This window comes from Colius striatus, chromosome 1 (genome assembly GCF_028858725.1).
Source record: "Colius striatus isolate bColStr4 chromosome 1, bColStr4.1.hap1, whole genome shotgun sequence".
Lineage (NCBI taxonomy): Eukaryota > Metazoa > Chordata > Aves > Coliiformes > Coliidae > Colius > Colius striatus.
The window spans coordinates 65,059,596-65,301,087 of NC_084759.1; the positions used below are offsets into that span (position 1 = coordinate 65,059,596).

At 43.0% G+C, this 241,492-nt stretch overlaps 2 protein-coding genes across 8 annotated transcripts in view; both read right to left on the reverse strand.

Moving 5' to 3' along the window:
• The window catches only part of IL1R2 (interleukin 1 receptor type 2), a 15,469-nt gene extending 667 nt beyond the window's left edge, over positions 1 to 14,802 (reverse strand). Inside the window, exons 1-9 of the mRNA XM_061988491.1 lie at positions 14,776 to 14,802; positions 13,125 to 13,252; positions 12,757 to 13,015; positions 9,580 to 9,754; positions 8,004 to 8,178; positions 6,710 to 6,775; positions 5,330 to 5,465; positions 2,899 to 3,044; positions 1 to 1,590 (exon numbers count right to left, since the gene is read on the reverse strand). The exon at positions 1 to 1,590 is cut by the window's left edge and continues 667 nt beyond it. Coding sequence (XP_061844475.1) covers positions 1,463 to 1,590; positions 2,899 to 3,044; positions 5,330 to 5,465; positions 6,710 to 6,775; positions 8,004 to 8,178; positions 9,580 to 9,754; positions 12,757 to 13,015; positions 13,125 to 13,252; positions 14,776 to 14,801 — 1,239 coding nt within the window. The 5' untranslated portion in view covers position 14,802 and the 3' untranslated portion in view covers positions 1 to 1,462. The remainder of the gene's footprint in view (positions 1,591 to 2,898; positions 3,045 to 5,329; positions 5,466 to 6,709; positions 6,776 to 8,003; positions 8,179 to 9,579; positions 9,755 to 12,756; positions 13,016 to 13,124; positions 13,253 to 14,775) is intronic.
• Positions 14,803 to 43,465: 28,663 nt separating this feature from the next.
• MAP4K4 (mitogen-activated protein kinase kinase kinase kinase 4) lies at positions 43,466 to 213,900 on the reverse strand. Of its 7 annotated transcripts, none has more exons than XM_061997517.1 (32): positions 212,939 to 213,900; positions 212,502 to 212,567; positions 133,214 to 133,270; positions 105,121 to 105,246; positions 104,224 to 104,334; positions 100,833 to 100,923; positions 98,768 to 98,898; positions 95,008 to 95,062; positions 92,569 to 92,647; positions 90,428 to 90,603; positions 89,678 to 89,750; positions 88,999 to 89,209; positions 79,963 to 80,124; positions 77,732 to 77,818; positions 76,811 to 77,050; positions 73,055 to 73,216; positions 70,817 to 71,047; positions 69,794 to 69,900; positions 68,736 to 68,887; positions 67,970 to 68,067; positions 66,493 to 66,668; positions 65,954 to 66,074; positions 64,586 to 64,777; positions 62,036 to 62,153; positions 61,596 to 61,763; positions 57,447 to 57,590; positions 51,939 to 52,073; positions 49,001 to 49,101; positions 48,096 to 48,245; positions 47,299 to 47,458; positions 45,151 to 45,290; positions 43,466 to 44,170 (listed from the first exon to the last, which is right to left on the reverse strand). In XM_061997517.1, exons 1-32 carry the CDS (start codon positions 212,993 to 212,995, stop codon positions 44,087 to 44,089), a joined length of 4,161 nt encoding a protein of 1,386 aa, XP_061853501.1. In that variant the 5' UTR covers positions 212,996 to 213,900; the 3' UTR covers positions 43,466 to 44,086. The 7 variants fall into 7 exon arrangements, with proteins under 7 accessions (XP_061853501.1, XP_061853500.1, XP_061853509.1 ...); XM_061997516.1 differs by having other exon boundaries at positions 61,596 to 61,766; XM_061997525.1 differs by lacking the exon at positions 77,732 to 77,818 and having other exon boundaries at positions 61,596 to 61,766.
• Positions 213,901 to 241,492: the final 27,592 nt, after the last annotated feature.

The window sequence follows — 241,492 nt, forward strand, 5'->3', positions numbered from 1 at the left end:
TCTTAATTCAAGACACATCCTAGTCTTTAAAATCCTTCCAAATAATTATTGAGCTGAACTCAGAACCAGCTATAATGGTGGAAAGGAATTAGATTACAGCCTCTCCCAGATGGATGTAAGCCATTCATTTGCCTGATTTGTGGGACCACAAGCTGTTCTAACATTCTTACTTTACAATTAGTTTCTTCAGAGCCAAAGTTCCTCCTGATTATTTTTTTCCCTACAGAGTTTAGAAAACTTCTGTGCTGATTTGCTTAACAAAAAGCTTTCTCTTCAGTGTCTGGGAGAGATGTCAGTTACAGGTCTGTAACAATGTAGACCTTAAGACTGGGTCTTTTCCCTTCCCATACAGATGAAGATAAAACAGATTATATATGACTGAACTACTTCTCTGCTATCATAGGTGTTATCTCTTGGATAATGAAGTAACCCAGTCATTCTGCTCATGCTGATCCTCAAAGTACAACATGGTCACTGATGACTTATCGCTCTCTTCTGGTTTATGTCAAGATTGAAATACAGTTATGGGCAGCATTTTGCATCATGAGTAATCAATTTGCATGCTTCACTACAAAGGACACAAGGTTCCTGAAGGAACTCATTTTTGCCAACTCATTGTTTATGGGAATCTTTGCCAGACTTTTACACTCGTATCAGAGAGTAGAACCAGGCCAGTCATGAAAGTGTGAGAGGCACAGAAGGGCAAGACTGTACACTGTTACTGCTAATCTGTCCAATCACTTCCAGGAAGAAAAACTTCATATTACACAAATGATCTCGAAACACTAAAATATCCCTCCAAATTCTTCTTTTCTTGGCAAAGATAACATGTTAACAGCTGCATATGCATCTCTGGCTATGAGATATTGGTAGATAAAACAGAACCAAATTCTCCAGTGTGCAATTATCTGTTATGCTGATGTAGTTCTCTCTGGAGGAGAGATATATTCTGAGAGAGTCCATTTAAGGAAAACTAAAGTAAAAAAAAGTTACATTTTCTGTAGAAAAGTTCACAGATATAAAGTTGCCATGACAACTGTGTTTGGCTCTGGAAAAGGGGGAAAATGGCTCTTTTTAGACTGAAGTAAAAAAAAATAAGGGTTTCAATGCAAAAGAAACCCACAAAACCCAAATGGTATTGGAATTACAAAGGGTGAAAGCACCTCCCTTTCCCTACTTTTCCCATATACAGGGCACGTTCCTGGTATTCTGTGTTCCAAAATTCTACATGTTGCACCTTAGCTGCAAAACAACAGAAGCAGATTTCCTGCATTTAGACAGCACAAAAGTGCAAACTTATAACTTCATCAGATCGTGGAAGGCTCAGAGAAGAAAGAAAAAAGCCAATATGTGTCCATCTTCTGGGAAAGCAGTCTGGTTTGAAAAGTCTCTCTGTGTTTCACAGTGAAAGATGGCCAGGATGGTTTTCTGTTCTGTTGGTGATTGGAGAATGAAGAGGATTTTAAACCTTTGCTACTGTGTATCCTTTATCAGCAGTCCGCTTCCAACACTTGTGTATGCATACCCCTCCCATGATCACGCAGGCCAACGCAAAGGGAATCGTTGCAATGTACCAGGACAGGCCGACAGCTGGAAAAAGTGAAAGAAAATTAAATATTTTTTTAAAAAAGCCCTCAAAACCATCACCCTCCCAGGAACATAGTTCTCTAAGTTCAAGGAGGAAGAGGAAAAATCACAATAAGGATGTCTGCAAGCTAACCTTCCAGCAGGGTTGATCACTTGTGAAAGGAAGAGGCTTATTGATTGAGCGCTCTGGGAAATGGGTTTTTGAAGGTGGGAGGAAGAATTGGAAAACAATAGAGGGTGGGATTTCAAAGTTGAATCCTCTTGCACACACGTGACTCTTCTCAACCGCTGCTCAGAGTAGCTACAAGCTTTCTGTCTTAGTTTGGTGAAAGCAGAGAAACTCCAAGCAGGAAATAAAAGCACAGCATGGAGAGGGAGTACATAAGAGCTAGTCCACCCTCAAGCTGTCTGAATAATTTCCTCATACAGAGTGGCTTAAAAATTGCCATCAATCAAGCCAAGACTCTGAGCTTTTTCCCAAAAGGCAGCTACCTTCCAAGACCATTGTCCCTCCAGACTGGTTTGAATTATTCCAGTCTATATAGGTTCATGGATCTTCTGTAGAAACACCTGTGTAGCTCATGGAAGACAAGGACACTACATCATCTAGTAAAGTGAGTACGAATCCCTCATCACAGGATGCTGGAGTGAGTCATGAGCTATAACTCATAAAGAAGACTGTAAATGTTCATATGCCTTTCTAACACAGTGTGAGCAAGCTTTGGTAAGTCATCAACGTCACGTAAAGAAACAATTACTATTGCTTCCCACACTTTTCACAGCTGGTTCTTGGCCAATGGTCTAGCACACTGCAACATTAATTACACTGAGCTTAGGGCTCGTCTTCCCATGACTAGGAGCCAAAATAACAACACCCATCATAATTTACACTTCTTGTTGTTTTGGCAGCAGTCTGTGCATGAGGAGAAGGAACACTCTGATTTTTATTTTGCTATTGCCTTTTGTTCCCCAACTTGTTAAAGAACTGGAAGAGATCTGGCCCTGCTGCACCCAGTGGGTGTTTGCCAGTAGTCTCACTGGAGCCACCACTTTCATGAAGTGTGTCTAAATTGGAACCCCATCTAATGAACAGACATACCAACACAGATCTTTATCCCTGATGTCAGTAAATGACCCACAGAACATGTAGTTTCTGAATAGGCTATTCCAAAGGCTACTGGTGAAAGAGGCCACCAATTTCCTCAGGCAATAAATTATGCCAATCCTAGCCCTGACTGCAGAAAAGATGATGATAATTTAGCATTATAATAATTATAATAATGATTCTAAATAAGCTGCCAAACCAGTTACCTTCCTGCTTGACTCTTGTTGGCAGTACTTGGTAGCCGTATATGTTCTGGGCCAGACATGTAAAGTCTGTAAAAAAATCCACTTCTTCAACAGAATCAAAAATCAGTGGCACTTCAATGAAGTTTTCACCATTTTCTACAATTTCTCTGGAGAAAAAAAAAAAAAAAGAAAAGAAAGTTTATGTTAAATCCTCATATAAGCTGTCTTTTCTCTGATGTGTTCATTCTGAGCACCTTGCAAGAAAACTGGATATTTGCTCATTTCTCAAATAGCCTCTTGTGTCTTCCAGCACAGTTGCACCAAATATTTGAGTTCCAGCAATTAGTACCCATCCTGTACTTGTTCAATCTTACAAGAAAAAAAAAAAAAAGTTTGCATTTGTCTTGCAAAAATTAAGGGAGGGAAGAAACGAAAACACAATTCTGCCTATGTTTGAGATCTCTACACAGCATTGTGGAAGTACCTAATTCCTTCTCTCTGATCACCTATTAGTTTTCTGATATTAGTCCTATCAGGTGGAAGAGGACATATGGAGAACATAGCTCTCCAAATGCTCACTTAGCAAAATGAACCACCATACCTGTCTATCACTCACCCAAAGCCAAGAGCTCAACACAAGAAACTGTCTAGGAAGTTTCCAGCTTGTTTCAACTTGATTGTTTCATCAGGCCAAATATTGGAAAGGCCAATTATTGGAAAGTGGTTTTGTAGCTGCAGTAAAGCATTCTTTCTTGCTATGTCTTAATCGTTGCTGAAGCAGATCTGTCATGATCTGATAATGAGTCTGCTGTGCAGTGTAGCAATGGCGTTCCCTGACTGCAGGAAGGCAGCAACACAGCAGTACCAGGGTGCTTTGCCAGAGATTTCTATGGGGAATTTATCCTGGTGGCATTTCAACCTATTTGCCTTGCTGCTATTCTGAGGGCTTCCAGAAGAACTGGGCTGTCTCACACACTGTGGGCTCCACATGAGCCATAGTTGGCATGGTCCTCTCCTTGTGCAATTGTATAATAATATATAACAATAGTGATAGTAATAATAAAAATATTTGTTTAAGTTCAGATAAGAGTGCGTGTGCTGCTCTAAAGCCTTCAGAGACCATAGTAGCACATAGAATCATAGAATCATTTTAGCTAGAAGAGACTTTTAAGATCGAGTCCAGCCTTTGACCAGGATCTTTGCCCAAGATCTGCCTTAACATCATGCAGAAGACAGGAGCTCACCTGGAGCTGTCTCTTGCAAAGGACCAGGGCATTTCCATCATGCTACATGTTAACTGGCACTGATGGCCCCAAAGGGCCAAAATGAGCTCATACCCATAACTGTTACACACTCTTGTCCCTCCAAATAGGGATGTGGCATCCTCAAACTCTGTTGGGAATGGTCTCTGCCCCATTGTAAAGCCTAATCGATAGTTAGGAGCTCTTTGAGATGGTGCTAGCTGCTGAGTAAGTCATTTAACCATAAACAGCAGAGGCAATGGCATCCGAGAGCCCAGGAACCTTTCCAGCTCTGTCCATCAGTACAGGCAGAGTCACCATGACCCAGCTGAAGGTGATAACCTTTGTGGACATTCTCAGCTTCACCAAATGAGAGAAAAAACATGTCAAATTGTTCTTAATTTGGCCTCAATTAAGAGATTTCAGCCCGTAGGTTTACCTCCCATTTGCAAAGCACTAGAAGCATGCCTGAACATAGCAAGTTAGCACTGCTCAGGTCACATGTCACAGGTACAGAAAGCTCATCTTTTCTCTTCTTTCCTAGTGGAAAAAGCCTTAAGGCATGTAGCTATGAGGCTGCTGGAAAAGCCTTAAGGTATGCAGCTATGAAGCAGTTGAGAGAAGGATCCAAGAGACAAGAGGGTGTGGGACATTGTGTTTCTCCCTTCCATCATCACCCCCCACAGTGCTTCACTGGGAGCCTCTGTGAGTCAGTTTAACACAATAATATGGAAAAGAACAAGCCTAGGGGGGGAAAAAACAATGATATTTAAGAAAAAAAAAAAAAAAAACAAAACAAAACAACAAAAGCCACTGGATAATTTTGTGTTAAGTGTTTTTCAGAAAACCTAATGAATGTCAGGGAGATGATGTGGCCGTTTTTCCATGACAGGGTAAGGAGAGAGATAAGAGAAGTCCCTTCACTTTCCACTGCCATCAGCTCTTACATCAGCTCAGCTGCCCATGAAAATGTGCTTCAACTTTAAGCCTTGAAGTTGGCACATTTGCAATGTACCATGAATGAAAAATAGAGATAAAGAATCTGTTTCACCCTACTTGTGTTGGATTTGGGGTTTTGTCTGCCTGGTATTTTTCTCAGCACTCATCTTCACTTTAGATCTGTCCGTATCCCATTTTGTTACCTGCCACTGAGAATGTCTGTAATGCTGCAGGTTAATACAGCACAAGGAAACATTTTCATCCAGACTTACTGTCGTTCCCCCTCTGTAACTCTGCTTTGCTTGTAAATCACATCAATGACGGTGTCATTTGCTAACCATTCCACGTCTGTATGGCTGTGGCTGCTCAGTCCAATAAACACTTTGCATGGGAGAGTCATCTTGGAGCCTGTTGGTAAAAGAAAGATTAAAAAAACTATTTGGACACATATGGAGAACTATTCCTTCTCTTGGTGAAAACCAACATGTCCAGTGAGAGATCAAGTTCCCACATCTGTCAGGCACCATTACATTCAAAATTGAAGTTAAGCCTCAGATCGCTTTTGATTCTCTGCTCCTTGGCAGAAAGACCCTTCAATTTGGCAGTCCTTCCTGCTGCTAACCGAATTACTTTCCCATTGCAACAGTCAGCATTAGACACATTCCTCAGGAGGCAGTCGTGTTCTTGTGGCCTTGCTCCTCCTGACATATTGCAGCCTATGAGGCATGCTGTGATTTACTGTTCTGCATTAGCCAGCAGCATAGCCTCACTCAGAGGTGCTGTGAGCAAGAGCGTTCGGCTCAAGATGGAACCACCACAGATAAAGGGATCATGACAAAAATCAGAAATGTTGCTGTAATTATCATAATTCAGAGCTAAGGATAAAGAGCCTTCAGACTGGTGCATATTTATAGTATATGGAAAACACAGGGCATAATAATGCAAACCATCCTATTATTATATCTATGCAGATGGTGATAAAAGGGACATAAAACACTCCACAGAGCTAGACCGGTGAAAAAGAAAATAAAAAGACCTGGTAGTCCTATGCTGATGGAAAGAAAAGTGGCAAGGAAAACTAAGGCATCATAGGACACAGCTGCGTGTGTGTGGGTATGCTACCCAAGTTAGTTATAAAAAGCTTAGAGTAAAATATATCTGTCATTTTCCGGGAAGAGGAAATGCAACAGAAATTTGTTATCATAATATAATCTTCAAAGGAAAATTGAGATCCTATCAAGGTACTTTTCAACAACAACTGTGTAGTTCAAACAGTATGAAGATGTGATTTTGTCCCAAAGAGCTTGATGGCTCATTCGAAGCTACCAGATAACCTAGACTGACTTGAAGGAATATTGAAAAGTATACTTCCTAGTGGAGGGGGACTCTGAGCAGCCAATCTAAGTGTATACATTTTTCTTCTGTTACTAGTGGCTAAAGCCTACAGCTTCTCCTACATGGAAAACAATGTCTAGTTATTGTCCATCTAGTTATGGACAATAAGACCAAAAACCTACTACAGTACCAACTCTCAGCTAATATAATAAACACCAAAAGAACTGTAACAATTTATGCCAACAAATTACACTGTAAGAGGACCTGCTGTAATTGTTGCCTGATTAGATGTTTCCAAAAATGATCTTGGGCCTTACCAAGAGCAGCTGATGTTGTCTTTCGTGTTGGATACACAATTATTGGAGTAATTCTCTTTTCTTGTTCTGGAGAGGGAGAACAGAGAATTAATTCTAGCAGAACAGAAAATGTGGGCATTGCCCCAGAACTGCAGAGAAATGTGTCAGTTTGCTCAGCCTATTTCCTCTCCCTAGAAAGCATTTGGTTATTAAACCCGCTGTCCAAGAGAGAGGTTCCAGTTTCAATCATAGAGATTTGTGTTTGTGGTGATAGATAGTATCAAGCTCACAGCATGACGCTGAAACAAGGAATGGCAAGTGAGTGTTTCTTGGAAGCAACAGTAGCATTAGAAGCTAAGCAAGGGCCTTTTTTTGAGCAGTGAGAGTCGAGAATCTTGCACCCGTATTTCATAGAATTATTTTGGTTGGAAAAGACCTTTAAGATCATTAAGTCCAACCACTAACCTCACACAGCCAAGCCTATCACTGAACCACGTCTCTCGGCACCTCAGCTACACGGCTGTTAAATATCTCCAGCGATAGTGACTCCACCATCTCCTTGGGAAGCCTGTGCCAGAACTTAGCAACCTGCAGTGAAAAAAGTTCTTTCTAACGTCCAACCTCTCCTGGCACAACTTGAGGCCATTTCCTCTTGTCCTATCATTTATTACTGGAGAGAAGAGATCGACCCCGAGCTCTCTACAGCCTCCTTTCAGGTAGTTGTAGAGAGTGATCGTGTCTCCTCTCAGCCTTCTCTTCTCCAGACCAAACACCTCCAGCTCCCTCAGCCGCTTTTCATCAGCCTTGCTCTCCAGACCCTTCACTGGCTCCCTTGCCTGTCTCCGGACACTCAGCAGCGCCCCGTCGCCCCCCGCCGGCGGCTCGAGGCGGTTTCACCCGGTTGCGAAACTCTGGGTTTCCCCCATCCCGAGCGAGTACTACGTGTTTTCCCTCCTAAGCCCTCTGAAGCCTTTTGCAGTGAGCCATCCCCCACCCACCCAGACACCCACTCACCCACCACTGCCCAAAGTCGTAAATTATTCGGTTTAACCACCACAGGCGCTTGCAACATCGCGTTCTGCCTCTCGCTGCGAGTCAGGCAGAAGGGGGACCGACCCCCAGCCCTGCCCCGGGTTGCCGGGGAGGAAACTCGGCAGTGTCAAAGCAAGCACCCATCGAGTCCCCCTGCCCTAGGCAGTGCTGAGGTGCTGACTAGCAGGTCCTCTCATGAGTTTCCTTAACAAAGAAGGGATTCCACACCCCCCCCCTCCCCCCCCCCCAAGCACTGCAACGTTTTAAGGGGGGCAATATTTACCAACAGTCTCCAAATGAATCGTTCTGGTGATTTCATACATCACACCTTCAAATGGAAACGACATCTTGCAAGTGTAATAGCCAGCATCTGTCGGTAGCACAGAAGTCACGATCAGAGAAGCTGAACCTTTCAGAGTTATAAATTTTTCACTGTTGTCTTCTAAAGGCAGAGCATCCTGGAAAAAAAAGACAACAACTGATGTTATGGCTCAGGTAGGTGTGGTTATACCCCATGTAACTTCCAGATAAAATTACTTATTCCTGTCATTCTGTAATTAAAAGTTCACATATCACTGGGAAATCCGAGCAGTTCCACTTTTCCACCAAAAGGCGAGTCCTTCAATGTGTATCCATCTCTAAAATGCTCCGAGGCACTACATGAAGTGTGAAGAATTGCTGTTTCCATCTGTCTACAATGTGTGTGTGTGTAGCTTTTCAGTAAAGTCCACATTTTAAGATGGAAAAGATAGCATAGGCTCTTTCCTGAGTCCTTTGAAGAGTAATCATCTAAGACACTCTTCTAAGCTGAAACCAATGAAGGTTTTCATTACTTTTCATCCGTGACCTCATAAGAGTACTATTCTAAGACAACTTTCAAAGACAAATACTAGTAATCAGGCAGATTTTCACAAAACTATTACTTACCCTACATGATCTCATAAACTGTGATAAATTCCTGCTCTATATCATTAAGGCTCTGTTAAACACAGAGGTTGGAGCCCTGCTAGGAACAACGATGTGATTTCTCCATGAAGCCAAGGCTCTTCCTGAGAGTTGTAACAAGAACCATATTGAAGGGGGAGCCTTTTAGTGAGATAAGTAAGTTATAACCCTCTTCTGAAGAGGGTCCTGAGGAGAGATATTTTGCTGATATGGCACCAATCACAATATAGGCACCTCTGTATGAAGCCAGCCTAGGTATTATATCCTATGGCAAGAATGATAGCTTCATGAGTGGGAGTGTAAGTAAAAACTAACTCAAGGTATTACACAAATGTAAGTTTTTCTTGCTGTCTAGTGCAAGATTGTATGGTTGAGCATGATGGCCTGAAGGATATTTGACCTTGCAGGCAAAACCAGGCTTGTCTGCTTGAAAAGCCATCTACTGTTAAGGATAAGTTAGGCAAGAGAACACTATCAGCAATGTGTGATGAATCTACTACTTCAAAATGTTGTATTCCACTTGATTAATGACAGTTACCCCATCTGAACAGCTCAGATGGAAGAAGCATCACTGGGAGATCCTACTTCATGTGGTTCACCAGAGGAGCCACAAAAGGAAGCACAGTGCCAAAGAGGGTGCTCATCTGAAGCTGCAAACCAGTTACGGCAGGTAATCTAGCCTTAAAAAATTACACCATCTGTGACAGCATATAATATGTGGGATCACTTCATCCTGTGCCGAGTCCATCCTAGTTAACCTTTCTTTAAGTCTATACATCCTCTCTCAAATTTGTTGCATATTGTGCTGTGCTCACTTCTTTAACATGATGTTCAGGAGAAACTGAAAGGGAAGTACATGCCTTTACAAACAGATTTGGATTAGGCTTTGCACAAAGAGGAGATGAAGACTCTACCTTGTACCACTTGAGCTCCAGGCTTGTCCTGTTTGGTGCAAAATCCCATAAGTCAGGGCAAACGATCTTTCCAGTGGTGAAAGTGAAAAGGACCTGGGGATAGGCGATCTCCTGAACAGCTGTTTTCTTCATAACGGTGAGGTGGATGGAGACCTCTGCACAGTAGGAGGAGTTCCTGCAGACAGAGGGGTGAGAGGTGAGCAGCTACCAGCAACGAGAGGAGTTCGAGTGGCACCCTGGGTTTCCTCCTTGTTCTCTTTCCCTCTTCAGCAGTTTCTGAGAGGCCAAGACTGAGTATCAGAAGGGTTGCTGGAAAATCACTGTTATATTTTTTAGCACAATCTAAACATGTTGCTGACACATGTCTGCCTCAGAGTTTCAGTCTTTTTTGTACACCAAATTTGCTGTGCACCCTTAGGCTATGGCATGATTTTAATTTTGCAAGGAGAGTGAACATGTTCGCCTGAACAGTTGCAGTTGTGTCATGAATCATCCACCATTTCCTTGAAAGACGTATTGACCGTGAAAACCCTCATGATTGGGACCTAACAATGAAATAAAAAGCCTAAAGCACATATTAGAACATATCTGCAGTTACTATTGAAAAATGAGTAGGTATTTCTATGAGTACATATTATTTTGTATAGAAAAGAAGATGCTGCTTTTAAAGTTTTGCAATATTTCACTTTGCATGGAATCATAGGGTCATTTTGGCTGGAAAGGACCTTTAAGATCATTGAGTCCAACCACTAACCTCATGCTGCCAAGCCCACTGCTAAACCATATCAGTCAGCACCTCATCTACAAGTCTTTGAAATACCTTTAAGGATGATGACTCTACCATCTCCCTGGGCAGCTTGTGCCAGCGTCTAACAATCCTTTCAGTGAAAAAGTTCTTCCAAACATCCAATCTAAACCTCCCCTGACACAGCTTGAGCTCATTTCCTCTTGTCCTATCACTCATTACCAAGGAGAAGAGATCAACCCCCACTTCCTTTCAGGTAGCTGTAGAGAGCAATAAGGTGCCCTCTGAGTCTCCTTTTCTCCAGGCTAAACAGCCCCAGATCCCTCAGCTGCTCCTTGTATGACCTGTGCTCCAGATCCTTCACCAGCTTTGTTATCCATCTCTGGACATGCTCTCCAAAGTGACAATAGCTTCCAGTCCCAAGTAGGGCCAAACTGAGGGAGACAAATGCTTAAACTACATCCTTTACAACCTCCAAAGGCTGCCTCAGAGGTGCCTCTAACCAGGGTAGTGCTTGACCCCCGAGAAGCCAGTGAGTCATGGCTGTGACCTCTTGGAAAGCAGCTGGAGGCTGCTACCAGACAGACTTACAGTACTTCTAGGGCACTGTGACTGGCCGTCATCAACAGGCCAGATGCCTAAATCCAAAATATTTGCTCAGCAGATGCAGAGATCTGTGATCACTTGTTCTACCCTCATTTTACAGAGTGTTGGAAAAAATTCCAGTGGCTTCCCTGGATGAGTGAATTGCAAAGAAAATACAATTTTTTTGTACTTTATTAATCTTGTAATAACATTAGCAATGAAGTTATGCATTCTGATCTTGTGTATCTTTTTTGAAGAGATTTCACAGCATTTTATTGTGGCTGTCAGTAACACTACCACAGTGTTACAGGTTGAGGAACTGAGGCAGAACAGTCCAGAAAGGAGATTAAAAAACAAAGTAGTTGCCTTCAAAGTCTCAGGCAACTACTCTGTGCTCTAGGATGATACTTGCAAACTTTTGTTATTCTGGCCTTACTGTCAAGCTCTTCTCTTTTACCCCACCAATGCAACTGCTGCTGAGATGTGTGGAAAGGTCAATACAATGTGCTGATCACGATTTATAGATGGTAGGGGTTGAAAGGAACCTCTAGAGATCATCTAGTCAAACCCCCATGCCAAAGCAGGTCCACCTAGATGAAGTCACACAGGAACACGTCCAGGAAGATTTTGAAAACTTCCAGAGAAGGAGACTCCAAAACCTCCCTGGGTAGCCTGTGCCAGGACTCTCTCACCCACATAGGAAAGAAGCTTTTCTTTATGTTTAAGCGGACCTTTTTGTGTTTCAGCTTTTGTTCATTATCCCTAGTCATATCACTAATCACTACAGAAAAAAGATTTTGCCCCATCCTCTTGCAATACACCTTTCAAATACTTGTAAATATTAATGAGATCCCCCCTCAATCTGCTCTTCACCAGGCTGAACAGCCCCAGGGCCCATGGCTTCTCCTCACAAGAAAGATGCTACAGTCAGTCCTCTCATCATCTTGGTGGCCTCATGCTGGCCTCTCTCTAAAAGTTCCCTGTCCCTCTTGAGCTGAGTTGACATATGTCACTCAAGAGGTGCGCCTTGACAGCAAGGAAACTCTGCTCTATGCAGGCAGCTGCAGGTATATTTTCCACTATAAACCCCAGCCAAGGATGTACTGGGAAGCTGACTGGAAGGAGGAGCTGGAAGGAGACAAGGACCTGAAACACCTTATGGAGTTTAGGCTCTAATGGTGACAGGCATTTTTAGCTTCCTCAGTCCCTTACAAATTCAGATCATGGTACTCCTTTTGAAACTGTATAATGGAATGTCATACACTCAGAAAAAAGATGACCAAGTCACAACACACTGTGGTATCGTAAGTCTGTTCCCAGACTAGTAAATACACATTGGGTCTTATGACAGATCTTCCAGCAAAAACAAGGCAATCTGGTCTGGTTTAAAATATGACGCAAAGGAAAAGTAAATACCAGAGATAAAGAAGAGGGGAGAAGAAAGTCACTTCAGAGCCTTTTCAAATGCTTGTAAGGCAATTGGAAGTGCAAACAAGGCTATTTGCTTTGCTGGAGCTGTAACAGGAGGGTTACACTCTGCAGAATTCCCTATCTGCAGCATGTCCCCACTTGCCCCACACCTGAGAGCCCAAACTGTCACATACACTGTTTCCTTGTGAGAGCGTAGCCAGTGTCATGATTTCTCTAGATTTCTATATATGTACCTACAGGAGATTACACAATGCATTTAAGAGTTCTGACTTTCCACTATTTTTTTTCTCTAATAAAGTAACTGAAGAAATTATCTAGTTATGTTCTGAACACAACTAGAATTAAACTCATGAACCAAACTAACATATTTTAGACATAATCTTGTTAGCTTACTGTATTTTCTTTTGAATACCCACCTTCTGGTGCAGATATATACTCCCGAGTCTTCTAGTGTTGCTGGCAAAAACCAGAGTGCATCTCCTTTTGCCCAGATCCTTGGATCTTCGTCTCTTCCTGCTATCATGGTTTTTGAACCATTTTTATACCATGTGATATTAGGGGTCAAGGCAGAAAAATCCAAATGTTTGTATCTGGGGGAAGGGCATTTCAGAACCACAGGTTCTCCATGCAGTTCATAGTAGTGTTTGTAAAACACGGTGTGATCTGGGCAGGTTTCTATATAAATCAGAGATATTTTTATATTACTGTCAGCCAGGCACATTAAGAAGAAAGGAGAAGGTAGACAGAAGCAAAAAAAGAAGACAAAAAACCCCCATTCCCTTACCTGTGCTTTTGACTTGCTGGATTCTGAAAGCAGAGGCACTCACTATACATGTCACCAGGAGAAAGAAGATTCCATACATTTTTTCCCAGAGGAAATCAGGAGAAGACAGAGGGAAAGTGTCTTGAAATCTACAGGGAAGGTTATTACAAGACAGAAGATACAATGAAAATACTCAAGGTTAACTTATGAGTTAGCTACTCTTTCCTCACTCCAGATCTGGTGAGCTTTGATTCACTGTTAGTGAGCAGAAAGTCTTCTTCATGAAGTTTATGAGGGCTGACTTGTGGAACAAGAGCATCTGACTTGGCACAAACACACCACTTCTTTCCCTTTTCTTTCACCCCAGGAGATGCAAACAACATACCACAAGATGCTGCTGTCCCCACGTCTTTTCAGTGTGACAGCTACGGGTGGAAAAATCTAGCTCTACTTATTTTGCAATAAAATGTGACTAAGGCGTGGGTTGGCCACTGCTAGTCTGCTGTAGTGGCATAGCTTGAGTGAATACAGGAGCAAAGATGCATCAGAATAAACTTTAGGTCTCTTAAGCTCTCACTTCAGGTGTCTCCCAAGGTTGTGTGGCCCTCATTAAATCCTGTGTCACTTTATCTTCCCCACTATGGCTACCAAAGTGAGCCAGTTATCATAGATCAGGCTGCAGGCAAACTTCCTGATATAACCACAGTCAAGCTTTCAAAGTCTCCAACAAAGAATTCTCTTGGGACAAAAAACTTTGACTCCCATGGCATGCACACTCATCTTGCTGGCTGTGCACAAGGGGGTTTTCAGCATGGACACTATTACCACCCCTGCTAAAAGAAAGATGAGGAAAACCCTGAACAACTTGTCCTAAAAACCAAACACGGTGACACTGTGGAGAAACAAAACTATCCGCTGCCAGTCATTCACTAATTGTCATTTGTATTGGCCTGACATGAACCAGGCAGCTTCTTGGTGCATCGCTGAATGCTTTCTGATCTGCCACCAGGTCTCAGCTGCTGCTACTCAGTTCATTATGTCTGATCTCAGTGTACCGCCGGCAAAAATACATAAAACATTATACATATACATACGTGTGTGTGTGTACTGGTTTATGCTCTATGTATTTGTGTGCAACACAGTATGCATTTGCACATGTTACATGTTCTTCCATTTTCTATGCATAAATGTAAATTGCATGCATTCAGCATTAGCCTAACACTATGATTTTTCCATAGAATTAACATTAAATGACCCAACAGCTATGTCAAATTGTATCCAAAAGCAAAAACACATTTCTACCAATACAACACATTCATATTCACAGCTACTCACCTTCAGGCATCTTCTGTGTACCTCATCATACTCACTTTTATCATGTGGTTTTAATCCAAATTTCTCTCTGTTCTGTTTCTCTCTGTTCTATTTATCTCACACCTGATGGTTTGACTACAATAAACTATTTCCAGCTTATTGGAATCTCTACTACACCGCAAAGCCAACCTCTTACTCAATAATACTGTTTCATAACCACGGGTCACCCCTGCAAGCGCTTCCAGGGCCTTGACATGGAGCTGTAGACCCTCTTTTTTAGGCACCTGGATTAGGTGCCTACACAATCTGAGGGCCTAGGAGAGGTTTCAATTCCTAGATTTCCATTGGATTCACCCACCTGTGCTTCTGCAGTCTTTCTGCCATTGGCTTCTGATGGAAAGATATGAGGCTGAAAATCACTGATGAGGACCTTATATAGGGTTTAGCTCAATGGGCAGTGGAAATGTGTCTCTCGTTGCCCAATCAGATTTGTGTCACAACCAACTGACATTTTAGATCCACCTTTATTTCCTTCCGTAGAGTGAGGGTGAGAGAAACAGAGACACAGAGGGAGAGAAAATATGTGTTTGGATTTCCCAAAAAAAGGGGAAATGACCGCTAAATATATGACTAAATTTCCCTTTTGCTGATGAATGGTCTTCACATGACTATTTCACACACTATCTCAAATAAAAAATTCTCATGGAAGGTGTCCTGCAGCATTGACAGCAGCTAAATAAATCATTCCATAATGTGGTTTACCAAGTTCTTCATGAGAAACATAAATCTAAATCTCTTGTGATTTCCCAGATAACGTGTGAATCACAATGGGTTGATTTGCCTTCCCTTCCATAATATCCATCTTAGTGTCACAGCTTATGGTAAGGCTCTCTTTGCAATGCAGTATAAAGAATCATAAGCAGATTATGGCATCCAGGCTCATGAGCAGAAGGGGTAAGAAAGGATTATGAATGTTGGCAACGTTGGCCTTCACCTGTTTAGAAGAGGGCAGTTTAGACTTCAGTCTGGACCTGGACCACAAGCTAATTTTTATTGTGCTTTGTCATGCCACGTGATGCCTCCTGCATTTCTTACAGCCTCTTGGTCCTTCAGGGAGCAGTTGTCATGCACTGCCTCATCGCTAGTGGAGGAAGGCAGCCCGTGGTGTCCAGCTGACTTGTCAGAGCTGGAGTCACTGCACGAATCCCTGCCTGTAGACCTCAGTAAAATACTCTCCCCGGACTTTGTAAACCTCAGCTGAGCAGCCCTGGTCTGGAGCACTAGGGTCATCTACTATGGAGAGAAGAAACATGTAGATGAATACACATTAATATACTCCAATCTTTGGGGATATGTCTATGCTCAGGTTGCACATCTTGTTTTGTGCAGGCAATATCCACCACACTACAGCAACTTTAGGAAATAAACAGAAAAAAGAAATCAGGAAGCTCCATATTTCAGTTTGTAATTAATAGTCTTCGCAGTTTCTATATCCTGATCAACGCAATCATCACACGGGTTTCTGTAGCTAGCAGCACCACACACAGCTAACCAGTTTTTGTTAAGAAGTCCTGTTATTTGTGAATCTGAAAGTTAGATAATGCAACTAAAAGTTGTTACTGTTCTGTGGCGCTCCATCTTCTCAGTGAAAATAAAGAACTCATTTCCATTGATGCTAAACTCCCACATTTGGGCTATGAAACCACTGGTCTCATTTTCTGTAACCCCTGCACTTCATTCTGAGAATCTGTCCTCCTGAGTTATTAAATTATTTCAGTCCTTTCTTTTCCAGTTCACTGTATGTCAGCCAGACAGAAGGACTGTCAGACTGGGTGACCTATGTTATACTAAGTCTAAGTTCAAGCTATTACTACATAATACACAATAGAGATGGGGGTCTCTAATGGTAACCCTGGTCACAAGAGCCAGGCAAGCTCCCAGCAAATAACTCAGACGTTTAACAGGCTGTAAAAGAGTAAAACTGCAGGAAATGAGGTTTGATGTCTTTGAAAAGATTGTGCCTACTAACTGCTGCAAACATATTCATTGTACTCACAGAGTTAAGCCATGAGACAGTAAGCAGTTCAATGAGCAGCAGAACTAGCATCACTTGCTTTTCTGGAGAGTTTTGTTTAATGTCCTTACTCCTCTCCACTCCATGCTGATACTCTCTTCCACTGCAAATGCTTCAGATCTCCCCTCATGGTCTTTCCCTCCACTCCCCAGCCCTTTCCTTACCCTCACTTCGTGTCCACTGCTCCCACCTCACCCATGACTAGTTTGTCTAGGCCAGGTGCAGCTCTCTCACAACTACATCAGTGCTTACTGATCAACTAGTCATTGCCCGTCAGCAAGTATAAGGACTGGGCTCTGCTTGATTTTCCCTTTGTGAGGCAACACTTTGGGTTTCCCATCTGTACACACTGACAGTAACCAATTTTCATTACACTTTTATAAATCCAGGCTCTTTGAAAACACAGCCCCTTGGAAAATACAAGTGAAGAAGGCTAAAGGATTCAAAGCAAGTTTGTAGTGCAGCAGCATATTCTGCTATTGGAAAACTAAACTAAAGCCAAATAGCTACAGAGTTGTAATGGAGTTCCCAAATAGCATAACGTCTTCAGAGATATCTAGTAAGGATCAACACTTTTAATCAACTTTAGTCAGAAGATATCAGTCCCGACTACCTCTTTACCCACAAAATGTTCTGATTGCATGCACCAGTACTAGGAATCTATGTTAAAATATTTTATCTGGAGGTGCAAAAGTCTGGTTTAAAATAACTTGGGAAGAAAGGGACAGGGAAGTGCTGGAGAGAGTCCAGCACAGGGCCACCAAGATGACCAGGGGAATGGAACATCTTTCATAAGAGGAAATACTGCAGGAACTGGGGCGGTTTAGTCTGGAGAAGAGGAGACTGCAGGATGATCAGATTAACATTTATAAATATCTAAAGGGTGGGTGTCAGGAGGTTGGGCCATCCCTTTTTTCTGTTGTATCTAGCAACAGGACAAGGGGTAATGGGATGAAGCTGGAACACAAAAAGTTCCACTTAAACATAAGAAAAAACTATTTCACTGTTCAGGTGAGGGAGCCCTGGCACAGGCTGCCCAGAGGGGTTGTGGAGTCTCCTTCCTTGGAGGTCTTCAAGACCCATCTGGACATGTTCCTATGCAACCTGATCTGGGTGAACCTGCTTCTGCAGGGGGATTGGACTAGATGATCCCTAAAGGTCCCTTCCAACCCCTGCCATTCTATGATTCTATGATTTTTTTAAGAGCTGTTTGCTGAGAAGGTCATGTCACGTTGTAGTTAGTTATTATAGTGTATTTATAAACAGAAATATGCAAGTCTAGCAGCTATATATATAGAGACTCTTTTAGGGAAGCTGGTGTCATTCTGTGGTTTCGTTGTGCTGATGATTCATTAATCCAGCTCAAGAGGCTGGATTAAAGCTGTGAAATTCCTAACTTAAAGACCAGGATATTCCCTGTATGTTTCACCCACTGCTCATCATTCCAGACTGCTATTTCCCGCAACATGGCTACACACAGCTTGCATGCCGTGCTGCATTTGGGTGGGTTTTGCTATCCTAGGACATTCGACAAAATAACCAAAATCTCAAGGAATATCTAGTGTTCTTTCTAGCAGTTCCTTGCAACAGAGGGTCTCAAAAGGCCTCCACAAGCAAGCTGTGTCTGCTGATTATCCCTAGTCCATTGAAGGAAATGCAGGACTCATGGAGTCAAGGGATAGTTAAGGTACCAGCTTTTTCTGGCAGCTCCCAGATTCTGCTGTCTGCCCTGGAGGAACTCATCCAATCGACTCTGTGGATTATGATGTTTGGCATCCAGGAACTGCACTCACATGGACTTATTTACTCTGTTATTCAGTTTGGCTGAGACAGCTTCATACAATTAAAAATAGAAGATTTCTCTGGTTCACATAAGAATAAGGTGATAAGGCATTAAGAAATATTGAACATTGAAAGCTCACTGGCAAGCATATGCAAAGTAAACCACAGCTATTGCACCTATTGATACAGACAAATCTGGTTTCAATAACTTATAATGTCCTTGTGCACATGTTCGCAGATGGGCTCTTGGGGAGCACAGAAACAGAGAGGGAAGAAAAGAAGCTATTTAACTCTGAGAATCACCAAATAGATGAGACAGAAAGACTAAGCAAAGAAATTAGCCCAATGCACAACAGATGTCAAGAATACAGGAATTTACTTTAATAAGTACTGTCATGCACCAGTTGCATATAACTGACTGGGAGAAACAGGAGGAGATGGGCCAAGAGAAACACACTTTGTCATGAGGGAGTGCTCATTTGGCCAGAGTAGAGACAGCTTGGTTACAGATTGTGTCCCTGCTATGGACTCCCAGGACTTTCACAGACTCTTTTACTGCAAAAGAAAACAGACCTGCTATGAAGAATAGTTACATTGTCAATAGCTGGAAGGGGCAGACGGGAAGAGACCCTTATTGTAGAAGTCAGCAGGCTGCAAGTGACTAGAAAGACTAGAAGGGCCCAGAGCCAGCAGCAATGAGGCCAGAAAAAGCTTCAAAAAGTGCCTCACCTGCCCTCATTACAAACGGAGTCTGAGTTGGCCAAGAGGACTCTCCCTGCATTGGCCATGTTCATCACTGTATGCATCACACCCACGTTTGCAGTACTGTCTGACACACTGGACGGTCTTTGTCTTGCATACTAGCACTGCACGCAGACTGCCAGCAGCAGATTAAACTGTCTGTGCATAGACATGTTGCCATACACTGCTGAAATAAAGAACTTCTTTTTAAAAAACACCAAATTTGCTGACCTTTCATTTAAGGAAGAAAAACACCCATGGGGACAGCCTACGTGACGTTATGTAATGTGGAGAAGCAGTGAAGGAGAATTGTTGCAAAGCTGAGTTTGGTGAAAGTTGTAGGGGTAAAGTGCTATCACTGTCTCTACACACTGAGCTGGAGAGGGTAATCTAAATTGCTGAATAGTGGCAGTCTCACCATCACCACATCTGAATGCCTCTAAAATTACAACAAAAGTGAAAAGAAAGAGATAACTCTTGCTTCCCTTCCTTCTCCCATGGATAAGATTATGTATAGGTGTATGCTGAATTTTGTCCACAGTTGTTTGCTACTGGAAAGCCTCAGATGCTGATAATTACATGCTGTAAGTAAAATCAGCAGGATCACTGCTGAAATGCAAGCACAGATGCATGTGTACTTCTTCACAGATCTGCAGGTGATGACTAACAAAGCAGGTGTACCACAATTTGCAGCTCAGCTTGAGCACATCTCCAGGCCACCAGCCATCCCCATTGTTTAGATGGAGCAAGCCTACAGCATACATTGTCTACCATGCCTCAGTTCAGGGCTTCAGGCAAAGCTGCAGAACACACGGTCACCCACCATGTCAGGGCTGACTGTGAGCTAACAATGCTGAGAAGATCATAGAGCAGACATTTCCCATAGCTATGGCATCTTCTCAGACTGCAGGCAGTGAGTCATTAAAGGCAGTAGGAACGTGATAGATAAAAAGCAAACCTGAGACTGCTATCTTTTTTTTTTTATCCTTCCACTTTCAAAATCATACTGTTTGCTTGCAATCATGATCAGTCTTTTCATATGTGAAGCAATATAATGTACTCTGTGGTCTTGCATATGAAAAGTGCCGAGGGATTTAAAAACACAGAAGTGATTACAAGAAGTGCACAGTAACAGAGGATAGTCATTCTGACTGGCATCAAGAGCTGCTTGAGAAAAGAATAAGATGGCAGACTTGTTCTGGATCAGTGACACAATTGAAGAGAGGGCTATAGATAAATGAATAACAAATAAATAAATGCAATAGATACTGTTTCTCAATGGGGGGGAGAAATATCAGCATATTTGAAAATAGTAATTTGGAGAAATCAAGTCAGTTCAGAAGAAAAAGAGCCAATTCCAATACCATCATTGTTCTCCTAAAGAAGAAATGCAAGAACAATGTAAACTGATGTTGCAAAACCACAGAATCACAGAATGAGGACCAATAAAGATCATCATTCACTGCTCTTCCCTCATCCAGCCAGACAGTTACACTCTTGTAAAAGGCTATCAGGTTGAGCAAGCAGGATTTCACCTTGTTGAATTTGTGATGAGTCCCTCTGATAACCATCTTTTCCTTCACATATTTTGAGCTAGCATCCAGGATGAGCTGTTCCACCACCTTTCCAGGTTTGGAGGTGAGGCTGACTGGCCTGTAGTTTCCCAGGTCCTTCTTCTTGCGTTTTTTGAAGACTGGAATGACATTGGCCTTCCTCCAGTCCTCAGGCAAAAATCACAAAATAAAGATGAAGTAGGCTTAGCCTTTCTTTTCATCTGTTTATCTGTTTGGTTGGGACACGTACACTGTGAAATACTGAAGGAAGTAAGATTTTGTACCATTCCTTCAGGTTAATGAACACATCTGTTTTAAGAGAAACAGTTATCATCAGCTGAACTTGGAGAGTTCTGTTGTATCCATAATGTCTGAGTGCATAACAGGAAAATAAATACATATGGGGTAGCAAAAGTGATCTTAGGAGGATTTCAGCCTTCAAACGCACCAAGCTATGCCCTCCTCCAGCACGTAATGTTCTGCACAGCTGAAAAGTGAACTCCTCATTTTGGCAACAGTTTTTTAAAGACTTTGGGAGGATTTTACAGATGATGGGAAGTCAATACAAGGTTTAATGTTGTTTAAATCATCACAATAAATTCTATATTAAAAAGAAGGAGAAAGGATTTTAACAACATTGCTTTGCTATGCAAATTTTCTTTAATGACTAGCTGGGAGTGTGTTCATTCAAACTTAGTTAATTGGAAGCAGGGAGAATCCAACATGAGGCTTCTCATTTGTCTCAAATGAGAATGTCCTCAAATATCCTCATTTACAGGAAAATCTGGGTAATTTTAATGGAAGAGTGCAAGAAAGTGGTGTCTTTTCCCTTGAAATTGAGAGCTTCCTTCTCAACAGTACTGAGAAACCTATTAGTCTTTCTGGCTGTAGCTTCCAGGATCTGTTATGGCAGGGGCATTTACTTCACTGGGGACTCAGCAGAGCCCTGCACTTTAAGGACAGCTCATCAAACCCAATCTTCTCATAAAGACAGCTCATCAAATCTGACCTTCTTGTAAGTGCTGAGCCGTCTCCCTTGTCTTCACAGAAAGATGTCAGGACCTTTACAAGTTCCTATTTTTATTAATGTACAAGTTCTTGTTATAGGCTTCCCAGGGAGACTGGTTTTGGCAGAATGTATGAATAATTGATACAGCTCTTGGTTTGATACCATAGTTATGGGAACAAAAGCAAAATCGGGGAACTGAATGTAACCATTTAATACCATAATGATATGGCAGCACTCTTTGGAACTTTTAACCATCATTGGCTACCTTGAAGTTGCAACTGGCCAGCTCTGCACAGCAAGGAGACAGCACTTAGCAAAGGGTATCTTGCTGCTCAGTGTTTCAGAGCTGCTGCTTGCTTCATGTCTTTATGAAACTATCCTGAGATGTGAGGGCTGTAATTGCATGTCCAATATAATTACACTCAGTACGTCTTTCAGTCACGGGATCTTTTGCTGGACTTTAAAATATCTAAGAGAAATCCTGGAGATAAAAGATAAGTAAGAAGCATGTACTCCTTAGCACCTTAATGGTAATTTTTAAACTCATATAGAAGCTTTCCCTCTCTCTCTTTTGATATGTAGACTAAGACAGGAAAAAAAGTCATGTACATATCCATACATGGAGAAATATAGAGGCTAACACCTGCTGAGAGGAAAACCTATTCCAATTGCAAAATTTTCCAAAAGAAGGGTGGAAACGAGAGCCCCACAGAGTTTCTGTTCCTCCTCTGCTTTCCGTTCTTCCATCGCCCCATGCAAAGTGGAAGAGCTACAGACAGGATGCTGGCTGTGCTCACCAGGGGACACCAGAGTAATCCGGCCAAAACTGTCTAGTGTAAACTGGCAAATGTTTGCAGAAACTCAAATGTATTTTACACCAATCAGAAAAAAAAGTGTACTTACTAATAACACAGCTAACAGCATTTTCATTAAATTTACAAGTATAGTGACAACGTGAGGGACACGTTAAAAAGTGTTTCCTTCATAACGTTCTACAACATTAAGAAATATAGTAGCAGCAGTGCTGTATCATTTTAGGTCAAAATCTGTTAATGAGTTTGCTGGTGGTACCATGTTTATTAGAGGCTGACAGCCTCTATCAGGGCCCCTGCAGCTGGACATCAGAAGTAGGAAATGTATTTCTTCCCTTTCCAGAAAAAACACTATAATAGAACAATTTTTCTAGTACATCCTCAAATCATCAAATTATTCTTATTTCTGAAGGCTCGGTGGAACAGTGGAAAGGCCTGAAATTTTCTTGGATTTTAGTCTGTCAAAGGGAGACACACAGTGTTTTCTTAACAATGTAATCAGCCACCAGTTTTAACACTCTGCTTCAATGAGCGTTTCAAAACCTTGTAATGTTGTAATGAAGAAAAGTGCTTGGCAGAACTGTTCCTTGAGGCTGCACTTTCTGAGAAAATGAAGAAACAGCACCTTGAGGAAAGGATTCTGCTAATGTCTCAACTTTCAGGTTTTTGTAAGAGGGGTTTTCATCAGGAGTTGGTGCACAGGAGGACTAATGAACTGAAGGCGCCATGTTTTCATCAGGACTTATGCCTGTCTGACTCAGGATCTGTCATAGATAAATTCAAGTTGCCTTGGGTTCAGCTGTTTCACATTCAATAAACAAAGTGCAGGGTTTGCAAACCTTGTAGTATTTTATGCACATTTAACAAGCCCCTTTCAGATACAGATCTTTCTAGACAAGGGACTTTACCTGCAGTAAGGTGGATGTAAATTCATCAACACCCTAAGCCAAGTTCTGCTGTGCCTCTGATGTGTTGTGCATCTCGTAACTTGCCCTCCTCCATAACCCTCAACTCTGTGCAAACCTCTGTCCTCTCAGTGCCCTTATCAGTCAGGCATAGGCTGCTATAAGCAGATCACGTATTTCGATGGCAGACTGTATTATCTTTTGCTGTTAGGAGATTCTTTTCTTTGTATAGAGATAAGTTACCTACTGATACAATAAAAGATAGGTCATGAGTCATAGAGCCAGGACAAAGGAAACAGTGCACAATATGGTACAAATGCAGGAGAGGCTGTTGTTACCACAAAGAATGCAGCTGTATCCTTATGTATGTTTGGGCCTCTCTCTACAAGGATACTAAGATGCTGGAGAGGATACAGAGGCAGGCTACCAAGCTAGTAAAGGATTTGGAGCATGTCTCACAAGGAACAGCTGAGGGATCTGGGGCTGTTTAGCGTGGAGAAAAGAAGGCTCAGGGGAGACCTTATCGCTCTCTACAACTACCTGAAAGGAAGCTGTACCAAGGAAGGGGTCGGTCTGTTCTCCCTAGTAACAAGCAATAGAACAAGAGGAAACGGCCTCAAGTTGCACCAGGGGAGGTTCAGGCTGGATATGAGGAGGAATTTATTTCCTGAAAGGGTTGTCAGGCATTGGAACGGGCTGCCCAGGGAGGTGGTGTAGTGACCATCCCTGGAAATGTGTAAGAGCTGGTTGGATGTTTCACTTAGGGAAATGGTCTAGTGGTTGATAGGGCTGGGACAAAGGCAGGACTCAATGATCTTAAAGGTCTCTTCCAGCTGAAACGTTTCTATGATTCTGTATCATTGTCCACCTTTGCACCACTGCAGAGAGGCCTCTCAGCCCTGTACCACATTCACTTATGAAGGCTGTCCACATCACAGCCAGCAGTTCTCATGATACAAAGATATTTCTCAGCAATGTTCAGCCTTTATCATAAGACTCTCTTCACTTTTCTGTCCTGCACACATCTACTTCACTGTGTGTATATGTAAAGCCAGGCATACACTGCAGCTTACTCAGGAAATAGTTAACTCTTTTGCTAGTAAAAGGCTTTGTAAGCCAAGAGCAAAAGGTGGACATTTGGGACATTCAAAAAGGCAACAGAAGATAGAGGTATGGAAAAATAAAGTATTGGAAAACATCAACGGATCTTCTAAAGAACCTATGACCCTTCAACAGTCAGGGATTTGGTTTTGCAGCATCACAGAGAAATATCCATGACAGCTGGGGAATATGAAATCATAGAAAAGTCAGTGCAGACATGGTAGGTCAGACTGAAAGTCCAAGCACTCCTGTATCTAATCTTGACAGTAACTTGCAGCCAATGTTTAAGGAGACATAAGAAAATGTCACACGTAATGTGACTTTTTCCCCTTCTATTTTCTTGCAACCAGAAATTAAGGCCTTCCAGAGCCTCCAGAGAAGATTGATCCCAATACCTCTTTGCTTCCAGGAATTTGGAATACCTCCAACCTCTAGCCCTGACTGTATCCTCCAGCTATCAACTCTGTATTATGAAGTATCTAACCTGGCTGCAGGTGCTGCAGCTCCAGGTTCTCTGTCATTCTTGTTGCTTTTGTGTACATTTTGTAATTTTATACCCTGTTTGAGGTAGGATAGCCAGAACTGCAAGTATGTGTAATATGAACTTTCAAAGCTCTGCAACAACATTGACTGTTGTGTCATTTTTGCACTTCCTACTGGTAGAAACCAGCACCATGCGGCCCCCGAAGTCCAGCCATGTCTAGTCATGAACAATTTGCTGTTTGCCATTTAGTCTTACTGCTGAAAAAAGATGATTTGTGGTGGCACTGCACATTCCCCAGTCATGTATCGTCATCATCTACCAAGTGGGTTAGCAAACACCAGACAGAAAATTTGCAAAGAGAAATTCCTACATGCAGAGTTCCCACGTTGGCAGGTCATTGCAGCAATCTCTTCCCACAGCCCAAGGCAAGTGGCTTCTGATGTAATGAAGGTCTTTCCCTGTCATCTTATCCCTCTGACCCCCAGCACAACATGCTTGTGCCTGCTTTCGGTTAACCCATCTCCAGAGGTAGGACTAGCTTGTTGCTTACCTCTGTCTCATTACGTACAGATTCAGCTCTTCATCAGTCTCCTGTTTGTGTGCTTGGCTGCAAAGACCACAAAGCCCACATAGGCTTTCTCCAAGCAAAGAGGTTGCTTTAAAAGGCACTAATTTGCAAGAGCAGTGGAGTTGCACAAATGATATCGATGGGACTGAGATGTCCTGTACTTTCTAGGGCACTGTGCAGAACATGCACAGGTTTCCTGAAAACATCCTGGATACGCTGGAGCAACGCTTGATGGGACATCTGACCAGAACTGGCAGCACTTATCGGCAGTCTGCGTGCAAGTGGGACATAGCGAAATGAAACCTGTGGACACTGATTGCAGAACAAAGTGTACTGTACGTGCCTTACTCATGCAATCATATGGAGCTCCAGAGCTGGAATGTAGAAATGTGGAGCTAGAAATGTAGATATGCCCCTGAGGGAAACCTCATGGCTGAAAACAATTCAGCCCTTGCATCTGTTTCATGCCAAACCTCATACTTTGTACTCTGGCTCATGAAGTTGTGGATCTCAGGTTTTCTAGGTGAGTGAGGTAGCCACAAGGTACCCCGAGTTCACTGTACAAGAAGCATCCTATTACTGCTCAAGTAATAGGAAGACACGCTTGTGAAATATGACCTTGTGACTCTGTTTACTTAGGCAATATCTCCATGCAAGTATTCATTGATCTCTTGTCCCTGGGGGCTGTCCTAGATTGCGTGTTGCCTGCCTGGCTCCGGAAGAATTGCCACACATCAAGAGGCTTCAACTTACATGCTTCCTCTTTACAAATTTGATTTTGATAAGTTTTCTGCTCGCTCAACAATGAAAAGCTCATCGTGGTTGAACTGGTCCAGTTTTCAACTGGGGCAAGTCAGCAATGCTAGGGAACTAAATGAGAGAAAGGCAACTGAGAACAATTAGAATTTGCTTCTGGAAATACATCCTGGAAGATACCAAGCCAAATGGCCACTATAATCACTTATGTCTTGAAGTTCAGTGTGGCCTGTTGATGTATACTTTCAAATTTTTCTGCAGTACCTAAGGTATAGGAGTTTGGAAATCCTGACTTAAATTACTAATTTGCATTCTGCAGGACATCTCTAACAACTAACATGACCCTCATGTTTTTTCTCCTAACATGTATAACACGGAATTTGTTCCACGTTGTGGGATGCTTCCAAGCCATATTTCTCCAATTTAGTTGGATGGGGAAAATGTCTCCTTTTGATGGCCTCAGTCATCACTACCCTCCACACAAAAGTATTGAGAGCCACGACACAATAGTTAATGGCAGGCATGTTAATACTGCCCTAAATCACAGAATCCCACAAAATCCTTTGGGTTGGAAAAGACTTTTAAGATCAAGTCCAGATTTCCTAACACTGCCATGTCCAACACTGAACCACGTCCCTAAGTGTCACATCTACACATCTTTTCAATAGCTCCAGGGATGGTCACTCATTCACTTCCCTGGGCAGTCTATGACAGTGCTCGAAACCTTTCAGTGAAGAAATTTTTTCTTAATATCCAATCTAGACCTCTCCTGGTGCAACTTGAGGCTGTTTCTTCTTGTCTTATCTCTTGTTACTTGGGAGAAGAGACTGACCCTCACCTCACTACAACTCCCCTTCAGGCACTTGAGGAAAGTGATCATGTCTCCTCTCAGACTAAACACCTCCAGCTCCCTCAGCTGCTCCTCATCAAACTTGTGGCTCCAGACCCTTCACCAGCTTCGTTACCTGTCTCTGGACACACTCCAACACCTCAATGTTCTTCTTGTAGTGAGGGGTCCAAAACTGGACACAGTACCAGAGGTAAGGCCTCACCATGACCCAGAGCTCTTGTTAGCTAGTTTGTGTGGTGGCATGACCTGTTCAGCATAACAAGGTATCAAGGCAGAACATTGGGACTTTTAACAAAAGTTATACACTGAGTTTCCTGTATAACATTTCCTTCCAGTACCTGGAGTTGAAAGAATATACTGTTCTATAACGAGTCCTGCTAGTAGGGTTATGAATATTGAATCAGTGGCTGTGCATCCATACGAACCTGTGTTATGAAAGTCAGTAGAGCAGGGAAGGCAGCTGCAGAAGTGGGGAGACAGTGTGACCTGTCACACAAGTATTTCGCTTTCCTTTCCTTTCAGCTTTGGCTTTTCACTCTTCCCGTCTCTTTGGGTTTTCATTTAATGGACTGTTCTCTTCACTTTGTCAAGTTTGAATGCGTGATTGATACAAAATTAATGTTTTCTAATGGGTGGTCTTGTACTTTTTTTGGTCTGCTGCCAGTTTTCTTTCTGTGAAAGCGTCAATCAACATTTCAACAAAAAGAAGGCATGCATCATTTTTGCTTTGCTCCAAAAATAACAGTTCCCTTCCCCATCTGTGGTACACAATGGATATTCATTTTATCATATATCCAGAGGTTTTCCAGCAGCACTAGAAACTGAAACAGCTTGAAATACTTCCCATTTGAATATTAAAGATAAATATTCACTCAATACCAAATATGGTCCTACTTATTTTTTTTAAATTTAAAACTAGCTTTCAGGGAGGCTTTTACAGACCTTTTTTATTCTACAAGGTTAGCACTGTTCAGTTAGAGTACATTCTTCCTCAGTTCATACAGTATATGTTCGTATCTGCCAAGAAGACAGCTGGTACCCATCTGTCTGTGCACAATGGGACTTACACTGCTAACTTAACTAGCTCTGTTTTTAGCTGCTTGTTCCCTCCTCTCCTTTCACATATCACACACTGTTCACTTCAAGGATGCCATACTTTCTTTAAATATGTCTCAAGTACATCACTTTTTAGAAATAATTCCCAACAGTGGTAAGTTTCGGTCCATCAGTTTAATTATGTCCCAATACACCAGCACAGACTCAAGGGGGAACACAAGTCCATTCATGTAGCCACATACTGACACAACCTTCTACAAAAAGGTTAGAGATGACCCATATTGAGACATTCGGCCTAAACAACCTCACACCTGGGGACTGACAAAATCTGAACCTGGCCTTATCTCAAAACTACCTGTCTCCACGCTGCACCAGCCAAAGTGGTAAACTTCAGTCAACCATGGCCAAACGAGTTCGCTCACGTCCACCTCTTATTGTGCAGCCTAAACAACTCAGACATACTCTCTCAAAGAGAAAGAGTCTATGTCTCCAGACAGGGTTTATTTCAGCAGGGTTTTCATTTCCTTGCAGTATCTTTTAAATATCATAAGTAAGACCAATATTAATTTTCTTGCAATAAAAAAGCAATGTAAAAGTATAAAAAGAAAAGCAATATAAAAAGTGGAATGTGTCTATGTGAAAAGCCACTGACATTTACACTCGTGCTATTTTAACTTGTGAAATTACACACTTGCATTTTTACAGCACCAAAGAAATAACAGACATGCTACTTACTACACCCAGATATTAGAGACAACAAAATATAAGGTCAGTGTAGCTCGAAGTGACATCTCTGGAAAATGAGAGCAAAATGGACTACAAATCATCTCTTTTGAACTATGAAGAAATCCAACTGCCAAGGCATTCTGCCAAAAGCAAGAAGGCTTAGCCAGTGTCTGGGTGCCATAGTACACTGTGAACGGCACATCCAGTCAACCCATCAAGAGCTTGCCTGTTCTCCTCAGCAAAACTGGGCATCGTGCCTTTCCAAACTAGATGGCTCTGACTCTCAAATCATAATCAAATGAAGTAAGATGAGGCTTTTCAGTGCAGTGAAATGAGAATTTTAATCTTTTAAGGTGCCAAAATGGGCTCCTAACTCATTTAAATGATAGCACTTAGACAAAAACTTGAGGGCTTTCAGTGTTTTGGGTTTTTTTGAAGGGACTGAAAGAAGAACCTAAAGGACAAATTAAGAGGATGTCTCAAGTCTTATCCAATGTCCATTTTAGAAGCTGTTCCCCATTAGCTTCTGACAGGTATAATAGGGAAAATACCAAGGAGCTGTGAGTTTGCATGGCTAACAGCTGCCTCTTAAAATTTTCTGCTACAATACATCTTAAAAACATACAGTACAGAAATTACTACATTCCATGTAAGGGACTAAGACTGTACATTCAAAATGCACTGTAATTCTTCTGGAAAGGGATTATTCACTGCTATCCATTACTAGGATTTTACCTGAACTAATCATCAAAACAGCAGCACAGTAGTCACCTCTAAGGTTCTTCCAGGAAAAGCCTCCCTACTTTAGCAAAATCAGAACATAAATCCCAATTGCGAGAATTAATTGAATTGGTTTTCAGCTGCAGATAAATGAAATGTTGGTTTTCTTGGAGGCCTTTTTAGAGTAGGCTTGACTGTTAAAACTCTATGAATCTGAGAATAAACACAGTCATCATTAACACCTTCCAAGACGGGATTCACAGTGTCTTCATACTTGCATGCTCACAAGCACCACACACACTGATGACAAAACCGCCAGTCCCAAGCAACTTTCAGTTCTCCATGGCCTGTGTGAAAACTCTTACTGTGTAACAGCAATGAAACCTCCTTTACCTGAGATGTGAATCTCTCTAGACAGTGGCTTCAAGCTGACTATCTTAATGTGTTCATCCAAAAAACCCCCAAAAGTGGGAAAAAAGAAGGGGAAACATTTGCAACGTGCAGAGTGGTCAAGATGCTGCAAGGAGCTGAATTTGTGCATGGCGATTAGAGGTATTTACATGCACAGCATCAATGTTATTCATCTGGCAAAGACACACTGTAGTTTTTATATCTGAACCATTACAGCCTCCAGAAAATATTTACTGCCACTGCCTCTGCCAACTTCAGATTTCTGAGCGCCTCCCAATCTATTCTCATTACACAAGACTCCCACAAGTACCTATCCTGTGTGCCAGCAAGCTCTCAACATCCATGCTGGGAGATACGAGCTCAGCCCGTATCTCAGTGGCAGTAAACTGCCTGCACTTCTGTGATGGTCAACTCTTCACGAGAACAGTGTTTCCTTGAGTGAGATTAGGACTTGCAAAAGGGGCTTGCTTCATAGCACCATATTTCAAATCCAAAAGAAACTTGTAGGCTTTTGTATTTGGTGTTTGAGAAATGTCAATGCAGACAACACTTTCCAGAGTAAGCGGTGAAGATGGCTATTACAAAACCTCATTAGTCAAGCCTCAGAGTTACCACAGTGAACTTGAAACCGTCACGTATGTGAAATTATACCATTTACTGACACATATTTTGCAAACAGATGGCCAATTTAGAACCAAGATTTGGATTTGGCCTGTTCAAAACCTCTTCCACAGCTTCATCCCTTCATGTAAATACTCTATTATTTGCTCACATTTCCATATTAGCCTAAAGATATTTGGTAAAAAGCTAGAGTGCCCATATTGGGTCCATTTGCACTGGGATGCATGCAGAGTTCCACACTGCAGTGCAGAAATCTAATCCTAGTACCACATGCTTCTTTGCTAGAAGTAGTAGTGGCTGCATCCGCTGAAAAAATCCCCAGTGTGTTGCTTTCCAGAATCACAGAATCTCACAGGTTGGAAGGGACCTCGGAAGAACATCTAGCCCAACCCCCTGCCAGAAAAGGACCACCTAGAGTAGGTCACACAGGAACTCGTCCAGATGAGTTTTGAATGTCTCAGAGGAGACTCCACAACCCATCTGGGCAGCCTGTTCCAGTGAAGAAGTTTTATCTTGTGTTTCTTTGGAACCTCTTATGTTCTAACTTGTACCCATTGCCCCTTGTCCTATCATTGCACATCACTGAGAATAGCCTGGCTTCAATCCACTTCATTGCAAGACAAACATTGCTTTGGTCAGAAAGAGAAGTATGATAACTAGTTTAAAAAAAAAAGAAGGGACAGACAGCAGGAAAAAAAAAAAAGGAAGCAGAGAAAAGGAGGAGGCAATGGGTCCAGTAACACTTCTTCAAATAAGACTGAATTTAGAGCTGCTGCAAAAATACAGGCCTTTCAAACTTCTGAGAAGTTAATGAGTCTTGCAGGCCCTAAAGGCATGGTTGGCAGAGGGAAGAAAGATGCTTCTCCTGCAGCAGATGCAGGCTGGTGTGAGCTGGTCCTAAACAAGAGGTCTCATGGAGCAGTGGGATCTGGTGCAAGGAGCTTCCTTCCAGCTGTTGGCACCGAGCTTGGCAAGCCTTGGGGTGCAGCACCCGGTGTAAAGCCTCATAAGCCACCTAAAACTGTACGTCCTCTGGCTATGAGGCACAGACATGGGCAACATCCAACTCCTTCTCCTAGGGGTGTCAAGAGAGGAACTTCAGCTCTTTTATATTCAGCCTCACCATGCAAACATGTCCCAGACACTGGGAAACCATGTCTTCCTCCACTCAGTGCTGTTATTGCAAAGGAATGGGAAGAAGACCCAGGAGCCATTTTAGCCATTTCAGTAACGTGAATGAGAACACAATGCTCTCCCTGACTAGGAATAAAACTGAAACCAGAAGAGTTGGTTTTATTTATAGAAATGGGGCAAAATGTGATCAACAGCTTCACTTTTTGTTTCTTTTCATGACCTCTGGTTCTTCCTACTCTCCATGACACAGTTGGCAGGGAATCCAGGCACAACACAGCTCACTACAGATTTGGTCCTCAGAGTCCCTGGGAAAGTGGGGCAAAAGCAGATCCCTCACCCCAGCCTAAGTCAACCACTGTGGTAGACCCACCTAAGGAGACCACCAAGACATATATGTGCAGGAGCACTTTACCACCTGCCAAGAAGAGGGCAAGCAAAGACAACAGCAAAGGTCTGCCATGAAGCCATCAGCAAGGGCCCAGGTGGGCTTCTTGGTGTAACTCTGTGGCCAGGGACTGGCCAGTTCCCCACCAGCAATGGCCCCAATGGGTCTGGTGAAGGAAGTTTGTCTGTCTTGTAGAAGCAGAAACCAGTGGAGGCATAGGGATATTTTGGGGGGCCATCTGCTCCCTTGCCTTGCTGTGTAAAGGAACTCAGAGACAGCTTTGGAAGTAACTGCAGTGCTATCCCTGGCCATAATGTGGTCACAGAGTGTTTAAAATCAGAGAGCAGAAGCTGAAGCTCACCACTTTCAACCAGTAGAAGGCAGCTCTCCACTGCCTTCCACACAGTTCAATTTCATTGTCCTGAGGTACTTGAAGTGCCATTGACTTCAGAGAGGAGCAGAGATTTCTTCTGGTGTACATTCCGCCCAAGTTCCTGCAGAATCCAGATTCACAGATTTCACTTCCAGACAATATTTCTGACTGGGAAAAGCCCATATGGGAATGTTTTAACTGTTAGTCATTCTCTAGAGCCTTCTTTCTGGCTGATCTTTTAGGAACAAATACTCTGCTGCAATGAATCTCAGCTGCAAACTGATCCCAGGAGATCAATATATTGTATCGATCTCAGTTAAGAAACACAGTTGTAAGCCACTCTCTGTGAAAGCATGAACAACAGCGCTGAATAACACTCTGGTTTGTAGACACATGTACATGTGCAACAAGGAACACAAGCGGATTTACTCCTTTTGCCCATGTGCTGCAATGTGAGAGGTTGTGCCCACCCTCCCATGTCATCAGTAATGCAACTAATCACTCTGTAAAAGCCTTCAAGGCTGAATTTGTGGAAAAATCTGGTTAGTACTGTCTTGACAAAAGAAAGATTAAGGTATGCATGTTACACTTCTGGGCAGAAGACATATGTTTAAAGGCAGAGAGTAAATCATCCAAAAACAAGCTTGAGAAATAGGCAGCAGAAATCCTGTCCCCATTGTAGACACTGGTTTTAGAGCACAATACAATCACCCTTTTTCTTCCTTTTCAGCCTAAACCTCCCTCAGTTCTACTGGGCACATGCTTTTCCTTAGGAAAAAAACAGGTTATGTTCTCTCTAAATAACAGTCATTCACTGCAAGCCCACTTTTCCCTCAGTCAGTTGGAGCTGTGTCCAGTCGAACTCAAAAAACTTATTCTCTGCTTGTGTTCAGCACATCTGAGGAAGGGCTTGTGTGTTTCGCAAAGTCTCTGAGCTGGTCTTGCTTCCCCACCTCCAAATCTCAGTTGTTCTAACAAAAACATCATCCCAAGGCACCTACCCAAAATACGAGCGAGTGGCAGTTGTTTTGTCCATGAGTCTGCAGCTGAGACCTGTGGGTGCCATGGCCTGAAGGCCACGAGAGGCTTCTCACCTGGGGCAGGTAGAGAGGCATGAGGCAGCTCAGGAGTGAAAACTTTGGCCAGCTGGATAAAACATGTCAGTGCTTCACATTTCCATCTCAATCTTTTCCTTTTCAGTCAGAAGATTAAAACTTCTGACTGAAAAGGAAACTGATACTTCCCATGGGAAAAAAATGCTAGTTCTGAGAAATACATGTAGCCTGGTCAGGGAAGGCAAGAGGTGAATTTTGTCAGAGGTCAGTTTGACTGAGATAGAATGTTTTGTTTAATCGATACACTCTACATACTTAATCAATGCCATAAAATTCATAAAGCATTTACTTATCAGCACTTTCTCTCAACTAGCACGTAAGTTTTACAAGTATACTCAACTCTTCAAAAACATAAATGTAATCTGATGTAAGACGATTCCTTTGAAGACAAACTTTGTGAGCTGGACCATGACAGAAGTTGCCCACTCAAAAAGCACCTCATAAAGAGGATGTAGGGAGCAACACCAAAATACTTTTAAAATCCAAATTACAGTTAACACAATGACATCCTAGATGATCTCTAAAGGTCCCTTCCAACCCCTACCATTCTATGATCCTGGTGGTTAATACAGCAAACACGTATGTAGAAAATAAGTAGTCGTGACAACCCTCAGCCTCTAAAAACATTATGGAGCAGTAGAGTAATTGGTTTTTTGAGTCTACATAGTTCCTGTGTTGCAAGACTCACAGAAGTTCTTACAGATTCATTCTTAAGTTGGTTTTCTGCGAGTCCTGGTTCATTAACTTGCATCCAGCAATTCTCAGAAGTGGCTGCTGGGATCTTTCTAAAACTGCAGCTACACATAGGAACGGTGACAACTTGTCCTTTCTCAGAACTGTAATGGAAGAGGGACTTTTTTACAAGTGATTAAGAGATGTAAATCTGGCAAAGAACTGGATGTAGTGAAACATTCTCAGGTTTAAAAGATGCAGACTGTTAACAAAATATTCTTCAAACAGAAGAGTGAGTGGCCTGAAATGAAGAAAAAAAAAAAGGACCACTGTTGGAAATTGGTAAGCTTCTTGGTTTATAACAAGCAGTAAACTATGCAACATTTGAGGGAAATATGAAAACATTTGTGATTATTTTTGGTTTGTTTTTTTTTTAAGTATGTGCATTTACAAACATTTACAAATATCTAAATGGTGGGTGTCAGGAGGTTGGGACATCCCTTTTTTCTATAGTAGCTAGCAACAGGACAAGGGGTAATGGGATGAAGCTGGAACACAAAAAGTTCCACTTAAACATAAGAAAGAACTATTCCACTGTGAGGGTGAGGGAGCCCTGGCACGGGTTGCCCAGAGGGGTTGTGGAGTCTCCTTCCTTGGAGGTCTTCAAGACCCACCTGGACATGTTCCTATGCGACCTGATCTAGGTGAACCTGCTTCTGCAGGGGGGTTGGACTAGATGATCCCTAAAGGTCCCTTCCAAACCCTACCATTCGATGATTCTGTGAAACAAAATAACACAATTATTAGAAGTAAAAAAACTAGTTTTGACTAAATACTGAAATGTTTCATTTTTACTTTTTTGGAGGGAAAAAGAAAAAAAAAAGCTTTTTAAATTCTCTTCCATAAAAAGATCTAACCTTTTGTTCCTATTTTCAAGTCAGGATAACAGAAAAAAAACCCCTTTCTTAATGATAACTGTCCCTTATTTTACGGGAATGTAGAGAAGTTCCTTAGTATTTGTGAACCATACTAAGCTGATATAATTTACGAGAGAACGAGCACTTTGGATGACACCAAGTAAGATATACATAAGGCTCCAAACTAATTAATGAGGATAAAGAGAATTTTTGAACACTTATGCCTCTCATGAGGACCATCTGTTGTAGACTGCGCTTCAAGAAAAATCTATAAATGTAATTGAATGCTGAGCAGTAGTAAGAGGCATCTGGGTTAAGCTTAAGTTTAGGAACATTAAACCCACTGGTATTTCCCAATTTTTCATCATTTTTTTTTTAAAAAAATCCTTTTTCTAAAGGTTTGCATTACAGCATCAACTGGTTAAGTTACGCAAGGCAGTGCACAAACACACGCAACGGATGACAAGCGCTGCGCTGAGGAGTTCGGCGTCATGACAAACGTGTTAAAACCTCTGATGGGACTTATTTACCTAAACCCAAGTATGCAGTTCCCTTACAGATGTCGAAGGTGTCTGAGACACTCCATTGCCCTGAGAACCCCAAAGCTCCTGCAGCAGCAGCTTGAAGCTAGATAGGATACCAAAGGGCACCCAGGTTTTAGGACTCGGAGTAGTCCCTCTTCAAACACCCCTGACTACCTGGGTCATTATTCATAGAGAGACGGTGCTAGGAGCAAACCTAGAATTCATTTCCCTACTCCTTTGTGCAGGTTACCCTGTGATTTAGGTAGGGTTAACATTTGCCTGAACTTTGTGTTGCCACTGTGTTTGTCTGTTGGTACCAGTGAGGAGTTACTCTCCAGCTGCATAGCCTTCTGTGTGTTATGATGGAGAGGATGTGGCCTGCTGCCTTTCTGGCTCATTGTCTGTCCTTCTGGTCATTGTCAGACCTGCTGGTCCTTCTCACACCACAGCTGCTCATGGATCAGCTGCTCACCTGATATATTTTACACAACGATTTCCAGGTTCAGTCATCTTAGCACTGTGGATTGAACCAGGAACACTGTTGTCTGCTCTAAGATGTGCCATCATTGCTCTCAATCCAAGCCCTGGATCATCAATTTACCCAATCACTTCATCTTAGGCATGTGAAGAACCGTTGAGCTTGATTGTTGGTTTACATGATTGCCAGTAGGCCTGGGTTTATGCACTTCACTGAACATGAGCTGATGCCACTGAACAGCTGTGTGACATGAAATAAATCACTTCATAAAAATCCTGTGTTTTCACTAGTGTAAAACTGAGATCTGTCCCACCGGCACATTTTAAAAAAACACTAGCAAAATGTTTTCATCTGAATGGCAGATAATAGATGAATTCATGGTTAACTTGAATTATTCCATTTTGGAAAAAATGAGTTTAAAAAACCCCTATCATAGCAGCACAGTAATGATAATTGCAGCTTAATTACCCATAACTGATTCTTTATACCCTGAAATAATTTATGCTCTTTTTAGACTTGTCTCTGATATCCATTAGAGTCATTACAACTGTGAGTCTGTAATTACATACTTCGCATTTTAGCATTCTATGCCAGTTTGTGCTCTCTACTTATCTTTCAGTTAATTTCATTACTGAAACATCGAGAAAATGTTCATACGAATTTTCCAGAAGGTCTTGTGATTTTATCAGGGTTGGCTTAAGACTTAATGAAGAACAGTGAGCCAGTTCTTAGGACAGAGCTTCTGGATGTGTACACAAGCCTGGCTCCAGCAGCTGTTCCATGCAGTTTGCACCATGATAGCATCCATTGCTAGGCAGTCTGCCTATCAGGTTTGGGACCACATCTAAGCATTAGGGGGAGGTGAGGGCATAACCAAGTGCTTGGAAGGATGGAGGTTGGACTATATGTTATGTTTTGAATTAAACAAAGGGTTAAACCTGCAGTGGGGTTGACAAGGCTCTTGAGTAGACTTTTCCAGGTGGACCCACGTCCTCTTTTTACCTCCTGGTACCATCAGTACAAGATATAGGGTGGCCAAAAGCCAGGATCCCTCCTTGATGCAAGCAAGTGCATGCTTCCAAGTGCACTATGTCTAGCAACAGTGAAAAAAAAAGAAGGTAAAGTCATTGCAACAGAACACAAAAATGTCAATTCCTTCTGTGCTTTGCTTTCCCACAGGTCTCGCCTTGCCAACAGGTTTGTGTCAGAACTGTCAGTAAGTTAGCAAGTATCAGTGTCTGGCCCTGGAAAGCAACCATGTGGGTTATGCTCTATTGCCTTCATCAAACACCAAGGGAGACTCTGGGTACCCCAAGGGACCAAGGTGGTTTAATGGTTGAGGTGAAAGATATCAAACTAAACCCTCCGTTTCCTTTCTCTCTTACCCAGTAAAAGCTCCCAAACACACAACTTATTCTCTTCTGTCTTTCAGCTTCGCTTGTTTGTAAGACTAAAGTCTCGCCAGCCATACCTACCTGTGGGACTCGAAAATTGTCCACAATCTTCTTGTGACAAGAGCTGAGGCAAACTATTTCACAATCCCTTCACTCCAACAGTTGTTTCACAGCCAGAAGAGCTTTTTTTTCCCCATGGCTAACATGGCATGGACAAAATTGCTTAGGACATGAAAATATTCAAATAAAATGGAAATGTGGTAATGCCTTTTAATGGACAAATTACACCAAGTGACAAATACGAGGTTGTGAAATGAACATTTCATGCAGAGAGCAAGTAAAATTTGAGCTGTGTATAGCAGTTGGAACAAATTCATCCAAGTTTCCAACGCCACCTATTTACCCCACAGAACCACGAGAGTCAGAAAATGAAACGTGGAAGTGGATTTCCTGTTATAACTTAACAAAGGAAAAGACCCTGTGATTTCCTCAGTTGGAATGGGCATATTCTGAGTCAGGGACTTATTTTCATGAACAACAGAACACCCTCCTCCTTCCTTCTTTCCCTATTATTGTTCAGAACAAGAGTGAGATAAACAGAGAGATTTGGAAAAGGAATAGGATGGTCAGTATTTCCAGAGTAGAGTTTTTACCCTTTATCGGACCTGATATAGGTGAACCTGCTTCTGCAGGGGGGTTGGACTAGATGATCTCTAAAGGTCCCTTCCAACCCCTACCATTCTATGATTCTATGATATGCTGTGTGGAGTCACATGATAACACAGTGAAAATTTAAACAACTGCAATTACCTGATGTTCTCCTTTAATTCCCCAGGCACTAACCTTCACAGCAGTCCACGGGCCAATACTGGCACCTGACCCACAGCTCCCCCCAGCAGCACCAACATCACAATGAGTAACAAAAACTCTTCAAAAAGGATGTTAAGATGAAAGATGACAGTTGTTACCAACCTTTCCCACCTTTAATGGGTTGGACATAGGCCAACGGTCTGGTGCTGGAGTTCAGCAGTGAACTGGAAGAGAGTTGCAATTACAGCTACTGGGCACACACAGCTCTTCAAATGCGCATCTCTTACAAACACCAAAACACCCCAGCCTGCAAGGCAAGTGACACCTCTCCTGTCCACCTGAAATTCTGGCCAGAAAGTGAGTTCCTCCTATGGCAAAAGAAGTCTTCTCACAGTTAATCTCTCACGATTCTTTCCCTGATAGAGTGCTTGGGATTTAAGGGCAAGGTAAGAGCCAGCGGCAAGTAAACCAGGCCAGCCACGGCGAATGCTTACAGAATACTGCACAAGCAATACAGCACAACACAATACTAACTCAGGGCTGGTATTTCTTCAGCAATGTTACAAGAAGAAAGAAACAGCTTTGGGCTGAGATGCAAGAGCCTGCAGGTGGGTAACATGGCAATGGACACTCAGGTGGGAGTGCATTCGCAAAACTATTAACAAATTTGTTGCCTTGTGCCACCTTGGTACTGAATGTATGGTGATGAGTCCTCTCTGCCACAGGCTCTTACATTTCAAGTTGTTTCTCCAACAACTTCTTTTTAGCAATATTATGGTCTGCACTCCAAACCACAATATAGATACAAGCTGAAGAATTAGCAAGCTCTCTACACAGAAGGTGGAAGCCCACAAAACTAGAGCTTCCTCTTTTCATATACGGTCCTATACAATCCTAATGCTCTCGCATGTGTCTTTCAGAAAAGCAATTCCCCCACAAAGGGCTGCCCCTATTTATCTTTTCCAGTTTGCAGGGTTTTGACTTTAACCTCGTGGGTAAATGTTCTGCATGTTCCATCACTAATATTTAACTGTCTATTTAGAATCTTTGAAAATAAAAAGGTTTCAAATGCTCATTTTGATGACTGATCCTTTCTTTCTCTGGTTTAACTACAGTTACTAATTTTGAGGATGCACACGTTCTCTTGCTGGACTATTTGTTTTCTTCTGTGCTGTGTACGTCCCTCCTCCCCTCACAAGGTACAAAACCCGCCTCTCTGACTACTGATACCTACATGAGATAATGAGATCTGCTGCTCAGTTTCCAACCCTTTTTAATTGCCTTCTTCCTGTACATCACCACAATTGTGTCTTTCTTCACAGGAGCATGAAGGTTTTGCATGTGCTCTATGGCCTCTGCCAGTGCCTGTGGTGAAACTCAGACCCAGGGCTGCTGAGTTCAGTCACTCACTACATACCGTAATGAGCAGCAGCTCTTAACTGTCTTCGTGACTAGCTAAGGTGCTTGACCGCACCAAGTATGTTTAGCTGAGTGAAGTCTTCAACAGATCAAGAATGACTGAATGAAACCAGAAGCCCTGGAGCAGTTGGTCCTGCTAGTTTTTTTAAGCTCAGTTGGTATCTACACTTGCAGAAGACGCAGAAAAGACTTTGGGGCTTGAGGATTTCAGATACCTTTGTCCATAAGAAGCGAGTGAAACCCTGCAACATTTTGTCACCTTACACCACATCCCATGCCTTCTGCTGATGAAAGTGTGAGGAAAGGCAGGACCCTGGGAACACAGACTTCCTCCTCCTCTCGCAGAGACCAGCTTAGACGGAAGGAAATGCCTACTGCTTATCTCCTCTTTGGGAAAACAGACACAGTCCATGGTGGAAAAATAGGGGCAAAAGCTAGCAAGGATCTTGGGAGACACAAGCAGCAACTTTGTATCAAACCTACTTGGTACTCATGGCTTATGACTCAAAAAGCCTGAGTTTTTCAGAGCTGTGCTCTTATACCGTGCAAGAATCTGGCTCTGGACTCCAGTCCATTGCCCTCTGCCTTCAAGAAAAAAATCCCATGACTGAAAGCAGTGTGGTGGGAGGGCAAGTTCACCATGTGCCCAGGCTCTCCTTCGGGCACCTTCTGCTTTCCCAACCACTGGACGCTCAATGAAGTTTCTAAGCTTTTTGCTTTTTTGTTCTTTAAAAGGAGAACAGTAATTCTCAAAAGAGCAGCTGTGCCAGGATACAGGGCTCTAAGGAAAAAAAACCCAAAAAACAACAAAAAAGCCCTCAAAACCCCACATTTATTGTCAGTCTCTAAAATGCTGAGATTTGACAGGAAGGCCTTTGCTCTTACATCACATGCAGCTTGACTCCTGCAGCCAGTAAACATTCAAACTACTTTCCACATACAATAGGTGTCAATTTGACTTTATTTAAGGAAAAACGGGGAAAAACCAGTAATTTCCATAATACACAGAAGACAAGTTAGATAGCACTGCAAAAAAAAGGCTGAGTGTTTTACTTGTCACCAGTCTGCTTTGCAGCTCTACGATTAGTAATTTTAATGCAGTTTGTCGTTTTGTATTATTGTTTAGCATCTTTATAATCAGCAGAGTTCGGGGTTATAAATCACAAAAAGTGTACTACTACTACTATGAAAAACTAAAAAAAAAAACCCACAAAAATCACTTTCAAATAAACCATAAATATGTGATGCACATTAGTGTAACAAAACCATTTTTTGTAAACATTTTCTCCAACATAACATGTGCATAAGATAAAAAATAAAAACACTGCAGTCATACAAGTTAGGGTTACTTTAAGATACAGAAAATTACTTATTAAAGCTTAAAACTAAACCTAGGAGCTTTTGTTTTCTTCTTTGCTTACAAGAGCACTGTTTGAAGAGACTGACGTTGGTGTACGTAGTGGTTTCGTAATACTGTTTTTACCTTGCCGCGCTGGCACTTCCGCGGAGGCAGAAGCTGCCGGGCGGGCGGCTCTACTTGAAGGAAGGGTATTTCCCCTCCCCTCCTCCTCTGGAGCCTCAAAACTTCAACAGCACGTATCCATGACCTGGGCATCCCTACAGTACTGGAGCATCTTCCTCTAGGTGAATAGCATCAGCTTTCAAGGACTTAAAGATTAATTTGTGACCACATGGCGCTGGAAGATTTAAATCACGCAGACTGACGTTTGGTTGAATCAGCTTCGGCAAACTACACTACGGGGCAGCTGTGTGATTACACCCACATCTACCATCACGTTGCATTTCCGAGTCCCCTTTAGTTCTTTATAGTACAAAAGGTCGGTCTTTCTTCTGGCTGACCGCACCGGGCTTGAAAAGAACACATCCTTCACCTTCAACGCTATCAAAAAGTCATACAGTTAAAAAACAGAAACCAAAACAAAATAGTTCTAGGTATTCCTCCGCCAGCAAATGTAAGGCTTTCTTGAGTTTTGATTCTTTTTTTTTAGGGGGGAAGGGTGGGGGTGGAGGGGGCTGTGTGTGTGTGGGAAGAGGGGGGTGTGCACACGCGTGCGCTGGCGATATGCATTCACCAATCGCTTTTCAACCCTCGACGATGTTCCGAGCGGAGTCTTCGGCAGCAACGCTGATTGGGGTTGAAGGATTTACAGCAGTCAGATTTGACATCAAAAGGAGGGTCTGTCGAGTGTGAGCTTTTGCACGCTCGGTACTCTTGGCTCTTCAGTGATTGCGTGACCAGTTGCTCGAGCCATTGGCTTGACTGAATCAAAGAATACGTGTTTAAAAAGCCCTACCTGTCATGCCAAGAAGGAAAGGATAACCGCAGCAGAAGACAAAGCCCGTGGAACACTGAGAGCCTGTTCACTGAATGAACAGCTTAAGGCAGCTGTCAACAAAGTACCCCACCGAAGGAATTTGGGGGGGGGGGGGGGGAGGGAGAAAAAGAAAGCAAGAAAGAAAAAAAGTAGTGAAAACAAAAAGGAAAACGGCTGAATCGTGACATTGTGCATTATTACATCACCAACAGATTATTATACACTCAAGGTTTCTCAAGTAATGAACATGTAGCCATTAAACAAATTATTACTCTCAAGACATTTATTACAAATGTCAGAACTTATTCATAAAATAAAACTGACTTAAAAAAAAAAGAAAGGAAAAAAAAGCCAGAGCTGGGATCTTACATCTAAACACAGGTATACGCTGTTTTTTTTATGAATAAGCAGTATTAACTACATTCTTAAAAGAGTTTTAGTGCATTGCATTCTTAAAAAAGAAAAAAAAAACATCACCGCCCCAAAATGTTTCCTACAACATTTAACAGTTTATAGAACTAGCCTAGTTATTTTTACCTGCCTGTTACTAAGCCCACGTGTTAGAAGAGTGAAACCTCTGGTTTTAGGCTAAATTCAGACTTCTATTAAGGATGAAACTGGTTTAAAAAAAAAAAAAACAAACACTTGCTTCACCGAATTTCGTAAGCGGATTACATGGATCAGTGTCTCTCTGCCACACCGCTACCACTGTTGCCCCATCGGACCACTCTCTCCTCCTGCTGAAACTTGCTACGCAATTAACAGTCAGAAACCTTTCGATCTGGTAGTTTTGGTATTAAGATTAAATTAGACATTAATGGTTTTTCATCTAAAAACGTAGAAACTAAACCACCTCTTTTATTTTATGCATTAAAAACAATGAGGTAGGCACAAAAAAATAAACATATGTAGAGTTTGGATTTTATTTCCTTTTTTTTTTTGCTTTTTTTTGTTTTTGTGGTTTTTTTTAGTTCTGCGAGTACAGACTGTGGTAAAACTGCTGTTGCACTTCTAGGTTTAAACAAAAATTAAACCTTTAAACTGAGGCAGTGCTAATACTGTGACATAACCAAGTTCTGGCCTAACACAGAATCATTATAGAAAATGAACTTTTTTTTTTTCCTCATTTTTTTTTTCCTTTTTTTTGTCTTTTTTTTTTTTTAATCATCCGCACATGTTTCAGGCAATACCTGGTACACAGAAAATGACTAAAGTTATTATTGGCCAGGCCAAAATAAAACTGCAGAAACAAACGAACAAACAAAAAAAAACCAAACCAACCCCGAGAATCGATTCGACCCCGAGCCCCTTCCCACCCTCCCTGCCCCCAAGAAGAAGTTATCCTAGTCACTGCGTCTTTCACATTTTATAAATATTAACTTCTGAAAACCTGCACCTTCCTCTTTGTCCACATATTGTCACATTACAAAAAAAGAAATGTCAATTAAATACATTGTTAGCATTACTAGACTAGATCTGCCCTCTCGTTTCAGCCACTCTGACTCTCTACACCACTTCTCACCTTCTCTTGCCTGCCTCCTTGTCCACTCAACAGCATGTTCATGGTAAGTCTGGGTTTGTTTTTTGTTTTGTTTTGCTTTTTTTTTTCCTTTCTTCCCCGCTCTCTCTGTTTTAACACTAACAGACAGAGTCCTTCAAAGCCTAGGAATCCTGGAGCTGAAGGGAAAAGAAGACCTGTAGCTTTCTAGCGTGATCCCAAATCTCAAAGACATTGTAGCACCTGATGGCAATATCTTTACAGCACCAGCCGCTTCGCAGCCTCAGTTGAAACACAAAAAGAAACCTAACACCAGTGATGCCTGCACACACATTTACACAGAGTGCTGCATTAGTGCAGGTCTGTACTCCAGTTGAAAATAATTCCGAGTTATGAAGATCTCAGACTCTGGATGTCAGCAATTCCTCGCCAAATCCCATCGCTTCTACCAGCTCAGAAGAGAAGTCCTGCCAAGGGTCATGAAATAGACTTGACTGCTTCCACCCGACCGTACAGAGGCAAAGAAAACCTGTGGAGAAAAGAGATTGGTAAATTCAGCAGGTAGGACAGCAATGCCTCACGTTTGCCTTCAGTGTCCCTGGTATTTACACTGCAACTGCAGTGCTGTGCTGGGTCTGGTGGCGATGGAGCCGATGTTCTTTATCAGTCTGTATGGTGCTGGGCTTTGCATTCGTGACTAAACAGTGTTGTTAAAACATCAGTGTTGTGGCTGCTGATGAACAATGCTAGTGTGGTACCAAGGCTTTCTCTCTGGCCCACTCAGCCCTCAGAAGCCAGTGGGCTGAGGACAGACAAGGGGCAGGACGGTCAACTCAAACTGACCAAAGGGATGTCCCACGACACATATCCTCATGCTCCTCATTAAAAGCTGGGGAAAATGGAGAGGGCTGGGTGGACACTGCGGCGACGACACTTGTCTTCGCAAGCAAGCATTACGTGTGCTCAAGCACTGCTCCCCAGGAAGCAGGGGACATAGAATCATGGGATCATTTCGGTCAGAAAAGACCTTTTAAGATCATTGAGTCCAACCACTAACCTAATGCTGCAAAGCCCACCACTAAACCATGTCCCACATCCACCTGACAACGGAATGTTATGAATTAATTCTTCCTCTTGCCCGGCGTATGTGCACAAGCTTTTGTTGTCCTTATTAAAGTGTCTTAATCTACAAGTCTTTCTGCCTTCCTTATATTTTCTTCCTGTCCGATGGGTGAGCGAGAAGCTGGGTGGGTGTTTGGCTGCTGGTCAAGGTGAGTCCACCCCAAGTACTCAGCTTCAAGGAGAATGATAGAATTATAGAATGGTAGGGGTTGGAAGGGACCTTTAGAGATCATCTAGTCCGACCCCCTGCCAAAGGAGGTCCACCTAGATCAGGTCACACAGGGATGTGTCCAGGTGGGTCTTGAAGACCTCCAAGGAAAGAGAAGTTTAAGTACATGTTTATCATCTTGGCAACAAACTGGAGGGAACGGAGGCGAGGATTAATACCTTGTCATTGCGTTCGCATAAGAACTTGAGTCTTTGTGCCCTTTTGTGCATGAACACACCGTCCAAGTGTCCAGTTTCCACCGACCGTATTTCGATCGCTTTTTCACCCCAGCCCATAATCTGGTTGGATCGGATGTATGCTTTGGAAAGAAAACACAGCACACAGCCCATTAGGACAAGGGGAGGACAACACAGAGAAACTGGAAAAGCAGAGGAATGTAATAACCTGCTTGTGCATATTATAACTATACACATTTTCAGACTGCTATTTCTGCCCTCAGCACCTTCATCATGCCTAAAAATATCTTCTCTTTTTTAAGTTCACCCGTGGGTTTTCTATGTCAGTTATATACGTCTTCCCTGAGCATTTGTGACATAAAGGGAACTTTACAACCTTCAATTAAATGGAAGGAACATGGAGTTTTGACACAGGCTCTTTCTCCCAAGTTTGGCAGGCTAATTAGGTGTTAATAAGGAAAAAGCAGAACCCGAGATTTAAATAGACTAAATCCATCCACTCCAGTATGACCCCAGCATCAGCTCTCTGTCTTTATGGTCTTATTTCCCCCCTCCTTGAAGAAGTTTGTCACCACAGAAAGTGTAGAAAATGAAAACTCGAAGGGAAAAAACCCAAATGGGCCAGACTCCTTTAATAGGAGAAATACTTCAAAAAAGTGATCCCTCTGAGAAAGCCAATTGCTCTGAACAGCATTCTGCATATCTCAAAAGAGGCTCACGTTAAGCTCTCCAAGTGGAAATACTATTCTTTGTCATACCACTTTCCTTTGTGCACAAATAAAAGCAAAAATTCAAGCATTTTTTCCCTTAAGAGTGTCACTAGGGAAAAACAAATCAATAGTAGCATGAGGAAAGAAAATCTGTCTTCAGTAGCAGTAAAAAACATTAAATGAAGGAGAAAGTCACCAGCATTACAAAAAGGTATATTCAAAAAGCAATTTGACGGATAGTCTTAGGAATGCTGCCAAAAGTAACATATGGGATCTTAATGAAGAATAAGCTGTTGCCTCTGATTTGCAAGGCATGCTTAATGGGAAAATTAAAAGAACAATAGCTCTTAGCAAGCAAAATTTAAAAATGGTTACTTTTGCAGTACTTCCTCTTTATATTTTTTTTCATTTAATTTTCAGTGAAATTAGATCAAATTATCTACTAAAATGTACATCTGTAACATTGCATATACAATCATCCTGGAAAACGATTTATTTTTAAGTATGCCACTAGTGGTAACTGGGACAAAACAGCTTCTAAAAATTGTCAGATGAGGTGTTCAGATGGTGTCAGCTGCCTCAGTGCCATTTACTTCACAGGCACTCCAATCCCCAAAGGCTCTGCAACTTGCCAGTTGATAATTTCTGCTTGCTTCTACAGCTAGTCAAGAGTTAATCACCACAGGGGCAAACATGCTGTGCACAGACAACCTTTACATTTGCTCCTCTGTTATCGTTCGTGTTGCTCAAATGGCTATCAGCAGTCATGTCCCAGTACAGCCATCCATTTCAAAGCATGTAAGATACAACCTGCTTGCCCAAGCAAAGGAAGGTGTGACCACAGCCCATGCTATGCTTAGCACTGAAATACAGCAGCACAGACAGCAAGAGGACCTGGTGTGTACTTGTGACTGTAACAAATCTGCACCTGTTTTACTACGCCAATTGCTCCCACTCTCCAAACTACCTTATTTTGAAATGAAGAGATGTGGGAGAATTATCATGTCAGGATAGATGAGCAATTTGCAGGTGAATTAAATACATCATATCAAACAGACTGTTATCTATATACAATTACCCATGGTAATCCCTTACCCATCTCCCACCTTACACAGGTCTCCACAACTTTGTGGTTGTGTAGCAAAAATTCCACAGCAGCCTACAGAAGCCCTGGTGTGTTTTTCATTCCTGAACTCCACAACTTGCTTATCTGGATTTTGTTCTTAGAATCCCAGCAACAAAACAGAACCATTCTGTTTACTGATTACTCTCCACTTTGCACAGCTATTTTCCAGGAATACTGCGGTATCACTGCTCCTGAATCTGAAGTCAAGCCCGACGCACCCTCCTTCTGCCTGAGCACACACAATTCGTGCTCCTTAATGGCACATTGTATATATGACTCTCCAGAGGCACTTACCAACTGAAGTTGGCATTTCTCCCCACTGCAGAACCACATCCTTTGTTATCCTTCCATACGTATTGACATAAACTCCTTCATCCTCGTAGCAGACCAGTAACTCCATCCCATCCGTGTTTGGGAGAATGATGATTGCGTGAGGTTGGATACTGCTCTGGATCTACAGAGAGAGAGGAAAAACCTGCAAACCCTTGGGGCACAAATCTTCTTGTCTTGAGACACACATATAAACCCAGGAAAGGTTAACTTCTCTGTATGAATGCCTGTTTCAGTGAGGCAGAAAGGGAGCCTGGTGCAAGACCTCAGACCTGCGCACTATACTGAATGGAGGTCCATCGTGAGGCAGGGGTGAGTCTTTTTCCTGTAGGGCCCGGTGACAAGGGGTAATGGCCACAAGCTGGAACACAGGAAGTTCCACTTGAACATGAGATGTTTCTTTCCTGTGAGGGTGAGGGAGGCCTGGCACAGGCTGCCCAGGGAGTGTGTGGAGTCTCCTTCTCTGGAGGTTTTCAAAACCATCTGGAGACGTTCCCGTGTGACTTGATTGAGGTGAACCTGCTTTAGCAGGGGATTGGACTGCATGATCTCTAGAGGTACCTTCTAACCCCTACCATTCTAACTTGGCCTTTGTTAGATCTCCCCTCCACCCAATTTATCCCTGGTAGCACCTGGCAGTGATCCACAGGGACAGGCTGACGTGGTCATCTGAGGAATGAAAAGGAAGGAAGGGGGGGGAGGGGGGAAATTGGTCACAACCAGAGAGAAAGAAAAAACCCAACCCCAGCAGCAGCTCTTACATGTGTTGGTAGATAAATATCATAGACCGATCCTGAATCCACATCAACAGCATGGAAACCAGCACAGGAGCCATAGATGACTTTTAGTCTCTGGCCCTCTTCCACAGTTAGATCCACCAGCAATGGCTTATGTACCAATTCTCCAAACGACTGTGAGACAACCATCAGTGAGATTTACTTTACTGCTTAGAACTACAGTGAGTTTTATACAAACATGCACATATTATAGGTTTATTCCTCCCACTTTCCTCTGGCTCCCATTCACCAGACAGGTTAGTCTAACATGTCTCATGGACAAGGACACATCACAACTTGCTGCCCTTCAATCACAGAACATTTTAAGCTGTTTTCTGTGGTGTTTGTTTTTGTGGTGTTTGGTTAGTTTTTAGTAAGAATTGTTTCCCCCAAAGTTAAGGCCAATTTGACATGCCTGTAGTGTGTACTTCAGTCTAAACAAACAACAGTAACTGATTGCCTGTAAATCAGTTTGATAATTACACTAAGCCAGATAACTTCATCGTTGCAGCATTCAAAAAAACCCAACACAAAACCCAAACCAAAACAATGCTGAATTTCACTTAATGACTTGTTCTGCTCAGATGAAGATGTTGAGACTCAGTTCACTTCTCTCTGCCTCATGTTATATTTATACAGAGATGAAACAAACAGTTGTGATATTGTTACATTTTTATTATTAGTCTATGCTCAGTTCCAGTTTAGAACTTTAAATGTACTGCCTCTCAGTCCTAAAAAAACTCAAAAAATAAAACACAACATGAAGTTCATGGCATATTTACAAAAGAACTTGTAATATGGCCAGGATAAAATGTCTAAACATTTTTGTACAAGGGGTAACTGCAAGTGCCTATGAGAAAATACTATGTATTGCTGAAATATAATGTTACCTTAAAGGCCATAAATTTATGGTATGGCTTTGGTGCCCATGCATAGACTTCCACAGAACTCTTCAATGCAATTACCAAGAACTTGATTCTTTCATATTTTACTGAAATCAAACAAAACAAAAAGGAATTCAGCAGTAATTCCAAAGTCATTCCAGTTACTTCAGGAAAGGAGAAAATGACACTATTCCTCCATACTTAGAACACACATTTGGAGGTTTTTATTAACATTGCATTTTAAGATTCCTAATTTCATGTGGTTAAGTATTTTAACACATTTATGCCACAAAAATCATTACTCTTGTCAGTAACCAAACCTGTCACCATATTTCAAATTACTTAGTACAGATTTATTTACACTTTTCCCCCCCCCCACATTGGATGAAGACACAAAAAAATCACTTTTCACCCAATAAAAAAAAGTCTATGACTGTGGCATTGTATTGGCAGTTCCAGTCACAGCACTGGAAGTTGTATTTTGAGCTAATGGCAACACTTCTCAGAGGAGAGGAGGGAAAAATAAAGCATTGAAATATAAAGCTACGAAACAAGTTCATTCGAAAAGCAAAAGGCAAGTTTGATAATGGAACGCTTTCCTTTGACCCTAAAGTCTGAGATAACTCATTTGGAGGAAAAAAAATCCATAGAATTTTTTGAAATAAAGTGTTATTATAGTTGATCCACAAATGCTCAGATGTATGTCTGTTGCCACACTTCCATAGTTGGCTAAATTAACCATCAGAAGAAGCTCTGTTTACTACTATTGTTCTCAGGAAAGGACTGATACAAGTCTAGAAATGGCCACTCCAGAAGTGTTGCTGGATCTGCATTTCCAGCTGCAGTCTGGATTTGGGAAGGAACAGGTCATAAGGACCTGCATTACTTAGATGACACTGAGCAACTTCTAGGATTTTTCTAGGGGAAAAATGACACTTTTCGAAAACAATGTGTAATTCTGTGCACCTTCTGCCATTATATCTCCCAAGCAAAAGTGATTTTGAAATATGATGGGAGTAAAAATCTCAGATTTGTGAGAAGAACACTTTAACAAATACTAATTGATTGTCTTTTAGATGTCTTATTACTGTACTACCCTGCAGTTAGCTACTGTCTCTTAAAAGGCAAAAGACAGACAAAACTACCATGTGTTCTCTTTTCACTCTGCAGGAAAGCAGGACTACTGAACTACAAGTGCTAAAGCACTTGATGCTTTTTCAACAGACCAAAAAAAAAAAAGTCTCTCAATCTCCACAGCTGTACTGACTGAAAAACAGAGCTTTTATTCAGTCTTACAAGACTTCTGGGAATTTCTTCTTGGGCAAGAGGGGGATGTTGAACAAAACCACCTTATCTGTGACAGGGGACCTTTGATAATTCTCATTCTTTGCTTCTGGGTGCTATCTGGGAATTCACCCAAATCTTAAGTTTCAAACAAGCAATTTATCATTTAGAGGAGCCAAAAGTTGCCTGAAGCAACTGAGATTCATAAATACCACTTCGCTTCGACATCCAAGACCCCTAGTTGCATCAAAGAGACGAGGAAGTGATCAATGCCAGCTGCCTTGGTGGTAGCCTCCAGACTGTGAGTCCAACTATTGGCAGAGCTCATCCTTCTTGGGAACTGAAGCACAACTGTCAAAGAGGCCTCTCACTACCTGAAGAAGTCTACTGTACATCTATAGTTCGAGGGGGGAGTTCAGTGCCAGGCTGCAGCCCAGGGTAACAAACCCCTCTTCATCTGGAAGAGAATGCTCTTTGTTTCCGATGCTTCCCTGCTGGAAAGCCTCCTTTCAATAGCTGTTAATGTATTATTAACAGGCCACTTCATTATGCAGCTGACACCCTGTGGTATGATACCACTAAAGTACATTATTAATTGTTTTTGGGGTCAAGCTCCAGGTTCAGCAGTCACTTACTGTCATCGTTATTGATTATACCCCACTAGCAGGTTTTTCCAAGAGCACATGCATGACAGGAGGAGACTGAGCTCAGTCCAATTGCTGCTGCTCCACATTGGCAGACACAGCTGGAAGGGAACTGAGTTGGCTCTTAGGAGAACACCAAATCAAAAGCAACATCCAGTCCTCATTAAGATGCATCGTGAAAACAAAGTGAGAGAAAAAGCTCTTGCTTCATAGCCCCACCTGCAGGGCAGCAGGCTCACTGCATACTCTGCTGACTGGGAATGCAACAAGTCTTTCACTAGTCTTGGTTAAAGTTTCTACAGCCAAATCCACCTAAATTACTTTAAACCACTCAAAGGCACCTGCCAAGTAAAAACACACTTCATCCTGTAACTGCAATGCAACGGATCCAAGACGGCACTAGAAAATTTCATGAGCTCAGGGGAATCAATGAATCATCTTGAAGTTAAACATATGCTTCTGTTCCCAAATGCTTCCCCAAAGCTCGTGCACTAGCTGGGCTTGCTTTCTCCTCCCACTCTTCTTAATTTTCCCAACCCCTTCCCAGGCTTTAAAATCTACATTAAAAGGAGTTACTTTTGTCACTCCTATCCAACATGTGATTTCATCACAGTAAATATATCAGGGAAATCCTATTGGTGAAGAGAACAGCTCCTGGTTGACCAAAGACCCTCTGCTGCCTAAAGGGTCTAACAGAGGTGGTGAAATGTTACTAGCCCTCACTGTCCGTATTATATTAGCACTCTCCTGGAAGCTGCACCCACTGTGGGAAACAGACAGATGGGGATTTGTGCTCGCTCCAGTTCACAGCCCAGCATCCTACTGCAAGACCTCTTTCATTTTGTTTAACCCGGTAACTTGCCATCTACTTTGGTGTTTTGCCAAAGTTCACCCCGAGGGATAGAGAAGACAGTTAGACATAAAATGAAACCCTAAATCTAGCAGCTACACACACTGCACTTCCCTTTCTCAGCCAGCTTTTGTCCTGATAATTTGATTACTATATTTGTACTCACCAACTTTATAGTGCACACAGCCTTCCAAGTCACCCACCGTTGTCCAGCCCTGTTTCTTTTCTACTTCAGGATCATTGTGAAGGATTTTATTTCTTAACCACGACAAATAGTAAACTCTTAACTTGTTCTTCTTTCCTGACCACAAAAAGAAAACAAAGTGGTTTATCTCCACAGGAAGATAAGTGCAAAATAACCCTGTTCAAGTAAACAGAAAGCCCTGCAGGGCAAAACAAAATGACAATGAAGGAGAAATTGTTGCACAGCTGCAGAGATCTCCCTCAGTTTTTACATTCACAACAGGTTTACTCCAGACCTCACCCCAACACAGGCATTCCCGACAATCAACGAGATGAGACACATGGAATACCACATGAGCACAAAATGACAAACTCAAGGGAACAAACAGCTCTTTGGTTGCCTGGTTCTTACGACGCAAACTTTTATCGGGAAAAAAGCTTATACTCCCACAACAAAAGCATGAGAGTCACGCACCAAGATAAAAAAAACCATTACACAGTTGAGTCAGAACCGCTCTTTTTTTGCCCAAAACTGTAGGAGAGTAACAACGTGGAATTTCAAGCCTGAAAATATCTATACAGCTATCAGAAGACAGTAGGACTGTTTTGAAAGGAGGAAGCAAAAGGGAAGAAGAAATTGGTTCTTCCCAGTTAGTGACCAGAACATTTCCATCCCTTATATCATCCTTGGAGACACAAACTGGTCAAGTTTTATTGAGATTGTTCATTATTCCCCTGGTGGAAAAGCACACCAAATAACAGTAATAACAAATTTTATTTCTGAACCACTTTACACCAGTTCTATTTTAAGGGAAAATGTACAACATCTGAAACTGCAGTGAGAGAATTTCACATGGCTCATGCAAGCTTCACCTGCTTGCCTGAAGCTGGCGACTGCTTTCTCAGCAGCCCTTCCCTTGTGCTGCAAGGGGTTTAATACTTATCAGGCTGCACACAGAAACTGCAAGAGCTGCTGTTTCTCCACAGGTGAGAGAATCTACTTGCCTTATCTTCAACGGACAATGCATCTACCATGGTCATCAAAATACAGCTCAGACTCTTAATTCTCAATGGCCTCTTTAAATGCAGAGCAAGGTTTGTGATAAATTTTATCAGTGATTCTTTAACAACTAGCGACCTACAAAGCGTTTGCTGAACTAGGGAGAAGGTGGTCCTGAATGCTCAGATCTTGCATCCTCCTTCCTCCAGCTGCTTTGCTGCCTGAAACCACTGCAGTCCCACAGATGAAGCTGCTAGAGGCAAAGAAGAAAGATCATCCCTACTTTGACTAGGAGATATTTAACAAGGCTCCATGCAATGAAAAGAAACAGGAGATGCTCTCAGGGACCCAACTTGTCAGTGCAGTAGCTCCATGCTAGTTCTTCACCAGTCACAATGAGGCAGCCAGGTCACTGTGGACAGTGTTTCACAGTCCTTGGAAGCTGAGAGGAAGACAGCTGACTTGCACTGCAGTCAGTACTGGGCTGGCCAAGGGACATAGAAAGCCATGACCTGTCAAGATGGTCCACCTTGGCAGCCTGCCAGACAGACCCAGCTATAGAGTTTAACTAAGGTCTTTTAATTTGCCTTTTAATTTTTTACGTGAGGCCTGCTGATGGATCAGTTCACAGCTGGCTGCTCGTTTCAGAGACAGGGACAGTCATCACACATCATCAGGGGATACTGGCTGCAGCAGGACATGAAGCCTGAGCATTGAGACCATCCTGCTGTGCCCTACCAGCTTCACACTGGCGCCCTGGAGCTGGCACAGAGCCCCTACCCTTATGGCAGGGGATCCTCTAACAGAGCTGGGCTCCTCAGGAAAAGCAGCTGCAGGGGCTGGGGCAGCACAGCTTGCAAACAGGCTGCTCCATGGACTCCAGTGCCACAAGCTGTTCCATTACAAAGATGTATAGTCTAAAAGATCCTTTTATCATTACTTGGATGGGGAAGGGAAGGAAGAAAAGAGGAGACACTTTCAAGGTCAAAAACCTGTTTGCTGCTCTTAAAGTGGAATTGAAGACCCGTTTTCAAATACAGGACCTGCTATTTAATTTCCAAAGCCCTTCTGCTCTTACAGCATGAAATGCGATGTAACAGTGCACTGTCCTTTGTTTATCTCTACCACAAATGTGACAGCAGATTTGGCAGTAAATAAACAATCTGGTTTATTGCCTGACTTCATATTTATTAAGCCATGTTTCATAAAGGGATAAGGCCCCAACACACCTGTAGCTTTCTAAAGACTTGGAAAAAGTACTAGAACAGGAAACAATATCCTCAGAAGTCCCACATTTGGCCAACAAAAGGTCAGCAAACAATAGCCACAAGGGGCCTTTTAGATAAAACACTGAAAAACAGAGAGCACAGTCCAGACTAGAAGGCACTGCAGTTCTTGGTGAGGAAGAGCTCAGAGGGCTCAAGGTCAGGATAATGCACCGAATGTTCTGAAAACCATCACATGTCCCTATCTACCCAGAGACGAATTCTCTCTGGCTTTAGCTTCCTCAGTAACTTAGTCAAACTTGCAGACTCAGAAGGAACAGTACACATGGGAATTTCCCAGCACGTGGCTAATTTTTTTTAAATGGTTTTTTTTTTTTTTTTTGGTTCACATGATTGTGCACCAGAGTATTTCTCTCCAAACAGAAACCCTTTTCAAAACAACAAGTGTGTTCCCTTTGTGTTTTAGTGTCTAGACTACAAGGAAAGTCACAAGACAGGAAATTCCTCTGCCTTTCAGCAGTGTGACATGAAAAAAGCTGGACTGGTTAGTTATGTAAACATGGCTATGTGTGTATTTCAACAAGTTATGCTGCTCTTAATGTTCCTATTGGCTGTGGGGAGAGAAGACATCTCTGCTTAAATCTCTACCAGTCAGTTTCAACAGCTCTCTAAAATCTGGTTTGGTTTTGGTTGGGGTTTCTTTGGGGGTCTAATTGCTAAGGTCATGAAATAAGAAAGAATATTCTGCTCCAGTCATCAAATAAACTGATCAGCCAGTGAGTTCTATGAGAAGTCCCAGATCTGATTCTCTCACAGGCATTGTTTCAAATGCAAAGTCTCTTTTCCTGTATGGTGTTTGCTTTTATTGTTGCTGTGGTTATTAATTACTAAGTAGGCAGATTCCAACCAGTTCTTCTACTCTGTCATCCCTTCTTACCTTTCTGAGTGCCACCATCAGCCAGCTGGGCTGGTAAACCCTCAGGGAGCCACAAGTGGAGCGTGTTCTGTATGCACGTCGCTGCTCTCTCCTCTAGCATTTTTATGACTCTTAGCACTGTATTACCTGAGCAGTCAAAACTATGTTTTTGCCTCTTATCAAAAGTATAAAATGAAAAAATTGATCAATTATTCTGCTTTGTCCTGCATGCCTTTCTTGTACTAGCTGTAGCTGCTCAGTATCTCAGCATCAAAAGCATTCCCATCACAAAGTTTTGTATTTCAGATACGAATTGCTGGAAGGACTGATGTCAGGCTTTCAGACTTGAGAGTGTACATTAAAAGGCATTTTAGGTGATAATACCCTAATGCACCACCAACTTTTTCACACAATGTGGTGACAGCTTTCAAATCTCACCACCATCAGGACATCACTTCCTGAAAATGTTGAGGGAACATTCGTCTGAGTGTGCCACAGGGAGCTTAACAACGCTCCCAATTGAAGCAGTAGTCGTCCTGGGACAAAGTTTGCAGAAATATGGCCTCATTTCAGGTTTGCCTCATTCCTGGTTTGCCTGGAGAGGTGGAACAACTCTCCACAAAGAGAAAGACACTAAAGGAAATGCAGCATGAGGGCAGCTTATACTGAGAACTGTGGCACAGAAGCTAAAAGAGGGACATATAAGGAGGAGCCTGGGCATAACAGGGTCACTGTTTCACCAAGTGTGCTCGGGTGCCTCTTTCCTGTCTCATACTGCAGTAACCCGCAAGAAACCTGCAGGAGATGAGATAGAGACTAAGGCATAAACCAGTCAAAGATCAGCAGATTTGTTAAGAGTTAATGTAGCGTGTCTCTACAGAGGAAGCAATAGTTTCGAAGGAAACAAAGAAAACGGATGTCTCAGGGTACTCCGATCCTGACTGACGCAAACATAAATAAACCTAAAACAATTACACTTGAGACTGAATCACAGACGCTTGCCGTCTGGGTAGGGGATGCTTCAAACTAACAGATTTTACACAAGCTGGATTGTACAATATTTTTGTTTACAAGGTCTACTATAGAATAAGCTCTATCAAATGGTGCTTTTCAAACAGCTTACATTTTAACAGACAGCATTAGACATCAAAAGGATACACAGCACGCTGCATTTTTTTAAACCCTCCTTGACTCATCTTTTCTTTTAAAAGACTTCACAGCATAGCTGTAACTAAGAACACACCAAGTAACAAACCAATAAAATACAGTTGCTTTAGACAGAAATGAGGTCCTACATTGATGATACCAGCATGGGCACAGTTTTTTGGACCTGTAGCAGTGTAATATCACCAACGTGTTAAATCGTCTAAGAGTTGTGTCCTCCTGCAGAAGTGTTGGGAGAGACAGAGAGCTCTACCATTGGAGTCAGAGGGGTTCTCTGGAGTGTCAAAATTTTGAGTGGCTCTGAACAATGATACAGGGGCCACTGCGAGAAATCTCATTAAACATCCTCTCCTTGTCACACATGCGCAGCATAACAAAGGATGTTTTCACAAACAAACCAAAAGTAAGTGGCTGAATGACAGCTGTGAAGAAAGATTAAGCGTGCACCATATTAAGTTGCTTAAGAGCAGCATAACCTGATGTAATAACTGTCTGGAGCCATAGAGTCTGCAACCTCGAGCTTCATAAAACACATTTTTCATCAGCACACACAAAACAAACACAACAATCACCACCACCCTTTATCTCCCGTTGCTTTGCCACCTGCAGTTGCATCCAATGAGAGATGAGATCAAAAGCTGCACTGATCTACTTTCTCATGCTGGTAATTCCTGTTTCAAATACACGTTGTACTCCCCCCTCTCGCAAACAAACACACACACACTGCACATGACTTATCTCTATTCTTTGCAAGACTTCCCTTTCTACAGATTTTAACACATAACACGTCTTTAAATCCCAGTAGCAAACCATGTTTTCATTAGAAAGAGGTTAAAAGTAATCATGACAGAGAGAAAGAATGTCATTTTTACAAACTTCACAAGGTATTAACTCACAGCTCCCCAACACTGAACAAGCAAAGCAAGCCAGACATTTCCCCTAAACTCCTGAAGCATTTTTAAAGGCCAGTGCACAGGAGGAAGGACAGGGGGCAAGCAAGCACAGGGTGTTGTGTGGAAAATGATTGACTTGCAGAAACAAACTGTAGACTCAGAGAGGTGAAACGATGGAAAACCCACTGACTTCAGTCATGACTTCCCCCTCAACACACAGGCTGCCAATAAAAGCTTTCCGTCATGCCATGCCAGGTGGGGGAAAAAGTCATGTTGAACAGTTAAGATTTACCAGAAATTGTCACCAAGACATTCAGCCCTTCAAGTACATCCATTTGTTGGAATCGTCTTCGATTGATGAGCGGATAAACTTTCCCCTGACCACTTCTGTCTAGCAGCATCAGACCGCTCTCAGTGCCCACTAACAAGTTCACTCCTAGAAGAAACAAAACCAAAGATACAAGTTAGTAAGCACATATTTTCCTCATATTTGGATGAAATGATGCTTGACATAGCAACTACCTTGTTTCAAGAAGGTCTAACCACTGCTGGTTGGGTCTCAGCTGCCTTAAGCCTAGAAGACCTCATGATGTAGAGGCTCTGACACCAAATTGCAGTGTTCAGGCGAGTGACAGACAGGTAGACCCTGAAGAGCTTTTTAGAGGACCAATTCTCAAACAAAAAGGCACGCTAATGTTGGAGATGGGGTGAGGCACAAAACGTATACATACTGAAGATGTATTAGCTGTTGGTAGGTGGGTTGGTAACAAGATGCTCTTGAGAGCACTGCAAAAAAGCAGTGGTAGGGACTTGGCCTCTGCTGGGAGAAAGAGACTGTGGTGCAGCCCTCCTGTAAAAGGATAGGCACAGGGCTAGTGCTCAGCTTCCCAACAGTCTTTTCTCTCTGAACATTAAAATTACAGGTGTTCTAGTAATCTTGTGTTTCCTCAGACATCTCCTAAGATCAAGCAAATATAGACGAGAAAAGTTAAGCAGGTCAGTTTCTATATACAAAGGTCCAAACATGCACCAAAACACTTTCCAAGAGTCCACAAAACCTTAGTATTCAAAGTCATTTACCTTTTTTAGTGATAAACAGAGGTGTATATATGTACAAGGCTAGGTTTTAAAAATCTATTAATGTATTATCACTCTTGAATTAAAAACTCTTTAAAATATGTTTATTTTCAGTAGTCTTTCAGTCCAGGAGCTTACAAATTGTGCAGAGACAGGTCAGATAGAGTACAGGGAATGGAAATTCAACCAATTGCTTTATTAGACTTCTGTGTTGCAATCCCAATGTAAAATTTGTCATCCTTAAGCATAAAATAATGAAATAAGAAAAGTAAACTCACACAAGACGATCATAGTTATATTGCTTAACGGCTTTAATCACTAGTCAGATAATTTATCACTAGATGTAACTCTATCAGTGCCAATGAATTTATCATCTGGGCTGATCCCATAATGAGCCTTTTCTGAGGCCCAGTGCCCAGGAGTCTGTATCTCTGCATCAACAGCAGTGACATGTTTTCTCACAGAGGCGAAAAAAGGAATTGCTCGCAAGGATGAGGAACATCCCACCTGGTAGCCAAGGGATGGAAGCGGTGTGCAAAAGGGAGGGCACATTCACCCTGATGCAGGGGGCATAAAGTGCCTCCCAAAGGGGACAGGGTGTTAGGGGGGAGTAGAGTGGCAGCCAGGAGGAGGTAATGACACGGAAAAGCCCTGAGCTGCTAATGCTGAGGCACTCTGAAAACCTCTGGCTGGATGAGAAAAAGACAGGCCCATGGAGAGGTCGGAAAACCATCCTGCATCTCTGTTTTCCTCTCTTGCCTTTTCATTAAGAAACTTCAGAGGTCTCTGAAGTCCCCAGAAACCATCACATCCATTTGCTGAGATTTGCTGCTCCACTACTACTCTGCCTCCTCCAGGCAGGAGAATCCAGGGATGCTGGCAGGCACAGAGCGTGTCTTGGGAGAGGGTCTGCCGCCCTCCCAGGCTCTCCCCTTCAGCTCCTGACACTTCCTCCATCCTCTCCCTGCCCACCTCCTGCCTCTACTTTTCTCACCATGGGTCTACACCTGCTAGATTCCATCCCACAGCCTTCAGAGGCATTTCACATCAACCATCTCCTGTACTGGGAGACATCCTCAAACTAGGAAGTGGTGGAAGGAAGCAGGGAGAGCAAGGCTTCGGCACAGGGTGCAGCAGCACCAAATCAGCCAAGGAAGCACCCGGCAGTCAGTCTCCTTCCTGCAGCTCCAGGACCCATTGACTAAAAGCTGTAAGTGATTCATCTCTGATGCCTATTTTTGTATTTTTTCCAATGTGGATTACAATTCAAAGCAGGGCACACGCAAACTGCTCCCTCAGGGTTCCTTCCCCTCTTTGCACATCAGGGCTCCACTGCTCCTGCCTCCACCCTCATCTCTCTCTCTGCTGCCTTTGTGCTGCAGTTGTTTCTGCTTTGAGTTTACACAGTTGCCTGTCCCTGACCCCTTCCCTTAGCTAAGTGCATTTTAAGATTAAGCTAAAGGGGTATTACACTGGTGGCATGCAGCAGTTGTATTTTAAAATGCAGGCACTGCCTTTAATCACAGCCAGCAGAGCTCTTCTACCATTACTCTTCAATTAAGCAGTTCTGGTTTCTCAAACAAATGGAAATTCGTCCTGAAAAAGTACAGGCTCTCTGTAGAGGCTGGGTGTAAAAATCTATGCCACTGCATTCATGTAATTCACATTGACTTTCACCACAAAGAACCAGAAGAAACAGCATCCTAGACTTAATACAATCAGCAACCTGCCAGATACTATAGCATTACCACGGGTAATAAAGGCAAAGCAAAACAAAGCAAAGCAAACAAGCCCCTCTCTTTTTGAGTAAGAAACACCACCATGAAATGACCTGAATGTCTTAAGGGTAAAGGAAGCTAAAACTTATCAAGAAATAAGCATGTGTACCAGCTTGCATCACCATCAGTTTGGCCCTAAATGTTCAACATGGAAGTGCTTTGTTATAGTTGTAAAACACCTCTAGGATTTCATACCTATACTTTAAATCAACGTTAACAGTCAGATACATAGATCAAAGAAATAGAAAACCATTAACACAAATTGCTGCTGGCAAAACAAGGCAGATGAGAGAAATTATGAGTCATCTTTACTGATCCTGTACAATTTCTCTCTGCCTTCACCCTCTCACAGTCTGAAAGTTTACATTTGCACAAGTCGTCATTTTATCAGAGATTTATTCACATGAATACATGCAGAAATAGCACTTGGGTAAAAATTCTTAGCAGTAAATTCCAGAAACAAATAAAATATCAGAAAGGAAGATAAGGTGTCAGGAGAACTATTTCCTTGACATGGCTTTGCAGACAAGAAGGATATGACAACAATGCTGTTATGAGAATCAAGAAATGTTTGAAATAGCCCCGAAAGAGAACTTGGAAAAAAAGCCTGGGAAAGAGCTGTGAAAATGTAAACAAGAGAAGTGCACTGTTACCTATACAAAAAAAATCCCTACTATGTGACTCAAGAATAGCCAATTCTCTTCCTCATAGTTTTTAAACTGAAACATAGTTTTTAAAATGCCATGCATGTGCATTTACAGTCTGTTGAGGGATACCAGATAAATATGCATGCTATATACAGAAGCATCATCTATTAAGATCTAGATAATGAAAAAACTCTGGTGGCCAAATAGATTTTGGCCAAGAAAGACATGACGCAGCAGGGAAGAGCTTCTGCCGGATGTTGTGGCAGATCATTCCACAATGTAGCAGGCACAAGTACTGCTCTAAGCTTTTTGCCAGTGTAGGAACCCGAGTAACCATCTGACACTGACAGAAATGATCCCTTGTGACAAGAAAGCCAGGCACAACTTGTTCGGATGACATCCCATACCCAGCTTCTCTCTGCACTAACCACTCTTAATGAAACCAAGCCAGTCTCTCCTACCGTTCTCTTCCTTCTGACATAAACTGATGACTGAAGTGGAAAGTCATCTTACAAAACACATCTTAAATTAAGCTCTACAATGATACATTAGCAAAATGCTCAAGAAAGTTTTTCTTTTTCAAAAGAAATACCCTGTTTGTACCAGGTGTACAATGCCTAAAACCGTAAGCTCCCAAAGCTGCTAGCAGGGGTTAGAGAGAGAGCTGAAAAAGACATCCTGATCAGATGAATGAAGTCTGAACTATGTTATGAGAAGCAGATATAGAGCAGTGGGAAACTATATCAAAGCAGAAGTAACACACTGTAAAAAACCAAAATAATAATCAGCTCTTGCAACAAAAAGATGTAAAGAAGCATTGAATAAACACAGAGAAACAGCTACAGTTTCAGAAACATAATTCTCAAAGGCTGTAAGCTCAAAGTGGCACATCTACACTTCAGAAGTGCAGGAGACAAGGGAGGAATAGGTTTGCATTACCCCATAAGGCAGCGCACAGTATCTCCGAATTGAATCTCTTCTTGTATTTACGAATCTCTGGGGTGTCGCTCTGTGGCCGAGTGTTCGTGGGATTCACGTTGACAACTGATCCTTTCCGAGTAGGGTCTTGCCTTATTGCCTCTGATCTCATTGCTTCACTAGAAAATCCTACTGGAAAAAAAAAAACAACAAAGTGCATGTAATATCCCTCAAATGCTAAATTCTGGCCATATATTCTTTCTACCACACAACCCAAAGCAGTAACTGAGAATACTGCAAGCAAATCTTTCTTTCTGTAAGAAATGTAAATGGAAAAAAGAAATAAACTATGCAATCCATTGCAAAATAAAAAGCATGATGGTAACATTCGTAACTGCATTAAAGAGCCACTGAAGTCACTGAACCCTTTTTCAATTGTTGTCTTCAGCTACTTTACTTACCCACAGAAGTCACAGTTGTCCCACTAGATGGAGAAATCTGTAGTAATCTGGGGTCTATAAAAGGTGTAAAGGAGGAGGAAGATTTGTGTTTCTGGAGTGTGTTACTAGCGGACTGAGTCTGCAATGTAAATTTCAACTTTATTAATATTAATGACAATAAAAAGCACGGATAAAAACAACCAACATTTTTTAGCCACTACAGAATTATGCTACAGAGCTTCCCCAAGCTTTCAGATTTCCTTTATAGATACACAACACACTGCAGGCACCACACCTTGACTAGATGCTTATGCACGCCGCACATGTTACAGCGGAACGTAACTAGCTAAATCGCCATCCCTATCACCTCAGCTGCTAGCAAAGATTTTTAGGACTGGCTCCTACAGTCAGGCACAAAGTGAGGGAATGTCTGTTTTTTAAAAAAAATATGCTTAAATGTATGCATACTATCTTATCTGCAAGCTGTCCACTACCTACGACTTTTGAATTTATGAGGCATCTCCTAAAGTGAGCTAGCTTAAAACAATTATGAAGTTTCGTCTCTTGGCTTGTGCAACAAAATCATAACTATCTGGGATCAAGTGTCCACTTCTATGATGGATTATGTTTCAACATCCCCTACTGTTTGTTCTCCCTATTTTGTTTAACCTGAGCCTCTTGCCAGAAAGCTGCAGCAGGTTCTTCCACCTTTATTTGACAAAGCAATATATTAAACCTGTACCGAACAAAGGGGCTCATTAGTGTGGAAGGTGTAGCAAACGGTGATATGAAGCTATGAATATGCAGTGGATAAAAATCACTGGTGCTTGCTGAGTTACATGGTCTAAACATAAAAAAACACAGAAAGTAAGAAGACAAGTGAAACAATGAACTGTTAAAAGTGGAGATGGAACAACTGAAAAACCCTTGCCAGTTTAGTATTACAGTAACAACATTGCATACTGAAGCAGAATGGGACAAGTGAAGAAAAACAAAAAGTGTAAATGTACAGGGTGTGCATGTGGGTAAGTTACATCAAGCAGTACTGGGTTCTTGCTCAGCTTTATGCAAATGCAGTTAGAGACACTTCTTTATCAACAACTACTCTTCAACCTCTGACCTTTCTAAGCCTCTACTCTCTGCAGAAAAAATAGCAATGGGTCTTAGGAGCACATAATTCCCCTAAAAAGCTCAATATCGAAAGGCTCCTTCACCACCAGCCACTGCCACAGTCTCCGCTTCTCAAGCTGTGTTAACTGAACCCTGCTTATTTATTGCTTAGATCAAAGTAATGAACTAGTATCTCTCTGGATTGAGCAATTGATCTCTATAACCTACAAGAATGTGCTTTCAGAAAGATCAAAGACCAATGAAGCATAGCTGACAATTAACTATTATGCTAACTGAATGTCCAAGAGGAATCCTTCCCATCCACTGTCCTGCTACGTGGCTCAGAAGCATTTTTGATCCTATGGTAAACACGTGTACTGCCTTCAGCCTACCCAGCTCACCGTAACCTCTCCTTCTTGTCACAGCACTTGCATGCCTTCGTGGCAGGACAGCTCTACCCTGAAAAGCAGTAGCTTCTTCACACTGAGTTTTGCTGCCCCTGTACCACTCCTGCTTGCATCCAGAAAGAGGCTCTCCCCAAAAGCTGGCCACTCAGCCAGAGCAGAGTTCCCATGCCAGGCTCCCTGCTGGCTGCTAGGGTTGGTAAGGGGTGAACAGCATCCTTCCTTCACATGTGTGCATCTCCTCTGCTGTGAGGGGTTACACGCATGTGAAGGACTGGGCTCACCCATCAGCACTTGGTAAGCATGGGAAGGAGCATGGGAAGGCATCATCTCAGGATCAGTCTGGGATAGCAAGAAGGAGCTTCCCCAGCAGCGAAGCCTTTGCGTCTCCACCCAGAGGCAACCAGCACTGGTGGAAAACAGTCATCTCTACACAGCTGCTTTTCAGTGGACACACAGAAAAAAAAAAAAACCAAAGATTTTCACCCATTCACAATTCTGAAATAACAGTACTCAAGGCTTTTTACAACCCTCCTGGGGCATGCCTGATTTGTTCACCCAGCCCATGCGGCAAGCTTTGAAGAGCTAAAAATCCTCCACGGCCACTTCCTCTCCTAAAAGGGTGAACTTCCACAAGCAGCTCCTTATAGGTAGGTGTGGAGCTACTAGCCCAGCCTTTACTGACAAAGCCAAAAGGAACCGCTAATTTTTAAGAGGCACACTGCTTGCCATTAGCCTGCTCCCACAATAAAACAGAATTACAAAGAGAGTATTGGCTTGAAAATGCAAGTAGTCGAGTTTAGTTTAAAAACGAACGCCATGCAATTAATGACTCACTAAGAGGAAGCAAAAATAGTAAACTGGCAAGTTTGGCGTGGGACTGCTCTAGAGTTAAGAGCTTCTTACACAGAACTGAAATGTGTTATTTGGGGAGTGGGAATAAAGGTGACAGAAAAATAAAAAGCAGGGGAGATTGGCTGGAGTTCCTTTGCAAACTAGCTACTAGGCAATGCTGCTATAACCCTACGAAAGCAGCCAGCTGTGGTGTAAGACATACCTCATTAGTAGTTAGCTTGTCCTGGGGTGTCTGTGGGGACATGGTGGGTGTCGGCTGGCTGGAGGATGGGGAGGAGGAGGTGGAGGAAGTGGAGGAGGAATGGCTTTGCTGTAAGAGATCTGGCAAGAGGTGAATGCGACCGGCAAAGCCATTGCTCTCATGATGGCTGGCACGCTTTTTGTCAACTGTACTCTGTAGAAAAAACAGGCACACTTGTCTTGCTCAAGTGCTGCTTAAAGGTCTATATCCCTAACAACCTCTCTCCTTCTCTCCCTCACTGGCTTTCTACCTTTTTACACTGATTTCTTAATTTATGTTTAAAAATAAGCTGATTATCTATGCCTTTATGCCTGGATGGAAAGGGCAAGCGGGCAGAGCTACTAGAATTAGGCAAAGTCCCACCTCTTCTGGCAGGCAAAAGCTTAGTTTGTGGGGTCGACTTGCACAGCCAGTTCCGCTAATTAACGGGAGAGTACCTGCACCGGTAAGTCATCCGCCACAACGAGGACAAGCACATTTCTGGGGGTTCGGGTTGGATTCCTTCCCTTATTGTTTTGTTTTAAACTAACTCAACTCCTGTATAGATAAGAGCTTGGACTGTCTGGCAAATGCCTTCAGCTAGCTAATTTAAAACAATAAGCATGAAATCTTAATTTTCAAACCAGAAGGCTCAATTAAGAAACTGGCATTCAGTGGTGAAATTCAGAAATGTGATTAACCGAGGACACTCCTATAAGCTAGCACACTCATTAACACAATGAGCTCATTTAAAAGCAGGGAATAATTATCTTTCAGAGGCATAATAATGCAGTATTTTCAACAAGGCAACAACACAGCACTCTAGCTCTGTCCACATTCTCTGCCTCGCCACCTACTTTGCTTCTCCATTTCCCCAACGCTAACTGTAGTATTATGTATGTGTGAGTATGTTACCTGGGTGGTCTGTACGCCCTCAACTACAGGTTCAAAACAATTTTTAAAACCCTGAATGCTCCCTCCCAGTCTCCCACCCAGCCCCACTCCTGACAACCACGTTTGGTTCTACAGTACAGCTAAACTAAGTTCTTGCTCCAGTTACTTGCTCCACACGCCTGCAACTTTTCTACCCTTTCTCTCCCACAGACTCTGAGGTACTCTGAATGGTGCTGCCATGGGTGTCACTGGAAAGCATGCAAAACAGAAGCAAGGTGTGAAGGGCTACTCTCATCTTTGCATGCATCAAACATTCTGACTCATCTGAAATCTGCTACAACTGTGTCTTGATAATACAAACAACAAATATAATGTAGAAACAGCATGGGTGAATGAGCGAGTGGGTTAATGAGCACAGAAAAGGTGCAGCACTGCACAGAGAGGGAAAAGCAATACCTGTCGGACAATTAAGGTGCCCTCCTTTGAAGGAGTCAAGGCAGGTTCACTCTCCACATCGTCATGGACGATCATGGTTTTCACTGACTCTGTTTCACCATTGCTCAAGTTCAACGTTGACCTATTTGCCGGACAAGGAAATAACTGGAGTGAGAGAAGAGCACTTGTGCCCTGGCTTTCGTTGCTCTTCATCAAGGTACATTCAGAATTAATTAATATGGTGACCAGAGAGGAATACTTACATAACCTGCCTAGAAAAGCTTCTCTAGAAAAAAAAAATAGCCAGGAGTTTGCTAAACACCGCTTCTTGTTTTATAACAAATCAAGAGAGAAGAGAAAAAGGATATAATTTATAGAAGACTACTTTTGGAAAAGATTACCCTTGCTGTTTGAAAATGTGAACATACAATGCTGCTATGTCTCACACACAGATTGCTGTAAGCTGAAAGAACTAACATACAAGCCAAAATACCCAACATCCTTTTCCTTTCACCCCCTAAGAGGGAAAACAGAAGCAAAACACCATTAGAAGAACTAACACTGCTCGGACATCGTCTGGTCCAGAAGTAGATTCATCTGCTCCTTCCTGTTCCATATCATCATCTTCCTCATCTGTCGTCCCTGACTCCTCACTTGAGGACGAATAATCTGTTACTTTATGTGGAGGCCGCACATCCTCTACCGCTCGCAATTCCTTTGCCAATGCAGTTAAATCCTGATGGGAGAGGGAGGAAAAAGCTGATGTTGCGAGGAAGAGTGGAGAAGTTGCAAGACAAACACACAGGAATACTGCCTAAATTTGCCTGCTTATCTGCTGCTGTGTTCTCATAGCCTCAGCAGTATTGTTTCTTCTGATTTATTTATTCCCAGTAGGTATCAAAACTCACTTTCTGATAAATTAAAGCACCGAAAGAGTCAACCTAAAGAGATCTTGCCACATTACAGAAAATTGTGAATACTCTGAATCCAAACAATCCTGATCATGATTTTGGTTTATCCATTCTATCATCTGAAGGGCATACTGAGACCCAGACCCAGTCTCACACAGCGGTTGACTGCCACAGCTCATTTTCCTGAACTGCACAGGTTAACAGCATCCACCACAAGAAATCTAGGCAGCAAGGCAACAGAAAAATCCTAAGACTTATTGGAACACCCAAGGCCCAGTTGCAGTGAGCTGATCTCCTTGAAACCTTCTGATCCATTTCCAGGTGCATGGATCCGTGCTAAGGAGTTCACCTGAGAAGTCAAACTCATTAGGACCAGCTCGATTGCACACAACTGTCAAACAGTATGAGACATAAGTTGCTCTTCTGCCTGCAGCTTAGTTGGAGTGTGAGCAAACCAGGTTTGCAGTCAGTGCAATCTGTTCTCAACTGTGTAGCTAAGTTTTATTCACCTGAATAGTACACTATGAGAAGCAAAGGACAAACCTCTGATTCTTTAAGAAAGTAGGGCTTTAACTGAGAGCTTTAGGTGCTAATGTAGCATCATAACGGCAACAGAAAAAAAGGTGTAAGGAAAGTTGGAAATACTGTAAAACTCACTGTGATCCCCCAGATAAAACTGGACATAGAGCACACACACAATCATAACAGCAGCCAGATAAAGAAAATGTCAGAATTTTTTCACAGAAAATAGCAACAATTTAAGGTCTTACCACTTCTCCCTGCACCATTCAGCCCAGCATTGGCACATTTGGGTCAAATGCATCATCATTGGTCCAGCCCCAGGAAAGAAGCACAGGATTGAAAGAGAGAAAGGCAAAGGTTAGGTAGGAAAAAGACCAGAAAGCAGAAATCAATTCCAGAAGTAGAGCAAATTCTAAGGTTTCAAGTACTGTGATGTAGGCAGGCAACTGCAGAACCCAGGACATGCTGCTAGGCCCACAGATACAAACACCAAATTAAGCTGAAGCTCACCCCCAATGGTACCAGGAAGGAAGCTCACATAAAAAGTACTTTTGCAGGCCCACCTGAAAGAGATGGGAGACTAGGAAAAATGGATGCAACTTACAGCAGGCTTGATAGGTCTGAAGACTTCCTTTTTCTCTTCTGGCTTTTTAGGTGCACTTTCATGACGTTGTGATGGCGAACCCTCTGATTTAGATGATGCTGCATGACCCCAAAAGAAACACAGAACAAATGAGATTGATCAGGGAGATAAAATATGTTTTCTTACTTCACTTTGGAGTGGGGAAGAGATGTTGTGTCTGACAGCAAGACCTAAATTTCACTGGTTTGCTATTAAATTGTTCTCAAAGAACCATACAAAAAAACATCATAAGCTGTGATCTGTATAGGTGCAGCTGACCTATGACTGAAACCAAAGTAAACCGTCACATGGTTGTAAATCAAAGAGGGTAACTCAAGTGTGGCCACAAACTGGATAACTCACATCAGTATCCAAAGTACCGCAGCTGAGATCTATCCAAAGCAGTCTGCACCCTGTCAACAACCACCAAAGTGACAGGCATCAGGCACCAAAATGTGCCCTTGCACACATGAGGGAGGGAGCTCTGAGAGAGACTGCTCTCTGCACAAAGGAAAAGGCAGCAGTGACTGGATGTGAATCAAAGAACAAGAAAACACTCTCCTGATGACTTCTGTGCCTGCCATCTTTCCCAAGCAAGAACATGCACCCAAGTAGGGTACTGAAAGCTAACCCATCTTTGCTGCTGCGTGCTTAAAGGTATGCACTCACTTGCCCAGTGAGAGTTATCATCCTTCATTATTGAGTCTTTCACAACTTAACAAATCCAGAAGGTGAGAGAAGGACTTACATCTCATTCGGAACCGCTCTCCAGACCCGCTCTGAGAGCCGGGGTGGGAGCCGGGCTGGGAGCCAGAGTTGCTTGAGCCTGAAGAACTGCCACTGCCCGGCCTTGGTACGAGCTTCTCCACCCTTTCCCACAGCAGACGAGGCTCTATATTGCTGTATCAGGAGAGAGAAGAAAGTCTTTGGCACCTGCTTCAGTTTCAGATTCCCATTTCTAAACCCAAAAGTACTTAACAATGAGTTGAAGCAATCAGTGACACTCCATAACCTGGGCAGTGGCTCCTTTAGTAACATCTATTACCTTATTTAAGAACATAAAACCTCAAAGTTTAGGTGGGTGTAAACTATTTGTTTTATTTGGAACTGTCTACCTGACATTCTTACATCTATTCTAAAGCGGATTGTTCTCTCGGCCTTCATGCAGCAGGTTTAAAATTGTCTCAGAAGTGCTCTGGACAGTCAAGCACAAGCCAAAACAACATCGCTGCCTGTTCCTTTCAGAACACCCTCACCTCCGTCCAGTGAGGCAATTCCAGGGTGGCCTGTCCACCTTGTTCTGCTGAGCTCTGGAGGCAGCCCCTTCCTCCCCTTTCCTGACCTCAAGATGTTCTGTGCTACAGCTCATGAATGCCTCTCCCCTCTCTTAAAGTCTGGTTCTGACTGAGAAGTCAGAAAGTTCCTGAGATCTCTTTAGACATTACAAACATTTCAGCTGCCAGTAATCCCCACAGTACACCCAAGATGACCTGTTGCACTGAAAGGCAAGATGTTGAAGAATGGCCATATTTTTTACAGAGCACTTAAGGGTATTTCGAAATTACTGCTTAAGTTACAGGGCAGACAACTCAAAGGAGTAGAGGAAAGAAGACATTCTGCCAGTGTTTGTTGGCACATGTGCTACACCAAGGGAAGTTAATATTAATCACTACTGAAAAGGGATCCAAATTCGTCTTCCTTACACATCCAGCAGAGACAGTGCCAAAAGCTCTCTGGAAACGCTTGGCCTCCCAGGAGCCTTTTCCCTCCAATTCAAGAAAGGCGAGGACGTGTAGGTTTACAAACCTCGTGGAGTTTCTTTGACCTGCTTGGTTATTTTGCTGCCCACTGCCCTGCAGCGGAGAATCACGGCGGGACAGGACTGGTGACCGGGACGTTGTTCTCACAGGTACCTTGGGAGAAAAAAAGGTTGTGTTTAAATCCATGAGGAGGAGAGAGAGAAAAGGAAGATTAAACCTCTCCTGCTACAGAACATGTTCTTAAGGTTTTAACAACACTTAATTCTGAATCCAAGCTAGCATCAATGGCCAAAAGCGAACTCCCACAAAACCAAGAGCCTTAGTCGTGATGCTGTTCAGATTTTGAAGAGAACTCAGAAGTTTAGTCTTAAGTCGTGTTTTACTCGCTACCATTTCAACACATACACACCCTGCTACCCTCCAACTACAGAGACATTTAAAAAGAATATGGCATTTTGACTGAAGCAGGGAAGGCACAAAGCAATTTACTGAAACAGCACGAGTATTAGGAGAACAAGCTCAGGGGAACCAAACAAATGCCCGGGAATGGATCAGCAGAAGGCAAAGACTGGCAGGGGAGCAAGAATATACTCAGAAAAAGCAAATCCCAGTGGATGGGATGGGGAGGTGTGGGGAAGAGAGGAGAAGGAAATATATTGAATGTTTCCTTTTTGTTCAGTTCCATCTCAATTTTAAATATGTGTATGATTCATAGTTTGGGTTGCTAACAGATGAAGAGGAAAATTAACTCTGAGCAATAACCTCAGGGATATTTTAAATTCTTTCCTGGAGATGGTAATGATTTGTTAACTTCACATAATAAATTGTCTCTCTGAAATAGCTGCATTCTATAAATAATTGCTGATTTTGTATGAAGCTTCAATATTGCTGAAGGTTGATTATCATTAACCCATCGACTGAACACCTACATTACAATCTGCCTTCCAAAATACTGTTACCAATGCTGGCATGAGGTCTTGCCAGTGCCCAGGGTATCACATCCTTTCTTAAAAAAAAATAATTAATAATTAAAAGAATAGCACACATCATCTGTCTTTCTACTCCTTACCCTTGGAGGCACCTCGTCACTGTCTGATCTAGCCCAAGCCTTTTGAGTGGGATCGGGTACCTCCGACTTAGAGTCAGAACTCTGACTTAGCACTTCACTGCGTGAAGGTGGATATGGGTCCTGGGAACGAAGATGGTGATGAGCAAATTTGGGAGAAGGGTCACTGAAGGAATGGGATCGCGAGACAGGGGAAACATTGTTCTTGAGAGATGCCAGATGGGACCACTGTACCTTACAAGAAAACAAAACATAAAACATTCAATGCGCTCAGTATTGCTTTCCAATTAACACAGAATAAAGGCAGGTGGGGCGGGCAGAGACAAATTGGTTATGGCAATTAGGTTAAGCGTGGGGTGGAATCAATGCACTTAAAAGCAAGGCAAGCGCCCAAAGAACGTAACAGACTGAAAATACAGCACATACGCATTTTTGGGGGTGAGATTCACTCTCCACATACACATACACTGGTGCCCAGAAGCAAAGGGGACCTAACGTCTGCACCGTGAGCCTGAGGCCAAAGGCTACTCAAGACAGATGTCACCTTCCCTTCCCCAGTCTTCAGCGGGCTTTGGTCAGGTCTCATGGCAGCACTGGTGGGCTGGGAATTTGAAGTGGATATTCCAATTGGAGAAATGGACTAAATTAAAGAGTGCTGCAGAATGTGCAAACCGACAGGCATTTACATTACCTCATGAACAGAGGAACTAGATACAGTTCCAAACTTTTTGAGAAAGATCGTAATGCAAAAGCCTTTATTCCTTTACAGTCATTGAAATATATATATACAGTTAAAAAAAACCATAATATATCTTTTATGTAATATATTATACTTACATCATATATGTACCATACACTGTACATATATACATATTTATACACAAACTAAGCACACACGTACACGCACACATATGCAATTACACATATTGAGAAGGCACAACAGTGACTCCAGAGGTAAAAACTCCATTGGGATTTCCACTGAAATCCATATTGACCCTTCAGCTTCCCTCCCTCCTTGTGTGGAAACCTGCATTTCAGAGTCAATTTCTGAAATGAAGGCGGAGGAAAGGTTGTAACTGAGGAACAAGCTGTTTTCACACCCAATCATTAAGCAAACTTTTGCTTTCAATCCCAGTTTCAGTAGGCTGGTTGTATTTGGTTTTATATGATTATTATTTCCTTAATTTTAATACACACAGCTGTTGAAGAGCCTGATTATCCTTAATAGGAGTGGAAGACTCAGACTTTAAAAGTAACTGGCACAGAGAGCATGAAGATACAAGTCCAATATTTTGAAATAGTCATAGAGGTTTGAATAAAAGCCAGGAATTAATGAGTAAGAGATGAAGTTCTGTCCTGATTTCTCCCACTCTCCCGTCTGTTCAAATTCTCCTGATGCCCAGAAGAGTTGCAATAGCTAGTCATAATCAGGGACGGTTTTAGCTTGCACTGTCATCAACAGACTTAATTTGGGAGAGGAAAAGTCTGCATGGAAACAGAAGAACTGAATGCAGAACTATACTGTCTGATTTAGAGTATCTAAATCTCTTAGAAAGTATGAACAATGCCTAAGTTTTAGACAAAGGTTACTTTTAAAATTCATGCTGTAATTCCTATGAGATATAGATACCAAGATCTGGGAGGCTTTTCATTAGAAAACAACAGAATGACAGCAGCCACTCAGCTCAGTAGTTTCAACCTCTTTTTGGTTTTCCAGGGGTGGTACAGCACTCTATTTAGCAACTGTAGGCCTACTGACAACAAACTTGCTTTTCTTAGTCATGTTTTGTAAATCTCTTTGAAGCAGTGCTCGTACTACTAAAAACCACTTGTTTAGTTAGCTTTTTACCCACAAGAATTTTAAAAACCAAGCATCCTTTTACATAGTAAATACCTTGCACAGATCAAATTCTGAACTGTACAAGTGTGCTGCAACTGTCATCAGTCTTTAGGTCACCATTCCACTGTTTCACAGATAATAATAGAATACAGCAGTTGTAATCTAGCTAGACTATTAGGAAGGAAAAGACCTCCTCCATTCAAAACCACAAATCCATCAGTTTATCAATAAAATAAGCAAAAAAATCAAAAAAAAGTCAAATCTACTGAATAAACTTCTTTGTGTAACAGTGCTACCCTTTACTTAAGACCTCCTAAGTGCCGAGATCTGCAAACTTGAAGGAAACATGTTGAGATTTCTGCGTTTCCTCCAGGCTCACCATGATTTTCCTAGGCACTTACCTGGGGCTCCATCGGCCTCTGCAGGGCAGGCTGAGCAGGTTCTGAGTTTCCATTGGAAAAGGACTCTGATCTTGAAGGCACTGGTGGCTCCAACACTTTGCCCATCTGTTTGGACTGCGCTTCAGGGGAGCCTTGATTAGTTTTTCTAAATCTCTCCTCCACCTAAGTGAAAATAAATGAAGGTTAACTCTGGAGTCAATAAAACCAATTACAGGAAAAAAGATGAATGTAAAGGAAAATACAAATATGTTCCTTTATCATAAAGTAACCAAAGACATTTAGGGTTTGGCTGGAGTTTTTTTCTCTACCTCCTTCACCAGCACCATAAAACACAGTGAACTACACCAAAGTTTCACAAAATATGGAAAATCCATACAGGCAATAAGACGTGAAGTGATATGATGAAAGACTATTATAGGGCTTCTTTCTGCCTAGACTAGTTATTATCTATCAATATTTTCTCCATAGACAACAAAAAGGATACACAAAAACATACAACTTTACAGTATAAAAGTACATTTCCCATTGCCATCCCTTACTTTAGTTCCCCATCTTACTTATACTAATGGTATTTGATAGTCTGCTTTCCCATGCTTGTCTCTTTTGGCAATGCAAGAAGAGTTAAGATATGCTTCTCTAACCAGTAATACTGGAGGTTGTTCTGCTTTAGATACAAAACCACAGGACTGGTCATCCTTTCTCTTTCATCAGGTAGTCACAACATGACCTCACAGGCTGCAAAGAACAGCCCAGGAAGCTTGTTCCTCATTCTTGGAGAAGTGCAGAAGTGATTGTACACTAACCTCCAGAACTTGCTGAGGGGAAGACTAAGCCAGAAAGGGCTCAGTACTCAACATCAAGTGAGGTCCCCATGCAGAAATGTTACCTCTCCCAAGGCCATAGCATTGTGAATAAAGCAAGAGGTATGAAGGGCAAAAGACAGAGGGAGATTCCAAGCAGAAAAGAAATATCCTCCCACTCCTATGATGGTCTTTGCTGGAACCAGGGCAGGATGTGCATTTCTGTCAGGGAAGCTGCATCTGAGGAACGCTAAACTCCCAATGCTTTATCAAAGTGTCAAAGATCAAGTTGGCAGCTTGGGCTGATTTCATTTGTTGAGATTCTGCTCACAAGTTTTGCTTGGAGCACAAAACCAGTATTGTGCTGGTTTTCTAGTTGTTCTTTAGCAGGGACTCTCTGGAGAGACTGGATGTTCATAAACCCCTGTCAAAAGACAGAGGCAAGATTCCAGGACTCTTCAGCTGAGCTGCTTTACAAACCTAACCGGCCTCTACTTTCCAAAATTTGAGGACAGTGTCTGCCTATGGGAACAAACAGATAAGCTTCTGCCAAGTCTACGCAAAATACACCATGTCTTGGGAAGAACAACAATAACGGGGGCAAGCATCTCCACCATACAATCATTTTCACCACCTTGTTCAACTACACAGAGCCATCCTTTAAAGTTTAGAACACAGGCCAGACTTCTTATTATGAACAGAATATGGAAAAGCCCCAACTTCTTCTGTCTGAAGGAACAGGCTTTCATGACTCTAGCTGTAGATGATGGCAGGTTTCTTTCACAAAGCATATAAATGAACCACATGTTCTTAAAACAAGGTAAAAAGTGGAAGGAGATAGCAAGTGCATCCCTGGATAAAAACAGGCCTTGTTCTAGTCATCTGACTGTCTGGACCAGAAAATGGTATCAAGGATCATTTATTGCCCTAAGCGCCTTGCTATTTCCCAGAGCTAGTCTTAGAAGTCCTTCTCCTCAGATCCTCTTTGCTGCTGCAATGGGAAAAAAAACCACAAACCCAACAAACTAATCACCATTAGATTTCATCAGAACAGGAAAGTTAGTCCACTTCAGCTTATCATCCTGACAGTCAGCGTGTCTGCAGACGGAGACTTTCTCTGGAAAGCCCTATGCCTGAAAGTACGAGGCACAGAATATTTGCTCCAATTCACTATTTTATGTCAAGAATGACATCAGAGTTAATGCCTGCTGTTAAGATAAACTGGTATTGCTCCCACTGCCAGGCACTAAGATATGGCTATACTTCTACCACACTTTTTAAAAATAATATTACATAGCAATCCCTAGCAAGAACTGCCTACTATGACAATTTTTCTGTGCCTTCACTTCTTCTACCTAGAGTAATCACAAAAGACTATAACAGAAAAATAGCTGAGTCAATGATTCTGCTAAAGGATGTAACACTTTGAATCTTCAAGAATTTCTCAACTTTTCAATTCTGAAAGGAAAATGGGACACAAGGAGCAGATATAGTTCCACATCCTTCCAAAGCCAGCCTTCAGCCTGAACAGGAGTGCTGGGACTGGCATTTTGCTCTCACCAAGGTAGGCCAGGAACATGCAAAAAGGACAAGTGAGATAGTTCCATGCCTGTATCACCACATACCAGAACAAGTCTGAACTTCTAAGAGAGACATGTTCCAGATTCTTGAAACAGTGAGAGGAATGTGTGAGATAGCACAAACATGGTTTATGAAGAACTTGGATAACAGCACCTACAAGAAAATGAGTTTGTGCTCACCAAGCCCAAACAACACTACTTCAAAGGCAATGAAGCGCAACTGGACAAAGGTGGACTGAAAGCTATTTTATCATGTTCAACAGCCCCAAGGATTTTTTTTGTTCTTGTTCCAAAATGTATTTACTGAGTTCCCACATGCTGCTGATGAATGCCATTAAGAGCTTTGACCAGTATTGCCCAGTCAAGTGGTTTGTGGGCAGTATGATCCTCAAGGGAAATGTAAGAATAAGATCACTGAAAGTGAGCCAAGACTGCATCAAAGAGGCAATTACTTGCTTAGCAAAGTTACCCATGGACCAGTGAAGACAGGGGACAACTTAAACAGCACTCTGCTATCTAAATGATGGATGTCAGGAGGTTGGGGCATCCCTTTTTTCTGTTGTAGCTAGCAACAGGACAAGGGGTATTGGGATGAAGCTGGAACACAAAAAGTTCCACTTAAACATAAGAAAAACCTATTTGGCACAGGTTGCCAAGGGAGGGTGTGGAGTCTCCTTCCTTGGAGGTCTTCAAGACCCACCTGGACACGTTCCTATGCGACCTGATCTAGGTGAACCTGCTTCTGCGGGGGGGATGGACTAGATGATCTCTAAAGGTCCCTTCCAACTCCTACCATTCTATGATTCTATGAAGTCCAAGAAGGCAGCACCACGTAGAGCAAGAAGTGATCTAAGAGGAGAATACTTAAAACTTCAAATAAAAAACTAACGAAATTCAGGTTTGTGTTCATGAGAAGGAAGTTTCTAAGACCATGAGCTAAAGCACCAAATGTATGTACAGGTGTTGAGTGCAAACATCCCTTACAGGTTCATGCTTTCCAATTGCCCTCTAATTTCCAATCACCAGACAGGCAGATTCTGTATCAATGCTTCCTATGAAAACATGTCTGATGCAATGCAGATGAGGGAGCTTCCCAATATGATGCTTCTGAACCAGGTCCCTTCAGTCTGTAGCCTTCCCGAGTTTCTTTCCAGCCTTTATACATAAAAACTATGAACTCCAACAACTGCAACAGCAAAAGTACTCAGGAGTAGTCCTCATGCTTGTAAACCAGCGGCCAACATTTTTAAATACCCTGCCTTTTATAAGCAACTCTTTGGTCTCTGACTGCACATGGCAGAACTGCAGACACAATGATGTCAACAGGCAGGAGCAGAGAGGTAAGTAGCAGATTTCTGCCCACAAGCAGGACTTACCTCACGCGCTCTTTCAGCAGGCTCATAGTGGGATTTTGGCTCAGGGGTATGATAGCTTTGCTTATTTCTCTCTTGCTGCTGCTGTTGTTGCTGCTGCTGCTGCTGTTGCTGTTGTTGCTGCTGCTGCTGCTGCCGCCTGTGATCATGCTGCAGCGACAGGAGGTAGGCTTGCTCCTGCTGCAACTGCCGCTGGAGTCGCTCTGCCTGTCGGTGTTCCTCCATCTCTCGCCATCTGTATTCCTTTGAGAAAACGTGTGAGGAATTCAAGACATGACATGGACTGTATGGTGGATGTGTCCCTATCCATCCCATTAAAAATGCACTTTTCTGGTTGTTGTTGCTTGTTTGTTTTGTTTTGTTTGCTTGTTTTATTTCATTGCTAAAGTGTAACCAAGAGCTAAGTGAAACCAATATGGCATGTGTCTCATGTTGGGAATGTTGAGAGTGTACTGCTAAGCTTGACACGATCAAAGAGTTATGTCAGAACTGATTTTTTTTTAAGGGAAAAAGATACCCCACTTATTTATACTAAATCCAGTGTAAAATTCATGAAACAATTATTTAGACCAACACTAGAGCATTGTATGCTGGAGTGGATTTACATATCATGTGTGCTTTTGATCTGCAACATAAGCACTCTAGCTCTTCACTGAATGCCAAGGTCTGTTCAGAAACTCGACCACCACACCAGAACTGTTCCGCTTTAACATAAAGCCTCCTCTTACTGCCCAGAAAGCAGTGTGATCATACAGCACTTCTCATATGTGCCTGTCAGCCCACGACGCTAGCATAAATGGCCTTTTAATCAAGCTCCTTTGCTGTCATACTGTCAGTGCAGCTGTGCCCGACTGAGGGAAGCCTTAGGACTGGCCAGATAAATGGATCCTATAGCTACTGAACAAAACAGATACAGTGCTTTACCAGTAACATGGCCTGCTCCTGGAGCAGCTGCTGCTGTAGAATTTCCAAGTGCCGCTGCTCCTCTTCTAGCTGTCGCCTGATATACTCCTGTCACATAGAAATTACCCAGCAATAAATTTATTCAAAAGGAATGCATCAGAACCCCCTGGGTGGAACACCACACGCTACTTCCCCAGTTCAGCTTTAACGAGAAACGCACTTCAGAATGGATTAGTGCCTGCAGAACAATTTAGGAAGCCCTGCCTCCTGAGCATCAGATTTTGGGCCCTTCTGTTCTGAAATTTGCACTCCTGCAAATGTTGCCGGCACGGGCCAGAGCACATTCATGTATTTTGGAAGTGGTTTCAAGAAGCAGCAAAATGCACTTGAAGGTTTTGGAAAGTTAAAACACAGCAAATCTGACTCAACACAGCCAATACGAAGTCACATGCAAGTCGTATTAAACATTAGTTTTGTTGCACTGGTGCGATGGACTGTTAGCAACAGCTAGAGCCAGGCGTAGCGTAGGCAGAGAGCCGGAACAAGCTCCCCCAGAGGGGCTCCGCCAAGTGCAGCTGGGACCTGCCCTGCCGTCTCCCCTACCGCCCTCACCAGAAGCTTCTCCTGAGCAGAACGCTGCCAGCCTTGCTGAGTTATGCGATGGTTATGACACAAACAAACATCCACCAGGAAACAGAGATTAGACCAAACTCGCTCGCTTGTGCTATCTAACCGTCTCTTCACCTGCTGCCTCGACAGGTCGAGAGGTTTTTACCCGTTCTTTCGCCTGACCCCCTGGAAGAACTCAAACTCTGAAGCACCAAACCCAAGCTGGTAACATCCTATCATGCAATTAATGGAAGTACGTAACAAGGTGCATGCGCGCGCGCACACACGAGCACACCCACACACGCACACATTTACAGTGTATGCATAAAGAGATTAATGGATCGGTGAGAACACTGATGGGAGCTGTAGAGAGTCTTGGGACAGACTGATGAGATACACAATACTGTTGTTTATCCACATTGGCTGAGCCATAGTTTGGGTTAAAAAAATTCTAAAAAGGGGGAGCGTGTCTTGTCTTAGAAACAAACAAAAGAATGAAAAATTCAGAGTGGTTTCGGCTTGGCCACGTCAATTAACCCTTTGTCATTAATGGCACTGTGCGTAATTAGTATTTCAACAGTCTAAAAAGCAGCTGGGGGAATACCCGGTGTCTGCCCAAAAGCAAATTACTCTGCTGTAATTAGAGATTTTTCTGTATCTTTATTCCCATTGGTTAGTCTTCTCTCCTTTAGGCTCAAATATGTTTGAAATACATAGAAACATAATAAAATTCCCCAGTAACATGATCACCAGTGATCTCCAACAAAATGCCTTTACATAAGAAAATAAGGTATTATCAGGCCAAAACCAGCGTTCCTGAAGCTAATGGGAAATTTACCATCAGCCTCTAGGACAGTAGGTTTTGGCCCTTTATTTGAGATCAGTATTTTGCAGTACATGCACAGTAATTATTACCCTGATTATCACCCTGATTAATGTTTTTAAAGGATTTTGAAACATGCAGACTTCATGCATAAATATAGCAGCTGAATTTCACAGTTTAAAAGGTTTCTCACCTGTACTTTCAATGTATTAAGGGCACACTGACACAACTTAAGATATACTTGTTGCCTGAAGTGGCACACATTATTAGAGTCGATTTTAATAGACAGAGTAAAGAGAGGAAGATTGCATATTTAAGTTTCAGGAAGGAAAAACCTTTGCAGCTCAAAGGTTCCATCTCAAATTCAGAATATTCAAAGTTTATGACGAGCCTCTGACCAATTGTGGGTGCCAGCAGTTGACACGTAACAGAACTGCCCGTCTCTGGGAGGCCTTTTGCACAGGGACATGTCCTGCAAGAACCACTGATCCAGCAAGACAAGCCTAGAAACGATTTTCAGACCCAGTGATGATTTTGCCAATTCTAATGGTTTTTAGTCAAGCCCAAGGGCATGAGCTGAATTTAGAATGAGTACTGCAACAAGACTTCTTTTTTTTTTTTGAGGGAATATTGAGGCTGCCAGAATTTTCCATAAAGCCCTACAATCTATGTTAGTGCATTTGCTGTCAAAGACAACAAAGATGAAAGGGTCAGTGTTAGGTTGCTTCTAAGCTGCTTTAGGCTTACTAATTTTTTTTAAATTAAGCAAGAATTTAGAAGAAACAAACCTACTGCCTATATATCTGTATCATGGACTCACCTGCTCTCTTTCTACCCTCCTCTTTTCCTCCTCTGCTCTTCTTCTCTCTTCTTCTTCCTTACGCCTCCTCTCCATTTCTTCCAGACGTCTTTTTTCTTCCTGTTCTCTCCGTCTTTGCTCACGCTCTTGTTGCCTTCGAGCTTCCCGTTCTCTCCTTTGTTGCTACAAAAAGGGAAAAGAAACCACAAAGTTTTACTTTTGTTGTTATCAAAGAAAGAGGTGGGGTTGTTTTCCAGGGATTCACCAGGACTGGCAAGCTCTGCAACTGAGTGACAGAACTTTTTATGCAAGTGTTCCACCAGTAAACTAACTCATACCCAGCACACAACTATTCTCTAAAAGCATCCTCACTTAAAAGACTCTCTGGTTTCACAGAGTCACATACCAATCAAGGTGTGGAAGCTCACTGCTGCTCTTCAAGAGAGGCTTACACTGAAATCTCAATCTTTGAACTAAAAATCTCAGAGTGACAGCTTTCTTGATTTCAATACATTATCAAAATGTTGCCAAAAGGGAATTATCAGCCCCTCTGAAATCAGTTAAAACTCAAACGACTACAATCTGAGCTTTTGGTAAGCAGCTTCTCTCAAGTCACGGCCTGATAAGAATTTGGTGGTGTTGGCCCAACAATTAAGCTCAATTTAATGCACTACCCAAAACTTTGCCTAAGAGAGAAGGCTGGATGACCAACAGCACCTCAGCCCCTCCCAGAAGATCAAAAGCACCTAAAGAGGAAAACAACTGAGCTAAGCTTTTACACTTACACAGATAAGCCTCCATACATGGCCCAAATACAAACTGGTGCTGGTAAGTCTGCTCAAGTCTGAAAAGAACCTGGAAAACAGCTCTAGAAAGAATGAACTGACTCAGAGCACCACGGATAACTTCAGGAGACATTTTGAATGCCCATACAGTCGTGACCAGCTCTTCCTGCACTTCTACAGAAGCATCCAGTTACTCCACCTACTTCAAAATCCCAGGCAGCCTCCCACAACTGCCTAAGTGTCAAAAGTCCCAGCTGTCTCCTGTTCAACCATCAACTGGAAATATCTCTACAACATTTACTTCCATTCTAGATTTCTGTAACACACTAAAAATTACAGAAGAAATTGAAACCAAAAAAAGTGCACTCCAATTTAATTCCAAGAACAAACCAAAAACCTATATTGGTTACTCCTTTACACATTTAGGTTAGGGTTGATACTATCACCAATTTCTGTTGGAACAAAGCTGCCACAGATTTTGCCAGTCTTAAGGTACTCCAAGGAGTCTGCGAAAGCACTCAGAATAAGCTTTTATTTGGGTTCATAAATCCAGTTACTGATGGATGTTTCAGTTGTGCTCAGCTGTACAAGCAAAGGCCAATCTTCTCTGCTCAGCATGCTACCCTGCATGACTATGAAGTAACTGAAAGCTCAACAGCCTTCTCCATCTTCTGGAATTGATGCTGACATGGCAGCAGAGAAGAAATATTGAGGGGGGCAGCAGCAAGACAGATAAGAATTAGTACTACTTAAATAATATTGGCTGTTTTCCCATTCTCTTTAACTAGTTGCAGTTTGAGGAAACTTTCATGAAGGCCACTGTTCAAATACACCCACTCTGTAACTATGATGACTTCCTGGCCCATGGCATCGTCTTGGGTTCACTAGCATGTTCCTGTGACAGAAGATACAAGCTCTCTTCTCCCCTACATTTTCTGTATCTTCTCAGAAACACAGCTGCCTTGCTATTGCATCTCATCTCCTCACTAAGTTTATCTACCAGCCTTTCCTCTCTTGCTTAGGCAAGCTCTCTTCAATGAATGTAGATATAAAAATAGCAGAAGTGCTGCAAGGCAGCTATGGCATGTGGTGCATTTCATAGGTTTCACCGCTTCTCCTCCTTCATTTTCTAAGAGCTCTAAAAGGATTAAGTAGGCACTTTTATTTTTGAACATACGTATCTGTGTCAAACAATTTCTATATTTAAGTCAATATATTCAGGTGTGCCTTGGCTAATCAAGTCTGACAGGCTTTTTGTTTAAGAAGACTAAGAAGTGAAGTACAATAATTCTGTTGCCCTGAGGATGCAAGAGATGGCACACTGCTGACTGCTTAATATGCACATTTATCAACTCAAACACTTCTTAAACATATGAAGCCTGTCTGTCTAACAATATTGTGTTGACACTGTTAAGTGGCTATATTGCAGATCTTGGGATGCCATCATTCTCACTACAAGGAAGACGGGCAGAGATGGGGACTTCTGGATTGAGAGGTTCTTGAACCAACGCAGAAGTATTCAGCAATAATTATAAATAACTGAATATGAGAAAAATAGGTTACAAATTGTCTAAGAGAGATTATCTCCCATGGCATCATGAAATAAACAAAACTAGTTGTTAAAAGATGAGATTTTTTAAGCAAATCTTGAGCCAGATCGCTAGCTCAGCACCAATAGTAGATATTTATTACCCAGCAAAAGAAGAAGTGTGGAAGGGGAAGGATTCTCTGCCACCAGTGTGCATTTAAGTCAAATCTGCAAAGCACAAACATGCCATTGTCTACATGCCAAAGTACACAGAGAGATGAGGTTTCTCGGCATCGCTTCTGCCTTCCCATCAGACACCGCCTCAGCCCCTCGCTCATCAGGCGAGGAGGAGAGAAAGCACCCAGCACTGCAGGAGCCTGAACAGACTCATTCCCAGTCCCAGCCATCAGTCTCTTCAGTTCCTTTGCATACGGCCTTTGAAACCTGAGCACCGAACTACTGCTGGCTAAGAACATGAGATTTACTTTTAACAAGTCCAAGGGAAAAAAACAACAACAGTGACAAGCATCGCTTGGTCCACATCTTGCCGAAGGGATGGCAAAGCTGGTTGGTGGCAAGCTGTTGTTGAACCAAGTTGGCTTCAGAAGCAGGCCTTTAGCTGACTTTCCACCATCCTTTTTGTTGGCACAAGGTTGTTTTCCTGACTGCCTCTAGCAACTCTTCCACAAGGACACACCAAAACCCTTGACATCTGGTTCCTTAGGCTTGCCCAAAGGAGAGGAGACAGATGAGGAAAATCACTAGTTAAAACCAATGGCAGTTCTGTTTACAAAATTTTGGCTTTTAAGTTTAGTAATCATGGCTGTTAGATATTAGAATTGATGCCATGCACTCCAAAAAAATCCCAGTGTAAAACTGTTGCCCAATGAACAGTCAGTATAGATCTGGATTCACTGAAATTATGGGTGCATATCCAGGTCTTCTTTAGCTGGATACGGTATTACTAACTTTCTTGTACTTATCAAATTAAAAGCTTATTTTCAAGAAGTTGTTAACCAGAAGCTAAGGTCAGGAACTCTTCAAATACTACAACTACTGCCAATTACTCAAGCAGGAGAAATAAATCTGTGTAAGGTGCAAAAAGGGCCTGGTTGCTTGGGAAGAGTATAGGAACATCGTCAGAGTATGCAGGGATAGAAACAAGAAAGCCAAAGCCCTTTTGGAATTAACTTGGAAAAGGAAGTAAAGGAAAACAAGAAGGGCTTTTTCAAATATATCAGCAGCAAAAGGAAGATTAGGGAGAATGTGAACCTGCTGAAGAACAAGGAGGGTGCTTTGGTGACAGAAGATTCAGAGAAGGCTGAACTACTGAATGCCTTCTTTGCTTCAGTCTTCACCTCCAAGGCTGGCCCCTGGGAAGGCCAGTCCCTGAAGGATAGTGGGATAGTCTGGAGAACAGAAGACTTTCCCTTGGTGGTTGAGGATGGCGTTACAGACCTGTTGGGCAAGCTTAACACCCATAAATCTATGGGACTTGACAGGATGCACCCAAGAGTGATCTGTGAGGGAGCTGGCTGATGTGGTTAAGCCACTCTCCATCATTTTTGAACAATCATGGAGGACAGGTGAGGCGCCTGAGGACTGAAGGAAGACCAATGTCACTCCAGTCTTCAAAAAGGGGCATGAAGGAGGACCTGGGAAACTGCAGGCCGGTCAGCCTCACCTCCATCCCTGGAAAGGAGATGGAACAATTCATCCTGAATGTCATCACTAAACATATGAAGGAAAAGGTGGTTATCAGGGAGACTCAGATGGAGAACTGGCTGAATCACAGAGCCCAGAAGGTCATGATCAATGATACAGAGTCAAGTTGGCGGCCTGTGGCCAGTGGAGTTCCAAAGGCATCAGTTCTGAGGCCAATCTTATTCAACATCTTCATCAACAATGTGGATGAAAGGACAGAGTGTACCCTCAGCAAGTTTGCTGATGACACCAAACTGGGAGGACTGGCTGATTCCCCAGAAGGCTGTGCTGCCATTCAGCAGGATCTTGACCAGCTTGAGAGTTGGGCAGAGAGGAACCTCATGAGGTTCAACAAGGACAAGTGCAGAGTCCTGAATCTGGGGAGGAACAACCCCATGCACCAGCACAGGCTGGGACTGAACTGCTGGAGAGCAGCTCTGCAGAGAGAGACCTGAGAGTCCTGATTGGTCATAAACTGAACATGAGCCAGCAATGTGCCCTCGTGGCCAAGAAGGCCAATGGCATCCTAGGATGCATCAAGATAAATGTGGCCAGCAGGTCAAGGGAGGTTCTGCTCCCTCTCTACTTTGCCACGGTGAGGCCTCATCTGGAGTCCTGTGTCCAGTTCTGAGCTCCTCAGGTCTAGAGGGACAGAGAACTTCTGGAGAGAGTCCAGTGCAGGGCCACCAAGATGATCAGGGGACTGGAGCATCATCCTTATGAGGGAAAGCTGTGGAATCTGGAATTTTTCAGCCTGGAGGAGACTGAGGAGGGACCTCAATAATATAAGTATTTAAAAGGTGTATGTCAAGAGCATGGGGCAACACTTTTTTGTGTAGTGTCCAGTGGCAGGACAAGGGGTAATGGGATGAAGCTGGAACACAAAAAAATCCATGTAAACATAAGGAAAAACTATTTTCCTGTGAGGGTGACGGAGCAGTGGCACAGGCTGCCCAGGGAGGGTGTGGAGTCTCCTTCCTTGGAGGTTTTCAAAACCTGCCTGGACAAGTTCCTGTGTGACCTGATCTAGGTCTTCTGCAGGGAGTTGGACTAGATGATCTCTAAAGGTCCCTTCCAATACCTACCATTCTGTGATTCTGTGAAATAAATTTCAAAGATGTCAAACCAGAATTTTGACGGAGCCCATAATGCCTCAAATGACTGCATTTCACAAAATCGGCATTTACTGTGCAAACAACAAAATAAAGATACAGAAAACAGAGTGTCAATCCTCTGGCTCCTTGTCCAGTTTTGAGGTACTTTAATAACGATTTCATATTTGAACCTGACACCTCCAAACTGCAAGACCATGCAGTAGGGCATGATTTGCCAGGAGGGGGCAATGCAACTACACAGGCAGTTGGTGTATACCAACAAATCCAGGACCTAGTTCATATGGTGGAATGCTGAAAATCAATACAGATCCTCTAATTTTCTATTCATAAAATATTATTATTCTGTCTTATATCCAGATGGAAGTTGATAAATACATATGTAAATAATTTCTCTCACAAAGAATTAGGTAGCCTAGTATCAGTTCAGGAAGAGGATTGGAAAGATTAATAGACTTTTCTTTGTCCACACTAGAGATAACCAGAATCACAGCAGGACATCTTACTCAGTACCAATTCAAACTGCAATCAATTAAAATTAAGTAGATACAAATGACCTCACCTTCAGTAAAAGAAACAAAACCTTGGCAAAAATCACCTGCAGGTACACCTACGTTAGCATCTTGGTTCAGATCGGGAGTGCTCTTTTAAAGTGAATCATTCAACCATCCCCACTTACCCAGCTTCATTTCATATTTTGAAGTTGTCTTGGAGTGCCAACCACTCCTTTTGGATGAAATTAAAAAGGCAGATGCACTCCAACCACAAGCAAGCATGCAGTCTAGACCTCAGCTAATCCAAAGGAACTACTCCTGTATTTAAACACATGGGCTGAAATCTTTGGGTCCTCAGCACTTTAATTATTGTGCTCCACAAATCTGCCTCTACAGGACTGGACTACTTGCCAATGGAGCTATAACCTAACACTTCAAAAACATCCGTCTTAGGTTCTCACAACCAGGGACAGAGACACCATTTAATGAAGTTATCCTGAACTGCAGAGGTCCACAAAAAATGGGATTCCACCATAGCTCATTCTGAAATTCCCAAACCAGATTCAGTTTTGCAAATTCAATTAGTGTCTCCACATTGCTGCACAGAAACAGACACATGTTAGAACAGCTCAGAACAGCTCAGGTGTCTAGTTTTAGCCATCTAAACAGTTATATGTCATGTAGCTGATATTTAGGCAGCTAGTCTTTATGGGATTTTTGAAGGGGGGAAGGTGTTGGGAAGAGGATAAATAATCCCCTTCCCAAAACGTTTCAGGTAATTTTCTGTACTTTGACCACATATCTTTTCCATCTCTTCAATAATACACAAATTATCAGGTTGCTGCAACAAAGAGTTTTAGAAGTCATCCATGTGCCTTTTAAAAAATAATCTTTTCTCTAATACTGCTGAAAATTACAGCCTTTGGCAGATATCCTAAACACCGTTCCTGTTGCAGCCTTGGTCAAAACTGTCTAGGCTCTGTGCCAGCATTGTAAGAACAAGCCCTAGATTTTAATTTAGGAAGTGGAGTGGGGGAGGGGGCAGGGAGAAAAGTAGGGGATGTATAAGCAACTTGTCCAGTGGCATTATCTAATGCATAAAATTCTTCCCAAAGAATATTAAACAAATATATCCAAACATACACTTACCTTACACAAGCAAAAATTACAAGAAGGCAAAGTTTATCAATAAAGTGAGGGAAGCCCAGAGAGTCAATGGCAGACACTGGTCTTAACTCTCATTAAAAAGCTCTTCATTGTTTACTGGCTTGATCAAAACAAGGGGGTTGAGTTAAGGACAAAGTGACAACATTTCAATATTTTGGCCTTCAATTGTGTCACAACGCTGATGTTTATCTAAATATGTGTCTACCACCCTTCCCCCATCTTCAAGTGCTTGTTTTGGCTGTTTTGTTAAAAATCACTTGGGATCACACATTATTCCAACACAAGAGCCAACAAATTAACTGGGGTTTTTTTGAAAGCTATATGTGAGTCCTTTTTTTAATCCACTTTAAGAGCAATATGCCTGCCCCATTACCTGCAAAAGGAAATCTTTATAGGTCATTATTCACATTTATGTCTACAAGGGAACCAGGCAGAGACTTAATAAACGGTAAAGCTTTTCTCTCACAAACTTTACATAGTTTACTGTGCAACCTTATTCATTAATACATCTACCTAGGTTACATGCCATCTTGCGTTTGCAGAAGCTGTTGGTTCTGTTTTGTATTTTAAAAAGCAAGACTGATTAAATATAACTTTCAGGTAAGTGCCTTTTCTTTTTTAATTGCTCATTAAAGTAAGATTTCTGAAACATCCCCAAAAAGCTAAACAATGAGCAGCAAAAAGAAAACAGCTTTGTTGCTTCTACTAGCAGCAGCATTGCTTTTATTTTAAAAAGAAATTCCAGATTTCAAACGTTGCACTGATTACTTAGGCGAAATGACCTAGATCATTTAACCATAATCTCCTTCCTCACCAGAAAAAGTACCACCTGCAGAACCTTAGAGATTAGACGGGCATTTAAAAGGAAATCATTGACTCCCATATTAAGAAAACATTTAGAGGCATTAGTGGTATCTCAACTTTTGCCCACCTTTGACAATACCACTAAAATATTTTATTTTCATATCTTCCCTGCCTCTTTTTATTCTTTGCCCCCCACACAAAATCACTACACAGCCAGAGTCTAAAAGCAGTTGGAAGTGCTATGATGTTTATCTTGGCCATCTTAGAAGGGTGGGGATGAAACAGATGAGAAACAGAGTTTTATATGCCTTCTCCTTGTCCCTCCTCCTGGCTTCATGTCTGACTGAGTCTTTGCTACCAGTCCCTCCTTACAGCAGCACTAAACTCACTCAATTGCACATTGAAAAAGAGGGATAAGGAGCATAACCTGACCTGGAAAGCTATTTGCAACTTTGTATTATTTATTACGTAAACATGTCATGGGATGCAAATCAACATTTGGTCCTGGTTGTGTCCCCATTAAACATTACCAGGATTTGGAAAAGCAGACTGGGTGCAGTTTTTCCATCACTGCAAAGCGAATAGTTGAAACGGAGACTCAAGAAAGAGGTCATTTGAGGACGACGGGAATTTGACCCTGAACTTCCTGAGGAGCCAGAGAATTGGTTTTACTTCATCTCTGTGTCATAGCCAGCTCTGGCCTGAAGAAGTGTTCTGAAATCCTCCTGCCTCTGAAGCTCACACTGCATATTCTGTCTATTTATATATAAACATACATGAGACCTTAGGAGGTGAAAAGTATGACAAAATAATATTTTATATGGATATTAATTTTCTTTCCTCTTCAGGTACTGTATGCAAATCACATACAATATCACAAGAGTCATTTGCATATTTGTAATTTTTTTCAGAATTATAATATTAACACTGATTTATAAATCATGTTTATAAATCTAAGTGGCTTTTAGTCATCACGATACTATACATGAGAGATTAACACATTACAAAAAGGCCTCTGCCTGCCATGAACAAGTGCCAAACACAGATTTTTAGAGAAGGCTTTAAAGGGAAATATGAAGCACGTCATGGCCCCCAAAAAGTAATCTTGAGAAAAAAATCCATCTGGGAATAATTAATGTCTCCCTTTCTTTAAAGCTACCTAAAGTCTAGACATGTTGCCTCTGCTTTGGAACAGAGACCAAGATACAGCTTTCAAACAACAGAGCTTTGGCTCTTGCTGCCTGCACAGGAGCTGACAGATATGCAAATGCTTTGGAAGACTGCTTATATTCAGGTAACCAGACATGGACTTAAGTGCTTTGTTTCCCAGTGGATTTGCACGCCCTGTTTTATTTTCTAAGATGTGCTGGGACTACAGGGAACTCTTAAAATGGATGTGAGAATGGGAAACACAAGGAAGAAGAGGGGCTTCTGATCCCCGAACTCCAGTCTCCTGTCTCTACCTCTTCTAGCCGCCTCCTTTGCTCCTTCTGCTGCTCGATGCGCTTCTGCCTCTCTGCCAGCAGTTGCCTCTTGTACTCCTCCTGCTCACGGAGCTGCTGCTCCTGCAGCAGCTGCTGCCTCCGAAGGGCCTCGGACCGTTCCTTGTTTTCCTGCTGCAGCCTCAGGAAATCACGTCGGAGGGTTGATTCTCCAGGCACATTGACAATGGAACTGCAACAAGAGGAAGTTAAAGCCTCCTGTACAGTAAAGCCCGATGGGCTATTTAATACATTTTCCAAAGCAGGGGAACATTAATAAAATACAGTATGATGTTAAATTTTAATCTCGTTTCTTTTGGAGTGAAGACAGTGGATGCATGTCAAACGCACACTGTCAGTGGAAGACGTGAAATGAGGCCAAGTAAAATAAGGACCAACTCTGACATTGTGCATCCCCTGGCCAATCATATTTGCCATAAATCTCCCCCCATCCAGAACTCTCTGGGTCTAGGCTGTGTGAGGGGGAGCTTAAAACCTTTAGCAGTCAGAGAATAGGTATTCAAACCCTTTGGGTGGTTGGTGTGGCTTGTGCATGCACTGAATAAGAGACAGAAATTTATCATGCTCCTGATTTATAGCCACAGACCTTTAGATTTGGTTCGCATAGACTGCCCAGAGTCCTCTCAAAAGCAATTATTACCTTGGCTCCCCTTCTTGTTCAGGCACTTCCTCCTCTTCTTCCTCACTTCCACTATATTCATACTCCGTCTCATCTAACAGGAAAGAAACAAAGGCCTAGATAGTGCTTATGTTTAATTTTAGGAAAATGAGGAGTTGCAGTAGTGCCTTAGTGAACTGGTTCCTTTCCCTTTCAATGAGAAGATGTATTGCAGAACCTAGAACTCTTTCTACAGATAGCAAACTTATCTTCTCACACTTGTAAAGCAGCACGGTCCTTTGCAGCTGGCTTTCAGCAAATTCTCACCAGGTTTTACATGTAAGACAAGACACCTGGAAAACCTCAGCACCACCTGAATAAAGAGAACAGGCTGCCCAAGATATTTGCTTCATAGCTTTTGTGATGGGTTATTTCCTGCGAGTCTGATTTATGGCATCATTCCAGGAACGGACCTACCACAGACCAAAAGAGAGAAAGGTATATATGCCAACATCCTCCTAAATACTGTTTAATGTTTGTATGGAAGAAGCAGTGGCCCAGAAGTGAGTGAATTTAACTTCTCTGAAAGTAAGGCACTTGAAATTGATATTTTCTCTGTAGAGGACAGAACAAAACCTAAAAGCCTGCTGATAGTCAAAACATGAGTTAAAGAACCTTTCAAGGGTTTGGGTTGCTTGGAGATTTTCTAGGGGTGGGGATTTGGAAAGCGAAGCAGGACAAAAATATGTCTTTTTAACAAGCTGTAATACTTGATTTTTAGAAACTGCATACCTTTCTCTCCTCTCTTCTTCCTGGTCCTGTCTATATGGTCCTTAAGCTGGATTCGAACTTGCCTCTCATTTGGTTGGTCACGTATAAAGGGATGTTTCAAGAGTTGTTCTGTAGAAGGTCGCTGCATGTAATTCTTCACTAGACAACCTTCTATAAAGCTGAAAAACTTTTTTGACCTGAGAAAGCAGGGAGGGGGGGAAAAAAACAAAACAAGATCACGGGGTAAACCTTTTTTCAGTTCTTCCTCAAAGTCTAATTCCTTTCCTCAAAGAGCATCGCATCCCAGAGGATGGTACTAGCACTGTCTGCAAGTGGGCCTCCCAAACAGAGCTGAGGGTGTACCAGCTGAGCATTGGGCTGGATGAACACAAGGCAATACCAACATACCTGCAGTGCTTAGGCACAGCCTCATAGTAATGTGCCCTCTTTCACAGGCCTAATTGCCCTGAAAGGTAGGATCTGTTAGTGAAGGCAAATCATGCAAACCCAGCTCTGCCACTTCCAGACGAGACCTGGGGAGCATCCAGCTTGCTTGGAGCACGGGCAGGGCAGCTCTGGTTTGCCTCCACCTGCCCATGCTATCTAAGGGCACGTCTGCTTCAGAACAGCCGTACTGAAAGCTGCAGGAACTGTGGCCACATTCCCCTGACACAAGCAGTACCTTGTGTGTTGATTTTGTACACACCTAGGCTCAATGAGACAGGTCTGCAAGAATTTAAGATTCTTTTACTTTTTTACCTGAAGAGCCACATACACCAAAATAAAAAACCTTGTAGATTAACAGGTAGGTGTTGAATAATGTTGTCTGTTCAACAAAGGCAGTAAGAGGTCAAATTCTCACTGATGCAATTTAAGGGCACGAACTGAACTGAGCTCTTTCTGCTCCTTGCATACAACGACTGAGTATGGGAGTTAGCAAAGGTGGGAGCATCACCTTCCCAAATTTGCACTTCATTTGAACTCTGGACCTCTGCAGACAGATGTCATCAAACACGCCACCATGCAAAACACTAATGATGTAAATATACAAAACTGTATTTTTCATCATTTGGCCTATTTTCTCATAACCTGCCACTAAGCACACTATCATAACAGTCAGAGCACTGCTGGCTTTGGCCAGAGTAATTTTTTGATTGCCAGGTGCTCTCAACCTGCTCCCACGCTTGGGCAGCAAACAACTCCATTACAGGGTTAGGTGGAAAAGCAATGGTTTCCATCCATTATTCCACTTTCCTACTCCAATCTACGAGACTGAATTCAAGGTAACTTTATTGTTTGTTTGTTTTATTTCTCACACCTTCACTGTTATTATTCTCACTTAAAAAGGTTAACGGAAAGCTTACACAAATACTGTATATACATCTCTACTCCTTTAACGTATGCAGAAAGCAAGTATGAGAGAGGGATGCCTTGACAATGCAAGTGCATAAATAAGTCAATCCTGGCAAAGACCAAGCCCAGCAAGCAAGGTGAATTTATATTATGTTGATATTGAACAGGCAGTCAAATCACTTCATTATTTTGACAGGATCACAGCATCCTGTGATCCTACTCAATCTATATGAAACTGCTTTCCAGGGAGTATTTTTGTTTCCAGTGTGCCAGTTGTAACCAGTAACTGGGAGGAAATCCTCCGATACTAATGGATTCTTCTCAGCTGGCAAGAAGCACACACTCAATTCCAATCGGTTACCATAATTATAGTAAAAGCCTTCATTAGTTTTAATAGCTCCTTTCAACTTAGCAGCTAGAACACTATAGTGCTGTTCTGTTTCTGTGTTACGATACATCTGAGAAAACATATTGCATATTAAGAGTGCTGTGGGAGTTTATTCTTTAAAATATGGATCCATTTGTCACCTTAATACAGATGCTGCTCTGTCAAGGCAAAAAAACTTGGTTTTTATTTTCACATAACTGAGGGTAAATTTTTTCTGGGAGAAACAAAACTAAATAAACACCATACAAGCTTTTTACTTCATGCTTTCATTCAGCGACACAGGAGATAACAACAGAGTGTCTTTCGCTAACTTAAATTGCTTCATAGTTCTGTGTAAGTGGTTACAAAACAGCACGTGATGAAACAACAAGGAAACATATCCTACAAAAAAGGCTACAAACAAGATATAACTAATACATACCATTTCTTGGATTTTAACCGTGGGGGAGGGTTCCTGGGTATCAGAAAGAGTGCCCTCATGGGATGCATGTCACAAAGCGCTGAAGGAAAGAAAACAAAACCAAACAGAAACACACAGACATTGGCTTAGTTACTCTCTGTCAATACCACGGCTTCAACTTCCACAACCATTCCCTACCATCCCAAGTGCACATGCAGCAGATGCAGACAGCAGCACGGCTAAATAGAATTAGCTTGAAATGACAATAATTCCACAGCTCAGTGTGCCAAGGGTGGCCCCAAAAAGAGAAAGACATTAAGGCATGGATTAACCTTCAGAATCAACCATAATGAGAACATCTGTGCACAGCCCTCCTCCAGCCCCAAATAATCTAACTCACGTTCCGGTCAATAAAATACTGGGAGATGATAATGGCAGAAGGGAGGAATGACACAGTTACTGTTTCATACAAACTTCCCTCCCCCTGCTCTTCTTTCCCATTATAGAGGATACCTCCTTTTGACTCTCCAGACTTGGATATTTTCTTTACTCCAAGGCCTGACAGTTTTGAAGCATGGGAGGGTCTGTATCAAAAAACATTCCCTGCAGAACTGAAACGCAAACCCATGACTTCTGTCAAAGAAAGTCTCATTGGTTTCAGCTTAGTGGGAGACCAGGATCTCTGCTGGGGTGCCCTTCCTCCTGATCCACAACAAAGCACCACAGCAGAGCCAACACATGGAAATAAGCAGTGAGTGAGGCTGCCCAAGAAAGGTCACTGGAAACAAATCCTCTGATTTTACCATCTTCCCATGCTTGACCTCTTGTACCATCAGTCTCAGCCTGAACGATTACTGCACGAAAAGGTAGCATTTTCTACCCACACAACAGAAATTCTGAAGAAACAGACTGATATAAAGAGGACTGTAGCCCCAGAAACAAGGGGCCACAACCTTGGCAGAGAAGCCTCTTGGATGCCTATCAATCTCATTAGACCACCAAGCTTACAGATGTGCTCTTCAGCTGCTGCTGGAGGAGGAGGCAGAGCCCACATGCCAGAGGACAGATCAAAGCAAGAACTGCTCAGCATGTACATTGGATCTTTGCTTACTTCAGAAATGTCTCTCATGTTTTTTACACAAAGAGGGACCAAGCTCTGCTTTGGTTTGGAAATAAAAAATACTATTGTCTAATTCCAGGTTTACAAAACCCACAGACACAGCTTTTAATTGAAAGCCATCCAGGCAACCCAATGCACTCAACAAAAAGGTATAGCAAAAAAGGAGGTCAAGTGGTAGTTCAAACGCTGTTAAAACAGCACTGGCTGAGGTGTCCTGGGAGCAGCTCTCACATGTGCATTCATGCAAACGTGCAATTGGAAAGAAAAAAAACCCCAAACCAAAACCAAACTGTTAGACCTCCTAAAACACGAATCAAAACAAGAGCATCATGATTCGACTTATCAGGCAGCGGCTATAATGAAATGACTACTTTTCTAACCTAGGAAAATATCAATACTTTATTTCAATATGAATATTTCAAAGACAGAGGTTTCAAGCTGGGCTGTGGTGTGGTGGTGGTCGGTTGTGTGTTAAAAAAAAAAAATCATCACTCTTAGGTACTTTAGGCTATTATTTCTTAAATACAGAGCTCCAGTTGGAGGTGGTTTGCTAGTTCAGTAAGGACCTTCATCAAAATTCCCATTAAAAGCCAAAACGCCATGCCTGATTTCTTTTAAGTCCTATTCTCCTCACACATATTATTTGTCTGCCTTTGACATTCATACAGAATAACCACGTGAGGGGAAAGTAAGTTATTAAAAGTTGTGTATTTTTGGTCTCTGGGTTTCTCTCTTAAAAATACCCATGCTGACTGGTAAGTATTCTTAAGCAGGGAGCATTAAGCTCAATATTTTAGGCTGAAGATGGATTTACAGTTTATGTCACTGCTAAAGCAGATCAACACCACCCAGCGATGAGTGGAAACAAAAGGAGACACAACGTTAGCATTACCCAGACCGACAGAAAGCCAAGACAGAAACAATTGCTACATATGCTTTTCTCATTAAGGTCAGTTTTCTCAAGGCCCCACTGCCTTTCTCCCTGGGCTAAGGTTTCAGCATCCCAGGCCAGGCCATACACAAACTGGGACACAACTCCAAAACACAATATACTACCCATAGGAAGGAAGTCTGACACTCGATTACCTTCCAAATATTCCTGCTATAGAAACTGAATTACTGCAATCTGCACTGTAGTGCTTCGACACAATCCTATCTTTATCAAAAGCATTGCTATTTATGGGATTTTATATTTATAGGGCAGGCAAAACTGAAGAGAACAGAAATAACATAAGGATACTTTGAGAAACCTCAAAACTAGGCTTAGATTACAACCAGCATCTCCCAAGTATACGTTTCAGTCTTAATCAGCCCACTGGAGAAGCATACGTATCACTTACGGGGAGCTCCTTCTGCCATCTCTATGGCTGTAATGCCGCATGACCAAAGGTCACTCTGCATAAAAAGAGAGAAACCATATGTTAGTAGGTGGATTTACCCATTCAGACAGTAAGAGAGTACTATTTACAGAGGCCCTGTAGGTGAGACTGAAACCAAATACCACAGCTATTTAAATAATCTAAGCTATTTTTTTCTTGTAGCGGTACCATAAAATCCTACTTTTCATATAATACATATAGATGTGCAGAAATGCACACACAGATTCATACAGAGTATGCAAACAACCCTTTCGAGTAACATGTTAAAATATATTCACATCATAGCAAGGAAAAAAATACATTTGTCCAGAATCTATGTCTATGGAACAACAGAATTTTCAATGTTCCTATGTTCACAAAAGATCAAACAAGGGCACTGCCAGGGTGTGCAGAGATGCAGTTCCAAAAACAAAAGCTCAACACAAATTTAAATTGGCCAAGAGATGTCAAAAATGTTAAAAACTACAAGAAAGAATTCTTTGGATACATAAACAACAAGTAGAAACAGAAGGATAATATTGGCCCACTGTTTAACAGAAGAGGTGAACAGGTCATTGACAGTGCTGAAAAGGCAGAGGTTCTCCAAGCTTTCTTCACCTCTGTGTTTTTCAGCACTGTTGGACTCCAGGCCCTGGGAACAAGCCTCCAGGCTGATGCAAATACAAATCCATCGTCAGTGAAGGAAGAGTTGGTATGTAAACTATTACAGAAGCTTGACCCCTACAAGTCGATGGGCTCTGACAATATCCACACAAAGGTGTTGAGAGAGCTGGCCGATGTCACTGCAAAGCTGCTCTCCATAATCTTTGAGAAGCCATGGAGATCAGGGGACTTCCCAGAAGACTGGAAGAAGGCTAATTACTGTGCAATCTGATCTAGGTGAACCTGCTTTGGCAGGGCAGTTGGACTAGATGATCTTTAGAGGTCTCTTTCAATCCCTTGAGAAAATCAGCCTGGATTAAAGAAGGCTTAGAGGAGACCTTTTCATCACACTTCAGTATTTAAAGGGTGGCTACAAAGATGGAGACCCCCTTTTTGAAGGAGTCACATGGAAAAGACAAGGAGTAAAGGGTACAAGCTATCCTGGGGAGATTCTGATTGGACACAATTTCACGATGAGAACAACTAACCATTGGAATACTTTCCCCATGGAAGTGGAATCATCTCCCCTACATTGGACATTTTTAAGATTTTGTTTTTAAGATTCAGCTGTGGACAGGGTGCCACACCATCTTGTCTAGACCATGCTTTTGCCAAGAAAGGTTGCACCAGGCAATCCTTGAGGTCTCTTCCAACCTGGCATTCTAAGATTCTATGATTACCTTGCAGTAGAATCACAGAAAACACCGCACCTGTTCCTCCAAATAAAAGATGGTGAAAAGGAAAAACTATGAAGACTACTAGGCAAAAAAAACCCCCAAACCTGGAAGGTCTTTTTCAGGGTCTAAACCAACAAATAAACAAACAAATACAGATTATACCCAGTCCTGGACTTTTTCTAGTCCAAATAATAGCTAAGGGAACAGCTGTCACTGTTAAAACTGCAAGAAGCCTCTGTTGGACACAGTGCTTGCAGTTAAAGCAAATGCCCCTTCCCTATCATCTCAGCTGTGCTTCACAAGTCCTTCAGTGAGAGCCTTTCCAGGTACCAACTCTGGCCAGTGCCCCTGACTAGCAAGAGCTTGAGTGAGAGCCAGGAGAGTCAGACACAGCAAGAGCTGGGAAAGTCCTGGCAAGGAAGTAACTCCACAAACTGCTGCAGCTCACGGGGCAAAACATTGGAGAAGGCTGCTGAAAGAGAACTGTTCTTGACCATAAAAGTTTTGGGGTTTTTGTTTAATTAGATCTTTTTTTTAATTAGTCAAAACTAATGATTAAATAAGCTCTGCAAGCAGAGAAGTATTTCTAGTGATTGTCTTTTCAGATCCAGTAAGGCAATATTTTCCTTTGGTCTGATCCAGCCATTGAGGCTAAACCACAGATTCATGATCTTACAAAATCTTCCAACCATGAATTGTTTGGTGGAAAGCACCCTACAGGCTCAATCAGGAACAATAAACAGGTGTTTTCAGAGGCAGGAGTTATTTTTCACATCACTACTGCATTAACACACATTGTAAAGAGCTTTTCTCCTTTATTAGATCATTTACAAATATCTAAATGGTGGATGTCAGGAGGTTGGGGCATCCCTTTTTTCTGTTGTAGCTAGCAACAGGACAAGGGGTATTGGGATGAAGCTGGAACACAAAAAGTTCCACTTAAACATAAGAAAAACCTATTTGGCACAGGTTGCCCAGGGAGGGTGTGGAGTCTCCTTCCTTGGAGGTCTTCAAGACCCACCTGGACACGTTCCTATGCGACCTGATCTAGGTGAACCTGCTTCTGCAGGGGGGTTGGACTAGATGATCTCTAAAGGTCCCTTCCAACCCTACCACTCTATGATTCTATGACTTAATAACCACCCTGTCTTCCTAATAATTCCACCTGCAAAGATATAAATCATTATCTTTAGTACATTGAGCTGATGGAAGTAAAAAGAGATGAAATCAAGACAAACAGAATCAATCTGATCAATCTTAGTCAAAACATTCAAAAACACCAATTAAAATAATCTAGATTGTTTAAATATATTTAGACATACACAAACATACCACTATCAATCTCAGCAAATTGATACAACTGATATTCAGCTTTAAATTCATTGTAAGGCCTTCAGTCATAGGCTTTCTGATAACTTTGTTGCCCTTCTTAGTTAAAAGTCGGGGAAATATGCACAAGTCTAAGTGAAGATCTTTTTTTAAAGCATATTTTCACTTTTTTTCCTTTCCTTGTGCTTTCATTAAAGCAAGTTGAGAAGAACTTCTAAGACTACAGTATGCTTTCACTACAGAAATTTAACTTTAAATAGAGACATATAATATTCTTAAGTGCAAATACCATCAAGCCAATTACAGTTCTGCAGTAATTACATCTTTAGTTTGCTGCAAACTATGTAAAAAATACCTTTGTTGAGAACTGTTACAATGTATACATTTTTATCAACATATATTTGTATGTTAAAACCAGGAACAGGCACAAGTTAAAAAGCTCCTTCTGTACTTCTCTGGCTCTCCAGATGGTGGTTCTATTTAAGGTAACACCTAAAATGTATTGTTCTGGGTTACTACAATAACTGGGACGTAGTCTAACACAATTTAAAGTACAATCATTATACAAATTGAGAACATGAGTGTTTCCGATTAAACTCTTTTTTGCTTTCTCCAAGCACCTACAGTACACTGAAGTCCTTATTTCTCAAAGCTATGACCATACAAGTAACCACAACTCAGTTAGAATTTCTTTCTTTTCAGAGTTGTCAGGCATTGGAATGGGCTGCCCAGGGAGGTGGTGGAGTTACCGTCCCTGGAGGTGTTTAACAGACAGGTGGATGTTGCACTTAGGGAAATGGTCTTGTGGTTGATAGGGCTGGGACAAAGGCCCTTCTTTAAAGGTCTCTTCCAGCTGAAATAACTCTGTGATTCTATGATTCTAACTGTCAAAGGTTACAATTTGCCAGCAGCTCATACCTTGTTCTCCTGGAATAAGAATGTTCCCTGACAAAATAGTATCAAAGCATAAGAAGTCTCAACAACTGCCATCATTCACGGACATTCATAATGCAAGTGTATGAGTTTTGTATATTGTGTTTGGGGTTTTTTTTCTCTGAATAGGACTCTCTTACTCTGTAATCATACGTAGCATCTGGATTTTCATCACAGGCAATAACTTCTGGAGCCATCCAGTACGGAGTTCCAATAAAAGTATTTCTCCTGCCAACTGTCCTGTCCAGCTGAGCGCTCACACCGAAATCCACTGTGGGTGGGAAAAGAGTAAAATAAAATAAGAGGGGAAAAATAATGCAGTGATTACTTCTGTAAGGTGGATTGCAAATAAAACCCTGTGGATGTTCCATGTGGGAGGATCACACTGAGAAGAAATATGATGGTGACAGGCTCTCTCTATGATGACAGGCTGAGAAAGTTGGGATTGTTTAGCTTGGAGAAGAGAAGGCTCTAGGGAGAGCTTATAGCAGTCTTAAAGTGCCTAAAGGGGCCTACAGGTAACTGGAGACAAACTTTTTACAAGAGTATGTAGTGATAGGACAAGGCTTTAAGTTAAAAGGAGGTAGGTTTAGATTAGATATCAGGAAGAAATTCTTCACTATAAGGATGGTGAGACACCGGCACAGGTTGCCCAGAGGGGTTGTGGATGCCGCATCCCTGGCAGTGTTCAAGGCCAGGCTGGATGGGGCTTGGAGCACCTAGTGGAAGTTGTTCCTGTCCATGGAAAAGCAGTTGGACTAGATGATCTTTAAGGTTCCTTCCAACTCAAACCATTCTGTGATTAATATTGAGGCAGCCAAGTCCCTGAGGTTCACATGTAGCACGCTAGGGCCACCAGCGTAAAGGGATATGGCAGCGTTTGACCATCTCTCCTACACCTCTCACCAACCTAACTGTAGAGAAGGGAGTGTACAGTTGCAAAAATACTGCCTAGCAGGCTGAGGAAAGGCTATTCCCCTACCAAATGGTGAAGTCAAGCATCTCTGTTATACAGAAGGAGTTGCTTCCCAAAGGTACTGCTCATTCTATGGAGCAACCACACGCATAAACACATCTCCCTTTCAGCTGTCCACCTTCTCTGATCTAAAATCAGACAGTAAAAATAATCTGTTGCTCAGGGAATTGCTCTCTCTGCTCTAACACACACAGTAGATGTGTCAATAGGAGCAAAAGATAAGGATTATTCAAGAAGTGCTAACTTTCAGCACACACAGGTTGCAAAAGAGGTGCCTGTTTCGTTACAAGGCAAACACATTACAAGGGTGTTTTCTTCCCTTCAGTTCTCCCTGCTCACGACAACAGTGGTATGTGCCTTTCTATCCCAGTAACTGCATCTGTTCAAGGAAGGCTGTGTCAGATTGACTGCATCCATCATCTGAGCGATACTGACAAACTGGCGTAGATAAGCTCAGTGGGAACAACAGTTTGGGAGCTTCTGTGCTCCACTTTGGACCAAAAGGAGCAAAGCTCTCCCAAGACTTTCCTCCTCCAGCAGCCAGGACATCTTCCCATGCCTCATGATGCAGGAAGGTGTAATGCAAAACAGAAGGGATGTGGGCTGGGTGGGAGGGCTTCAGCACAGCTCTATATTTAACGAAAAAAAGGTGGTGAATATAGCATGATACAAACACAGAAGGTTAAAGTGTGCAGTAACTGGAAGAGATAGATTAAAGAAGAGTTAAAAAAACAGTATGTCCACTTGGAAGAGAAAGAAGAGACCAGGGATGAGCATGGTAGGCATGCCAGAGCTGGAACTGCCTTCTGAACCTGATGTCATCCCTTGAGAGTGCCATCCAGATCGCATTTTTGTGCCCAGAACCTGAACAGCAGGTGCTATTTTAATTAAAGTCAAACACAAAAAGAGATTCCCACCACTTCCTGAGTCCAGAAACAAAGGGAATCAGAACAAACTCAAGTCACGCACAGCTCAATGCAGGGCACAAAACTATCCCCTCACTGATACTGGCATGAAAGCCAATATCTAATGAAATGTAACAAAAACCTGCACTCCATCCTCCCAATGCAGGAGGAAATATGTGCAGGGCCCCGATCCACATGGGAGCAGTGACAGAGTGCTCATGCTACAGAACATGTTGCAGAGCTCTTAAGGGATGAAAATAATTTGGGAACATCATAAACCCAAAGGCTGAACAAACAGTGAAGCGAATGTACGTGCCTACTTACCGAGTTTCACTTCTGCATTCTCTGTTAACAACACATTTTGCCCTTTGATGTCCCTGTGAATCACATGATGGGCATGAAGATGTGCCAACCCCTGCATTAAGGAGAAGAGAAAAAGAGGATGTTTAGAATTAGGCTATCAGATTAGCAACAGACTACCCATACCCAGCACCCCCAGAGCCCATAGCACTGTGTTTCAGGCTCTTGCTCAGCAGCTGGGTGCAATAGGACTCACAGGAGCCTTGGAGCAGCACACCACCCACAGAGCTTTTGGTAATGGAACAGACACAGGCCCCAGGTCATGTACACATGGTACCTAGATACAGCCCAACATCTGCACTGTGCAAACACCTCTCAGCTATCATGTGAAGAAAGTTCAGCTCCCAGAAAGTCTCCACTCAATGACAGACATCAGCATCAGTGTACATCTGTGGCATTTGAGATGCACAGTGTCATCCAGAATTTAGTCTGTGGAAGCGGGGTGGAGCAAGAAAGGAGGAAGCATCAGCATACACCCCCAAGAAGGGAATGGGAGAGTGACATATGACAGCGGGGGACAACTGATGACAAACAAAAGCTCTCTGCTGCAAAGTCTAGCTGCTTTCTAGTCTTCATAAATACAAAGCCAGATAATTGTTTCTCAGGAAAAAAAATCAAAAACACGTGTAAAATTAAAAATAAAAAAAGCATGAGCGTTATACTTTCCAAAGGAAACAAAACCTCCTGGCATACGGTGCATTTTGTTGAGACAGCACCTGGATGCATGCCCCAAAGCATTAGCCATGTGGAGGGAGGGCTGAGGAAGACATATGTTGCATTTTACTCTCTAATGTAATTGAGAGAACAACAGGCAACCCTCTTAGCAACTGCCTGTATTTTGATTTCTCCTCAGCTCTCTGCTCGGAAAATTGCAGCCTCCGGTGGGATCATCTTGCCTGTTCGTGTTGCCCTCATCGGCTTTTAATGTTTTATGAAAAATAAAGAAATAGAACCTTTACAGCTGCAAGAGGTTAAGAGAGCAGTGGTTGCTGTAGAGAAATATTTCCTAACACATGTTCTTCATTAAATGATCATTTACCAGTTTGCCTACATAACCATTGGACCATTTTCTTTTTTTAAACTAGTTAATGAGCGTGAAAAAAATAAAAACCACCATCCACAGCTCCTCCCCACACGTCAAGTGAATCAAGTGATGTGCCCAAGACCCTTCTCTGCCAGCTAAGTGTGGTCTTATTTTCCACAAGAAGGAAGGCTTTTCTAAGGCTTCACACAGGATACTTTTTAAAGCCTTCTGCAACAATGACCCGTCCAGAGAGATAACTGTTTCTTCTTTCCAGAGTATCATCTAACCTTACTGAAAAAACACATTTGGGTTTATAAAGGGGTAAGAGGAGACAGAGGGGCATATGTCCATTCTCCTGCAGTCCCCAGGCTCCTCCATCCACACAGGATCAACCCTCACCTGTGTCTCCACTCATAGCAATCTTTGTCATTTTAGCTCATTTTAACTTTCTGTTTCACAACCTCTTTCCTCCATCTCTGACAAATTTGGGTGTCGACTCAGGTTTTGCAATGTCTCATGGCAAGATGAGTTTAGCATTCCTTTTTTTCCAGGTATTCCAGTTCCTGCTAGCAAGCAATTAAGGCTCCTTTTGCAAAATCTCTCACAGGAATGTGAAAATAGCTTTCACCTAACTCTTTTCTGAGGTAAATCATTTTTTCCTCTTCTCAGCGAGCGTGACTACTTTACCTAAGGAGAACCTAGGATGAAGGCAACGTAGCGTGCAATACCTGCAAGGTCACACAGTTCTCAAATCAAGCATAAGGTCAGTCCTAGTACAAGTTAGCTTTTGTCATATTAAAGCATGCTATCCATTTGATTTGAAATACAACCATCAGTAAGTATTCAACCTTTCTTCTCTCTCAGAAATAACTTAAAATGTGCCAGCCCAAACACCAGCAGCCAGACTCTCTCCTAGCATTTAGAATTAGAGCAAGAGACCAGAATGGTATGTCTCTCTCCCTCATCATCTTAAAAAAATCACTAAGGCAGAGACAATCTGTAACAGAAAACAGCAGTATTGACTTATATAAGAGCCAGTGGTGGTTTCCTATAGCATAAAGCCCTTCAGAACTTCATTTATGATGAGGTAACTGAACAAACATACTGTGTCGTGGTATGGGTAGGAGGCAATTTGTTTTACAAAGAAGCATGAGGAAAGCCATGCAAGATTTACTTAGCACAGCAAACAAAGGACAATTCAAACAGCACTTCAACTGTACCAACTAGAAATTTAATATGAGTAGTAATGAGTTAAAGCTTCAAGTTTTAGAAAACTGGTAAGTGGCATTTGGGCTCCCCAGCTCAAGAGGTATAGAGAATTTCTGGAGAGAGTCCAGCACAGGGCAACCAAGATGATCTGGAGACTGGAACATCCTCCTTATGAGGAAAGGCTGCGGGAACTGGGGCTGTTTAGTCTAGAGGAGATTGCAGGGGGATCTCATTAATATTTACAAGTATATAAATGGTGGATGTCAGGAGGCTGGGGCATCCCTTTTTTCTGTTGTAGTGACAGGTCAAGGGATAATGGAAAGAAGCTGGAACACAAAAAGTTCCATTTAAACATAAAGAAAAACTATTTTCCTGTGAGGGTGAGGGAGCCCTGGCACAGGCTGCCCAGGGAGGGTGTGGAGTCTCCTTCCTTGGAGGTTTTCAAAGCTTGTCTGGATGTGCTCCCGTGCGACCTGATCAGGGTGGACCTACTTTGGTAGGGGGGCTGACTACATGATTTCTACAGCTATCTTCCAATCCCTACCATTCTATGATTCTGTGATCTCTCTCCCTGAGAAACCTTTGCAGTGCTATCTGCTCCGCCAGCACTCTCCAGAGCATAGCCACATACAATAGGACCACCTGCCCTAAGCAGGCTGATGGAACAAGCAACACGTGAGAACATTGCAGTACAGAGGTCTTGACTGCTGGCCTCCCTCCGCTGACCCAATTAGGAGCAGAGAAAGACGGCTGCAAGCACATTTGGAAAAACACATTCCACAGCCTACTGTGTTAGAACAGTTCCAACCTCAGGCTTCTCAAAAATGGCACCTTATGGACACTGTTTCACAGCTTTTACAATAGGTAAGGTCACTGGTTCTTCAGCTGTCTTCTCATGACTAGAAATTGCTATTTTCTGCAAGGCTGCTGTTACAATACAGTACAACTCTCATCGAGTTAAATGATGTGGAGCAGACATCTATATGCTCCCACGCACTCTCTCATGCGATGACAGGGCTAATGGCATTGATCAGAAACAGCTTCTTTTCAGAACCTCAAGCTAGGCTACATCTCTGTAAGACTGTTTCTAAGTTTTCAAGTGCAGCAGACTATTTCCCTTACCCGGAGAATCTCTCTGGAGATATATGCTATCCAGTCTTCCTTCAGAGTATTCCCTTTCGTGTTCTTCACAAGGTCTGTGATAGAGCCTGCTCCACAAAACTCCATAACGAGCTGCAAAACAAATATCAGCACACAACTAACATTAAGCACAGTTCCCAGCTGTCTAGCGAAGCAAAATAATCAGCTTGCAGCATTGATTTGGGAAATTCTCGTGAAGCCCAGAGTATCTTTTATTTTACATCTCTGCCTGGAAAATGGATTTAAACCAAATGTCTCCAATGTGTGTCAGATGTATATGGAATATGTCTCACAATAGTTACCACAATTTCAAGGACTGATTTCATCACTGTAATTTAATGCTGAGAATCTGGATTTGCTCAGCTATGCAAAATGCATTAGCAGCAACAGGAGTAAGAGCACATCTAGTGCTGAAAGAATCACCATTGCAACACATCTTACTCTAACTCCTATTTATTTATGGAAGAACATGCACTGATGTCTGTACTCTGCCATTTCAAACCCAAACGTCAGTCTTCTGTGTGGAGATAAGGTGGGATGAGAGATGTGATGGGTACAGTTCTCAAGTGCAGATTTCTTTTTAAAGCCACACGTTCTTACTGCTCAGCTCATCTGCCTTGTTCCCACGAAATATGTTACTATCCATCTGGGAAATGGGGAAAAAAGTTATTTAAAGAGTAAATTCATTGCTAATAGCAAATCTTGGTTCAGCCGTCCTCTTAAGGACTCATGATTAGCCTGTGTGATTCACTTATCTATCTGCTCAGGCAAGCACCAAATTCTGTTAGTTTGTCTTTCCATAACGTGGTATTTCTGTCATCCTCAAACTACACCCAGAAGGGAAAGACTTATGAACATGCTTGAGAAATCTCTGCTTACCCATAGTTGGTCGTCATGTCCTGGAGGACTTTTCTTAATGAAAGCACCATAATAAGTTGCAATATTTCTATGATGAGAATACTTCTTTAGCATATTAATCTCCAGTTTGATTTCTTCTTCTTCATCCTTTGAAAACAAACAAACAAACCCCATATGCTTAATACACCATGCACATTATTTATTTCCTCTTTCACACAAGTAGGTTTTTTAAAAGTTCAAATGATACCAGCATTGTGCTCAGCAAATACATCCTATGTTCACGCTATCAAAATCCTATTTATTGAGATGGTCTAAAACAGATCTTTACTTTCTCAAGTTTTCAGCAGTGCAAAAAAAAAAAGCAAATGAAGAATGCACTGGACTTCATCCAGTGATGGAGTGGAACAGGATATGTTAAAAAGCCCTGTGCTTGTAATCCTTAAGCAAGTACATAGCTACCAGGCCTTTATTCTACGTAACTTGGAGAACTAGAAAACCGGAAAAATCTGTGAATCTATGATAGAGGAGAATTATTTCCGTTCTCCCTCATTTTTTGTCCTTTAATTTTGAAAATTGCAATGAGTTCCATTTCAGTGCCAGACAGCAGCTCAGTGCAAGCAGCTGCCAAAGCAGGCCCTCTGAGGTGAGTCGCCCCATGGCAGAGACCACAGGGTCCCACCTTGGTGCCAGCACAGGAAAGCAGAGGTGGAGTCAGGAATTCCCCTCAGTGCATAGACAAGGCGTTTTGCCTCGTGCACAAGTTTCCTCCTCCTCCATCTGCCTCCATAGAGGAAGAGCAAGTGCATCAGGAAGAGAGGGCTGGGAGCCGGAGCGGTAAACAGGATGCTGGAACACAAAGGCAGAGGAAGGATTTCCCCCAGCTCCCCCCGTCAAGCAGAGAGCAGCTCAGGTGAAAGGAGGTCATTCCCTTCAAAGAGCTGAAAAGGATAACACTATACAACCACTCTTTAAAAACACCCACAATCCATTTTTGAAGTGACAGTAGGACAGGTTGCATGGTATGGATCCACACCTGCTTTGAGGTGATGTCTGAGCAGGCAGCCAGCAGATACAGAAGCAGATACAGAGGGAGCAAATACCATCCCACTTCCATCTCTCTCTTCCCACACCTAGACTGTGGGAGCCTTCACCTACTACCTCTCCAGGCAACGAATGAAAAGGTTTATCTCCCTTTAGGCATAATCTTTATTCATCGCATGAGTTTCTAGCCTTCGATATCCAGAGGGAAAACGTCTACCTTAAATTGATTCCAGGAAGAAACTGAAACCTCTGTTCCCTAGGGTGGCTGGCTGATGGAAACGGTGGCAAGTATTTTGATTATCCTGTAATGTCAAAGCTGATTACACGAGAAAATTTTAAGCCTTAAACCTCCGTGCAATTTGTACCACTCCAGCAATCAAATATCCTATTCACGATATATGCAGATATTATTACTAAGTACATGTTAACTATTTATACACACTGCTACACACAGTCTTGGCAAAAGAAACCACCCTGTCCTACAAAACAATCAATTATTTGAAACACACTAATAGTGGGATGCAGTGCTCCCTTTTAAATTATTATGAGAGGATTCCCAAAATGCACCAGGGATAAACTATTCTTAAATCTTCTTATGACACATCTTTAAAGTAAAATACTGTGTATTTCTGGAACAAAATCATAAAACAATCTTGTAAATCAAAGTTCCCAGTGAATATCGGCCCTGGGAGGAAGTGTTATGAGAACAGCTTTTTTTTGAGCCAAAAGCTAACTCAGTGCTTCCTCAGCTGCTTCTGTTGTCTTTGCTGTTGTGTGATGTATTTATTTATTTATTTATTTGGACTATATGCAAAAAAAGAGCGAGAGAAAATACAAGAAACTATCACACTGAACTTGGAATTTAGACAAAAATCCTTCTGTAATAGGAACTTTATTAAACTTAACGGATTGGGACTTAGCACTGATAGGTTAGTAAGTGTAATGGGATTAATCTGCTCTTTTGTAGTGACTTTTTATATAAAAATTACTTCCTACCTTCAGTAAATGAATACAATAGCTTTTACAATACAATAGGCAGGATATCCTAAAGGTTGTTTGTGTTTATCTACTGTAACAACAGCCAAAATTACAATGCTTAGGATCTATTCCTGTAAAATAAAATAATAACCCTATCCCCAAAAATCCCCCAAAGAATAAACAACAACAAAGGCACACCAGACCCAGCAGACTGCAGTCAGTTACTACTCTTTCAGTTTTTCTTTGTGGCTGTGTCAAAGCACCTGCCAAATGGCCTACAGCAACCCCAAACACCAAGCTAACAGTGGTCCTAAACTCTTATTTCAGCTGTCATTGAGCATGTCTCCACAACACACAGAATCCCATCAACAGTTCAATCCAGTCAGAATTCCAGCCTACAAAAATAAATGGATTCAGTCATTTTTTGCCAAGCTTTGGAGGACTCCTCTTACTTAATCCCCTTACTTAGTGTGGATCGATAGCTCCCTGGCACCGAGTCCTGAAGACTTTGTGGCGATAGGCACTATTTGAGGATTAATCAGGAAGGAGAAAGCTGCAGTACCACTGTACAGCAACAGGTGCAAGATTAAAAACAAATTAAATTTTAAGACAAATAAAAAAAACTCCACACAGAACTAAAGAAGGCAGTCAGACCATTCCAGATTAAGGAACATTTTTTTCCAAGGTACAATTGATTTCATTCCAGTGTGGACACCTGAAAGAGGCTAAACAATGTGTACCTTACCTGTGTTTACTTCTCCTCACTAACTACAAAAGGAGGATTAGGTCAGTAGCCAAGACTCAGACAACTTGCAGATGTCTTGCACCAAGACAATATGAGTCCCACCCAAAAATCCCATCAGATAAGATAATTTCCATACAGGTCTCTTTATGGACACATGTGCCTCAGGGAGGGCAGGGGCTGCAACAGGGATCCTCCTGTGCAAAGAGAGGTGTTTTGGTGGCCACACTGGAATTTGGATGGGTGACCCAGCCTCAGTGATGGAAGATCCCTCACTTGCTCCCAACAACACACATGCTGCATCCACCCATCTAAGAGTCCCTCCATTTACAGAGGTGCTAGGATCACAAAAGAAGAAAATTAAAACTGATTGAGGCAAGAGACTGTCACTCTCATGAAGTAATATAAAAGTACATCCTTTTTTCTTGGAGGAGAGAGGCAGCTGGTGAGCCTTTCCTAGTGATTTTATGCAGCTGGCATCAATTACCACTTTAAGCCATTATCTGTGAATACAAACTCCCATTGAAACCTTCTTTGTCTGGCCTGTGACAGGGTTGGTATAAGTGTTTTATACTCATACATTCACTGTCTGTTTGTAACAGCATGTCTGATCACCAGTAATTTTTGCAGTAAGCTACACTTTTGCAAGACTTGTGTGGTTAAATCAAGCTTGGAGAGGCTTCCCTCTCCCTTTCCATGCATTTCCCTTCAGAGATTAAATGGCCATGTCAGCATCTCAAGGGATTTCTAGCCGCAACACTGTTTTATCAAAACGACTTTGCCTGTAAGATTAAAAACCACATCGGATGCTGGAACAGAAATCCACCTATGTACGCTAAGATCGTTTCTAACCATTTAAATTAGCCCGTTCAAAATAAAACCAGGGGTGTGGGGGGTCACCTCTTGGCATGCCATGTCTCAGCAGCGGCACCCCACCCACTTGTGTATGGCTGGAGCATAAAATCCCAGCCCCACTCGCTCTTCCGTTCATCACTGCATATCAAACATCACATTATTTTTTTGCACACAAATGGCAAATCAAGGACTTGTTATTTTCATTACATGACCACTATACGAAATTGTGATGACTTAAGTATCTTAATACTTTAATTATCTGACCAAGGTTGTCACTGGAGTGACTCCCAGTCAAATAAAAGCTACTAGAGCAGACCCATGTATGGAATATAAATCTAGACAGCTCAATTATGTCATTTCCATACACTTTCCAAAGGTAGTCCCTCTGCATCATTATTGCATTAAAATTTTGTTTATTTATACAAATTTTTAGAAGAAGAGGAATTCAGAAGTACTCTGTAGGACATTATGGTAGGGAGAAGAGGGAAACCATAGCTTTAGAAACAACAGAAGCAGGGAAGACATAACCATAGGAAAAGAAATATCACTTCATGACTGCTCTGTTTTTATCTACTTCCCTGAACGTCACAGTCTAGATGCCTCAAGAGACCAAGCAAAACAGTCTCAACTTGCCCCAGCACCTCAAATGGTATGAGACCCCTAAGAGAAACTGTCTCTGAGAAACACACCTGATGGAGTAAGGAGGCAGTAACACCGTGTCCCAAGCTCTACAGCACAAGGAAATTATTTCAGGAGATGAATTAAAAAAACAAACAAACAAACAAAAAACACCCCAAAAAAAGCTATAGTCAAAAAAACCCACCCCAAAACAGAAAGGTACACCTAAAGGCACAGTGAGGAAATGTCCAAGGGCATGTAAGTGGTGAGTTTTCATCCACATTCGCCTGGGTGGAAGAGCTGCCTGACAACTGCTCTTTGGTAGCTGTTTATTCTGTCCTCTCAAGTGATGGTACAGCTGAGGGAAGAGAAACTCTGGACAGATTCAAAGAATGGTAGGAGTTGGAATGGACCTTTGGAGATCATCTGGTCTAACCACCTTGCCAAAGCAGGTCCACCTAGACCAGGTCACATAGGAACGTGTCCAGGCAGGTTTTGAAGACCTCCAAGAAAGGAGACTCTACACTCTCCCTAGGCAGCCTGTGCCAGGGCTCCCTCACCCTCACAGTAAAATAGTTTTTTTCCAAATGTTTAAATGGAACTTTTTGTGTTCCAGTTTCTTTCCATTATCCCTTGACCTGTCAATAGATACAGCAGAAAAAATGTGATGCCTCAACCTCCTGACATCCACCATTTAGATACTTGTAAATATTAATGAGATTCCCCCTCAGTCTCCTCTTCTCCAGACTAAACAGCCCCAGTTCCTGAAGCCTTTCCTCATAAGGAGGATGTTCCAGTCTCCAGATCATCTTGGTGGCCCTGTGCTGGACTCTCTCCAGAAGTTTTCTGTTCCTCTTGAGCTGGGGAGCCCCAAAACTGGACACAGCACTCCAGATGCAGAGTAGAGGGGGAGCAGAACCTCCCTGACTTGCTGGCTACAGTCTTCTTGATGCATGCCAGAACGCCATTGGCCTCCTTGGCCATGAGGGCACATTGCTGGCTCATGTTTAGTTTGCTATCGACCAGAACTTCCAGGTCTCTCTCCAGCACATCACCCCTAGTCTGTACTGGTGCATGGGCTTGCTCCTCCGAAATTTCAGAAGATTTTATTTACTCTAGCAGTACAGTGAAGGGAAATGGAAACAAAAAAACACAGTCAAGCAAGGATAAAGCAGGACAATGTTCTGTGATGAAGGTGAGAGCAAGTTTACTTATCCCACCAGATGATTTATATGCTGCCCTAAATTAATTTGCAGAGGAATATCGATCCTCTCAGTCACTTTCCTTTTCAATTTGAGAAATGAGACAGTGACAAATATCAGCTCTCCCTGCAAAAACAACATCTAGTCATTTTAAGCTATGACCAAATGTTTTACAAATTCACACCACTCTCCAACAGTGGAAAGTCAAACACACAGGCAAAGGAGGAGAGAGAAAGGGAAGCCTCCAAGTCTCTTTGCTTTCTCAACGATGCTCACAAAGCTCTGCCTGCCTCTACGCCTGGAGAATGGCAGCAGGTAATGGCAGCAGGTAATGCTCTGAATGGGCTTTCAGAGTAAGCTGACCTGCTGAGGATCACGAGTTCCAGCAGTGACTTGTGGGATTTGGGAATCTTTAAGTTACAGGAGAATTGGGATCTGTGTGGAAGGGCAGGGAGCAGCCTCAGTCCACCTGGGAAAGACACTGATAACCCACAGATACCCAGAGTGGTGGAGAGGAAATTAGCTTGCCTTCAGGGGTACCAAAATGATGACAACTTGGTCTTTCTTTTACTATCGCTTCTCAACATGCAAGTTGAAGAAAAACAGCAGTCCTTGAGAAACTCAGTTTATTTTCCTTTCTGCTTCCTCTCACTTTTCATTTCTGTTCTCCACCCACATTAAAATAATTTTTTTTTAAAAAAATCCTCAAAGGCACCAAATGCAAACAAAAGTCTTCCTGGACACAACACCAACTTTTGTCAACTACCATTCTGCTTGTGTGTCACATCCTCCTTCCTCCCACATCCCAGATCTGGCCAGCATCCATTCAGAACAGAATCTGTCCAGGACAGGGTAAGTCTGAATAGTGTCTAACACAATAGATGACCTTTTCTGTCGCTGAAATCCATAATATATACACTCATTAATAAAGTTCCCACACACGAGGGAGATGTTTTGGCAAGAATAGTTGGGGCAGTATTGCACACAGCGCGATATTTGAACCAGGAGCTGTGGTGCTACCTCCAAGCTGGGAAGGCAATTCTAATTTTGGGAGGAACCTAATCATAAGAGCAATAAGATTTCGAGCACTGGGTAAGTCCCTCTGCCAGTGCCTGCGCCGAGGTAGGAAGTTCTTGTGAAGCACAGAAGCTTGTATTGTGGAGAGTGCAAACACAGAGAAACATAATCCCCTCCAGCGCCACAATGGAGTGTCAGAATGGAGACTATGACGTAAAACAGTTCTTAAAATACCTAACAGAGGCTTCTGGGGAGAGAAAGCCTGAATTGTTTAAAAGAAAAGACCTTAATCAAGACATGTAGTAAACATTTAACAAGTCCCTCCTAAATCTTAACATACAAGACCCTCCAAGATTCTTATTAGATCCTGTCTTTCTTCAGAGTCTTTTACGGAGCCTTCAAGTTTTGTTACACCCAAGCTAAAGACCTCATGCAATATTGTTTTCCTTCTGTCTCTCACTTCTGTTACGTTTTCACTCCCAGCATTCACTGTGCCCTTTCCACTTGATAAATGTGCAAGACCTCTATTGCATGGATACTTTACCCACCAACTCTCCTCACCTTGGCATCAGCATGTTCATTTTCCTGAACTATCCTTCAAGTCTTTCCCAAACACACGCTTGTTCAAAGGCCTCCAGACTGTTTGCCCTTATGGGAATGCATCTACCTTGCCATGCACTCAGTGACACTGAAAGAGGACTAGACATCCAGCAAGCAGTGGCATGGCTGGTGAGCACTGTCCCCCCATCACTGTGAGGATGCCTCCCACATATGTCCTTCGTCCACATATGTAGAGAATAATTCACAGGCTTTACAATTTGTGAGTTTTTTGAAGCCTGCCTTGTCACTGGGAGCTACCTACCAGCCTCCAAGCCACTTCGAACATCAGCTGCCAGAAGTAGCAACCTGGTAAACTGCTCCCACCAAGTGATGATAGAAGATGACTGTGATGTTTTTTCAAGAGTCAGAAAATTTAAAAAATCTTAGATTTTGTCAGAACTGGCTGGCAGAACAGTGCTCACTGTCCTTACGACCACGTTTGGTTACCTTCAGTGGCAAGATTTCATCAAGCAAGTTAGAAACACACTTCCCAACACATGCAAAACAGAGGCTGCTTTGTTTCCCCTTGGCACAAAACCCTCTCTAGTGCATGCTAAAGGCACCATCTGAAACAAGAGAGAAAATGAGCCAAATTGTTCACAACAGTGCCATCACTGAGGCTGCAGCTATAAAGCAACAATTACATTAACTGGACAAAAAAGCTTGAGAGAGGGTTAGCTCTTAAGCACAGTCCCAGCACTGCCCAAAGGAGCCTGTGTAGCAGCATTGTGCAGGCACAGGGGATGTAATCACGTGCAGGCAGAAGGAGCCAAAAATCACGTGAAGACAATACTTGTCTGTTGTCTCCTGCCAAACCACCTCCCCTGCCAATCTCTCTAACAACAGCATTTTCTTTCTTGCCTGATGTGCCCCCGGTGCCTTTGCTGGTCACTGAATGAGCTGTGCTGAAGGCACAGAGACTGTGCCACTGCTGAGTTCCCTCAGTAAAACCCCAGGATGCCACCATTTTTTCTGAAGACAACCAAGAAAAAAACCTCCTCAGGGCAAACCCCCCCAACCATTTTGAAGGCTAGTCCCTAGATCCCAGTCATGGTTACTTAAAAGAGTTTCCTGCTCCGATTGCATGATTATCCCAGCTATACAATTCAACTGTCCATCCCAATCAAGCCTAAACTATTTACAAGTTATGTGACAAGCTAGCCTTGTACTGAAATCTTGAGAGCTCTCAGAAAAGGGGGAAGGTTTAGTATACTACTTCCATTACTATTATTCACACTAAAACCGCCTGTTGCTGTACAATTCCATGTCCAGTCTCTTTTTTTTTCCTTGCAATTAGAACATGCCCTTGCTAGCAGATACAAAAAAATAAGTCTGTGAGTAAAGGAAAGAAATTAAAACAATTTTCTTTATGCAAAGCTCTGGGTTCAGACAGTAAGAGGAGATGTAGCTGCTGAAAACGCATGCACAAAAAGTTGCACAGCTTTCCTACTTCCAGTCTCACTGTGCATTTGATGCCAAGCAAAGAGGCATCTCTGGCAATGACAGAGCCTGTGGAGGCATTTATCCACTGTTTGACCTCTGCTCTTCCCAGGCAGCATGACACTCTACCACTCCCACCTGGAAAGCAGATCTCCTTCCCCAAGGGCATTGACACATGGGTCCCTCTCCTTGCACGTGCAGTCCAGACACTGCTGGGCCTGGGAGATGTAAAAGGCTCCCAGTCCTACAGGTTTGATAAAGCTGCAGAGATTCAACAAGAAACTAAAGTTTTAGTTTGAAAGTGAGCTTTAACTTTGAAAGGAGTGGGGCAAAAGGCAAATATCAGAAAGAGGAGAGAAAATAAAAGGTCGAAATGACTGAAAGTGGACTTCCTACTTATCAAATGCCACACAGAAGCCATATTAGCAGAAATATAAGCTGGGAAGGTAAAATACATTGAAAATGGCAGTCCTGGCACAACACAAATGTTCTTCTAGTACATACGTCACGAAAACCTGTAATTACATGAAGACGCTAATTCCCTCACAGGATAGATTTGTTCGGTATACAGCCTCACATCCACACTGACCAGCAAGTCCAGTAGACAAAGAGAGAAGAGGGATTGATTTACAACATCCTCTTTAATTTTGTACATGGAGTGAAACCTAAATACTAAAAAACAAAATACCCCAACAGTTTGCAATCACAAATCTAAAAACTGTAACCACACACACTCAAACGGGAACAGAACAAAGGACAGGAAGGAAAAATCTCACTCTGAGGTTTCCTTGGGACTGTTTCACATAGGATCTTTTATTAAAAAGAGATGGGAGGCTGGAGAAGTAGCTCATGAAAAATTCAGAAGCTCCATCACATGCTGCCATTTCTTTACCCAAGAGTGACAGAGTGCTTGGCACTGCTCAGTGTGTAGTATTATTTAGGCCAAAAGCAAACAGACAGGTTTGCGAAGTTGAGACATTGCTCTGGAAATGATAGTCCAAAATCAGCCATACACTAAAAATAAAAATTTTTAAAATATGAGGAGGCACGAACAAGCATCACCACTATTTCCAGCAGTGAGTAGCTGGCAGTCGCAAACCAAGTACTTCTGAACCCCAAATCAGCTTGGAGATGGAAGAACAACTTTGTAACACATTGCTAATCCCTCAGCTATCCACATTTCCTAAGACTTCTAGGCTTTAATTAAGCAAATCTTCCTCATTAAAATGTTGCTGAGTGCTGCACTTTTTCCTTCCAAATATTTAAAACTCTGTCTGCCATACTAACAAAGGGATGCATTTTGTCAGAAAATGCATACTAAGAAAACCCCTGAAAACAAAATTACTACATTTCTTTGCAGCCCACCAATCAACTTCTATAAAGTGTCACACTTCACTTAGCTCATTACAATAAAGAAACAGGTTTAACATTTATTTTCTAAAGTGGTGTATCACCTCTGTCCGAGGTACACCTGCCAGATGAAACAACATCTACCAGACAACCATCACATCCCCAAACATCGAAGATAATACATTGTCTTAGGAGCTAATATCCACATTTAATGCTCGCTGTATGTGCTGCCAGTAACCTACGCTCTGTTTTACACCCACAAAAGGGAAGCTTCAAATTTTGGGCTATGCTGCAGACTCCAAAAAAACTCCTTGTAAGCAAGGACTAGTGTGAGATCATGATCTGACTTATTTAACAAAGGTTTCTTTTGTGAAGCAGCCAAAATATGTAAATTACCCAGGAATAAAAGGAATCGTCCGATCTGTACATGTGTCTTACAAACACGATTGAATGACACAGTGCGAATGTGCAAGTCGTTACAAGTTTTAATTTCAGGTAATCTTTGCCTAAAGGTTAAATACTTTGGTTCAAAATTAGTCACCGCTCAACCTCTGTTGTTAATCTGCCATCTTTCCCCTTGCCTCATGCAGAGAAAGTACTGCAAATGCAAAATGCCAGGTGCAAACAGGGAGGACCCAGGAGATTCAAAGCCCTGTGCCTCTTACCAGACGAGAGGCAGAAGGGATTACAAAAAAAGTTGTGACACCAGCCCACTGTGGTTTGAGAAACAGGCTGAAAACATATAGCCCACACAAATCATGGGTGGCTGAGGTGAGGAGAAGGGAAGAGACCTTACTAAGCCCTACAGGCTTCCCAAATTTCATTTTCAGTTTTAAAAATATCACAGAAAATACCTTCAGCTTCTTTCACCAACACCTCAAGCAAAGACTGTTTTGAAAGTTAGCAGGAAGAAGCTTGCGCCTCCTCTTCCTTTTGCCACCACTTCTACCTTCCTTCCCTCTCTGGTTTGGTGAGCAATGCTCCTCCCAGTAGTGAAATTAACATCAGGTTGGTAGCTGTGAGACAATCAGCTCTACAAACACCCATAGAAATATCCTGTGCAAGCCCTCAAACCACCTGCTTGTTCCTGGGGAGGAATGGGCTCCTTCTGCGGGGCAAATCCAGCAGGCTGATGCCAGGCCAAAGACAGAGTTTCTGCTCCTTCCTACTCTTGTGCAACATTCCTGAAACCTACAACCCAACAGTAACTTTGCGAGTAAGAATGCACTACCAAGCTCAGCTAATTCATGTGAATAAAAAGAAAAGCAATAATTAGAAATATATGGGCTGAGAGCAGGTTTGTTGGAGAAAAATCTCTCTTCAACTTATTTGTTTGTGTAGAATGATATCCACGCTTATAACCCTAAGGGTTTTCAAAGCAGGAGAGAGGGAATACAGATATTATATTTTACCTCTATAATACACTTGTGCTCAGCTCAGAAATAAAGCTCTTTTTTAGCAAGGAAATCCATTATAGAATGATTTACAACTGACTGACAAGATGATGATGATGACTCTGTAATTATCAGGTCCAATCACTCAAATTACAATTTACCAGCAGACACACAAACTATCTGATTCACAGCTAACATTTTCTTCAGCACATGCTAGGTCCTTCCTAAAACAAGAGAGGAGACAGACAACCTCTGTCACTAACAGCCAAATGCAGCTGTTGACAAGAATAATTCAGGAATTCTGCAAGGGGCAAATTTCCCTTCCTGTTTGTGCCAAAGTCTTCCAGAGGACACATGACAACCAGGGCTGTGACAAAAAGGCTTTTCCTTTGTATTCAGACAGGAACAGCTGTTAGACAGGTACAAAGGTATCGCAATGTCTGGGAATGTGTGATAAGTGAGTTCTTTATAAGTGAGTTCAAATCGGTTGCTGAGGTTTCGATTTTCTTTGGTAGATTAATGCTGACTTATGCACAGCCTTTAAAATCACCCTGCACTGCCAAAGCTCTATAAAGGCTGTGCACTTTAGTGTACATGTAAGTGCATTTGGCGTTATGCCACTATGTACAAAATCATTTTCATGCAGCTGCCAGCAGAAGGGAACTATATTCTTGGACCAGATGTTTCTGTTGTCGGAGCTGCCAAGCACGCCTGGAAACCTCACAGCTGAGTGGTGCTGCAGGAGTGAATTAACAATGAACAGAGCCACAAGATGCTCATGTCCATCTATCAGACGGGGTGTCACAAGCCCCTCTCTCTCTTCCTCCCCCTCTCTCCTTCCCTCCCCCTGTCCAAGCAAGGAAGCTGATGATGCCCAGCTAATTATTTACCTGCCCAAGAAGAAAAGTCCTTCTGCCTTAATCAGGATAAATAAAAGTAACAAGTTCGTGCAGAAAATATTACATTCCAGTTGCATTTACCATTAGCTGGGCAGGTGACAGGGAGACCACAATTAACAGCCAAGAAAATAGGACCGGAGAAAATATAAATGCTCCTAATACTACAGTACATGTTTCCTTTCACTGCTGGACTGTGAACAGGCTTGCATTTTTTTAAATAGTATTTCACCTCAAAAATCAAAGCTGCTACAGCATCACACTCTCCAGTTTAAAAACAAACAGCTCAGATTCCAGCACAAGTCTCTCACTGTTGAGTTGAAACCCTGAGCAGTGCACTGGCATGAGTTTGGGGACAGGAATCCACTTCCCAATCCCGAGAGCAGTTCCCAATGAGGCTCAGCTGCTCCTCGCCCTGCTGCTCCCATGCTGCAAAGCAGGGGTTTCCACTGGTCCCCTGGCCTCCCATCCTTGCCTTGCCTTGTCTTGCCTGCACCACAACTACCAGAGGGGACCCATAGTGTTACAGGGACAAAATAATAAATCAGACAGCTACTTAAAACTGTGGATGTGTATGCACAGCAGGCAGAAAGTAGCCTGAACAGGAACAAGTGAACCAGGCAGTGATATCTGGGTACCAATAAGAAGAAAATGGGGTTGAATTGGTCCAAAACTCTTCCTTGAGGCCCACTCTAAAACAATCATAAAGTCTGTAAAAGAAACCTGAGAGGCCAGGTCTCACCCACAAAGAAAAAACCCTGCACGAAGCAGAGAAAAAAAAGGTGGAAGCACATCCATCTCTCCATCCAGGCTGCAGGCTTCCCAGCGTTGGCAAAGGGCAACGCTGCTCCTTTGGGTTTGTGGGGAGGGGGTCTCTTTGTTTATTCCACTTGCCAGGCATCACACTTGTTCAAAGTCAAAGGCAGCAGAAATAGCAGGTGTGTGTGAGCATTGTGAGCCTGTCGGGAGTTGCCTTGGGGTATCTTCTCAAATAGGCAGTCCAGACAGCCACAGCCTGCTCCTATATCATCAGCCATTCTTAAAAAGCGACAGTCAGCAACTTGACAGTAAAATAAACACAGGCATTAACGTGTTTTACTTAAATCCTTCTAGACAGGAATAATCTGATCTCTGTCAGAAAGAGTATCATTTTGGTTTCTCCAGCCTCCAGTAGTCATCACATCTCCTGTGGCAAACATAGTCCCAGCCCACTCAGCTTTGCCCACCCGCCAGTGTCTGCACAGGAGCTGTGCTCACCCCTAATGCTCAGAACAATGCCTTCCTTGAGCATAAATTCAAAAGCTGTGTGTTTAAACAAAAAAAAAAAAACAAAACAAAACCAACCAAAAAAAACCCAACAGATGGCCTTGCTTGTCCAGATAACTAAATTATCATTTTCTCAGGGACTTTCCCCTTAAAACAAAAGTAATGCTATCACTACAAGGTCTCAGGGGAAGATGATTCATGAGCAGGAAAAGACCTGTAATTCTGTACTCAGGGTACTCACCCCAACAAATATTGCAACTTTTTTACTATGCTAGTCCCATAGCATGATGAAGTGACAGTCTGCAATTAACTGCACTGATTTGAAACAAAACAAAGAGCAATTAAGCCCAGCCAAGGGGAGTGAGGGGCGATGTGCAGCATTTGCATCCGAAGGAGGAAACTTTGGTTGTTTGCAGAGCTCCAAAATTCAGGAGAATATCATTTAGGGCATCAAATTTAGTCAGAGCAGAGCTGTGTGACAATGAAGCCATACACAAAGGGACAGACTGCAGCAACCCTACCAGCTCCAGCTCAACCATCAGGACAAGGATCTGCTAGTTGGTTTAGAACCATTACCAAGCAGCACAGAAGCAAGAAATCACACACGCAGAGCAAATCAGACCTCTCCAATGGCCAGAGAGAGGCAGCTAAGTGAAAAACCATGTGTTGTGTAGGTCAGCTTCTGCCAGACTACAGGCATCTGAACAAAGCCTGTCACGGCTGGAGGCTCTTCTCTTGCGGTTTCCTGCAGCCTCGTACCTTAAAGGGCACATGAAGAAATCCCAAAGCCCAGTCAAAAAGGAAAACCTCACAGAAATTGCTGGTTAAATTGGTTAAGCTTGTCTTTGCCAGTTTACTAACAAATGACGTTTCACTAAGAAAAGCTTTTAGCTATGCTCTGGCTGGCATGAATTAAAAAGCAAGAGACTAGGGGTGCAGAATAGGAAAACAGGGAAGCTATTATAAATAAAATGTAATAAATTTTAAAAGGGAGTTCTAAGGTTGTGTGTGCTTTTAAAAAATAAATAAATAAATAACCTAAAAAAACACACATGCAAAAAAAGCCCCCACAAAAAAAACCCCACAACCAGCAACAACTTCCCAAACCAGCTCCATCTGTAGTCTCTGAGCATCTGGGTGTTTCTGTCAAAGTGATCAGTAGCAAAGAGCTAGCATTTGTCTTTGAATCACAGTCATTATGTGCTCCAGTGTTCCCACATCACGGAGAGAAATCGGAGGCACTCACAATTCTCCCTGGGCTAACGCTGAGCCACTGATCCAAAGCACAAGGGATGACGGCAGTGCATGTGTGCTGCTGCATAGAAAGGCAAGGCACGGTGGAAGAAAAAGACATTGCTGCTTTTCACGACCTATAAAACTTCCTCCCTGAAAGCAGGCTTGGCTGAGGGCAGCTCTCCAACTTGTTGGCAAACCTCTTCAAAAGTAAGACATCCAGCTAAGGTTGCTTTTCACACAATACAGCCCTTATTCCCTCACGCTTTTTGTTCATGAGTAGACACTTTTCCCCCAGCGCCATAACACATACAGTCATGCAAATGTCATAACCCGGTTTTGGCCACCTCTCCCCATCGTCGACACTGTGACACTGGCCTGGAGAGCAGGCACATGCCCACACACACCGGCAACCTGCCTGTTCAGGCCCCTTTGCTTTGGGGAAGCACAGGACATCACAAAAGCCTTTATCTGCTGTTAGCTACCCACTAGGGCCCTACTTGCCTCATATCTGGAAGGGTGGGTAAGGCCTTGTTTTACCATTCCTCTTGTAAAGATGATTAAAAAAGAAAGTTAAAAAGGAAAAAAGAAATAATGATGAAACAAGTTATCTGAACAAAAGATGCAAAAAAAAGAAACCCGCTGAACACCAGTAAGATCCAACCAGCATAACTCAAAGGTCTCTGTGTTGCTGTGTGGCAGGTTTCAGAAGCAGCTTCTGGCTCTTGACATCTGCAAGGCAAGCCGGTTTCTCACTCTGAAGCCCTCTAGTGATGGCCAAAAGCACAGCAGTCACAACTGCTCATTTTGAGTGCTATCAGAAGGAAAAAATTATCCAAATCTTAGCACAAAGTGATCACTGCTCATCAGCCAGGCCAGGTCAAGATGGCTGTGTCTCCAGGAGCACATAATAGCTCGTGGAGCCACGCTAAGCAGAGCATTTGCAGCTGTTTATCCACACTCTAAGTAGCCATTTTTCTGCCAAAGGCTGATGAATATGGGTATTTTGTGAACAATCATGGATTAGACCCTTAATCCAAACAGGTCTCAATCCATCAAGAGAGGTTCTTAATTAAGACTCAGAAAAACAAACGTGGAAATTTGTATATGAAATGGGTTTTTTCTCCCCAATTTCAAACACTGAAATTCAAATTTTTGATCTGTATTGTGCCTTAGCAATAGGCACGATCTCTGCTGTCCACTGAATATACAATTCCTAAATACTTAACTTTCAACAACTATACTCATCCCATGCATTATTGAGAAGACTAGTTGAAGAAAATGAAGATGTTTCTTCTAAGAAAAATTCCTATTAACTGCCAGCCAGCCTTCATCCCCTTCCAGAACCAGTAATGCCTCAGGGATGCTACTGTGGCAGGTCCTTGCTATGAAACTACAACATCCTCCCCAAAGTTTCTTCCATTCTTCTGCTTTACCAGTCAGGTGTATGAAAGCCACCTATTACAGAACTAGGTATATAAACTTTATATGCAACAATGTCAAACTAAGAGTTATTTACCCATAGTAAAGTCTACTCTAACACCTTATACTCCTTAAGACTACTTTATTACCAAAGAAACTGCTGGCTTATGCCATACCTAACTAATATCTGGAGGAAGAAAGAGTGGTATCAGTGAATTAGCAGTGGCATCACACAAGTATATACAGTAGGAGCAGGCTGGGCTTTTGATTATAAACTTCACTTAAAGCAAACAAATGTCTTTCAGAGGTAGATCTACTTTGGCCACCTGGATTAGTCCACTAAAGGGTTGTTTTCTTTAGCCATTCACTTACCAAAGCACCATTAAACTCAGGATTAACAAGGTTCTTTGCCTGTAAATTAGAAGTATGGTCAAAAACGTGGTGTATCTAAGCCAGTCTGTCATGGGTCACCAAATCTGAGGCAGTTGGCATCATGTATCCTCAGCACAGGCTTTTTGGCTTCAGCATTGGAAATGAGGTTGCCACGCAGTGATCCTTTGCTCTGACATTATCCTGAACATTGGAATTCAGAATGACAATAAATGTTGTGGAAATGGTCCAAACCAGAAAGTGAAGTAATTTCTGAGGCAAGCAAACATGCTAATAATAGCCTGTTGTGCGGTGGAAAGAATCAGAGGGTGGGGAATCCTGCAGAAGACCTTTACACTCTGTTCTTTGTTCCTAAATCCAGGTGTGGAGCACTACAAACAGTCCCTCAGCAGCTGTCACAGGCGGCAGAGGAAGATGCGGCCACGCTGTGGGAAAAGCATCACAGATAGCTTTCCTCCTGAGTTCACACTGCAAAGGGATGGTCGTGGGGGGTGCAGTTCCCCAGGAGGCTTCATGGCTGTGACCCTGAGGACATGCTGCTGCTGCGGGCCAGCTCCCAGCCAATGCCTCTCCCATTCCCTGGCCCCTCTCACCCACTTCCTGTCCAGCTTCTGCTGGAGAGAAAACAATAGAAAGCTAATCTGTATTAAAAATTTAAATGAAGAAAATACTTCTTTGTCAGCGTAACTCTCTGAAGGACAGGACTAAATAGATGCTGGTACAAAGGGAGCTGAGAAAGAGAGGCAGGGCTTCCCTTGCAGTAGCAGATAGATATCAAGTTGGCTTTGCTGTACTGTAAAACCATCTTGAGGGAGAAGTAAACAGAAACAGGGAAACCCCATAGACACCTATATGGAGGAAACCATGCTGTCACAACAGGATGCCATCTGAACATTTACAAATAGAAAATGTAACTGTTCTCCTTTCTTTCCTGCCAGTGAGAGAAAGCCTCTCCTAAATTTACATGCATGTTTGTTTGTTTACATTTGTAGGCAAAGGAAAGAGAATGAGTTTGCATTTGCATGCTGATCTCTCCATTTTTCCAAGAATGTTGTAAACTCTAACAATTTGTGTTGCAAATCAAGCCTAGACTAGGTACATTTCCCAAACTTTTAACCAGAATGGAGGAGCAGCAGCAACTCTGAAATAGGAACCGTCACTCTCAGGGGACTCAAACTGGAGTGGAGACTTTTTTGTTGCAGCCCAATCTGATCTATAAATCAGTGCATTTCTGTAATTTTGTAGCTATCTCAAAGCTTTACATTTAAACAAACTGTTACAAAGGGGTAGCAAGAGAAACAAAAAGAAAATTCAGAGTGAAAACCAACTAATTCCTTTATAAAAACAGGTTTGTCTCAAGGGCTCAAAGAGAGGAAGCACCAATAAACACTAGGGAAAAGGCTGCTGAGGTTAAAATATGCAAAAGACAAATAAAACCCTCCCTAATGGTGCTGCCTTTGCCTCACTGTTTCCACAGCAGTGAGTCACGGCTGCCTGGCAGCCTGCAGCCCTGGCGGGGAGGACAGGTTAGCCCAGGGGGAGCCGAGCAGACAGCCACGGGGATGCTCACTCTCTCTGCTGCTTGCAGTCTCTTTGCCCAATTTCATTTCCATTTGGTAAAAAAATCCACAGAAGAACAATGTTTTCAGGAATCGTGGACACACTCTTCTCACACACAGAGTAAAGGTGTTTTGCCAGGCCAGTAACAGTTGTCTCAAGTGGGCTGCTGCATTTACACTAGGATTTCCACTTACTTCTTACAAGCTTTAGAATCAAACACTGAAATTCAGTTCAGGAAGAAGAAGTTCTAGTGGAAAATATACCTGCTCTGGCAAAACACTGCAGAAACAACTCATACACCATCACATAAAAACTGAAAGTTCATTTATGGAAGTGATCCCTCCACTAGGCAGAGAGGGACATTTGCAAAGGCCCCCAATATCCTGCAGAGAACAGGTTCCTGAACTCTCATTTGCCTTTTGTACCAGCAATGTGCTGCTGGGTAAAGGAACTACACGTTTTACCTGGTGGATGAGAGGCAAAACATACCACCAATGTGTTTCTCCATACAGGAACAGTAGCTGCTTCTGCTGCTAAACTGCTCGTTTGTCATAGACATACCTTTCAGATCAAAACATTTGAAAGATAAAGCCCAGAATGAAAAAAAAAACCAACAGGGAATGCTCAGTACAAAAAGATGCCTCCTTGACCAGACTTCATCTGTCTAATCATGCTTGAAGCAGTGTCTTACTAAGAGAGATGGCAAAGACAGGAGAGCAAAACTATACTGTGTGCTTATTACGAAGCACCAATCTTGTCAATTTAATGACAACACCTTTGCACTTTTACTTAGCAGTAGAAAATGTTCTCTGCCAGAAGGCTACACAAAGCACACTCAGTGGGCTTTAATCTCTTTTGGATTAAACCTATCAAGAAGAATGTACATAGGCTCCTTCTTGGAAAGGGCACAAGATGCTTCTAGGCTCAGGAGACAAATGGCATCTTCTCCTGCAATGATCAACTGAACTAGTTTGCACAGCATCTTCAAGGCCCTTTTAACACTTATGCTCAGCTGTGTGCTTTTCATTGCACATTTAAGGGAGAGGGCACACAAGGCAAAGAATGCCTTCCTGTTAGGCTCAAGGGAAGAGTTCATCATGGCTACAAGTCCAATGAATTCCCAGGTCCTTCAGTATTAGTGCTTGCTGCCATAATCTCTAGATTTAGAAGCTGGGCTTTAAGACTGTATTTTTGCCAACAACTCCCTTCACAATCACTCAAACTGTGCCTTGCAAAAGGAGCACCATCAAGGGACATAGAGCAAACATTTTTGTCTCAGAAGTTAGAGAACAACATTGCTATTTTACATTTATATATACATATGTTCATATTAAGAACAAGAAAGAGGAGGAGAGAGATCACACACAAAAATCTCAAATGTACAATACTATTTGTGGATCCATAAACTAAAGAAAGAACCAGAGAGAGATTTTTAAATGCTTAAAAGTAGTTTGCATGTGCTACCCCCTACACATTCCTAAAGCTGCAGCACACACTTGGAAGTCAAACACACTTGGAAGTCAAACATCAAAACTTTTTCTTAACAAAAAAAGAAAAAAGTAACCTAATTCCCCCTTCTGATTTACTGCAAAACAGTGGCCAGCTGACTGATAATGGACAGTGGCTAAGGTCTGCCTACCATTCCCAAAGCAGAGGCTATAAATTTCAGCCTTTCCCTTCTCCACACAGCCTGCCAGTTTTTGCATAACTTGTCAGGACTCCGTATCTTTGGAATTTCTCCTCCTCGTTAAACTTGGCCAAAGTTGGCCAGCAGATCCAAAAGGCATTTGGTGGAAAAGAAGGCAGGACACATGCATTATCCCCAAGAAGCCTCATTTCCTTAGGAAGTCAAGATAAAAATATGGAATGTTGCAGCAAAAAAACAAGAGGAGCCCACAGGCAGGTGCAGTTTATGAAACTACAATTAAATACAGTCAAGAAAGATTACATTTCAAGCAGATATATCCCCATTAACATAAACAGAAAATTAATTCTCCTGTCTTTGATCCTAAGCCAGTTTTTAAAGAACACTTCTGAAAGACAGCAACACATACTAGACCTAGAATCTCTTGCTTGCCTATTCAGGCAGGAGGAATACACCACAGACCCCGGTTCAGCCTAGATACTTGCTAAAATGAAAGCACAATGCTGTGTCACAATCCTCATTGGTTTTGGTTTTGCTCTGCCCAAACTGGCAAGAGCACACATGCTCTAATATTGTATTGACAGGGTCTCATTGTTTTTCTTCAGTACACAATATGCCTGATTCACCAAGGGTAAATTGAGCCGTGCTGTGTGTGTCTGACAGAAATTATACAAAATGCAGCCCCATACTTTTTTGCTATTATCTGCACACAAAACATTTCTGTTTCCCATCAGAACTCAAATCTCCTCAGATAGCTCAAACAAACAAAGCTCAGCCCTTGGGAAAGCAGTGGTGAAATACCCATGATACAGCCACCTGCAAATGCTCCCCTCAGCTCAGAAGAAATGCTCCATTCACTACAACTAGTGCAGGCTATTATTGCTCAAATCCCTATCAGTGCAGGTATGACAGATAAGTTAAATATCACAATTGTGTCTCGACTTTGAAAGCATCTGCATACCCACATTGAGCCTTCACCTGGTAGTATTAGGGTCCAGATTTCCATAACACAGATAGATGCTAGCAGTAATTCATATACATATGAAGTCACACTGTAATTAGTGACTTCCTTGTCAATGCTAACAGAAGGCCTCCAGATGACTGCAAGTACCAAGACTGAAGGAAAACGCGCACAGCTTTACAGTTAAATGCATGAATATTGCCCATTCAGACTGCTAAACAGTGCTCAAAAACCTGGAATTCAAGCACTTGTCCTAAGCATTACAACAATGGTAACAGACATCAGTACCTCACCTAGATGACTATTCCTTTCCTTCTGTGTCAGCACAGTTGCACCACTAGGTCAAAGGAAATAAATTTTTTAAGAAAATGTCCAGACTTGTCCAAAGAGCTCAAGACTTGAAGAGAAATCTTCTTAATACGCAATCCTGCCCATTCACCAACGGAGGTCAGCTGTAGCCTATACAGCCTTCTACTTTCCATTATGTTCCAGTACTAAACATGTGCTGTCACATAGTGATGAGCAATAACAGATCTCAGTGCCACAGCTGAGAAATACATCCCAAGCACCATCTCTTGTGCTACAACAGAGTGTTATCTGCTTCTCTTACAGTCAGGTAGGCAACATTTTATAGCCACATCCTTAAAAAAAGAAGATTCTTCCACACTCTAAGCTATAGCAAAGTTCCCTTTATGTGGCCATAAATTCAGTTTGTGCAATCTAAACTACATTAAAATTTACACAGCAGTGGCAAAACATTTTTGCTAGACAGGACAAAAGCTTTGCACATCAGATGTAGCATTAAGCACAGAGACAAAGAGAAGGAAGAGTCAACACAGCTTTCTTTGTGCTTCCATAACACAGTGATCCAAGATCAACCTTAAGGATGAAGCCAGATCCTGGCCTCAGCTGAAGAGCCATGCTACAGGACTATGACTAAATTAGCGCCACGAAACTCTCACAGCCAAAGCCCTTTTGCTGTTGATAGGTAACGGATGCTGGTGAGGTAGCAATGGTGCCCTCAAGGACCTTCATGGCAAAATGAAAACATCTGTTTCTTCTAGTCTTGAACGGTTAGATTCCAAAAGAAGCATGCTAAAATACATACAGTGGTATACTCAGAAGGACAATTGACAATAGGCTGTGCATGCAAACAGGCTTCCACTCAGGTGGAAGTCTTGCACTAAGAAGAAAACATATGTTGAAAAAAAAGCACATAAAGAAACCAGCACTCCTCATTGCCAAATTTTCTCCAAACCACACAGTTATCAGTGTAAGTTGTTCTTTGCTGGGACACAGCAACACAGCCTTCATGCTTAATACCGTTTCTCTTCAATCAATCCATGTTGTGTATCATTTCTCAAGCCACTTGATAACAGTCACAGCTTTCTGACCTGACCTCAAACTGCATGTGCAGCTCCCTATGCAGCCATCAAATCTGACATCCTCTCTTGCTAACTACCTCAGGACTCAGATGAAGAAAGTTTGCCCTTTATCCTAACTGGTCACAGCACTGCTCCAGGAAATTTTCTTGGATCACATCCAAAATTTGCAGATCTGACTCAAGCCAGGTGTTAGATGTATTTGCCTTGCTGATAAAGTCACTGCTCTTTGTATGACTGTAAGGACAAAAGGTTCTCCACAGTTAAACACTATACTCTGTTAGGACTATAAGCTGTCAGGCCAAACAACTGCTCTGCCACCCAAGGACAAGTCAGACACTGTGACTCCTTCCCCCCGGCAAAGCTCTATGCACAGCCCTCACCTTGAAGATGGACAAGACCATCTCTGCCCAATCCGAACCAGGGCCTCGCAGCAAGAAAAACTGCTGGGCAAGGGCATGCAGCAGAGATAGGTGTGGGATCAGAGGGAAACAGTCAACTGTACAAATGCTCTGCAGCTCAAAAAAGCTGCCCCACTGGCTGCAAGACTAATGTAGCTCTTTTTGACCTCTTCCCAAAACAGATGTTACAGCTCAAGAGACCACTCAGTCCAGCTCTGTTTTCCTCTGAACTGTAATAGAAAGTTCTCAGCAGCCTCGGGTTATTTTCTTTCTTCGTTCTTTGTGACCTAATCACTGGAAGAGATCAGAGTTTAATCAGCTTCAGGAGACACTGGACAGCAGGATGGTCCACATCGTAAATACCTTTATTTTTTATTCCTTTTTCACAGAACGATTATTTGCTTTGCCAGATAACTGCTTAACCAAAGACTACAATATTTAACACAGACTAGAGCAAGCAACCTCACATTTGAGGGACGAACAGGCAGAGTACTGGTGCTCCCCATGGACATAATTTGGATTGTTAGGTCCTTGATCCATTCATACAAAGAGAAAGGGACATGGCAAAGGCTTTTGGTAACCCTACTGGCTTCAGGTTTGCTTTGGCTAGCTTTGCAGGAAGTACAGCTATGGACTGGTATATAAGTACTTATCAGGCAGCCACAGTAAGCCAGGTAAAACCAGATAAGGCAGTGCATTCATGTCTCCACACTAAAAGGCCAGCCCACATTCAGTTTCTCCAGACTGGTTTGACCCAGTTCTGTTCTATAGTGTCGTGAAGATCTCCATTCCCCAGTCTTGTGTCAACTTTTTAATTTTTTTGCCCTCCAATCAGATCAAAATCCATGGACTGTCTCTGGGTTTTAATGGAGGGGGAAAAAAAAAACCCTACAAAATCCATACGTAAAGTCAAGGCAAACTTTGGCACTTTTTCTTTGCCTCTTATTTGGTCTGCCTGCATGTATTGGGAATACACATACACATTTTTGTTTATCTACAGTCTTTCTGCAGACTGCTTTTGGGGTGTCTTACATCCAGACAATAGATAGATCATCCACATGATCTCAGTTTATAACACCATGTAGGCTATAAAATATAGACTCACAAGAATAAAAGTCACTTGCTTACTGCAACAGAAAAAAATCCTACCAGCAGAATCAGAAAGATGGTAATGAATAATTGGGGTAACCTTTCCTGTCTAGGTACGGGAGGTGTGCCACATTTCTCTGCAGGCCTGGAGGTTTTGGTTTGGGGTTGGTAATTTTTCTGCAGAGCACGTAAAGAAAAAGCAAGAAAGGCAAGCACTAGAAGCAATCCAGCTTCTTTCATAAATCAGCAGGATACAGTATCCAGTTGTTTACTTAGCATAATTTTACACAGACTAGACTGGACAAGTCATGAAACACTGGGCACAAGAGCTGAGAAATGCTGCTATTAAAAAGGCATGCGGAAAACTTTCCCAAGGGATGCCAAGAGTGTGTGTGGGAAGAGGTAGGAGGAAGCAGCAGCAGCGTCAGGGGTTATAACAAGCAGAAATGAAGTGATTGTGTTTTTCTCTCAAAATCAGTTACTAAATCTCTCAAAGTAAAAAGCATGGCTGGAAGAGAAACACATGAGTGACACCGGAAACAATTGCGCAGCTGCAAAGAAAGTCTCCAAAAGACTCAGGCAGAGTCAAGCCACCTGTTTAGAGTGTAATGCAAGTTAACAGCTTAGGTGAAGGCAGATGCGCCAACTAAGCTTTGCTAAGGTTTTAAATGTTATTTGCTCCACAAGAAAATGGATTTTTCTAACTAAACAGCGACTGCCAAATCTTACAGCCTACTTGTGTTATATTTGATAACATCAGTCACAGCTCACTTAGCACGCTACAGTGCTGCACCCCAGCACAAGGCGAGAAGCTCACAGAAACCTAACAGCAGGGCCAGTGAGTAGAAGGAATCAAGATGGTCTGGACATTGTCTTCTTCAAAACAATGCCCCAAAAGGAACAGAGACTCTGCAATGAAAAGATTAAAGACAGAATACAGGAATCTCTCAAATAATGCCTCCCCTCACAACGTATGTGCAGCCTGAGATTCATCCTACAGATGTACATTTTGGAAAATGATTTTTAAATGTTAGCATAAAGCACTGATAGTTCACATTGTTCCCCTTTTACAATCATTGGGCTCATTCCAACCACAGAATAGTATTCATCCATGAAGACTGGTGGGTTTTAAGTTTTGTTTGTTCTATGCTACAGTGTAATTCTTTCACCCTACATGAGCTCTAGCCTTGCTCTCAAAGTGAAAATAGGTCCTATACATGCACCATTTAGTAGGATCTTTGGATCTTACAGATTCTTTAGTGCTTTCTTTAGTGCTGTTGACCTAAAGATCTATAAAGATCTACACAGTCTAAGTCTTTTCTTAATTTGTTTAGAGGAAAGTGTAAGAGATAGGAAAATTTTATGCACATCAACACCCCCCTCAACATTTCAGGCAGCAGTACTAACTAGTCAAAATATATTCAAAGATCAAGCTGATATCTTCAGCTCATCTCCTCTTTTCTCAACCTTACCACCATTTTTTTTCAAAATTAAAATCTGAAGAGAAAACGGCAAGAAAAGCTGAGGAGGATGAAGAGCATTTCCACAGAAAGAGCTGTAATGTTTCTTCCAATATCTCTAGTCAAAGATTATACTACCTCATTTCCTTTATGCCAACCAAAATCTTGTAAGGAAAGCCTTCACTCTGACTTGATACTCCTCCTCTTAAGGTGATCAAAGCTTTACTGTTCAGAACTGGTGTAAGCTCACTGATTCTGAGCAACATGTGAACTACAGAACTGAGACCTTAGAAATGGAAAGCTTAGGGTGTGCCCATGGAGCATGCCAACACATTAGGCTTTGTAATTTGTTCAGTGTTTGGCAAAGCAAGCACTGGATCAGAGGTATCCCCTAAGAAAGTCTTGTGTCTGTTCTCAGCACAGCTCAGACAAAACAATCAGATATCCTCCACGGCAATGCTTGTATTTAAGCAGAAAGGCCTAACATTGCCAGTAAAACATGCACAGAGGCACAAATCACCCAGAGCTTCAGCAATAGATAGATAAACAAACAAACAAACAAATAAATAAATAGGCTGTTTCAGTTTAGTAGAAGTTTACACTTAAAATTATTTCCCTATGAGCATGGACACAGTGTTACCATTAGCCTATAAGAGGAATTCATCTAACTGTAGCTCTTTGAAGAAGGCAGACTAAGTAAACTTGAGGCTGTAGGTCCTTCAGCATTTCTTTCAGGACAGTGCTAAAGGTGGCAGCTACTGCCCACTCTGTACCCATGTTCTCTCCCTTCAACTGTCTCCATAAGCTGTGGTGAGCTAAAATCAGGATGGAGCTGCACGGTTCACCAGCAAAAGGAGGTGTTCATAAAACCATCTTTTGAGGAACTGAAGCCATGGCTTGAAGATACAACCATTTCTGGCAGCAACATCAATCTGGGCTATTGCTCCTTCTCTGCCATGGTTGTCGGTGGCTCTTTTCCAGTCTCATACAAACTTCTTCATAGCGACAGCACAACCATTTGTAATGTCATGTGCTAAACTAGATCAATGAACTGATCCAGGTTATAAATAACTGGGAGAAAGAGAGGAGTGAGGGTATATTTAATCTGGAAGCCGGGCCTGTTCACTGATCCAGGTCACCATCTGGCCCTGGGACAATTGTGTAGGCACAAGTGTTGGGAAATAGGCAAGGAACCAGTGAGCATGAGTGGATGGAAATATCCTACAGCCACATCTGTCACTGAGAAAATGGCACACGCAATGTTATCACCCATGTCTAGTGGTAGCAACAGTATCATCCATGCCTGGTGTCAAAAATTGGAGCTGGCTTAGCACGACTTGGAAGAATTTACACTATGTCTTTAACCCCTGGAGGCTCATTAAGGCAAAACCCCATGACTTCCAGTGGTTGAAACTGAACATTTTCAAGCTGCATGGGGCTAACATCTCCAAACTACTCTTTCTGACTGTACTTCATCTCCTAAAAAAGTATGAGCTTCTGAGAGAAAAGACAGTGCCAATATACAACTAGCTTCTCCAAATCAGCCAACAATTACAGAAAGTTTCAAAACACAAGCCATTTCCTGCAATATGAGCTCAGCCATACTACAGACAGCATTTTCTGACTGTTTTGCTGTGTAACCTCTCCATTACAAATGTTTCTGATTAATATACACTACTAAAAACAGAGGGAGTGTGCAAGTACAGCCAGTCTTATGGAAGAAGCCTTTGTTGTGCACAATCCAGGATGCTGCCCCGTGTAAAACTGCTACACAAATGGAAATGTTTGCTGTGCAAAGAACATTCACTGTGTGTCAACGCACCTTCACTCTTCCCTGGTTTGTCTGCTTTTTAACTGCAGCGAAAGAGTACTGCCCCCTCATGAAGGCAGCCTTTGAAAATCTCCAGTTGAAAATTGATTTTTATCAGGCCTTCTTACAAAGCAAGAATGTCTAGCTCCTGGCAGATGCAATAGCTTAAGTTAGAGAGCAGCAGTCACACTGCCCATCAATCATAAGGAGATTCAGAGATATGACTGAAGTCCTATCAGTTGACTTAACCCTGCCTTCTCGTTTTGCTCCCTCTCCTGTCTGTTTACTCATTACAACCCAGCCACTTCCCTAGGAGCTAGTGTCCAAGGTTGTTTCTAATTCTTGGTGCCTATAGAGACACTAAAATATAAAACATTTGGCAGCAACACCTTTGTACAAGTTTTGCTTGGTATAATCAGCTTGCCAAAGACCCCCTTCTCTGTACAATGCACATACATTAACGTAATTTTCTCCTATATAAGATTGAGGAGTTCAGAAAAATAACACTCTTGGTTTGAAGAGGCACAACCTCTCTTCAGCACTGCAGATATCACACAGGAGGATCTCATTTGATTTTAAATCTGAAGCTGTTGTGTTAATTTGCAGATGTAACCCTATAAAACACAAATGGAATCAACAGTGAGGAAAAACCCATGCTTTTCCTGATCTGTTTTGAAGACTTAATTGAAACTGATTGCTTTTTGAACACCACAAACTGCAAGACATCTAAGGATTCAAATACAGTCAGATATTTTTTATTTCTTTGGCTGGGTTAATTTCCCATCTTTCTCATCTAAAGCTCCACAGTAAATCCTCCTGGGTCAGTTACAACTACTACTTTACACTGCTGAATACTGCCAGAAATCTGCATATCATTCCTGCAGATGTTTCTACTTTCAGGCTTCTTGGAACCTTATTGGACCTATTCCTTTGAATAAACATATACCCTTTGTAGGCTGCAAATATAGCAGAAAAATTACTGTTCTTTATGTCAAGCTGCTTCCTCATCTTCTTTCTCAGTAAAAAAAAGATGCTACATTTAAGAGAAAAAAAGTGGAAAGTAAGGAATCTGATTCTTTTCGCCCTCTTCCGAGAGACTTCTGAAAAGGGCGTACTACATGTGCTCATAAGTCCTGGGACCAGTCAAAGCAATTTGTGAAGGCCAGAGGTCCCTTCACACAAGTGCACAGAAATCTCGTAAAAGGAAAGATGGGTCTGAGAGGTTACGTCCTGCAAACAGAAAGCAAACATTCACATTCAAGGACTATGCCCTTCAACATAAAACCGAGGTAAGCCTTATGTCATCTCTCATTATTAAATTTTACTCATATTCCCAATAAAGCAGAATGTTTCTCTACTCACCTCAGTAACGTCCATGACTTTGATGGCTGCCAGCTGACCTGTTTTGACATGCCGACCCTGGAGAAAAGAGAGAACTGTCAGCACCAGCATCTTGCCCATCCCTTCAGCATTCACAGCAAAACATTCACATGGGAGCTCCAGTCACTGGGTTTTCCCCAGCTGTACTGGACCCTTCTGATATTTCATATGAAAAAACTAATAGTCTAGATGTCTAAACAAAAAGAAAGTTCTTTTGGAAATGTTCTTATATAAATCTTAGAATCCTTTTTTTTTTTCTCCACATTAAAAGGATGATTATCAAGATTAAGCATAGACAGATTACATTCACAGGCTTCCATTCTGTTTAATTTAGCAAAACTTATAGTCAGTAATGACAGTTTATTAACATGCCAGAATAAACTCCACGTATTACACATTTTATTTCTATGCACTAGTGCCTGGTACCTGGGTGACATGTTACTAGGCAAATGCAAGCATGCTTAGGGGGTTGCAAAAGAACATTTCCCTTTGTTTTGGTCTTCACTAGTTAAAAAACGAAAAGTGAGATTTCTTCAAGTGATGCATCAGACCTACAATAGCTTTCTCTTCGCTTGTCTCACGATAGTTAGGCAAGAACAAGACGTTGTCTCCCTTCAGCTACGCCACCATAAGGGTATGGTTTCTCAGTACAGCTGTAGCTGAATTAATAGATCCCAGCTCCTGCAGCAGGGAGCTCCTACCCTTCCTTCTCCTGCCTCCCTCCAGCCTGTCACGCATTTCTCCCAGGAGTACTGAGCTCCTTCTGGCACTCATCGGATCATATGATAAGCTGATGGAGATCACTAAAATGGCAGAAAGTTAACACAGGAAAAGCAAACTGCAGGGTGGGGCGGGGGATTGCAGATCAAGAAATTAAACTGGTTTGCTTTGCAGTCAGCACAGAGCCAGAACTGGCAGGAGGTAGATTGCACAGCTGGGAGGGAGGCAGACAGCATGCAGGGCCTCTCCAGCCGCGGTGAGCTCTAACTCCTTCAGCTGACTTCTGACAGAAATATTTTCCTCACCAGCATATTTTTACACGAGGTGGGGCCATATCAGTTAGCTGTTCTGTATGTTTTTTCTAAACAGGCACTTAGAAATAGTCCCAGCATTGGTATTTTCCAGCTCTCCACTTAACACCCAGCAGTCTGCCCCAAGACTTTCAGTCAAACAGCTTGTCTCCCAACACCTTTCCCAAGTATCAACCCCAAAATCTCTTCTCTGAATCAGGCAAGCTCTCCAGAAAGAGGAGAGCATTTATCACAAATACTGGTTAAAAAAGAAAAAAAAAAAAACCCACAACAAATCATTTCATTGCAGTCACAATATCTTTACTTTTCTCCTCACCGATTTCTAAGTTTCTTTGGCAGAAATCTATACACAGCATCCACTACAGCTGATGGACACCAATAGTATATTTTTTTTTCCTGGACTAACTTCTTAATCTCTACAGATTATTTCCAGACTGGTGTTCCAGAACCAAAGCACCCTGAAGCACTAGTCTCTTTGGAGAAATCTTGATCCCTTCATACCTTACAATTCCTCCACAGGTAATGGTCAGGGATTGCTCTGCATTAAAAAAGGATGAAATGCTGCAGAATTCACAGCCTCTGCTTTCTTTCTCAACTCTTTTTTGTGCTGCTTATTAACCAATCCATACGTTTTCTATAAATAAATTACTCAGGCTTCTGATGGCTCTGTAAACTGACTTTATCGCATGCATTTCTTTTACAGTTTGGTGTCAAGCTGGTTTAAACTTTGAAACAAAGTTAGGGTCGTAACATGTGTGCAGTGGCCTCACCTTGACCTTACAACTTCTTGAACCAAAGCCTTTCAGCAAGCCCAGGAGAGAGATGCAATCCCAGTTTCCCACCCTGGATCTCTGCCTAATGACAAAAGCCTGTGGTCTTCTCCTCAAGACTTACTATCCCACTAAGGGAGGAGGGGAGCATGTTTTACACCAAGATGAGAAAGTGCCCCCTCTCAGCTCTGCCCCTATTTTCTGCAGATCTCTGGAAGGGATTAAAAGGCCCAAGGACATGGGGAAGTACAGTTTGAGGTACAAAAGAGAATACGCTAAAGGTAAGGACATCTCAGAGTAAAAAAAGCTCACAATACCAAGGAATACTGGGGAATAAGAAACTTCTTAAAAAACAGCAAAATATGGTTCACTATTCATTCTGCAGCAAAGGCTGGGGAGACTGAAATGGTAGCAGAACACACTCCAAGCAAAAAAATTGGCACACGGGAAAGTGAAGTAGCACGACATTCACGGGATGCCATATATTTTACAGAAAGTTTGCTCTATTTGTCTTTTGAAATCTCTGAACTACTGGTGGGCTTTCTATTTCCAGAGACAAACCTGAAATTTCCCAGGGTTCAGCTTCACAGCTTTTCTGGAGATGACGTTCCTCCCCGTGAGACTGGCCCACTCAGGATGACTAATGTGCACCAGCCCTTCCCCTACAGCTTTACAGGATACGGCTGGTGCCTCCTCTAGTCCCCGTGAAAACCTGGGCCGCGACAGCCACAGCACAGCTCAGCAATTGCTCGTGTTTCGCTGTGCTGTTGCTGCAGCAGGGATGAGAAAAGCGTCTCCGTAACTCTCCTAAGGGACTGGAAAGCAAGGGAACTGCAGACTGTGGGAAGTGTGGGCTGCTTAGTATCCCAGGCCAAATTTAATCCCTGGTCATTTCAGAACATTGTTAAAAATTACTCCAAATGCCCTTTTCATAATGTATGGAGAGTTCATATTCCAACCATCTACAGTGTTTATGGGGAAGGCTGCATGACATTAATTTATATGAGAGAGGACATTTTGAAACCATACCCTTTTCATTAAAAACATTTTTAGAGGGAAGGGAAAAAGCAAACATCTTAAGCACAACATACAGAAATGAGTAGAGATTTTGGTTGGTTGGTTTGTTATCTGCTTAAGTGCTCCACTCAAGAACAAACTTGTCCAACTATTTGCATGCTGGTAAAATTTTGCTTGTAACATAAGATGGCTAAGCATTCCCATTTCAGAAACCATTCTTTGGATTTTCATGGCCAGTTTTACGTTTGAGAAAAAAAAATCTGCATTAAAATTTATAATAAAATCACAAAATGTTTAAATGCAGCAAAAGAACTGCAGAAGTCATAGATGGAAGAAATCCTCTGAACTCTATATCCTGGGATTAAAATGTATTTGTATACAAATCCCAGAGCACTTCATAAATGTGGTAGCCACCAAGGCCCCATCCAGACACCATCTCAGCAGCACCACTGTCTAACACTGTATTTTTCTTGCAGAGTGATGCCCCTGCTTTAGCACTCTCTGCAGTTGTGGGCTCCCCTATCCCCAGGGCACAGTAGAGGTTCTTGAAGCTTTGTTGCTACCAGCAAATTGTCAGCAATTACCATCCGAGCATCTGAAAAATACCACAGAGATTGCAAAATGCAAGCCATGATAACTGAAAACAGCAGCTTTAAAAAATATTGCTAGACATCAAATATCGGAGGCTGGAGATCAGAGGGTAAACTGTCTGCTGGCCAGAAAGTTCAGTACACGTATGAAATATGCAATGAAGATGACAGCAATCTAGATGTATCCTGTCAAGCATAAGATGACTGTATCCAGAGTCAAGGGACTGAGGAGGCTGCACATGTGACACAGCATAGTAGCAGCAACAGGCAGAGAAGGCTATGTTGTCCCAGGAGCAAGACCCTTACTCGAGGTGGGGGTCACAACAAAACATTGGTACTGTCAGTTTGACCTGGCTCTCAACCCCATGGATAAGAGCCCACCAACACATTCCCTTCATTTAGACCCTGTTCAGATTTTATCAACTAAAATTTCCAAACTACTTGTCATTACTTACGCATCCTCCCTGCCTTTTTTCCCCTCTTTTCGTGAATCTATTAATATTAAAGCATTTGTTTACCCTCCGAAATAAGCAACATAAGAATATTTTTAAGAGTGTTACCGCACTGTTCTATTTTTAAACGGCCTGTTGGGATGAGCAAAGTCAATGGATTTGAGCCTGCTGACCCCAAATCTTGTCCTGTTTCTTTCTTCTCATGCAGATGACACAAAGTTCATTCACATATGGAGGGGTTTAAAATACAGCTCTTCTCAGCAACATAGCAACAATGTAGTGTTTAGCTGGATCTTAAACTGAATCGACTACTTAAGCATATTCTCAGTCATGTCTAATAGCAATATGCTGTTTGTTTCTTATCTCAGTGGGCTTTATGCATGTTGAAAAGCAGAAGGGACAAGGGGAATCCTTGGTAGACTGCCAAGATCTGCAGAACATTATAAATTTCAAGCCTACCCACACTCCCCAAGTCAGATAATACGCCTACTTTTTGCCTCTTTCTTCCTCTGCACACATTATTACTGTAAATTTTTTGTTTTGGAAAGGTTCAAAGGCAAGTGGTGCTATGTGCTGGTTTCTGTGGTGCTTTTTATTCCCTAAGATGCCTTAATGTTATCAAAGAACTATGCAAATGAACTGCAGAAGAAATCCTATCTGCTCATTTACCCCTCCTCCCAGCTAATTATCCAAGACACGTATTCCACAGTAATGTTATTCTCCTACTAACACAGTTTCCAGCCTGTGCATTAATGTGCCTTTTGGGGGACTGTTCCTGGAAACTTGCTCCCCAGCAAAATGAGAATACAGGGCAGTATCACAGATTAAGAAAGAAAGGCATAATGTATGACTCATGACTTGCAATGTTGGTCTATCATCTTTATACACAATTAAGTCTTTGGAAAACTTCTCTAACCTCCCAGTATCCTATGCTGATAGTTGAGGATAGAATAACTACTAAGTTGAAAAAAAGAATCTACTAATTCACATTTCAGTTGCTACAATGTACTGAGAAGCAGTAGGTCAGCTCTCACCTCTTAGTAGCACTGTACAACATCCACATATCAAAACTAACTTTTATTTTCCTTCTCCTGTAAGTGATTCTAAACCTCTTGCCAGTCTGAAGCAAGCGGCTACAGAGCAATACTCTGCGATTAGGTTTTACACACTACTATGCGACCTACTCTAGGAGGTCCTGCTCTGGCAGGGGGGTTGGACTAGATGATCTTTCAAGGTCCCTTCCGACCCTTAAGATTCAGTGAGAGTTCTGTGAAATGATACCTTACTACTGTATTTTTACCATCAACATTTCTTGTTAGTCGTCAACACAGAAAGTCACAGACTAACCAACTTTACGTTGCAAATACTTGGACTCTACAGGACATTTCTTCTCACTCCTCAGAAAGACTCGGTCTACCATGTGAAAAGTGATGGCAGGAATGCTTGTGGAGGAGGCAGAACATGCGTTTTTGATAGGTAAACAGATAAAATGGCATAACGTGAAAGCAACCTCCCTAGTTAAAAACAGATTATAAAATATAAACTGTTCATAAGCAAAATGTCTGCCTATCTGCATTTGTAGCCAAAATAACGTTGTTCCTACTGACAGAGCATTCTGTAAGCTAAATAATCAGACCCAGCAACGGCGATAAACTTGTAAAAAGGGGATGATGTTTATCTGGCAACGAAGCTCTTTCTAGAATAAAAATCCGCAAACAACCTCAGTATAAAAGCCTGGCAAATCACTGCAAAAATGCGCAAAAAGAAAAAAAGGTCAACATCAACTATCTTTCTAAATCCAAATGATGATTTTTAAACCTAAACCAACCAGAAGCTATTAAAGACTCCTACTGTTCAACTCAAAGACAGGACAGGGTTCTGTGTTATTCCCTTTGTCTAACTCTTGACATCAAATGTCTGGAAAGCAAAACAGAAAACAACATACTCTCTATCACGCTTTAGATATCCACAGGCTCACTAGTTGTCTATTGAAGAAATAATAATGACAATTTACTCATGCATAGTACTGCATTCTAAGAAGTAGGAAAGACACAGTTATCATCAGTCCTATACTCCCATGGGCATAGTGAAGAGGTGTTAAATGCTAGTAAGGAAAACGACAGATCTAGGTACTGATTTTTTACTTTGATTGCTAGCTTTGTGGTAGCTTTCGCACTCCAAAAGATGCTGGATGTACATTACCAGAGGCACTTCCTTCCCCCAAACAGCTCATTGCCTAAATAGGAAAAAGGAAAGAAAAGAAAAAGGAGGTGGGGGTGGGTGATGTAGAAAGGAGGGGTGGTGGGAAAACGATGGCAGAAAGCCACAATCTAACTTTCCCAGGATCACAACAGGTCAAAGGCAAGCTCAGAGTAAGGAAATATCTCAACTCCCAGCGCTCTGCCCAACAGTCCACCTCACCCCACAGATCTCAGCAGGAGATGTTTTTGTCTGACAGGAGAGGATAGAAAGAAAACTGCAATGGCAGACAGCTCTGCCATTTTGACAGATCTGCCTAAGTCAGGCCCAATGATTGTGCTCATTTCAGTTCACAGATACTGAGACATCTGACTGGGGAATGGATGAAAAAAAAAAACCTGGCAAAGGAAGGAGAGGGTAAGAGGCCTAGCAGTCATTCAGTTTTAGACCATGGCTGGCCCTTCATTACCCAGTTACACCAATCCCAGTCCAATTCATCCCTCAAGACTGCACATTTCCTGGCTAAAAGGGTACAAAATGTTCCCTTATCAGTGGAGCTTACAGATTTCCTTTCTCAATTCTCTCTTCCAAATACCAAGCAGGAAAGTTAGAGAAACTATAGTCTGGCAACACCAGCAGCAAGGCTGCAATGCATTTTTCCACAAGGCCTCAACTTCAGGCTATCAGGAAGTTTTTTGAAAGAGTGTTGAGTGCTAGATCAAGCACTGCAGCTCTCTAGGTGGCCACCCAAAGCTTCCTGCTCCGGATTCAATGCTTCTTCTTCAGGGACGCTTTCAGCTAACCAGCTTGAGTCCCCAAAACAGAAAAAAAGCCTCTTCAAGAGCCATTCCCAAAGTTACTGTCCTATCCTTTCAGCCACCACCAGGCTATGCCCAGATTTAGTGACCTTCACAAAACACACCATCACTCATTTTCTCTTACAATGGAGTCCCCACCCTCTGTCCTCTCCAAAAAGAGAAAGACCTCTAACCTTATTATTGCTTGCATTTTTTTTCTGGTTTTAAACATACCTAGTTAATTTAGTTGGGACATTATTGAAAGATATAAAAAACCCACACAAACTAAACCAAGAGAAAAGAATGAAACCACAGGAGAGGCATACCTCCCACATGGACCTTGTTGTCTCAGAGAACATTTGGCTTGCTCTAGAAACAGCTGAAGTCTGCTGTGTCCAACTCTCATTCAAATCAATTCTTCACCGTACCTTAATGGCTTTTACCAGTCACTAAATGCGCCCCTCCCAACACTTATTTGCTTCTTTGGACACCCTGCAATGGTCTCTTTTATGCAGAACAATTTCTTTCTGGCAACTATAATTAACAAACCAGATGGAGAACATCAAGACAAGAAGCTGGATTGGAATGATAAAAAAATGTACTTGTAGATACAAAATGACATGGTCTACCGATACAGACAACTTCTCCTTTTATATCTCAACAGTCACTTTCATCACCAAATACCCTCCAATGGACCTTGGCCACCGACTGAAGGAGAGGCAAGCCCAGTTTGCTAGCACAGCCATAGCAAGTCCCTGTGTTCACCAGGTGCCAGCTCACCATCACAACCACACAATGCCATGCTTTAAAGAGACATGATGTACCACACACTGCTTCTACCTCAAATCAAGTGCAGCCCAAACTGATTTGCCAGGGGACCTGCATGCGTGGATGAGGGCTTCGAAGCAACGCAGGCACCTCCTTAGCTGAGAGAGATGGTATAAAAAGAGCAGAGCCTCCCAATTACTTCTACAAAGTGACATAGAAACAAATCCTGGATGAAAAAAAGTCCAGGGCTGCTTCATTTTTTTTGTTTGCTTTTTAAATTAACTCCTATCGACATAGTTCCTTTTAAATTAATTCCTATTAATTCCTATGTGTCCAGTTCTGGGCCCCTCAGTTCAACAAGGACAGGGAGCTGCTAAAGAGAGTTCAGCACAGGGTCACAGAGATGATGGAGTGGAGCATCTCCCTTATGATGAAAGCCTTAGAGAGCTGGGGCTCTTTAGCTTGGAAAAGATAAAGACTGAGAGGTGATCTTATTAATGTTTACAAATACATAAAGGGTGGGTGTCAGGAGGCTGGAACCAGGCTGTTCTCAATGATGTCCAATGATAGGACAAGGGGCAAAGGGTACAAATTGGAACATAAGAGTTTCCAAAGAAACAACAAGGAAAAACTTCTTCACTGTGAGGGTGATGGAGCACTGCAACAGGCTGACCAGATGGGTTGCGGAGTCTCCTTCTATGGAGACATTCAAAACCCACCTGGACGAGTTCCTGTGTGACCTACTCTAGGTGGCCCTGATCTGGCAGGGGGTTGGACTAGATGATCTTTTCAAGTCTTAATATTCTGTGATTCTGTGTGCAGACATGAGTTGGCATCTCTTTTCTCTTGCCATTATCAGTGCCCCTTTCAGTTAATCATATCTCAGCATTACAGACTAGGAAGCCACAATTTACCAGGCAGCAATTGCTGAAACTAAAATGCATCTTCTAGAGCACTAGATATTCTGAGGGAGTACTGCAAGAGGGGCATTTTGAAAAAGAATTGGGATTGTGTTTTATACCATGACTCTGTACATATGAGCAATCAATATTGCACAAACTTCTTTGTAAAATGCAAAATGCGTATTTGGCCTAAAGTTACATGTATTTTAATTAAATGAGACTTGTACCAGAGGACTCTTTCTAGCATTATTATTTTCTGATACTCTGCCAAGTACATCTGTGTTTCTAGAGGGGGAAAAAAAAGAGAAAAAAAAGGAAAACCAAATATAACCAAAAACACAACACCTGTCCTTGAGAAACTGGCACAATGCCAGCGACTGATCTGTAGACAGCTTTGTGTCCACAAAATCTATTTTCAAATATTAAGGTGGTATTTTCAGACCTCAGACTATTTCTGCTTCATCAGCACAGGAGTCTGACTCAGAAATCCAAGCCTGTACTAACAACCTTTTCTGTATCAGACATGCCAACGACAAAACCTGAACCTCAGAGATTGCTGGGCCTTTTATTTATTTATCTAGCAAGATGAGGACTAAAATGAACACAATTTCCTCTTGGTTGCTACCTGGGTAGTACTTAAGTTGCATTCCCAAAGCCTGTGGCAAACATGTTTATTATGTGAAAGGGCCACACGACAGAAAAGCCATTATGCAACATATTCGGCTCACAGGTTAATCCATGGAAAAGCACAGCACTCATTAAGGAAAAGGAGCCTGCGCGTTCTCCAATTATTACTTTCACTGAGCACTCAAGAGCACACCAAGTGCCTCACAAAAACTAGTCAAAACACGTTCACCACTCTTAAATAACACACTAAAGGCCTTTGCAGACCAAGTTGGGGCAAACAAAAAGGGAAAGTAGTTCCTCAGGAGGACTTGTAAAGCAAGTCCACAGCGTTACTGTCATTGCAGGCAGTCCCCACCTGTCCTGTTGTGCTCTCAGGGTACACATGCAGATTAAGCAAAAGGTATTTTTGGTGCAAAACAATGTGTAACATTTCTTCCCATGGGAAGAGCCAGAAGATCAATACCTGTCTCATGTGGAAGCACCTGAGAATGGTCGCATAGGAACTAGGGCTTCTCCCCCAAAAATAGTGGTGGGATCAATAGCCTAAATGAAGTGCATCTACACCAATGCACACAGTATGGGCAACAAATAGGAAGCGTCAGAAGCCACTGCGCAGCAGGAAAACCATTATATAGTTGCCATCACAGAAACATGGTGGGATGACTCATATAATTTGAGTGCTACAACAGACAGCTGTAGTATCTGCAGAAGAGAAAGGAAAGGAAGGAGAGGTCTGGGGTAGCCCTGTGTGTTACAAAGTGCTTTGACTGGCTAGAGCTTAATGATGGTGACAAGAAGAAAGATATCGCAGTGGAAGTCCATTCTAGACCATCCAACAAGCATGAAGAGGCAGACGAAATGTTCTCTGAGTCAGGAGACGTCTCACAATTGCAAGTCTTTGGTCTCATGGGAGACTTCAAACTCACCTGATGTCTGCTTAAAATAAAATACAGCAGAGAGGAAACAGCCCAGGAGGTTCCCGCAATGTGTGGAAGATAATCCCCTGACACAGTTGGTGAACAAGCCAATGCGTGAAGGTGCCCTGCTGGACTTGGTGTTTGAACAGAGAAGGACTTGAGAGTGACGTGACGGTTGTAGGCTGTCTTGGGCATAAAAATCACAAACTGATAGGTTTTGATTCTGAGAGACAGAAGGGGAGGGATAAGCAGAACTGCTACCTTGGATTCCTGAAGGGCAGACTTTGGCTTGTTTACAAGCCTAGTTGGCAGAGTCCTTGGGAGGCATTCCTGAAGGGCAAAGGAGTCCAGGAAGGCTGGACATTCTTCAAGAAGGAAATCTTAAAGGCACAGGAGCAGGTCATCCCCACATGCCAAAAGCTGAGTCGTTGGGGAAGAAGACTATCCTAACTCAACAGAGAGGTTTGGCTGGAACTGAGGAAAAAAAGTTTATGAATTTTAGAAGAAGGGGTAGGCAACTCAGGAGGACTTCAAGGGTGTTGTGAGGTTATGCAGGGAGAAAATTAGAATCACCAAAGCCCAACTATAACTTAACCTGGATACTGCCACAAAAGAGCATTTAAAAATGTTTCTATAAACACATTAGCAACAAAGGGAGGGCTAAGGAGAAAATCCATCCCTTATTGGATGAAGGGGGAAACACAGTGACAAAACATGAAGAAAAGGCTGAGGTACTTAATGACTTCTTCATCAGAGTCTTTAATAGTAACACCAGTTGTTCTCCAGGTACCCAGTCCCCTAAGCAAGAAGATGGGGATGTGGAGCAGAATGAAGCTCCTATAATCTCAGGGGAAATGGTTAGCAACCTGGTACACTGCTTAAATACACACAAGTCTATGGGGCCAGGCGAGATCCACTCAAAGGTATTGAGAGAGCTGATGGAAGTGTTCACCAAGCCACTTTCAACCATTTATCTGCAGTCCTGGCTAACTGTGGAGATCCTAGTGGACAAAAGATTAGCTAATGTGATGTCCATCTAGAAGAAGGACTAGAAGGAGAATCCAGGGAACTACAGCGTGTCAGTCTGACTTCAGTGCTGGGAAAGGTTATAGAATAGATCACCTTGAATGCCATCATTTGGATGGGACAAGCAGGTGATCAGGTCAAGTCAGCGCAGGCTTATGAAAGGCAGGTCCCACTTGACTAACCTGATCTCCTATGACCAAGTGAACTGCTTAGTGGATGAGAGAAAGGCTGTGGATGTTGTTTACTTGGACTTTAGTCTTTGGCATTGTTTCCCACAGTATCCTCCTGCAGAAAATGGCTGTTAGTGGCTTCAATGGACATACTTTTCATTGAGTGGAAAACTGGCTCAATAGCCAGGCCCAGAGAATGGTGGGGAATGGATTAAATTCAGTTGGCAGTCAGTCATCAGTGGTGTTCCCCAGGGCTCAATGTTGGAGCCCGTTCTGTTCAATACCTTTATCAAGTGATCTGGACAAGGGTATTGAGGACACTCTCAGTAAGTTTGCAGACAACACCAAGTTGAGCAGGAATACTGAACTACTTGAGAGCAGGAAGGCTCTTCAGAGGGACCTGGACAGGCTGGAGCAATGGCCTGAGGTCAATTGTGTGAGGTTCAACAAGGCCAGGGAATGGGTCCTGCACTTGGGCCACAACAAATCCACGCAATGGGCATGTGTGGCTGGAAAGCTGCCCACAGGAAAAGGACCTGGGGATGTTAATCAACAGCCAGCTGAATATGAGCCAGCAGTGTGCCCAGGTCATCAAGAAGGCCAATGGCATCCTGGCCTGTATCAGAAACAGTGTGACCAGCAGAACCAGGGAAGTGATTGTCCCCCCGTACTCAGCACTGGTGAGGCCATAACTTGAGTGCTGTGTTCAGTTCTGGGCCCCTCACTACAAGAAAGACATTTAGGTGTCTAGAGACGAGCAACAGAGCTGGTTAAGAGTTTGGAGAACAAGTCTTATGAAGGGAACCGGGGGAACTGAAGTTGTTTAGTCTACAGAAAAGGAGGCTCAGAGGAGATCTTATCAGTCTTTACAGCTACCTGAAAGGAGGTTGTGGCTAGGTTGGAGTTAGTCTCTTCTCCCAGGTAATGACTGATAGGACATGAGGAAATGGGTTCAAGTTGCACCAGAGGAGGTTTAGATTGGAGATTAGGAAAAAATTTCTTCACCAAAAGGGTGGTTAAGCATTGGAACAGGCTGCCCAGGGAGATGGTGGGAGTCACCATTCCTGGAGGTATTTAAGACATGCAGGTGAGGTGCTGAGGGACATGGTTTAGTGGCAGACATAGTAGTAGTCCTGGGTTAATGGTTGGACTCGATGACCTTAAAGATATTTTCCAACCTGAACAATTCTATTAACTTAGTCTCCAACATACACGCCTTCTGTAATGGTAGGAAGGATATATACCACAGATTTTTTTATTGTTTCTTTTAACTTTTAATAACAATTGCATTTGGGGGGAAAAAAAGCACTGTTTTCTCATGACACTACACAAAAGTATTCAGCTCAGATCCAACACTAGCTACTCCTGCAGACCACAAGTCACCACTCTGGAGCACAAGTGTCATTAGATTTAATATAAAAATGGTCAGTTGGAAAGGCCAAGCTTTTGGTTGTAAATCATTCAACACACTGGAACAAATAGCACAACTTAGTATTGCCCTGGATTGCAAAAGAGGAGTGAGGACCAAAATTCAACTGCAGAGGACGACTAATACATTTTCTAACTGCTTATAGCTAGGCAGTTTATGCCATCATCGTCACCTATGAAACCTCTCTAACCCTGCTCTGATACCCAGGCAGCAAAAGAGAAAGCAGAAGTCAGTGGCTGGCACCTCAGCCCTAAACACTCCCCCAGCACCAGCAGCAAGGTCATCCCTCTGGCCCTGCAAGTGTCCTGACAGCCGCATGCATGCAGGAAGGAGGGGAGAGGCAGAAGGAACACAGTATAAGCCTGGACATGTTCCTCTCTCACTGAGGGCAGATACAGAACACAAAGGAAGCAGGCAAGAGGCCAGTCCCTCCAATAACTACAGCAGGTTGACCATCTCCTGGCCCATCAGCTCATCTGCCCTAAATACAGATACGGAAATGGGAGCTTGTAAATACTTCAGAAAACCCTAGAAAACCAAAAAAAATAAACCTGCTCCAGCAATCATTCAGCCCCAACTCAGAGTATTCTACACACCCAAAGTTTCCATCCTCAGCTGGATGTTTTCCAAAGAGGCAGTCATAAAACATCCTGTGTAACTGCCTATAATCTGGTGTCTCCAAGAGCAGACACAGTTGACTGGGAGAGATGCAGCCAGACACATACTGACTGTAACACGGCTGAAGCCAGCACACCACCTCCTGCCACATGAGTCAGGTCTTTGCAAAATTAACTGGTCACTTCAGCCATCTGTGGCTCAGAGAAAGACCCAGGTGGGGAACAACTCAGAAACCTCCAGTAAGAGAGAGTAGTTTCTGGTTAGGAATTCACAAGTGGAAACACTGTTTAATCTCATTCAGAATTTAAACTTAAAAATTTGTAATCCTACAAACACAGATCTACATAATGCCAAAGCTGTATCCTAATTTAATCTCTTACTACTCATTTCCACCACTTTCAACTTTACTAAAACTGAGTGGAGAGGTGGACTAGAAATAAATTATTTTTTTTAAAAGGTGAAGCTTTCCACTTGTTTTAGTTTCCTAGGATGTGTGCAAATCTACCTCCAGACACAAGTTTCAGCAATGCTGCCTCAAAAGCTACCTACCATTTACACAAACAAGCACTTGAATCTGGAAAACAGTCATGTTAAACACTATCAGGTACTCTGACCAAACGCTACAGCCATGACCTAAATACATTATGTGGTACGGTGGTGCAGAACAGCAGTTCCTGGAATTAAGCAATCTTCCAATTAAGTGTCATGCACTGAAAACAAAATTAAATCAGCTATGATGCTGCCTGACTACTTCTACTCCCTTTTCCCCACTATCAGGAAGGAAAACAAAATCCTTTCCACCAGTCTGAATGCTGTATCACCAGCAAGAGGATTCCTGAGATGCTGAGGAGGGGTCTACATATACCAGTTGTGCCTATTCCAGACTATAGCACTCTGAGGAGAGCTAAAAAAAAATAACTATTTTTTAAATTGTAATAAAACGGATTTCCAAAAGTTCCAATGCTTTCAAGGTTTGCCTTTTAAATTTACAGCCACTTGTCTAATTACTGAAAGAGTATTACAGTTTATTATAATCATGTGTCTGCACTGAAAACATCAATACAGCACACTGGAATTGATTGCTCAATTATACAATGCACAGCTATTGCAATTGCTGTTAAAGTAGAATTCATAACAAGTCCAAGAACTTGTCTTTCAAAACACAAGCGAGAGTAATGCTTAATGCTCAAAGCAGTTTCACTGAACCAATGGAATTAGCACAACATGCTGTCAATTACGGGTCATGTTAGAAGACACGCACAGAGGCATATTTATGCCAAGTGTGGGGCAGACCCATCAAACACACAGTTGAATTAAGAGTTGACTTCAGCACGATGCCCTAAACCTGAGCACAACCACCACTTCAACCTAGTCTAAGTGACACAATCCCATCCCACCCACCAGCCCAGTAGGTGAGGGTGCTTCATCACCCAGGGAAACTACCTACATTCAGAAACTATAGGAGATCAAGGCAAGCAGGGTATGGGGCAGCCATCAAGGTACATCAAGATTTGAGTGTGGCCAGCAGGTCAAGGGAGGTTCTTCTCCCCCTCTACTCTGTCCTGGTGAGGCCTCATCTGGAGTCCTGTGTCCAGCTCTGGGCTCCTTAGCTCAAGAGGGACAGGGAACTGCTGGAGAGAGTCCAGCACAGAGCCACCAAGATGATCAGGGGACTGGAGCATCTTTCATATGAGGAAAGGCTGTGGGAACTGGGGCCACTTAGTCTAAAGAAGAGGAGACTCAGAGATCTTATTAACATTTACAAATATCTAAATGGTGGGTGTCAGGAGTTTGGGACATCCCTTTTTTCTATTGCAGCTAGCAACAGGACAAGGGGTAATGGGATGAAGCTGGAACACAAAATGTTCTACTTAAACATAAGAAAAAACTATTTCACTGTTCAGGTGAGGGAGCCCTGGCACAGGCTGTCCAGAGGGGTTGTGGAGTCTCCTTCCTTGGAGGTTTTCAAGACCCGCCTGGACATGTTCATATGCGACCTGATCTAGGTGAACCTGCTTCTGCAGGGGGGTTGGACTAGATTATCTCTAAAGGTCCTTATAACCCCTACCATTCTATGATACAACCCTGTGCGGCCCCTGGCAGACTTGCCTCCAGTAAACTGGTGCTAAAATGCTGCTCCACTACCACTGAAGATGAAAAACACACACAGACACACACAAATACACCTCCAAACACGTTTTCGATCAGCACTCACCTCTTCCTGGCTCTGTCTATGGCAGGGAGGCAAGCTCCTACAGTCAGTTTTTTCAAGGGAAAGCTGATGGCTTTCTGATCCAAAGGCACCACGAGGGGCACCTGCCACAGGTACATCCAGCCTGATGAAGGGCAATTAGCTCCCCACAGACACACAGAACTGTCCCAAAGGTCTTAATCTACCTAGATCAGGGCCTGGGACAATGCTTTAGTAAAAACAATTAAAAAAACAGGATTCTTTTGCTACTCTTACTCTTCGTCTAGCTACAGCACATCTCAGAGATGTCTAGAAAGAAAATAACAAAACCAGGCTCAAAGCTTCCAATGAATTTCCATCTGAAACATCAACAAAACCCCAAAAGCTCAATTTGATGTTGCTCTGGGCTTGAATTCAAATAAACACAAGAATTCAAAGCTGGAAGCATTTGAGATGCCCAGTATCAGAGAAAGAAGGAAAGGAACCATATCTTCCACTGGTGGAAAGGTATAAGTGCTTCCTTCTCTGATTTCTGACTCTAAGTACAACCAAGAAAGAAGTAAAGCTAGGAGAGTCAGAGGTAAAATCATCCAAGAGAGGAAAAACTGAAACTGAGGAGCTGAAATATCCAAGTTTCTGCAACCAGCACAGAACAAAGGTCCCACAATATGCAACCAAATAGAAAACAAGTAAAGAAAACAAGCAAATGCAAGTTACTGGTGAATGGCAGCAGTCCTTTTTAGCAAAATTAGCAAGTGCTTTATTTCATTTGATTTTGATGATTCTGCTTTTCATTTTCTTTTTTTTTTACTAATGCTTCAGTAGCTTAAAAGCCCATGTTCTGTACACACTAAAAACAGATAATACACAGCTTCCACTTAGTCTGCTCATTAGTTTAAGAATTTCAGGAGACACTATTTCAAAGGAAAAAAAAAAAAAAGGCAAGCCAACATTTCTCCATTATGTGAATAAGCCTGTAGCTAAGAGAGATTTAATCTACCTAATTACACTGTTTGCCACTTGCATTTATAGTTAGCATTGAAATCAGTGGGTGAAACTCAACAAAAAGCAGCAAGTGAGGAAAAAACCAAACAGTCTAGTTGACTGCTACATTAAAATCTTCCTTAGAGTCATTAAAAGCAATTGAAACTTATCAAGAAAACCTACTAGTGTGAATACAAAGTAGATCACTCCAGCTTTCCAGTCTTCATTTTGATGTTCATTTCAGGAAGAAGTTAATTCATTTTACTTTTATGACTCCCATGAATGTATCACAGGCTCAATGATAAGTACACACTTACTAATGACAAGTTTTTGCTCTGCTTTGAGATAAAAATCATACAAAGCATAGGCGAGTCTGTGCCAATATGTTTCAAGCAAACAAACTAATTATTAGATACATCATATGCTTAAAACAAGTCTTGATTTCTTTAAGGAAATGCACTTAAAAAGGAGGCCTGTGGGCTGTATTTCATTTCTCCAGGCTGTCCTATGGAAGAGACTTTAGAGCAGATCAGAAACACAGCTGAGGGGACAGATGAGCCCTGGCAAGGAAGCAAGATGAAGGTCTGCATGTCTAGCTTCAAGAGGCCACCCTGGGGAACCATGCCATGCTAGGCTTTGGTGGAGCCCTGACAGACAGGAGGTAACAACTGCAAACAAACAAGAGAAGGTAGTTTTACTGGCGGATGGCTCAATAGCAAGGGAGTTGAAGATGTGGCTTGTAGGTGCAAGTACAGTCTTATCTTTCATCTCTTCCTCCACATCAGATCTTCAGCAGACCCAGTGACAAGGACTCCATCCATCTCAGAAAATGGGATCTCATGTAAGAATATCTAATAAATTCAAGTATTTTTAGGATTTAATTTCCCCAGCTAGAATCACCTAGTGAACAATGAGTAAAGCCTTTCTTTCTTTAATCAAGATTACCTGATACGGGATTGCATGTGACACTCGCAGTTACAGCCTAGGCAAGAGTGACAAGCAATCAAAAATCAACTATAATGGGTGGAGTAGGACACACACTGACAAAACCACCACCAAGAGTTCCAGCCAATAAAGTTGGAAGGAACAGCCAAAGAAAAAATGGGGGAGGGGGAGGATGGAGAAAAAGAAAAATGGGACTGCTTCCAGCACTATTAACCCTCACAAAGGACCCCTGCCTAGTCACTACTAGGAAACCAACACGTGAGGGCAAGTCATCATAGCAGTCAAATCCAGGGAACAAGTGTGCACACATGAGATTATAAGGAGGAGGGGATTCCAGCATTTAGCAATCCCAGCTACCACCACAGTCCACCTATGTGCCCTTTACACAACACAGTCTGCCTTCAGAGTGCCAAATTTCATTCCTCATGGAAAAAAAAAAAGTTGCTTCAAAAGTGTAGGTGACTTATTGCCAATACAAGATTAAGAGAATTTGTCTCCTCAAAGCCAGAGTTTTAAAGAAGGCTTATCCATTTAATGATGCCATTAATAAGAGTTAACGATGCTTCTTTCCACTACAGCTAGACACAAGCACTTCCAGGACTGGACTCTACTTGTCCTTCCTCCCACTTCAGCTGTGACTAAAAGGTCAACATTCAAATATAGGTATCTCAAATTTGGTGTGGTAAAAAAAACAATAGCCTGATGTTCAAAGAAAAGGGGGGGGGGGGGGGGGGGAAACACCAAACCAATCCTGTATTGTTTGTCTGCTTCTATACAAGAGACATGCAAGTGCTTCCAAAATTTACAAAATCAAGCTAGTTAAGGCCTGAAATTAAAAGGTACAGCAACAACAAAAAAATACAAGTTAAGAAATAAAAATCTATTAAATGTTTTTGCAAAACTCTTTAGCAGACCATAAGGTCTTGGCCCAACTACTTCTGAAGCTATCATCTATGCCAGAGGACCTCTGCACATATAAATTATTTGTGGAGAAACTTCCACATGCACTTCTACCACATGCCTTTCTACCATTTTTCCATTGATTCATGCATGCAGTAACAGTCTGACCCAAACAGCATCTGTATTTCTACCCTTATCACAGAATCGCAGAATGGTGACCACTTCCCTAAATCCTCTCAGTTTGCAATTGTCTCTTTCTACTCTTTTCAAGCCACATCCTGAAAAGTCTGCCACTACAGAAATTAAGCAGTGGCTTTCTTGTACCACCTTCCACTTCCTCAGAGGAAACTGCCTTAGCATCCAGCAGATAAAGAGCTTGCACTTACATGTTGCCTTTGTTCTAAATGACAAAAACATGCCAATCATCTCTTCTTCCTCTTAAACCAAGTAGATAGTTATAACCCCCTGCTTAGAAGAGAACACTGAAGCATCAGACAGGTCCTCCCATGGAAGCTGGAAGACAATGGGAACATTGCCAGGATCCAAGAGACTGCTGATTCCTAGGACAAACTCCAGACACTGATCCCCCCACTTCACACCCAGCTCTACTCTTCCAGCTTTGCCATGGAAATTACAAGAAGCTTCAAAACTCTTCAGTGAAAATCACTCAGAAGTGGCTTACTTAAAGTTTACTACTTTAAATACCTTGAGGCACATTGAAGGAGATACATGCACACACACCAATTTAGGGTGTTTGTCACCACAAGAGACGTGAGATGGGAGAACGCATGTCAAGAAGAGAGGTCTGGAAGGAGGTGACACATTTCTGCTCCAGCCATAGACTTCCTGTGCAATTTTGACCATGTAACTCAATTTCCTCTGCTTTTTTAATCCATAAAAATACTAATGCTATAGTTGTCAGGTAATTCATTGCTGTTTGTTTTTAAAAGTGCTTTGATGTTCCTGGGTAAAAACCACTATAGATAGGTCACATATTAAAGACCAGCTAAACATTACCAGGACTGGTGCCTCATGAGTACTTGTAGTTATTCTGTGCTGAGCAGCCGTTCAAGACTAGGAAACAGCAGTCAACTTCCAAAAGAAGCCTCAAGCACAATTCGTGCCTTGCCAGACCCAGAGAACAGTGGCCAACACCACAAAAGCAAAGCAAATATCATGGGTGCTGAGGGAAAACCGAGGAAACAGAGTTAGACTTCCCCTTCCTCCAGCAGGCGGCTGAGCCTGGACTGACGGCATCCTGCAGTCCAGTTTGTGCGGTCTAAATATGGGTGATTGATGCCTTGTGGGATGTCCCAGGGCAGGCAGAAAACATCATGAGACCTGTAAGAGATCCATGTCCTTTTGCAGCAGATGCTAGGGGATAGACAGGATGCTCCAGCAATACCTTGGCAAAGCAGAGCAGAGAGGACAAAGGTGATGGGGAAGAGAGTGGGACATGAGTCCCATCTCATCACTTGCAAGGTATGATGGCACCACCAGCCAGTCCCTGGTCTAGCAGACTGGAGGTAAAGTCCCAGCTGGGCGCATCCAGGTTTTGAAGGCAACTGAGCTGCGGTGGTCCCTGGAAATGAGTCACTTTGACTCTGAGGAAGTGCCTCAGCAAGGCTGGAACAAATCATGCACGAGCAGCCTAATGGCAGGCTGTATTTCCCAGCCTTCATAAAGACATGCTGCACACAACCCTACAATTTGACAGGTGGGATGAAAAAAAAAGAGGAGTGCCTATTCAAAAAGGCTACTGTTTACTATTGCTCCCATACATTAAAAATAAATAAATAATCAATCTCCTATTTCTGAAGAGGTGGTGTGATTTGTTCAAGGAGTACATGCATTATAACTCTCAGCTTCTATTAAATGCTTCCCATATTAAATTTGGAAAGCCAAAAAAGTGTTACGGGAAGGATTATTCTTAATTATTTCACTGCTCTGCAGTACAGCAAAAGGGAATGAGCATGGGAGGACTGTCTCTAGAAGAAGTAGTTGCTTTATTAAAGAAAGATCTGTTGAACAAACATTAACAGCATCATTTGGACATCTCCAAGAGACTACATCTGTGATTTACTGATGCAGAGGAAATGCAGATCTTTATCCATAAACCTGAAAGCAAAGCAAAATGAAATAAATTTCTGAATTCCCTCTCTGTAGAGACATTTTGAAAATTCCACTGCTTCAGCACTGTCACTTACCTTGCCCAGCTTGGAGCTTGAGCTACTGTTGTACTTTCAAACCTAAGGTGTTCTTGTTTCCAAAATTAAAAGCCACTAGGATCCTCCAAAGGCTCCGTGCTTCAGGAGTGGTGAGAAAAGACTGCCTTTAACGCCAGCCAACTCCTCCCACCCACACTTCTCAAAGGATGGCTCACTCTATACCAAATTATTTTGAAATTCTGCAAATCCAAGGAAGAAAGTTCCAGAAACAAGGAGCAGCCCAGGGCCAAACAGCACCCTTCACCTGCAAGGACACTCTTCTGTGCCCCACAACCCACACAGCATTTGCTGCAGGTTTAAACTCTCCTCTTAAAGGAGATTGTTTTCCAGGGCACGGTGGTACCCCTGAGGAATTAGTACAATGTAAAAGATCCTCAAACCCCTGTGCCATGATGAATTAAGACATTGTGATGGAGGACCACCAAGCATTTTGGTGGGGGTGACCACTCCCACGACCCTTCGGTAGGCAAACGTCCTCGTCCTTCTTCCTCACTCAGTTGCAAGAGATATGGCTATTTAAAGAAACTGCACCACACATCCAACACTGAGGACTTGTCATCCCCCTCTCTACATCTTCAAGAAGTGGCAGACATTCAGTACATCATTAATTAGGTCCTAAACTCACCCTCTGCCTGATGCCTTTGTGGGCCTCTGATTCATTAGAATATTACTAAGGTACAACTGGGGATAATCACGCCGTTAGCGTTAGCAGGGCAGTTTACAAGATTACATATAATGAGCATCGGTTAGAGGGAAGTGCATCATGAATTTAACAGAACAGTAAAAAAAAGAGCAACAGTCCAATTATCTTCTCCCTATGCCAAGTTTCAAATAAAGCCCTCTGCAAGGCCAACACTATAGCACAGTAGGGAGCAGCACAGTGGGCTAAAATTATGTTATTCTTCTCTTTGTTGGGAAAAGAGGACTAACAACTTGGACTGGAAGGCAGTTCACTATCTATTTGATTAGTCATTCAACAGAGTAACGAAGGTCAGCAAAGCACCCTCCAGTGCAAATGCATACCAGACTACACGTCACACAACAACCAAGTGCAATTCCTCCCCACGAGCCCCCTTGCTTCTCCTTCCAAAAGCTGGGTTTGATAGCAACAACTTGTTTTATCCTATTTCTCTTAAACTATTTGGTTTCTTGCATTTTAAAGAAGGCCAAGCTTACAGCAAGACATTGTGAAGAATGCAGAAGTTACATGTGCAGTATTTATAAATAACCACTCCATACCTTCCAGGTTATCTACCTGATAGTAATATGTCCAAATGCCAACACTTAAAGTGGAGTAAGGGGGAAACTCATGGAGAAGGGGAAAAAATACTTAAAAAAATTGAAGTAGAGAGGGTTTTTTTGTTGAGAACAACTAATTGCCTTCAGGTTTACAGAGTTCACTCTTCACTAGGCATGTCAAGGATCAAAGAGGACCCTAAACCTCAAAAAAAAACCATTAGGAAAAGGAGCAGAGGTTGAGTAAAAGCCTCCCTTGGGTCTATGGATAAAACTGACAGACTCCCACATCCAGAGTTATGGTTGCAAGCTAGAAATTAAATTAAGCCGTCTGCGCAGTGGCACAGATGGGAGAAACTTCATAGCTGGTGTCTATAGCATGAGTAAATACACCCCTGCACGCAGATGTTCTGCACGTTACTTTCAAGGTACAAGCCATCCGTAGGAATAAAAGAAAAGGGCTGGGTTTGCCATGCAGTTTTTCTGCATCACCCAAAATATACATGATATCAGTAGCTCCCAAAGGAAAACAGGCAAAAGCAGATCGGGGTGTTATCATCCGGGAAGAAGGAAGCCAGCAGCTTCCCCAGTGGCCACATCCTGAGGACCCAACCCAGCGTGAAGCACAGGAAGCTGAAGTCCTTCCCTACCCTAAGGAGCCATGCTCCAGGCAGATGAGAAGAGCTCAGAAGGTCCCCAGAGCTCAGGCAGGCATGCACTGGTACAAGGAGAGGAGCACAAAGGAATCAAACATGATGAGAATGCAACAGGAACTCTTCAATTAGAAGCACGAGGGAAACAGAAAACTAATTCTGCAAAGAAATGAGGAAGAGATAAGGCTGCAGCCTCTCCACCAGCTACAGACGTGGCCTGGGTACTGGGGGAAGCTCACATCGAACGCTAATTAAAGTTGGAACAATAGCCTGTTGGGACTGAACGGATTTACACAGGCTCAGCGTGGGAGTGCGGCTCAGTGACAATTTATTTCTTATTTATACTGCAGTACCACTCAGTGGCCTCAAATCATGGCCATTGTGTTCCATACCGTTCAACCACTCACCTAGGCAAACTGCTTATCCCAAACAGCTCACGAGTGGTGTCCTCATTCGGGAAAATATGTGCACTCAACCTATCCCAGACAGTAAATACTGCAAGGGTTTAATCCTGTCCCAGTTAGAGCAGAAATGCCAGTTTGGAAAAGTCCTGGCCTCAACAATTGTTGCAACAAATGCAGCTCTTTCACCTGGCTGTCTTGTGTCTAACACTCAGATCCTGCAAAGTTTCCAGCTGCTTGGTCAACTAGAAGGGAAAACCCTAGGGTGTCACTAAGGATTAGCAAAAAGTTCTCTAAAGTGTTCAAAATGCAGCTGTGGACCAAAAAAAAGATGTCACGGTATTAGAAAAAAAAAAAAGTATTAAAAACAGTCCCACAAAACCAAAAGACACAGACATCTCTCCACCAAAAAAAAAACAGCCCAAACAAAAAAAAAAAAAAACACCCACCAAAACCCACCAAAAGGAAAAAAACCTCCCTTCTTAGACAGACATTTATATTGAAACAACTCAAACCGCATTTAGCTTGAAGTTTGCTGCTTCTGTTTCAGGGCTCAAAGAAGGTTTGTCTTCTGTGCCCAAATTTCTACCAAGTGTATCAATCATGCTATTTCCCTATAAATGTGATTTTGTCAGAATTGCCACGGTTGTAACCTGCCTGGCCTGTGATACTATTTACACTCTTGGTTTTAAGCAAATATTGTGAGGTTCTGTTGGAGGCTGTTTCTCAGTGCATTCTTCCACTGAAGGACTACTCTACACATAGAGGAATATTTTCATGTCTCGAGAGCTATCAAAATCACCCTAATGCCAATTTAGTTTAAGACATTTGCTGTAGTCAACTATAAGAAAAGGACAGAATTTAAATCAGATGAGAGGAACTAATCAGGTGAGGGGAATTAGCTTCCCACTAGCCTCCTGATTTCCAAGGCCGAAACAAAACCTCAGAGGACATTCAAAGCAATCTCCAGAGTGAACTTTCATAGCCAAAACGGGAAAAAAAACTATGAGCTAGTTTGAGGGTCTCTGATCTGAGGTTCATAATGGAAACTCATTTTACAACTTGAGTTACAACTTATGCTAGAATTCAAATTTATAGCATTTTCTTAGCATTTGTATATATGCCTAAATCAAATCAGTAATTAAGTTCTGGGCTTACAGGATTTACTTTGTTATAGTATTCTACTTGGCAGGGTATTTTACAGCAGCAAGTTTACACAACAGTTCATCCATAACCATTATTTACTTCACTTTTATTAGCTTAAAGACTAAAATCAGAAGACATTTAATTCTTCTAATTTAACATTCATAAATTAAAGAAGTAGGATCATGAGTACTGGGTTGCTGAAAGCTGCCTCCATGCCAAGGAGTTAACAAGAAAAGGCTAGTGCTGCCAAGGGCATCACTTTCAGCATGGCTTCACAATTAGCTACAACTGTAGTCTGTGACTAGAGCAGGGATGAACCCTGTCAGAAGGAGAAAAATATCTACCTTTCCCCTGGCATGTCTCAGGAGGGTGTCCAATGAGGTACTGAGAAACTGAGAAGTAATTTGGCAAGTCTGAAGCAGACTCCTGATCCCTTGACTTTTGTTTCTGTTACCACAATCTGTGGACTTAAGAGATGGATGGATGGGCGGACAGCTGATCTTGTAACACAGTAAGGAGGAAGAAAACCATGTCACCAAGAAGAGCAAGCAGACTGGATTACAAGCTGCTAATAAAGACCAGGAGCTCACCAGCAAAATGGAGTTTCTCCAGCTCTTATCCTTTTCTTGGAGAACAGCAATTAGCACTTCACCCCTTTGCTGTGTTCATGCAATGACAGTGGCTTATACTAGCTCTCAACCAATAAAAAAACAGATAAATAACATAAAATGTTATCTCAGCTGCAAACAATTTTATTACTATTCTACTCCCCATATTTTTACTAAAAATACTGTCATTTAAAGAAATCCATTTATTCTGTCCTCAGCTATGAAAACAAATTCTGTTTTTTGAGGACAACATAAGAGTAACTTAAGCCTTTTCAAAACATGCCTCTATGAAAGCAGGCTCTCTCACATTAGCCAGATGAATGCAGGACTATTTTTCCTAGCTTGACTTCATCCTTTCAGCTAAAGCTGGGGAAGTAAAAAGGTTGGTGTTGTTTATGCTTCCCATAAAGGGGAATATGTTTATGCTTCCCCAATAAGCTACCTTTTTTAATGCAAAAGGAAACCAAAAGGTCTAATTTGCCAAGAGTTACCTCTCTAAACATACAGGATCACGTGCAAAAAGTCATGGGTGATTTGATCACTTCCAGTAATTACTAAAAGCAGATTTAGAATAAAAAAGAAAAAAAAAAAAGTATTGATCCCCAGAGAGGAAAGCAAGAATGGTGAAAATGCTCTTTCAAACAGGTTTACTGCCTCACCCACCAAAGAAGTGGGTGTTTAAGAGAAGGTTATTTTGTCTGCAGCTTAGGCCAAGCTGCATGAAGTTAATTTCTCATCCTTGTTTAGAGGTAAAGGAGACAAAGCAGGGAAGCCGCTATGTGAGCAAGAGGAAAGGGGCAAAAAATGGGCAAAAGCCAAGGGTAAGAACGCATTTGAGAACATTAGTAGAAGGCAGGATGAGGAAGCAGCAAGGATGGGATGCCCACATACGTGCACCAACACCTCGCAAGTCCCTTGCTGTCAAAATAAGCCCATCTACTTTGGGCAGACTGTACTGCTGCAAATCACAGCTTATACCCGCCTTCTGCTCCAGTGCCAGCGGTTAACACCTCACTCAGATGAGACCTGAGCAGATGCCTGTGGGTGTGACTTCGTGGTAGGACTAAAAATTTATCTAAGAGTGAGCTGCTGCCACCAGGAGCAAGAGTCTGATGGCTTCCCTCCCTGAACCTCAAACCCTCAGGCTCAGGCACAGCAGCAGCCACTCCAGAGAGCTAAATGGTCAGAAAACTCCATTTGCTTCCTTGTAGCATCAAGGAGAGGGTGAAGAAAATGAACATCCATTGCTCGGAGGCAAATCTAGTGGTGCTGCTGCTCCAGAAGCTGACCTACTGCCAGCAAGCAAGTGGGAAGGGTCAGGGCTGTCTGAAAAGTAGTGGTGAACACGGGTGCCATTCCTACCAAAAACACTGTCTCTTTTGAAGATGAGACAAAACTCTTGCTGTTGCTCATTTATCAGCTGGAAATCAGGGGGCCTGATGCTATAGACTATAGGGTCTTCCTTATTGATGATGACTAACTCCAGAAATCAGAGACCACCCGGGAGATTCAGGTTTGGAACTCTTACTTAATAGCGTGAGCTAGTGGAACATGGAAATCAGTTGCCTGAGTATGCGGCACCATGGGACCACAGGCTACACAAAGCATCCATCAAGAACAGCGTGACAGACCAAAGCGATCCAGTCTTGGAGCACAGGACTAGATGATGCACTGAAACTCTTCTATATGATAGATCGATTTATATAAATGGATTGTACACCTGTACATGCATATATGTGTAAACACATATATATACATACACAGATGTATATACACAAACACGTACACATAAGTATTGACTTGGGGGCAAGAGAAAATGTCCTGCTTAATTTTCCAGTTAAAGTTTGCAGCTGATCAATACTGCCTGGGAGGAAAATAAAAGTCCAAAACCACTTCAAATGACTGAACACTTTATAAGAACCAAGCAACGCAAGACAGTACCACCTGTCGTGTACCTAAGGACTGTGGTCAGCACCTTTGGTCTCTTATGTAATGCCCAAGCTGCCTGTTCAGGAAGAAAAGAACAGGCTTCCCCCCTCAAGCCAAAGGAAATCTTCCTAAGGTTAATCTGCTGGTTGTTAAGTAACTTGGGCCAGACACCAAAAGGAGAAGGCGATCACATGCATTAGATTAGCACGCTGCAGTCGCATGAAGGCAACGGCTCAGCTCGTGCTGCCCCAGCCAAGGCGCTGAAGGGGACATATGTGCAAACCTCTGCTTACACCTGATAGGCTCAGCGGGGCACTTTGGAGTGAGGTGGAAGCAAAGCAGGCAATAAATCCTGGTTTGTCTCCCGTCTCCCTTGGAAAACATGCCCCTTTAGAGCTCCCTTCTCCTCCTCCCCTTCCCAGTGGCTGGGGGCTGTTGTTACCAGCAAGGCCAGGGTGGCGTCATGGATCTGAGCTACCAACTTTCCTGAGGAAATGCCACTGAGATGGTATCATCAGATCCTTTGAGAACAGAGAATAGATAAGACCACACTCTGGGAGATGATTACCCATTTGCGCTACAAACATATTTTCTTTCACAATAGCCAGATTTTGCTCTTAAACCACTAGGCAATTTTTTTTCCCTCAGGAAGGTTAACCTGCTATTATAAAAAAAACACTTATGGAAAGTGCCTACTGAAAGTGCGGGATGACATAGATGAATACAGATTATTCCTGACCCAGCTTGCACCCAGCGCACTGTGAATCACACTCCACTCTGTGATGCCGAAGCCCCTCTGCTCCTACCTCCTGCCCTTCCTTTATCAATCATCACCCTCCATCAACTTCGCATCTCATCTCCAAAGCCTCCTTCTCCTTGAAGGGTGGCAGGGCAGCTTTCAATGGTACAGAAGGCCATCAGGCTCAAACAAGGGCTTGGATGTGGTTGTGGCCAAGCCAGGCTGTAACACAGGTCAGCGCAGCCAAGCCTTGCTGTCTCTGCCACAGCTCTCCCTCATCTTGAAGCATGTTTTTTCAGACTTTGTCGACACCAGTTGGCTCCCACCACACTGCTGGCACAAGCACGCTGTAATTTTGCTCAGCCATAAGAATTTTAAACCGTGCTTAAGCATGCTTGCTAACCACACTTAAAAGACCTACCAAAGTGCAGCCAAAAATGACTGAAGCCCTTCAGCCGGCCAAAGGGCACCCTGGATAAGTAAGTAAATAAATAAGATTGTTGCCACAGACAATGAGGGCCTATCTGAAATATTTCAAAACCAAATAGTTGCATAAGGAGCTTCAATGGGATTTGTAAGTCAGTGCATGGGAGTACCATGTTTACAGGAGTTCAAACTTCAATCCACTTCTTAAGGTTACCACAGGGACTTCTCACAGTAAGAGTAGAGCAGGGGGAAAGAAGAAAACAATTAGTAATAAGGCCTGACATTTGCTCAAGTCAGGAGAGGAAGTCTGGTATTTTCAAGACAGTGCAGTGACTGTGAGTGCAATGGGAGATGAGATGATATCACAGCACCATCCACAACCTCGCTGGAGGCAATGCCAGAGCACTGCAGTGCCTTGGGACTATCAGATAGGTACCCAGGGGTGAACCCATGTGTGTCTGCCCTGAGCTACCCACCCTTCCAGGCTTCTGCCACCCTTCAGGATATCTCAAAACCTGCACTAGCTTCATCTTCCTATAGGCCTGGACTGAAGGGGCCTCTCCACAGTAGGAGGCACAGAAAGACAAGCACAGAAAGACAAACCATGTGTTTCAGTAAGGACACAACAGGAAGGGTGGGAAACTAAGAGCGCAAGCTGCCACTCTCACCTCAAGCACCCCCCAAAACCTTGCTGCCTCTGTGTGCAGCAGTGGAAATGGTACCACGCTAGAAACAGTATTTTGTTGGCATGAGCTCTGCAGAAGAATAGATGGTAACACTCAGTGTTACTTCAAAGGCTATTAAAAAAAAAAAAAAAAGACAAGAAAAAAAAGGAAAAAGAAGCAGTCCGTGGTTTTCAGAAGACAGATACTGTGTGTTCTCCAAAAAGACTATTTTCTTTAAGCCCTCCCAAAATATCAGGGCATGTGATCTGAAAGCTTGAGCTGCAGGCCCCATACCTCTTAGGAATTAACTTAGAAACTTCCATGAGAGACTCAAAGATTTCTTGTCCAAGCCAAGCACATACACAAAAAATCTGCCTCCTCCGTGCCTCCCTCTATTTCATTTGGCACAAACATGCTCCTTTAACAACATGAGGGCAGAAGTGAAAAAAGGACGTTTAATGCAATTTAGCCATAATGAAAGGCAAGGTGTCCCTAAGGCTGGCTTGGAACTGCCAAAGGACCCCTCAGGGTTCAGCCCTGAACATGGCTACCTCTCCACGCCTCCTCTTGAAGCAGCCAGCCACACATGCCAACAGCTGCCAAACTCAGCAGTGCTGTGTGATGGGGGCAATAGATGGGGGAGGAGGGGAAAGAGCACAAGGAGCTATTTCAAGCACCATTCCCAGAATCTGGGGCTGAAGAGTGGCACTTTAGTTGACAACTACGGGACACCAAGGGATGATAACATGTAATATTGTGTTTGTAACAAGTGGCAATACCAGATATTAACGACTACATAGGCAAGTTCCTTTTCTGATGGCAGTCTTATAAAATATCCAGGGTTCGTAGTCTGCTTTCATTCCCAAAACATAAACCTTCCCATAAGAACCAAAAGCTTTGAAAGCCTAAGTTGCAGTAAGTTCTGACTCATCTTTAGTATAAAAAGCTGTGAAAGAGGCCTGTTCTCTTCAAAACTCTTGGCAAGCCTAACCCCTTGAAAGGATCCAGAGACCGTGCGAGTTCAGGACCTTCCTAAAGCCCAGGCACCCAGAGTAGAAGATGAATGTGCTGAGCAAAGTGACAATGATACTCCACAAGGGTGCAGGGCAGAAAGTCCAGCTTTCACCTGAAATAGTGCTATCTTTCAAATGCCTGTAAAACCTCTAAGCCAGGAGGTAGGGGTAGGAGGAAAGGCTTCATCTTACATTTGAATTAAAAAGACAGTAACTAGGAGCTTTACATAATATCTGTTTAAGTATGCAACACGGGAAAGGCTAATCACTAATGCCCACTCATTTTTTTCCTTAAAACAAAGCACATCCTAAACTCCTAGGAAAAAAAAGGATTAAAAAAACCAAACATGAATAACCTAAAGCGTGTATTTTTGCAGCTTTTTGAAGCTGCTGTAGGCTATGCCAATCATCAACCTGAGACCAATGAGGCCAAGAAATCAGTCCATTCACATAAGTACTGTTCCCAGCCTCTAAAAGTGTTCAGAAGCTTCACATAACTCTGTGACACCCCCCATTTCCTTCCTGACACATCACAAAATCAAGCAAAAAAAAATAATCTGCACTAAACAACTGTTGTCTTTTACCTCCTCTTCCCTTCATCAGATATGGGGAACGTAGCTCAAAAATGTGCAGTGGCCCAGCTCCTTCAGTAAAGATTAATGATAGAGCTCAGGGAAATAATAAATGTTGCATTTCTGAAACAGGCATGCAGCTTTAAATACCTTAACACAGTTCTGATTAAGTGTAAAATGTTAAAATCAGTGCAGGTTTGAAGAGGTCTAGTCATCTAGTCTAACGCAGAGTCCTGTATCTGGGAAGGAACAACCCCGTGCACCAGTACAGGCTGGGGGTCGAACTGCTGGAGAGCAGTTCTGCAGAGAGAGACCTCGGAGTCTTGACTGATAATAAGCTACACATGAGCCAGCAATGTGCCCTCGTGGCCAAGGCCAATGGCATCCTGGGATGCATCAAGAAGAGTGTGGCCTGCAGGTCAAAGGAGGTTCTTCCCCTCTACTCTGCCCTGGTGAAGCCTCAGCTGGAGTCCTGTGTCCAGTTCTGGGCTCCGCAGCTCAAGAGGGACAGGGAAGTGCTGGAGAGAGTCCAGCACAGGGCCACCAAGATGATCAGGGGAATGGAACATCTTTCATTTGAGGAAAGACTGCGGGAACTGGGGCTGTTTAGTCTGGAGAAGAGGAGACTGAGCGGTGATCTTATTAACATTTATAAAGATCTAAAGGGTGGGTGTCAGGAGGTTGGGCCATCCCTTTTTTCTATAGTAGCTAGCAACAGGACAAGGGGTAATGGGATGAAGCTGGAACACAAAAAGTTCCATTTAAACATAAAAAACTATTTCACTGTTCAGGTGAGGGAGCCCTGGCACAGGCTGCCCAGAGGGATTGTGGAGTCTCCTTCCTTGGAGGTCTTCAAGACCCGCCTGGACATGTTCCTATGCAACCTGATCTAGGTGAACCTGCTTCTGCAGGGGGGCTGGACTAGATGATCTCTAAAGGTCCCTTCCAATCCCTACCGTTCTATGATTCTATGATCTTGTTTCATGCATTTGGCAATTTCAACTTAAAACTGAGCTTGAAAAACAGGAGAAGTAGGAAAGGCTAAAAGTGCAGGCGAGGCAGCTGAGTCTCAGCCCCAGAGAGTGACTTTCTCCCCTTCCCTACAGTCAGCACAGTCAGAAAAATGGCCAAAAAAACTGAGAAGCCAGCTGAGAGGATTTGTAATGTGAAACCACCAGGCATAATGCTGGAAATTTTCCTGTCTGCAGGGAGGGGTGGCTGGTAGAGGGGGGACCAACCCCACCAGACAGGTCATTAAAGACAGATGGCTGATGTGGAGAATTGGTAGGAACACACTCCTCTGAAACCCAGACACCAGCATCAGTCACTGAAGTATCTGCTGGCAGTAGATCCCCATTGGCAGAAAGCAGGGCTGTGAGTAGGACCAATGGGCAGCACCTTACTCGAATAGAAAACCCAGCTCCCATCAACCTTTGCCGACAGCCCATCCATGGCTGCAGTGACAACAAGCACAGCTGGACCTGGGGAGACAGAGGAGAAGGGTAACAGTACAGAGACAAATGATTTCTGCGTTTAGGTTTCCTGGATGAGTATCAGCAATCTGTCAAAAAGGGGAAAAAGAAAAAAAAAAAAAGCCCTAACCAGACCATCAGCTATGCTCATTAAAATCCTAAAGACATCTTGAGAAGTGCCCTTTCTACAGCATTAAGTCGTTGGCAGCTCCATCTTAACACGGATGGAGATTTCCCCCTCGTCCACCCCTCCCGTCCCACACTGAATTTAATTGCAGAAGAGAGAACTGGATGGGGGTCAACAAAAAAAAAAATTCGGCATAGTCCTGCAGTGGGGTGAAGGTGGGGGAAATGGGGGGGGGGGGTGCTGTAAAGATAAGTAAATCCTTTGCTTTGCACATGTCATTATTTATCCCCTTGCTGCCATCACGTGAGCCGAGCCGGAGCCTGCAACACGGAACAAAGGGCCTTTGCTCGGCTATCCACAAGGAGTCCTTTAAGCATTTCTGCACAGCCTACAAGTATCCTTCCAATTAACCTTTAAACTGTGTGACACTAAAACAAAAAACTCTTTTATGCCACCATGTTACCCCTTTGCCATGACACAAAAAGTAACATGGCTGGGACACATACACCCGCACCCTCTAGGAGAGAAAATTCCAAAATTCAGGCATGTTGTCTGCCCCCTCATATCAATCAATAGATCAAACTCTTCATTAATGGCATTCAGCTAACTTCATAATTTTCAAGGGACAAAATCTCTCCTGTATGGTTATTTTAGATCCCTGTTTCAGAGAAGGCAGTAAAAAACCTTCTTTTGTTCAATGCTAACTAGAAACAATGCTTTAAAAAGCAAATACAACTTCATCCTTGAGTTCGGAGCTGAATGGTGCACAGAGGATTTTTGCACAAGGTCTCAACTCTTCCATATCAAGACTGAAACACCCTTGACAGTGAGTGTATCTGTCCCCATGTCCACACATCCATGTGTGCTATGAAGCCCTGCAGCACAACAGGAGGGTCTGCAGAGAAGCCCACCTGGTCCTGAGGAGCTGGATGCTCAAGCAATCCCTTGCCTTGCATGAGCCAAGTCACCTGATTTCAGAACTACAAAAATGAGTCAAAATGTGCAGAATCAGGCTCTAAAGCTGAAAATCAGTTCCTCTGCATAAACCACAGCAATCCTCGCCTGCCAGTTCTTTTTAATCGCTAGACTGACAGCCATGTGGTAAAGTCGACATCGCCAAGTACTTGTCATTTCATCGGTGCTGCCAATTCCCATCTTGCTGAGACAATGACACATCAAAAATAGCTTTCATCTGTTTATATACTGCATACTTGGCAAACTATGTCACCAACTGCTGGTGTGGAATAAAAGCCTTTTTTTAATAATTTCCATCCTGCAAAAGAAAAACCCATAAGATTACGTACACTCTGAAAAATATGAAAAATGTATTCCATATTTTGGGAAACCTTTAGTGCATCTCATATTTCATTTCATATTCTTTTATTCTCAAAATACTTATTACAGTGTATCATAATAATTCTCATTCTACTAAAAAAAGAGCTAAGAAATCACAGCCCAAACTTTTTCAGCAAAATGCTGGTTCCTGAAGCTGCCAAAAACACTTAGAAGACAGAAGGAGATATACAAAAGCATTTTTCCTTATAAAAAGGGGAGGTTTTTGCGGGTCCAAAGACATGTCAGAAACAAAACACACAAAAATTTCAGTCTTGCTTCACATTTTCATTGGTCTCCCTGGAAGACATACACTGTGTGAGTCACACATCCTTTTGTTCCTGTCTTCCTGCGATATTCAAATTTGCTGAGCTATTTCTCAGATAGAAATAGAATTAGAAATTAGAAAAAGTCCTGCTCTCCACTGATCTGATGAACATCTGAGTTTGCATACGTAAGAATATACCATGAAATGTTTATTTGTGCAAGTTTTGCTTTGTTCTTCCCTCTGTTTATAACATAAATGGTAAAAAAGCACTACACTCCACACATGAAAATTTGAAAGCAAATCTACATGCCAGTCTATAAACTCAGAATACAGGCTGAAGAACCCTGGAAAATTACAGAAGATAAACCCTACAGCTGAGAAACTATACCCAACAAACCCTATGTGGCAAGCAATGCCTAAAATCTGGTTTGAATCTTCATAAAACTCATCCTACACTTTGTTGAGAAGTGCAAAAAGAACTGCAGAAATTGAGAAACAAGATCTCTTTCAGAACTAAAAAGACCATTTTTCACGTTGAAATATCTTATTTACTTAAGTCCTGAACTCTCTGTTAACAAATTTTCACCTGAAGCACTCTTCTTCAAACTGCAAAACACATATAAATGTTTCAGCAAAAAAAGGGGATTCATAACAGTTTTGGAAGGGAGTCACAGTTGAGATCACAGGAGATGGCAAGCTTCAGGCCCGACTTACAGACCTCTCGTGACAGTCTAATAAATCAGAAAAACATATTTTTCCAACTTGTAGATTAAAACAAATACCAACTTGGTGATAGCATGCTTTTGAGCAGCCGTGTTTCAAAAGGGGAAAAAAAGAACTGTTTACACTAGTGTGATACTCTAATAGACAGACACACGCGTATCATTAATTACGCCTGGCAGATGGAAGCAGGCTGTGAGCGCCTGCGATGCAGCCTGCGGTCACCAAGTTGCTGAGGTGTAGGTGGAACTTTGCTATCTTGAAATAAGGGGAGATGAACAGCAGGAAAGATGAGGCTGTGCCAGCTGCAGACAGCTCTGTAGTGCTCCTCCCCAGGCATAGAAATCCACCCATTGGAGCCACATCGCTGTGCTTCTACCACTGTTTATTAAGCAGCAAGTTCAACCAGTACTTTTTCACACAGACAGGCTCCTTGCCACAGGATGCCACGGAAGCCAAAGGTGGAAACATGGTTTCGACCATAAGGGCTGTTAAGTATGGATGAACTGGGTGCAACCTTGGTTGACCAAAAAAAAAAAAAAAAGGAGGAAAAAAAAGCAAGTACCCCAACCCCTCATCAGCTGCCAAAGACTGGTATATTCTACAGTATTCTATGGGAGGCTCCTCTCTCTTTCTCTGTATATATATTTTTAATCCTTTTCTCCATCACTGCCAAGTATTAGAGGCAGCGGTCTAGGCATTGCAGACCTGTCTGATCCCACATGGAAGCTCTTAGGCTAGTCCAAATATACTTAGATTTTTGTGTTGAAAAAGCTTAAGTTCTTGAAAACAGGCTTTTACATCAGGAGTGGCAGCTCACTGGTATCTTAAAAAGTAGGACCCATCACTAAGTGGAGCTGAGAGGATGTAATACTGACATAAAGCAACTAAGCAAACGAGGAAGTTCCTGTTTTCTCTTTATCAGGTTTTAGTATCAAGTTGTCTAAGTGGAGTTGTATACACAACTCAATGGAAAAAGCAGATTTTACTCTTCTCCCCTACTCCCCTTTTCAGATGAATTCTTCCTTATGGAAGAAACAGCAGGTAGATTAAAATGGTCCTCTATTCTGCTCAGGACCAGTCAGCCTGCCAGTTTCTGGGAGCAGAGCTCAGCTGTGAGCTTGGAAAAGCTCTTTTCAAACACTGCTCTGAAAGCAATAGCTCAACCCCAAAGAGGTGGTGATGTAGAAGAGGGATATTCATAAACACAGACATTAGCTGCTGGTCTCTTCTTGCAGTCCAAATCAAACAAGTGAAAATAGGAAAGAATTATGTCTGCATTGAAATTAAATTTATATTTTAAAATACTATTACTGCAAGATTGGTGAGAGATCAAATGCAACACACGTCATGTAACTGCCGGACTCCTTTGCATTTTGCTTTCTTTATTAAATAAACACATTCTGTAAGAAGATATTCACACATGGTTGGTTAATTTTTAATTCAGTTAGTTATGTAAACTACATGCCACTATAAAAATTCTCACCAGTAGTTTCAATTCCATAATCACAAGCTGTTATTCGCTTTCCATGATTACATGTTGTGCCCCACTGAAAAGTTTCTCCTTCCACTTCAAACATGGGTTAAGCAACCAATAGACGCATTTAAAATAGACCATAAAAGAACTTAGTGAACTTTCTGATTATAAAATATACCAAAGTTAAGCCTGACTTTGTCGTCATGCTTCATCAACCTGTCATCAACTTCATCATGTACCTACAGGTAACACTGTTCAAAATGGAGACACAGCATAAGAACACAACATAAAAGAGGAGGCAATTTACCTCTCAGTTTAATATTTCTTAGGTTAATCTACAAGACTTCTTCTTTAAATAAAAATATAAAGCAAAGCTGTTGTAGAAAAAAAATCTCATTAAAAACTACCTTAAAAACACCATGCAGCAAAAATGCAATCTTACTATAAACCCAAAATGCAATCTTACTATAAAAAAAACAAAACATGTTCTGAGCACAAAAATAAAGGCCTTCATGGGATGGGCTTTTATTCCAAATTTAAAAGCAATTCAAATGTATTATATGCAAGTGTTGGATGGAGCTGAGTAAATGACTCAGTTCTCACAATCATCTTCAATCAACAACGCCAAATCTGTTCTTTAAGACTAAGTCTGAGAGTTATGGGTAATACAATTTATTACTGCTAGCTCTATTTAATCCAAACCAAACTGTTTCCAGTTCTTTGGTACTTAAACTAGATATGGGTTTCTCCCACTTGCAATGCACCTAATTCAAACCCAGGACTACAAAAAATGAATAAATTGGAATAATTTGTTCTGTTAGGCCTCTAGTCAATGACATGACCTGTGAACATCAACTTGAGAGCACGCCTGTATTTTGCTCGGGAACAATGCTCTAGAACATCCATCCAAAACTCAAGATAACTCATCATACAACAGCCTACCCCATGCATCAGCCTAAAGGCATGATACCAAGCAACCACGCTGAACAAACATCAAGAAGAGAAATACAAGGGAGAAGGAGTAAACGACTAAAATGCCACTTTTTAAACTGAGATTATAGTATTTACTCAGTAGTGCCTGCCACAAGAAGGTGTTTCCAAGGACTGGTTAATGCGTGCATGCAGTGCCAAAGAACACAGATATTTAACTTTTTTTGAGCTACAAAGGTGCCTCAAATAATACACTTTACTGATAGCCTCAACTTGTGGCAATCAGCACAGCTTAAACTACTGTAAACAATCTCCAAGGAAAGCAATAATGTACAGTCATCCCCGAAACAGGGAACAGGGGTCGGGGGGCAAAGAGCTTACCAGCGTTAAGCACAGACATCTCAAAAAGAGCAGCTTCCAGCTCCATCCAATATATGGCACATTCACACATGACCTGTAACTGACTGCCGAATCCCAGGGCTGGGATTCTGATCTCACTAAATCTGGGAATTATTTGGGATTTGGCCAGTGCAATCCCGAGCAGAGTTGGAAAGTAAATGCACATCTACCCTTCAGAGCAAGATTAGCTTAAAGAATTATTATTTCTAAAAGACCAGATGAAAACCAAAGTGTATGACAGCTATGCTGTGAAAAAAACAGTACTTTTGAAGGCATGCCAACCCCAGACAGATTTACAATCACTGAAAAATTAAAAATGTTCCTCACTCCCTACCCTAAACCTACAGCAGGAGCCTTTTTCTGTGTACTGGAGCTATCCAATACTCAGAATGAAATTTTGGCCTCACTGAGACTATTCTTTTATCCACACAAGCTTTCATTCAGTCTTCCAACAAATTGGCATTATGGTAAAATACCACCACACTCCATTTGCCCATGTTTTAGGCCACACAAAGAGAGGATGCAAGAAAAGGAGCTGTTGCAAAAGTAACTGCATCTACCGATTCATAACTTTTGAGCAAAGAAACCCAACATACTAACTCGGGGGTTGTGTATTTTTGCGGGGTTAGGATAATTTCTCATTTCCATCAACATTATCCAATCACACTTACTAACAGAGTCAAGACAGGCAAGCTCTGGCTGGTGGTACCGTGGCAGCCAAAGGTCTCCCTCATCCCGGGTGTCTGCCATCCATTCCTGCCTCTGCAACAAAATTCACCCAGTGGAACCCACAAACATGCGTGCTTTGCCTGCTCTGCATAGGAGTGGCATCTGAGCTCCAGCTGATTCTGTCCACAGCTGTGTGATAACAAAACTGGAGCACTGTGAGGCAGGCACTCCTTCCCCTCTTTCCACCTGCCACCAAGAAAGTATTTCCAGCAGCACACCACCATCCCTCATGGCTCAGCTGCAAGCACTCATGGAAGTCACTGGCTGGGAGGTGCCTGACTGTCCTTCCATACAGTGCACTAGCAAAATGAAGTAAGAGAATTAAAGAGGTAAACACAAATGCTAGCTCAGTTAGTTGCTTTGCCAATGAGTTGAGTGCAGGAACTTAGTTCAGGAGTCCAAAGGTCTTTATCCTGCAACCCTGACGCACCTATCACAGCTGAGTACCAGCAGCTCAACACACCAGCAACTGCTCCTTGTAAATTGACTCTGGGAAGTACATTAATTTTCCTACCAAAACAGAGGATACTGGCCACATGATCCCTCTTCATGCAATTAATCAGAAAGTGTTTTGAACTTAAATAAAACTATGGCAGAAATTCCCTTGTGTCATTCAAATCTCAACAGAAAAGCAAATTCTGGTTTGCTGCAGGCAAAGGATGCTAATGGTCTTGAAAAATTGTAACAGGTAAGCAAAGAAAAGGCTGGTCAAAAAGACCAATGCCATCTGCGCTCCTCTATACACTTGAACAGGACTAAAAGAATTGGAGTCACAATTATGCCAGACCTGCTTTTCTGTTGTCTTTTCAATCACCTTTGTCACAGAAAAATAACAACACGCTGGCAGGTTTGTTTCGCTTTTTTGTTTGTTTGTTTTCAACCTGTAATACGGCTACAGTAGTTCTTCATCTATGAGGCTTCTCATAATTTTTCCCCCTTCTGAATTCTTTGAGCACAGAGACTTTGACAAAGATCTATTAACACCCCCACGACTCATGATACCAGTCAGAAAACAGAGAGAAACTATCATTAAAAAGAAAAAGGAGACAAGCTGAGGGGACAGTTCTCCTAAATAAAGGTATTTATTTAGGAGGTTCTGTATTAATACAATAGATAAAGCAGTACACCATACTGGAAAACCACTTGCATGGTGGTCAGTCCCACAGCAGTGAACAAAAAAGGCAAAAAAAGAAAACTCTGCAACTTGGGGGAAAATCCATTTCTAAGACTCATTGCCAGCCAGTACAAATGATGCTGCTCCACAGTTGTCATTTTACTCTTTGGTTTTTGTTTGTAACTAAAGACTACTGTTAGCACTTTAGTTTTTTTTTTTTTGGAGAAAGCCACAAAGCTTCCAATCAAACATGGAGAAAACAATTTTCATACTGCACAGCAGGCTGCACAGAAGCACGCATCCCAGCATATACATAGCAACTGGAACTAAACTTGGCTCCCCAATGTGAGGGGACTTCCCTGTGGGTGCACTGGGAAAGAATGGGGGGAAAGAGGGTACCAGAGGGAACAATGACTGAGCAGCCGGGCCTTTGCATCCTGCAGCTGGATCCCGGGAGAGGCAGCAGCCCACTGCCCTCCTCAGCTCTGCTTCTAACTATGAACCCAAAGCAATGTCAGCAGCAGGCCACTATTGTCAATTACTCAGCTGGGATGATCTGTTCCGTGAAGAACTCTTTAATTGCTCTTTGCTTGAGAACCCCTTCCCCCTCTCACAGCAACCAGGTCTTGAGCATCTCACCACAACAGCCCTGAGGTCCCTGAAACACAAGCACATCATTTCTGGAGTTTTTTATTCTGGTTTTTTTTTTTCCCAGCATCAAGAAATTCTAGACATATAAGTACTGAACAAGTCATCCGAGACACCCAAAACAACAACAAAAATAATCAGACACACAAATAGGCACACCTTCCACTCAAAAGACTGTGTTACTGTAATACTAATCCACATTAGTATGGCAATGACAGGCAGGAGAGCCACACAAGAACCAGCACAACCTGCACCCCTTCCTTCAGTCACAGACCACCCAGCTCTGCCAGGCCATGCACTCGGCATTGCCAGAGCTCCTTCTGTGCTTACCACATCACACTCCATGGCTTGCAGAGAGCACAAGGAAACGGCTGAATGAGAGACTTCTGACACTCTTACCTGGAGTTTCTAGGCACTGTCAGAAACAGAAGCCAGCTCACCTATTCCTGTCTACTTGTAGGAAAAGACAAGGGACGCATATGAGAAAGCACAGAAACATTTTAAATACCCATACCATGCCTTAACGTGTTCCCTGTGAAAACCAAAAGCGCAGGAAAAGGTATTTCATATGGGATCTGCCCCCCGCCCAGGCCGAGCAGTGCCAGAAGCAGGAAGCCACCCATTCCACTGGGTAACCCTGCATATCAGGGAGTTGACAGGGTGGGTAGGCATCACCCAACCCCACATCTTCACACTGCCAGCAACTCAGCCCAGACTGCCAGAGTAGGTCGTGAAACACATCATCTTCTCCAATGCCACCAAATGGCTGTTCCTCCAAAGCCTGAGAAACCAGGGTCACAACCGCCAAGCTAATCCTCTATTGAGAGGCAGCACTGTTAAGGTGCTTAAAGGAAAATGAAGTGCTGAGGAGGAAGAAAATAAATATTTGGCAAACACCGCTTCAGTTTATTGCACAGCAGGTTTATAAACCCTGTGAAATTAACTTTTTTTGTTTGTGTTTTTTTTCCATTAAAACACCCACTCACAGTCTTGTGGAACAATTCATGAATATCATTCTTCCCTTTTGCTCTGCCCCTAGCCCTTTTCCACTAGCTCTGGAGGTAGTAAATTAAATACATGGAGAAATTTTCCACTGTAAGTTTTGGTTTCTGACTTCATTTAAAATTTCATCATGCTCCAGCTATTTCAAACATCCCCAGCCAGACCAGAGGTGCAAATGACACTCCTTCACATAACGGGAAAATTAAATGTTTAAAATTAAGTACCTCTCAGTTCAATGAAAATAAAAAGTCCAAACACAAAATGTTTGGCATATTCTTCCTTCCTCTGTGCTTCTATAGCTTCTTGCTTTCAATAAATCTTAGGGAGAGATGATGCTTATTAGTGCCCTCTGTCCTAACATTAATTATTCTCTAACTATCTCCTGTCATGCACCCGCGCTGGTACAATTACTTTCCTCTGTTCTATGAAGATTGTGAAGCTATTTAGCTACCTTCTGGTCCACTCTACTGCCTATTATGTTATTGGGGACATAAGGACAACCCGACAGTCCCAACTTTGATCTTCCTCGTTATCTTAAAGGGCTTGTCAAGTCTCCTCATATAGGTGGATATATGTGAGAAGCGGGCAGACTATTCCTGCTTGGAAAATCACTTACAGCTGAACCCTCAGGGGATACAGGGTTTCACAGTCGTATCAAAATAAAAGTTTGCACCTCAGTCATGCAAGAAACCCAGGAATACATAGAGTCTATCTAGACAAGCACACATGTTCACCATGTACTGGAGTGAGACCGGAAGCATAAAGGCACCTTGTCCCACTGCTGCAAGCAGAAATCAATGCAGGTTTACACAACCCTATTTTCACCAACCTACCACAAGAATATTGATGCATAAATGTCAAGACCAAAAATACTAATGAGTACAAAAGCCGTGTAATTGTTTTCCCAGATTAAATCCATCTGTCCAACAGGATCCATCTGTCCAAGAAGCTTATCAAGGCTGGAATAAGTCTTTTATTAGTCGGGTTACTAGGATCCAAGCCTCATCTCTGTCACCTTTTGAGTCCTCTCAGACACACCGGCCATCCCCTGCACAGCAAGGCTCTGCCATGGCTCCTGCTACATCATTTTCTCTGCACCTCCCAGCTCCATGCAAGAAAGCCATAGAAGCAGAGGGTCCCTTTTTCTCACCCTGCTTAACTGTGTTCGGGCATTTGACACTCAAAAGGGAAAAAGCAATGCTCTGAATGACTCCTCTAGCCCACAAAAAACAGGAAGGACCCCGCTGCAGGCGCCTCAACCTCAGCAGAGCCCGAGCTTTTAGCCACAGCACAATCCCACCTCTGTGCCCTGCAAGCTATGAAGGGAGTCACTCAAACCCAAACGCGGGCTAAAAGAAGGCAAGTAATGTCTTCATAAGCCCACGAGGGCACGGTCCCAGTGCCTGGCCTCGCCTTGCCAAAGAGCAGCAAAGCAAGAGGCGAACAGTGCCTCGTTAGTCTCCCCGGCTCCTATTCAGAAGCTGGCAGGAGACTGGAAAGCCAAAAGACTGCTAAACTTCAGCTTTGTTCACTGCTTGGCATGGCTGGGAGCCGTGGCCAAGGGAGGCCAGTACAGGGAACATTTATAGGAGAAGAGTCTCCCAAAAATGGAAAGGAGGGGAGGAGCAGCTAAACAGAGACATATTCCCACCACAGATGCCAGAAAAGAAAGGAAATGACCAGACAGATTTAAAAAAAAAAAAAAAAAACTGAAAAAAAAAACCCAACACTAAATTACTCAAAGCAATTTAAGCAAGGTTACACCAGGCAAGAAAAAAAGGGCATAGATCAGTTTAATTTGGAACTTTAATTGCACCAAGAGTACCTAACAGGTTGCAAAAAAAATTTTAGCTTGTTTACATAAAAGACATCCATCAGCTCTATGTTTACAATTATAATATAAGGAACAATCCCTGCTCCTTTGCACAGATGCATTGAGGGTTTATTTATTCTACCCAAACTCCACAGGAACTTTTTCATGCATTTTATAAACTCTCTATAAAATAAAGAAACGTATGTTTACAGGCTGACAAACTACTGGCCAATATTCTACAGCAGACAACAAACAGCGATAGGAAGAATTAAGTCAAAATACTCCACAGTAGTGGCGTATCTGTCTTTACTGCTCATGACCTCTGCTAGAGGAGGACAAAACACACTTTAGAAACTCATTGCCACATCAGCCAGGACACCAAGCAGAAGCCACCACTGTAATCTCTGTGCTTTAAAGACAAACTATATTAATAACAACACCACAAGCTCTATTAAAAAGAGGAGGAGAATACAATTGCTTTGATTTTAAGCACCGCACAAACATGGATCTGGGAACATGAGCAACACAACACAAATCCCTATTCCTCTGTGGTGCTTCCTCTAAGCCATTAAAACAGTGGATCATTCAGGCAGTGATAGACCATTAGATTGGGCCAATGTGAATGATTTGTAATACATAACCAGTCCCAGAACCCAGCTTATGATTTCTATAGCTCAGCAAGTGTTTGTGCACGCCTGTAAAACAAGATCTCTACATCAAGACAGTCCCTAGAGTTCCTATTTTATCCCCAAATTGCTCATCCTCCTTCGCATCTGGAAACACTGGATGAAATGGACTGTATCCAGCATAACCCCACGCAGGTGAAATGTACGTGAGCACACATGTACTGGAGAGACAAAAGAGGCAAGAGCCTCTATCTCTCTCTCTTCATCAAAGCTAGGGCAGGCAAGCTGGAAAAGCTTTCTGCGAGATCCCACCATATAACTGGATACAAGTCCGAAGAGCCAGTATGGCATAAGGCTGTACCTGACCCACTTGACTCATTTGACGGGCTTATTTTAGCACAGTGAGATGACATGAAAAAAGAAGTTGTTCATTTTCATATGTGTATGTTACCAAGCCTTCTTGCCCTCGCAATTAAGAGGAAGAAACATACATTTTCATTCTATCTATTTCTCCACAATTTGGATTGAAAAAAAAAAATCAGTAATACTCAGCCAAAATTTTGTATGCTAGACTATATCTAAAACCAAAACGATTGAGGGCTCTATGTTTTGCACTGGATCATACAATTTTCCTTCTCACATTTCCTACCTCCCAAGAGGAAATACACCAAGTTAATAGGCATTGAGATGTGATGAGGGAAAAAACCATCAGTGAGTATAATCTATAAAAATTAATTTGTTTCTGTAATTTCCACAACACTAATCTACCCTGGTATCTCAGAAATCAGTAAGAGAATTACTGCCTCTACTTGTTCAAGAACTTTTTTAATAGAGTGCCTAACTGTTGAAGATTAAACATATTTAATAATACATCTACAAAACCTACACTTTCATGTATAAATAGCTCCTCATCTTCCAAGCAAGAGGAAGTACTTTCCTCCAAATCATGATGTTCCTCTAGGTTTTGGTGATGCTGTTTAGGCTGAGTCAAACCCACCTTACGATTTGGAGGACATGCCCCTTTCTGCATCTGGTTCAAAAGCATTTTATGCTTGCATGTGAAACACCTTTAGGCCTCCCTCTGAAATGATTCCCTCCAAATTTACATGTACAGAGAATCTCTCTTCACCAGGATGACAAAACCTCAATAATATTTAATCTATATTGAAAGGAGAAAGTGGAGAGGGAGAAAGAAAGAGAAATTAAGCCAGATCTCTGAACAAAGACTTTTATCCCAGACTTACGAAGGGCTTGTCTACATGGGAAAGTCAGGGTGAAGGAAGAGATAGTGTGAATTTTCAGCACATTTTCTCTCAGTGGAGTAAATTAACCTGCCCAACAGGCGCTCTTAGTGCACACTCAGCATCCACAGGGGGAGTTAGTGCAGAGCAGCTAGCGTGCTGTAAATTCACACCCTAGCTTACTGCGCACTAACTTCCCCATGTAGACAAGCACCAAGCTGCTGAAGCCTTCGTTTGCCTAAATGCATCCAGTTTTTTTCCTCTCGGTGGGCTACTTCTGCAAAACTCGGGCCAACGCTACACTAAAGGAAAAAAAAATTAGCAGGCTAAAAAAAAAGGACAAATGCTTATTCTTCTGGTAAAGCAAATCACAACCACACACCACAAAAGCGCTTTAAGTGGCACACAGGATTATTCAATTCATGTTCCCTGGGTCTGATCAGAGTGCCAAAACTTGTGCAGACAAAAGCTACTAGCACAAATGGCATCAGTAAGATCTTACAGGCCAACAACAGGGTTTCAACTCCTCCTAGGTTCTGCCTGTCACACCAATACAGATAAACTAGAGACCAATCAGAATATGGATTGCACCTCATCAGTGTTGAAGTGAGATGCAATGTCCCAGAGTCAGCAAGCTAAGCTGCCAGTGCCTGAGAAAAGGTCTAAGTCATGGACACAATTCAGAACCATTTGCTTCTCTCTCTGATAATTAAAGACGGCTTTTCTCCCTCACTGTCTGGCTAAAGGCAAATTTGTCAGTCTTTCCTTTTTAATGGCTGCCTCTAGCACTCTGTCATGTAAGTCTCCCCATGCCCCTTCTCAAAGGGAGCACGTTCTACAGAAGGAAGATACTGATGCAGCTCTGCCCAGGCGCTGACACCCAGATGTCACTGTTTCAGAAGCTGTCTGTACCAAGCAGGGACTTTCCTGCTTCATACCCACCCTGCTTTAGCCCTGCTGCCAGGTGATTCACTTGAACTCTCTGCACCTTGTCTGCAGTTCCACCGGGGGACATCCAGGGACCCCACAGCAGTGACAGATTAACCAGGCGTCCTTCTCCAGGAAAGCAAAGCCGCTTACCAAGCCTCAGCTCCGTCCTCTCGTCCGTCGTTGTTTCCAACCACGGATTTGGCTAAAGCGATCAGACTCCGGATTCCTGAACTGTTCCCTGTACTTGTTTACCCTAAAGACCATTACAAGGTTAATGCTGTACTGTGATGAATCGAGAACTTCTCCTCAATGACAATCCTCAATCACTCTGTCTTTACTTAATGATTCCTTTTTGTGCCTTGCTTCTACCACAGCAGTGAGAAGAATAAGCAAAAAAAGACAAGGTGAAATTTTAAGGAGCTACCATTTGAAGACATATTTGCCTTAGGAGCTAGATGATCTGTACTCTGAACAGAAAGCAGCTGGTGCCCTCTTTGGCCTTCCACGCCATCAAGAATCTCATTTGCCATTTACTATTGCCAGAGCAGAGCTACAGCAGAGACCATAAAAACTATAGGACAGATGTAGTCCTACACAGTTTTCTTCATCTGAAAGACCACCAGCAAGATTCCAGTCCCATCAGGGAACTATCTCCGGGTAGGATGCCACCAGGTAAAGGCAACTGATGAGGAGCTGGAAGTTACCATCACTATATGGGTTGGTTACACTTCTCACCTCTTAAACCTTAAAAAACTAAAACTTTATTTCAAACACACACAAGCAAGGAAGCTCATCTGTTGACTTCCTGTTTGTTGAAAATGCAGTGATTTTTAGGCCATGGGCATGAACTGTAACCTCAGGAAAATCCATTCCTACAGATAAGCTTAAAATCAATCAATCAATCAAAGAGGGAAGTGATAAATCCCATGTTTTACACACAACTCTGCTGTCTTCTCTCTGCAATACCCTTAACTCTAAGTGACCTGCAAATTAACCAAAATGTGAAACCTGATTCCATGCCTCTGCTCTGCAGAATACAATCAGCCTGCCAGAAAGTCCAACAATGACAAAGAGGTTTCACAGAAAGTTGTTTAAATACATTACTGACTGTCAAGAATAGATTTCTCTACAAAGACTGCATGAAACTCAGTGGTCACTTTTAAATGGGGTAGGAAAGGGTGCCCAGTAAGAAAAACTCCAAGAAAAAAAACAACAGTATTTTCAAGCAGACAAGGAAAACAAAGGATTGCTTCCAGGCAGTTTTCAACTTTTCTACCTCAAGCTATAATCAAGTTGATCACATCAAAACCAGCTCTGGTCATTCTATGCATCACAGACTGTCAGAGAACTCTCAGTGCAGAAACTGATAACAGCAACTGCTCTTCTGTGGTCTTCTTTCGAGCTAACAAAATCCTGATGGTCTACAGCAGTGCTAGCAAGCACAGTACCATTAAAAGTACAAGAAAAAACAAGTGAAAATTTATTACCAATCCCACCTTGGCTTTAGAAATATAAAAGCACAGCACGTCAGAGCACAATAACCTCAGTATTTTCACCCAATGCCAAGTGTTTCTGGTCCCCTTTAGTCTTTAAAGCAAAACTCCAGAAGAAATGTTGCAATGTTAGTTGGAGAGTTTTGAGAGGCACTGTCACATCTCTATCAGCAGGAGATCATTCCCATCAGTACACCTATCCCAGCATGCCTGGGAAACACCACACCTCAGTGTATGAGCATTCTCATTTTCTAAAAGCTGTTCATTGGGAAATTAGTGCCAGCCTTTGAGGAACCATTTTCTTTGCAAGGGGTTATTCCCCTAGAGTCCCATTCAGCCTCAGGTGAAAAAACTTGGTTCATCCCAAATTCAACATGTCACTTCTTACTTTATTACTGTAGTCCTAATGGAGGGCAAATGATCTAAAACAAGGGCTTACACTATTTCAACAACAGAGAAAAGAGAGGAAAGCTGAACCATACCTAGGGTTCTGCAAGAACAAAGCTACCGACGAAGTATCATTGAATCTTACACTTTTCCCATTTTGAAGTTGCCCAGAGCAGATGCACACATACATGGAATGGAAAGTACGTATTTGAGCTTTTATTCCTTTCCTGCTATTAGAAGTCTTGTTCTGGGAAACAGTGTTGCCAAGACCCACAGTGACAAAGCTACAAGCCTGTCTCTCCATCCATCAATGAAAAGAAAGTGTTCAGGCAAATACACCAGGTCACCAAAAGAAGTCTTCCACTCATTTCCATATCTAAGGAGGAAGGTGGGAGCTCTAAGACTTTTCTAACACAAAGAAAGCCTTCCAACTTTTCTTTAGCAGCATACAGAAATTCCCAAAATGTATTTCAAATTAAGGCCTCTCAAGACAGCAAGAAGCTGGGGCATGGGTTTGAGCTACTGAGTGGTGTAGCAAACATCCCTTTTGTTGTGGGGATATGCAAAAACATTGAAGGAAAAAATATATACGGCATTTAGGAGAAATAAGGGAATATAAGCAATAAAAGAAGTGCAGGAGTTCAACTTCTGGTTTATTTCCTGGTTTCAGCTTTCAATTTAAAGTGTCTCCTATGAAACGCTTTCAGATTATACAGGCTAGTGTTGTGAGGGCTACGATAGGGTCCCTGAAAACACAAACAAGAGAAAGATTTTGTTTATGCTGACAGAGCAAATTGAGCAGACCAAAATCTATCTGCAAATATTTATTTTTACACTGTGAATGTCAACATTCTTTTCTGTCTTCAGGACAAGTGGGTAAGGTACAGTCACTGCACAAACCAAGGTCAAACATATCCTCCAAGTTTTCATTTGGCTAGATACCACTGGAGGCCTTAGTTTTTCAAGCTTGGAGATATGCAATCGAGCAGGAGACTGCAGAGATTCCAGAGTATTTGGAGGGAGAAAAGGGTGTGTTTATTAGTGTTTTAAAGTATAAATGGGTGAAAGATTAATCGTTAAAACAATAAGGGAGCCAGAGTCCCGAGGAGGCCCACAAGTGCCTGTGCAGTAGGGTTCTCCCCTAAAGCGCAACCCCACACACACATGTCCTGACCTCCCAGCCTAAGGAGGGAGGGGAGGCTTTGTGTAATGAAAGGGCAAAATAAATATCTGAGGCATTTAAGCTGTATTTTTTCTACGCTTATATTTCTTTCATGGCAGCAGGTCTGTAAAACAAGACCTTTCTGGCTTGAGCCCACCATTCTTCCACAGGCCTTCAAGGAACATAATTTCAGAAAGGGTTTTGCAGTCAACCCTCTGCAAGGCAAATAAACAGCCCTTGAAAGTACATGCACATATTTGTTCTTTTCCACAAGGTGAGGGGAGGTTCAATTTAACGATTTTTCAGCAGAGAGCCTGCATGCATGCCTTCCCTCTGTGAGGATGTCTGCACACTGAAGGATCCCAACAGCTAAACTGCAAGTGCTGCCAGAATGCAAAGAATGCAAGTGCAATGGCTGGACTATGGCTACACTGTCTGGAAGCACACGAGCAATTTACCTAACAGCTGCAATTAACTACTGTGGCACTAATGTTCAGGTTTTTTAAGTGCTCTCTAAAATAACAAAAGCACAGAGATACCTAGCATTGCCCTTTTTAAAATCTTTAAAACATAAAATTAAAGAATTTGGTTCCCGAAAGATCTCAACACTAAAATATCAGAATCTTTTAGTAATGCTTGCAATTAGACACTTCTATTGAAAACTTGAGTTTAAGCAGAGGTATAAACAAGTAGAGGTGTAAAAAACAAAGACATCAAACTGTGCAATGTGGATTTTTTTTCTAGTTCTGTTTTGTGAGGGTAAATCCGCATAGCACACAGGACCCAAGTGTCTCACATACACACACAGATCACACGGGTGTACCACTCTGAGATACCTCAATTACAAGTTAGCTGAGGATTCAGCAACTCACTTGAGTGAAGTCACTTGTCTGGGACTCACAGCACAGGGTCCTTGCTCCAAGCAAGTCAAGAGTGATGTTTAAAGGAAAAGGTGAAGATTTCAAGACCTCTTTTTTTTTTGCTTGGGTTTTTTTTTCTGACGTGTGTATATGTGTTAATCATCATATTTACGAGGGGTAGTCATTCCACCTACAGACAAGATCAGTGCTGGCTTTTCTACCACTACTGCTACCAAGTGCATCTTTCAACAGCCTTTGCTGATCCACCATATGAAACAGCAATTAATATGTCTGATAGATGAGTGCAGCATTAACCAAATCCTGATCTGTGTAACTCGGAGCAGAAACTGCACAATTACCTGCACAAAAGGTTGGCTACACGAGAGGCACAGTACAACACGTGGGCGCGAATCAAGGCATGCTGTGACAGAAACTCAACATACAAGAAAACACATTGACAGGTGACACAGCACAGGAGAACCCCAGCTCACACAATGACACTTCTGATGGTTTTCCTTTCGCTTGTATCACCGTGACATCACTGCCGGCAGTTGCTGTGTTGTGAAACAACCCCCTCTTGAAGGTGTTTCTGAGCCATGCCAAGGACGCCTTAAGCTAACTAAGTACAACAGATCAGAAACTCTGACTTTAAAGGAAACATGAAGGCTGTGTTTCTAGGAATGTAAATTAACACCTGCACACACAGAAAAATAGGAACACTGCAAAGATATGGGGAAAGTATGAAGCTCTTCCACCGGACTTTTTTTCTTTTAATGAATATGTAATGCAATATTCAGTGAAACGGTAACTGTTTGGTGAAAAACAAGTCTTGGTTAGCTCTAAGATTTCTAATCAGAGCATTCTATGGCCACCTCCTCAAGGTGAGCGCTTAGTACCACACACAGTCTAAAACTCAACAAGCATTTAGGCTATACTACAAAGCCTTGTTAGGTCCAAACAGATGCTATACTGATCCAGGCAAGAAACTAAGGCATCTGAGATTGCACCCCAAGGCTCCAGGCAATGCTGAGCCTACAGCACTCATGCTCTCCTGGGTGAGCTGTGCCAGACCTCCCAGAGACCATCCTAGAGAGCTACCACCACTCAGGCACTTTCACTGGGAACAAGACAGCAAAATAGGCATATTTTCAGCTACTGATGGGATCTGGACTCTAGAGCAGTTGTTATTTTTCACCAGGTGAGCCATCTGACACTGGGTGAGATGCCTCATGCTTCAACCTGTGCACAAGGTTAAAAGCAGAGTTAAACTGCACAGTATTTATGAAATACTGCATGGAAGAAAATCAATGGCATCACTTTTAGAGCCATTGTTCATGCTCTCATTCACAAAACCTTTACCACTGCCAGGCTGGGTGATCGTGTAAGTAGGTTCTAGTTCTGTCTTGCGTTCTCCAGAGCAAAACACAGTCAAACTTAGTTCTACAAAGGGCTTCGCAGTTCTAGAGGGACAGGGAACTTCTGGAAAGAGTCCACCAGAGGGTCACCAAGATGATCAGGGGACTGTAATATCTCTCCTATAAGGAAAGGCTGTGGGATCTGGGGTATGTCACGAGGTACGGGGGGAGACACTTTCTTCTGTTGTCTCCAGTGACAGAGCTAGGGGTAATGGACAAAAGCTGGAATGCAAAAAGTTCCACTTAAACACAAGGAAAAGCTTCTTTCTTGTGAGAACGTGAAGGAGCCTTGGCACAGGCTGTCCCAGTGAGGCTGTGGAGTATCCTCCTCTGGAGGCTTTCAACACCACCTGGACACATTCCTGTGTGTCCTAATCTAGGTGGCCCTGCTTTGGCAAGGGGGTTGGACTGGATGATCTCTGAAGGTCCCTTCCAACTCCGATCATTCCATGATCCTGTGATTTTTTTTTTAGTATCCTCATACCCAGATGGTACACAAGTATCCTCACCTCCTGTGTAACAATTATACAGTCCCTTTCATAGGTAATACAGTGTTTAGCATTTTGCTACAGATCATCTTTTCAAAGTTGAAGGCAAAAAGAGAAAAACAGTAAGAATATTTGCAAGGTTTTTCCAATACCAATAAAAAACACAGCCTGTATCTTCTTCTGCAACCCTGGGGCTCAGCTGTTTAGACCTTAATCATGAAAAGGTACATAGCTCTCAGCTGGGGAAGAGGGATGTGAGGAAAAGACAAAACTATCTGTAACTCTCCTGTTTTGGTTTAACCACCGGTGATTACTCATCTTCACTGCAGGAATCCAGAATATGTCTTTTCCTGCATACACTTGTCCTCTTCTTGCCCTCAGTCCCACCCACCCAAGGCTGGTTCAGCTGCGCACCTGAGGGATGTTTGGCTTGTGAAAAGAAAAAAAAAAAAAAAAGGGTAAACACAAGGACAGAGCATCCTTGGTTCAAACAAGTAAATGGGCTGCACAGCCAAAAGACAATCTCAGGGAAAAACCTATCGAGAAAGTTGCATATCCTTATTACAGCCTCTGGGTAAAATTAAATTATATTTATGATGTGGGGTTTGCATTTTGATTTAATCATCCATCAAGAAACAACAACAACAAAAATGTTGGTAACTGCACTGGCCAGTACATCCAGTACAGACACAGGGACTGGGAGGAGGGAAGAGAAGGAGTGCAGGTTTTCCTACCACTCTTTGGGGCTGGGGCTAGAGAAGTTATCAACTAAATAGGATTTTGGTTTTGCCTCACTCTGTCAAGGCCCATGAAACATTTCTCCAGAAGCAGTAGCATACAATTTAAACTTTGAGACAAAGCTAAAAGCATCTGTGAGTGCAGCCCCATGAGTCAGTTCGAGGGAGACGAGATGGCCGCAGGGTGTTCCTGATCAGCAGTATTAAGCATCATTTCTTCTGTCTGAGCCATACTCCAGGGAAAAGAGGTCTAGATGTTTATCTTCACAGCACAGGTGAGACTTGAGGAACCCTCCTCCAACACTCCAACCTGACATTTTTAATCCAGGCTTTGTGTATTTGCAAGTGCTCTGACTCCAAAGCTAAGAGTTTCCAGTCAATTCTGAACCCTAGCGATGGCAATGGAGGCCTCATCTGCAGAAGTGGTGTCTTGCCAGGACTACCAGCAAAACATGCTGCATCCTCAACATGCTCTTAGAGGCGGGCAAAACCCTCTTTCAGATGGGTACATGCCACTGCAGCTGTCCCTGGGTGAGGCGAGCCGGGCAAGCAGCACTGCATTGCAGAGGCTGTGCCAGCACGCCCATGTCAGACTGAGACCGTGCCTTTCCCCAGACAGGAAAAAAATCCACCACTTCCCTATCCCAAAACGCTGGCAAGAAGCTGGCAGCTGGCCAGATATGTTTCTCTTTCAGTAGCCACAGTTCAGACTCCCTGTCAGCTTTCCACTGGCTGCGAGAGGAGAAAGATTCCCAGACTGTCACAAAGCCCTGTCAGTGATAACAGAATATAACCCGTTTAACCCAAATACAAACAGATTTGAACCAGCAGCGTGGGCTTGCGTTGCAAGGATTCAGTACTTCTGATCTGGCATTAAAAGGCCCAAAAATCAGCTTTCGCAAACTATCAATCTCCAACCAGAGTTTCCCAAGCACTTGTTTCGACAGCGGGGCCAAGCCCAGCATCCCTCCTCCCTCTTGCTCTCCCTCCTCCCTCCCGCTCAGGCTGGTGCTGCTTCACACAGCTGCACAGGGACTGCAGTTCCATTTGCTGCCAGGGCTGTACCAGCCCAGCTGAGCGAAAAGGCTGAGCTCTTCTAGCTGATGTTTCTGCTGAAAGAAATATCTGAGAAACAAATGCATTTCAATTTGAGGGTTTAAATTTTGAGACATTCCTCCAAAGAACAGCATAAGAGTGGCAGTATCCCCTTACTTTAGGAGTTGAACCCTACAAGGTTAAAAACATAGAAGAAGAGCTAAATGTGAACCCAAGTGAATCACAGAATGGTTTGGGCTGGTAGATGCTCTAATGATCATCAATTTCCAATCCCTCTGCTACAAGCAGGGACATCTTCCACTAGACCAAGTTGCTCAAAGACTCATCCAGCCTGGCCTTGAACACTTCCAGGGATGGGGCATCCACAGCCTCTCTGGGAAACCTGTTCCAGTGTCTCACTGCTCCCACAGTTAAAGGACTTCTGCCCTCGTGAGACCACATGTGGAATATTGCGTCCAGCTCTGAGCCCCTCAGTTCAAGGACAGGGAGCTGCTGGAGAGAGTTCAGAGCAGGGCCACAAAGATGATGGAGTGAAGCATCTCCCTTATGATAAAAGGCTGAGGGAGCTGGGGCTCTTTAGCTTAGACGAGACTGAGGGGTGACCTCATTAATGTTTACAAATACATAAAGGGTCAGGAGGATGGAGTCAGGATCTTCTCAGTGATGTCCAACGATAGGACAAGGGGCAATTTGTATAAGTTGGAACATAAGAGGTTCCAAAGAAATAAAAAGAAGAATTTCTTTACTGTGAGGGTGATGGAGCGCAGCAACAGGCTGCCCAGATGGGTTGTTGAGTCTCCTTCTCTGGGGACACAAAAAACTCCTCTGGATGAGTTCCTGTGTGACCTACTCTAGATGGTCCTGCTCTAGCAGGGGGGTCAGACCTTACAAGGTCCCTTCTAATCCTTAAGATTCTGTGGTTCTGTGATTCTGGGCTGCCCAGTGAGTTGGTGGAGTCACCATTCCTAGAGATATTCAAAAGATGTGTAGATGAACTACTGAGGGATATGGTTTAGTTTAGCGATGGGCTTGGTGGTGGTTAGTTTAGTGGTTGGACTCGATGATCTTCAAGGTCTTTTCCAACCATAATGATTCTATATTCTCTGATTCTAGTATCTAACCTAAATCTACCATAGATGAAGCCAGCCTTATTGTACAATACATCCCTCACAAACTGAATTACTCCCTGCACTCCACCCCTTTCCTAAGCTTGCTTAAACTGTAATTACTTACAAGGTAAGTGCCAGCTTTCCTTCACAGACGCAACTAACACATCACAGGGGCTGTGTCACTCACTGCTCCAAGCCTGCACAAAAATAAGGCAACAGAGTGCTGCTTCTTACAAATATGTTAAAAAATCCCTCCTAGATCACGTTGTTAGTGTTCCTTTATTATTTTGGAGATTTTTAATGTTTGAAAACTTCTGCAGTTTCCAAGGAGGGGAAAGTTGGAACAACTGGAACACAAAGATGGCAAGAGGGCAGGAAGCTGTGGACAGGCACTATTTCCTTTTACTCTTCAGTGTAGTAGCTAATTACAGCAGAGGGCACACTGTGAAATAACCATGCCATCTATTATTATAATTATACTAGGAATTTATAATGTTCAAAACCCCATACAGATAAACAAACAAACAACCTCATCATGAGGCAGACACCCAGCTCTCCCAGACAAATCAGAGGGAGCAGATTTGCATATCTAAGAAACAGCTGAGTACTCAAGAGACAGTATTGTACCCTATTTCTGACAGCCATTTGGTCTGAACCGGGACCTCCCAAACACAGTTCCCCTATGAACTCACTCCCCTCTGACCAAAGTCACCCTCCTCATCCTCTTCACAAAGCAATCTGAGCCAGGGAAATTATGGGGGTGGAGGGAAGGAACACATCTCTCCTAATTCAGGGCATCTAACTGCTACTTTCGGATAGTCACTTTTTGATCAGGGTCTAAGACGGGTCAGATGAATCACCTGGAAGCACCTATACCTCTCAATCATAGATGCAACCAAGTCTGAGTAAACAGGGAAGCCTTATAATTGCAAGTGTCCAAAATTCAGAAGTAAGAAGGCTCTGTGCATAAGGTGCCAAAATTACACCTCCATATTTAGCAAATTAAAATGGAAAGCAGTTAAACAAGGAAATGGAAGGGGGAAAAAAAACTCAATGGCTCTTCCTAGGATGGAAAGGCATACAAATACATCAGGCAGATAAGATTTCTTTTTTCAACATTCATTATTTTTCTATCTTTCTTTCTGCTGTAAGTGCAAATACCCTGTAAAATTGACAAATTTCCCTGTAACTTCCATAAACATTGTAGCTTTATATTCAGCTATGTTTCAGTGGGTCTACACTAAAGAGTGTAGAATCTTTAGTCTACACTCATGGATTCAATGGAATCCATGGCTTTCATTAAAGCACAGCGGACATTACAAAAATAGCCACATTTGAATAAGCACAGTTGTGTAACATTATGCAGTAAAACTCCAATATAACTTGGTTTATTTTTGCTAGTCTGCATAGAAGAGACAGGTTATAGTTACATTAAGAAACTGCTTCTTTAACCCTGACAGAAAGCTGAAGAAAATAAGCCGTGTCGACCTTTGCGCTTTCTGTTCTGGTTTTCTGTTTTGCTTCTGCCATCAATTTAAGGCAGAAATGTGTATTGCAGCACTTAAGCCAACCCATAATTCATGGCAGCATCCAGAGCTGATTAGTCCTGTTGTATAATCAGGTCTCCTTGATACATCAGGGGACTGCTGCTCATGCAGGAGGAACTTATTGCGTCACTTTCACTGTAAGCTGTATTAGACAGGAGCCTTTTTTTGCCTCCTTTCAACCTAATCGGGTCTTTCACAAAGCTACTGATTGATACAGGAGCTAAAAATTAATAAACACACACGTATGTCCAAGGCACAGCTGTCACAGCTCCATACATAGAGGTGACCACATTGATTTAGAAGTCCTGATTTTAAAAACCCTACTAGTCTGCCAGAGCAGTTAGCATTATCTCTTTAGTATGTTAACATGCATGATTTATATTATTCCAACGTGCAATACACACACAGCTTTCTCATACACTGAAAAATTAATGGTAACGACACAGAGGAGACCAAGCAACAACACGGCAATGAGAGCTCTTAATCAGAAGTTGCATAAAATACTCAAATAGAAATATTCCACACACGGCTTTAACTCAACGTACCAATTCAATTTCTTTGCATTATGTCCACCTTTCTATTCATCTTCTTTCTTTATCTTTTGAGTCAAAATTAATACTCCCTGTGATTTCACTTTTCAAACTGTGATTAAGATTTAGCTCAGGTTTTCCAGCAAAGAGAAGAATAGCTGAAAAGACAACAAAAGCAACAAGATCATTCCAGCAAACTTCTATTTTCTTTTTGCTATTTTCTAGCCTACATGAATATTTCATTCCAGATTTAGAAAGAAACAGTTCTGGGCCCAATTTACTGTGATATGGTAAAGGGCATGCTGAACAGAGAAGAAAGATAATTATTTTCTGAAGATAAAGCAACTGAAGTGTTCACCAACTCAGTATCATCTTCTTGAAAAACTCTACTCCATGCATCGTAGTACTTCAATATTGTCATGTGAATTACTTTGAGCCTGATCTCCTAAGTGCACCAACATGCTGGCAAATTGTTCTGTCTCACCCTCCAATCTTCCTGAATCAAACATTTCTGCATAAAACTGAAGTCCTGAGCCTGGCTCCCAAATGAAGGTGCAGCAGCAGCTAAAGGTCACTCTGGTTTAGTGCTAGGCTCAGTACATCAAAACTTGAGAACAAGTGAAATAAAAAAGAGGTATAATCACCCAAAACAAATTTTTATGCTCATTCAGCCCATCTTACTGACTTAATGATTTGGGGCAAACAAAAACTAAGAGAGATTTCTGCTCCCAGTGCATCACCAGGGCAAGCACCAGCCTCCTTGGGAAAACAGTTACAAAGCCTTCTCCCAGTTCAGCATCTTTAATTTTTATTTGATTAGATTTGTGACTTGGGAGTGGGAAGAACCCAAAATGAATAGGCAAACGCTGGGTTCGAGGTCAGGATTAACTCCAATGGCAGCATGGGAAGGTAAAAGAGTTAATTTCCAAAGTAGAGATGTGCCTTGGAGCAGGCAGTTTAAAATTACTGCCTGGCACTTCTGCTTTCTCATTATCAAGGAAAAAAAGAAACAAAGCAATACTTCATCATGGGAAAGTACAGAAACATTATTAATAGTTACCACAGTGTGCCTTGATTTTTCCTCTAGTCCCTGAAAGGAAATGGCTTGTTCTTAGCTGATAGGCAAGAGATGGTTTGGATTTCCAAACCACTGAGGACACGCAGGCCTGATAAAAAACAGAGCTTTCTGTTCACATCGAGCATAGTATCTACAGAAATATTCAACTGTTCCTCAAGCCCTCACTGGGAGTGAAATTGGTACCTATCAACAGCAACTCCTCAGCTCAGCCTGCCCTCCCCTCTCACCCCTCAGCAGTGATGAGTCGCTTTCTTCCTAAAAAGCACAATATCAGGAGGGGGCTGAAGTAGGTACTAGCATCCCCATCTCTTTTCCAGGTAGAAGAACTACTATTAACAGCACTTCACACTCTTTTTCACCCAAACAGTATTTCAGTATTTTTAGTTGTGCAGATTTGGGACTGCTTAGAAACCCCTGTATGCAATGACATATAACACAAAGCCATATGCATCACATCACCTCCTTCCCAAACCAATCAAACACTTATTCATGGAAAGTATTAAAGTTTCAGTAAGAGACTGGGATTAATTCTACCAAGCACAGCACCTGGAGTAGCCCTTGGGGGGCAAGAGATTAGAGAACACTAAACTATATTTCACTCCATTTGCCTCATAACTGGAAATTCCACCAAAACTTCCCAATTTATCTAATCACTGGCTACAGTGTTTTCCATGTCCACAGTGAGGTCAATACATGCAGAGAGCGGTAGACTCTGATGAGCAAGAACCACCAACATCCTACTTTCCAGTTCCCCTTTTTCAATCAGTGGGTTTTTCAGGCCCACCCCAAGCAATGGTAGCCCTCTTCAGAGTAGAAGAAATCCCCTGAACAAGCATTAAGAAACCACCAGATAGCACATTTTGCATCCTGAGTCCAGGAAGTGCACAGGACTTCAGCAGCAGAGCACGTGGTGCAGCAAGTCCTACAAACTCGGGATCAGAGTCTGCAGAAGCCCAGCTATGACCTTAGGAGTGGATTTTATAAGTAATCCAACCATGACTGGTTGTGCGCCCATATACAGACCTGGCACAGTGTGTTCAAAGCAGTTACCAGATGACTCTTATCAAGATAAAATTGGCACCACTAACCTCTGCCTATAAGCAAGGGCAACTATCAGCTTGTACAGGTATTGTTCTAAGATAGCTCTTAAGGATGAAACTTAAACGCGTCAATCACACTTCCAGGCATCAAAGCACAAAGAATGAGAAGACTTGCAAAAACCACCTCAGGAAGGTACTTCATACTGATGCATGCTATCATGCTATCTACATTAACAAAATGAAAAAAAACCTTACTTCCTCAGGCACAAGTCAAACATTGTGCAAACAGCTGGACATTGCATTTTACAAGTGTATTAGGCAAACGTCGCTAAATTGACAGGGCCTCTGCAGGAGGATGCTGCGCTTCTTCGGGGTATCCCTAACGAGGTTGGGTTGACATTGCGTTCTCAGAGCAAAGGAGAGCTTGCTTGAGCAATTTGCCTAATGCTGAATCTATTTTTAAGCAGTGACCCAGATCTTTGTTTTGTCAGCAGATGACTTGTGTAACAGAGATGAACTGACAAGGAGTTAAACCTGCATTGGGCAACACCAAGGTGCTGACGAGCATCGGCAGAGGTAGGTGGTGGAGGAAGATTGCACCACCAGACTCTCCCACCTCAGTTTAAGCTTTCAAATCTGCAGTCAGAGGGTTATCCATGGCTAACATAAGCCCTGACACAGATCAGCCCTAATCAGCTATGTGACTGTGCCCCTACAACCCATACCCATGCTGGGAGCATCTTTACCATAGTTGTACATAGTAGCAGAGTCCTCTTAAAACACATTTGGTCTCAGAGTAAGGAGTTGGGTGAGTCAGAGCCCTTCAGCAGGAGTTTCACCAGTGTTTCGCTTGCAGCAAATGCATCCTCTACCCAGTAATACCTGACCTGATGTTTCCTGAGAAATTTGCACCATATTCATCTCTGTCCCAGGCAGGAGGTTAAGGGGGAAAGGGCTGAGTCAATGCCTGCAGGTGAACGACCCGCTCAGTTGCGGCTGAGGGGTATGAATCCTTCCATCTGCACTCATTGTCAGAAAGAGCTGCAGAGACTGAGGAGACATTTAGCCCCAACAAGTATCCTTAGACACTCATCTGATCTTAACCACGCTTTTTATTACTAGTGATTAACACACAACTAAGCATGTGACAAATCCAGAGGGGACAGAGGCCCTTAGGCTGAGGGACAAGGATAGTTGCTAGCAGGAGAAAAGGCCAAGCTACTCAACTGGCTTGGAATATATTTTTGTTGTGGAAGTATTTTGTTTTAGCTGTCTCCAACATTTCTTAAAAGCCTACAACCTTAGACAAAGCAGACTGAGGAAAGATTAATTTCCCAAGTATCGAATATTCTGAAGGATGGAGAATGTAAAACATAGAGCAAAAGGATACCATTAGGGGACAGGGGAAAAAAAAAAAAATCACAGGAAACATCTGCAGAAAGAGTCTCTGAAGAGACAAACAGCTGCAGACCAGGCCAAAATAAGGAAAAATGGGGAGAGATGGTCAACTCAACCACCGGCCTGCTCCCCTAGCCAGGTGAAAGTTTTTTTAACAGCCCTGCTTTGCACAGGGATGCATTGATTCCTCATAACAAAACATCACAATTGCTCACATGAGATCAGTGCTTTTGCCTTAAAAATTTGTCTTCTTTCTAGGAAAGTTACCCACACTGTGAATAAGCAAACCAAGTTCTTTCTTGGGTGGATTTATTTCTTTACTTCCTACCCTCTGCAATCCAGAGTCTGCCGGCCCAAAGCACGTGAGTGATAAAGCAGCAGCAAGAATAGACTGTCTGAAACAGCTACAAGCAACTGTTTATGGCTAGCCATTTTTCTCCTTGACCTCCCTCTCCATTCAGTGTTTTGAGAACACCAGTGCACTGCCTGACATAAATCACACAGGGAGATAATGTGGGTGTATCTGCTCAGCAGAAATTGCCTGCACCCATGGCTCCCTGGCAAGACAAGTTTATCTAAACGCTGGGAATACAGAGCAGGGAGCAGGTAAGAGATCCAACCTTTGCTCAGCTGCAACTAGGGGAAAGAAAACAAACAGGAACAGCAGCCAGTGGCACCTACATGCTTACAGGCCACAGATGGGCAAGTATCCTCCAAACGTTACTCAACAGGAGAGGAAGATCCAGTTCCGCGCTTTAAAAAGCACAGGGAGAATCAGCCTCTCTCCATCCTGATAAATAAGAAACTAAGTATTTTCTGACAATAAAAAAAAATATCTCAATGAAAATAGGAGGAGCAAATGCCTCCCTACCACTCCTCCCTCCTCCATCCCTGGAAGCACTGGCTGCTAGCAACACTGTTGCCAATAGCAGAGAAAGAAACGGTTCATTAGAAGCAAATAAACATATGCTTGCACTTTTAATAATGTGTTTTTAATAAAGTATAGCAAGTATACCAACCCCATATTAATACAGTAAAGTTAATCAAATATTTCTGAAGCAAAAAATTTCAGGACCAGAGTTTCTGAACCTTGCAGAGTTGGAAACATAGTCTTACAGCCAGCTCTGCCAGTATCATTTTGCCCATGACGTGGCTAAGGCCCTTTGTACCCAAATGCCTGTTCCACAATGAAACAGCATCACCAGGGAGGAGAGAGACACCAAGGGCCACCGAAAATAGTGAAGATGAAGGAAAATGTCAGAATCCCACAGGCTTAAAAAATCAAAAGTAATTAAAATCATGCAGAATTCAAATCTACTACGGATTTATCAAATATTTAACACATAAAACCCTTAAGTGTGTCGCTGTCAAGTGAGCTTGAGAAATGTGCTCTTTTCCTAGCATATGGCTTAATCTGTTCCCAGGGTGCTTTTCTTTAATCAGTAATTTCAGTTTAAACAGAAACGAACCGTGGATGTATATTTTAGCTAAACAACTGCCTTTCTTTAAACAGACCCTGGTAAAAGGGGCATTAACCTCCTCTTTCTCTGCCTGTTCAGCACCGCTTATCAGTGAGATGAAGGAGCATCTTTTCAAAGTGCACCCTTTAATCCTCCTGGTGCCTAAATGTGAAGCTCCAGCAGCGCAATGCCCCCCACAGCAGGACCTGTGTATGTGTGTCCCCCATCCCAGCTCTAACCCTCAATCAATCCTAGCACGGACAGCATGAAACACAACAGGTTAAATGCAGTAGAGCAGGACAAATACAATCCATATCTGAGGGCAAGAGTGTCTCTCTCTCTCCTGAGTTTGTTCTAGCAATCCAAACACTTCAAGGGGTCAAGCTGGAAATATGCTGCAATTTAAACTCTTCCCAAGAACATAACTCACTTTAAGCAATTGCTACATGAGATGGGTCCAGATCAGTGCAATTCCCAAGTACTCAGGCACCGATATTATTATTATTACTTAATTTGCCATACAGGACTATTAGAGCCTTTTCCCTACCCAGTGCCTTACAGAGATCAGCACTAACCCATCTAAGAAACAGATCTGTCCATTTGGCTAGACTTGTTCATCCAGTTAAATCTCCAAGAAACACACAGTCCTAAAGTAACCATATAGCAGCCTATATCTTCTCTTAATGCCTTTTCAACCTCCAAGTACTGTACACATCTCATGTAAACAGTCTTCCTCTGGAACAGGCACAACTCCTCAGCAAATGAATCTCTGACCAGATGGTGGTCTCAACAGAAACTCCTCTAAGTACCTCCTAATACCTTAAAAACAGACTTGGCTCAATCCTCCCACAACTGTCACCTCCCTGCAGATCAAGGGTTGGGGGGGGCAGGGGGAATCTTAAACACCAGCTTGAGTAATAGTTGCGATCATGGTTTTCCTGGGGAAAAAGGGCTATGTGAACACATTCAAAATTCCTCATATCTGAGTGGCAGAGTTCTGATCTTTGTAATTTGTTGCCTGCTGCTACCAAGGGGATCACTGCATTATTATTGTCCGTCACCTGAAAGACTGAATAAGGATATAGCAGCAATCAGTGTGTGTAACGCTGGAAAGGAGATGTACATCAGCTTCTTCCTTATCCCCTGCTGCTCACAACATGGCACGAGCCCACAGACACCTTTATGCATGCTTCAGTTTACCCACAAGGTGAGAAAAATCCAAATAGATAACTCATTGTACTTCACTTGGTAGAACTGGCAGGTTGGGAAACTGAGTATAGCAAGCCTGGCGTGTCTTGTTGCTCTCCCATCCACTCCCATGGAGAGCCAGAAAAGCAGTTCCTGAGCACTACTCTCCAAATCAAAGCAGAGAGGCAGATAGCACTCCTATGTAGGGAGCAGATGGCCCCAGTCACATTCAGAGAGAAGCAGCGCGACCAGCAAAAAAAACAGTGGCTAAGCTCCAGGCTCCAAGGGCAGCCATTCCACATTTAAAGCTTCCCCCAACAAATGTTATTATCATCCCGACGAACTAAACGAGTCATTTCTTAAGGCTGTGATGCCCACATAGTCTCAAGGGGACAATCTCACAGGCTACCCCGCAAAACCAGAGACAGGATGTGGTGATGGTCCACGTGGAAGCTGCAGGCCAACAAAGCAAAGTCAGATCCTGCTCTACTCCCTCAGTTCCCTCACTCCCTCTCTACCAGCTGCCTAACACAGTCTTTCACACTGCCACTCAGCATTTACAGAGTTACTAGGCGCTTCCTTCTACCTAAAGGACAAGGATACAAATTTCATGTACAATAAAAGTCACACCAGATTTTGAAAAGCCAGAAGCACTGCAATGAAGAAGTCAAAGCCGGGTGGGAAGGAGCAATGGTGCTCTCCTGGATGACAGTGCTAGTAAAATATGTTGCAAGAGGAGAAAAATTTAGCAAAGGTTGTTAAAAATTAGTTGTGTTAAACTTTAAACCAGTCCTTCTCCTTTTATCTTTCTGACAGCATGTCTTTTTCACTTGCCACACCGAACCTCAAAATAATCATCAGCTAAACTATAGTTTATCCAGCTCAATACTGCGTTTTCCTCTCCTGAATATAATTAACAGCCACCTCCAGTGTAAAAAACAGACTCCTTAAACTAACAGCTGCATCAGAATCTGCACTGAAATGCTTTGAGAGTTTCTGCTTAAACCCACACTTTGAACAGTCATGATGGAGTTCATTTTCTTACGTCTGAAGACAGAAGAAAGTGAAATGTTTTGCTAAAATTTGTCCTCCATATATGTAAGAAAACTCCTCTCAGAAATGCATTTTGCAAAATCATGCAGACAAATAGCATGAAGCCATTCTCTTTGTAAGAGAGCAAACTGATTTGCAGTAGATGGGTTTGGGGCTTAAAGGGGTAATTAAAGATAACAATCACAGAATCACTGAATAGTAGAGTACTTTAATTTTGTTTTTACATGAAGAGTTTGCCAAACTTAGAAAGACACCTGTCCTAAACATTTATCCACATCTTGGTTCAAGTCTTTGCTTTGTTTCCACTCTGCACCAACACTTGCACCAAGTAGGTTTGTATTAATAAAAAAAACCACCAAAACAACAATCCTAAACAATATAGAATTCACACAAGTTACCAAGTCCACTTGGTAACTCAGTAGAAGGTTGTATTTCGGCAATGGATGCAAACAGTGCAGAACTTAACCACCTACTGCCTTTCCCATAGGTGGGCTGCACCTGGATTAAACAGAAGTCAGAATACAACAGCAAGCATTGTAGTCAACCAGAGAAGGATGAGCTGAGACCCAGCATGGAGCTGCAATCTCTTTATTAACCAAATTTGCAGCAGACTCCATGATGGTTTGCCACCACAAGCACAGAATAGAGGTCACAATTTTATCCTGCACTTTTTGGGAAGTACGGTGATGCCTGTCCTGGAAGAACTGCACTGTCACACCTCTCTCTGTCTGGCCACTCTTTTGTCCTTCTCACACCAAACAAGTCAGTTGTGCGTTTTTGTCCCATTTCTTCCCTATCCGCAAACAGAGAAACAAAGGGCAGCAGCCTCTAATGGCCGGAGACCAAGGGATCTGAGGCTTGGTTTATTACATGCTTAACAGAGCACTGAATTACTCGTGGTTATTGCCTACTTTAACTGCTTTCCTTAAAAGAGAAACATGAGCAAACAAGCATGTGTCATGAAAAAGCCCCTATTCAGACAGGAGCTGACAAGAGAAAAAAGCATCCAGGGTTTACAACTGTTTATTAGCAGTTTTGCATTCAGGCACCGGCTGAAGTTGCAGAAAAGACTAAGGCAAAGAAATCCCCACCTTGTCCACCACCTCCTCAGGGGGCTTGTCTAGCCCTGGATTTACCGCCTGAGGTTAGCACACACTAAGTACCTGAGACTTTAACTATAAGGACTCAGCATGTGTCAAGGGCAGCGTGCCTTGTCTAGACAAAGACTTTCAATGCACTTTAGTTAGCATATATAAACCTCACACCTTCAATCCTGGCAGAAAGAGGAGACTTGCAGAGCTCCTGAGACTGACAGAATCCCCTCTCTTCAGGAGATGGCACCACAGTTTTGCCCAGAAGACTGGGAAGGGGAATAATAAATTATACCAGTGGAGCAAAAAAAAAGACCTGAGACCATTTTCCTTCTCTTTTTTGCTCCACTGCCAGGTAATAACTGTGAACCCTCTGCATTCACCTCACAGAGAAATAGCCCTTCAAGCAGAGGTAAGCCTTAAACCTTCATCATGAGCACACATCTTCCTAATGCTCACTAAAGAGCAGGTTTAATAGGCTTTCTCCATGAGGAAGCAGGGGGTAGGTGAAGAACAAACAGGCTCTGTCACCCCCTTCTACCCAGTCATCTATTTTTCATCAAACTTCAAGGATCTTAGACCCATATCCATAAGCAAAACACAGCTGAAGTCAGTCTGAGGTTGAAAAAGTGTTGAGGACAAGGTAAAACGGACAGAGCCTCATTTCTTCAGAAAGCCAGGGTAAAAAGAGACCACAAGAAAAGATCTAAATAAGGTACAGAATATATATGAAGAAACACATTAATGAAAAAACAAACTTGACTCCTTTTGGCAGAAGTACAGCCGATACCAGAGGTCACGCAGATTTAACCACATTCTTTCTATTTGTTAGTTATTTTTATACAAAAAAAAAAAAGAAGGAAAAAAAGGCCACAGACAAGCCTTGAGGAAGACACACAAAGGATGATGAGTCTAGAGTTTAGAGGGAGGGAGAGTGGCAGCAGGAATTCACCCACATCACATGAGGGAAGAGAATGGGAAGGACAAAACAAACCACAGAAAGTCAGAGAAACCTGTCACCACGAAAAAAAAAGGGGGCAAAAATGGAAAATGCTTTCTGTGAGAAAAGATTAAAGAATAAGTTGAAGAAGTTTAAGAGGTACTTCCAAAAAGTGATATTTCTAGAAGACTAGTTTTTTCTCTCAAGTCTGATGAGGCAACACAGTCTTGAACAAAAGATGTGTAAGCCTTTGCCCACAGCTCTAAACCCAAAGCTGCAGAGCCAGGCTGATACCCAGTTTACTTCACTTGACTTCAATAGATACATCTAATCTTGGTCAGGCAAAGTACTACTAGCTTCAGAAAAATAATTTAAACAAAACGAATATACACCTAAACACTGCCCTAAGGATTACATTTATCATGTTCTTACTCCACCACACTTCTTTTTCTCTCAAATGTATTGACATCTCTTAAATTATAAATTTACAGTCAGTCTGCTTAATGTGTTGAGGATATTATTCCTGCTGGCCTAAGACAAAAAAAAAGAAATTCTAAACATTTTCCTTGAAACATTCAAATAACATATTTTCTGAAGAGAAGTTTGGCTCTAGTGCTCACAAGACTTCTTCTGCCGTCACGCAGAACGGTTCCTGAAACTAGGTGGTTTTGCTGACGGCTGTGATTCAGACGCAAGTCCCTAGTCATTTCAGCGTGTTGTTTTTACCATCTTTCAAAACTCTCCACAGTCACTATTAAAAGAAACCCACAGGATTCAGCACAGCAGAGGCAAACCCAATATGCATGTTGTGAAGAAAACTCAGGATGGAGCATCCTTGGAACAGTTCTGTCCATCTCTTGGGAAGAGCAGTATCTCAAGGCCTAGTTATAGACACTGCTCCCTGGGAAACATTCTGTACTGCTGCTAGGTGCCCAGTGCACAATTTGCCCAGGAAAAAAGAAAAAAGTGAATGGTCTTTGAAGGCAGACAAACTATTAAATTTTTACTAGCTGAAATGTTTACTGAAATAAATCTAGTCCTTTCCACTCTTGGTTATTATCATAACACATACGGTAGCTGACACACAATTAATGGAGCTTTAAACCAAGAGCTCTTGGAAAGAAAACACACTCAACTTTTCAGCTAACCTTGACAAAAAGCCAGGTTTTGGCAAAGTTCAGCAATGCAAGTGGCTTTATGAGACTGTTCATTGGGCACCTCTCACCCTCACAAGCACCAGCTCCAAGCAGAGGAGGTGAGAAGAGGCTCTTCCAAGTCAGCACCATCCACTACCACTGACGCACACTCACGACCAGTCAAAGCTCAGCAGACCAAACTACCACCTCAGAGCTACTGTACCACCCACACCCTCTTTGCTGGGTTTTCATATGCATGAGCCATTTCACATCAGTCAACAGCTCAGACAATGGCACCCACATAAAGAATTTCATCTCCTCTTCTCCTAACTGTATTGATCCTGCAGGATGAACAGATACTGACAAGAATACAACACCCAAGGCTTCTAAACTCACAAAGATCTACAAACTAGGCTGATGCCATTATTATTGATTTGAAATGCCATTCACCTTCCCTTTTCCCACCTTCTATCTGAGTTACGGAGAAAGACTAAAACCCACACTGTGACCCTACTGGTGAATACATTCTCCAGTGAGTCAAAGTATTTCCAAGACCTGGAGCTTTCAGCATATCTCTGTACTGTGTAAGCAAGCAGGATGCTTCTCCCTGCTGGAATAAAGTAACCAGATACCACCCAAGGCGTTTCAGCTGTCTGCTTATCCTTCCCTTCCTCTTTCTGCAATAGGAAATCCTACTGGTGGGAAGCACAAAATAAAACCTTCCCCTTTCCCATCCAGCCCAGCGCAACCACACCGTATGTATACAAAACATATTTCCTTACAACAGTATATGCTGACTACAGGCTTTGTTATCAAAAAGCTAAAAGGTGCAAAGCAGCAGCAGAAGAGTACACTCCAAAGTCAAACCCTGACCGCAGCAAGATCTGCAACCAAAGTAGCAGCGTCAATAACAGCAGTATCATTGTCCATTTCTCTCTTCCCTTCCCAAAAGTCAGTGCAAGTACCGCCGTAACACTCGGTTCACGAGAAGGCACCTCCAAAGTCAGCAACTTAGCCATAGAGAAGTCAGCTCAGTAACATATTTTTATTTCTGAAGAGGAAATCAGAGCACTCTTCCATTACTTCAGAGGAAACCTAAGGAAAGGTAGCATGACTCAGGACTGATTTACTGCCTCAAGCCATTCAGAAAACCATAAAGCCAGTGACAAGCAACTCATTCACAAGAGCTCTTTGATCTTAGATACAAATAAAATTAGGTCAATATTAAAGATTTTCATTACTTGCCATATAAGACTTCCACAAATGCTAAGAAAGGCTTTTCCCATTCCTTCTTTTAACACTCAAATTATTTAGCAAGCAACATTTCTTTCACATGACTTGAAACATTTTCCCCATATTCACTTGTCATCGCTCCAAAATTTAACGCTTGGCAAGAGCCAAAATGTGCAGGGGAAGCTGCACAAAGCGTTCTCCATAGCCCTCAACTACAAGCCAGATCAGAGAATTTCATTGGCATTTCACAAGGGAGAACGGAAGGAGCAAAGCACACCTCTCCCAACACTTAAGATTTTAAAAAAATATATATATTTTGAGGGTAATCTGTTATTCAAAGCATTCCAGCGATTTTTAACAGATGAAGAGGAGAAAGCCTGAGCCATCACTATTAATAGGCTGACATTCTTTCTTCCCCCACAAGACCAAACCAGAAACACAGGCAAAGGCGACAATTTAAGGGAGCCTGGCCTTGTGCCAGCTCTGCTAGAGCCCCAACCCCTCCAGCGCAGAGACTCCTCTGAACACGCCCTGGGACAAGTGCGTGGGCTGCGAGGTACGGTGCTGCTGTACAAAACGCCTGCCGTGAAATCAGGGAGGTCCTGTACATACGAGACTTCCCTGTAGTTCTCAACACTCTGCCTTTTGTTCCTTCTCCTGTGACAGTACCTTGTTAATCTGCCAAAATAACAGCAGACTGCAGGATAAGTCAAGGGTATGGGATCACCTTGCATTTTCAGTTTAACGCGACTGTGTTGGAGTGGCTTTAAAATTTTATTTATTTGCTCTCACATGCAGCAAAAAGCCCCTGAAGCTACCACTGTAATGTGGTATCTGCTCATAAACATCAATATATCCATTTTAAAGGTATTAACGCTACTGTTTAGTCATGGTTAAATATCCTAATACCTGCCTCACCTCCACTACAGAGAGTAAACACAGTTAAAAGTATGCAATTCAGTTCAGGCCCTTCTGCAAAACTCACTTAAACAGAAACCTCACCAACTGCGAGGCAGCTCATAACAATTGCACCAAACACACAAATAAAACAAGCAGCGGTACCACCTTTACAAGATCCACCTCCCCAGTCTCCCAAAATTATTTAGCCCCTTCCTCTGAGCAGCTCAGAGGAGACCAGAGGGTCAACAAGCAAAGTCTTCCTTCTTTTTAGCTTGGGTAAGCACGGAAGCTGATCTCAGCTATCACTAAGGCAAAGAAGGGGTCTCTTTCGATTAAAGCACGGAACTCTAAATCCAGAGATTTGGACTGCACCTTTGTCACATATTTCCTGGGTGTCTGGGAATAAATTATGCCACTAACCCACTGTACTTCCCTCCCACATCCTCACCTGAAGTAAAGCACAGTGGATAACTCGAGTATCAGATGAGACGTACATGAGAGTTCCACTTCCTTCTGTGTTTATACAAGAGATTACCATGCAATTGATAGTTCAGTTTAACAAATGGTGTGGAATATGAAACTTCACAGATATCCACTGTAGCTGCTGAAGGAACATGCAGTGTATTGCCTCAAAAAAAAAAAAAAAACCCCTAAGTGTTAATTAGAGAAAAGATACTTGGATTTACAACAGATTGACATTTAAAAATAAGATTCACAACCAGATTGAATTTTACTAGCTGGGCTTACAGCTACAGAGAAGCAATATAACGACATGGCTGGGGGAAGGAAGGAAAGAAAAAAAAAAGACAAAACCACAAACAGGTTTGATCAGAAAGAACACCTTGCAGAGAGGCACACCTTTCAAAAAGTAGCTTGAATGTCAGGCCCTTAATTACAGCCCTTATCAACATAATTGAGAGAGTTAAAGTATTTCTGCAATTCTCTCCTGAGAAACAGTAACCCAGAATAAACACATTCTCTGTAGAAGTAAAATTTATTTGAACAGGAAAGACCCTGGCGCTTACTGCTTAGTGCACACAGAGAAGACACGAGGCACTGACTGCTTTTTATGTCGATAGTTCTTCTCCACCAGATCCCTCAGAAGTTCTGCAGAAATAAACCTGTTTAAAATATAAGCTAAAATAAAGTTCCCAGCCTTCACAGAAAAGTGTGGCGATACTAACTGACAGCAAGTACATTCACCTGTAGGTAAAAACATGCAAAACCAGATCACTTGAGTCTTTTAGGAAATGGGATGCTTCCCTTCCAGCAATGGGCAAGAGGGGTTTTACACGTCATTCACTTTCACATATCTACTTAAAAAGGCATCTTTGCTCCTACCATATATCCCACAAAGAAGACGGATTGTAGAGGCTACTACATGTATGGTACACAGTGGGTCAACCTGTCTGACCTTAAGACATCTAGAAGATGCCCAAGACATCTGAGACATCCATCCTACGTTCCCATTATAATTAACAGACCAAGACTCAGGTAAAGTGTAATTTATCTCATCCTAGGGTAGTTATCTCCAGAGGCCATTCTCCTGTCCTATTTCTCTCCAATGCAAGCCGGAGAGCACACAGCTCAGACTTAAGACAGCGAAAGGACAGTAGGCAGCCCACCTACTTAAGCACCTTTAAAAAATACCATCCAAGCCCACTGCACAGAAACGAGCTGTGGATTACTGACCAGATGCACATACCTGCAGCTCTCACTACAAAATACATTTTTTTTTCTATCAGGCCACCATCAAGTAACCAGAGATACACAGCACTATCAGCTTTTTTGGACAAGCACAAAAGAAACTCAATTAGGGCTTCTAGTCAGCAAACACCATATTGTTATATGCAAACAGTGCTTCACCAGTTCCCTCAAGTATTTTGATTGTTGCAGTAGCACATGCTAGTAGATTACATCTAAATGCCCATCAGCATTTCAATTTTCTTTATGCACCTCCACCTGCAAGAGCTTAACACTAAGCTACAATGACAGCTTTGTAAGATGGGTACAGTTGTGCTCCCTTTTAGGCATTCTACTGAATTTTCATTGTGAGGCACAAAAACTAAGAGAAACTGCAATAATGTTGGGAGGTCCCAGACTTTAAGATTCATAAACCCAAGTACAGCATAACATACTTCACTGTAATACATTAAGAACCATTGACCTTAAGCTCTTCTTTTCGGTCTTTGAAAACAAAACAGCTCAATAACGTCAGATAGCTGGAAAGTGTAGGGGGCAGGTTTTGAGACAAGTTTATTTTGTTTTGAGCTTACTGTTTAAATTAAAAGCATGAACTCTTGCCCACTGTCATCCCCTACAGCTACTCTCACAAAATCCTGGGAAGAAGCAACTGAAACTACCAAAGCTTAACTGAAATTGACTGTTGTATTTTTAAGACTTCAAGTAAACTTTAACAGTTCCAAACTCAAAAATCCAAAACAAAGTGCATTAGCTTTGAAGTAAACCAGCAGGAGTAAACTACTGCCTTGGTAGTCCTCAGAAAGTTAATAAAACTCAGGTTTCGTGCAACTGAGTATTTCAAGCTGCTCCCATTCTTTTACCTACTTACAGTAATGTCCTCCCATTTCACCTCTCTCCTCTAGTGAAGCTGCCAGGTGCCAACAGGTCCATACCATGGACTGGTGCAACATAAAAAGATGTTAACTCAAACATTCAAATCTAAAACCAGCCCAATTTTCAGAGCCCTGAAGTGTCCAGTGAAGCTAAAGGGAACTCCAAACACACAGAGAAAAGAGAAGCCACTTTTGGGGATAATACAACGCAGAGTAAGGAGACAAAGATCAGGCAGATGGGTGTTTTGGATAGACATGAGGACCACCACTTCCACATGGAGAGTGGCACAAAAAGAAGGAAAGCCTTCAGAGGTAAGGAGCGGGGCAGCACTCAGGCTTCCAAAGCTGCAAATTCAAGGTGCCCAGAGGGATCTTTTAGGACTCCCCTTGCCAGGGTGGTGGGAAGAGCATTAAGCAAGTGGACCTTGTCACCAGCCTTAAAGCTGGGGAGTTACTGGGGCACTCGAGGCACCCAGGGGCAGGGCAGGAAGAAGGCGAATGGCCACGTTGCTGATCCCAGCCCACAGCTGACCTTCTCCCGGGGCAGTGCCACCTTACCCCAGGAAGCGCATGCCTACAGCCCATGCAGCTCCTTCAGCCCCAGGTACAAACCCATGACTCACTGCAATCCCAGCATAGGACAGCTCCAAAGGGAGGTGACAGAGACGTACCAGATAAGCACTATAATACCAGTATAACTGCATCCACATTAGCTGTTTTACCACATTAGCTGTTTTACTACTAGACAGGCTGATCAGGACCTGTTGGCACTTGCAGTGCCCTGTTTGTATAGCGATAATGACAGCTACAGTGACAGCAATCCAGGGAGGTGCAGCTTCGGTGGGAAAGCAGCATTTTGCCAGGAGTGTTAAACAATCTCCCCAAAAAGACATCACTTACACTGGCACACAGTCACAACACCACTAAGGTGGGCTGGGAGAGGTCTTGTCAGCCCAGGCCATGCTAAAATCGGCACAAAAGCCTGTGTCAATAAACCTTGCCCTGTTGTGCATAAGCCCAAAGCTTGTCTGTTTAGTGAAAGCTGGTGAACTGCTATGGATAAAAGTTAATCTCTTTCACAAAATATATATATTAATACAAACTACTTATGCTAATGCATTTCTACTGCCAATTAAGTTGTCCCTCACTTTTCCTTATATTAAGCACTTCCCTGACTCCACAGCACCTTGTTTCCCACAATATGAACAATCCACTAAAAGCCAACTTCTCCTTCACCCTCAGAGTCCCTCCATGAATTCACTTTCAGTAGACTGCCTCTATCTGGACCATCCCTCTATGTCCTCCTAACTTCACATCTTCCCATAGACTTCGTCCTTCACTTGTCAGTATGATGCAAGATCAAGCAACAGGAGGGCATGGGAAAACCCCAGGGAGAAGTCATCAACACCCTGCATGCCTGCTACAATTAGTTGCACAGAGCACTTCAGATATGAGTTAGTAGGACCAATTTCTACATAAAGTTGAGAGAAGCTCACGGATTCATATCCATCTGGTCCCTATGTGCCTCTAAATTGCTAAAACTCTGCAGAAGTGAGCACCTCCATTCCCCAGTCTTCATCGTTCCTCAGCGGTGCTTCTTTCTCACAGGTTTCCCAGTCAGCGGTAAGTTAAAACCAACACCACTGAGGTCAAATTGTAGCTCTTCATTATACTCAGATCAGCAGATTTCACCCTGTTGCAGGACAGCAAAGCCTGGCAGAGCAAGGGACCTGCTCTGCCTACAGGACTCTCGTCTCTCCAGTCTGTTTTTGCTTCTCTTTCAGAAAGCCACTCTGTCCTTTTTCTATCTGAAACAGATACCACAGAAGCTGGGACTGCTGAACCTCACGGCCACCCAGGAGGAGATGCATCAAGTCTCGCCCAGGACAGGACAGAGGACAGGCAGGTGGAAGAAGCATGAACTTCAAAACAGCATATTGACCATTTGGTAGCACCCTGCAGTTTGTAATCAGTGTCCTACTTTGTGCCTCTGTGCAAGTGTTTCACACCACACCCAAGGCAGAAAACACACTCAGAAAACTGAGATGCAATGTCAAAATCTGCACGTCCTCTATATTCCTCAAGATACCTCAAGGTTCCCAAGAGGTATGCACAGTCGTGGGTTTTGCCTCTCCCTTCCCATAGTGGCCTGATTTTAAAGCCAACAGTATCTTTTCCTGAGCCTGTGCCGACCTGAGAAACAATCAAGGACCCTTAATGCTACAGACATAAGGTATTTGATAAGAAAACTCTTGTGCAAAGCTATGAGAGCCCCTCCCAAATCCACCTCTTATTCCAAGCAAGTTGAATTCTTCCCACCAGCTCCAGTGGGAGTTGAACCTGGACCTAAAATAACGCTGCAGATAAGGATCTTACTGTAACTTTTCGCTACAGTCAAGCTCACATTGTGCAAGTCAATGCTATTGAGCTTAAATATCAACGTCATTCACAGGCAGGGAGAATTACTTCTAGTGGAGCCAGAGTGTACAGTCTGAAATGGAAAACAGGAAAAACAAAAATACCACTTTCTTCCAACGACAACAGATACCAAGAAGGTAGGTACACAACCTACCCAGCTGAAATCACCCCTGCAACAGAACGTACTGCTTGAAAAGAAGATAACTAGGGCATAATGTGTATACCCAAACATACATTAGACCACAAAAGTCAGCTAGCATTCTAGTCCAAAAACTTGTACTAAAAAATGTATACACTGAAGGCAGGGAAACACAAAGGATGAAGACCTCTTGTAATGCTGGATTCCCTTTGCGGACGTTCCTCTATGTCATCCCCCTAGGGTGGGAGGCATGGACCTGCCATCACCATGGAAGCCAAAAACAAGCGTTTCTGCACGCTATCACCAAAGTTCTGGTGCCTGGAAGTTGATAACATGTCACCAAAATTTCCATTACCAGGACAAAGCAAAAATAAAGCAAAGGAACTGAAGACATACATTCCTGTTTTTCTTCCTTTCTTCCTTTAATATGCCCAAATTAATTAAAAACTCTATCCCAAGCCTCATGAATAAAGCTGACCTTCCCCATGCCTGGAGCAAGGTGGAGGGACTTTTGTGGCCAAAACCATCCATCTTCAGAAGACCAGAGAAATCATCCCTACCATCATCAATGGGGAGAGAACACATACATACAAAAAGCAAAGAGGGGGTACCAGAAATTTTATCCACATCAGTTGAAAAATCTTCCTACAAAAGAGCTGAAAAAATTTCCTAGCAATCAGCATTAAGACTCTGAGCAGATTTATTACATCCATCACCTCAAAGCCCTGCACACATTTAGGTACCAGAGTGCTGAGTCCTGTTCTAATTACTCCAGGAATAAGGAGTCCCTGCCCCAGGAGCCTGCAATTTAAGACAAGATACATAAAAAAGCACAAAAAAAAAGATGTTTTGACAAACAGACAGATGGACTGGGGGAGGAAGAACAAGAGGGACATGTGGTTACCCACAACTGGCAGGTTGCTTTCTTTTCTCTTTTTTTAATAAAAATAAATATCAGTAATCCCCACTGGCCACCTGCCTAGCTTTTGTATATTTAATTAAGAAGGATTTAGGTGATGGAGAATTGGTCAAAAGTTCAGCCAATTTAGGGGAGGAGTAGGGGACAAACATCTAGCTGCAGGACCCAGAGAAATACCAGTATTCCAGCCATTGCCTGGTCCTTCCAAATTTCTCAAATGGCAAACTCTCCCTTTGCAACACAATTCATGAAAAACCAGAGGAGAAAGGGAAGAAAGGCAGTTCACACTTAGGAAAGCTGGTCTGGACCAGTTCCTGAAAGCCAGTGACCTCACTGCTCCTCACTACAGTTTGTCTTTATAGCAGTAAGACTGGAATTGTATTCATGTTTAACAAAATCATTTGAATCCACAATGATGTCCCTTTAGCAGGGACAGAAAGAAAGGGGATAGGGAAAAAAAAAAAAAACAACTGAGTTAGTAGAGAATACTAAGCACTGTCCTCTCAATCTACCCCCAACACAGTCACCTTGTAAGACAGAAAGACCATTAAGACAAAAATAGAGTATACTTGGCGTGAGAAAACATTTACCCAAGTTTTAATTTCTTTTCAAATCAGCATTTAAACGATCACATCTTACATCATTTCCTTTTATGAGCCAGTAGTTAAACAATACACATCATTTACATGATGCAGTTTTGGAAGGCTGCAACATAAATCAACAAAAGAAGCTTTCCCTACGAGTTAACTATTACAAGGCTCTTAGAAAGCCACACCAGCCTGCAGTTGAAGGCAATTAGGAGTATCTTCTCTAATTCTCATATTTCTAGTGCGCTCCTGTTATGCCTTAGAACTCACACAAAAACATCCTCCCCCCAGCAATTGGTGCTATGAGAGAATGAACTAACGGCACACTCACAACAGCTATTTTCAAGTGGTCACTGTCTTGATTAAAAACACATGCATACATCCCAAAAAACCCAGAAATAGTGACTGAGCAAGTTAACTTTCTCTGACAATTAACAATAGCAAAATCTCACATCTATGAATGATCAGATGGGAGAGACTTTAAATTCTGCGAAATATTAACCAATACCTTCTCGTCATTTTTGCATTAAAAAAAGGAAGCAAGCACCTAGTTCAAACATTATCTTGAGGCACATCTCAAGAGCATTTTTTGTGCAAGCCAAACTTCAAATTTAGCTTACTATTCGATTTGAAAAACTAAAATCTAACCACAGCAACGCTAAAAATGTTTCTCCATTATTTGCAAAGATCAGGAAAAGTCCTTAAGGTAGCTAAGCATTTGGTAAGCTGGCTACAAGTTCCAGTTACACCAGTGTGCTCTGATAAAGCGGGACCATGTCCAGAAGGACAGGAAACTGGAGGCACAGCCACTCCACAACAGTGCAGCACACACAAAAATGCACAACTACAGACCAACACCATTTTTCTGATGTATTGTGCGCCATTCCCATCATTGCCTGCTTACACCTTGCTTGATCAAGGCAGTACATCGCTGCTGTGCTGCTGAAAAGAGGGCTGTGGGGTGCTGAGCCCCAGGCAGGGGTGCCGAGGCCCAGGCAAGGGGTGTTCCTCTGCCGGTTCAGGCTGCTGCGGCCAGGCAGGGCTGCTCTGACAAGCCCACACATGCCTCTCTGCTCTCAGCAGCTGATAGCAACCTGTGGAAAAGACATTTCTCTCTCCTAACTGCAGCAGAAGCTGTGGGGCTCCTTAAAAGTGTTAAAATACACGGTGGGGGGGGGTGGGGGGGTGGATGTGTGTCTGCGACATTTTAACCCTTTGCTTTCTAACTTACAAAGTGAAGCAACTTGCAGAAGCTTCCTTCTTCCTTCCATGCCATCATTATCAGATTCTGAACTAACTTCTAGGCTAGTCTTTCATTCTTCAGGATTTCAGGTGAACAGCAGAGGAGGTCTGCTTTGCCCCAGAACAAATGAGCCCTGCTCCACCTCTGCCCTTTTCCCTGTGCTGGGCAAAGACTCCCCAAAAATGCACCATTTCTTTCAGGCACTGAGTGAACCTCAGGCTCTTTTTTCCCCACACATCCCCCGCTCCGATTCACTGCTACATAACAAGCTCCTCTAGAAGCACAAGGCTCCTTCATATAGGAGGAGTGTACGCAAGGTTATGAAGAAGAACGTAAAAATAAACTGTGTACAGACTTTAAGCAGAGCAGCTGAAAACTTAGCATTTTTAATACTTCGCCACCGAGGTCCTAGGCTCACAGCACACTTCAGACAAACCAAGTCCTTTAATGGCATAAAATCCCAGGGGAGTCCAAATAGCTTTGCGACAGGGATTAAACTCCACTTGCATTTAGGTGCCAAACAACCAAGGGCTACCCTCGTATCTCATGCACATACATATATCTATACATCTATATATAGCTAAATTGCTAGCTACAGTAGAACTATCTATAGAAATATCACTAGGCAAATAGATGTGAGCGGCTCCCAGCCAGATCTGCTTAAAGCAAAGAGGAGAAAAGCAGGGCTATTTTCTGCATTTCAACAGGTCGACACAGCGTCCTTCGCACTACCGTCAGAAAGCAGACTCCCCAGCAAGGCAAACGACCGACCTTCGGTATCGTCGCCAGGGTGTATGAGCTAGACAAAGAGATAACGTCATGCCCTCTCCCGCTCCCTCCATCCTCCCCGCAGTGGCAGGTAGCCAGCCAATCCCGCTCCCCGCGCCCTGCTGACATCATCGCTGATGCCGATACACAAAATGTGGAAGTGCATGCAACTAGCAGCGCCCCAGAGATTTTTTGGGGGCGGGGGTGGGGAGGGCACAGCTCCTCAGAAACAATCCATCCTCCTTGCCGGGCCCTGGGGATGACAGGCAGGCTACAAGGGAAATAAAACCATGAGGGAAGAGGGATTTCAAGGAGAGGTTGCTGGGTAGGAGGGAAGCGGAAGGCAACAAGCAAACACAGCGTAACCACGTTTTTCCCTCTGTTATGCAGTTCCTCTGAAAGCTCTCAAAACATACACACACAGTTTCACCTTTGGGTGTCCCTGGAGCATTTTCTATGATTCTACGATTTTTCCTAACAAAAAAAAGACAAGTTAAATACCATCGCTCTGCTATTACATTGATGGGGTTTTTTTTTCATAAATGCATTCTTTTAAGAAGAAAGACAAGGTTTAAACATAGCGAGGAAGTTTCTGGGGTTGGTGGTTTTTGTTTACATACAACCCTGTCAGGAGTCCACATTTTAAGACCACGTACACAAAAGTGGACAAATGCCTAAATAGCAGTGACAATCTAAACTTACACACCTGTCAATCCACTACTGCCTGACAGGCTCTATAGCAAAGCAGTATTTACCTATTTCTTTGATTCCTGGCAACCAAATCACCATGCCCTCAGTCATCAGGAGAGAGGAGACACTGACACCGTTGTCTAAGCAGTGAGGAAGTGCTGGGGAAATCTCATGAGATACACATTAAAACTAGTGCCCTGACAGAAGCCGCCTGCTGCTCCCCCGCATTATCAGTGACACCAGTGCCCTTAGATCTCAGGTGTTCATTCACTCTCCCAAGTCAATAAATGCATGAGTTTCGTTTCTAATGCTAACTACTCTGGGGAGAGTTCTAGCACACTTCAGGAAAACGAAATTTTTAATTTCTACTGCCAAGAGGGTTAAACCACCGAGGACCTCGCACACTAAGTCAAAGCATTAACAAGTAAGCCAAGAAACAATGCACCCAATTGCAATTAATTAACAGGAGAGTTTCAAGTCACATATTCACGCCCTACTTTTTTTTTTTTTTTTGTCTTTGTAAGAAAGGTTCAGGTGATGCAAGCTCTGGAAGCAGAAGGATTAGAGGGAAAAACATCAACGGTGGTGTAATTTGTCAGGAAAAACAGTCAGAAAAAAAATGCAATGGTCACGGTGGTGTCAAAATGCAGCTTCTCACTCATCTTCCCCCTCTCTTCTGCCCTCTTGAGCCACATCCTTCTTTCCCAGATTTCTGCCAACAGCAGCAGCCTGGTTATTCCACTTCTAGCCTTAAAATGCAACTCGCAAGCTGCACACAGACTACTTCTCCATCACTAAGGCTGAGGTTCACGCCCTCAAAACAAACTGGCATGTGTTTCATTTGCAGAAGAGGCACCAAAGTGCTTTATTTAGTTTACTGGAGCTGCAAGCAGCAGTCAGGGAAATGCACCAATTAACTGCCCTGTTTCTAGGCAAAAAAAAAACCCCAAAAAACTCAAGCAGCTAGGCATACTCAGGTACTTTCAATTATCTCCTTCCCTCTGCAAAGGGGAACTTTTATTTCTACACAATATAAGGCTAAAAGCCTTCTGTCTTTAGCCAAGTATTAAGACTGTGTGAATAATTAGTCATCCTGGTAGCAAGCATTCACTGCAAAGTCATGCAATCTCAAGATTTGTTTGTTCCACTGACTGCACACTGGAGGGAGGAAGAAAAAAAACACAACAAAAATAGGCTAGTTTCACACTCACATGGGCACTCTCCGATTTCTGTTTTTTAAAGTCATGCACTTGTCAGGTTATTCTGGGAATTCTGATTTTCACAAAATAAGGTTCCCCGCTTCCATTGCTTGTTATTGTCACTCTGACCCCCCCCCATCACTGCACGGCACGGTGAGATCGGATGCAGCACAGCTCGGCTCAGCCTCGACTCGACAGCTCCAGCGCTTTGAACGTTTTCCAACACGGAAACCGGGTGACAATTTCACTGAGGGCCAATGCCTTTGTCTAAAGTCACCGCAGCAGCAGCAGTAACTTCCATTAGGACTTCTAGCAGCAATTCTCGAACAAGCCTATTCGTACAGCCTAGACACACTCTGACAGTGCCCACTCGGTTGGGCTATTTCTCTGGAGGGGGTGTAGAGGACAATAAAGGACTATTTCATCATTTCAGGAAGAATACTTGGGGCCCTCTGGAAAAGCATAAGCCAAGAGGCTGACAAACTCGTCATGGGCAGCAACAATGACAGGGACAACACTTTTATCATCCCTAACTGTTCTATTCGCCCCAGCGGGCAGCTTGCCTTCAGCCGTGTGCTCAGCCCAGCAGAGGCACCGGGTACGCTCTAGGAAAAAAAAATGGCAATAAAAGGAGAATAAATTCTGCCACAAACCTTGTAGACTTGCCCGTACGTGCCATTGCCAACCACTTCCACCAGCTCAAAAATCCCAGCGGGATCCTAGGGGGAGGGGAAGGGGCAGAGGGGCATTGGGAGTGGGGGGGAAGAAGAGAAGTGGGGGTTACATTTTTGTCAGGCGATGGCTGCTGGCAGAGCCCAGCCAGCGAGCCTGGCTGCTGGCGGCGTGCAGCTGTTGCGCCCTGTTTTTCCACGCACATGCCAATACATGCAAACAAAGGAAAAGCAGCCCAGGGCCGCGCTCCCCCCGCCCGCCCCCGCGGGGCTCCCCCCACGCGGCCGCCGGTCCCCCACGCCCCGCCACTGGCCCCGGCCGCTGCCCCCCGCCGGCCCGGCAGCCCCGGCATGGGCGCGCCGGCCCCCGCCCCGCCGGCCCCGCGGGGAGACCTGCGCCTCGGCCCCCCGGCACTCACCCGCAGGGAGGAAAGGTCGATATCCACCAGACTTTTTGCAGGAGAATCGTTCGCCATTTTACCGTCTCTTCTTTTTTTCTTCTTCTTTTTATTGTTTTTCTTCTCTGTTAAATAATAGCGAGGCCGCCTGCCCCCCCTCCCCGAAGCAGCTGTGAATTGTGCGGAGCTCCTCTCCTCCCTTCCGCCCTTCCCTTCTTCACTCCAGCCTCGCCGGGTTGAAACTCTTCAGCATTGGGAGGGGTTGGCGGGGGGGATGATGGATAGATAGATGGATGGTGGGAGGAGGAGGAGGAGGGGGGGGGAGAGGGAGGTGAAGGAAGGGAAAGAGAGGGAGGGTGGGAGGAAGGAGAGGGGGTGCTGCGGTCCGTCTGTCACCCCGCGGTGCGGTGAGGGGCTGGGTCCCCCCGAGGCGGGCGGCGGTGCCTCAGCCGGCCGGCCGGTCAGTGGATGTGTGGGTGGGTCGGTGGGTGCCCGCGCGTCCCCGGCGGCAGCGGGCTCACACCATGTCGCGGCGGCGGCGGCAGAAGCGGCTCCGGGGCCGACAGCCTCTGGTTGCTTCGCGGTGCGTCCCGCGCCCGGGCATGGCAAGGCTGGGCCCGGCCCGGCCCGGCCGGCGGCGGGGCGGCGCTCACGCCGGGAGCCGGCAGCGGCAGCCGCGGCCCCGCTCTCGCATGGAGGGGGGGGAGAAGCTCACGCCCAGCGCCGCGGCGGAGCCCCCGCCGCTTCCGAGCCTTTCCCGCGGCGCTGTCCTCGCATGAAACGGCGCCAGGCACCAGCGGGCAGCGGCTCCGCGTTCCGGCGGCTGCGGGGCACGGGCGCGGGGCTGGAGCGGGGTGCTGTGAGCCAGACAAAGATAGCCGGGGAGGAGAAGGAGGAGGAGGAGGAGGAGGAGAAAAGGGATACAAAATACACTGCAAGCGGGGAGGGAGAGAGAGAGAGAAAACAGCTCCCCCTTTCCTTCTCCAACAGGAAAAACCGGCGGAAACGCGCCCGCACCAAAGCACTGCTGGGTAAACTCGCGGGGAGAGAAAGAGACGGGGAAGACAGGGAGGGGAGCGGGACCGGCAGTGCTGCCCGCGCCGCCAGCCACCCACCAATAGCTCCGACAGGGCGGGGGCGAGTGAGAGAGCCCGGTGTCTCACCTCGCTACCAACAGCGCCCAGGCCCGGCCGGCGAGGAGGGAGGCCGGACCACGCGTGTCCGTGGCAGGACCGTGGGGTTAACCCGGCTGCCCGGGGCGGGCTGTGGCTGGCCGTGCCGCCGGGACGGGTGCTGTGGGCCGTGTGCGGGGTGCTGCCAGCCGTCCTGCTGTGCCCTGCCGCGGCTTTCCGGAGGAGGGAGGGGGACAGCACGGCCAGCGTTAGACTCGCGACCGGTGTGGCGAGGCACTTGCTGTAAATACTAATAAAAAAGGCGCATAAGGGCGGTTGGTGCTACCTCCCTGCCCCTAGGGTACGGGGATTTTCCTTTCACATCCCCGATGAGATGATCAGCAAAATCTCTCATTTTCTATCCCCCGACACCCCCCTCCCTCCCCGACCTCAAGCCCGCAGGGAAAACGTTCCTGCCCCATCTGAGACCTCCGTGGAAACAAGACACAAATCGTAGCCTCCAGACCCAGATCCAACACAGAACTGTGTCGGGCCCCATTCCCATCCAGAAGCATCCTACAGGAGATTGTGAATCATGGAAAAATCTCAAGAACCTCTCTCAAGCTAGTTGCATCAGGCAGTTGCACGCAGGTGTAAACCTTGGCAGGATTTGTCTCTCATTGATGTTCTTTATCACACTGATACGGCAAAAGTGTTACCTGCTTGCAAGAGATCGAGTTACATTTCCTGTGGGAACCAAGGTTTTCCTGTGTCTTCTACTGTAACCACAAAATTACATATATATAGCTATAAGTATCACAGAAACATACTTTTAAAACAAAGCAAACCTGTTGAGCAGAAAGTGTAAGGAGAAATTACCATAACAGTTTAATGGTGTACTTCATTTTCACTTAAAGCATAGTCACAGAGAAAGGAAACTTAGGCCTGGACCAGGCAACTGTTTTTCTTTGGACAGAAACCTATAGTCATAAGAAAGCAAATGATTTCAGCTAGGCTCTCTGGTGTGGATGGGGATTAGAGATGCAACACGTTTTGAAGTGGATTTCCACAAAGATATATTATCAACAGCCTGGCTTGCATTACATGGCTTATTTAACTCTGCCTTTTTATGCATAAGAGCAGCCTTGGTGGGTCTGACCCATTTCCCATCTGGCCCAGATGTAGTAGTAAACACTGATGGAAGTGCACAAGATTACTTTTAACCATACTTCACCTGAGCATCCTCCCAGCTCTCTGAGGCTCAGGGAGCTATTTGGCAGCATTTGATATCATCACATTTCAAAGTCTGATGATTTTTTTCCTTCCATTAGATTGTCTGCTTACTTTGTGGATTTGTAGGTACTTCTGGCTCTTACAGTAGTGTCCTCTGGCAGGGAGTTCCAAAGATGAGCTAGCTGCTTGTTACATAAGAACACCTTTGTTCATTGGCTTTGAACCAACAACTGCCAAACTGCAAGAACTCTCTGCTGATTCTCAAGTTTGAAGAGACAGCCATCACTTCCCATTTATTTTCTCCCATTACATTTTTTTTATAGAGTAGGTTCCCGCTCATTTTTTGCCAGCTAACAAGTTCTGATATTTTTAGCAATACCATGATTGCAAGCCATTCTATACTTGCCCTTCATTGAACCATTTCTGCTTCTAATGCCTTCTTTTTTTTTTCAAGATGGGAATGGATTTCAATGTCGTGTTCACGATGGGTTCACCATGTAGCATCATGGTGGTGTTTGATTTCCAATTCTCTCCTGATACACTCTTTTTTCACCGTTGTTCACTACGAAAATGACATTTCTGTGGAACATGTCTGCTGTAACTCCACAATCCCTTTCCATAGTGTAGTACTACCTTAGAGGCTGTTGCTGTATACTTCTGGGGGTTGCAAAGATTTTCGGGCCCCAACTCTGAACTGCAAGTTTTCAAACCCAGTATGTAATACCTTTCTTGTGCCCCGAAAAATAAAGTCTCTGTTTTTTAGAACTGAAACTCTGAGCCCAAACACACATTTTTACCATTATAGCTCTGATATGGCTCAGCAATTGTGTCCCCCGCCTGCTTCGAGCTTGTATGTTATTGTGATGAGTTTCTTTCTTTGATTTGTTTTAGTATTATACCAGAAGACCGCTAAAGAAGCAAAAGTGCTAATAACAAGACCGTGAATCTTTGAAAACTGGCACATCCCCTAACTTTAGGGGAAAAAGAAATAGTTTTCATAAAGCAGTAAATGCCACAGGAGAGCTTCCTGATAGTTCATGGGGTGAAGCACTGCACTGCCTCACCTTCCTCTTCCTTCCTACACCAGCAGAGGAATGAAAGGGTTGCTTTCTCAAGGAAGAAGTCTCTCTGGCTGCGGCCAAAACCACTCTGTTCACATGTTCATCACGCTCTTCACCAGCACAGCATACTTACCCAGCTTGGAAAGTCTAAAGGTTAAAGACCAAACCTAAAACCACTCAAAGATGAGAGGTCGGTTTTAACTCTTCCTCAGAGAGTGAAACCAGCACCCCTGAACGAGACAGCGTGAGGTGGCCACTGTAAATCATAACGCAGATGAAATGCAAGGAAAGGCAATTTCAGCCCTGTGGATAGCCACTCCACACACAGAGCAGTAAATGACTATGTCTTCTAATGACAAAGTACAAGCATCAAAAAATCTGAGTCAGCTCCATCTGTTCAGGAACAAAGCAGGAGAAAGCTGCAGGGCCAGTGTGCTCCTTTCTGTCCCCCTCAGACATGATTGCACCCGTTCCTGCTCACTGTGCTCTCAGCAGTAGAGGGAACAGAGGAGCTGCAGTTCCCTGAGCAATTTCAGCATCCCTGAAAGGGGGAGGCTGAGCCTCCCTTTCTCCAGCCATTTGTTGCTATCTTCTGGCACCTTGTCCCTAGTGACAGCATAAGCATTTGTGTAGCTGCACAGTGAGCCAGGACTCACAGGAAAGCTAGCCCAGAAAAGGAAAAGAATTTTTAATGTTACTATTGATCAGTTCCCCATGCTGGTTCATCACAAGCCTGCTTGAGCAGTTGTGTTGACAAGAGGGAGAAAGGACAGAAACTGCGTGCAGAGGAGGAAGTGTAACCATAGCCTTGCCTCTTGGTGGTAGCTGTGGCTTTAGCCAATTTCACCTCTCATGGACCCATAGGGTTAGAGCTAGAGAAACTTCCTTCCTTACTGGAAGAAGCACTGTGGGAGTAATGGGAACCCAACATTTATGTTGTAGCCACAAAAGAAATTCCTTGCTCACTATTTTCTTTTCCCAGTTATTTGAAATTGTCTTTGTTTTATTCCTTTCCGCATTTAATACACTGGGGCTTTAATCACTGGCCAGCGACGTAGAGGTCATCAACTGCACTAACTTTTTAAGAGCTTAATCATCAACAGCATTCAAGGAGATGAGTAAAGAGACAGGAAGTTCTGAATTTTCATTTTGTTTCTGCTACTGATTCATCCTGTAGCCTTGGGGCACCTCATTTCCTGCCTCCACTCCATTCCCTGTGTGGAAAATGGGAGTGATTTTGACCTGCTTGATAGCTTGAAGTGTTAAACATGTGCCCTGTTATACTGTCTAGGGAAATGTTTCTCGCCTTGGCTAGCAAAGCCCATGAGGGAGGTTCAAGCTAGGGTGAGGAATACCAGACACGGAATAGCAAGTGAGGCTGAGTGAGGCTTCGTGCAGTCCAGTTGTCCTGCTGCAAGTGGGCTCCAAAGACCAGAGGGAGGCTGGGAAGTTTTAAAGACTGCCCATCATCCTCGTGCTGGTGAGTTCTTCTTGTGCTGGTAATTACAACACCTACTGGGAGTAGACCATATCCAGAAGGATGTCATGCAATCAGCCTCCCTCCAGCTTACGCTCCTCTCCTCCTCCGCTGCTTCCACCCCTGCTATCTCACACCTCCACGTGAGGGTTGCTCCATGTGAGCTCTGCTGGCACACCCAGGCTTTTGCGTGCTGTGTCCCAGTGTCGTATAGATAGATGTATTCCCACGCCTCTGGCTGACCAGTTGTGCGTGCGCTGCTGCTGGTGACATCCTGCTGCTTCCCCGCTGCCCAGAATACCACACTGCCCCCCACATCAATGGGTTACCCTCATCCTGATGTGCAGGCAAAGCTCAGGCACACAGCTCCTGGACCCAAGCACAGGAAAGCACATGCAAATGTCCCTGTCCCTGTAGGTGACACGGAGTTGTGGAGGGCCCAAAAGGAGCAGCTTTCCACCAGACATATGCTGTGTGGCTATCACTATCCATCTCCTGCCTTCCTCTGTTAGCAGATGAGGGACTGGATTGAAAGGATTCCTGAAACACAGAGGCTGACTAAATATAGCAATCCCACTAGCACAGGAAGAGTGGCAAAGAGAGGCTGAGCACTTCCCATAGCTGCTCAATAGCAGGTGGGAAGGCATAGTGCTACCAGCACTATCAGCATGTTGGAGATGCCCACCTTTCCCCATCCTCTGCCAGGCTCCTCATCTGTGCTGTTCTTTCAGCTATGCCAGTACAGCTCTCCTGTGTTGTGGTCAAGTAGCTGGGTTAATCTTAGCTAAAAAGAAAATGTCTCTTTTCTCCTTTATTTTTTTGCAGGCGTTGCTTTAGCTCTTGTTAAGGCTCTGCTTTGAAGGAGCAGTGGGCAATAATGTGAGAGCAGGAATTCCTCAAGTTGTTACTGCACAGAGATCTAGGTACCACAAAACTATGTTCTGAAAGTCAGTTTTGAGTGAAATAGTTACCCCAGTATAGCCTAGGGAGACAAGTTAACCTTAGTCCTGTGATAACTATCACATCTGTGCAATGCTGAAGCAGCCAGCAGTTCTAACTTGATCTGTATCACAAAGGAACATATGACAAAGTTCTTATGAAAATAACACACTACGGTGTTATATTGTCTTTATGCTTTTATGCTGGATGTGTTGAAGAAAAATGGTACTTAATCCATCTAAAGCTGTAGGTAAGACATGAGAAGTCGAGAGCTGAGATGCTATGAAGTTTGCCAGGGCAATGTGATCCCAGAGAAAGCTGTGGAGAAACCTCAACCAGCAGAATAAGGTTCGGCAATTTGCATCACCCAGATGGAGCATTTGAAATCTGTTTCTGATTTCAAATTACACAGGATTTGTATCTGTGGAGCCACGGGTAAGGAGCCTCTACAAGAAGGCTGCTCCTATCCCTGGGACAGAACAGGACAAGGCTGGGTGATTTCACGCTGCCACAGTCTTTCAGTGACTCCACATCCTTAATTGATCTACCCAGACCAAATTTGCAGCACAGCTCAGGATCTCGCATTTCACATCAGGCTGGGAATTGTCATTCCTGCAGCCAGCCTTAAAGCTAGCAAAAGTGCATGAACCTGGCATCAAAGTACTGTTGCATGCTTGGGCTAATTGAGAAGATCCTGTGTATATTTTCGGACATTGCCCACGCTCTAAGTTTTAACAAGCTAGCTCTTTCTAGTCCTGCTATCTATCACACAAAGCATGCAATTACTGAGTGTGGCTGGCTGTCACAGGCTATCTCTGCTTGCAGCTAAGTCAGCTTGTAGTTATCTTCCCATGACCCAACTGTGACACTTATTTCACCTCTGAAAGGCCCTGAGACATATCTGTAGCAGCTAAGAGCAAACTTTTTTTCCCCTCCATCTGAGTCAGAACACCTCAGGGAGTATTGTCCCCCTTCACATTTGTCTTGGTCTGCCTTATCTCATCCAGGGGCACCTGGGGATGCTCACCCAGAGTTTATGAGTTCTATGCTTTGGGACAATTAGCAAAGCAGCGAGACAACCTGCTCACGCCACATTTGTGCCCTAGAATAAGAAAAGCTGCTCTACTAACGTGATGGTGCCTGTGGCTCTGCAGGCATTTCTCTCTCGGTGGTGCTTGTGTAAGGATCTCCCAAGCCTTCTCCACCAAACACACAAGCTTCCTGCATTTTGCCTCCTGGTCTTTGGTTCCTGTCACTGCATAGGCCCTGTTGTGCTGGTTCCTCTTCGTGCAGAGCCATGGGATCAAATAGATCAGCATCAGAAATAACCCGTTTTCAGATTGTGTTTTATCCAGCTAAGTGGTGCCTACAGTGTGGTGAGAGAGCAGAAACAGGGAAAGCAGTGAGCATGGGGGTGGCTGGCTTGCTCTTTCACGGGGCTCCGGCTTATGTAAACACAGTTCAAGTTGAGTTTGCAAGCCTCCCAGGCTCTTGAGGAGATAGGTGGGGATTACTTCTCAAGAACTTAGGCCTTGTTTTGGCATGTGTGTGAACATAGTCTTGATACGCCATGCACTGAGTCAGAAATGCCATGACACGATGCAAAGCATCGAACTTGTAGGTATTTTTAAAAAAATTGGGAAGGAGACATTTTGTCCCAAAACATATTCTGATGGAGCAGGTACCATAGCCAGCTTAAACTTGGTTTAAAAACAAACAAACAAACAAGCATAAAACTGACACAGAAATATTTCTGTATACCTGGGCTAACTGAATGGGAAGAAGATCATTGTGTGCTTACATTTGATCCAGAGCAAGCTGATCCTAAAAAGGCAAGAGATCTGGTAATAACCATGGCCTGAGTTGGTACAGAACTCATCGTGTTACCAGAACAGCAAACTTCTGCAAGGAAACTGTGGGAGCATGAGTATGGCTGCCTTTAATCCTGCAAATATATCTCCTTGTTGAACTTCATGTATTGTGCAAACTCCCTGTGAATTCTTAAATCTTTGAGGACTGTGGCTTAAGCAAGGTTGAAATAAAAATTAAAGTGTAAAGAATATATTTTAAACAAATATTAAGGCTACTGAAGTCTCCTCTTTGAAAGCTTTCTTCTTCCGTTTCCAAATTACTTTTGTTTGAACATTGATGGGATTTTTCATTTTGTGTTATATTTTGCAATGAGTAAGGGGTTATGTTTTGAAAGTAACTCTAAAAATGAAGGGTGAATTATCACAAAAATGCAAAAGAAAGGGTAAAATAAAGCATAGGTGAGAATTAACTGTCCTTTCAAATGAAAAATTAAAACCCCAGTGCTGTTGAAGGAAATGTAAAACCACATAGGTATTTGCACAATGAATACACAGGCTTAATTAGCTTAAGTTTCCCCTTCGTTTTATACAGCATGAAGTCCACAGAAGCTATAATTTCATGAAAGTCTGTCTTTGTCGGTAAAGCTAACCTAAAATATTCCCTCTCCTCCTCTCCCTGGAGCCTCGTACCTGGTTTCACACCGCAGAGCACTGCCCTCTCTGTGGGCAGCTTATTGCCAGAACAAGGATTGGCAGGGCTGAGCCACGCACTAGCTTAAAAATAACACTTCCCCAGAAGAAGTGAATCGGTTTTGATTTCTGGCAGTGGCATCACTGAGGAGGCCATGACAGCAAAGAGGAGCATGTGGGAGACTGAAATGGTGAGATGGCATTGGCAACTTCCTAATTTGTCTCTGACAGCAAAGCCAAGACCTCATGGAGCTGCTGCTGACACGTACATAGAAATGCCAGAGAAAGGCCCGTGGGAAGAAACAAAGCCTTTAGGCATCACTATGCAGCATATAATTTAACAAAGAACGCCCACTGGTCATAATAGATGGTTGAAATGAAAAGTATTAGTCAGCCTTGGTGTGGTGATTGACACAATGCAATCCTCCAGATATTGTCTTTTTAAACAAAACATTGTCATCAAAATATAGTACAAGGTTGAATGATGTGGGGCATCATTGGGGTTTGATGTAAGGCAAAGTATTTTAGCTACAGTTTAGCTTGAAAGGGCTTTTTTTGGTCTTTTTTCTTATCTTCCATATCTCGTTGATTTACCAGATGGCTCTTCTGTATGATACGTTTACCTTCTGTGATCTGGTTTTAAGTGCACCAAATATCAGGGCTGCTGTGACACAGCACTTTGGTCAAGTTCCTCAGTGTAACTGTCAGTGAAGAACTTCCTAAGCAATACAATTCTTTTATCTTCTGAAATGTGGAGGCTTTTAAGGGTCTTTTGGCTGTAACAGAAACACTGAACAAAGAGAGTCTAGGGAGAGCTATCATCTCCAGGTACAACATATGAGATTCACTGGTCCATTTTGCATGCCTCTGTCTAAGCTTCCTCTAACAGGTGACTTAAAGAAGTAAGCATCTCCAAGGTACTCATGCTGAAACAAAGTACCTCAGAGGAATGATGTCTCAGCACTGACTACAAAGATGTAATGAGTTTGGATGCTGAAGCTTGTGCTGAAGACATCTTGAACTGGTGCAATGAATCCCATGCAGCTGGTCAATGTTCTTTCATGTAATGCCAGTTTTTAAGATTTGCAGCTGTGTGGTCCTGCATACTTTGGAAGCTATTTACCCATTAGACTAGCAAAGTGAAGTCACAGGGACAGATATTTAACCACTGTGATTTAGTGTAGCTCTTCTTGTGAAACTGCACAGAAGCTCTTCCCATTTAAGACTGGTGTACTCACCAAGTCGTCATCCGATATGCCTGGTCTGGACTTAACACTCTATGAAAAGACTTTTTTTCCTCCTGTGCTCTCATATCAGGTGTGCATTTGTCAGCCGTCCAAGTGTCTTTGAGTACCTGCTGCAGAAGAGCTAATTTCTCCCTTCACGCAGGAATGCCAAACATCACTCCATCAAGACAGCTGAGGGAAAATACAAAGTAGGGTAGTGGGACTTGACCGCAAAACAGGAGGATCAGCAAGCAGGATCACAGAATGGTTTAAGACTGGGAGGAACCTCTAATCTGTCTAATCTGACCTGTGCTCTGAGAAGGGTCAGGTAGCACAGGTTGCTCAGGAACACATACAGTCGGGTTTTGAGTAACTCCAAGCATGGTGAATCCACAACCTGTCTGGATGGTCACCCTTTTAATAAAGAAATGTGGGGCATCTCAGTGTAGAAATCATATTTCTTGTATTTCTATTTATGCCAATTGTCTCTTGACCTTTTACCGGGGAGCACTTAGAGTCTGACTTCATCTTCAGTTGCCCCATTGGGTAATCATACAGATGGATCATATCACCCTGAGCCTTCTCCAGGCTGAACAATCCCAGTCTCTCCTCATATGCCAGATGCTCCAGTCCCTTCATCGCTTCATGGCCCCTGTTGCACTAATTTCCGGTCTGTGTTGTAGTGGGGATCCCAGAACTGGACCCACCACCCCTGATGTGTCTACAAGTACTGAACAGATGGGAACAACCACCTCTCTCAACCTGCTGGTGACCCTCTTCCTAATGTAGCCCAGGGGCTGCTGACATCATCTTGAGCTATTGCAATAGACAGGGGCAGAGGGCAGCTGCCAGCATGACTGTAATTCACTTCTGAGGAATGCCAGAAGCATGTCTTCTAGTTAAAGAGCTGCAGCCTTTAGGTAAGCCAAGTACAGCATGTTAGGGAGTACACTTCATAGGGAAACAATATGTGTGGGAGGGCAGGCAGGAAGTTTGTAAGGAAAACCACTACTCAGTTGTAACTGAAAGAGAACCTGCACAGAATCATAGAATCAATCATTTAGGTTGGAAAAGATCTTCTTGTTAATGAATGGGTGCTAAGGAAGGGGCATCTGTTCTCCATAAGAGAGATCTCCTCCAAAAGGAGATTTGCTTTGTTGCTGGCAGATGGGGAAGGAAAAAGAGAGATTAAGTGTGAAGAGGAGTGGTGGCCAGGCACAAGCAAATATGTCCACAGGTATAAGGTCTCCAAGGGACTGAAGCTTTTCATATTTATGAAAATGGCATTGTGCATGGTCTTTCTTGCCCTAGAGCCGCACTTGTCAAGGCCATTGCAATGTTTGTTTGTAGGTGGATCGAGTATGCTTTTAAACATAGGATCCTGCCAGACCAGCTTCAGTGGAAAGAGGCCCTCACCACTCTTGCCTGGACTGTGAAGAACACAGGTTTACCACACTGACCTGAAGGTTGTTCTCCATTCTGGCTTTTAAGTGATATTGTGCACAATACTAGCAAGACTTCAGACTCTCTTAAGGTTCTCTAGGACAGATAAAGATGGAGCACTTATTCCGGTGGAGATCCTTAGGGAAAAACTGCAGAATACAGAGGATCAATGGCCATGACAGAAAATAATTTCTGCTCTCTGAGACAGGCTCCTTTGCCCTGTGAGTGGATCACAGTGCCCAAGGGCCAAGCTGTCCATTATCTAAAGCACAAGATTATCTAAACAAATACATCCTAAGTGTCTTTTGGAGTGTTTTTTTTTAATGTTTTGGTACAAGACTAGCAAAACTGGTGAGAGAAGCTACGTTTGTTGTATTACGACCTTCAGCAGGTCATTTTATTTCCCTGTGGGCTTTTATTTCTCATCTGTCTCAGCAAAGCTGTGTGAAATGGAATGCATGGCAGGTGAGCAGCACTGGCAGATGAACGGCGGCTGCTACTCCACAGTCACCCAACACCTTCCTGACCACATGGGCCCATCTCTTCCCTCACGGCCTGCTAGGTGTTGCGCCAAAGCCCTGGCAGAAAACACCTCTGTGTTTTCATCTGGTTAGGGTGATGAAACGGCGACAGGTAGAACCCAGAGGGCATCAAAGCTGGCACCAAGACAGAGCCAAGTGCCAGGGCAGGGCAGGGCAGGGTGGTGGCAATTCACACGCAGAGTGGCCAAGGCTCTTGTGGGAGGGGAGGCTGCAAAACGCCATCTTAATTCTTCTGCACACAAACGATTTGCCAGTGTCCTTTTAGCTACAAGGGGCCACTTATAAAAGCTTTATCCACCTGAATGAGTCACTGAAGAACGTTCCTGGGAAGTTCTGTTAGTGGGTTTTTTTATTTTCCTGGTTTGACCAATCCACAGAAATGAGTCAGTTACTAGTGGAGATAGCAAAAAGCGTTCACTGAAATGAAATAAAATTAAAAATGCCAGCATTCAGCAGGGTGACAACCCCTGCACAGTGCATGCTGTAAAATTCCAGCAGGCAAGGAGGGCTGCTTGGCTCCTGTTCAGGAACTGGCAGGAAACAACCCCCACTAAGCTGTGATTCAATGCTAAGAGGAAAAAATTAAGGAAAGAAATCCCTTCCTCTGTAAGAGGCAGCGTAGATGAACGCGGCTGGGTTAATAGAGCAATGCTGCCCAGTCACATCTGGAAACCCTGGTTGGGGGAAAAAAATAATAATCCAATTAGTTCCAACTGTCCTTACTATAGTGGTCCTAAATCAGTCCCTAGAGAGCTGTTGCATCAGATAACTGCATCCCGGAGTAACTGAGTACAGGCCCTACAACATTTGCCACAGATTGCAGCCACTAGCCAGGAGAGAGTGGTGCCCATTAGCAGAGAAGCAGAACTCAGCCAGAAGTGCCTCCCTCAGCCTCAGAAAGGTGGTAATGACATGAAACAATGCTGCTTGCTAGCAGATGCCCCTCCCATGCAAAAAAAAAATCACAAAACTGCTGATCTAAAATTAAAAAAAATAAAAAGAAATAAAACAGACCCTACCAAAAAACCTTCCTTCTTCCCCTCCCCTTCATTGTAAAGCACCTAGGCAAAGGCAGAGCTTGTAACATTCTCTTTATTCCAGGTGCTAAAGCTTGCTGTGTGCTGAAAAAAAGAAAAAAAGTAAAGAAAGAAAAAAAAAAAGCACCGTGAGAGACTGGCTGGATTCTCTCAGCTAGCAGGTGTTGGAAGCCTGCAGGGATCTGCAGGTTAATTAATCCTGACTTACCAGGGTTGAGGAGGCTTATTAGCCTCCACCCTAAAAACGAGGAAGACAGGAGGAGCCCTCTGGGGGGGAGGTAGGCAGTGTTTGTGGGGAGAGAAGCTGAGACAGAGCCAACTCTGGGGAAGAGGCTTGAGGTGGGGCTTATTAATTCATTTTTCATCGCTTTTCTCTCAATAAAAGCAAAGTTCAGAAGAAATACATTTTTATGCTTTAAGACAAGCATCTAATTTGTTGATGGTTAGCGGGAGATCCAGTAGCTGCCGTGCAGGAGCCAACAGAAGCCTCCCCACGCTCTACCACAGAGCTGGGCAAAGCACTTTGGTGTTACTCACCTTTGCTGTCTCAGGCCTTAAAGGAGGAAATTTTAAGGCCTGTAAGGGAGGTGGGGGGATATTAGATTTGCTGTCAGAGCTCGTGAGACCACACGCTTCACTTGATAGCGTCTCTGTGCTCACCTGCCTGTGTGTCATAGGATATATGTTGCTTTCTAATCAAATCCAAAATGCCAGGGAAGGTATAGCTGGCCAAACCCCTGTTGATTGTGGGGGAGGGAGAGGGGAATGGAAACACCACAGGAGGGGGATGGGCCACCTGTTTAGCATAGCTACAGCTTCTCTACAATTGTTTATAGTTGAAACAACTGGTTGATGGCACCCACTTGCACCTTCTTGCTCAACAATGCCTCTTTCCCCCTCCTCCTCCTTGCCTTCGAGGTGTTGACAGCCTGACAAACTCAGCTCTGGCCTCCCTAGTGAGCAGGGCAAAGTTTTCCAGGGAGGGCTGAGCTATGTATCCCTGCTTCCCTGCTCCTCCCAGCTCTTGTCCACAGCATCCCTTCACGTGCCCTCACAGGCAGCTAGAGCAGTTCAGGGTGGCAGGTGGGCCAGAGCAGTGGGAGATGCTCCAGCTGCCACCACCACCACCATGGCAGAGGTGTGCACCAAACGACAGGTTTGATGCCTGGACAAATCAGTGAGGGAGAGAGGAGAGGAACACCGCCCTTCTGTGACATGCAATTCCCTTGTCTGGGAGAGAGGGAAAAGAGATGGCTGCAGAACTCCTGCTACAGGAAAGCGGGTAAAACCCCATGTGTGGAGGGCAACCCAAGGAGCACCCTGCAATAAGAGGGACTGGGAATGGGCAGAAAACACAGAGGTTTGATGTGGAGGGATGCAAGAACCGAGGAGGAATCAATTCATTCAGGGCACCCCATGGAAAGACATCAGGAGGGTGGCATTAATAAAAATGATGCTTGTGGGGATTACCTTAGTCACATGCTGCTGGACCTGTGAAAGCCCTTCTCTCCTTCAGTACATTGGACTCAGACCTCTCATCGATGGTGTTTCCAGGCAAACTCTGGTCAAAACACACCCTTGATGGTGGTAACAATTGCCTTTGATAAAGCTTAAAAGAGAAGAATAATACACATTTTTCTTTTAGTGGGGGGCAGGAAGGGGGGAAACGCCGACTGATATTCCAAGGAGGACTACTAGGCTCCAGGCTATCATTTGTCCCAATTCTCAAGGAATAAATCAAGAGAAAACTCCTAGTGTTTAATTTCACGTGAGAAATGAGAATGAGCTCGTTCTCATTTCAGAGGGTTTGCTGGAATGCCCCTTGCCCTCCTCCAGCATCTGCAACCAAGATCTGAAAATTACAGAAGCGATGAGGGTGGTGCTCACCGCCCAAGGATAATTCCCAAATTCCTGCCCCCACACATACGCTCATCCCGCTGAAAGCTGCTGCCTGCAGCCGATTCAATCCTCAGCCACCTAGTGGCATCTGCTAGGAATGGGCATTACAGGCAACATCAGGCTACAGAGCCACCCAAAAAAGGGAAGAGGTTGAGGAGGAGGTTTAATGGCAGCTTTGTGGTCTGGCCGTGCCTTGCCTGAATTGCATCGAAAACTCTTTATGCTGTTAGAGGATCCTTTGGGGCATGGACCAAATGCTGAGTCTCATGATAGGAAGTAGCAGGGGGATACAAATGCATGCAGTCACCTTTCCCAAGACCCAGCTTGTGTTGGTTTTCTTTGCTCCGAGCGGAAAGCACTCACATGTAGCACATGCCTTAGATGAACAGAAAGCCCACTCTCTTGTACAGAAGATGTATGGGGCGCTGTGTAGGGGCCTTCATGGGGCACTAGGCAAAGGAATGGGATGAAAAAAAAAAAAAGAAGGCTTATTGTCCAGAGGCAGGAGAAGGGGAGGTCTGTCTGGTGCCATATCCCTCCAGGCGCTGCTGGGGAGGAAGGGGAAGCCAGTGGAAAGGAAACCCCAGGGTATTTCTTAGGGTGATAAACTGCTGTGGAATGGACTGGATGTCTGGAAGTAGCCAGTCTGCATTACTAAGTGTTGAAACACGTGGAGCAAAATTAAATTGGTCAATCTGACCGCTACTCTCTGTGTCATGTCAAAGAACAGCTCGAGTAGTTATTTTTTACTCCTGCTTTCTTGAGAGGGAAACACAAATCTGCAAAAATCATAGTGAGTTCCCCCTAAAATCATCACTCACCAGAAATGGCAGCTCTTTAAATTTGCTTTTGCCTTTTCATGATCCGTAACTAGGAAGCCTTAAACAATGCACAAAGTGATTGCTTGCCAGAGTCAGTGGTTAATAAAAGCACCAAATGCCATAAGGCTTACAGTAAAATCACAGAGATTCACAATATTAATATATGTAACTTTGTCTTTTGGATTAGTTTCAGCCTTCTGAAAGCCGAAGTTTCCTTTTTTTTTTCTTCTCTGTGGAACATAACCTAAAATATCAAAACGCCGAGTGAGAGTCTGGCTTAAAGAGCAAGATACATAATATGTAGAGGCAAGGGTATGGCAAGAATGCTGTGATTGGACATATCAATCATTTCTATGGCAACAGAGGAGGATATAACAACACCCTAGAACTAAGCAGAGGAGACTGGGCAAAAAGAGATCATCATACACTACCAATATTTTCATTTACTCATTGTAGAGATAGAATCACAAAATGCAGAAAAAGTATGCAAAATATCCAAAATTATTATTCCACATTTCCAGTTTACAGAAGCAAAAAATATATTGTATACAATGAGTGTATCCTTGTTCTTTCAGAGAGTGTTTGTAAAACCCCATAACTCTAAACAAAGGATGTGTTCTGTGAGAGTCTATATATACACTGGGAGTATGTGATTGCATGTACACATACAGTGACTGAACCTTAAATATCCACAAAGCTTTTGCCTTTCTATACTTCTCAGAGGAAAATCATAATGTTTAGCTCAAAGAGTGATAATTTTCATATTTTTCTCATAAATGTATTTATTTCTTCTCTTTTTAGTCACCATGGGTGGGATTTAGCTTGCCTAAATTATAGTGCTTGGTTGTGAAATACAGTCCCAGCTCCCACAGCAGCTAAGGAATACTGAACCCACACAGTCAGTGAAGCCTAGCAAGCTACCCTCCTTCTCCTCCTGAGGTAGACCCTAACACTTGCTCAGCCAAATTCCTCTCCAGACTCTGCTAACTATATCATCTAAACCCTTACTGACAGAACCAAGAGCCTTGCTCTTATGCAGACACTTAGGCTTTAGACACCTGAAGTGCAGTCCAGCCGTCTGCCCATTGGTGTCTAACACCCTTTCAGACTCCTTTGGGTGGCTGTGACAACCCTGTGGGACGGGCAGGGGATCTGTGGGAGAGTACTGGAGCAGAAGCTTATGACTAAGCAGGATATCAAACACCAAATGGCACCGGAGCTGAGGTGAATGAATCAAGCCCTTCAGTGGGGAGCAGCAGGCAAAGAGTCAGATGTGAAGCCAATACGGGGAGTCCAAAGAGCAAGTTAGGATAGGGCAGGGGATGAGGCGAAGGCACAGGTATACCTGCAGTGTAGTTGGGACAAGGACTGGGCACCAGGGTCTGAGCTCACATGCAGCCCCTGACTGAATGGGGTGCATGACTAAGGGTCCTGCAAGAAGCTTCTCAGGGCAATTAAAACCTCCTATAGTGCATGCAGAGCCCTAACACTCTAAAATCAGGGTAAACTGAATCCTCACCCTCGATGTTTACAGCGCAGATATCTGCTTTTGAGCCTGTCACCCACACTTCCTTTCCAGTAGCTGGAAAAAAGTGGGTGCTGTCAGGAAACTGTATCATCTATTCTGAAGATGTGCTATCAAAAGAGAGAAATTACTCCCTGGAAATAGTGATATCTCTCCTCCAACCACAAAGGGAATCTCAGTGTAGATGAGTTTGCTGTAAAATGGGTCAGAGGAGCCCTGCTTGATGTACCTTTAGGAAAACCCAGGATGAGCACAGATGACATAAAGTATACGCAGATGTCGCCCCATAATGTGGAGCCTTCCTATCCATTCACAGGTATTACCTCTATCATGATACTGAAGTCGACATTAACATAAAAGTCTTAGTTTAAACACTGATTATGTCAAGAAAGCATCTGCAGTTGGCTGAGCCCATAAAGGTTATTCTATTTCCTATCTGGAGGAAAGAGAAGGTATGTACTGTTCCTCCTTGCTGTTCCCTGTGGGTCTGTCCTTGCTTTTATTTCTCTTTATCTGCCTCTGGGTTGAAATATTGTTACAAATTTCAAATATCTTTAATTTTAGAGCAGGGGCAAAGGGGAAGAAACAACAAACTCGCAGTCAAAACAGAGATGTGTATTGGGGGTGATAAGCATAGACTGACAGCTCTGTCCTGGAGCCCTTCCTCTGTCAGATAGCACAGCTTCCCTGCCATTGCTCAGACAGCTTCCACATCTGACCTTGTACAAGGGCAATGCAGAGCCATGTTCCTTTTCTCAAACAGGCGGTAATTAGTCCTGCACACAGTGAATGGTAGCTTTGGTGATCCTGACATCTCCATAACAGAAATGGAAACAAAAACATCAGCTCTCATAAGGCCATCTCTTCTCTTGGAGAGAGCTAGACATGACTGTTTTGAATTAAGGTACAAAACAGCCTCCCACACAAGGCCAGAGATGGTGCTGAAAGTCTCCTGCACACCTACATATAAACACGTGCACCACAGAATAGATCATAGAATAATTAAGTTTGGAAGAGACCTATCTGGGTGCCTCTCATCTGTCTGGTCCATTCCCTTACTAAAGCTGAGCCTTCTCAGATCAGGTTGCTCAGGGCCTCAGGTAGCTGTGTGGTGAACATCTCCAAGGACTGGGGTTCTAGAGTCTCACTGGGCAACCAATTCCCCTGTGAGGTATGGTTTTCCTTATATCTGATCAGAGTTGCCTTTGCTGCAACCTGTGGCAGTCCCACTGGCAGGTAGTTGCCAGTGGCCTTCCTCAGGGGTCAGTACTGTGGTTAGTACCATTTGACATCTTTGTTAGTGAGCATTGCTCTCCCTTTGTTCACAGAGCCAGTCATCTCAGCATAGAAGGCAGGCAGGGTAGTCAGGCATGTTTTGTCCTCGCTAAACCTATACTGGCTGTTCCAGTTACTGGAAGCCACAGCTTCCAGTAGATATGTTCATAATCTTTCCAGGTTAGGCCAACCAGCCTGCAGCAACTTTCTCACCCTTCAGATGTGACATTTGTTTTTTTCCAGTCATTGGAGACCTTCCCCGATGACCGCAGCCTCTCAAAGACGGCAGAAAGCCATAGCTGCCTCTCTCAGCACACTCAGATGCATCCCAAGTCCCATGGATTTCTGTGCTGCCTGTGTGCAGGTCACGTACAGTTTACAATACCAAAACATGGCATCCACTTATGGACTCGATATTACACAGCCAGTGCCAGGAATTACAATCTCCTAGCTGTGTTTTTCTAGACAATCACAGTTATGGCTGAGAGATTAACCACAAAACCTTTCTGATCTCCATACCGTTGCTTTGCAGCTGAAAGTGGCAGCGTCTGCAGAGAGGCTTCTCTTTCCTAAAACAGCTTGCAACCACCATCTAATCCTGCAATTTTGCAGTTCTTAAAGAAAAAGTTCAGTCCTCCCTTCCTCATGGATGTCTCTGAAAACAACACAACACTCACTGGAGAATCAGAAACCTGAAAGCAGGTCTGGATAGCAGGTCTGTATGGTCTGCTGGTTTTGCTTCCTCCACACATTCTGCTTTTTTAATCAAACCCTGCTTCTTCCTCCTCTGCAAAAGGTGGAATGTCCCATGGCCAAAGCAGCCGCAGACTTCCAGATCTGAGTGCGTTGCATGGACCCCTTCAGAGCTGATGGAGGGAAGCAGATTTTCCTACCTTCCCTCATAAGGTAGCTATCTAAAACAGGTCAGATGTTTCAGTTACTGGAATGGGACATACAGGACCAGCTCAGATGTAGATGTCTACACTGAAGATGCTTAATGTTATTTTGAAATGGCTGCTGCCTGCAACGCATAATAAAAAAAGTGGCACGGACCTCTAAAAGTATGTATGTTTCTGCCTCCTATACTGTCCCTCCAACTAAACTCTGAGTTGCCAGAAGAGACCTGGTAGAACCGTTGTCTTTGAAGGTATTAAAGCAAATCTGGAGGGAAGCAAACTCTAACTCTTTCCTGAAAGTGCCTAGCAATCACTACCAAAACCAAGGTGTTAGGTTGACTACCTTAGATGATATTTTAAGAAAAAAATGGTTTTTGAGAAACTGACAATTTGTAAAAAGGCATTGAGTGTGATAATACCTTTCTTGTGCTTGCTATGTCCTTATGTCAGCTGTCAGAACGTGGCCTTTGTATACTCGAAATTGTTTCTTTCACAGGTTTGTGCATGCTGATTTACAGTCAGGAAATAAGTGTAAAATTCTTTGTGTGTGGCTATAGCTCCATAGGCTTGCAGATAGCACAGGACAGAAGACAGTAGGGAATCTAACACCTTGCTCTCAACAAACATGTTCAGAAGTTGAATGCAGGGATTAGCCTAGATACTCCCCACAATATTGCATCAACCTCTTGTTTGCATAGTTACTCCCAGTCACAGAACAAACAGTAAGGAAATAGTGAATCAGACCACAGAGATTTCCAGAAACCTGAGCAGACAGACCGACTGAGGTGCTTGTGCAACGAATAAAAGTACTGTCACTTCTCCCCAGCCCAGCTCATCGCAGAGTAATTCACTCAACGTTGCATGAAGCACCTGTAAAAGTTTCAACATGAGGACTTTTATCATCCTGCTAGAGGCTTGAAGTTGAAAAAATATCCTGTCTGAACACACTGTACCTTCAAGAAGGAGTTTTGCTTTGGGACAAATAATTCCATGACTAACTGAATCTTGTAGTTTATCAGATGAGCCATGTCTGCATTCCGAATTCATTGTAGGTCCAATTCTGTTATCCTGATTTGGGTTGTCTGTTAGAAATAAGGAGGATTCCCTCAGAGAAGGTATCGATGAAAGATGCGGGTGTAGAATCAGGTACACCAGACGTGAAGCATTTCCATTGCATTAACAAGTATTTTGAGGTGAATCAAAATTGCTTCAAATCACACTATGAAAAAAAAAACCCAAAAAAACCCCCATGTAAAAATATTTAAAACAGAAATATTTTCCATTCCATTAAACTACTTAACCAGGCTTGGGTTTGCTTCATAAGGTTTTAATGGATTGTTGTCAGAGGACTACAATCTGTGCAGCCCTAGCTTTTTAGTTACATGTTTAGTGGATAAGGCATAACAGATTCGGCAGCTCCCATCCTGCTTCCAGAGTAAAGCTTAGAGGAAGTAAAAGGAGCTGTAATATGTCCCTTTCAAGTATGAAATACTTCCTCTAAAATTAAAAAGAAAACTGAAAACAAACAAAAAGAACCTTCTTTATCTCTATCCTGAGATAAATGTATCTGCGAAGGTAACACACGTAATGAGAGAGGAAAAGGTGCCAGTAGACAGGTGTGACCTGGCTTTCATTAGCTATACCTTTATCGTACTGGGTGGAGGCACAAAAGAAACAAAATCTTTCCATTTAGCTGTGTCATTACGGGGTGAGGCACCCTGGCTTTGGTGCAATGAAACTCTGACAGGAGGTACAGTCATGCTCTCCCACTACCTTCAGTTGCTACATCTCTTTTCCCAGCCTCTCAAATGTCCCCACTTTCCTCAGCTTTCCTTGCAGCTGGAAAATGGTTATGTGTCCAGAAAGGCATGCCCCTATGTATTCCTCCAGCATACCGGGGCATTAATAGTACCACAGTTTATCACTTGCATCTTTCCCCTCATGTCCTTTGGTCATCTGACAGTCTGGGCAGTTTGATTCCACACAGCTCTTGGACGTGGCTCTCTGACACGCACTCACCGCTCCCGCTGGCTCCAGGAGAATTGGCACGTGCAGTGTTCGCTGAAGATTGCCTCAAAGGAATTTAACAGGACAGTTTATTGCACAACACACGTGCAACTCCGGCTGTGACAGAAAATATGCCCATGAATAGTTTCAGGGAATTTAGCTTATAGCTCTCTTCAAAGAGTAAATAAAACATTTAAGGTGCGCAGCAAATAAAACTACATCATTTCATTCACTGCAGTTTCTCAGATAATTATATATCTATGGGTGACTGGAAGCCATTCTGCAAATGCTCTGTGAACTTAGCATGAATTACCCACAGAAAAGTCAAAAAAGCACAACAGTGGTGTACAAGTCAACCAGCTGTCAGGAGGGAAGCTTTAGTCCTTCAGTCCCGTTGCATGTTGCTTAGTGCTCAACATGAGCTGAGAGTCAAATCCAATAGCTTGCAGATATCAAATACTTTGCAAGCATCATATAAAATATTTCATCAAAAAAATGTAGTTTGAATATTGTTCCAAAGTATTTGGGCAACACTTTGAAATGTATCTATTCAAAGACAAATGGGAGTTTTCAACATTTCACTAGCTCGAATGGGCCAGCTCCAGCATAAGTATTATGTTTATCTGTTTCTACTAAGAGAGTATAAAATTCTAACACTTAATATGTTTAGCAAAGCAATGCTGTAGCTGGAAGCAGCACAAAGGACATAAGGCTTTGCTGTGCTATCTGGGGATTAAAATTGGCAAACGTGTTTCACTAGCCTGGTTTTCCAGCAGTTACAGAGCAGAAACAGGAGAGACACTTACTAAGTCGAGGTATCTCCCTCTCTGAATGAAGGCTTGCTCCTGAGTGCTTTGTGATGCCAAGGTGACACCTCACATAGAGGAACAATCCAGCACCCTCCTGGCCATCTGCCAGAGTGCTGAGGAGGCCCTACAGGTTGGTAGAGACCTACCTCCTAAAATAAAGCCTAACTTGTGGTTTAATACAGTCAGGACAGCTTTCTGCACTGCCTGTGGTACAGAGCTGGGCTTAGCCCACACCTGTGAAGAATTCTGGTCACCTCTTCCTACAGCCCCATTAGCACAGCTAGTGTGTTGTAAATGTAGTTTTATGAGTCACTCCCTGAAGCTTTTCAGATGTCACTGAAGGGTCACAGTAGCAGAAAATAGGGACCATATGGCTTACTCACAACAGCTTAGGCTCCTCAAACCCAGAAGACCAGAGCTGAAACTCACCCCAAAACTTCCACAGTGCTTCACAGTCCCCACAGAGCCTGTGGGGAGCCGAGTAGAGGGCTCAGGATACGGCTTGTGTCAAAGATGCCTACTGCAGAAGGAGCTCCTGGACTAACTTTAATGGTACTCATGTAGAGCTCTGTACAATATGTGATCTGACTCCAAACTCCAGATTACAGCTCTGCTCCTTTCATTTGCCCCTTCTTGGAAATCTTCCCCCACAGCTGATAGGTAAAGATTATTACCGGTAATGGGATCTGGGCAGCTGCAGTCAAAAACTAACCCTCTGCTGGCACTTAGGAGGGATTTTCAATAATCTGGAAAGCAGGCTGAATTTTCTATGTATAAATACTGGCTGCAGCAATGTGATTAATGACAAAGTTATCTCCTGTGATGAAACCGGAAAGTTTGGTCCAGAGCCAGCACTAGGAGGTGAGAGAAGCTGAAGTTTGGGCAGTGAGAAGGGCAATTACAGCTCTTTCTCCCTGAGCTTGCAGGCCTGACCAAGCATAACTCAAATTTCAGCTTATTTTTTGAGTTTTGCCATTCAGGTTTAAGTCAAATCTCTGTTAGTCCAGCCCAGTGTTAGAGGCTGGAGGTGGCCATTCAAGAAATGATGCGGAGAGGCACTATGGAGAGAAACCCTTAGGAAAAACCCAGCCCCAACTGAAGTGTTTCAGAAAATCATTATGAACTTTTTTTTTGTTTTTAACACAGATCAAGCTCCTCACATTTCATCCCACAGCAGAGAAAGAGGATGTCACAGCAATTGCCTTGAGACTGAGAGACTATCACACCAAGGATAGCCCTTCCCAGACTAGCAATGCAATGTGACCTCTGGTGAGAAACAAAACAGGGAAAATCTCCCATTTTTTCAGCCCTCTCAGATTTATTAGCCCACTGTTAGGACCAGTGCTCTTTTTCCCATTTGGTGGAATAGTTAAGGCCAGCCTCTACCTAGAGGGAGACGAGTCCTTCAGCTGAGCTGGTGTGGCACAAGGCTGTTTCATATGTTCACATCCCTCCCTCCCTGGAGTTCTACATTCTCTTCTCCAACCAGTCTTTCCCACGGGATCTACTGAGCCACTGCCTTCTCTGCTGCCTATGTACAAAGAGCTTTCCACCTGTCCTCACGTTTCATCTGTAACAGTTGAGCCTCTGCTACAAACAATCCTCTTGTGGCTCTGCCACACCAGGGCAGGAGACCCCAGACCCTAAAACCAGCCAGGCACAGCCCAAAGCTTCTTCCTTGGCCACGCTGTTTATCTGGTGGCAGGAAGGTGAGGTAGGACGTGATAAAACTTGTTTACCAGAGTTGCCAAAGGTAAGTCTGTTTTGCTTCCTCATTTGCAGCACCTTGACAAGGTCAGGCTGAAGCATCTGGCAATGACTGACTAATTCAAGGCACCGTGTGAGTCAGCAGGGCAGCCTGGCAGGGCTCAGGAATGCTGATTGCTGGGTCTTGTAGTCACCACTAGATCATGTTTTCCCTGTGGTTGCCCTAGCAAAGCTCTCACGGCTGAGTGCAGCACAGAAATATCTCCTGTAATGAGGATTTCCCATCGCAATTCTTGGCAAAGCTGAATTGCTGCAGATTTATGAGCCTCTGTTCAGATCTTCCCTAATTCCTCTTTTGAAACCCCATTACCTCCATCTGTGTTGCCTTTTGCATCAATCAGCCATTTTTACTTGATGGGCTGTTTTTGTGTTTGTTTTGTTTCTTGCAAACTCCGATAGAATTTCGCCAACTGAATTTTGTAAACTCCTTCATTACTCACATCTTGTGTGCAAACAAATGCAGCCAGCATAGGGGAAAAAAATACAAATCAGCACATTTTTTTTCTTCTCTAAAAAACAGAAGTTCTGAATTCTACCCAAAGCAAAACAGTGTCATTGCTAAAAGCAGGATTAGCTAACAAAGATGGCAATACTACATGATTCAGAAATATCGCCCAGAAAATCTTTTTCCATCTTCTTTTTTTTTAAGCTTCATTCTAATTGCATTCAATGGCTGAGGATCATATTCAGCCTGATGCTGAAGAGTGATGAAATTTAAGCCTATTAGGGCTAGCAAGGGCCTTCAGGTTCCCTCCAGAGGACATTAAGCTTCAGTGACACTTTGCAAAAGGACGGTAGATAATAATTTTGCCTTTCTAAGTCACATGATATAGGCCATAGATGGATGAAAAAGTATGTAGGCTGACATCCTTGCAAATGAGGGCATGAAGCTGGAACACAAAAAGTTCCATTTAAATATAAGAAAAAAACCTATTTCACCGTGAGGGTGATGGTGCAGTGGAACAGGCTGCCCAGAGGGGTTGTGGAGTCTCCGTCCTTGGAGGTCTTCAAGACCCGCCTGGACGTGTTCCTATGCGACCTGATCTAGGTGAACCTGCATCTGCAGGGAAGCTGGACTAGATGATCTCTAAAGGTCACTTCCAACCACTACCACTTTATTATTCTATGTACCCTCAACTTCTAAAGCAGAGTATCTGCTGTGAAGCAGAACTTGTAAGAGTCTCTCTGGTATGTCACTCTGGGACATACCCTCAGGCCAGGCACCATTTAATAAATGAGTAGTGTTGATGACCAGGGGCCAGAGGCTGGGAGTGTCCTTGTCACTTTCTAATTAATTAATATAGCAAGAGGAGGGAATTCTACAAAACACCAGCCTCAACCATGCACAAGGCTAGGACGTTTCACAATGTTATGTATGTGCACAGCACTTCTTCTCATTCTTTTCTTACAGCTTAGTGCCTTGTTCTCTGGGCCAGTTCAATTGCTTACACCATTTGGGGGCTAAATTGGATCAACCAGCACTGATCACAATAAGCACGTGCGATGACACATCTGGGAGGGCAGTGATCCAGGTGATGGCTGAAGCAGAGGCAAAGTTCACAGTCTCACCACAAGTTACTTGATTATGAAGGATGCTGACATCTAGAATAAAAGAAAAAATATGATGTGATCACTTTTGAATTAATGTTGTCTAGTGACATGACTTTTTTTAAGTGTTTTGGTCACCAGACATTCCATTGTAAAAAATATTCTTGGTCATTTCAGATTATGTGGAAGTTTTGACTTTTGATTGTAGCAACTTCAAACCTCCTTGACAAAGAAGATACTTTTTTTTTTTCTTTTCAAATTTAGAGCAAAACAATCTGACTGCAAAAGCTCCATTCCAGAATGTTTGATCTTAATTTGATCACAAAATATAGAAATGTATTTCCTTCAACACAGAACCAAAAGGGTAATAGAGTTTTTGTCATGTGCTTTAATAGTAACTGTATTTCCAATAACTATCAGGAAAAGAAAAAGTCACCTAATGGTCACAGGAGATCACCCAGTATCCTGCAGTGCTGCTGATTATTGTCATCCCTTCTGGGGAGAAACAATAAGTTGAAAATGAGGCTTAAATACCATCTGAAAAAGCTTTCTTTGAAGACATCTGTGTAGCAGTATCACCATAGTACCCCTTCAACTGCATGCTTGTGTTGTAACCACACAATCATTTGATTCCTCTAGAAAGCACAGCTCAACTAATGCATTTTTTTCTGTATGCTGCATGAGGTTTGATTGCTTATCCATTACATTTCCTATGTGTGGGAAAGGGGAGTGACATGTTTGACAAGTACTGCCACTTAATTTCATGGGTGCAGTGACAAATACAGCTTAAAAATGTCCAATATAGTGTGTGAATGCATTTTTTTATCCCCTCAAGCATGGCTTCCAGGCACAAGAAGCCTGATGAAGTTTGCTTTCACTGCATAGTAGCAGGCATTTAGTGGCTCCTACTGACTGGCTGGCTGTGTGACTGATTTCTAGGGCCAGCTTTTACCCTCCTCTGCTCTTTGGGGTACTGGAGCTAGAAAAACTGATTCTGGCCAGCCCTGCACACCACCAGCCCAACTGGAAGCATCAATGAAGCCTGGTAGTTTTGCAAAGCTTTGCTCCTTCTCCCTATGTCTTATTCCCTTGGGTGAAGTAGATCTTATGTTACTGAAAACCAGGAATGGCAACGCAGTATTGGAGTCTTGCCTTTGCCCTTCAAGAATACAGTAGCACAGTCAGCTCTGTGTACAACCTTTATATCCAGTTAATGCAAAGCATCAAGGTTTTCACAACTGAACAAATCAAATAAATTCTTCAGAAGCCAGCTATGGGTTCATCTAATAGAAACTGGATCCTAACTGTATGCCAGGATGGATTCAGGGCAAGACATAGGACAGAAACAGTTTAGATTTTAAGTCAGCACAATCTAAGAAGTCCCAGCTATCAACATTCCTCCTGCAGCTGAACTGTCGATTACTCAGCAGACTTATATTGGCACGGCCTTGAAGTTTGTCATATGATACAGCCCAGAATGGGAACAGTGTCAGGCTGTTCACAAGAGTCACAGGCGGGCTGCCCAGGCTTAGATAAATCCGTTTCCATCACTGCCTTTTGAGCAGACATCTATCCCCCTCCTCTGGGAGTCTGTGCCGATACAGTTGGCAATGAGATGCTGTATCTCTAACTTAGGGAAGTAGCAAGAGTCCTAGTTGCACCAAAATAGTGTAAGCTGTTCCCTGTGAGACACATCAACTGTGTATTTGTGGGAAACAACACTTCTGTCTATGGGCACTCCATTTTTTTGGGGGTGATAAAGCCAGTTACAGCTTTATCCAGCTCCATAAGCAGATGCTATGAAATTGGACTTGTATGTCAGCAGCACATCTCAAACAAGACTTCTGCAAAAACAAAGCAGTGCACTTGCAGGTGTAACTTTGACCTTGGGGAATGGACAGGAGGAAAAGCACATCACTCAGGGCACAGTTGTCATGATGTTCAGTGTGTGGTTGCAAAGCCCAAAACTACCAAACTGCCCTCTCAGTAAAACACGCTGCAGAGCACAGCTGCCTATGCTTTGCTGTTTATAAGAGCTTCGTTTTTGTTGTTTGCCAGCACTTGCGGTTATCATAATGTTTCTTGTGAGCTTGATATCAGAATGCTTGAAAGCTGAACAATTATTTTGATAAGCCAAATAGGTCCTCCCATCCCTCATCTTCTGTAGGTAAATGCATGTCAGCCCTATCCATGTGAAAAGCTAACCTCAGCAGTGGTCAGTGTTGTTCCAAACAGGGCTCAGGCAGACAGAAGTCAGCAGACCTGCAGTATGAGCAGCCTCTCCATGTGTTAAAAGTAGGTAAGAGTGTGGTGTTAACTGCCTTTGTTCACAAGTGATAGGAACCTTTACAATTTAGACCCCGGATATTATGATCCATATTCAAATGCTTCTAACTTTAAAGTGTGGTGACAAAGCTTTTTGCACATGTGCTCCTGCATATGTCCAGGCAGCAAAAGGTAACCACTTACAATCTGAAAACTGTTTGCTGCAGGAACAAGAACCCATTCGAGCACATTAAAACAGTTTCACATTGTTCCCTAAAATGGAAGTGCTCTTTTTCTAAAACTTGGATATCTGGCCCAGTCCTATGGAGACTCCTAAAATACATCTTCATATTAATCCTAGTCACTATCCCTGGAGATATTTAAAAGATGCATAGATGAAGTGCTGAGGGACAGAGTTTAGTTTAGTGATGGGCTTGGCAGTGTGAGGTTAGTGGTTGGACTGGATGATCTTACGGGTCTTTTTCAGCTGTAATGATGCTACGGTTCTCAAGTTTTATGATCAAAGGGGAAGTTCTGAGAACTGATCGTAGAGTCATCAGGGCCTTGTGTTTGCTAAATTCATTTCCCAGATTCAAAGATCAGGTTCTGTAGGTGGCCAGGCTTTCAATAAGTAGCAAAGGAATAAAAGCATCATTTTTGATCAAAGAAAAAATATACTCCCTGCTCCTTTATTTTGTGTTTCTATTTTTCCTCCATGGTGTCAAAACACAAATGTTGACTGAAGCCACGAGTGTAGCTGAAGATACTGTTCCTAGGATGGGGATTCCTCTGTACTAATCATCCAATGTGAGATATGTATGTGAGGGACAAACAGAGCCAAAAAAAAAAGTAGTTTTTTGCATTTCTAGAACTCCAAGGGCTTGAGCAAGCAAAATGTCAGTCAAATGTGATTCTCTCCAAACAATCTTTGAACTGTGACTACCACGCAGAAAGATCTATTTCATAATATAAGAGAAACAGTTATATAAAGGCAGATAAGGATATGCAGAAAAGCAGTAGGAATGGCTTTCCTAGGGGTAGTTCTGTCCACAACTTGTTATACTCTCGGCTGTATGACCTGTGCTTCATGACGTAATGCAGTATTTCATGACTAAGAAGGGTTAGATTTTATTTAGATCCCTCCTGTAACTCTATTGTAAGGAGGCCTTGATGGACAGCAGTGATCCCATCA

Excerpts from the sequence above, each read along its gene's own strand:
- MAP4K4 (XM_061997516.1), bottom strand. The coding sequence starts at position 212,995 with ATGGCGAACGATTCTCCTGCAAAAAGTCTGGTGGATATCGACCTTTCC. Across the intron at positions 66,669-67,969 it reads TCAGACCTATCAAGCCTGCT|GATTTAACTGCATTGGCAAA; the intron begins GTAAGTTGCATC and ends CTCTCCCATCAG. Across the intron at positions 64,778-65,953 it reads GCACCTTAATTGTCCGACAG|AGTACAGTTGACAAAAAGCG; the intron begins GTATTGCTTTTC and ends TTTTTTCTACAG.